Raw genomic sequence first — 281,284 nt, 5'->3', positions numbered from 1 at the left:
TAATTATAGCATGGAGTGGCCTGTGAAAGAGGACACATCACTCACGGCATGGCTGTCTGATGAATGTTGCACTGCTGGATCCTCACTTGGTAGAGCAGTGCCAGCCTCACCGTCACCACAGGACCGGTTCCATTCATCGCCAGCCAGCTGGATGGCTCTGGTTTTGAATTCTGTCAGGACTTTGATCTCCGGCATCCCTCCACCTGTCTGCGACCGTTCCCTCCTGTTGTGAGACAGTTTGTCCTGCATGGATAGAGACAGGGAGAGTGTATCAGGACGCCTGCCAGGCCAGATGACAAGTATGCCTGGCCTGTGTGGGTGGTGAGTGATCCCATGGACAGGATGAGGACAATGACGGTGAGTGTGAGAGAGTGAATGGTGATGTCCCTTGAGCTGGCAGTGAGTGGGGGCCCTGTGGATGTGTGATGAATTTGTGAGTGTGTAACTTAAGAGTGATGAAAAGAGTGACTTACCCTGGCGGAATGGAGGGGATCATTCATCCTTCTGTGGCACTGGGTGGCTGTCTTCCTTTGCAGGGCGTTTGCGCTAACCACCGCCTCCCAAGCCGGGTTGGTGACTTTGCTCCCCATCCTGCAGCTAGAGCGGGGGCAGAGCACATTCCTGCAGGCCTCCATGGCATGCAGCAGTCTCTCAAGGGACCTGTCATTGAAACGGGGCTGCAGTCTTTTTTGCTTTGCTGGCCATGTCTCCCAGGCAGCATAATGAGCAGGTGGTGATGAGCATTTTGTGGTGGCTGCCTTTTAAAGGTGGGCGGCTGGCATGATACAACAGCAGGGTATTGACAGGCGAGCGAATGAGAGCCCGCTTGCCATGGAAATGGCGTGTTTCGTGGGAGTGAATAAATAATGAGGCGGGCTTGGGACGATATGGCGTGAAAACCTGCCACTTATGGGTAATATGGCTAACGCACTTAGTGCAATTCTGGGAAAATTCCGCCCACACAGTTGTAATCGGGAAGTATAACAATCTATCTCTTCCTAAAGATTTCCCCCAGCAGATACACATACAGACAAACAAAGGACAACAGATACAGTCTCTCTGCAGTGATGGGCTTTGGAGGATGGGTGTTATAAAATAAAGGATAAAGTCCACAGGGTCTCGAAGCTGTTGACCTGGAGTTCTCTCATGTGTGGGCAGGCCTCTGGTCCTGGTGGATGCCTGGAAATTCTCACCAACTGGTTTCAATTTTGCAGGTCCAAATGCAAACTAGTTACACTCAGTGAGGGTTCTTTGGCTACAGGTTGATGGCCATATGCAATTTTTGGCAAGGGAGAGAAAGGGAGTCAGTCAAGGTAGCCTTCCTTTCTCAGCTTGTTCTCCAACAAGACCGCCTTCAAAACAAACAGGTTCACAACTTAAGTTTTTTTCCTCTCTCCCATGTGACTGCCTTTCTGTCTTCCAGCTTCATTAATTAAAGCCTTTGCAGTTCAACACAAGCAAACAACACCTTCTCAAGTACCATATAGGTCAGGTGATTTCTTGGAAGAGGCCTGCTCATTGACAGCTCCAAGGTGAATTTATGACCTTATTTTAAAAAACAATCCCAGGTTAGCATCCACATATCCAGATCATGCCAAATGCTTACATTTTGTAAGAGATATGATTCTAATGCTTTCTAGATCGGAGGGGGTATACAGTGGTGTCCCCAGGGTCAGTATTAGGATCACTGCTTCTTTTGGTATATATTAATTACATGAACTTGTTTATACAGGGCACAATTTCAAAGTCTGTAGATGATACAAATCTTGAAATGTAGTCAAGAGTGAGCTAGATAATATCAAATTTCAGGAGCACATGGGCAGACCAGTGAAATGGATAGGCACATGTTAGATGACATTTAATAAAGGGAAGTGTGAAATGATGTATTTTGGGGGGAGAAATGGGGGAGTGAATATAAACTGAATGAAACAATTTTAGAAGGGGGTGCAGGAACAGAGAGACCTGGGGGTAAAGGTACATAAAACTTTGAAGTTGGCAGAACAAGTTGAGAAGTTGTTAAAAAGCACATGGGATTCTTAGCTTTATAAATTGAGGAATAGAGTAGAAAAGCAAGGAAATTATGCAACATCTTTATAAAATGTTGGATAGGCCCCAGCTGGAGTATTGTGTCCAATTCTGGGTGCCACACTTTAAAGATGTCAAGGCCTTGGACAGGGTACAGAGATTTACTGGAATGGCGCCAGGAATGTGGAACTTCAGTTACTGTATGTGGAGAGGCTACGGAAACTGGGATTATTATAATCTGGAATGCAATACCTGAAAAGGGTGGTGGAAGCAGATTCAGTAAAAATCTTTCAAGAGGGAAGTGGATAAATACTTGAAAAAGAGAAATTTGTAGATTTATGAAAAAGATAACTGGGAAGTGTGACTAATTGAAGAGCAGGTACAGGCACTATGAGCCGAAAGGTCTCCTTCTGTACCTTATAATTCTATGATTTACCCTTTACAAATCCTTGTTGGCTTTCTCTGATCAGTTCATATTTATCCAATTGCTCATTCACTCAGTCTCTAATAAATTCTTGTAAATTCCCCATGATGTACGTCAGATTGATAGGTTTACCTCTCCAGGCTTTCTTAAACAATCTAGTGAAATTGACAATTTTCCAACTCAAAGGGATAATACCTGAATCAGGAAAGTTTGGAAGGTCATGATTAAATTAGCTTCTTTTCTTCACCTGGGATGAAGCACTTCGCATTTCAGGTTCTGAAGAAGAGCCATATTAAACTTGAAACATTGGCCTGTAACTTCCAAGCTTCTGGGCGTCGTAACTGAGGTAGTACTCCAAAGATGCGCTGGGGATCTCCACCACCACTACCCTACCCCCAGCCCCAGAAGTCCCCAGGTAATGATTGCCCGGGAATTGCCTGAGAGGTTCAAACTTCCATTGGGCAATTGCCCTGCAATCGGAACCATTTGAAATACAATTTAAATCACAAATTTTGGATGGTTCCGACTGATTTACAGTATTAGTTACCCAGGAAAAATTAGGAGAACTAAAACCACTTCTAATTCCTGGGTAACTATAGTACTAACTCATAGGAACATAGAAAATAGGGGCAGGAGTAGGCCATTCGGCCCTTCGAGCCTGCCCTGCCATTCATTATGATCATGGCTGATCATACTCAATAGCCTGCTCCCGCTTTCGCCCCAGATCCTTTGATCCCTTTTGCCCCAAGAGCTATATCCAACTCCTTCTTGAAAATATACAATGTTTTGGCCTCAACTACTTTCTGTGGTAGCGAATTCCACAGGCTCGCCACTCTCTGGGTGAAGAAATTTCTCCTCATCTCAGTCCTGAATGGTCTACCCCGTATCCTTAGACTGTGACCCCTGGTTCTGGACTCCCCCACCATCGGGAACATCCTTCCTGCATCTACCCTGTCTAGTTCTGTTAGAATTTTATAGGTTTCTATGAGATCCCCCCTCATTCTTCTCAACTCCAGCAAATATAATCCTAACCGACTCAATCTCTCCTCATATCTCAGTCCCGCCGTCCCAGGATTCAGTCTGGTAAACATTCGCTGCACTCCTTTTATGGCAAGTACATCCTTCCTCAGATAATGAGACCAAAACTTCACACAACATTCCAGGTGTGGTCTCACCAAGGCCCTGTACAATTGCAACAAGACATCCCTGTTCCTGTACACGAATCCTCTCGCTATGAAGGCCAACATACCATTTGCCTTCTTTACCGCCTGCTGCACCTGCATGCTTACCTTCAGTGACTGGTGTACGAGGATACACAGGTCTCGTTGCACATTCCCATCTCTCAATTTATAGCCATTAATCTGCCTTCCTGTTTTTGCTACCAAAGTGGATAACCTCACATTTATCCACATTATACTGCATCTTCCATGCATTTGTCCACTCGCTCAGCTTGTCCAAATCACACTGAAGTATCTCTGCATCCTCCTCACAGCTCACCCTCCCACCCAGCTTTGTGTCATTTGCAAATTTGGAGATATTACATTTAGTTCCCTCATCTAAATCATTAATATATATTGTGAATAGCTGGGGTCCCAGCACCGATCCCTGCGGTACCCCACTAGTCACTGCCTGCCATTCGGAAAAAGATCCGTTTATTCCTACTCTTTGTTTTCTGTCTGCCAACCAGTTTTCTATCCATCTCAATACATTACCCCCAATCCCATGCGCTTTGATTTTACAAGCTAATCTATGTGGGACTTTGTCGAAAGCCTTCTGAAAGTCCAAATAGACCACCTCCACTGGCTCCTCCTCATCAACTCTACTAGTTACATCCTTGAAAATTTCCAGTAGATTTGTCAAGCATGATTTCCCTTTCATAAGTCCATGCTGACTCTGTCCAATTCTGCCACTGTTTTCCAAATGCTCGGCTGTTAAATCTTTTACGATGGACTCTAGAATTTTCCCCATTACCGACATCAGGCTGACTGGTCTATAATTCCCTGGTTTCTCTCTACCTCTCTTTAAACAGTGGGGTTACATTAACTACCCTCCAATATGCAGGAACTATTCTAGAGTCTATAGAATCTCGGAAGAAAACCACCAATGCATCCACTATTTCTAGGGCCACTTCCTTAAGTACTCTGGGATGTAGATTATCAGGCCCTGGGGATTTATCGCCCTTCAATCCCATCAATTTCCCCAACACCATTTCCCTACTAATACTGATTTCTTTCAGTTCCTCCCTCTCACTAAACCCTGTGTTCGCCAACATTTCTGGTATGTTATTTGTGTCCTCCTTTGTGAAGACAGAACCAAAGTATGTATTTAGTTGGTCAGCCATGTCTTTGTTTCCCATTATAAACTCCCCTGTTTCTGACTGTAAGGAACCTACATTTGTCTTCACCAATCTTTTTCTCTTCACATTCCTATAGAAGCTTTTAAGTCAGTTTTTATGTTCCCCGCAAGCTTACTCTCGTACGCTATTTTCCCCTTCTTAATCAATCCCCTGGTTCTCCTTTGCTGAATTCTAAACTGCTCCCAATCCTCAGGTCTGTTGTTTTTTTCTGGTCAATTTGTATGCCTCTTCCTTGGGTCTAATACTATCTCTAATTTCCCTTGTAATCCATGGTTTGGCCACCTTTCCTGTTTTACTTCTGTGCCAGACGGGAATGTTTACCATTGCCTATCCGCCGTCATCCCTTTAAGTAACGTTCCCAATCCATCATAGCCAACTCGCGCCTCATACCATCGTAGTTTCTTTTATTAAGATTCAAGACCTTAGTCTCAGAATCAAAGTCACTCTCTATCTTGATGAAGAATTCTATCATATTATGGTCACTCATCCCCAAGGGGCCTCGCACAACTAGATTGCCAGTTATTCCTTTCTCATTACACAATACCCAGTCTAGGATGCCCTGTTCTCTAATTGGTTCCTCAACGTATTGGTCCAGAAAAACATCCCATATACATTCCAGGAATTCCTCCTCTACAGTATTTTTACTAATTTCATTTGCCCAATCTATATGCAGATTAAAGTCACTCATAATTACAGATGTTCCTTTATTGCATGCGTCTCTAAGTTCCTGTTTAATGCCATTCCCAACATCACCACTACAGTTTGGGGGTCTATATACAACAACCAATAACGTTTTTTGCCCCTTAGTGTTTCTTAGCTCCACCCATACAGATTCCACATAGTCGGAGCTAATATCTTTCCTCACTATTGCATTAATTTCCTCTTTAACCAGCAATGCAACTCCACCGCCTTTTCCTTTATGTCTATCCTTCCTAAATATTGAATACCCCTGGATGTTCAGTTCCCATCGCTGCTCATCCTGCAGCCATGTCTCCGTAATCCCGACTATATCATACCTATTTACATCTATTTGCATGGTTAATTCATCCACTTTATTGCATTAAGGCTTGTCTTTTTAACATTGCTTGTCCTGTTCCCACTATTTTTCACTGAGGCCCTGTTTGGTTCTTGCCCTTGATTTCTCTGCCTATCGCTTTTCTTATTCCCCTTTCTATCTTTTGTTCTTGTCCTTGATTCCCCTTCCTCTGACTCCTTGCATAGGTTCCCATCCCCCTGCCATTTTAGTTTAAACCCTCCCCAACCAGTCGACAAATACTCCCCCTAGGACATCAGTCCTGGTCCTGCCCAGGTGTAACCCGTCCGGTTTGTATTGGTCCCACCCCCCCCAGAACCAGTCCCAATGTCCCAGAAATCTAAAACCCTCCCCCTCACACCATCTCTTCAGCCACGTATTCATCCGATATATCCTGCTATTTCTACCCTGACTAGCACGTGGCACTAGGTAGTAATCCTGAGATCACTACCTTTGAGGTCCTACTTTTCAACTTACTTCCTAACTCTCTATATTCTGCTTTTAGAACCTCATCCCTTTTTTACCTATGTTGTTTGTACCAATGTGTACCATGACCACTGGCTGTTCACCCTCCTCCTTCAGAATGTCCTGTAGCTGCTCTGAGACATCCTTGACCCTAACACCAGGGAGACAACATACCATCTTGGAGTCTCGTTTGTGGCCAAAGAAATGCCTATCTTACAATTGGATCCCCTATAACTATTGCATTCCCACACTTTTTACTCCTCCCCTGTGCAGCAGAGCCAACTGTGGTGCAACGAATTTGGCTATTGCTGCTTTCCCCTGAGAGGCCATTCCCCTCAACAGTATCCAAAGTGGTATATCTGTTTTGCAGGGGAATAGCCATAGGAGATTCCTGCACTGCCTGCCTAGTCCTCTTGATTTGCCTGGAGGTCACCCATTCCCTTCCTGCCTGTGGACTCTTAGCCTACGGTGTGACAACCTCTCTATACATGCTATCCACGATATGCTCCACCTCACGGATGCTCCTGAGTGTCCCCAGCCGCCGCTCCAGCTCCGAAACCCGGGCTTCCAGAAGCTGCAGCTGGAGACATTTCCCACACACATGCTGGCCCCAGGCACTAGAAATGTTCCCGGATTCCCACATAGAGCAGAAGGGGCACACCACAGCTTTGAGCTCTCCTGCCATGACTTACCCCTTTAAATTAAATTAAACCTTTTATCAAATAATATCAATTACTCTAGGGTCCTTCTTCCCTGCTCCTTGTTGTTACAGAATATAGCCCTTACAAATGATAAAGCACAAAATAAGACCTTAAAAACTATAAGCAATAAAAGTAATAAATACTTACCTGGCTGTACTCACGGTACTCAAAGGATCACCTCGTTCCCTCCTTACCGAACTCCCTCACTCATCCCTGCTCTCCCAGCTCCTTTTCAACTCCTGACTCCTCTCACGCTCCTTTTCAGCTCCTGGCTCCTCTCGCGCTTCGTTTCAACTCCTGATTCCTCTCACGCTTCTCTTCAACTCCTGACTCCTCTCGTGCTCCTTTTCAACTCCCATAGCATTCTCCCCATCTCCCTAAAACCCCTGCGGGACCCTCTGACTCTTCCACTGGCCACTTCCCCCCACAGATCACACCCCACAACCACCCAACTCCCAGCCCCACACCGACCACCTAATCCCTCCAACTGACCACCTGACCCCCACCCCCCACTGACCACCTAACCCCACACCCCCGAACCTCCCCCCAAATGACCCCCTGACCGAACGCCACACTGACCACCCAATCCCCACTCCCACTGACCACCCAACCCAAACCCCGACCAACCAACACCCTCCCCAACCAACAACACCCCACCGACTGACACCCCCCCCACTGACCACCCAACCTCCACATAACCCCTGACCAACCGAGCCCCCCTCACCACCAAACACCCCCTCTGACCACCCGATCCTCAACTCTCACTAACCACATGATCCCCACACGTCCCACTGACCACCTAACGCACCCCACCCCAGCCCTCACCCCAATCCTACCCACTTACCTTACAAACCTATTTTCTCCCTGGCTTCTGAAAGTGGCTGGACCTTTACATTTACCCGCTTTATGGCAGTTTGTGCTGCAAAAAAGGGGGTGTGGCTTCCTTACCTTCGACTCTCCAGTCCTCAACTGAAAGCCTCAGGAGTGCACTGTCCTACACAGTTCCCACCTGGCTTGAGTCGGAAGGTTGCGTGAGAAAGGAGCGTTTGGATTTCCAGGTAAGCAGCTAGGAGCTGAGCGGCAATCCAACTCTGATTGCCACTGCACAGAAGTCCAGGCCCATTAATTCTGTTTCTCTGTCCACAGATGCTGCTAGTTCTGCTGCATTTTTCCAGCGCATTCTGGTTTTATTGCATTTTTCTGTGTTGAATTTCATCTACCACTTGCCTTCCCAATTCCCAAGTATAATCAAATCCTCCTGTAGCTTATCCTGTTCAGCTTTGGAATCTAGCATCTTCTTTAGCTTTGCATTATCTGCAAATTTAGCCATTATGCTAATGATGACCTAGCTCCAGATCATTCATGAAGATATCAAACAAATGAGGTTAATGTCCATAACGGTTCTGTCTGTGTTTCATTTCTATTTGAGGGTGAAATCTTCCATTAGCATTTCAGTTGCTTGCTTTAAAAAACAGGTGATGAAATCAACATTAAACATCATACTGTATTGTTTTGGCCAAACTTGTGGTATCAAAGAGAATAAAGAACAGAAATGAAGGAACCTTTGAAGTCGAGAGTTACTTGCAGCCATAGATTGGATTACCCAGACAGGTTCTTAACAAGCTAATGCCACAAAGGGATGGTTTGAGGAACTGGATGGGGCCTAGGTTCAGCTCAGAGGTCACATACTGCATGACTTCATGGTACTTGCTATTGCCAGGAGATGTTTTGTATACCCCCAAACAGACACTTTGTGGAATTAAGACAGACAAAGGTCTATGCCATTCTCATATTCTGAAAATGCACATGCTTGTGGCATCATATTTAAAATCTAACATTTGTCCAGTATATCAGCTTGTGCTGATGCACCAGCCTCGAGTCAATATTTTTCAATTAATTGGTGTTAGGATATTTTAAAACAAGGGAATGCTTAATAAATGGAAGGATATTGAGAGGGGTAAAGAAAGTGAGAGACCTTGGACTGCACGTCCACTGGTCCCTGAAGGTGGCAGGACAGGTAGGTGGTGAAGAAAACACATGGAATGCTTTCCTCTACTGGGCAAGGTATTGAATACAAAAGCAGGGATGTAATGATGGATCGAGATAAAACACTGGTTAGGCCACAGCTGGAATTTTGTGTACAGTTCCAGTCACCACATTACAGAAAGGACATAATTGCTCTGGAGAGAGTGCAGAGGAGATTTACAGGAATGTTGCCAGGGCTTGAAATTTAGAGCTATGGGGAAAGATTAGATAAACTAGGGTTGTTTTCCTTAGAACTGAGGAGGCTGAGAAGTGACCTAATTGAGGTGCACAAAATTATGAGCGATCAAGACGGGGTAGACAGGAAAGGCTTGTTTCCCCTAGCTGAGGGATCAATTACCAGGGGACATAGATTTAAGGTGATTGGTAGAAGGTTTAGAGGAGAAATGAGGAAAAAATTTTTCACCCAGAGGGTGGTGGGCATCTAGAATTCACTGCCTAAGTTGGTGGCTGAGGCTTAAAAGCTCAACTCATTTAAAAGGTACCTGGAGCTGCATTCTGAAGTACTGTAATCTGCAAGGCTATGGACCAGATGCTGGAAAGTGGGATTAAAAATGAGCAGCTAGTTTCCTTTTCTCTCTCTTTTTGGCTGGAGCAAACACAATAGGCTGAATGGCCTCTTTCTGCGCCATAACTTTTCTATGTGACTTTGCCTGCATTATAAGGCCAAGAACCCCTGGCTGTTTGCAGATAATTCCAGTATTCAGCTCCTATCATAGAATCCTAGAATGGTTACAGCACAGAAGGATGTCATTTGATCCTTCGTGCTGTGCCGGCCCTCTGCAAAAGCAACTCCTCTACTTTTCCCCTCCCCGATCCTTTCCCCATAGCCTTGAAATTTTTTCTGTTCAGGTAATTATCCAACTCCATATTGAAAACAATGATTGAGTCCACCTCCACTATACTCGCAGGCAGTGCATTCCAGGTCCTAACCAATTGCTGTGTAGAAAAGGTTTTCCAGATGTTACTTTTGCTCCTTTTGCCATTCACATTATATGTTTATAATGGTTTTCAATATAAGGGTTTTCAACCCTTCTGCCAATGGGGAGTTTCTCATAACTAGTCTGTCCAGACCCCTCTTGATTTTGAACACCTCTATCAAATCTGTTCTCAACCTTCTCTAAGAAGAACAGCCCCAGCATCTCCAATCTATCCATGTAATAGAAATCCCTCATCCCTAAACCATTTTTGTAAATCTTTTTTGCACTCTCTCTAATGCCTTCACATCCTTCCTAAAGTCCGCTGCCCAGAATTGGACACAATACTCCAATTAAGGTCCAACCACTGTTTTATGAATGTTCATCATCGTTGGCGTCGGGCATCATGGTGGGCTAGGGGGTGTCCATATGGCGAGAAGGCAGCACAGACTGACGAAAATACTTAAGCACATGCTGGGGTGGGCGGGGGGCAAGGCAACCCGGGGTGAAAAAATACACAAACACATGCCAGAGGAGTCTGGGGGAGGGAGGGTGGGGGAACCAGCTACGCACTAGGATAAGCTTGTCAAAAGTGAGCATTCTTCCGTAACTGAGACCACTTAGCTGCAGCTCCATTGACATGTTCGGAGTTGGGCCTCTGAAGCTTTTCTGCCCACTCAAGCAATGCAAAAGCACAAAAGTGCAACCAAATACTCTAGACTTTTCCCCCCTTGGGTGCAGACTGCAAATTAATGTGCATTTTTGGGGGCAGCAGAGCAATTGGCTGACTGGGCAAGTTGTACATCCCCTTGTGAAAGGTGGCTATGGCGCAGTCATTGGTGAAGGCGCTCTCAGCCCCTTGCAACGTCTTTATTCAGGTTTGGACCATTATAGTTCAAGCTAACAGCAGTTGGGTTTGGAGAATGGCTGCTCCTGAGCTGAGAGCACAACATGCAGTCCAGTGGCCAAAGCTGCCGCCAATTCGTCAAGTAGAGTGGAGCAGAGGTGGGTGGGGTTTCAGACAGCCAATAAGCGCACTACGCACTGGCCATCCAAGTGGTGGTCAGTACTCTCCTGCATGCATGAAGGGGCCTTCAGACTTAACCCAGACTTTCACCTATGCTAACCCACGTGTCTCTCTCTTTGCTCCTGCAAGAGGAGAACATTAGGATCATGGAGTATGGTGATTTAGCGGTATGCCTCATGACTTATAGAGACCAGAGAAGAACAAGAGTGCAGCGGAAGTGCCTGGTTTGGCAAAGGAAGGATTGCCTCCACCAAACTGAAGACCATAAGACCGAGGAGCAGAAGTAGACCATTCGGCCCATTGAGTCTAATCCGCCATTCAATGAGATCATGGCTGATCTGATAATCATCAATTCCACTTTCCTACTTTTTCCCCATAACCCTTGATTGCTATACTGATTAAAAATCTGTCTATCTCAGCCTTGAATGTACTTAACGGCCCAGCTTCTACAGCCCTCTGCGGGAAAGAATTCCACAAATTAACTACCCTCTGACAGAAGAAATTCCTCCTCACCTCTGTTTTAAATGGGCGACCCCTTACTCTGAGATTACGCCCTCTGATCCTAGGCTCTCCCACAAGGGGAAACAACCTCTCAGCATCTACCCCGTCCAGCCCCCTAAGAATCTTATATGTTTCAATAAGGTCAACTTTCATTCTTCTAAACCCCAATGAGTACAGGCCCAACCTGCTCAACCTGTCCTCATAAGAAAATCCCTCCATACCCAGGATCAACCTAGTGAACCTTGTCTGGACTGCCTCCAATGCCAGTATATCTTTCTTTAGACAAGGGGACCAAAACTGTTCACAGTATTCTAGGTGTGGTCTAACTAGTGTCTTGTATAGTTTTAACAAGACTTCCCTATTTTTATACTCCATTCCCTTTGAAATAAAGGCCAACATTCCATTTGCCTTCCCTATTACCTGCTGAACTTGTATGCTAACCTTTTGGGATTCATGCACGAGGAGCCCCAAATCCCTCTGCTCTGCAGCATTCTGCAGTCTTTCTCCATTTAAATAATATTAAGCTCTTCTATTCTTCCTTCCAAAGTGCATATCTCACATTTTCCTACATTACATTCCATCTGCCAAGTTTTTTCCCACTCACTTAACCTGCCTATATCCCTCTGTAGGCTCTTTGTGTCATCCTCACCGCTTGCCTTCCCACCCATTTTTGTGACATCCGCAAACTTGGCGATAATACATTCATTTCCCTCATCCAAGTCGTTAAAAATATTGTAAATAATTGTGGCCCCAGCACTGATTCCTGTGGCACTCCACTAATTACAGGTTGCCATCCTGAAAATGCCCCCCTTATCCCAACTCTCTGTCTTCTATTAGTTAGCCAATCCTCTAGCCATGCTAATATACTAACCCCCAACACCATGGGCTCATCTTATTAAGTAGCCTTATGTGCGGTACCTTATCAGACGCCTTTTGAAAATCCAAATATATTACATCTACTGATTCCCCTCTATCTATGTTTGTTACCTTCGCAAAGGATTCTAATAAATTTGTCAGCCATGATTTCCCCTTCATGAAGCCATGCTAACTCTGCTTGATTATATTATGTATTTCTAAATGCTCTGCTCTTACATCCTTCATAATAGACACTAACATTTTCCCAATGACAGATGTTAAGTTAACTGGCCTATAGTTACCTGTTTTTTGTCTCCCTCCCTTTTTGAATAAGGGTGTTACATTGGCAGTTTTGAAATCCTCTGGGAGTTTTCCAGAATCTAAGAGGAGAATTTTCTCCCCATCGGGCAGGTCGTTCGGGAGCAGGTGCGGAACTGATTGCTGCCCGCGATCGGCTCCACGCCGCCATTTTATGTGGGCGGGCCAATATAGGCCCGCCCAGCGTGAATCGCAGCTCCCGAGGATCACAGGAGTAGGCGGGCGGTGGCGGGACTGCAATGACCGCCGGGTCCAATGGCAACCCGGCGGCCTGTTTAAATAGCGCTCCTGCAGCCTTGCAAAGGCTGGGAAACATGGCAAGCAGGAGGGCTCCCCAGTGCGCTGCTGGTGAGCATGCCAGGCAGGAGGGTAGGTCAGCGGGGCACTGTGCCCCTCGCTTTTCCGGAAGACCCTCGTTCCTAGCAACGTGAGGAGGAGGCCCCACCACATGACCAAACGTGCCTGGGAGGAGGTAGCAGAAATAGTCAGCTCCCATGACATGGTGCAACGCACCTGGGTCCAGTGCCGCAAGAGTTTCCACGACCGATTGCGCTCAGGAAGGTTTAGTACCATGTTGGCATCAGTAACTTAATACAGCAGGTAGGCTTTCCCCCCACCCGCTCCCCACCCCCTATAGTCAGGCTGCTGACATGCTGGGAGGGGAGCTTCCAGGTGGCGGGGGTACCCATTCATCTGCTGCCCTTGGCGTTCCACATGCTTGTGCGTCCTTGCTTTCCAAGGTGAAACTGTGTAGTGACAAATGTGATGGAGGTAGCATGCGGGCAAGTGGGGTCAGCCCTGACTTCTTGGTGTGAGTGTGCAGCAGCTGCAGGGTCACAATTCACTGGAACCCTACATTGTCCCACTCAGGTTGGGGGGGGGCGACAGGGATGCGATGGCAATCCAGGTACAAGGTGGACTAATCAATGCTCCTCTCTCCTCTTCAAGAGCACCGCACACAATACTGCTGAGCGCATGTGGACTGGTGAAGGCCAGGGCCAGTTGGACATAATCACCAGATACGAGCAGGAGGTGATGGAGCTGGAGAGGCACTATGCGCCAGGTCTACCGGTGGTGGTGAGGCTAGGGTGCGTGGGGGAAGTAAGATTGCCGTGCACTGAGGTCACCATGTGTGTCCCAGCAGCCATTCCGCTGTTGAATGTTCAGTGATTTAAGTTTCCAACATGGGTTTCCCATTGATTATGGAAGGATGAGCACATGCTGATCTGGGGGCCGGGCATGCACATTGACATTTTCTCCACTTGAACTAATCAAATGTCCTTGTTCCTTCTTTCAGCATCACCAGAGCAGGGTCGGGAGGAGGAGGCAGAGGGGCAACCTCTAACACCTGAAGGCCCAGAACAATTAGAAACACCAGCATCACACCATCTCAGCCAGGCAGGCACCAGCGCAGCTACTAGCACCTCGGTGGGAATTAGATCGTCGGCTAGTGTCCCAGGGCATAGTGGTGAGGGCACCATACTCGCTTGGGGTGCGGGCGGAGACAGAGATTGCCCATGGCGCCGGCTCAGTCAGAGTACTGCAGGGGACCAGGCACATGCTCAGTTGGTGGCTGATGATGTGCCTCTGGAGTTGTCCCTGAGGCAGCAGACGCTGGAAGTCCAGCAGGGTCTGTGGAAGGATCTGGCAGAGATACATGAGGCTATGAGTGGAATGGTCTCCGTGCTGGAGGAGTCCACGTGGAGCATCACCGAGGCAATGAGCCTCATGGCCGAGCGCAGCGCTTCCTCCATGGAGAGAGTGGCGGCTCTCGTGGAGAGGCTCCTCCAGGAGAACAATAAGGGCCTCCTGGGGTTGCGCTCGGACCTGCAAGCCATCACAGTGGTATTGACCTCAGCTGGTCAGTGCCAGTGTGGGAGATGGTTTGGACACCAAGTATCCCAGCTAGGTGCCCATCCATCAAATGCGGGCAGGGAGGTCTGAAACGACCTCACGTTGGCGCACAAACTGCCTGTTGTCTCTGCGGGCTCCTCTCAAGGTCCACCGGATGAGGGTAGCAGCTCCCCTGCCCCTCTTCCAGTGACTGTGGGATCCAATGAGGCTGCAGCGACTGGGGAGATGCCAGCCGTGGAACTGGCCGCTCCCTCCCAGGCGGGGCCCTCAGCCAGAGGATGTCCGCCAAGGTCATTGAGGCCAACAGGACAGCATAGTGAGCAGGCTGTCTCAGATGCTAGTGTCAGCAAAGGTGGGGGGGCACCTAGACGTAGCAACCAGAAACGTAAACTTAAGGTACCTTAGGCACACCATGGGCTTCTCATTGGTGGATTTATGTTTCCCCGCTATTAGTTGATTATAAGTTGGTGTGATGCTGAACACCTTTGCACTAACTTTCTTTTGTGTTTTATTTTGTGAATTCATTAAATGCTTCATATGTGAACATAGCTCTGGGTGATTCCTTACTTCTGCAGGTGGACAGGAACCCAAGGTGTTATGAGTGACTTGTTTGTCATTGAGCTTTATTGACAAGGCACATAGTTAATGTCCCTAACCAGGCAGATGTTGCTGTCAGGTATCGAGTATGGAGCCTGCAGCCCTGGCACGTGTTGGAGGTCCATCTGTGGTGGGCTACCTGAAGGTTTGTTGGATTAAAGCCTCCCAGGTGTTCCTGCCTCCCTGGAGGATGCCCGGGTCAGGGTCTAGCCCCTCAACGTTCTCCTGTGCGTGCTCATCCTTGGATTCACTACTGGACTCATCATCTCTGATGCGCGCCCGCCCACCGAAATATTGTGATGGCATGCGGTGACATCGGGACGCACGCCCAACGTCATCTTGAGTCATTTTATGCATCGGGAAAATTCTGCCCTATGATTACTACCAGTGCATCCACTTTCTCTCAAGCTAATTCCTTTAATATCCTAGGATTTAACCCATCAGGTCCAGGGGACTTATCAGCCCTTAGCCCCATTAGTTTCCCTAGTACTTTTTCTCTAGTGATAATTATTGTATTTATTTCCTCCCCCTATTTTGCCCCTTGATTATTTAGCAATTTTGGAATGCTATTAGTGTCCTCTGCCATGACAACTGATGCAAAGTATTTATTCAACTCCTCTGCCATTTCCTGGTTCCCCATTTCCCCAGCCTCATTCTCTAAGGGGCCTATGTTCACTTTGGCCTCTTCCTTTTTATATATGATTAATGTACTGCCTTTTATTTATGCCCTCATTATCTCCTGATCAAGGGGCAGCACGGCCTGCTGCGCACACAGCTTAAGATCCACAGCGAGCCGTCACTCATAGGCGCCTCACTAGGCCCAGGGTCTATAGATGGCGCCTGTCATTCCTGCAGATGACCAAGAACAGTGCCGCCAAAAACTGCCATGTCTAGGGTACTGGTTGGTCACTTTTGCCACTAGCTGCAGGATTTGGCGCTACAGGGACATGGAGGGCATCCACTGCCAGTGGTCGAGAAAATGACCATGACACTCAATTTTTATGCCAGTGGCTCCTTCCAGGGCTCCACAGGTGACTTGTGCAGGATCTTGCAAGCCTTCACACTCCAGTGTAACGAGGAGGTCATGGATGCGATCTTCGTGAAGACACATAACTTTGTGCATTTTGCCTCAGATCAGGAAAGCCAGGAAACAACAGCGCTGGAATTTTGCAGATCTCTAGTTTATCACAGATGCAGGATGCCATCAACTGCACTCATGTGGCGTTCAGATCGCCGTGGCAACAAGCAGTCAACCACCAAGGCTTCCATTCGCTGAATGTTTAGCTGGTGTGCAATCACCACAAACGCATCCTACAGGTCGGCACACAATTCCCAAGGAATGTCCATGACGCTTACATCCTTAGCAGGTCTCAGATCACTGACATCTTCCAGGATCCAGAGAGGCTGCAGGTTTGGCTCCTCAAGGACAAGAGCCATCCACAGAGGACATGGCTGATGACGCTCATGCGGCAACCTCAGACTACAGCAGAGCAACGGTATAACAAGTCTCATGCTGCGGCCGAAACTTGTGTGGAGCAAACGATAGGTATTTTTGAAAGTGAGGTTCCGGTGCCTCGACAGGTCCGATGAAGTACTGCAATACAGTTCTCGGAGGGTGTCGGGCATCATCATCGCTTGCGGTGTGCTCCACAACCTGGCGCTGCAACGGGAGGAGGAGCTGGCTGAGGAGGAGATGGAGGAGCTGCACATATCCTCCAATGAGGGCATCAAAGAGGATGATGATGAGTTCAACAACTTCAGACCATGAACTCTCTCCTCTATCTCTACTCCTTTGTTAATCCATTTTTAAAAATTCTTGTTATTTTTAATTTTAACTTTTATTTTTATTCTTATTTATTTTCATTTTTTATTTGCGTATTCATTTTTTTTCTTAATCCTTTTTCCCCAATCCACCCCTCCAACACAGGGCCAGCTGTCACTTGTTTCAACAAGTGCTTTCAACAAGCGCTCACCCTTGTTCTGCTATTAACACATTCTGCCACTATCAGTACCTTCTTTAGTCTTTAGCCCTTACCACTACCATTAACACTCCCTTTGTCTTATGTTCATGACATCTTTGTCAATCTCTCCTGGAAGGTCTGGCCTATCCCAGACCTTCTATCTTGCTTCACCTGCTTCATCCCCTCTCAAACAGTATAAAATCCACCGCATTTCTACTTCTCTTTAGCTCTGAAGAAGTGTCATACAGACTCAAAACATTAACTCTGTTTCTCTCCCTACAGATGCTGCCAGGCCTGCTGAGTTTTTCCAGCATTTTCTGTTCTTATTTCAGATTTCTCGCATCCACAGTATTTTGCTTTCATCATATCATGGAGACGCAGCCGTGAAACTTTAAATGCACCTGATCCTTTGTCACCTTCAGTGCCTGATCCCTTCATGAGCACAGTGTCACCAGTCACAGATGCTGAAGAGATGGGTGGCCAGCCCCATCTCAAAAGTGCTTAAAGCACACAGAAAGAATGATGGAACTCTGTGACGGCTGCCCACGACATTCTGGCAACAAGCACCATCGAGGTGTAGGCATCGCCTGTATGTCCAGTGAGTGTGAAGCCGGACCATCACTGGTTACACAATGCACAGGGAAGAGGCCCTAAACTGAGACACGTGCCTTTATCTTGTGCAGGAACCAAGGTTTCACATCTTAGCGACACAAACACTGCTCATCATAACAAAGAGCCATAGACAGGGAGACATTCTTGAGAGCTTATTTACAATAACAAACATTAAGTACAAGTGATTAATACCCATGCCTAGGCTGTGCAACCACATCTTCAGAGGCTGGGGTCGAGTTCTGGTCATAAACCAGCTGATTGCCGCCATGCTGTGGTACCGGCTGGTCACTTTGACCCCTCCCCCAGACTTTGTCGCGAAAATCCAGAGAATGCTCGTAGACTTCTTCTGGGACAAAAGACTGCACTGGGTTGCTGCTGAGTTCTGAGTCTCCCGCTTAGGGAGGGTGGTCAGGCGCTGGTGTGCCTATGCGCCCAGGTGGCGACTTTCCGCCTTCAGACCCTGCAACCAATACCTTTACGTTGAGCCCCCTCCGAGATGGCGTGCCCTGGCGACGTATTTCTTCCACCAGGTGCATGACCTGAAGTATGACATGCATCTCTTATTCTTTGACCTGAGGGGCCTTCGTGGCTGCTTGCAGGCGTTGCCCGTTTTTTACCAGGACCTGATCAAAGTCTGGAACACGGTCGGCTTGCGACGCAGCTCTCCCCCGTCAGGAGTAGCGGCTATTGTCAGAGAGCCGCTGCTCAGGAAATTGCTCCTCCGTCCCTTTCAGTGGCTGGCAGAGAGGAGGGCTGTGGCTGCCGGGGTGACCAGGATCGGGGACATGCTGGGTGGCGGAGGAGTGGGCTGGATGCTTCCACAGGAGTTGGTGTGTCGCGTGTCCGTGGACGTCCGGCTCGTGTCCAATGCCATTCATGTCCTCAGGACGGTCGTGCTCGGCCCCGTTGTTATACTGGGCCTCGAGGTGGCACAGGTGCGCGGTGGTCTTCCGTCTGAGCGTACCCCTGTTCGGATGGAATTCCACATTGGTCCCAAGTCCCGAACCCTCCCTTGGGAGCTGGTGCCTGGCAACCCGAGCCGCCTCGCAGAAATGCCCTCCGTGTCCTTTAGCACGGTGCGGAGGGGCTTACTGTATGGGCTGCTGCTGTACACCCTTCACTTCTTTGCCCTCACCTGCCGCCCAGACACGCCCTGCAGCGTCTTGTTGCCATCTGGCGGCAGAGGTCCCGGTTGGGGGGCCTTCTAAGGAGGTGTCCACCCGCTTTCTACTGGGGACCTGGGGTGGAGGGTGTTGCATGCAGCAGTCCCGTGCAACCACAGGATGTGTCAGTTCACGGACTCCCAAGACACCTGCCCCTTTTGCGGTCTTGTGGAGTCCGTGCACCATGTTTACATAGGTTGTTGTAGGCTGCACTCCCTTTTCAGTTATTTAAAGAACCTTTTATTAATGTTTTGCTTGCACTTCAGTGTCACTCTCCTGATTTATGGGCACCCAGTGCGGAGGGTGGCCGAGAGGGAGGAGGACCTCCTCGTGAACCTGCTCCTGGGCCTGGCCAAGTTGGCCATTAACAGGTCCAGGCAGCGGGCGATCGAGTGGGTCGTCCGACCCGACTGTCTGCCCCTCTTCCGCGGCCACGTTTGTGGTGTCGGGTGTCCCTGGAGAAGGAGCATGAGGTGTCTGCTGTCACGGTCGAGCTTCCGTGCTCAATGGGCACAGCGGGGGTTAGGGTGCTTTATCGACCCTCTTAATCAAATTTTGATTTGATGTTTGTAAATTTCCTTTAAAATTTGTCTGGTTTTACAGTTCCCTAATTTAGGGGCTGTGTTTATTTTGTCCCTGATTTTGTTAATTTAGTTTATTTGGTGGACTCTGAAAGAGTTACATCTTCTTAACCTTCCTAACCCTGCCACTACATCTTGTTGCTTCCCCGACATCCACAGCGGAGGTGGAGGCAGCCTGCTGTCTGCTACGCCCTTGGCGGGCATCCTCTGGAGGGCTGAGACCTGGAGGGCCACGGCCTGCTTTCGGGGTCCTGATGTGTGGCCTCCTTGGCCTGTGGAGTTGGAGCAGCTGGGGTTACAGGAAGAGGGGATTCGGATAGGCCGGACACTCCCAGAGTCACCTATGTGGATGTCCTAAGGGTATACCTCTGCTGATCCCCCTCCCTTTGGGTGACCATGGGCTCCTGGCTGACTCCTTGAGGAGAAGGGGAAGCTGGAGTGAGATCGAGCTGCCCCGCACCCCTCTCACATACACACTGTTGCAGGCCAACATTGGCGTCAGCAATGGAGTTGAGCCCGCGCAGCAGTGCAGGAGTAATGTCCTGGACCAAGGTCTCCATGGCGGCCGCCAGCCAACCGGTATTGACTTCGGTGTTTTGGCATGCCGGTGCTATTACCTCAGACTGAAGGCGGACGGTCTCCTCCATCGTGCCTTGAAATGTGAGGTGTGTAGCAGACATCCCTTCCTGATGTTCCCGGGCTTGCCTTTGCAGCTTCAGCAACTGAGGTATAACTGGCTCCAGAGGTTCCTCATCTGACTCAGACTCGGCAGAGTTCTGGCCTCCAGCAGTCCTCCGAGTGCCGAAAACCTGGGAAGTCCCTGCTGCTGCCTCAGACAGTGCAATGTGCTCACCAAACTGTGACCCCGAGGCTACTCTGGAATTAGGTCCCACTGAGGTGTGCGTCTCTGCACTGGTGGTGGGTGTGAGTAAGCGCTGTGACGGATCTTCAATTAGGGTGTCATCAGATTCTTCTTCAGAGTTGTCTTCGGGGGCTTGAGTTGAGGACCAGGCTCATGGATCCCCTCAGCTATTTCCCAGGTGTGCCTGCGAAAGCTAGGAGAGATAATTAGTGCATGGCAGGGGCCTGCGGAACAGGGGAATTCACTCACAGCATGGTTTTCTGATGGATCTTGCACGGAGGGGATGAAGACATGATCTGCAGGGCAGATGAAGTATGTGTGGGAGAGCGAAGGGTGATGTCCCTTGAACTGGCAGTGAGTGAGATCCCTATGCATGTGTGATGGGTTTCTGAGTTGAGAGTGATGAGAAACGTGACTTACCCTGGTGGGACGGAGATCATTCATCCTCCTTCGGCATTGGGCGGTTGTCCTCTTTCGCAGACTGTTGGCGCTGACCAATTCTGCCACCACCTCTCAATCTGGGTTGGTGACCTTGCTTGCTGGTCTTCGCCCAGATTGAGGGTAGAGGACTTCACAGCGGGCCTCCACACATCCAGAAGGCGTCCAAGGGAGGCGTCATTAAATTTGGGAGCAGCATGTTACATCCCTTTGGCAGCCATGATTTTGCAGCAGTTTCTGATCCCTTAGAGAATGCCAGCCCTGCAGGGGTATCCTTTTTATTATTCATTCATGAGATGTTACCATCGCTGACAAGGCCAGCATTTATTGCCCATCGCTAGTTGCCTTTGAGAAGGTGGTGGTGAGCTGCCTTCTTGAACAACTGCAGTCCATGTGGTGTATATATACCCACAGTGCTGTTAGGGAGGGAGTTCCAGGATTTTGACCCAGCGACAATGAAGAAACGGTGATATATTTCCAAATCAGGATGGTGAGTGACTTGGAGGGGAAATTCCAGGTGGTGGTGTTCCCATCTGTCTGCTGCTCTTATACTTCTAGATGATAGAGGCCGTGGGTTTGGAAGATGCTGTCGAAGGAGCCTTGAATTCCTGCAGTGCATCTTGTAGGCGGCACATACAGGTGCTACCCTGTGTCGGTGGTGGAGGGAGTGAATGTTTGTGGATGTGGTGCCAATCAAGCGGACTGCTTTGTCCTGGACAGTGTCAAGCTTCTTGAGTGTTATGGGCACGGCACTCATCCAGGCAAGTGGGGAGTATTCCATCACACTCCTGACTTGTGCCTTGTAGATGGTGGAGAGGCTTTGGGGAGTCAGGAGATGAGTTACTTGTGCACAATTCCTAACCTATGACCTGCTCTTGTAGCCACAGTATTTATATGGCTCGTCCAGTTCAGTTTCTGGTCAATGGTAAACCCTAGGATGGTGATAGTGGGGGATTCAGTGATGGTAATGCCATTGAACATCAAAGGGGCGATGGTTGGATTCTCTCTTGTTGGAGATGGTCATTGCCTGACACTTGTGTGGTGTGAATGTTACTTGCCACTTGTCATCCCAAACCTGAATATTGTCCAGTTCTTGCTGCATTTTGGCATGGACTGCTTCAGTATCTTAGGAGTTGCGAATGGTGCTGAACATTGTGCAATCATCAGTGGACATCCCCACTTCTGACCTTATGATGGAAGGAAAGTCATTGATGAAGCAGCTGAAGATGGTTGGGCCAAGGACACTACCCTGAGGAACTCCTGCGGTGATGTCCTGGAGCTGAGGTGACTGACCTCCAACAACCACACCCATCTTCCTTGTACTAGGTATGACTCCAACCAGTGGAGAGTTTTCCCCCTGATTCCCATTGAATTTTGCTTGGGCTCCTTGATGCCACACTCAGTCAAATGCTGCCTTGATGCCAAGAGCAATCACTCTCATCTCACCTCGGGAGTTCAGCTCTTTTGCCCATGTTTGAACCAAGTAATGAGGTCAGGAGCTGAACGGCTCTGGTGGAACCCAAACTGGGCATCAGTGTGAAGGTTATTGCTAAGTAAGTGCCACTTGATAGCACTGTTGACGACCCTTTCCATTACTTTACTGATAATTGAGAGTAGACTAATGGGGTGGTGATTGGCTGGGTTGGATTTGTCCTGCTTTTTGTGTACAGGACATACCTGGGCAATTTTCCACATAGACGGGTAGAAGCCAGTGTTGTAGCTGTACTGGAATAGCTTGGCTAGGGGCACAGCAAGTTCTGGAGCACAAGTCTTCAGTACGATTGCCAGGATGTTGTCAGGGCCCATAGCCTTTGCAGTATCCAGTGCCTTCAGCTGTTTCTTGATATCACGTAGAGTGAATCGAATTGGCTGAAGACTAGCGTCTGTGATTCTGGGGATCTCTGGAGGAGGCCGAGATGGATCATCCACTTGGCACTTCTGGCTGAAGACTGTAGCCAATGCTTCAGCCTTATCTTTTACACTGGTGTGCTGGGCTCCTTCATCAATGAGGATGGGGATATTTGTGGAGCCTCCTCCTCCAGTGAGTTGTTTAATTGTCCACTTTCATTCACAACTGCATGTGTCAGAATTGCAGAATGATCCATTGGTTGTGGGATCGCTTAGCCCTGTCTGTCTCTTGCTGCTTATGCTGGCTGGCACACAATTAGTCCTGTGTTATAGCTTTACCAGGTTGACACTCATTTTTAGGTACACCTGATGCTGCTCCTGGCATGCCCTCCTGAACTCTTCATTGAACCAGGGTTGATCCCCTGGCTTGGTGGTAATGATAGAGTGGGGGATATGCCGGGCCATGAGGTTACAGATTGTGTTTGAGTACAGTTCTGCTGTTGATGGCCCACAGCACCTCTTGAATGCCCAATCTATCGTCAATGTGAAGGCAGGACTTCATCTGCACAACAACTGTGCGGTGGTAACTCCTACTGATACTGTCATGGACAGATGCATCTGTGGCAGGCAGGTTGGTGAGGATGAGCTCAAGTATGTTTTTCCCTCTTGTTGGTTCCCTCACCATCTGTCGCACACCCAGTCTAGCAGCTATGTCATTTAGGACCCGGCCTGCTCGGTCAGTAGTGGTGCTACTGAGCCACTCTTGGTGATGGATATTGAAGTCCCCAACCCAGAGCACATTCTGAGCCCTTGACACCCTCAGTGCTTCCTCCAAGTGGTGTTTAACATGGAGGAGTACTGATGCATCAGCTGAGGGAGGGTGGTATGTGGTAATCAGCAGGAGGTTTCCTTGCCCATGTTTGACCTGATGCCATGAGACTTCCTGGGGTCCGGAGTCGATGTTGAAGACTCCCAGGGCAACTTCCTCCTGACTGTATACCGGTGGGACAGGACATACGCAGGGATGGTTATGGTGGTGTCTAGGACATTATCTATAAGTTATGATTCTGTGAGGATGACTATGTCAGGCTGTTGCTTGACTAGTCTGTGAGACAGCTCTCCCAGTTTCGGCTCTGGACCATAGATTTTGGTATGAAGGACTTTGCAGGGTTGACAGGGATGAGATTGTTGTTGTCGTTTCCAGTGCCTAGGTCGATGCCGGGTGGTCCGTCCGGTTTCATTCCTTTTTTATGACTTTGTAGCGGTTTCATACAACTGAGTGGCTTGCTCGGCCATTTCAGAGGGCATTTAAGAGTCAACCACATTGCTGTGGGTCTGCAGTCACGTGTAGGCCAGGCAAGAACGACAGATTTCCTTCCCTAAAGGACATTAGTGAGCCATGTGGGTTTTTACAACAATCGAGAATGGTTTCATGGTCATCATTAGACTTATAACTCCAGATTTTTATTGAATTCAAATTCCACCATCTGCCGTGGCAGGATTCGAACCCAGGTCCCTAGAACATTACCCTGGGTCTCTGGGTTACTAGTCCAGCGACGATGCCACTACGCCATCACCTCCCCCTAATTCTTTAAATATGGCGCCCGGATTACTGACAGCCTGAGGTGACGGAGGAGCAGGTGATTCCGAGGCTGCCCCAGCAGCGATTAGGCATGTTTCCAGGGAATGCATTACTGATATGGTGGGACGCGCCAGGAATGGGACAATATAGCATGAAAACACACCATTGCTCCCTGCAGGTAAAACATCCTTTTTCCTGCCTGCTAACGCACTTTGTGCAAATCTGGACTCTGCCCTATGCCTTTATTTGTAAAGCCCAGGTTCTCAGATGCCTTATAACTACTTTCTCATCCTGTCCTGCCATTTTTAACAATTTATGCATATGTATCCCGGGTTCCTCCTGTACCTCTTTTAGAATTGCATCCTTTATTTTCTATTGCCTCCCCTGATTCTTCCTACCAAAATGAATCACATCACACCTCTCTGCATTAAATTTCATCTGTCACGTGTCCATCCATTCCACCAGATAGTTCTCTTGAAATTTATCATTATCCTCCTCACAGTTCATAATACTTCGAAGTTTTGAGCCATCTGAAAATTTTGAAATTGTGCCCCGCTTAGGTCATTAACATATATCAAGAAAAGCAGTGATCCTGAGGAACTCCACTGTATAACATCCTCTTTTTTATTCTTTCACAGGACGTGTGCATCACTGGCTAGGCCAGCATTTATTGCCCATCCCTAATTGCCCTTGAGAAGGTGGTGGCGCATTAGGGTTAAAGATAGGGTTAGGGTTGCAGTCCATGTGGTATAGGTACACCTCAGAGGGCATTTAAGAGTCAACCACATTGCTTTGGGTCTGGAGTCACATGTAGGCCAGACCAGGTGAGGACGGCAGATTTCCTTCCCTAAAGGGGATTAGTGAACCAGATGCGTTTTTATGACAATCAAGAATGGTTTCATGGTCATCATTGGACTTTTAATTCCAAATTTTTGTTGGATTCAAATTCCATCTGCTGTGGCGGGATTATGAACCCAGGTTCCCCAGAGCATTACCCTGGGTTTCTGGATTACTAGTCCAGCGACAATACCACCACGCCATCACCTCCCCCGCAATAATCCTGCCATCCCAGGAATCGGTCTGTTGAAGCTTCGCTGCACTCCCTCTATGGCAAGTATATCCTTTCTTAGGTAAGGAGACCAAAACTGCACACAATACTCCACAAAACACAAAATGCCTTTTGGAAGTCCATGTACTCCACATGTACTGCATTACCCTCATCAACCCTCTCTGTTACCTCATCAAAAAACTTAAGCAAATATAAGGAACACAATTTGCCTTTAACAAATTCGTGCTGGCTTTCTTTAATTGATCCACGTTTGTCCACGTGACTATTAATTTTGTCCTGAAATATTGTTTCTAAAAGCTGCCCACCGCTGAGTTTAAATTAACTGGCCTGTAGTTGCTGGGCTTATTTTTAAACTCTTTTTTGAACAAGGGTGACACATTTGCAATTCTCTAGTCCTCTAGGACCACTCCTGTATCTAAGGAGGATTGGAAGATTATTGTCAGTGCTTCCACAATTTCCACACTTACTTATCTCACTATCCTCAGGTGTAACTGATCTGGTCCTGGTGACTGATCAGCTTTAAGTAGACCCAATCTTCCTAATACCTCCTCTTTATCAATTTTTAATCCCATGCAGTGGCTCAACTATCTCCTCTTTCACTATGACATTAGCAACATATACTTCCTTGGTAAAGACGGATGCAAAGTTCTCAGTCATGCCCTCTGCCTCCTTGTGTAAATCCCCTTTTTGTTACTTAATCGACTCCACTGCTCCTTTTAATACCCTTTTACTAAATATATGGCCATAGAAGGCTTTTGGATTCCCCTTTATGTTAGCTTCCAGTCTCTTATCTTACTCTCTCTTTGCTTCTCATATTTCCTTTTTCACTTCCCCTCTGAGTTCTTTATATTCAGGTTGGTTCTCACTTGTATATCAACCTGACATGTTATATGCATTCCTTTCATGCTTAATCTTACTCTCTATGTCTTTCTTCATCCAGGGAGCATTAACCTTTTTCGTTCTACATTTCTTTCTTGTCCTTTTCTAAGTACTGAATGCCTTTTGAAACTTGCACATTTGTTAACTGCTAAAAATGATTTCTTCACATTCTTCGCCTCCCAGACATATTTTCCACCAGCGTGGAAATAGAGCGGACACCACCAGGCAGAAGAAGATGGACCAAGCCAAAGAAGACCTGGTGAACTTCATTTAAGGAGGACCTCCAACAGCGGTACACCGCCTGGACTGGAGTAGTAGAAATTGCAATGGACTGGGGCTGGTGGTGGAGTCTTGCTGCCCATTATCCTGCATAGGATCGGAGGAACTTATGGGAAGGTAACTCAACAACAATCGTCTCAGCTATCCGAGCCATTAGACAAAGACCTTGCTCCATCAGGACTGTGTGGGGGCTGGTGTGCAATGGCTTCCCCATGTTAAAAGAACCCACGCACAGGCATCTTCCACCTAATCAAAATGAATTTTGGGACCTGGAACATCATTGACAACCCCTGTAATGACAGACCAGAATGTCACACCACTATCATAGCCCGGGAACTCTGGTACTACAACATCGAAATCGCTGCCCTGAGTGAGATGCAGTGGGCAAGAATAGGCCAACTCAAGGCACAAGGTGGTGGATACACCTTCTTCTGGAAAGATAAATCAGAAGAACGCCGACTCTACGGGGTTGGCTTTGTTACAAAAAACTATCTAGTTAACCGTCTCAGGAAGCTCCCTTATGGGATAAACAAACGTCTCATGAACCTTGGGCTCACCCTAGCCCAGAAACAGTACGCCACAGTAGTGTGTACGCCCCAACCCTAGGTGGAACAGATGACACCAAAGGGAAATGCTACTCCTGCCTTGATCACTTGTTGTCCTGTGTCCCAAAGGGAGACAAATTGATTCCCCTTGGTGATTTCAATGCCAGAGTTGGGAGGGACACAAACCTCTGGAAAGGAGTGATTGGCAAGGAATGTGTAGGGAAAGCTAACACCAACAGAGTCCTTCTCACAAAATGCCTAGAACATGGTCAGATCATAACGAACACCCTATTTTGTCAGAGAGACAAATATAAGATCTCATGGCAACACCCTTGCTCCAGGCATTGGCACCTCACAGAATCACAGAATCTTAATGGCACAGAAGGAGGCCATTCAGCCCATTATGTCTGCATCGGCTCTCCAAATGAGCATTATGACCTAGTGCCATTGCCCTGCCTTTTCCCCATACCTTTGCACATTGTTTCTATTCAAATAATCATCTAATGTCCTCTTGAATGCCTCGATTGAACCTGCCTCCACCACACTTCCAGGCAGTGCATTCCAGACCCAAACCACTCGTTGTGTGAAAAAGTTTTTTCTCAGGTCACACTTTCTTCTTTTGCAAATCACCTTAAATCTGTGCCCTCTCGTTCTTGATCCTTTTATGAGTGGGAACAGCTTCTTCCTATCTACTGTGTCCAGCCCCCTCATGATTTTGAACATCTCTATCAAATCTCCTCTCAGCCTTCTTCTCTCCAAGGAGAACAGTCCCAACCTCTCCAATCTATTGTCATAGCTGAAATTTCTCATCCCTGGAACCATTCTTGTAAACCTCTTCTGCACTCTCCCCAGTGTGTTCACATCCTTGACTATGTCATCATCCGAGCAAGGGACCACAAGGATGTTTGCATTACCCATGCCATGACAGGAGCTGACGACTGCTGGACTGACCATCGCCTAATCCGGGCTACTATCTCCATCAACCTGGCCCAAAAAAGACAGAAAATCAATGTCAATGGACTCAAGGACTCTGCTAGGAAAGACCTATTCAGACAGCATCTCACAAGCAACCTGGCCATGCTCAATGAACAGGGACCACAGAATGTCCACAGTGCCTGGTCTGCCCTTAAGTCTACCATGATCAGCACCTGCAAGGATACTCTTGGCTTCTCCACCAGGAAAAATCAAGACTGGTTTGACGATAACAACCAGGAGATCCAGAGACTACTAAATAGCAAGTGCAAGGCGTTCCTGAAATGGAAACACCACCAAACTTCAAGGGAAAGAAAGCAGGTCTACAGATAAATGAAGGCTGACAAACTTTGAATCAAACTGTAGGCTTTATTCACACATATACTTAAGAAGATCACTCGCCTCTTCTCTTCACCCATAATCTTGTTCATTTGAAGAAAGAACGTGAGGCATTCAATGTAAAGCGACCAATCGTCCGTGGCTGGGTCGAAAGAATCAATTCTCTGAATTATGGCATTTTGAGAGGTAATATCTTCTTTAATCTAACGGAGCTCTCTACTTACAATCACTGGACGAGGTACAATGCCGATTTCTTTTCACTTAATTTCTTCTGTTAAACTTGTTTTATCCTCGTCGCCAGTTTGTTGTAAGTGGTGGCCGAGTTAGTACTATTGATAGAGTTGATTAGCTGACACTTCTTGAATGGAAACTTAAAGTTTATTTACAATGAACTCAGCAGCAACTACATGTGTACTTTCAACTCAAACTCTATCTCTACAGTACTAACTACTGAGGTAGCGTGCGCTACTCTCCTATTGGGTACTAAAGATCATGTGATCTTCCTTAACAAGCATTATTCTTAAATATATATTATACACTAAATAAAACCATAATTACTACAACTATGTACAGAACCAAAGAGCCATATAGTAACAATGCCGTGTGTGGGACGTCTCAGGGGAAAAAAAACACCCATTCACAAATCTTCTTTTGAAAAGAAACCTGCTATTGCTACAAGCCTGTCAATCAGACAGACCATTAAAGTAGCAATAGCAGAAGCTTCAAACACTTCATATCTCTTAATCTTGTACAAATAATCATTGAGACATTGACAAAAAAGATTACAGAAAGAATAACTTATTATAACCACTTAAAGATCAATCAAGCAAAGTCAACAGTTCTCTCCAGTTCTCAAAACAGAAACCCTGCTGAGATAATCCCTTTATGAGTCTGGCTCTGAGCCAAGCAGACACAATGAGGTCATCCAGTTCGACTGAAAGAATTCTTACAGTTGTCCTCAAAGAAATCTGAATTACTTCATCTAAGCAGGTGTGACTTCCTCCTGGAAGAAAATGTCCAGGTACCTTTCTCCCTCCCTAATACATTGTAGTGTCCCAAGCTCAGACTTCAGCTCATCAACTCTGAGCCAAGGTTCCTCGAGCTGCAGACACTTCCTACAGATGTAGTTGCTGTGGATCACACTGCTGTCCATGCGGCCCCACATGCTACAGCTGCAACACATCACTTGCCTTGTCATCTCTATTGTATTTTGTAAGGAAATAGAGATAGTTTAAGTAAGTTATATTGGCATTTGTGGGTGTTAGGAATGAGTTTTATCTTTAAAGTTTAATTTGTATTTCTGTATTTGTGTGTTAAGGTCAAGTTGAGTTTTAGTTTCACTTTAAAAGGTGAAATCTAGGATCTAGTTTCATTTTGAGTGGAGACAGCAGGTCTAAAACTGTTTGTATGCCTGCATTTCCAATGAGTTTTATGACTTTGAGAGAAGTTAAACAAACAAGAGTAGAAGAATTGGGCTGTTGCCTAGCAACAGGGGTCCAAAGAGGCAGGTCCCTCCCACAGAGAAGAGAAACAGCAGTTTTAAGTTTCAGTTTGAAGCCAGGACCCCAGAGAGACTGGACACTGGGAGAGGGGGGGCTGCAGATTTCCCTAAAGAACCAAAAGGTCCCAAGGCCAAGAAGTGACACAGAAAGAAGAGAAAGATTCAAGCAGACCTTCTAGTCAAAGAAAGGACAGGAACCTGGAAAAGGTCCTGTTAAGTGAAGTTAAGAGTGAGGGGCAGAGAGAAAGGCTCCAAGCTTCAGATTTAGAGACAAAAGCTGCAGAAAGCAGAATTATAGCAAGAACAGCTTACAAGAGGCAAGAAGGTCCAAAGAGACAATTGAAGGTCTGTAACTCTTACTATGGGCATGTGAAGCAGTGGTACTGTTGTTGGCTGAGTCGGTGAGAGACAGTGCATGGAAGACAGCTTGAATGCTTGTGGTGACCCGGGGAAGATGAACATCGGAAGGAGAGTTTGAAACTCTGGAGCTGAACCCTTGCGGAAGGCATCTGAGAGAAAGCGTCGATTTGGGAGAAGATTCCAAGGCGAGATTTGAAACCCTCATGTGAAAGATGGAGTGCAGTGTGACCCGTTGGCTTATGGTGTGACAAGCGTCTGGGGAAAGTTGAGGAGAGATCCATAGCATCTGATTGAGGTGGCATCTGTCACTTGGTTTCAGAGTGTGGTGTGTCTGACCACAGGGTGCCCACTGATTTACATGGACTGTGTATTTACTGTGAACATTAGAGTATAAGGTAGCTTTTGTAACTTGTGTTATCCTTACAAATCTGTATATATATGTAAATGTATAATTGTGGGTGAAGGAGTATTGTAATTTCTTGTTGAATAAATGTTTTATTCTTTTGTTAAAGGTTCATCAGCTGACTCCTGTGACTCTGTTCAGTAACTACTCTCCACTTATTTAAACAAACAAGTAAAAGTTAGGATCTATCAAGCTGGGTTCCACCCTGGGATCAGAGGTAATCTCAGCTGGGATCATAACAATTTCTATTGTAATTGTATTCTATTTCTTGTAGTCTTATGTTCTTGAGTATTGCTGCAAAAAGAGGCGTGTCTAAGCTTTGCGTCTTGCACTCTGTCAGGACACTCACAAGAATACCAATATAAGGGGAAAACAGCAATTTCCTTACATGTCTTAATGGGCTCCATCCTGCGCTCAAATTCACCAACGAAATGGAGCAGTCAAATTAACTTCCCTTCCTTGATGTACTAGTTGAGAAATCTGCTGAGGAATTCTCTACCACGGTCTACCGCAAGCCTACCTTCACTGGTCAATATACACTTTGGGATTCTTATGGTTCCATACGCTAAAAGATTGGTCTTATTGGCAACCTTGAAAATAGGGTCCGAGCCATTTGCTCACCATGCAAGCTTGATGCCGAAATAGGGCGCATCAAAGGCATCCTGTAGGATAATGGCTACCCTGATCAGATCATTTCGTGCTGTATATCACGCAAACTCATGAACAGGCTTAAGGCCGTCACTTTCAGCCCTGAAAAGTGCCTAGTCTACTTCAGATTACCCTGAAAGGGCAAGTTATCTCAAAAATTTGAGCAACAGGGGAACCTATCTGTTTCACGCTGCTACTATGCAGTAGCAACACGAGTGTTGTTTGCCACTAAAAGGATGCTGCCGTCAAGCCAAAGAGATGTTCTACATATCACACAAATGAATAATGTGGTATATGAATTTCGGTGCCAGTGTGATGCTAGGTATGTAGGCCATACATCCCAAAGACTAATGGGTCATATCAAACAGCATGTCCCAGCCACTGTTCACAACAGGCCATGCCCAACCAGCTCATGTTTGCGAAACTCAAAACACAGTGTCCAACATTAGATGTGGTTCCGGAATTGGAAAACATTTACTAAATAATCCTTAATGTGCTAAGAATCACGCTGAAAACCAATTTAACATTGTCAGTCAGGCTGCAGTATGGTGCATTTGTGTGTATTGGAAACTACATACATTAATACACAGGACTTTTTCTTTGCAGACAGAAAGAACATGTGCACACATTGCTAAAAGCAACATTTTGCGGATGCTGGAAATCTGAAACAAAAACAGAAAATGCTGGAAAAACTCAGCGGGTCTAAAAGCATCTGTGAAAAGAAAACAGAGTTAACATTTCGTGTCCGCATTCTTTTTCAGATCTGAAGAATCAGCTTAGCTCTGAAGAAGAGTCATACGGACTCAAAATGTTAATTCTGTTTTCTCTCCACCGATGCTGTTAGACCCACTGAGTTTTTCCAGCATTTTCTGTTTTTGTACACACATTGAGCCTGTTTCAGCTAAACAAAATATTAGTGACAGCCATTTGCTGACTCATTCCTCAGGGCAATACCTTGCCCAATCAGGGTCAAGCTGTCTGGTTTAAATTTCAAACAATGCTTGGTAGTTAACTGTCAGTCACCATCAGTGGTGCATTCTCCATGGCAATGCCACTTGCCAACCAATCGGCGCTCTCTTCAAATACAGTGTAAATTGTTGTTTTCTCCTTACATTGGTATTCTTGCAAGTCTCCTGACAAGTGCAAGATGAAAAACTTAGACATGTCTATTTTTTTTAGCAATACTCAAGTTCTGTATTACCCAGTGACTAGTCTTATGTTCATTCAATTGTGTGCTCTGAAAATGAGCGTCCTCGCACTGGTATTTAATAACTTTTATTAACACCACTGTTTCCTACTTTAAGTATTCCTCTGAATTATTTAATGCATTAAGTTCTATTATGTTTCTCATTATTGTTTTCAACAGAACCTCTTTATGCAGTAGCCCTCATACTGTGTGTGATTTACATGTCTGAACAGATAGATGGATAGGAGCTTACACTTCCATGACTACACATCAACATCCAGGCAGGAAGCTCTCTTCAGCCACAAAAATATTCAGCTACTTGGCTTGATAATTTTGCCAGATCCATATTGGGCAAACAAGCTGTGTGAAAAAGCAGGGAGAAATTAGGAATCCCCAATAAAACTTGGTCCTACTTTTAGCAGTTTTTGTGGTGCACAGATATATCCCTCGGTGATGAAGTTTGATAAATTAAAGAAACAGCCTGTCTCTTGTTCCTCAATTCAGTACAATGCAATCCATACAGACCAGGGATGGGTGAGGATGGGCTGTTCGGTGCCAAAGTCTTCCCTCTCCAGAATCAGGGTTCTGGCTGCGTGACGTCTCTGAATTATGACTCACTGTATGTTTATGTCAACAGTACAAGAGATGCTACAACTACACCTCACTTCTGAACATTGGAACGCTGATGTACAATATCACTAAATATTCTGACAGTGGTTCTTCCAAATGCGCTTTATGTTTTTCTTCCAATTTCTTCTCATTTGCTTTGAAGTCTCAGAATTGGTGGATTTTTGCAAGTGGGAAATAATGCAATTCAATACCGAAGGGTATTGGGTCAAGGAGCGGCTGCATTCTTTAGGGGGAAGGTGAACAACCAGAGGTCATGGTCCACATTGGGACCAATGACATAAGTAGGAAAAGGGATGAGGTCCTCAGCAGGTTTTAGGGAGTTAGGAAGGGAATTAAAAAGTAGGACCTTAAGAGCAGTAATCTCAGGATTAATCACAGTGCCATGTGCTAATGAGCATAAGAATAGGAAGATTAAGCAGTTCAACACATGGCTGGAGAAATGGAGTAGGAGGGAGGGCTTTAGGTTTGAGGCATTGGGGCCGGTTCTGGGGCAGGTGAGACCTGCAGAAGAAGGATAGGTTACACCTTAACAGGACTGGGACTAATATCCTCATGGGGAGGTTTGCTAGTGCTGTTGAGGAGGGTTTAAATTAGATTGGCAGGGGGATGGAACTTGAGGGGAAATTCAGAGTGGGGAATTCAGAGAGGAGAAAAACTGGCAGTGGGAAGTAGAGAAGTATTAACTGATAAGGAGGATATATCAGAGAGTAGTCTCAAGGTAAATAGAATACTTGGAGATTTGATAGAATTAGAGTAAGCAATAGTAAGTCAATAGATGGGTCACGGTAAGGGGGAAGTAAAAAGTCTAAATCAGGGTTTATGTGCATGTATGTGAATGTATGGAGTGCGGTTAACAAGATTGGTGAACTACAGGCACAGGTTAACAAATGGAATTATGATATTATTGCTATAATAGAGATATGGCTCGAAGAAGGGCAAGACTGGGCAAGACTTAAATATTCCTGGGTACAAAATGTTTAGGAGAGACAGGAAAGGGAGAAAAGGCAGGGGGTGGGGGGGTGGGGTGTGCAGGGAGTATTGATTAAATATGGCATCACAGTACTGGACAGAGAGCATGTTCCAGAGGGGTCAAGGACAAATTTCTCTGGAATGAAAAAGGTGCAATAACATTGGTTGGTGTGGCATGTAGACCACCAACTAATGGAAGGGATGTAGAAACAAATTTGCAAAGAAATTACAGACAGGTGCAAAAATGATAGAGTAATTATAATGGGGGGCTTCAATTATCCAAATATAGGCTGGGATAGGAATAGTGCAAAGGGGCAAGAAGGGCGAGAGTTCCTGGAATGTGTTCGAGATAATTTTCTGCAGCAGTACGTTTCTGGTCCAACAAGAGGGCATGCACTTTTGGACCTGGTTCTGGGGAATGAGTTGGCCTAAGTGGATCAAATATCAGTGGGAGAGCATTTGGGGGACAGTGGCCATTGTATAATAAAGCTTAGGTTGGCATGGAAAAGGACAAGGAACAATCCAGAAAGGATTAAAGAACTGGGAGAAAGCCAACTTCGATGGGATCAGAATGCATCTAAATCAAGTGAGTTGGAATCAAATTTTGGCAGAAAAGACGGTGGTTGAAAAATGGGCCATCTTCAAAGGTAAAGTATTGCAAGCAATGTTGAGGTATATTTCCTTGAAGAGGAAAGGTAGGACAAATAAATCCAGAGCGTCCTAGATGACAAGAGCGATATAGGTGAAGATGAAAAAGAAGTGCGCATATGACAGATGTCAGGTAGAAAATACAATGGAGAATCAGGCTGAATATAGGACCAGAGGGGAAGTGAAAAAGCTAATAAGAAAAGCAGGGGGAGAAAATGAAATGAGGCTGGCAACTAACATAAAAGGGAATCCCAAGTTCTTCTATAAGCATATAAATAATAAAAAGATGGTAAAAGAAAGACTAGGGCCAATTAGGGATAAAAAGAGGTCTTGCACATGGGGGCAGGAGAAATAGCAGAGGTATTAAATAAGTACTTTGCATCTGTTTTTACAAAGGGAGAAAGATGCTGCCCAGGCTGAGGTGAGAGAGGAGGTAACTGGTAGACTAGAAGAATTTACAAGTGAGAAGGAGGAGATGTTAGAAAGGCTATCATTACTTAAAATAGATAAGGTACCAGGGTCAGATGAGATGCATCCAAGGGTACTGAGGGAAGAGAGACTGGAAATTGCAGAGGCACTAATGATAACCTTCCAGTCTTCCTTAGACATGGGGTGGTGCCAGGGGACTGGAGAATTGTGAATGTTACATCCTTGTTCAAAAAGGGGTACAAGGATAAAGACAGCAACTACAGAACAGTTTGGCTTCAGTTTTAGGAAAACTTATAGAAACTATAGTTCGGGCCAAAATCAATAGTCATCAAGTGCAGGATAATTAAGAAAATCTGGCATGGATTCATTAAAGGAAAATTATGTTTAATTAACTTGCTGGAGTTTTTTGAGGAGTTAACAGAGAAGATTGATAAGGGCAATGCTGTTGATGTGGTGTATATGGATTTTCAAAAGGCATTTGATACAGTGCCACATAACAGACTTGTGAGCAAAATTATAGCTCATGGAATAAAAGGGAAAATAGGCACTTGGATAAGAAACTGGCTTGAGTGACAGGAAACAGAGAGTGGTGATAAATGGTTTTTCTCAGATTGGAGGAAGGTTTGTAGTGGAGTTCCCCAGGGTCCGTGTTGGGATCCTTGCTCTTTCTGATAAATATTAATGCCCTAGACTATGGTGTTCAGGGCATGATTTCAAAATTTGCAGACGATATGAAGATTGGAAATGTTGTCAACTGTGATGGAGATAGTCTTGAACTTCAAAAGGACATGCTGGTGGAGTGGGCAGACAAGTGGCAGATGAAGTTTAATGCAGAGAAGTGTGAGGTGATTCATTTTGGCAGGAAGAATATGGAGAGAAAGTAAAAAATAAAGGGAGTCTCCTCTAAAGGAGGTGTAAGAGCAGAGGGACCTCAGTGTATATGTACATAAATCATTGAAGATGGCAGAGCATGTTGAAAGAGCAGTTGATAAAACATATAGTACCTTAGGCTTTATTAATGGGGGTATTGAGTACAAGAGTAAGGAGGTCATGTTGAACTTGTATAAGACCCTAGTTAGGCCTCATCTGGAGTACTGCATCCAATGCTGGGTGCCAAACTTGAGGAAGGATGTGAAAGCATTGGAGAGAGTACAGAGGAGATCCACAAAAATGATTCCAGGGATAAACAGATAGATTGGAGAGGTTGGGACTGTTTTCCTTGGAGAAAAGAAGGCTGAGAGGAAACTTGATAGAGGCAATCAAAACCCTGAGGGGTATGGACAGGGTAAGTAGTGAGAAATTGTTCCCACTCTCAAGAGTACATCAAGAACTAGAGGGCACAGATTCAAAATAATGGGCAAAAGAAGTAGAAGTGATGTGATGAAAATGTTTTTCACCCAGAAGGTGGTTGGAGTCTGGAATGAACTTCCTGAGAGAGTGGTGGAGGCAGATTCAATCAAGGTATTCAAAAGGGAATTGAATTGCTATCCGAAAAGAAAGAATGTGCAAGGTTACGGGAATAAGGCAGGGGAGTCAGACTAGGTAGAATGCTCTTTCAGAGCCAGTGCATACTCGATCAGCCGAATAGCTTCTTTCTGGACTGTAAAGACTCTGTTATTCCGTAACAGTAAACTTTTTTTCATCATTCATTAATGAGATTTGGGCATCACTGGCTAGGCTAGTATTTATTGCCCTATCCTATCTGCCCTTGAGAAGGTGGTGGTGGGGTCCTTTCTTGAACCGGTGCAATCCATGTGGTGTAAGTACACCCACAATGCTGTTAGGAAGGGAGTTCCAGGATTTTGACCCACCGACAGTGAAGGGACGGCGATATATCTCCAAGTCAGGATGTTGAGTGGCTTGGAGGGGAACTTCCAGGTGGTGGTGTTCCTGTGTGCCTGCTCCCTTGTCCTTCTAGATGGTAGTACTCATAGGTTTGGAAGGTGCTTTCAAAGGGGCCTTGGTGAGTTCCTGCAGTGCATCTTGCATATGGTACACATTGCTGACACTGTGCGTCGGTGGTGGAGAGGGCAAATGTTTGTGGATGGGACACCAATCAAACAGGCTGCTTTGTCCTGAAAGGTGTCAAGCTTCTTGAGTGTTGTTGGAGCTCCACTCATCCAGGCAAGTGGAGAGTATTCCATCACACTCCTGACTTGTGACTTGTAGATGGTGGTCAAGATTTGGAGAGTCAGGGGGTGAGTTACTTGCCACAGGATTCTGAGTATCTGACCTGCTCTTGTGACCACAGTATTTATATGGCTAGTCCAGTTCAGTTTCTGGTCAATGGTAACCCCCAGGATGTTGATAGTGGGGGATGCAACAATGGTAATGCCATTGAATATCAAGGGCAATGGCTGGATTCTCTCTTATTGGAGATGGTCAGCATCTGAGGAGTCGCGAATGGTGCTGAACATTATGCAATCACCAGCGAACATCCCCACTTCTGACCTGTTGATGGGGTGAGGTTCATTGTTGAAGCAGCTGAAGATGGTTGGTCCTAGGACACTACCCTAAGGAACTCCTGCAGTGATGCCCTTGAACTGAGATGATTGACCTCCAGAAACCACAACCATCTTCCCTTGTGCTCAGTATGACTCCAACCAGCAGAGAGTTTTCCCCCTGATTCCCATGCACTCCAGTTTTGCTGGTGCTCCTTGATGCTACACTTGGTCAAATGCTGCCTTGAAGTCAAGGGCAGTCACTCTCACCTCTCCTCTGGAGTTCAGCTCTTTTGTCCATGCTTGAACCAAGGCTGTAACGAGGTCAGGGACTGAGTGACCCTGGCAGAACCCAAACTGAGTGTCAGTGAGCAGGTTATTGCTAAGCAAGTGCTGCTTGACAGCACTGTTGATGAACCCTTCTATTACTTAACTGATGATTGAGAGTAGACTAATGGGACGGTAATTGGCTGGGTTGGATTTGTTCTGTTTTTTGTGTACAGGACGCATCTGGGCAACTTTCCACATTGCTGGGTAGGTACCAGTGCTGTAACTCATTTGTTACAAAACAAATAAACTAAATGAACGAATCAAGGGACAAACTAAAAGGCAACACCTTAAAGGGAAAATGCAAAAGCAATGCCAAAATTTAAAGGAAACTTACAAACATTAAATCAAAATATGATGAAGCCAATGCTGTAGCTGTACAGGAACAGCTTGGTTAGGGGCACGGCAAGTTTTGGAGCACAAGCCTTCAGTACTATTGCCAGAATATTGTCAGGGTCCATAGTCTTTGCAGTATCCAGTGCCTTCAGCCATTTCTTGATTGTGGAGTGAATTGAATTGGCTGAAGACTGGCATCTGTGATGTTGGGGACCTCTGGAGGAGGTGGAGATGGACCATCGACTCGGCACTTCTGGCTGAAGATTGTTCCAAATGCTTTAGCCTTATCTTTTGCACTGATGTGCTCGGCTCCCTCATCACTGAGGATGGGGATATTTGTGCTGTCTCCTCCTTCTCCACCACCATTGTTTAATTGTCCACCACCATTCACGAATGGATGTTGCAGGGCTGCAGAGTTTAGATCTGATCCATTGGTTGTGGAATCGCTTAGCTCTGTCTATCTATCACTTGCTGCTTATGCTGTTTGGCATGCAAGTGGTCCTCTGCTTTAGCTTCACCAGGTTGACACCTCAATCTTAGGTATACCTCGTGCAGCTCCTGATATGCTCTCCTGCACTCTTCTTTGAAACAGAATTGATCCCCTGGCTTGGTGGTAATAGTAGAGTTGGGGGGGCGGTGGGGGGGGGTATGCCGGGCCATGAGGTTACAGTTTGTGGTTGAGTACAATTCTGCTGCCGTGAATAGCCTACAGCGCCTCATGGGTGCCCAGTTTTGAGTTGCTAGGTCTATTCGAAATTTATCCTATTTAGCATTGTGGTAGTGCTGCACAACATGATGGAGGGTATCCTCAATTTGAAGACAGGACTTTGTCTCCAAAAAGACTGTGTGGTGGTCACTCCTACCGTTACTGTCATGGACAGATGTATCTGTGGCAGGCAGATTGGTGAGGATGAGGTCAAGTATGAGTTTCCCTCTTGTTGGTTCCCTCACCACCTGCTGCAGACCCAGTCTAGCAGCTATGTCTTTAGCTTTATGGACTTTATGTTTATTCTGCATTTATGCACATATTTGTACCCTCCTTCCAAACTATGCAAGAATTAAATGTACCTTTTGTTTCTGGAGCTCTTCTCCCACCTAACTTTCCTTTTTTCTTGAAAGGTACACACATTAACAGGAAACTAGATATGTACACGAGGGAGAAAGGAATAAAAGGATATATAGATGCAGTAGCATAGGAAGAAACTTGTGTGTAGTATAAACACCAGTATAGATCAGCTGGGCCAAATGGCCTGTTTCTGTGCTGTAAGTTCTGTGTAAGATCACACCTTTCCTTTTCTCTAAGTGGTCAACTGTGAGCTTAGAGAGTGAGGGCCCAATTTTAACTCTATGTAGGTGAATAGTGAATGAGTTAAAATCTCACCCTCATTGAGTGTCAGCAGGCTATTTACTTCAAAAGGAGAAAATCATTGCACTGAAGTCCAATCCTGTCCTCACCCAATGTCCACGCAGAAGGGGTCACCAGAGAATGACAGGGACCTTGGCTCATTTTCCCCTCCTTAATGTCAGAGCTCTGAAGCTAATTGTGTCTCTCTTAACGTCCACACACAAATGAACTTTCTAGCTGTGGGTTATAAAACAATGAAGATGAGTGTGAACCCTGGCTCACTTACCCTTCCCTAACTCAGGAGTGCTGAAGCCAACTGTATCACTCCCTCTATTTTGTAGAGACCAGGGTTTTATCTTTTTGTGTATCTGAGCTAGGTCAAATGGTGTTTATTTATCGGGCCAGTGGAAAGCTTCTTAGTTGAAGTTTTAAGATGTGCTCATAGCAACACAGCTTTGCACTGGACAGAGAGGATCACTAATGTAACTAGCTTCCCCTTTCAAATACCTATCAGCTTCCTTGCCATGATTTTGGAATGAGGAGCTTTGTATCCCCTTCCCCAATCAAGACCACGCAGTCTATTTTTAAAACCCGCCATAGTTTTTCTTATAATGTCTCTACATTTTTATAATCTTTCATTTGAATAACATATTCAGCCACCAGCTGAGCTTTTGCTTCATACAATTTAAATTCTCACCAACAGCCAATACTTCAAAAGATATTTCTGAACATTTCAAAACTGGTTGGGGATATGATATATCATATCATATAGTGCATTTACAGTGTTTTGGCAAAAGGAATGATCATTTCATTGATGCAATGCAGAAAGATACTGCTTGGACCAAAGACAGATTCTGCCTCTTTCAAACACAGCAGAGTGTGCAGCAACTTAGTTTTACCGGATTTCCTCCATTTCCTGCTTGAGAGTTGATCTTTGGAAGAAGTAGGATAAAGGAGGCTGCCAGGCTGCAGTGGTAGAAGCTGTGTACATAACTGTAATCCCATTCCTATGAAAAAAAAAGTGAGCCTGCATCAATTACCCCAATACTTTTTTCTGAATGTTACACACAATTTATAAATTGATTATTCATTTTGCTCAATGTATTAACAACAGCTTGTATTTAAATAGCACACTTCACAGGATCATGATACAATACAGGAGGAGGTCTTTTAGTCCATTGTGTCTGTGCCAGTTCTTCGAAAGAGCAATCGAATTAGTCCCACTCCCCTGCTCTTTCCCCATTGCTGTGTAATTATTTTTCATTCAAGCATTAATCCAAGTTCTTTTGAAAGTTACTATTGAATCCGCTTCCATTACCCTTTCAGACAGTGTATCCTATATCACAACAATTCGCTGGGTAAAAAAATTCTTCTCATGTCACCTCTAGTTCTCTTGCCTGGCACCAAATCTGTGTCTTTTGGTTACTGCCAATGGAAACAATTTCTCCTTGTTCACTCAACGAAAGCTATTCAAAGCTGGATTTACTCTGCTTAGCACAGAGTAGATTTAAGAGAAGATTTAATAGAGGTATTCAAAATTAAGAATTGCTTTCGTAGAGTAAACAAGGAGAAACTGTTTCCAATGGCAGAAAAGTTAGTAACCAGAAGACACAGCTCCAGCTTCTCCGGTCTCTCCACGTAATTGAGGACTCTCAACACTGGTGCCTTTCTCGCAAACCTGCTCTGCACCCTCTCCAAGATCTTGACATCGTTCTTAAGGTGGGGTGAGGCCTAAGTAGTGTCTTCTAAGGGTTTCACATAACTTGCTTTTGAAATCCCCCTTTAAAATTGTACCGTTTAGTTTATATTGCTTCCCCTTATCTTTCCAAATAAAACGCATTGTTTCACCTTCTCAGCAGTAAATTTCATCTGCCATGTGCCTGCCCATTCCACCAGTCTTTCTCCTCCAGCCCTACAACCCTCCAAGATCTCTGTACTCCACTAATTCTAGCCTCTTCAGCATTCCTGCTTTTGAGTGCTCCATCCTTGGTGACCATGTCTTCAGCTGCCAAGGCCGTAAGCTCTGGAATTCCATCACTAAACCTCTCAGCATCTATCTTGCCCTTTAAGACACTCCTTAAAACCTACCTTTTTGAGCAAGTTCTAGTTATTTGGCCTAATAATTCTTACAAACTCTCTGTCTAATTTTGTTTGATAATGTTCCTAAAACACCTTGGATATCTTATTACATTCAAAGCACTATATCAATGCAAGTTGCTGCTGTTATGTTCTCCTGAAGACTGGTGCTATACTATTATATTTTTTCACATGGTCCAGATTTTCATCCCAGGTCGGATGTGCAGAGTCGGGAGATTTCCCGGCTCGGCAAACCTAATCTTTAAAAATGGCCGCCCACAGGTCAGATTTCCGGTTAGTGGTCAGGGGTGGGTGGGTGCGGGCTGAAATAGTAGTCAGGGTGGGTGACCCCAGAACAAGTGCTCCTACCTTTGTCCTCCAGCACTGTGTTTAAATTTAAAGAAAATAATAAAACATAAAACACCCCTCCAGCCCACACCCACTTGCCCCCCCACACACTCCCTTTGCCCCATCCATGCAAACCAATAACCCCCACCCACCTCCATGGCCCTTCATATCCCCTACCAACTTATTGTCAACTCATGCCATCCCATACCCTCCACCTTTTGCCCTTACGCACTCCACGTCAACTCATGTAGCATCCTTTGACACTTCCTGGACAGCTTTGACACTTTCTTGACACCTTGACACTTTCTGTACAGTTTGATGTTTCCTGGACAGCTTGACATTACCAATGAGTTTGTGCCTATAAAGTGCACAAACATGTTCAATTCTAAAAATCCCAAAGGGTGACTTACCTCTTGCAAAGGTGTCCTGGGACTCTAACAAAGGGGTAGCTTACCTCTCCATGGTGGTACCCATCTATCCAAAGAATCCACCAAGTTCAGATCTCCTCTCACCTGGTCTGCTCTGCGCACTCCAGGATTCATGCAGCTAGGGCTCAAAGATCGAAGTCAGTGGAGACAGCTGGTGATTTAAATATCCAGCTGCCTCCGCAAGCCATGCATGCATGAACCCTAGCCCGACTCCAGACCCCCTGATGCAAAGATGGGAAATACTGGGTTCGGGGGTGGTACTTGGCATTTTTGTCCATTTTCAGGATTTTCTCCTGTCTGGGAACTTTGAAATTATACCCTGTGTTACCAAATACAGGGGTAAAATTTTTAGTTCGGCTGAGCACAAAATGATGCACGATGATGTTGGGCGTGCGTCCTGACGTCATCGCGCACTCACACGATATTTCAGTTGGCGGGCGCACGCCAGAGTTGGCAGCATTCCCGCCGACAATCAAAAGATCTATTAAGGCAATTAAAAAGTTAATTAAAAGAAATTTTTCACTGCCCGTCCAGCCTTACAATTGGCAGGCAGGTGAAAAGGCCAAGTGGCCTTTGCACTTATTTGGAAACCTCATCCACAGGTGGAATGAGGTTTCCAAAAGCAAATAAAAATCAAATAAAAACTTTTTTTTCATTAATAACATGTCCCTGCTCATGTGACAGGACATGAAGGGACATATTTCATTACATTTCCATTTTTTAAATTATATTTTTTCATATATCTTCATCTCCCTGGGGCAGCTCTCTGCCGCAGGGAGATTATGTAGTGCTCGCCCCGCTCGCCTTCCTCCCTCCACCTGCATAGGCAGCGCTGAGCGTTGCCGCTTGTGTTTCATGCTGGGTGGGCCTTAATTGGCCCGCCAGCATGAAATTGCCTTCCGGGACTGCCACACCCGCTTAGTCCGCACACCAAGGGCAAAATTCTGCCCCAGGTCATAAACATATGACAAAAAGAGCAATGGCCTTCATCATGACCCTTAAAGGCTACTATATACTTCCCTTAAGTCTGAAAAATGACCATTCATATTTTCTGTTTCAATGTACTAATACTTCCCAAGGTGCTTCATAGGTGAGATTTTCAAACAAAATTTGACGAATCTACATCAGGATATATTAGGATAGATGAGCATAAGCTTAGTCAAAAAGATAAGTTTTAGGTAGCATCTTAAAGAAAAAGAGAAAGATGGAGAGGCAGAGAGATTTAGGTAGGTAATTCCAAAGTTTTGGGCCTAAACAACTGAAGGTACCTCAGCCAATGGTGGAACGATTAGAATTGGGAATGTGTAAGGGGGCGGAGTTGGAGGAGGCTGGTACTATCCTATTTATTTTTTTGCTACATTTGAGCAGGGTTGGAGGAGCGTAGAAATTCAGAGGCTTTGTAGGGTTGGAGGAAGTTAAAGAGATAGGGAGGGATGAGACCATGGAGGATTTGAATAATAAGGATGAGAATTTTAAAATTGTCGACTGAGAACCACAACACAAGTCAGAAAAGATATCTAACTATGACTGAATCTACTACCCTTTGCTGGAGCAGTAAAATGGGGTGATGCTATGAATACACACAACCAGTGAGGTGCCTTCCCTGTATTCTGGAAATTGTGGGCAAGGTCCTTTTGAGTTTCTGTCCATTAACTCAATGGATGGAAGTGCACCTGCCTTCTCCCGATTTGCTTCTGCAAGGCCCAACTCAAGGAGCATGATGTTGTAAAATCAGTTTTGTTCTGCAGCATATCCAGAATGTAAGTGATTGTAGAAAAGTTCATGCAAGGTCATAAAATCTGAAAAATAATTGGACAAAAAGAAACTTTGTTTTCTGGGAATAATTGGACTAATTATTCTTGGTATTATGCAAAGTTGTGATTTTGCACAAGTTCAGAATTTTCCAAGGATGGGAAAAATGGAAATCATAGGACAGACTTGTAGGAGATTGCTGCAGAGCAGAGGATAGAATTGGGCTTTGCCAATAGCTCAAAATGAGCTCATAGTGAATGGTCCGTCATTTGTACATGGTAACCCATTTTCATTGATCAGTGTTACTCCTACACCTCATTGGTTCCAAGGCTGGAATTTCATATTGTTACGGACAGGGGAGAGAGACAAACTGAACACCTATATTTTTCTCGCCGTTTGTCCATAAACAGAGGTGTTTTAATTTTTTAAATAGACAAATAAATTTGTTTCCCCAAATCCCCTGTTTACGAAGTCAATTTTAAAGTGACTCATAGCAAAACTTTCTTTAGGGTTAAATCAGAAGTATTGTTTATTCATACATTTAAACCCTGCGGATGGTCATCACAACTACATACGCACACACAAGCACACAAGAAGGAGATAGGAAAGAAAAGTGTTTTACAACTAGGTATAACTTAGAACAAAGAAAACCCAAAGATACGAATATTAATTCATGTGAATGTTAGGGTCCAGAATGTCAGCATCCAGCAAGGGTTCCTTCACATAGGAGTTAAAGTTCAGGCGGGTTCAGCTAGATGAAAACAGGGGTTGCTGAATTCCTTCAATGTTGGTGGTGATGCAGCAAGATGAAGTTGGTACACAGAGACTTGGTCCACTCTACAGGTGATGGTAGGAATCTTCCAGAGAATCAGGCTTCGAGGAGGTTTAGACTTGAGGCAGGCTTTGTTGTCAGCCTGGAGTCCTGTTTTAGTGTTGACAGGCTGGATTTTAATAGCTGCCCTGGGAGACATGGAATATGACATTAAAACTTTCCAAAGGGCAGAGGAGCTTAGGTCATGTGGTGTTGTCCATTGATGAGTCAGTTTCATGTTCAGTGTCTATGCCTCTGGTCAAAATCCATTCTTCACCTTAGGAGATTGATGGTGATTATTAGTGCCTCCACAAGTATAATGAGTTTTGATGGCTCTCTCTTTGTTATAAATCCAAGCTAGGGAGACAGACTGTCTGCTGCTCCCTTGTTTCATTGATTGTAATGGGTTCATGCAAAGATAAGTGTGAGATTCCACAAAGATGAATGTTCAGCTTTATTCTGTAATTATTGTTGGAAGTTTCCAGAACTGCAGCCAACTTGCAAATCATGTGACCTGTAACAGCCATGTTTTTTGGTCCAACAAAGTTCATTTTTAAATAAGCAGAAAGTAAGGTTTGATTTAAACAGTTATGATCACTTTCATGTCTTATGGGCATGACAATATGCTAAGCAGAGGTGATGGCCTAGTGGTAATGTCACCAGACTATTATTCCAGAGGCTCAGGCTAATGCTCTGGGAACACGGGTTCCAATCCTACCATGTCAGCTGGTGGAATTTAAATTCATTTAATTAAATCTGGAATTAAAAAGCTAGCCTTGTTAATAGTGACCATGAAATCACTGTTAATTGTTGTAAAAACCCATCTAGTTCACTAATGTCTTTTAAGGAAGGAAATCTGCCGTCCTCACCTGGTCTGGCCCACATCTGACTCCAGACCCACAATAATGTGGTTGATTTTAAATGCCCTCTGAAATGGCCAGTAAGCCACTCAAATGTATCAAACCACTATGAAGCCTACAAAAAGGAATGAAACTGGACAGGTTGACTGGCATTGACCTAGGCACCGGAAATGACAACTGCAAACCTAGCCCTGTAGACCCTGAAAATCCTCCGTAATAACATCTTGGGGCTTGTGCCAAAATTGGGAGAGCTGTCCCACAGACTAGACAAGCAACAGTTTGACATAGTCATACTCACAGAATCATACCTTATAGGCAATGTCCCAGACACATCATCACCATCCCTGGGTATGAGGTGTACCTACATCACATTGACTGCAGCAGTTCAAGAAGGCAGTTCACCACCATCCTCATAAGGGATATTTGGGATAGGCAAGAAATGCTGGCCTTGCCATTGAAACTTACCTCCTGAGAATGAACAATGAACTCAGAGGTAGTGGCACATTGGTATACAGTTTGGAGGGAGTTGCTCTGGGAGTTCTCAACATCGACTCCGGACTCCATGAAGTTTCCTGGCATCAGGTCAAATATGGGCAAGGAAACCTCCTGCTGATTACCGCCTTCCATCCCCCTCAGCTGATAAATCTGTGCTCCTCCATGTTGAATATCACCTGGAAGAAGCACTGAAGGTGGCTCGGGCACAGAGTGTACTCCAGGAGGAGAACCTCAATGTCTATCACCAGGAGTGGCTCGGTAACACTACTTTTCAACGAGCTGACCAAATAGTTTTCGAACAGATCTAGCAACTCAAAACTGGGCATCCATAAGGAACTGTGGGCCATCAGCAGCAGCAGAATTGTATACAACCACAATCTGTAACCTCATGGCCTGGCATCCCCCCAGCTCTACCAATTACCATCAGACCGGAGGACCATTTCTGGTTCAATGAAGAGTGGAGGGCATGCCAGGAGCAGCACCAGGCATGCCTAAAAATGAGGTGTCAACTTGGCAAAGCTACAATACAGGACTACTTGAAAGCCAAACAACGGAAGCAGCATGCAAGAGAGACAACATCTGTGGCATTCCCTTCATCAAACTTTCTGTTACTTCATCAAAATTCAAATCTTTTGATGAAGGTGGTGGTGTTCCCATGCACCTGCTGTCCTTATTCTTCTAGGTGGTAGAGGTTGCGAGTTGGAAGGTGCTTTTAAAGGAGCTTTGACAAGTTGCTACAGTCGATCTTGTAAATGGTGCACAATGCTGCCACCGTGCACTGACGATGGAGGCAGTGAATGTTTAAGGTGATGGACAGGATGCTGATCAAACAAGCTTCTTTGTCATGGATGGTGTTGAGCTTATTGAGTTGTTAGAGCTGCACTCATTCAGGCAAGTTAAGAGGTCTCTATCACAATCCTGACTTGTGCCTTGTAGAACATAAGAAATAGGAGCAAGAGTTGGCTAATTGGCTCCTTGAGCCTGCTCCACTATTCAGTAAGATCAAGGCTGTAGTATAAGGCTGTTTGGGCAGAGAAAAGGTTAATGTGGGACTGGTGAACAGTATTGACCACTGTATGATGTACAGAGTGATGTGGTAGTAGACTGTGTTTAGAAGAGTCTCAAAGAAACCAGCATGGAGACAGCACCCATACGTACAAACGAACCTACAAATTATGGGCAGGAGTAGGCCACTTGGCCCCTCGAGCCTGCTCCGCCATTTAATAAGATCATGGCTGATCTAAATGTAACCTCAACCCCACATTCCTGCCTGCCCCTGATAACCTTTCACCCCTGTTAATCAAGAATCTATCTAGCTCTGACTTAAAAATTTTCAAAGGCTCTGCTCCCACCACCTTTTGAGGAAGAGAGTTCCAAAGACTCATGATAAAAAAATTCCACTCATCTGTCTTAAATGAGCGACCTGTTGTTTTAAACAGTGACCGTTAGTTCTAGATTCCCCAACAGGAGGAAACATCCTCCCCACATCCACCCTGTCAAGACCCCTCAGGATCTTAAAGGTTTCAATTAAGTCGCCTCTTACTCTTCTAAATTCCAGTGGATACAAGCCTAACGTGTCCATCCTTTCCTCATAAGAGAACCCGCCCATTCCTGATATTAGTCCAGTAAACCTTCTCTGAACTGCTTTTGACACATTTACATCTTTTTTTAAATAAGGAAACCAGTACTATACACCATACTCCAGATGTGGTCTCACCAAAGCCATGTACAACTGAAGCATAACCTTTCTACTTTTGTAATCTATTCCCCTCCCAATAAATGATAACGTTCTATTAGCTTTCCTAATTACTTGCTGTACCTGCACACTAACCTTTTGTGATTCATACACTAGGACACCCAGATCCCTCTGAATCTCAGAGCTCTGCAATCTCTCACCATTTAGATAATAAGCTTTTTTTATTCTTCCTGCCAAAATAAATGATTTCACATTTGCCCACATTATACTCCATTTGTCAATTCTTTGCCCACTGACTTAACCTATCTATGTCACTTTGTAGCTTCCTTACATTCTCTTCATAATTTACTTTCCTACCTATCTTTGTGTCATCAGCAAATTTAGCAACTATTCCTTTGGTACTTACATCCAACTCATTTATATAAATTGTAAAAAGTCGAGGCCCCAGCACTGATCCCTGTGGCACACCACTCATCGCATCCTGCCAACCAGAAAAAGACCCATTTATGCCAACTCTCTGTTTCCTGTTAGCTAGCCAATCTTATATCCATGCCAATATGTTACCCCCTACACCATGAGCTTTTATTTTCTGCAATAACCTTTAATGTGGCACTTTATCAAATGCCTTCTGGAAATCTAAGTATAGTACATCCACCGGTTCCCCTTTATCCACAGCACATGTGACTCCTTCAAAGAACTTCAATAAATTGGTTAAATATGATTTTCCTTTTACAAAACCATGTTGACTCTGCCTGATTGCCTTGAATTTTTCTAAGTTCCCTGTTATAACATCTTTAATAATGTCTTCTAACATTTTCCCTATAACAGATGTTAGGCTAACTGGCCTGTACCTTGGAGATGTATATAATTATGGGTTACCAATAAACGGTTTATGTTCAACCATACAAGCCTCCAGACCTTTTAGTGAGGCACCAAACATTCTTATAACAATGGCTGATCTGATTGTGGCCTTAGCTCCACTTTCTTGCCTGTCCCCATAACCCTTGACTCCTTTATTGTTCAAAAATGTGTTTAAATCAGCCTTGAATATATTCAATGACCCAGCCTCCACTGCTCTCTGGGATAGAGAATTCTTAAGGTTAACAGCCCTCTGAGAGAAGAAATCCCTCCTCATCACTGCCTTAAATGGGTGATCCCTTATTTTGAAATTAGATGGCTTTGGGGAGACGAGTGGTGAATTCCTCATAGCAGAATTCCCAGCCTCTGACCTATGAAAATAACAAAGAAATCCAAGATCTGCTAGCAATAAAAAGGTCAGCTCATCAGCTCATCTGGCTCAGCCAGCCAGCCAAGAGAAAAAGACAGCCTACTGTTAAGCACGCAGCACCCTTCAACGTAAACTGAGGAACATCCAAAATGATTGGTGGATTGCACTTGCGGAAAAAACTCAACTGTACACTGATACAGGCAATGTAAGAAGCTTCTTTGAAGCACTAAAATCTGTCTATGGACCAGCATATCAAACCCAAAACCTTCTGAGGAGCGCCGATAGCAAGACACTACACACCGACAAGGAGTCAGTCCTGGATCGCTGGTCGGGGCACTTTGAAACACACTTCAGCACCAAGTGCACAGTGCATGATACTGCCATCAACCAGATAAAGAGCAACAAAGCCCCCGGAGTCGATGGAATTTCACCAGAATCCTTGAATCATGCTGGCCCTGCCCTATATACCAAGCTCCATGAGTTTTTCATGGCCTGCTGGGAACAAGGCAGGATTCCAAAGGATCTTTGTGATGTTTTCATCACTTTGTACACAAACAAAGGAGAAATGTCAGACTGCTCCAACTAATGTGGGATCACCCTCCTTTGCATTGCTGGGAAGATCCTGGCTAGAATACTTCTGAACAGGCTTCTACCCAACATTGTGGAAGAAAACCTCCCACAGAACCAGTGTGGTTTCAGAGCAAACAGAGCTACCACAGACATGGTATTTGTATTCAGACAAATACAACAAAAGTGTTGCGAGCAAAGTAAAGGCCTGTACATCATTTTCATAGGCCTCACCAAGGCATTTGACACTGTGAGCAGTGATGAACTTTTGAAAATCCTTGAAAAACTTGGATGTCCATGCAGGTTCCTGGCCATGGTGAAGCAGTTTCATGAAAATCAGTAGAGACAAGTCAAGCATAACAGCGACCTCTCGAGTCCCTTCCGAATCTCCAATGGCATGAAGCAGGGATGTGTGCTGGCCCCAACCTTATTCACCATCTTCTTCAGCATGATGCTGCAGCAGGCAATGGAAGGCTTTGAGGAGGGAGTTTACATACGCTTCCGGACTGTTGGAGGTCTTTGCAACCTCATGCGTCTTCAGGCTCACCCAAAGTCCCAAGGAAAACTCATCTGTGAACTTCTTTTCTCTTATTACTGCACTCTCCTGGCTGACAGTCAGTCAGACCTGCAACATATAACAACATGTTTTCCCGAGGCAGCACAATTCTTCGGACTAAAAATTAGTTTAAAGAAAACTGAAGTCCTGCATCAGCCTGCATCCAAGGAACTCAAAGTATACAAAGCCATAGTCCTCACCACTTTTCTGTGTGGCGCCAAGTCATGGCTCCTGAACCTCCATCATGTAGGCCTTCTAGAGAGCTTCCATTAGCGCTGCCTCCGCTGCATCTTCAAGATCCGCTGGCAGGACCGCATCACAAATATTAAAGTCCTGAAAACAGCCAACCTCACCAGCATCGAGATCATCCTCCTGCAAAGCCAACTGCATTGGGCAGGTCACATTGCCCGGATGGATGACAGTTCCCTACCCAAGATCGTGTTGTACGGAGAGCTGACCACTGGTAAGCGCAACAGAGAGGCCCCACCCAATGTGCAGGGGTATGGGGAAAAGGCAGGAAAATGGCACTAGGACATAACACTCATTTGGAGAGCCGGTGCAGGCACGGTGGGCTGAATAGCCTCCTTCTGTGCCGATAAAATTCTGTGATTCTGTAATGCAGAGAAGTGTGACGTGATTAATTTTGGTTGAATGAATGTGAAGAGATAATATAATATAAAGGGTACAGTTATAAAAGGGGACAAAGGAGCAGAAAGACCTGGTGGTATATGTGTTAAAATGATTGAAGGTGGCAGGACAGGTTGAGAGTGTGGGTAGTAAAGTGTATGGGATCCAGGGCTCTATAAATAGGGGCATTGAGTACAAAAGCAAAGAAGTTATGATAAGCCTATATAAAACACCTGTGGCCTCAACTCAAGTATTGGGTCCAGTTCTGGCACCACACTTTAGGGAAGGTGTGAAGGCTTTAGAGACGGTGCAGAAAAGATTCATGAGAATGGTTCCAGAGATGAGGAACTTCAGTTATGTAGATAGATTGGTGAAGCCGGAACTGTTGTTCTTGGAAAAGAGAAGGTTGAGAGGAGATTTCATAGAGGTATTCAAAATCATGAGGGGGCTGGACAGAGTAGATAGAGAGAAATTGTTCCCATTGGTGGAAGGATCAAGAACCAGAGGGCACAAATTTAAAGTAATTGGCAAAAGAAGAAATGGTGACATGAGGAAAACCTTTTTTTAAGCAGTGAGTGGCTAAGTTCTGGATTGCACTGCCTGTGAGTGTGGTGGAGGCAGATTCAATCATGGCATTCAAAATGGAATTGGATCATTATCTGAAAAGTAAAAATTTGCTGTGGCGAAAAAGCAGGAGAATGGCACTGAGTGAAATGCTTTTGCAGAGAGCCAGCACAAACACGACAACCTGAATGGCTCCCTTTTGGGCTGTGACCATTCTATGATTCTATATTTTGTGCTAGGTATGACCCCAACCACTGGGGAAATTCCACCACCCCCTCCCACCCCGATTCCCATAGACTTCAATTTTGCTAGGGCTCAAAGTCATTGACCTGAAACATTAATTCAAAATCAATTAGGTAGGAACTAGTTACAGTGGGGTTGGATGAGCAAAATGCTATTGAATGATAGAATTAAATAAAGGACAGTAAAAGGGAAAAGTTAGTAATACTGAATATCCTACCAGCTACCAAATATTCAAAGGAAGTTTCAGTTTTGTGGGAGTCAATGAGGCTGTTGAGTCCCAGGCCTTCATTCCTAACCCTGGAGAATTTCATTCTTCCTCCTATTAACTGCAGTGTACATTGAGAGATAGTCTGCATTGAGTAGAAACTTATTGAAATTGCATGGAACTTGTTTTCTAAATAGTACTTCAGGAACTCTCAAGGGATAGTGCAATATTGAATTTAATGCTAATGAATTTGGAGAGACCAATAAGCAAAACAGAAGTAAGTGAAAATAATACTGTCAATCTCAAAAGCATAGTTATTAGATGCATAAAGAATGCATCCCTGGAACAGATCAAGGCAGGGTAAAAGAGGAAGACCAGTTTGGCTTAGAAGCAAATCACAGCAAAAGCATTCCATTTTTTTAATGTTCAGGAAAGGAACAAGATTAGGAAATCTATAAAGATAAACTGAGGAATGCTAATAATTGTTTTGGACTGCTGGGGACACGCAAGGAAAACATAGTTAGAAACTTCAAGCAGAAGCATAAAACATTCTTCAACTCAGAAATAAACAAAGGTGCAAATAAGTTAGGTCACTAAACAAGGACACTCAGGAAATGGCTGAAGATGGAATAATTGCTGAAACTTTTAATGTTCAACAGTTTTCACAACAGGAATGGGAGAAGAAATGTTGGAATTGGGTTTAAAGATGAATGTAGACTGAAAATTGTAAAATCATAAGAGAGGACATATTAGGGAGGTGTTGAAGTTCAAGGTTGGCAAGGCTCCAGACTCTAACAGGGTTCTGAAGGAATTAACTCGAGAAGTACGGGTGGTCTTGTGGATATTTCTCAGAGTTCACTGGACTCAGATTAAATCCCAGATGACTGGAAAATGGCAAATGTGACTCCCATCCTCAAGAGAAGGGCAAGGGATGAAACATCAAATTATAAACCTGTAAGCTTCACTTCCATTGTGTGAAAGCATTTGAAATTATTATGAGGGATAATTTATGGGAGCATCTTGAGGGGCATGAGTTAATATGAGACAGCCAGCATGGTTTCAGAAGTAGAAGACTCCACGTAACTAAATTATTGAATTTTTTGAGGTTGCAGATAGAAGATAGAAATTGTCCTTTATAATTGGGTCCTCAGTAAGATCCAGGCCCAGGGCATAAATGGGACTATAGTAAAATAGTTGATTGGTAGAGAGCAAACAACAGTAGTGCATGGTTTGGTATCTGATTGACAGCTAGTTGCTGGTCAAGTGCCACAAGGTTCAGTATTGCAGCTGCTGCCATTTCTCATTTGTATTTTGAGAAAGGTAATGTGTCCAAAAACTCCAAATTTGCAGACAATACAAATTGGAAGCAGTGGCAAATGATGAATATCAATGAACACAAATTCAAAAGATCTTGACAAGCTTGAGTGGTGGGCAGAAAAATAGTTTACATAACTTTTTCTGGCTCTACAATAAAATGCTTAACTTTTCTGATGGCTAGCAGTCTTCTTACTGACCAGTGCTTCCATTAGCCCTGATTGCTCCCCGTTGTGTGCACACCAGGTTCACTCTGACGTGTTCCGAACTGCATGTTCCCTGTGTCTGCCAATCAAATATCCCAAACTGACCCAGTGAGGCCTTTTAATTGCCTCCACAATTAGTTTAACAGGAACTTAATTGGTGGCGTGGCAGATTCCAGACACCCACCCCACTGAAAATTGTCTCATGTACCAGAGATGGTGGGATTCAATGCCACCCTCCAGGAATGTGATTTTCAAATTGTGCTGGCACATGTTTCTACCCACAACAGCAATTGAAAATCTGGCCCTTAATGTCTGTGCAGGAGCCATTATTAATATAGTGGGCTCTGCACTTCTGACATGGAATGAGCACACGCACACCGACTGCTAAATTCAAGCCTCGGGCCTGTAAAATCAGAGCAGCATAATCCAACTTTCATAGAATTACATAGAATTCACAGAGCAACCAATTCAGCATAACTGCCCTGTGTTGGTGCTTATGCTGCAATGAGCTTCCTCCCACCTTCTTTCATCACATCCTATCATTGTATCCTTCTATTCCTTTCTCACTCGTTTGTTTATCTAGTTTTCCCTAAAATGCACCACGTAATTAGATACATTCGTGTTTCTAGGCCATCATTCTATAGCTTTGGCAACTTCCTCCCTTCTCTTCCTCAGGATCCTGAGATGAATCCCTTCAGCCCTGGCATTTTATCTTCCTTTAGCCTAATAACTGGTCTAACATTTTCCTTTTATCCATCATGATACAGTTCATCAAAAAAGTCAAAAAAACAATCAGGAAGGCAAAGACAAACTATGAAATTAAATTACCAAGGATCATAAAACAATATAGTAAAATATTTTACAGGCGCATCAATTAAAAAAGGAAGGCTGTGATGGTAATAGGGCTATTAAGGGATAGACAGGGTAATACCATAGGTAACCATAGAAAGAAGGCAGAAATAATAAATGATTATTTCACTTCATAGGAACATAGAACTTAAGAGCAGGAGTAGGCCATCCGTCCCTTTGAGCCTGCTCCGCCATTCAATAAAATCATGGCTGAATTGGTTGTGATCTCAACTCCACTTTCCAGTCTGCCCCCCATAATCCTTGACTCCCTTGTCTATCAAAAATCTGTCTAACTCTGCCTTGAATGAATTCAATGACTCAGCCGCCATTGCTTTCTGGGGAAGAGAATTCCACAAACTAATGACCCTCTGAGAGAAAAAAAATTCTCTTCATCTCCATCTTGAAAGAGAGACGACCCCTTACTCTTAAACTGTGTCCCCTACCTCTACGGCCCCCACAAGTGGAAAGATCCTCCTGGTATCCACCCTATCAAGTCTCCTCAGAATCTTTTTTGTTTCAATAAGATCACCTCTCACTCTTCTAAACTCCAATGAGCATAGGCCCAACCTGTTCAACCTTTCTTCATAAGATAGCCCCTCATTCCAGGAATGAGTCCAGTGAACCTTCTGTGAACCGTTTCTAAAGCAATTATATCTTTTTTTAAATAAGGAGGTCAAAACTGTACAAAGTATCCCAAATGTGGTCTCATCAAGACCCTGTACAGCTTCAGTAAAACTTCCCTATTTTTATATTCCATTCCCTTCGGTATTTACCAGGGAGTTAGAGCAAGTAACCATGACATTGAATGATGAAATGAGCAATGAGATAAGTGCACTTAAAATAAAAAAGGGATGTATTGAATAAACTAAACAAACTCAAAGAGGAGAAAGCCCCTGCTCTGGTTGGATTGCGTCCATGTATTTTAAAAGAATCCACGGAAGAGACAACAGAGATATTACTACACATATTTCATAATTTGTCAGGAAACATTGCAGTGCCAGAGGAATGTGGTTGACTCATAAAAAAAATGCCCTCTGAAAAAGGGCAATAAGCGATGGACAATAAATGCTGCCCTAGCCAGTGACGCCCACACCCCTTGAAAATTTTTTTTAAAAAGCTAAAGTAATTCCTGTATTTAAGAGGAGCAACAGAACATGTCCAGGGAATTATAGACCAGTCAGCTTAACATCAGTGATCTGAAAAACGAAATCCCTACAAAAGAAGAAAATCGAAGAACATCCAGAAATGAGAAGTATAATACTAAATAGTCAGCATGGATTTCAAAACAGAAAATCTTGCTTGACCAACCTTATTGAATTTTTTGAGGAGATAACAGAGAGGGTAGATAATGGTAATGTAGTAGATGTAATTTATCTGGATTTTCAAAAGGCCTTCGATAAGGTGCTCCATAATACACTAATGAATAAGGTCAGAGAATCTGAAGTCAAGGGACAAGTGGCAGAATGGAATGGTAGCCGACTTTAAGACAGAAAGTAGAGAGTGGGAGTAAAGGGTAGTTATTCAGAGTAGCAGAAGGTGGGAATGGTGTTTCATGATGATTAGTTCACAATTTACATTGACGATATGGACTTTGGAATCAAAAACACAATTTCTAAATTTGAGGAAGACACCAAATTGGACAATAGTCAATACTATATAAGGCTGCAACAAATTACAGGGAGACATTAATAAACTTGAAGAACGAGCAAATAATTAGCAAATGAAGTTCAAAACAGACACATGTGAGGTAGTGCATTTCAGCAGGAAGTATAGGGAGGCCACTTATAACCTGGAAGTTGCAAATCTAGGTGGGGAAGAGGAACAAAGGGAACTCAGAGCGCAAATACACCAATCACTAAATGTTGCATCACAGATTAACAAGGACAAAGTGCGGAATTTTCCATGCCCACTGGCATCGGGCATGTTCGGCGGCATGAGCGGACAATATGGCGAGGAGGCCAAAAATCAGTTTCATTACGTCATTAAACCAGTTTGCTATTGTCCGCTCAGTCCATTAATGGCGGGCTGCGCTTCAGATGTCGGGAACTTAATTGTAACACGTCTGCATATCATTACAAGGCCAGCCTGCCAGAATCATCCACACCCACTGGATCGTCTGCCCACACGCCGATGTGTTTCACAACAGCATATATAAGGAGTGAACTTGGCAGGCTGCACTTTAAGGGGAACTCGGAGATAAGTGCACAGTAATATTACACAGCGCTCGCAATGGTTACCTGTTGGACTTCAAGGTTGAGGTGACTGGGGCGGGTGGGGGGCAAGGGGTACCCTGCAGTTCAGGCAACTTGGGGGACAGTGGCTGCCCTGCAGTTGAAGTGGATTGGGTGGGGGGGGCAGGGGCTGCCCTGCGGTTGAGGTGCATTGGCAGGGGTGGGGGTAGGGGAAGGGCTGCCTTGCAGTTTAAGGTAGTGCACAAGCACATGCGGGGTAATGGGGAGGGAAGCGACCACACATTAGGGAAACCTTGTATAAAGTTACCATTCTTTTGCAGCTGAGACAGTTCAGACACAGCCACATTGACATGCATGGAATCTGGTCTCTAGCTTATCTGCCCACTCAAATAATGCAGAGGCATAAAAATGCCGCCAAGTGCTCCAGAGCTTTTCACTCCTCGGGCACAGGAAACTAATGAACGTTTCAGTGGACTGCAGAACAGTTGGGCGACTGGGCACATTGTACAATCTCCTTGCTAAAGTTGGCTATGGAGCAGTCACTGGTGGAGGTGCTCACAGCCGCTTGCAATGTCATCATCCCGGTTTGGACCAGTCTCTCCCATGGTTCAAACTAACTGTGCAGCCTTGCAGCGCAGGTTAGGAGAATGCCTGTGCCTGAGCTGACAGCACAACATGAGGTCCAATGGGCAAAGCTGCCATCAATTGGTCAGGTGGAGTTGGGCGGAGGCGGATGGGGTTTCAGGCAGCCATGCAGCGCACTAAACTCTGGCCATCCAAGTGGTGGCCAGCACTCTCTGGGAATCATTAAAGGGCCTTCAGACTTAACCAAGAGAGGTTCTTAGAACACCCAAGCCAACCCACACGTCGCTCTCTTTCATCAGAGAGCATGGAGCCTGGTGAACTAGCTGTGATTGTCATGGCGTACAGAGGGAGGAGCAGCACCCTCAGGAAGAAGGGGCGGTTGGGGCTCCCGCACACGCCATTGAAGAGGCACAGCAAGCCGTTGCTGGTTGGTGCCTAGCTAGACTCCGCCTTTCATTCCTGCAGATGACCAAGAAGCAGCGTCGCCGAAGACTGTGCATGTCTAGGGAACTGGTCGGTCACATCTGCCACCTGCTGCAGGATTTGGCGCCATGGGGACATGGAGGGTAACCACTCCAGTGGCCGTGAAAGTGACTGCGGCACTCAATTCTTATGGCAGTGGCTCCTTTCAGGCTCCACAGCTGACCTCTGTGGATATCACAAGCCTCCACCCACAGATGCATCCATGAGGTTACAGATGCCATCTTCGCAAGGGCACACAACTTTGTGCATTTTGCCGGGACCAGGAGAGCCAGGATGCAAGGGTAATTGGATTTGCCTAGATCTCAGGTTTCCCACAGGTGTAGGGTACCATCGACTGTACTCACGTGATGCTCAGATCTCTGTCGCAACAAGAGGTCAACCATGTCAACTGCATTTATCAAATGTGCAGCTGGTGCGTGACCACCACAAACACATCTTGCAGGTCTGCACATGGTTTCCAGAGAGTGTGCATGACTCCTACATTCTCAGTCGGTCACAGATCCCTGACATCTTCCAGGATCTTCAGAGGCTGCAGGGATGGCTCCTTGGGGACAAGGGCTATCCACAGAGGACGTAGCTGATGACACCCATGTCATGGCCTCAGACTGCAGCAGAGCAAAGGTATGACGAGGCTCATACTGCAATTCAGAACTTGGAGCAAACCATTGGGATGCCGAAAATAAGGTTCTGGCGCCTGGACTGGACTGATCTGGTGGAGCCCTGCAATATAGTCCAGAGGATGTCACGCATCATTGTCACCTGCTGTGCCCATTACAACCTGGCACTGCAATGGGGAGAGGTGTTGGCTGAAGAGGAGATGGAGGAGCTGAAGGTCTCCTCCAAAGAGGAGGACACCGACGGCAAAGAGGCCCTCGCAGTGACCAGACAAGGCAGGTGCGCTCAGGCCGTCCTCATAACTGCTAGATTTGTGGAGGATGATGACGACATGCAGTGAGGACACTCCATAGATCATCATATAGCCTCTATGAATGTCTGACTCCTGACTAGTCGAGGGCAGCTTGCTTGCACTCTGTGATCAGGGTCATATCATAGAGACGCAGCCATGAAACTTTAAATGCACCTAACCCTTTGTCAGCCTTCCGCACCTGGCCCTTTCAGGTGCACAGCGTCACTGGTCACAGATTTTGATGAGACGGGGGCCAGCCTCACCTTAGAGGTGCTGAGAGCAAACAGGGAGAATGAAGGAACTCTGTGCCACCTGCCCACGACATTCTGGCAACAATGACAAGCACCATCGAGGTGAAGGCACCACTAATGGGTCCAGGAAGTGTGAGGCCGGACCATCACTTTGGTCTGAAGGCTCCACAAAGCACAGGAAGAGGCCCTGGACAGAGATATTGGCCTTTATCTTGTGCAGAAAGGTTTCACATCTGAGTGACATGAACACTGCTCATCAGAACAAGGAGCCATAGGCAAGGAGACATTGTTGAGAGTCTATTTACAATAGTGAGCATTATAACAAATGATTAACACCTGTGCCCAGACTGTGCAACTACACCTGAGGTTTGAGGTGTCAGCTGTGGCTCAGTTCATAGCACCCTCGCCTTTGAATCAGAAGGTTATGGGCTCATGTCCCACTCCCGGAAACCAAGAACTGTGAATGTACTCGAATGAGTTACAATCTGTGACTGTTGATAACTCGAAAGAGTTACACCTTCTTAACCTTCCTAACCCTGTCGCTATGTCTTGGTGCTCCCTGGACATCCACAGAGAAGGTGGAGGCAGCCTGCTGCTGCTATGCCCTGTCTGTGATGACGTTGACGGGCATCTTCTGGAAGGTCAAGACCTGAAGGGGCCCTAGCCTGCTTTTGGGGTCCTGCTGTGTGGCAGTGACACCCTCCTCAATTTGTGGAACTGGAGCTGCTCGGGTCACAGGAAGAGGAGGTTCGGATGGGCTGGACACTCCCAGAGTCACCTGGGCCGAATGCCCCAGGAGGTGTGCACCTGCTGATCCTAAGGTTGGCCATCAACAGGTCCAGGCAGCGGGCGATCGATGGGGGAGTCCCGCCCGATTGTTTGTCCCTCTTCCGCGGCTACGTTCGCGGCCGGATGTCCCTGGAAAGGGAGCACGCGGTGTCTGCCGGCACCATCGAGGCCTTCCGGGCACCGCGGGGACTGGGGTGTTTTGTTGACCCCTTTAATCACATTTTGGTTTAATGTTTGTAAGTTTCCTTTAAACTTTGTCCTTGGTTTTACAGCTGACCTGAATTAGGGGCTGTGCTTAATTTCTCCCTTGTTATTGTTAATTTAGTTTATTGTTTTGACTCAAAAGAGTTACACCTGAGGTTTGAGGTGTCAGCTGTGGCTCAGTTCATAGCACCCTCGCCTTTGAATCAGAAGGTTGTGGGTTCATGTCCCACTCCCGGAAACCAAGAACTGTGAATGTACTCGAAAGAGTTACATGCGATCTGTTGATAACTCGAAAGAGTTACACCTGAGGTTTTCCTTGATTTTACAGCTGACCTGAATTAGGGGCTGTGCTTGATTTATCCCTTGTTATTGTTAATTTAGTTAATTGTTTTGACTCTATAAGAGTTACACCTGAGGTGTCAGCTGTGGCTCAGTTCATAGCACCCTCGCCTTTGAGTCAGAAGGTTGTGGGTTCATGTCCCACTCCTGGAAACCAAGAACTGTGAATGTACTCGAAAGAGTTACATGCGAACTGTTGATAACTCGAAAGAGTTACACCTGAAGTTTGAGGTGTCAGCTGTGGCTCAGTTCATAGCACCCTCGCCTTTGAATCAGAAGGTTGTGGGTTCACGTCCCACTCCCGGAAACCAAGAACTGTGAAAGTACTCGAAAGAGTTACAATCTGTGACTGTTGATAACTCGAAAGAGTTACACCTGAGGTTTTCCTTGATTTTACAGCTGACCTGAATTAGGGGCTGTGCTTGATTTATCCCTTGTTATTGTCAATTTAGTTAATTGTTTTGACTCTACAAGAGTTACACCTAAGGTTTCAGCTGTGGCTCAGTTCATAGCACCCTCGCCTTTGAATCAGAAGGTTGTGGGTTCATGTCCCACTCCCGGAAACCAAGAACTGTGAATGTACTCGAAAGAGTTACAATCTGTGACTGTTGATAACTCGAAAGAGTTACACCTTCCTAACCCTGTCGCTATGTCTTGGTGCTCCCTGGACATCCACAGAGAAGGTGGAGGCAGCCTGCTGCTGCTATGCCCTGTCTGTGATGACGTTGACGGGCATCTTCTGGAAGGTCAAAACCTGAAGGGCCCTAGCCTGCTTTTGGGGTCCTGCTGTGTGGCAGTGACACCCTCCTCAATTTGTGGAACTGGAGCTGCTCGGGTCACAGGAAGAGGAGGTTCGGATGGGCTGGACACTCCCAGAGTCACCTGGGCCGAATGCCCCAGGAGGTATGCACCTGCTGATCCTCCTCCCCATGGGTGCTCAAGGGTCCCCAGCTGACTCCTTGAGAAGCAGGGGTATCTGGAGTGAGATCGAGCTGCCCTGCACCCCTCTCGCATACATACTGTTGGAGGCCAGCTATGGCATCAGCGATGGGGTTGAGCCCACACAGCAGTGCAGGAGCGACGTCCCGGACCAAGGTCTCCATGGCAGCCACCATCCTACCAGTGTTGACCTCGGTGCACTGGCATGCCGGCACTATCACCTCAGCCTGAAGGCGGATGGACTCCTCCATTGTACCTTGCAATCTGAGGAATGCAGTGGACGTCCCTTCCTGATGTTCTCGAGCTTGCCCTTGCAGCTCCAGCAACTGTGACATGACCGAGTCCAGGGGCTCGTCATCTGACTCGGACTCAGCAGATTTATGGCCTCCAGCAGTCCTCCAAGTGCTGGGGACCTGGGAAGTCCCAGCCACCACCTGCTGTGGATCAGAAAGTGTGACATGTTCACCAGATTGTGATCCTGAGACTACTATAAAGCTAGTTCCCACCGAGGTGTGTGTCGCTGTGCTTGTGGAGGGTGTGGGTGAGCTCTGTGATGGGACTTCAAGGAGGGTGCCTCCAGATTCTTCTTCAGAGGTTTCTTCAGGATTTGATTGGAGGCCCTGCGTCGTGGGCTCTGTTGGCTGTTTCTCAGATGGCCTGCGAAAGCAAGAAGAGATAATTAGTGCATGGCAGTGGACTGTGAAACAGGACACATCTCTCACTCCATGGTTGTCTGATGAATGTTGCACTGCTGGATCCTCACTTGGTAGAGCACTGCTGACCTCACCGTCAGCACAGGATTGGTCCAGAACCTCGCCAGCCAGCTGGATGTCTCTGTTTTCAAAGTCCATGAGGACCTTGATTACGGGCATTCCTCCACCGGTCTGCAACCTCTCCCTCTTGTTGTGTGCCAGCTTGTCCTGCAAGAATAGAGGTGGAGAGAGTGTAAGCAGGATGCTTGCCAGGCCAGATAATACGTATTTCTGGCAAGTGTGGATGGTGAGTGGTCTCATGGATGGGATGAGGACAATGAAGGTGTCCCTTGAACTGGCTGTGAATGAGAGCCCTGTGGGTGTGTGATGGATTTGCGTGTGTGTGAGTTAAGAGTGATGAGAAGAGTGACTTACCTTGGCGGAACGAAGGAGATCATTTATTCTCTTGCGGCACTGGGTGGCTGTCCTCTTTTGCAGGGCGTTGGCGCTGACCACCAAGCCAGGTTGGTGATGTTGCTGCCCATCCTGTGGCCAGAACGGTGGGTTGAGGACATCATGGTGAGTCTCCACTGCATCCAAAAGGCGCTGGAGGAACCTGTCATTGAATCTGGGGGCTGCAGTCTTTTTGCCTTTTGGGGCCATGTCTTCTGTGCAGCTGTCCTGGGCTGGAAGTACTGAGAGGTGTGCGTGCGGCTGCACTTTAAATATGGCACCTGACATGATGAAGCGTCAAGGTGATGGTGTGGCAGACAAATGAAAGTCCATCCGCCATCGAAATGGCGTGCTTCCCCGGAATGCATAATTAATGTGGAGGCTTTGGAATGATACGGCATGAGAAGCCACCATTGCAGCCAGGGGGTAAAATGTTGTTTTTCCTGCCTGCTACCACACTTAGTGCAAACCTGGGATGATTCCGCCCATAGGCTTTATTTCTAGGGGGGTAGAATTGAGAAGTAGAAAAGTTATGCTAAACCTGTATCGAACCATAGAGCACTATGTGCAGTTCTGGTGGTCATATTATAAAGAGGATATAGAGGCACTGGAGGGGGTGCAGAGAAGACTTAGAAGGATAATGCCCAAAATGCATGGGAATACACATCAGGAAATGATTGACAGACTGTGTCTCTATTCTCTTGAAAAAGAAAATAGAGGAGTGAGATATTTAAAATTATGGAAGGTTTTTATGGAGTAACCACAGAGAGAATGTTTCCTCTTATGGGAATACCACAACTAGAGGCCATCAATATAAGACAGTCACCATGAAATCCAACAGGGTATTCAGAAAAAAACTCTTTACCCAAAGAGTGATGAGACTGTGGAACTCACTACCACAGGGAGTGGTTGAAGTGAATAGTATAGATGCATGGAACATAAACACAGGCATGGACTAGTTGTGTTGAATGGCCTTTTTCTGTGCCATGTATCTGATATAATCTCACTCTCAACCCCTTCAGAATTCACTCAGAAACATGGTGCTGAGCTTTTACATGTCAGGCCTCTTGCTGAACATTTTGGGAGATGTTAAGAGTTTGGGGATTGTGAAACAAGAAAGATGAAATGTCAAGGGTCTACTGATTCTGAGCTGTTTGGTTACAGTTTAGTGGCCCAATGCAGGGCTCCACCTTCACTGGCCTGGCACCAGTTCAGTTGCCCACCCAGCTAAGGAATGGCGCATGAGGCAAAGGGACATCTGAAAAGAGCTGAATTTTTTAACACATTTATTAATTTGATAGGAAGCTATGCTACTTGAGACTTTGTGATAATGATTCTCTCAAAAGCTGTCATTAATAAAATGCAAAGAGTTAACCTGTAATATGAGCAAAAGGTACATCTGAAATGTGTTAGAAGGAAGTGATAAGATGTTCTTCTGACTCTTAATTGTCACAATTGAAAATGAAATTGTTTCTACTGTACCTCAAAGAAGAATCGTAGCATCAAGGCAAGTGCCCCAAAGCAGAAGCCAGGGCCAATCTGTTGTGTATAGATGCTCTTATCGGGGTAAAGGCCTTTTTTATCTTTCATCTTTTTTAACTGTGAAATAAAAAGCAGCAGTTATTCAGCAAACTTCTTTATATTTAAATATATTATCTCTAAGAACAATAATTTTGTGTTAAACAATTAAAATATGTCTCCATTTCTCCCCTCAAAGGTATACTTTGTCTTGCTTAGTTGGGCTGTCCCTCAATTCAAGGATGATGTCTACTCAGGGAGTGAGTTTCTGCCATGGGCCTTCATTTCACTGAACAGGTCGGTTCCCAAATCACAGATCTTTGGGCACATGGGGTAGGACGTCCCAAGAGGTAGTGAAATCCGGAGTGCAGGATTTGTTTCCTTTTTTTTCTTTCTCTTCCCCAGGCTGCTTCATCATTAAGACGTTTGGACTCAAAGCATGATGCAGCTTGATGGACAAGTTGTTGCCATTTTGAACGATTGGCTCCTCCCAGTCAGTAATGTCAATTTTGCCATGCTTCAAGGAGAGCTTCAGGGTGTTGTAGAAGTATTTTCTTTGTCCTCCCCTGGAATGCTTTGTAGTTGATTGTAGTTGCTTTTGCAGAAGTTTTGCCCGAATGCTTGTGGATCTAGCTTCAAGAAAGACACTAGCATTCGTTCAACAATCCTTCTATTGAATCTGGAGGATGTGGCGGAGCCATTGTTGATGGAATTTCTCCAGTGCTCTCATATGTTGCTAGGGGGAGGTGATGGTGTAGCGGTAATATCATTGGACTTGTAACCCAGAGGCTCAGGGCAATGGTCTGGGCCCAACATGGCAGCTGGTGGAACCTTTATTGAATGTTACTTTGTAGACATTGGTTTAAACCTAGCTGTGATTGTGCTTTGATATAGTAATCAGTAGTGACATTATTAACTGTAGGTGTGTTTTCCCAAGACCTTGTTTCTCATTCTGGCCATTCACAGCTGGTGTTTGGGCTACATCTTTTTCCCTTTTCAAGCTAGACTACTAAAATAAAAGGTGTCTTTTATTTATCAGAAGTTCTTTTTCTTAATGCATTTGATGACACTTGAACTACAAGCCAGGACAATGAATAGCCTTACACATGGGGTGGTCAACTATGGTGTGGGATCAGGAGGTGATTGATGGACAATACAACCTGATTGATGGCAGATGGGAAACACCATCAAAAGAAGCATAAACAACTTGAATATAGCAAAGTCTATGAGAATTGATAAGTACTCATGCTTTCCAGACTCTTGTTTTGGGGATGTCAGAGTAAAGCTTTGAAAGGCTGGAATACAGCCAGAAATTTGACTTAAAGGGACACTGCTTACAGGATTCAGGGATGCAGTTGGAGTGGGATAATCAGCCACTGAAGGGTATGGAGGAAGGGTCATCGACGTGACTGGCCAAAGAGTCCACCGTTGTGTAAGGTTACTGCGATTTGGTAATGTATGTGCCAAGAGGGAATTTTACCATTTAGGGTCCTGCCATGGAACAGTCCAATTTGGGGTTATTGTTTCTGCTTTAAAAAAAATTGTCTTTCTTCTTTATATACAAGGGGCTTTCTCCTTTCAATAAAGTTATCTTTTCTTCTTCCTTTTTTATTATCAATTATAATTATTATATCATTATTATAATTATTGTCCAATATTCAATAAAATTGATGTTTTAATAAATTACCTGAAATTGTCACTCATTCCTGTTATGTCCAGTGTATGGTTCCAAACCAGGAGAGATTCAGGAAGGGGCTCTCATGCCCTTACAAATGAAGAGTTCCTGATGTTGTTCTCAACATTTTTCTTGGATTTCTCTGGCAACAAAGACCATGTTAGGGGTTGTTCAGGAATATTTAAAGCCACACTGTGACTCTGGGAAGATTTCCTCAGTCACAGAAAGTAAGCAATTCAGGATAATGCACATCAGGATTTTCCCTGCTCTGGACAAGAGGGAGATACCTCGATAGCTCCCACAGCATCATTTATCTCCTTTTGTCACATTTCTGAAGTCAGGTGGTGGTCATGGTGGTGGGGGCGGGGGGTGGGCCTCCCAAATCCGTAGGATGAGTGCATGGAGCCTTAATTTGAGCAAGAGCCCACCAGTTTTGAAGACCTCAGCTGGAATATCTTCAGGGCTGCAAGCTTTGTTGTTTTTCATCCGTTTGATGGCGGGTCACCCATGGATTCTACCACCGGATACTGAGGGATCTGCTGGAGAGTATCTGCTGCCACTTTGGATTCATGATTGGGGAGTTGTTGAAAATGTTCTTTCCAATGTTGATGATTACATTGTCATCCTTGAGAAGAGTAACACCATCCTGTGAACAAAGGGGATTTTGTCCACTTGACTTTGGTCTATAGATGGTCCTGGTGAATTCAAAAAAGCTTTACATGTCCTGATGATCAGCATATTGTTAGATCTCTCCGGATTTCTCTTCCCACCACATGTCATTTATCTTCTGGATTTGTCCTTAGGTGTCAGCCTTGAGCTGTTGGAATGTTGCCTTCTTGATTTGCAACCTTGGGTTGTTCTACCAGGCAGTGAAGGCTGCTCGTTTTTGTTCCAGGTCACATGTTTCAGCATTGTTTTCGTCAAACCAGTCTTGGTGATATGGCAACCTGAATTGTGCACAGTACTGCAAATGTGGTCTAACCAAGTTCAGTACAAACTTAATATAACTTGTCAACTTTTCAGTTTTATTGCTCCAGAAATAAAGCTTATTTTGGTTTGCTTTTTTTTAATGGCCTTATTAACTTGTGTTGCTAATTTTAGCGATTTGTGCACTTGTATTTTTACAGTGGTCATTTACAGTGAAAGTGTGAGAGAAACAACATGGTCATTTACAGTGGGAGAGTGAGAAACAGCAGGACAATTTACTTCGAGAGAGTGTGAGAGAAATAGTGGGGTCATTTACAGCGAGAGAGTGTGAGAGAAATAGCGGGGTCATTTACAACGAGAGAGTGTGAGAAAAACAGCGTGGTCATCTAGAGTGAGAGGAGCAGCATGGTCATTCTCAGGGCGCAAGTGCGAGGAGTGGGGCCTTTAACAATGAGAGAGTGAAAGAAGAGTGTGAGACCATAAAAGAGCGCGAGAGGGAAAAGAGTGTGGAGACCAGCTGATTGGTGAGTAGGATTGGTGCGTATTTCTAGTCTTTAAAGTAAAGTAAGGTAAGGTAAGGTCTTTAGTTTGTGTTTAATCTCTCACCTTTTTTTTTCTTAAAGATAGCTTGTTAAGTATAAGATCAATACTGGTGTGTATGAAAAATAATTATAATAACGTGTAAAGTGGGGGGATACTAGAGTAATTAATTAATAAATTGAATAAAATACGATAGCAATGGCAGGGTGGGTGATGTGTTGCTGCTGCAGCATTTGGGAACTGCTGGACACCAAGGTGATCCAGAGCAAACACATCTATACCAAGTGTTTGCAGCTCAAGGAACTTTGGATCTGAGTTAAGGAGCTGGAGTCCAAGCTGCAGGCATTGCGTCATATCAAGGAGGGGGAAAGTTACTTGGACAATTTGCTCCAGGAGGCGGTGACACCCCTCAGATTAGGTAATTCACATTTGGTCTATGATCAGGGACAGGAGGGTGTGACTGCAGGTGAAGCAGGTTTGGGGACCCAGGGGGCGGTGCTCAAGGAGCCTCGGCCCCTGCAAATGTCTAACAGTTACAAGATTCTTGCAAGTTGTGTAGATGAGAGTGGGGACTGCAGGGAGGATGAGCAAACTGACCACAGCACCATAGTACAGGAGGCCATTCAAGTGGGGGGAGGAAATGGAAACATAGTAGTGGTAGGGGCCAGTATAATTAGGGTGATAGATACTGTTCTCTGTAGCCATGAGCGTGAGTCCCAAAGGCTGTGTTGCCTGCCTGGTGCCAGGGTTAAGGACATCTCCTCAGGGCTGGAGAGAAACTTGGAGTGGGAGGGGAGGGATCCTGTTGTCGTCATCCATGTTGGTACCAACGACATTGATAGGACTAGAAAGGAGGTTCTGCTGAAAGAACTTGAACTGTTAGGAGCTAAATTAAAAAGCAGAACCTCCAAGGTAACAATCTCGGGCTTGCTACCTGAGCCACGGGCAAACTGGCATAGGGTAAATAAAGTCAAGGAGTTAAATGCGTGGCTCAGAGGTTGGTGTGGGAGGAATGGGTTTCAGTTCCACCAGTACTGGGGTAGAAGGGAGCTGTTCCGGTGGGACGGGCTTCACTTGAACCATGCTGGGACCAGTGACCTAGCGAACCGAATAACTAGGGCTGTAGAGAAGGCTTTAAACTAAATAGAAGGGTGGGCGGGGAGGGCTCTGGAAATGGGATGTGTAAGCTTACAAAGCAACAGGACATGGAAGCCTTGCAAGGCAGCTATTTAGATAATGATACCCAGAGTGTGACAGGAAGGGACAGAGTGTACAAACACTAAAATAAAGCAACAAATAGGGTCAGAAGGGGAAAAAAATGGTAAAAACGAGCAAAATTAAAGGCTCTTTACTTAAATGCACGTAGTATTCGGAACAAAATAAATGAATTAACGGCACATATAGAGGTTAATGGGTATGATCTTATAGCCACTACAGAGACGTGGTTACAAGGAGTTCAAAGCTGGGAACTAAATATTCAGGGGTATGTGACTTTTCGAAAGGACAGGCAGGAGGGAAAGGGTGGCGGGTAGCTTTGTTAGTACGAGGCGGAATAGGAAGCATAGCAAGAAAGGATCTTCGATCAGAAGATGTAGAATCCATATGGGTGGAGGTGAGAAATAACAAGGGGAAGAAGACACTCGCAGGATTAGTCCATAGGCCTCCTGACAGCAGCTATGCTATAGACAGAGAATAAATCAGGAGGTAATGAGGGCAGTACATTAATCATGGGTGACTTTAATCTTCATGTAGATTGGGAAAATCAAATTGGCAGAGGTAGACACAAGCAAGAATTCACAGAGTGTATTCAAGACAATTTCTTAGAACAATGTGTTGTGAATCCAACCAGAATCAGGCTATTTTGGATCTGGTAATGTGTAATGAGGCAGGTTTAATATATAATCTGGAGAGTAAAGGATCCCCTAGGAAACAGTGACCAGAATATGGTAGAATTTAGCATGCAGTTCGAGAGTGAGAAACTTGGGTCGGAAACAACTGTGCTAAACTTAAATAAGGGTAACTACAATGGAATGAGGGCAGATAAAAGCAAATTACTATGGATGCTGGAAATCTGAAACAAAAACAGGAAATTCTGGAGAAACTCAGCAGATCTGTGGAGAGAAAAAAACAGAGTTAATGTTTCAAGTCCGTATGACTCTTCTTCAGAGCTAAAGAGAAGTAAAAATGTGATAAAACTTATACTGTTTAAGGGGGGTGCAGCAGGTGAAGCTGGATAGAAGGCCAGCGATAGGTGGAGGCAAAGGAGAGGTTGGCGAAGATGTCATGAACAAAAGGACAAAGGGGTGTTAATGGTAGTGGTGCTGGTTAAAGAGGGTGCTGATGATGGCATTAAGGTCAGAAAGCAGAATGTGGTAATAGCAGGACAGGGGCAACCACTCTGGAAAGAACAACATGAACAAGTAACAGATGGTCCTAGTGGGGGCAGGGCAGGGGGAGGGGATGGTGGTGGGAAAAAAGATCAAAAATAGGATAAAAGGTGGTGTTAAAACAATGCATAAAAATGAAAATAAATAAAAATAGAAATAAGTGGATAAAAAAAAAGAATATTGAAAAAAGGGGTGAGGATGGAGGAGAGAGTTCATGGTCTGAAGTTGGGTGAACTCAATGTTAAGTCCAGAAGGCTGTAAAGTGCCTAATTGGAAGATGAGGTGCTGTTCCTCCAGTTTGCGTTGAGCTTCACTGGAACATTGCAGCAAGCCAAGGACAGACATGTGGGCATGAGAGAAGATGGTGTGTTGAAATGGCTAGCGACAGAAAGGTCTGGGTCATGCTTGTAAATAGACCGCAGGTGTTCCACAAATTGGTCACCCAGTCTGCGTTTGGTCTCTCCAATGTAGAGGAGACCGCATTGGGAGTAACGAGTGCAGTAGACCAAATTGAAGGGTTGCAAGAGTTGCTTCACCTGGAAGGAATGTCTGGGTCCTTGGACAGTGAGGAGGGAGGAGGTAAAGGGGCAGGTGTTGCACCTTCTGCAATTGCATGGGAAGGTGCCGGTGGGCGGGGGGGGGGGGGGGGGGGGGGGGGGGGGGGGGTGAGGTGTTGTGGGTGATGGAGGAGTGGACCAGGCTGTCCCAGAGGGAACGATCCCTACGGAATGCTGTCAGGGGATGAAGGGAAGATGTGTTTGGTGGTGGCATCATGCAGGAATTTGCGGAAATATGATCCTTTGAATGCGGAGGCTGGTGGGGTGAAAAGTGAGGACAAGGAGGACCCTATCATGATTCTGGGAGGGAAAGGAAGGTGTGAGGGCAGAGACGCGGGAGATGGGTCGGATGCGGTTGAGGGCCCTGTCAACCACCGTTGGTGGGAAACTTCAATTAAGGAAGAAGAAAGACATATCAGAAGCGCTATTTTGGAAAGTGGCATTATCAGAACAGATGCGATGGAGGAGAAGCAACTGAGAGAATGGGACAGAGTCCTTACAGGAAGCAGGGTGTGAGGAGCTGTAGTCGAGGTAGCTGTGGGAGTCGGTGGTGTAGTTAAGGTTGCTGTGGGAGTCCAATGAGGGCAGAGTTGGCTGGAGTGGACTGGGAAAGCAGTTTAGCAGAAAAGACAGTTGATGAACAATGGCAGACGTTTAAGAAAATAGTTCATGACTTTCAACAAAGATATATTCCAGTGAGGAAGAAGGATTCAAGGAAGGGAATAAACCAACCATGGTTAACCAAGGAATTTAAGGACAGTGTCAAATTGAAAGAAAAAACATACAATGTGGCAAAGATTAGAGGTAAACCAGAGGATCGGGAAAGTTTAAAAACCAACAAAAGATGACCAAGAAAATAATAAAGAGTGAGAAAATAAACTTTGAGCGTAAACTAGCAAGTAATATAAAAGTGGACAGTAAGAGCTTCTTTAAATATATAAAAAGGAAGAGAGAGGCTAAAGTGAACATAGGCCCTTTGGAGAATGAGACTGGGGAAATAATAATGGGTAACCAGGAAATGGTAGACGAGTTGAATAAATACTTTGCTTCAGTCTTCACAATAGAAGTTACTAATAGCAATCCAAAAATACTAAACAATCAAGAGGCAAAGGGGAGGGGGAGGAAATAAATCAAATAACTATCACTAGAGAAAAAGTACTAAAGAAACTAATGGGGCTAAAGGCCAATAAGTCTCCTGGACCTCATGAGTTGCATCCTAGGATATTAAAGGAAGTAGCTACAGAGATAGTGGGTGCACTGGTAGTAATCTTCCAAGAATCCTTAGATTCTGGAAAAGTCCCAGAGGACTGGAGAACGGCCAATGTAACACCCTTATTCAAAAAGGGAGGGAGACAAAAAACAGGTAACTATAGGTCAGTTACCCTAACATCTGCAATTGGGAAAATGTTGGAGTCTATTATAAAGGATGTGATAGCACAGCATTTAGAAATACATAATCTAATCAAGCAGAGTCAGCATGGCTTCATGTAGGGGAAATCATGCCTGACAAATTTATTAGGATTCTTTGAGGAGGTAAGAAGCAGGATAGATAAAGGGGAACCAGCAGACGTAATATATTTGGATTTCCAAAAGGCGTTCGATAAGGTATGGCACATGAGGCTACTTAATAAGATAAGAGCCCGTGGTTGTGGGGGTAGTATATTAGCATGGAGAGGATTGGCTAACTAATAGAAGATGGAGAGTTGGGATAAGTGGGGCATGTTCGGGATGGCAACCTGTAACTAGTGGAGTGCCACAGGGATCAGTACTGGGGCCTCAATTATTTACTATATATTAATGACTCAGATGAGGGAAGTGAATACTATCGCCAAGTTTGTTGATGACACAAAAATAGGTGGGAAGACAAGTGGTGAGGGTGACACAAGGAGTCTACAGAGGGATATAGACAGGTTAAGTGAGTGGGCAAAAACTTAGCAGATGGAATATAATGTGGGAAAATGTGAGGTTATGCACTTTAGCAGGAAGAATAGAGGAGCTTAATATTACTTAAATGGAGAAAGCCTGCAGAAGGCAGTAGCACAGAGGGATTTGGGAGTCATTGTGCATGAATCACAAAAAGCTAACATACACGTTCAACAGGTAATAGGGAAGGCAAATGGAATGTTGACCTTTATTTCAAAGGGGATGGGGTATAAAAATAGGGAAGTCTTGCTAAAACTGTACAAGGCACTAGTTAGACCACACCTAGAATACTGTGAACAGTTTTGGTCCCCTTGTCTAAAGAAAGATATACTGGCATTGGAGGCAGTCCAGACAAGGTTCACTAGGTTGATCCTGGGTATGGAGGGATTTTCTTATGAGGACAGGTTGAGCAGGTTGGGCCTGTACTCATTGGGGTTTAGAAGAATGAGAGGTGACCTTATTGAAACATATAAAATTCTTAGGGGGCTTGACACGGTAGATGCTGAGATGTTGTTTCCCCTTGTGGAAAGGTCTAGGACCAGAGGGCATAATCTCAGAGTAAGGCGGCGCCCATTTAAAACAGAGATGAGGAGGAATTTCTTCTCTCAGAGGGTAGTGAATCTATGGAATTCTTTGTCACAGCGGGCTGTTGAAGCTGGGTCATTAAGTATATTCAAGGCTGAATAAACTTAATCAGTAAGGGAATCAAGGGTTATGGGGAAAAGGCAGGAAAATGGAGTTGAGGATTATCAGATCAGCCATGATCTCATTGAATGGTGAAGAAGACTCGATGGGCCAAATGGCCTACTTCTGCTCCTATGTCTAATGGTCTTACAGTACTCCCAGACCCCTCTGCCCCTTTACCCCATTCAGACAGTTATTTTCAGAGTAATATATGATCGCCTTATTTTTCTAACCAAAATGTAGTACCTCGCATATATCCATGAAATGAAATTCATTTATCAGTTGCTTCCATTTACAAATAATCATTTGCAAATGCCACCAGTGTGGCAGCAATTACCCAATCAAAGATGAGCATGCAGTATTGTAAAGAGACACCGCTCTCCCCCAGAGTTGTGCCTCTCCTTAACCCTATCCTGTTAGAAGCTGCTGCCGCCAAGCATTAGAAAAGTCAACACACCACCAAGAGGAAGTTTTTTCTCTGCAAAGTTCCTTCATATAGTCTGTTCCTGATTTGTAGTAACTTGTCCAAGGAGTCTCTAAGCCAGGCTTGCCCAACCCATGGCCTGCAGGCTGGATGTGGCCTGCAAAGCCTTTCTTCAAAATGCTGGTAACATGGGTGAGTGAAGTTGACGATTTTGCAAGAAGGCTGCTCCTCCAATCACAGACTGTGTCTCTCTCACTAGTGAGCCTATCAGCAACAAATGTGGGGGAGAAAGAATCTCTGATTGATGAGCCGAATGGCCTTCTTCTGTTCCTACGACTTATAGTCTTATGATTGGTGGAGCAGCAAACACCAGCGGCAGTGAGCTTGCTGGGGGAAAAGAGGTTTTCAGGGGAGAGAGCGTGCGAGGGAGCATGGTTGAATGTTTGTATCTGAGATAGATTGTGTGTGTGTGCATGTGTGAGAGGGAGATTGTGTGTGTGAGGCGGAGACTCTGTGAGTGCATGTGTGTGAGAGGGTGAGAGTGAGTGAGAGTGCGTGAGTGCATGTGTGTGAGAAGGTGAGTGTGTGTGTGAGAGGGTGAGTGTGTGTGTGAGAGGGTGAGTGTGTGTATGTGAGAAGACGTGTGTGTATGTGTTTGTGTGAGAGGAAGAGTGTGTTTCTGTGTGTGTGTGTGTGTGTGTGTGTGTGTGCATGTGTGTCTGTGAGAGGGTGAGCGTGTGTCTGCATTACTCTTAATCTCAGGTTTCTCACCCACCCTCACCCCCACACACCAACATATACTCACACCCACTCACACAGTGGGTAAGGGTGAGTAAATGAGCATCCTGAGACTGGGCGTGAGCCGGACACACACACTCTGACCCTCTCACACTCTTATGGTCATTTTTATTAATTCCTATTTCTTATCTTAACAATTTATTGCTTTGACATTACTTTATTTCTACTCAGCAAGTTGTTTCTTTTTTCCAACCCTCAAAGATTTTTTGAAATTCAGTTTAAGGTTGTGCCAAACCTTGTCTTTCTGAAATTTGCTCATCGGCCACTTAAGTGATTAAAAAAGTGAAAATGTGGCCCCTAAAGCGAAAAGGTTGGACAAGCCTGCTCTAAGCACAGACAGCACTTAAAATAGAGAGAGGGAGGGTCATAGCAGCATTAGCAGAGATTCAAGCAACTTTAAATTCATTAAGTTGTAAGGAGAGTTGCAATCCCTTTCATTAAGTGGGCATAGAGTCATTATCCCATAGAAGTAGGCCATTCAGCCTATGGAGTCCATTTTAGCTCTTTGTAGAATCTAGTCAGTCCCATTCCCCCACTCTATCCCAGTAGCAATGCAATTTATTTCCCTCAATTGCCCATCCAACTTTCTTTTGAAATATGCATATATTTATCATATTTATAAGTAGCAAAATCTTCAGAAGCAACCAAATTTTCCACAGTGGGCAGCCTGAAAGCTAAATGATCAAAAGACTGGGTTAATAGATACTTATTTTTATGCTGCTTCTAGGCTGTTTATAAAGGGGGAGACGGTGGTGTATTGATTATGTCACTGGACTTGTAATCTAGAGGTCCAGGCTAATGTTCTGTTGGAATTTGAATTCAATTAATAAATCTGGAATATAAAACTAGTCATCAGTGATACTGACCATGACAACTATTACTGATTGTCATAAAAACCCATCTGGTTCACTGATGTCCTTCAGGGGAGGGAATCTGCCATCCCTACCCAGTCTGGCCTACATTCAACTCCAGACCCACAGCAATGTGATTGACTCTTAACTGCCCTCTGAAGTGGACAGGCAAGCCGGGCAATTCGGGATGGGCAACAAATGCCGGTCTTGCCAGGGACGTCTATATCCCATGAATGAATAAAGGGATAAAACAGGTGAAATACAAAAATAGGAGAGAAACCAGGACAGATGAATAGCCAGAAAGACCTGTAAATAATGAATAGTAATAGTGACATAACAGTAGGGCATGTGTAAATGCTTTAGTACTCTACGTACAAATTTGACGGTTATTATGAAGACAGCAGTTCCAATTGGTCCGGAGAAAACGCCATAGCCCCATCGATCTTGATAGATCCGCACACTCAGAGTCAGCACTCCAAATATAACCAAAGTAGATCTTTTTGGTTCCTCAAATTCTGCTAATGCTAAATAACAAATAAGAAAAACATGCATTTATAAAGTTACTTATTATTTCATACAAATTAGGAAAATTTCTAGGAAAGTGCTGTAGCTATTTTAATCAGAGGAATATCCTTGAAGCAGCAATCAGATCAACAACTCACACGTTAGACAATCCACTTGCTTTTCTTAGTAACTCACTCCCAGCCTTCTATTCTTTGAGAAATAACCGTTGAACTTTTTAAGATTATAACTCCATATATGCTGGTACTAGCGATGAAGAATCCAAATCAGAAATTTAATATGCACAAAAGTATTTCTCAAAAAAGTGACACGCCATCGAAGCTTTACGTCTTGTACCCATCAGGGCAGATTCGCAACATATGAACATATAAATTAGGAGCAGGAGTAGGCCACTCGGCCCCTCGAGCCTGCTCCACCATTCAATAAGATTATGGCTGATCTGATTGTAATCTCAACTCCACATTCCCACCTACCCCCAATAACCTTTCACCCCCTTGCTTGTCAAGAATCTATCTTGCTATGCCTTAGAAATAATCAAAGGCTCTGCTTCCACCACCTTTTCAGGAAGAGTGTTCCAAAATCTCACGACCCTCGAGAGAAAAAATTTCACCTCACCTCTGTCTTAAATGGGCGACCCCTTGCAAGAATACTAATTGTAAAGGGAACAACAATTTATACTACACAGACTCTCTTCAGGAAACATTCACGTCATCTACACTCAGACTCTCTTCAGGGAACATTCACCTCATTTATTCTGTTTTGGAACAGAGAGAGATTAATTTAAACAACCCTGATTTCTCTGCTCACTCCGTCTGTAAACAGAAAGGTGTTTTTGAATTATGATTTCCCCTTTTCTAAGTAGTGGTGTATTTTCCCCAACCCTTCAGTTTTGGAGTTATCCAATCCTCTATTGATAACCCCACAGCAAACTCGAGATAAGGTAAAATAAGGGGGAAGGGGTTTCGCAGAGTTGCCCCTTTTTGCATTCAGACAATAAAAGAGGGATAAGGAAAGAAAGGGGTTTAGGGCAAAGACCACAATAAAAGATAAGAATTTTTTCATGTGAGTCCAGAAGTGGTATCTTTTAATGGCTTTGGCTGGCAGAATTCCTGGCCTTGGTCCTAGGTTGCAGGTTGAGTCCATTGCAGATGTGACGAATTCTTGTATCCTGGGTATTAGTTCACTCTGTAGGCAAAATACAGGTTTCTTTCTGGAGATCAGGCTCTGAGAGAGATGAAGGTCAAAGGCAGGCTGCTCGCCTGTAGTCCAGTTTTCCCTTCTGAGATTAAACCGCAACTAAAGATAAAATTCAAAAGCTGTCTAATTAAAGGATTTCAAACAGCCCCAGTCTTGGTCATGTGACAGGGTGGTTTCGGGTTGAGCTATTAAGCTAGCGAGGCACCCTTGTTAAAATCAATTGTGTTTTGAGCAGGTAACTGAAGAACCATTAGCACAACGTTGAATATGACGAGTCCCAAACAACTCGGCCTATGTCCAGAGCTGGCTGGTACAGACGTATCGCCTACGAATCCTTTGTGTTGGCTTGGCTGGAGTGTTTATACGTTGCAATGTGTTAGCCTTTGTTCATGTTTGATCTGCTCAGAAGCTTCCAGAACTACCATCATGTGGTCAGCTGAGGCCATTTTATCAGTCCAGCATTTATCCATTTTGAAAAACAGAAAAAATGATTTTATAAAGTAGCCAGGTGTCTGACATAGAGGTATATAGAGATATTTTCCTTCCTGGCTTCTGGCCGGGACAACACTCAGGTACTCTTCTATATCCCGGGTGTCCGGGACCAGATTCTTAGGGTTGGGAGGGAAGGTGAGGCTCCGGGGGAGTGGTGGGTGGGTGGATGCTGTGCAGGTGTTGGGGATAGGTGGGGCTGTTGGAGAGGCCAGAGGGGAGGAAGCATCCGTAGGAGCGAGACCTTTTAGGGAGGTACCCAATGTTGAAAGGGGGCCACTGATGGGGATGCTCCCACCCCTACTTCCTGCTTGACCCAGGGTCACTTTTCGGGATCCCCCATGAACTCCTCTGGCCAGCCTAAAATTGAGGCTGGGCGGGAAACGGCCCTTAAGTGGTCATTAGTTTGTCACCTAAGGGCCGCAACTGGGGCAAGGTGAGCAGGCCAGCCTAGGCCTTGCTCGTTCCACTGTAGGATTGTGGAGTGGTGGGGGCGGTTGGTAGCCCGGTGTGTAGGTAATCCGAGAAATTTTACAGGCTTCCCCCACTGCAAACTCACCAGCAGGGTCATGTAAAATTCTGTTCTCCGACTCTATTCAGGGAACATTTAACATTAACCACATCTACACTCAGACTCTCTTCAGGGAACATTCACCTCATCTACACACAGACTGTCTTCAGAAACATTTACCACATCGACACCTGACTCTCTTCAGGGAACATTCCTTACATCTGTGCACAGATATATATTTCTCACAATGCTGTGTTAGGATTTACTTATTTCAGTGCTTGTTCAATATTGAGCTACAGGGAATAACACAAACTAGTCTTGGTACTGGCTACCCAATGGAAACAGTTCTATGATTCATTCTGTTGTTCTGCTGGGGCCCTGTTGCAATTAATAGGACATGGGGGCCATTTTCATCATTTGAGCTCCTATAGGAAAAAAGCTGTTCAGGTTAAACGGTTTTTTACCTATTAAAGTGACCCACATGGACAGAGCAGTGCCATAAACACTGAAATACTGCAGAATATCATGGCGCATGATACATAAAACCGTCAGGCCAGGTCCTTCACAAGCATGAAAAAACTGGAAGAGAAGGAAACAAAGTTTTAGCACATTACACATGTTAAATAAATGGGAAGCAGCTAAAACTTCTCAGGGGAGAATCAATCATTTTCACAAAATGAAATGAGGTTTTTGGAAGAACCAGTGCATGTATAGTGAGTGTTTGCTTGGTCTCACCATCACTCTTTGATTTGGTGCCGGGTAGCAGGAGTGGGATAACCCACTGATGCCACACGGCTTATTTTGACAGCTGGCCTTCAGGACTTCACTGTACGATAGCTCAATTGGTAAATATAGATTGTCAAAAATATCCTCTCACCGCTATGAAAAACATTGTGAAGAAGTAAACCATAGCTTCCATGTGGAATCTCCGCTTGGCTGCGACGGTGATGGTAGGGAGGAATATCAGGCTGCTGAGGGTTGGAAGGAGAAGTTTGGCAATCGCAGCTCCCATCTAAACATCACGAAAGAAAACAGTTAAAAACAAGTATACATCAGGAAATGGACTCAGACTCTTGAGCTGAAAGAGGTTGAAACGTACTGTATCCTGTTGGTTGTTGAATGTTGTAAAACAGCTGCTGAGAGGACTTTAAAGTTTAAAAGTCCAACACCCAGCCCTTTCCAACACGTCACTGGAGTCCAACAGCTGCGGCTTTTCCATGCCTATTGGGAAAAGGGCCCGAGAATGAGTGGCTCATCTATACTAAACATCAAAACATTTGCTGTTGTATCTAATCCTGCTGAGCAACTGCTACATCCCTGTGATAATTTGGCTTCTAATGTCACAGACTTTAATCATAGAGTGATGCAGCACAGGAGGCCATTTGGCCCATCGTATATGTGATAGTTCTTTGGTAGGGTAATCCAATTAATCCAGCTCCCCCTGCTCTTTTCCCAATACCTTGCTGTTTTTTCCCCATTCATGCACTTATCCAGTTTCCTTTTCAAAGTTATCATTGAATCTGCTTCCACTGCCCTTTCAGATCACAAAAATTCATGTAAAAAATTTCTCCTCATTTCCTTTTGGCTCTTTCGCCAATAAATCCACAGTAATTGCTTGACTTTTCATGTTAAAGATCTTTGCGCTCCTTTCAGTTGATGAACCTTTTGGACTAGAACAGTGAGAATGTGAACTCGCTACAACAAGAAGTAGTTGAGATGAATAGTTCAGATGCATTTAACATAGGGTAGGTAAATACACAAGGGAGAAAGGAATTAAAGGTTATGCTGATGAGGTGGGAGGAGGCTAGAGTGGAGTATGAGCACAAGCATGGACCAGTTGGGCTGAATGGCTTTGTGTGTTATAATACCTTGTAATATTCACACTCTGCATCTCTACTGCCCCTCTCCCAGTGTTTGGCATCCTTAGTGCCCCTCTCCCAGTGGCTGGTACTCATACGGCCCCAACTGCTCCTCTGCCAGCAGTTGGCTCCCCTATTGCTCCTCTCACAGTGACTGAAACTCTTAGCACCCTTGCTACCCCTCTCATGGTGGTTGAAACTCCTACTTCTCCTCTCCCAGTGACTGGCATCCTTAGTGCCCCTCTTGCCTCAACCTCCCTTTCCCTTGAACATGTTTCAAATATCACCAGTCATCCACTTGCTACATCACGGCAGGAAACCCCTGCTGGAAGACGCTGTCACAGTACTCACCCAAAATAGCCAACAAGCATGAAACTGGGATTAGGCTCGAAGGGGCATATGGCCTACTCGTGCTGATTTATGATAACTCTGTGCTACCCTAACTAGGCTGCTAGAAACAGAAGAAACCCAAGATCTGATCTCAAAGCCTGGTATCATGTTACATTAGAGAAAGAGACAAGTATTTTATGTAGAAAAAATAGAATGAAATGTACAAATCTCTGACGTTCCAGTCAGTGTTGTACACTCAGAGTAGTATTAAGATCATATAAATCTTTTTGTTCTTTGTGAAATTTTTCCAACCAGGGTAAAAGGATATTTGGAATAAACCACCACTAACTTGTGACAAGGTTATTTGTGGTTTTATTTATGTAAAGATATACTAGCTCTAAAGCAACTTCCTGTAAAAAGATAGCTTCTTGCATAAGCTGTGATCACATTTTCTATCTAGCTGTAGTAAATACTGCAATAAATTTCTAACAAGCACCTGCCTCTGACAGCAGCTGGTCACAGTTTTTGGAGTTCAAATCCAATTATTATTCTCAAAAATAAGAACCAAAGTAACTCCAAAAACACTAAATCCAATTTCAAACCACCATTATATCAACCCCTCCAATACAAACCCTTTCATACCAATCTCTCCAATGTCACCCCCTCTAGTACCAACTCTTCCGACATTAACCGTTTCATAACAACCCCTACAATCTTAACCCATTCACACCAACCCTTCCAAAACCAACCCTTTCAATACTATTCTTGCGTAGTTACAAGACAGGAATATATGCATGCTAAGCAGCAGAGGTAGCATGCAGGGACAAAGTCAAATGATCCCACAACCAACAGGTCAGGTCAAAGCTCTGCAGTCCTACAACATCCAGTCATGAATGTGGTTGCAATTAAACTAATGGAAGGAGGCAGCTCCACGCACACCCCCACATTCAGAGATTGCAGAGCCCAATACTTGAAAGATAAAGGGCAAGGCTGAAGTGTTCGCAATTATTTTCAACCAGAAATGCTAAGTGGGTGATTCATTTTGACCTCCTTTTGAGGTTCCAACCATCATAGATGCTTTACAGGGCATGAGGCAGAGGGCCGGAGGCCAAGGTTCAGAGACAGAGAACCAGAGATTGAGAGTTAAAGACAGAGGGGTAGAGGCCAGAGGTCAGAGACAGAGAGCCAGCAATGAGGGTTGAAGGCCGAGGGCTGAAGGCAGAGGGTCAAAGACAGAGGGTTAGAGGCTGAGGGCTGGAGGTCAAGGGTCAGAAACAGAAGGTCCAAGATAGAGAGTTGGAAAGAGGGTCCGAAGACAGAGGAGTGCAAATAGAGGGTCAAAGACGGAGGAGTGGAATTAAAGTTGTTAGAGAGATGGCCGGAGACAGAAGAGTGGGATTGGGATAAGATGGTCGAAGACAGGGTCAACGGCGGAGACCGGAGATTGGCCGCTAACGGCTGAATTGGACCCAGGCGATTCCCAGCTGCATCAGCGGCAACATTTCCAAAATTCCCAAATAGGTCGCCAATGATAGCTAGGTCAAATTCCAGGAGCTCTCTGCCTAACAACTGGTGGCACCGGTGGGGCTCCGCTGGACACTGAACCCCAGGAGCGGGAAGTTGGCACCGACAGCAGGCGACCGTTATTTTAGGCGGTTAATTTTAAGCCGCAGTCACGTGGCGGCCACAGCGGGCGTCGAAGTGCGCAGGCGCAGGGGGTGTTCGGTGTCGCGGATGCATGCGCATGAGCCTTTGGCGCAGCGGCGCAGCCGCAGAGAAGGCGGAGCTGGAATGGCGCAAGCTCAGTGCGGCTGGAGGCGGGGCGGGAGCCGCAGGCGGTGGGAAGGCGGCGGCGGTGTCACGTATAAAAAGCTTGTTAAATAAATGCTGAAAGTCATTCGAAGAGCAGTGAGCGAGAGAGAATTGGGGCCTCTTGCACCAGGCTTCGCCTGAACGTTGCTGCTGAACCGTGAGGAAAGCGGGTGCTTCGTAGTCTGGGGCAATCGGATCGGGCACTGGCAGCGCGGGAGGGGCAGTCGGGCACTGGCAGCGCGGGAGGGGTAGTCGGGCACTGGCAGCGCGGGAGGGACAGTCGGGCACTGGCAGCGCCTGGTTTGCATTGGTTATTTCACGCTTGTTTTGAGTGGTCATCGTTGATTCGGACATCAGCCCAGAAGCCGAGTGAAGGTAAATGTTGAATTGACTGACCGCTGCTCTCTGACCTGTCTGTAAATTATGAACCGGCTGTGTTATCTCCAGCAGTGACTCCTTTCCTAATTTGTTTTGACAGCCCGTGTTAAGCTTAGACTTCACAAAATCGGCCAAGTTCATTTGGAGATATCTGAAGAATGTCAGGATTTCTATAAACGTATTAATGCATTTGTGCAGGCAAGATACACACTTCTGTCTTTTGTGTTAGGGCATTTAAAAAAAAAGATTGTGCGTTTAGGATTAGCAGCAAAATAGCCCAGAAACATGATTCCCAATCACGAAATTACACTTCATGCTTTTTATGTATTCTGGACCCCTCCAAGTATTAATGTTTTTATTAAGAAAAGGCATTTATCCATTAGTTACAGAACTCAACACCCCTTTGGCCCCGTTTGTAAAATAAATATATATTCCTTGTGTATTTTTGGATGGTAGTATTTGATTTAACTCGTGAAATGCTTTCATCCTTGGATTTTATTCCTAGAATGTCTGAATTTAATCAATACCAAATGGTCCTGTAGCGTTTAGTCATCTGCCAATAAGGTTCAGTTGAGTGCCAGCAAGGTGAAAATCTACATGGCATAGTAATGTTTTTTAAAGATTTATGGATTAATGCATTAGTGCAGAGAGAGTGTAGTAAAATCTGTTGGGTTAACAAATCAGAATGAAGTGGTATAGCAAATTATATTGCATTAAGGAAAGCATCAAACTGAAGGAAAAAGCATACAACCCCACAAAGATGAATGGCAGGACAGATGATTGGACAGAATATAAAGAACGGCAGAGAATGACTAAAAGGTTAATCAGGAGAAAGAAATTAGAGTATGGGAGGAAGCTAGCTAGAAATGTAAAATTGGATAGCAAGAGTTTCTACAGGTTTTTAAAAAAGAGTAAGTAAAGTGAATGTTGGTCCTCTAGAAATTGACAGTGGGGAGTTAATAGATAATAAGGAAATGGTGGAAGAAATGAACGAATATTTTGCTTCTGTGTTCACTATAGAGGATACAAAATACATTCCAGTAATAGCTGCAAATCGGGAGGTGAACGGGAGAAAGGAATTTGGTGAAATTGAAATCATTAGGGAAATGGTACTGAGCAAATTAATGGAGTTGCAGGCTGGCAAGTCTCTGGGTCCCGACGGACTACACCCTAGGGCCTTAAAAGAGGTGGCTAATGAGGTAGTCAACGTGCTCGTGTTAATTTTCCAAAATTCGCTAGATTCTGGAAAGGTTCCATCAGACTGAAGAGTAGCAATTATAACCCCTGTATTCAAGAAGGGAGGGAGCTTGACGTCTGTCATGGGGAAGTTATTAGAATCTATCATTGAGGAGGTTATAGATGGATGCTTGGAAGAGTTTAAGGCAATAGGGAAGAGTTAACATGGTTTTGTGAAAGAAAAATCATGTTTAACCAATTTATTGGAGTTATTTGAAGGAGTAACATGCGCAGTGGATAAAGTATGTAGACAGACTGTACTTGGATTTCCCGAAGGCATTTGATAAGGTGCCACACCAAAGATTAGTACAGAAAATAAAAGCGCATGGTGTAGTGGGTAATATATTAGCATGGATGAGGGGACTGTTGTGTATGCTATAATGAGAAAGTAAAACTAATCTGCTGCAAGCAATATCCAATCAGTTTATTTCTGTTGCCAGAAATAGATTGGGACTTCACAAAAGAATTCATCAATAAAAGGAATAGTTCTGTTGTTAGTTGATTTAAGAAGCTTTCTTGACCAATCTTTGGTCAGTGCCATTTGCAGTCCATTTTAGTCTTTCAAAGAATGTGGGAATCACTGGCAAAACTAGCATTTATTGTCTATCCCTAATTGCCCTTGAGCAGGTGGTAATGAGCTGTCTTCTTGAACATAAGTGGCTTAGTGAGCCATTTCAGAGGACAGTGAGGCGTCAACCGCATTGTTGTGGGACTGGAATCACATGTGGTCAGCTGAGGAAAGGATGGCAGACTTCCTTCCCCCAAACAGCATGAGTGAACTGAATGGTTTTTACAATAGTTACATGGTCACCATTACTTAAAATAGTTTCTTGTTCCAGATTTATTTAATTAGCCAAATTTAAATTTCCCTGTTGCTGTGGTATGATTTGAACTCATGTCTACCATATCATAAGACCAGGCCACTGGATAGCTTATTCTGTAACATAAACACCATGCTCCTGTTCCTGGTACTTACAAGCATGTCCACAACTATCACAGTGGCCAGGATTTAATGTTGATGATGATTTCTTGCTCACTGGTTCCCCAACTGGTGGGAACCCTCTGATGCTTCTGTGGGGGAAGCCCCTCCAAATTAAGTGCCACCCCATGAGACTCTCCAGTGGTCGCTGGTGCTGGCTATGCTGTGAGGACTTCCCCTGACACCGACAATGTTGCCCACTCCGAGGCAACAGGCAAACCCAATTGGGTTTGCTAGGTGACCTTCAGGAGCGACTGGAGAGCTGTACAACTCCCATTTAATCCATGAGCCCACCTGAATTTAGTAGTTGCTCAGATACGTCACTCCCTGTCTCAGACTTAATTGTGGGAGGTTTTCCTGCCACTGGCAGACTGACGTGTGGCCTTCTGCATGATTTAGTAAGCCCAGCCAACGTGTTTTTTATCGTGACAGGGTGGATTAAATTCTGCTCAATATTAATTTTTGTAATAAACCACTTTAACAACATAAAATAGCCTTTTGTGATTGCTACAGCAGGTTGGCGTGTCAACGCAATGCACCTTGAAGCAGTGGAATGTAACCTCTTGTCCCTTAGATTCCCACCCAGCCAGTTTCCATTTGTCAGTGAAGGGTTGGGTGTAGGCTAAGTGCTTATGTGATCTCTTTCCTACAGTGTAAGTGAACCCAAAGTGTTGTCATACAGCCCTTGAGGTGCTCTTTACCGATTTTAATTCTGATCAATAATCTATATTCAAGTTTACTTGGTTGTGTAATACCTGCCATATTCCTTAAATTTGTTAGCAAATCATTAAACTTGAAGTAATTTCCTTATGTCTACTTCCTTCCAGTATGACTTTAGTTAAATGGAATTCCAAAGGTACTTTGGGTTGCGATGCAGCTGTCTTCCTGCACTGTCTGATTGCTGTTGCATTATTTATTGAAAATGTTGCTGTTCTAACATCATATGTGAGTATGAAGTCCATGTTTTCCCAGTTTTATACTATTACACTGTATACTTTAATGGTTTAAATCATTCTTTTTCTTTTAGTTCTTCAGGTAGTTGTTTTGACAAAAACACATACTATGACTGACTGGCATCATAACTTTCACCTGTGAGAAAATAATTAATACAACTGTTTGCTAATTATTGCTGTTGCCAGCATTTCTGTTTGCCACAATTAATCTTTATCTCAGCTGATCTGTCATACCTAGAATCTGCTGGTCACTTTCTAAATAAAATGATCGCTTTCCCATAGGAACTGCAATAAAACAATAATTTTTCCTGTCTAGTGCTTTATATTAAATTTCCCCCAAGTCTGTGGGGAGTACTTCCCTCAGACAGCATTGCTAGGATTTGGAATGCACTTGTGAAGTATTATGGGGGAGAACTTGCCAACTTACTTTATTACAGTTTAAGTAAGATGGGGATGGAAAAAAATATATTTTCAGTGGATGATGCCTAGGTTATGTAGCACCATTAGTGTGACTCTTACATTGTAGGTTATGATGCTAAGTGGTGCAATGTAAATGTGCCAGTTACTTAGCTCACATCTTTTTTGGGCAGATTGTTAAATCATACCTGCCAAAGTAGTCCCGCTTTCTGCTTGTGTAGTCACCATTTCAGCTTTTTGCTAATTCTGGTTTTGAATGTTATGGCTTAAATAATATCTCAGCTGTGGGACTGAATGTTTGTTTCCTGAAACCAAATATTTGTTTAGGGTTTGCCTACAGTTACAAAGAGACAACTATTTAGATGTCTGCTGGAGTTAGAATATGTTTGCAACCACCCTGGGGAAATTGCCTAAGGCTAGCTGTACCCTGTAGACTACTGGCAAACATCAATTTTTGCAAAGCAACTCAGGCACAATACCATGGGCTATTTTTATTTACGTTTTTATAAAATTTAGCATGAAGCAGGAATTAATTCTATAGTTAAATATAACAAAGGGAAAGGAAAGTCTGGGAAATGTTTTCTGTTCAAACTACTTGGCCTTCTCTGCTTGGGGAAAGAAATAGACCCATGACAATGCAGCTTACTAATTGTACAATAAGGTACACTGTGGTCTTGTGAAGATGCATTTGGTTTCCTTGCCATAGCTGCTCCAATAAAGTTAATGATGGAGGTAGGCGAATAGAACAATTCATTTGAATAGCTTGGAGGAGGAAGTGATTACGGCAGTACAGAAGGAGAGGAACCAGCCTGCAGGCTGATCCTAAGCATGAAAATATATCTCTGCCTGAATGGAGTTATTCCTGGATGTAAACAATCCTGTTTCTGTTGACCACAAAATTAATTTTATTTTTCAACAACTAAACTATATTTTGAAGATGCCTCAATGACCGTATAACTGAGCAGCTGCATTCAGTGCCCTGGTTCAGGTTGAAAATGAATGGAACAAAATAGAAGCTATTGTTAGAAATCATAAACTTACAGCACAGATGGAGACCATTTGGCCTGTTGTACCTCTGCCAGCTCCTTGAAAGAGCTGTCCAATTTAATCCAAAACCCTATCTTTTTTCCCATATGTGCTGGAGTGCAGTTAGTGTGGGTAGTCCCACCGAAGTGGACCATGGAAGAGTGGCGGTGACAGGGAATAGGGTGGATAATTGTTTTGAACATTGAGGAAAGGATAAGCAAGACAAAGAATAACGTGCAATCGTTTTTGGTGGCATTAACTAAGGCAGTCTCATTACTGGGTGTGAGACAAAAGCCAGATCGAAGAGAATAATGTGAGAAATAAGCATAAAGCAAGGTGGCAATAATGTGTTTGCAATCTTAGAGGGGAAAAGAATGTTGGCTTTGAGGTGGTGTGTGAAGAGGGACCAGGACTGAGGATGGGGATTTTTGAAGAGGAAGTGATAATAGCAGTTTTGAAGATGAGGGAAGGTTCCAGTGCAAAAGGAGGGAGAAGTTCCTGCCATGATTGTTTAAGTACCAGTGGGACAGACTGAGGATTTTTAATGCTAGAGTTTGTTGTTTGAATTCAATGTAAGTTTCTGAATAGGAAATGGGGTTTAGAAGCAGGTTTCTTGTGCAAAAATGAATGATCATTTATGATCACCTTGGTTTTTTTTTAATTGTTCCCTCCTGTCGTCCAACTGTACTTGACATTTGCCCTGGCTAGCAGGAGACCTATTTATTGACTACCAAATGGTCAAAATGTGTTGTCTGGGGTCTCCCTTTGGAGAAATGCCTGGACTCCAATCTGATGACGACTCGCAAACCTTCATATTATCTTTTTATGGCATTGTATAATAGAGAGCTGATGCAATATATCACAAAAATAAAAACTAAAATACTGCGGCGCAGGAAGTCCGAAATAAAAACAGGAAATGCTGGAAAAACTCAGCAGGTCTGGCAGCATTTGTGGAGAGAGCAACCAAGTTAATGTTTTGAGTCTGTATGACTCTTCAGAACTCTGAAGAAGAGTCTAACAAACTTGCAATGTATCACAATACTGCCTGTGAGGGAATGCAAGGCATTCAGCCGTTGATGTAAAGCTTCAAACACTGGCTGATAGGGCGCTCATCAATATAAACATGAGATACTTAACACTAAGAAAACTCATTGGACTGGATTTTAACTTTACTGGCAGCCTGCCTCCACCACACTTCCAGGCAGTGCAATCCAGACCCAAACAACTTGTGAAAACTTTTTCACGTGTCACATTTGCTTCCTTTGCAAATCACATTAAATCTGTGCCGTCTTGTTCTTGATCCTTTTACAAGTGGGAACAGCTTCTCCCTATCCACCCTCTCCAGCCCCCTTGTGATTTTGAACATCTCTATCAAATCTCCTCTTAGCCTTCTCTCTAAGGAGAACAGTCCCAACCTCTCCAATCTATCTTCATAACTGAAGTTTCTCATCCCTGGAATCATTCTTGTAAACCTCTTCTGCACTCTCTCCAATGTGTTCACATCATTCCTACAATGTGGCGCCCAGAACTGTACGCAATATTCCAGCAGAGGCCTAACAAGTGTCTTGTAAATTCAGCATAACCTCCTTGCTCTTGTACTCTCTGCCCCTGTTAATAAAGCCCAGGATACTATATGCTTTGTTAACTGCTCTCTCCACCTGTCCTGCCACCTTCAATAATCTATGCACATATAAACCCAGGTCTTTCTGCTCCTGCACCACCTTCAAAATTTCTCCCCTCTTTATATTGCCTTTTCATGTTCTTCCTACCAAAATGCATCACCTTGCACTTCTCTGCATTGAACTTCATCTGCCACCTATCTGCCCACTTTACCAACTTGTCTATGTCCTTTTGAAGTTCGACACTGTCCTCCTCACAGTTCACAACATTCCCAAGCTTTGCATCATCTGCAAACTTTGAAATTGTCCCCTGCACACCACGATCTAGATCATTAATATATATCAAGAAAAGCAAGGGTCCCAATACAGACCCCAATGGGAACTCCACTACTAACCTTCCTCCAGCCCGAAAAATATCCATTGACCATTACTCTGCTTCCTATTTTGCAGCCAATTTTGTATCCACGTTGCTACTGTCCCTTTTATTCCATGAGCAATAACTTTTCTTACAAGTCTTTGTGGCACTGTATCAAATGCCTTTTGAAAGTCCACATGCACCACATCAACAGTATTACCCTCATTAACCTTTTCTGTTAACTCTTCAGAAAACTCCAGCAAGTTAGTTAAACATGATTTTCCCTTTAGAAATCCAGGCTGGCTCTTCCTTATTAACCCATATTTTTCCATGTGACTACTAATTCTATCCCGAATAATTGTTTCTAGAATCTTGCCCACCACTGAAGTTAAACTGACTGGCCTGTAATTGCTGGGCTTTTCCTTTCAACCTTTTTTGAACAAGGGCGTAATGTTTGCAATTCTCCAGTCTCCTGGCACCTCCCCTGAGTTTGGGGAAGACTGAAAAATTATGGCCAGTGCCCCTGCAGTTTCCGCTCACTTCCTTCAATATCCTTGGATTTAAAAAAAAATTTGTTTATGGGATGTGAGTGTCACTGGCTAGGCCAGCATTTATTAGCCATCCTTGATTGCCCTTGTTCAGAGGGCATTTTTAAGAGTCAACCACATTTGCTGTGGGTCTGAAGTCGCATGTAGGCCAGACCAGGTGAGGACAGCAGATTTTCTTCCCTATAGGACATTGGTGAACCAGATGGGTTTTCACGACAATCGGCTATGGTTTCTTAGTGCTCCATTAGACTTTTAATTCCAGACATTTATTGAATTCAAATTCCACCATCTGCCATGGTGGGATTTGAACCCGGGTCCCCAGAGCATTACCCTGGGTCTCTGGATTACCAGATATGCTATCACCTCCCCAAATCCATCGCATCTGGTCCCGATGCCTTGTCAACTTGAAATGCCGACAGTCTATTCAACACTTCCTCCTTATCAATTTTGAACCCTTCTAGTGACAGAGTTTCCTCATCTGTCACCATGGACCAGGTAGCATCTACCTGCTTGGTAAAGACAGATGCAAAGCATTCAATTAATACCTCAGCTGTGGCCCCTTTGTCCATGTAAGAGTGATGTGATATTGCAAGCCTTTGCAAGGATGTCTTTGTCCATGGAAAAAGTAGCCACCTGCATGGAGCACCAAATAAGTGCCTCAGGCCCTTAGCCATTGCTTGTAGACTCTGAATTCCACCTTCACTAGAATTTGTGAAACCTTAGCATTGGCTGTTCATTGCTCCAGAGATGTGCCGTGAAGTGCTTTCTGGCTCATTGCTAGCAGGAAAGTGCAGGTGGGCTGTGAGAGGGATGATGGTGAAAGGGGATGTGGAAGTGGGAATTTGGCTCAAAGCACTTCCACTTTTCACCTGTTGCACACTCCCCCTCAGCCAGTACCCTGCATGCTGCCTCATGTCCTGATGGCTGAACCTGCCCCTGCACTGGTGCAGATGGAGCAGTCTTTGGCCTGGCCCTCACAGATTCCAAAATCTAGAGGCTCCCGGTCAAGCAACATCTTGATTTTAAAATCTTTAATCTTGTTTTCAAATCTCTTGCAGCTCCACAGACCTCTTGACAGCTGCACTCCTAATTCTGGCCTCTGGTCCGTTCCCCGTTTAATAATGTATTGGTGGCTGTGCCTTTTTATGCCTAGGCCCCAAGCTTTGGAATTCCCTCTGTACATCTCTCTACCTTGCTTTCCTCCTTTAAGACACTCCTTTAAAACCACCGCTGACCAAGCTTTAGGTCATCTAACCTATTATCAGTTAAGTAGCTCGGTATCACACTTATGTTTTATAATACTCCTTTTGAAGTATCTTGGGATGTTTCATAATGTTAAAGGCACTATATAAATGTAGAAATGCTAGAAAGAGGAAGAATAAAGAATTGTATTTGTACACGGTATACAATGTTAGAATGTTAAATTTCTGTTTAACTTTTGAGCCACATCGGGCTGAATTTTACATTTCTTGATGGGGCAGTGGAGGCGGAATGGAAACTGGTCCACTCTTGCTCCTGCCATCTCTGCTCATTCAATCAATGGCCAATTAGTGGCTGTCCAATAGGAAGGAGGCTGATTACAGGTGAAAAAAGGGGCAGTTCTGTGCCCAATCAGCACTGTAGTCTGGAACATTGAGGTAGAGGAGTGCTGTGAACAGAAACTTGGTCATGGCTAGAATTGTAATGGTCCACTGCTCTGAGTCAATCTTTATTTTGTATTGAAGGCTCAATAAAATGTCAATTTAAAAAAACATACAGATGCTGCCAGCTTCCCCAGCAGAATCTGCTGATACATTAAACCATGGTCCCTGTGGCAGGTCGTTTCTACAACCCTTAAGTCGTCTTGTGTAAAAGACCCTCAAACTTTTTCTACTCTGTACATGAACACTGCAGTGGGCAATGAAAAAATGCAGATGACTGGGTTGTTAACGGGCTTAATAGCTTGTTAATTAATGATTTTAAAATTGGTGCTGATTTCAGCACCTGCTCGCCTTCTGTAATTTAGGAGACTAGAGTGATGACATTACCAGCACATCACACTGAATTTTTTCAGTGTTGCGGGGTGGGGTGACCAGCCTTCCTGATTTGGGAACATAAATTCAGCCCATAAATAATTCCACCACTTTCCAGTGTTGTCTATTTTTGGTTGCTCCTGGCAAGTGGCCTTTTCACTTGTGATGAATGGTAACATGAGAATTGTCTGTGAAGAATTGGGGTTTGCGTGCTGTGAAAGGGATGTTTAGTTGCTTGCAAAATTGTTTTGTCTTGGAGTAGCAGGAAATGGCTTTTGTTTGCTGTTGTCAGGTAGGTGGACTAGTGGAATCTGAGTGAACCTTGCAATAATGAGATGGTGCCTTGGCCTTGTTCCTCCTGAAGGTCAAAACCTCGCTGCTGTGCAATGTTGTACACCATAAACGGCACCTATGATCCCCACTTGGAAGATTAGATCACCAGTCATTCAAATCACAGTGTGAAAGTAGCCTCATGGCGCAAGTACTGTAAACAAAATCTTTCTCACAATCGGGCAAGAAATCAGCTCAAAACTTTTAGTACACATGGGCACCTTTCCCTGTAATATCTTTACCCTCCTCAATTACAGTGAGGACCACTGTGCTTCTGCAAGTTCCAGGGATCCTGGAAAACCTGTGTACCCACAATTAAATTCCAAAAACCATGTTAATATTGTTCTAATTGAGCGTTTTACACATTGAAATTGACAACTGCCTCTCTCGAAGATGTTGGGAGTAGGCACCTTGCTGCAATTTCCATGCTTTTGACCTCAACACACTCCCAAACCCATGAGCTCATATAAGTCAAAATTCAGCCTATTATTTCAAAATAAATATTTCTCTTTTCTTTCCCCTAGAAAGTGGCCCAGACCTCCAATAGTTTAGAAGAAGGACTAGATAATACTGCCCATTGGTGGGGTGAATGGGCCAAATGGACGGGATGCACCCGGACTTGTGGAGGAGGCATCAAAACGCAGGAAAGACACTGTCTGAAACAAAGGTAGAAATAAATATAAATGTGTAGACAGTGTTAATTTTGTTATAAAACTGACACAAAATTTGCACATCTGCTCAAAAGTTTTGGAAAAAAAACTAAATGCTGGAAATCTGAAATAAAATGCTTTAAATATGTAACCAATCACTCAATATCTGTGAAGAGAAAAGGCAGCTTAAAATGTTGGGTATAGCCAAGTGTCAGAAGTAATATGACAATTGGATTTTTTTGTTATTTATTTTCCACACTAGTTCTCCCACACCATTCATCTCTGCCACTTGCAGGGCATTGGCCAATTCCCATGCCTTTTGCAGTGCCAACCTTCAGCTGACCCCTAAATGGTACAGAAGTGCAGCTCAAGGTGACTTACCCACTGATTTACTCCTTTACTTTGCCTCATCCTGGAAGTATAACTCATATCAAGAGGTCACTTTAAAGGGCTTGGTAATTATTACTCCGATATAGTGCATCAGAGTGCCAGAATGGATCATTTTAATCACTTTCAAAAACCAACAAAGCCATGTGTGACCTGAACTTCTGCAGATCTAGTGTATATAGAACATTTTTTCTCTCGGTGCCTTTGACAGTAAAGTTCATCCATTCTGATTCCAGAGTTGTTATTGTCTTCAGGAGGAAATTACAGGCCAGTTAGCCTAACTTTTGTCATAGGGGAAAAAGCTGGAATCTATTATCAAGGAGGTTATAGCAGGGCACTTAGAAAATCCTAATGCAATCCGGCAGAGTCAACATGGCTTTCTGAAAGGGGAATCGTGTTTGACTAATTTATTGGAGTTCTTTGAGGAAGCAGCAAGCAAGGTAGATAAAGGGGAACCTGTAGACGTGGTGTACCTGGATTTCCAGAAGGCATTTAATAAGATGCCACATCAAAGATTACTACACAAAAGTAAAGGGTGTAGGGGGCAACATATTAACATTGATAGAGGATTGAGTAGCTAACAGGAAGGAGAGTAGGGATAAATTTGTCATTTTCGGGTTGGCAAGATGTAACTAGTGGAGTTCCACAGTGGTCAGTGCTGGTGCCTCAACTATTTACAATCTGTATCAAGGACTTGGATGAAGGGACTGAATGTATGGTTGCTGAATTTGCTGATGTCGCAGATAGGTAGGAAAGTAAGTTGTGAAGAAGACATGAGCCTGCAAAGGGATGTAGACTGGTTAAGTGAGTGGGCAAAAATGTGGCTGCTGGAGTACAATGTGGGAAAATGTCAACTTGTCCATTTTTGCAGGAGGAATAGAAAAGCAATATACTATTTAAATAGAGAGTGATTGGAGAACTTTGCGTTTGAGGGTCTGGGTGTCCTGGTACATGCTTTTTATGATTCAAATACAGCTCATGATTAGGAAGGCAAATGGAATGTTGGTGTTTATTGCAAGGGAAATGGAATATAGAAGTGTGGAAGTTTTGCATATATCTTGTATAGGGTTTTGGTGAGACCACACTTGGAATACTGTGTACAGTTTTGGTCTCCTTATTTAAGAAAGGATATAATTGCATTGGAAGTAGTGCAGCGAAGGTTCACTTGATTGATTCCGGAGATGAAGAGATTGTCTTATGAGGTAAGGTTGGGCCTGTATCCACTAGAGTTTAGAAGAATGAGCGGAGATCTTATTGAAACATGTAAGATCCTGAAGAGACTTGACAGGGTGATTGCTGAAAGGATGTTTCCCATTGTAGGAGAGACTAGAACTAGGGGGCACAGCTTCAAAATAAAGAGTCTCCCACTTAGTACTGAGATGAGGAGAATTTTTTTGAGGGTCATTAGTCTGGACTTCTCTTCCCCAGAGAGCAGTGTAGGCAGGGTCATTTGAATATTTCTAAGACTAAGTTAGATTGACTCCCTTGTCAGTCAAGAATATAAGGGTTCAGGGGTAGACAGGAAAGTAGAGGCCAAATCAGATCAGCCATGGTCTTCTCAAATGACAGAGCAGGCTTGAGGGGCTGAATGGCCTACTCCTGCTCCTATTTTGTATGTATGTTCTCAAGCATCCATTTGATTTGGGTAATTTGTGTATATTTTCTGCTACTTTTCCTCTAACCAGTCTGCCTCCCACATTTGTTAACTACTGTTTTTTTTTTACCCCCTTTCTCCAGTCAGATCCTTGGGTTGGGATTTTCTGGGCTTGACGTGGCGGGACCCACTACAGGAGATTTGGCAGCCCAATCAAAAGTCCATTGACTTTCAGCAGGGGTGGACGATCCCAGCAGTGGGTGGGGCTGGAAAATCTCACCCTTAGAACCATGGGCCAGAATATTGCGAGTACGTCGGGTGTGCATCCCAACATCATCATGCATCATTTAGATCTTTTGTTCAGCGAGCGCACGCTGGAGGCGGCTGCGCGCCCGCCAAACCGTCAAAGACCTGTTGAGGCCATTAGGAAAGTAATTTAGATAATTAACAGCACTGCCCATCCAACCTTAAGGTTGGCGGGCAGGCAAAGAGCCCAAGTGGCCTTCACGTTTTTCAGGAAACCTCATCCACCGGCGGTCCACCTGAAGGTTTAATAAAATCAATAAATAAATAAATTTTGCTAAATTGACAAACGTGTCCCAGCTCATGTGACACTGTCACATGAGGGGATATGTGTAAATAATTTTTCTCTTTCTTTATTAAAAAATTTCGATATGGACTTAATCTCCCTGAGGCAGCTCCGTGCCTCGGAGATTTCTGTACTCTTTTGTGCACATGCGCAAAAGAGCGCAGGCTCTGACTCTCCCTCCACCCGCACAGGTAGAGCTGAGCACTATGGGCCTTGCGTCACACTGGGTGGGCCTTAATTGGCCCGCTCATGTAAAATGGCATTGCGCAGGTGATCACGGGCAGCGATCGGCTCCGTGCCCTCCCAGCCTGCCCAACACAGGTAAGTTTCTGGCCATAGAATGATGCAGCACAGAAGGAGGTCATTCAGCCAGTCATATTTGTATGCTGGCTCATTGAAAGAGCAATCAAATTAGTTCCATTCCCCTTCCTTTTCCTCATAACTCTGTAACTTTCTCCTTTTTTTGCTTGTCTCTCTCCCACCCAATTACTACAACTTTCTCCTTTGTACCCAGCTGTAACTTCTATCTCTGTTCCATTACCTGATGCTCCCTCTCTGATTATCCAGAGTAGCTAGCTGCCTCTCTACTTCTAATATTCACCCCAAAACCTTTTCTTTAACCACATCTAAAGAAGGATCAGAACAAATATGTTCCCACAAAGAAAAACGCTAGAACTTAAATCTAGATGCCACCTACACCCACTGTGCACCCAAAATCAAAGATACTGTAGTGTAGGATAAGGCAAAAAAAAAGAGCTTACACCAGATGCCAAGAAGCTCAAACAAAAACAGAACATGCTGGAAAAACTCAGCAGGTCTAACAGAGAAAGCCAGAGTCAATGTTTCAACTCCATATGACTCCTTCAGAGCTGAAGAAGAGCATGCTGCAGAGAGCTGAGAGAAGTATAGAAAGTACAGCAGTGAAATTAGAAAGGAAATTAAGTAAAGATAGGGGCATTAAAAATATTGGCAAAGAAAACCCAAGAATGTGTTTACAAAACAAAGTGCATGAGGTTAACTAAGGAAAGGGTAGGGCTCATCAGAAACCAAAAAAGATAACTTGTGTGGGGAGGTGGAAGACATGGGCATGTTCTTATTGAGCCAGAATTCTGCCGTGGAGGCAGGATGCTTGAGTCTGGAGATCTCCTGACTTAGCAAGCCCACCCACGCATGCACAATTTCCCAGGGGACCAAAGAGTAACCGGGTTGGGCCTGCTGCCTCCAGAGGTAGCTTGGAGGCGGCCATGGGGCTGGGCAGGTGCCGAGGCGGGCTGTTTGGAAGGTGCGTCTTGGTTCTTTGAGACTTCCACCCAATTTTATAAAAGGCTGTTAGGCCCTCTAGCCCTCCCCACACCATGCGAGCTCATACTCCTTTTGCCACCTCCATAGCCACTCACCCAGTACCCTCCATAGGCAGACCTCAAGAGCCATGTGGGATGAAAAAATAATAATTAAACTTTAAAACTCTAGCTGTGACCCCTCATAGACACTTGGTACAGGAGGAAAAAAACTCAGTTCATGAAACCCATTCAAAGATTTTAATTCTCCAAGTGGTCAACCTGTAATAAAAACAAACTTCTATTAAGTAGAAGACCACATCAAAGACATCTAATCCTTTAGTGACCTCTTAAAGCTGTCAGTCAAAATGTGAACTCAGCTCCCCATTGAGGTTTTGAAGTTCATTCAAACTTTCATAATGCACTCAGCTGTAATAACAGCCCTTGGGAAATGTCAACAATGAAGTATATTTAAAATGAAGGACCAGATGTAATTATTTTTTTCTCAGGTACACCAAATTTCAATCAAAAAAAGTAGTGCAGCAGCATTTTTTCACTGTAATGACTTGATGCATCGGACAGGTTTCAACAAGAAGCAGAAACTTTATTACAGAGAGCTATTCAGATACTACACACTGACAGCTGCAGCATGCTTTTTCATTCTTTTAAAGGGTTGGGGATTTTTTTTTTAAAAATCAGACCATGCCACTTGATTGGAGGACATGGTCTGTTTACACCTCTTCCATCGGTTTGTGACTCCCACACTATGGGTTAAGGTGCTTGGAACGGGGAAAATGAGATCTGTTTGAACACTGATTTCCCATTTGTGATTTATGCCCTTCCCCTGCTGACAGAAATGGGATTTGCCTGAAGTGGGGGTAGGACTTCTGTATCCAGGTCCTGCCTGCCGTTTTTAAAGGCCTCCGGAGTCATCCCAACTCAAAATCCAGCCCCTTGTCCCTGTTTTCAAAAAACAGAGGAGCGAAGCAGACATTGTGGTAAGGGAGTAGGAGTATAAAATAGTGGATGGCATAGACATAGGGAGGAAACGTTAAGGCGAATAGATAAATCACCACACCGAGATGAAATGTACCCTGGGTTGCTAAGGGAAGAATGGCAGAGGCTCTGACCATCATTTTCTAATACTCTCTGGATACAGGTGCGGTTCTGGAAGACTTGCTAACATTGTACGGTTGTTTAAAACGGGAGGAAACGATTGCCTGAATAATTACACACCAGTCAGCCTAACCTCAGTGGGCAAATTTTTAGAAAAAATTCAGACTGAATAAATCATTGTTTATAAAGGCACAGATTAATCAAGGACCTTCAGTGTGGATTTATTAAGGGAAGGTTGTGTTTTATTAATTTGTTTGAATATTTTTAAGGATGTAATAAGAAGGGTCAATGACAATGGCATGCTTGGTATAGTCTACATGGATTTTAACGAGGCTTTAGACAAGACACAATATGGCAGACTGATCAGTAAATTAAAAGTTCATGGGATCCGAGGGAAAGGGATAAGTTGGATCCAAAATTGACTCAGTGGCACAATACAAAGTTTTATGGTTGATGGGCGTTTTTGTGATTGGAAGGCCATTTCCAGTGGGTTTCAGTGCGGCTCAGTACTGGGTCCTTTGTTGTTTGTGGCATATATCAATGATTTAGACTAAAATATTGGCAAGGTGTGCAGATGGTAGAAAAATGATCATGTGGCTGATCACAAGAAAGAAAGCTATAGACTGCAGGACGATATCATTGGACTGGTCAGGTGGGCAGAGATGTGGCAAATGAAATTCAGTTTGGAGGAATTAAATAGTGCATATGGGGAGGAGAAACGAAGCAAGAATAAATAATAGGATTTAGAAAAGTGTAAAGGAACTTTGGAGTGCATGTCCCCAGATCCCTGAAGGTAGCAGGACAGGTAGATAAGGTGGTTAAAAAGGCATAGGGGGCACTTTCCTTTATTGGTTGAGGCCTAGAGTGGAAGAATGGGAGGTTCTGCTAGAAGTGTATAAAAAAACACTAGTTAGCCCGCAGCTAGAGTACTGTGTAAAGTTCTAGTTTGTGCACTACAGGAGGGATATGATCATGCTAGAAACTGTACGGAAGAGATTTTCATGGATGTTGCCAGAAATGGAGAATTTTAACTATGAGGAAAGATTGGATAAGCTGGGATTGTTTTCTTTGGAACAAGGGAGACTGAGGGGAGATTTAATTGAGCTGTATAAAATTATAAGGAACTGAGATAGGTTCTCCCTATCGACTCTATTCCTGTTAGCAGAGATCAATAACCGGGGACATAATTATAAAGTATTGGTAGAAGGATTGGAAAGGAGTCTTTTTTCATCCAGAAGGTGGTGGGGATCTGGAACTCTGCCTGAAAAGGTGGCAGAAAGAGAAACTCTTCACATTTTTTAAAATACTTTTATATGCACTTGATGTGCTGTTACCTACTGGAAGGTGGGATTAGACTGGATAGCTCTTTTCTGTCCAGCATGAACACAATGGCCAGAAACTTCTCCCCGTTGGCGGCGGCGGGCGCGAACCCGATCGGGGACGCGCCGCCATTTTATGTGGGCGTGCCAATTAAGGCCTGCCCAGTGTGACGCTTGCCCGGAAGCACTCCCTGTGCGGGCAGGGGGGATTCCCTGAGGCTCCCTGCGCTCTTTCGTGCATGCACGCGAAAGAACACAGATCTCCCCAAGGCACGGAAGTGCCTCAGGGAGATTTATTTCAGTGCTAAAGTTTTAAATAAAGGTTTTGAACACATTAAAACAGGTCCCTTCATGTGATATTATCACATGAGCTGGGACATGTCAAAGAATAAATGTATAAATTTTTTAGATTTTAAAACACTTCATGAAACCTCGTTCTGCCCGTGGATGAGGTTTCATGAAAAATGTGAAGGCCGCCTGGGCTCTTCGCCTGCCCGCCAACCTTAAGGTTGGACGGGCAGCTCATTAAATAGAATTAATTAGATTTTAAATGGCCTTAATAGGTCTTTGACAGTTCGGCGGGCACGCAGCTGACTCGGCTGCATGCCTGCCGAACTGAAAATCTAAATGACACACGGCGACGTTGGGACGCCCACCTGCTGCCACCCCGCGTCATTTTACACGTCGGTGAGTGGGCCCCGCTCACCGACGGGGAAAATTCTTCCCAATAGGCCGAGTGTCCTCCTATATCATAAATGTTTCTATCTTTCCATTCCCCAACTTTAACATTCTTCCCTTTAATTAACTGATTGGTATTAATTGTTTTTCTTCTGCTCTGTAAAGTACTTTTAAGATATCTTGCAGTACATGAACAGAGCTATAGAAAAATGTGTTATTACAAATGGCCGGAGGATGAAGCTTGAGTGCCACTTCAACCACTGAGAGTAAGCAGCACTTGGGAAATCTTGATTTTACACACTAGTTTCTTTTGCTTGACCTCGTTGACTGACTTTTACAGGTCCCATAAGACCCTGAAAGAGTGTAGGTAGAGTATTGTCATACTATTGGATGTTTAGTATCACAAGGTCATAGCACCCGTATCAGTCACAGTGTTGTGCAGAGTATTTTGATGGTTGTTTGAGTATAGAGGTTAAGCATTTGAGAGTCAACAAAGTTTTGCATAGGTGAGTGAACCATATAATAGCTAGCCATTGGTATAAATGCACACTAGCGATGCTGGTCAGAACAAGAATAATTATGATAAATTAGTGAATTATACATTGAATAGAAATTAATGATATTGGAAATAATGGTGGAAACTTAAATCGCATGCCACTTCCTTCAGGCTCAGGAGATGCCAGGAGCCTGTGTGGTCATTGGACAGAGTAGCAATGGAACAGGACTGTTGCCCTATCTTTGACTTTGTCCCAGCGCTGACTAATTTCCCGGAGTTAGGGGGGTCCTTAGCGCTGCGGGGCAGAGTCCAAGCACAATTCTCATCATCACTAGGTCTCCCACCATTTTGAGGCCAGAAAATCTTGCTACAGCACCAGAAGAGGCAGGTAGTGCAGGAGTCCCCTGGGTCCATCTCCCTCTCTGACAGATTTCTGTTTTGGATACTGCTGGGGGTGGATGGTTTCTCAGGGGAATGCAGCAAGAGCCAAGTCCATGGCACCACAAGTGGCTCAGCTGCACAGGGGTGGGGGGGCCAGAAATTAAGGGAGAGGATGCCTCTGCCAGGCCCCCCTCATCTGTCAGAAGGATTGGGAATCTTCACCCTGTCTACCCTGAGCATATAACCCCATCCACTGGGAGAAGCAGTAACTGGTGGGTAGGAGGGAACTGGGCTAGGTGCCCAGTCTTGCCACGTGAATGTCAACAATGTGGTTAAGCAGGGAAAGGGTTACCTGGAGCTGGTTCCATTGGGATTTGGTGGGAAATGGCACTAAGCCTCACTACCCCATTTTCTTCTGCAGTTTGATTCAATGCCAAAGGAAATCAGTCCATGGTCTTAAATCTTTCATTAGACTCAAAGCTGACAGCATTTGATAAATGAGTGCTGACAGCTTCTTTTTACTCTGTGTAAATGATTTTGTAATGCATGTAAATTATACAAAATGTTATTCTCATGCTGTAAATTTAATGAAAGTTTTGAGTGTTCATTATGGGGTAAACAATAAATGCACAAATTTATCTTAGACAATAAAGTACTTGTATATAATATGTTTGCGTGTTTTATTTAGCAGAAGGCTAGCATTGATGGGAACTGGTAACCAGACTTGTACAGGCACTTCTAAAAGATATCAGCTGTGCAATATACAGGTCAGTGGAACCACTTACTGTTGCTATAATTTTGGCTTGTATATTGACCATACCATAATATCCAAGGAAAGACTTAATGGATGGAAATGCACTACATAGAAAACAGCCATGTGGCACATGGCTAGGCATTTGCTACAAGGAACGGATTATGTTCTGGAATATGCCATAGAGGAACAGACAGGTGTAGAATGCATATTCGGCAGCATTGAATCAGCCGCCATACATTCGATGTCTGACATTCAGTTCCATTGTCTTCAAAAGAATTACATAGGATATATGGCACAGAAACAGGCCATTTGGCCCAACCAGCAGGGCATATCACAGGTGACTGACTAGTGTGATTTCCCCCAGTTAGCACAATGGCTAGACTAGTTTAGATCCCAATGTCTGATATCGCACACTATCTGGGGAACAACACTGCATTTTCTTTTAATAGCCTTGTGGGTTTGTGTTGCTGCTTTTGGGGATTTGTGTGTTTGTGCTGCTGGGTCCCTTTGCTGCCTTACCCCGTTTAGATTTTTATTTTCTAGGTTGTGTGCAGCCTCCTTATTTTACTTGTTGGGTGTGATACCTCACATTTATCTGTGTTGAAATCCATTTGCCAGTTAAGAGAGTAAAGACAGAAGAATACTCATTTAGTACCTCAGCGATGTTCTCTGCCTCCACAAAGATTTCTTCTTTTTGGTTCCTAATTGGTCCCACCCTTCCCTTTTACTGTTACGTTTATAAAAGACTTTTGGGGTCCCTTTTATGTTAGCCACTAATCTATTTTCATACTCTCTCTTTGATCCTCTTAATCCCTTCCTTAGATCACCTCTGTACTTTCTATATGCAGCTTGATACAATTGAGTGGCCTACTAGGCCATTTCAGAGGGAAGTTAAGAGAGAACCACTTTGCTGTGGGTTTGGAGCCTCTTGGAGATGAGACTGGGTGAGGATAGCAGAGTTACTTCCGTAAAGGGGATTAGTGAACCAGATGTGTTTTTGCAACAATCCAGTATAGTTTCATGGTCGCCATTACTGACAATAGGAGCTGAATTTTTCCTTCTGATGCTAAGTGCCAGGCAGCCAAAAATGGAGGTGCGGAACAGTAAATGTAAACTTCCCTGCTGATTCCCACAAATCTGAATTTTGACCGGCACAGGAAACATTACAGGCTGTGATCTAATGTACACCTCAAAATGACGTTGGGTTCGGCCTTTTAAATAAAAACAAAAAGCTAAAAGCTACTGCGGATGCTGGAAATCCAAAACACCTCATCTTCCGACTAGGCACTTTACAGCCCTCCGGGCTGAATATTGAATTCAACAACTTTAGATCTTAAACTCCCCCTCCCCCCATCCCCACCCCGTTTCTTCCCCCCCCCCGCTTTTTTTTTCAATAATTTATATAGATTCTTCTTTCCCCACCTATTTCCATTATTTTTAAATCTAAAACTAAAACCTTTAGTCTTTCCACCCCACCCCCACTAGAGCTGTACTTTGAATATCCTGTCTTCCATTCTTAATTAGCACTTTTCTCAGACAAATACCACCACCTTCAACACCTCTTTGACCCTTTTGTCTGTGACATCTTTTGATTATCTGCTCATCTCCACAATCACCACACCACACCCTCAATGTGTCTCTCCATCCCCCCCCCCCCCCCACCCCACCCACCTTAAACCAATTTATATTTCTCCCTTCTTCTAACTATGCTCCAGTTCTGCCGAAGGGCCATGAAGGCTCGAAATGTTAACTGATTTCTTCTCCGCCGATGCTGCCAGACCTGCTGAGTTTTTCCAGGTAATTCTGTTTTTGTTTCGGCCTTTTAAATGCCTGTCTTGATTTTGAATTTCCCTGAGTTTGAGATCTTCAGTGAGGTAGATGGGTTCATGAAGCTTAAATGAAACCCATCAGGTCAGTCCAGCATTGTGTAAGTGTTCAGATGCATTAGAGTACTTTCTTCAGTGAGTAAAGTGCTCTTTTGCATTCGACAGTGTTGAGAATCGGCTATGAATGTGTCATCTGGACCCCGTGCCTTGATTTGTACATTAATTTACAGTCCAGGCATCAGCTGAGACTTTGAAAAACTGACCAGATGGCTGGCTATCTATTCGGTCAACTTCAAGAGCTCTATTGTATTCAGCTCTGGAGGTGTTGCTTATACAACGGTGCAGTGGAGTCTCATTAGGAATGCTTAGCTGAATTCCACACCACTACGGGATTCAGCTCAGCAGGGACTGTTGATGGGGTCTGTGGGCTTTATTTGATTTACAGTTTTATGACCATTTAATAGGATTTTGTTTCTTTGAAGTGGGTTTAGAACGGCTGTTTGAATTTTATGAGCTGGTCACCACATTATAGGAAGGATGTGATTGCACTGGACAAGGTGCAAAGGAGATTTACCAGGATGCTGCCTTGGCTGGAGGGTCTGAGCTATGATGAAAGATTGGATAGGCTGGGGTTGTTTTCCTTGGAGCAGTGAAGGTTGAGAGGGGTCACGATAGAGGTGTATAAGATTGAGGGGCATAGATAGGAAGGCACTTTTTTCATTAGTAGAGGGGTCAATTACCAGGGGGCATAGATTTAAGGTAAGAGGTAGAAGGCTAAGAGGGGAGTTGAGGAGAAATATTTTCACCCAGAGGGTGGTGGGAGTCTGGAACTCACTGCCTGAAAGGATGGTTGAGTCAGAAACTCTCGTAACATTTAAGTATTTAGATGTTCGCTTGCGTTGCCATAGCCTCCAGGGCTATGGGCTAAGTGCTGGAAAATGGGATTAGTGTAGTCAGATCTTTGTTGACTGTTGTGGACACGATGGGCCGAATGGCCTCCTGTGCTGTGAGCGTCTGAGCTCCTAAGAGGAGTAATTCTTGTTTTCAAGTGGAGTTTGAATGGATGATTGTTTATTTTGATTGTTTAATGAGCGTTTCTAAGACTTCCCAGTGTTGTTATAGGGCTCATTCCTTGGTGGATACTGGGTGAGTGGGCATGGAGGGTCAAGGGGGATATGAAGGGGCATTGAGAGATACGAAGGGGTATAGATGGGGCATGGGTTGAGGGCTAAGTGGCCTAATAGTCATGAATAGAACTGGGCCAATGTCCCTCGTGAATGGAGGAGGGCCTTCTAACCTGGTCTTGACATCTGTCTGCCTCCATTTCCACCTCTGGCCTGATACAAGAGGCAGCGGTGGACCGACTCAAGCTTGCCCCTGACTCCCTGGGAACGTGTGTATGTGGGTTTAAATAAGGCAGTGGGAATGCGATGGTGGGAAATGGCCTGACTCGAAGAGAAAATCTGGCCCTAACTTTTTATTCCAGATTTATTTCATTAATTGAATTTGAATTCCTCAGCTACCATGTGGGATTTGAACTTGTGTCTCTAGATCGCTGATCCAGGCCTCCGTCCTGTAACATATCGTTGTGCTCCTGTTCCTGACACATTTCTCCAAGCACTTGTCAACCTGTATCCTACTATCCCTATATGCACTAATGCTGACGCTGGGACATAACCCAGACATTAATACCTTTTGAAGTGCTGTTCTTTTAATTTCTTCCTGAGCTCCTGAAACTCTGACTGCAGGAGCTCAACCATTTCCTTTCCTGTCATGGAATCCCACATGGACCACGACTCCTAATGTTACCCTCCACCCCACGCCTGAACATGTTCTGTATCATTTAAGTAATATTCTTTACAGCATTCCTCGAGTACCAGGGAGGCAACACAGCGTATGGGGCTCCTGTTAGCAGTTGTGGAAATGCCTGCCTACCCTTTGGCTAATAAATCTCCTATCACCTCTATATTATAATACTTTTGTTGTCCCTCTCTCCTTTGCATTTGTTTGTCTCACAGTTCTGTGGATGTGCTCTATACTGCACTTTGCTGAAGTGTCATTACCCTCAAAGCTATTCAGGACTGAAAGTGAGTTTGAGAGTGCTACCCTCCAGGAGGATTCCTGTGCCGCTAGCCTCTTCCTACCTTGCTGGATGACCACTCACTTACTATTCTCCTGAACTTTCTGTGGCTGCGGGATGATCACCTCCTGGATTGAGTACTCCAGGAAATTCTCAGTTTCCTATATGACCTGCAGTGAGTCCAGTGTTCCTCAAGCTGAAACTCTGAGCTTGAGTTTGAACAACTGGAGGAACTTCCTACAAATGTGGTTATGAAAGACAAGTGATGCATCCTGGAGTTTCTGCATGGCAAAAAGTTTAACTAGACAAGCCACTTCAGCACTATAAGTATATAATTCTATATAAGAATAGAAGAGGATCGGTATTCAGATTGCTCTGTTGCCTACTCTGTGCCAGCATAAGGGATATCTTATGGCTGCTGGCAAGCAACTTGAAAAGGGAGGAGGAAAATGCAACTGTTATGGTCTATGGTGAAACAAATAACATGGATAGGAACAGGGAAGAGGTCCTGCTGAGAGTACCAGGAGTTAGGCTCTAAATTTAAAAAGCAGGACCTTGAGGGTAATAATCTTTGGATTATTGCTTGAGCCACTTGCAAATTGACACAGGCATAGACAGATCACAAGAATCAACATTAGCTAAAGGGGCTCCTTTTTGGGACACTGGCACCAATTCTGGGACAGGAGGGAGCTTTTCTGATGAGGTGTGTTCCACTTGAACCGGGATGGGACCTGTGTCTTAGGGGACAAGGTAAATAGTTTAAAAATGATGATTAAATGTGAAGTGAGAGGAAGTCCTATTTAAAAATGAGTTAAAATGTCTGTACAGCAATACACAGTGTCCATAATAAAACAGGGGAGCTGGAGGCAATCATGTGTTAGAAGAAACCAGGTGTAGTTGAGATTACTGAGACATGGTTATAGATAAATCAGGACTGAAGAGTAAACATTGCAGAATATAACATATTTAGATAAAATAGGGAAAAAGGGGAGGTGGAGTGGCTGTACCTATTGGAGGTAACATAATGGCTGTAGAAAAAAAGGGAATTTCAACCAACCTGATGTTAATTGGATAGAAGAGTAAAGGGGATAAGGGAATGGAGTTCTTACAATGTGTACAGGATCCTTTCTAACCCAGTGTGTAAAAAGCCCAACAAGGGAAAATGCCTTATTGGATGTAGTAATGGGGAATGAACCAGAGAAGATAAGAGAAGTAAAAGTAGGGCAACAGCTAGGAATAGGGACCATAAAAACTGTTGAGAATGTGGAACTTGCTACCACAGGGAGTGATTGAAGCAAATAGTCCAGATGCATTTAAGGGGAAGCTAGACAATTTCATGAGGAAGAAGGGAATAGAGGATTACGATGGTAGGTTTAGATTAGTAGAGATGGGAAGAGACTTGAGTGGAGCATGAACCAGTAGGCTGAATGGCCTGTTTCCGTGCTGCATATGCTCTGTAACAATAATTGGAAGGGTGTTTTGTGGGAAACATGGCTCACACTATGTAATATGAACATAAAATGTTTGGGAGCATGCCACACAAACAAAGCATAGCTGTTATATAACATTGGGAAGAATTTTCCTGTCGGCGAGTGGGAGTGGTGCCCACTTGCCGACTCGTAAAATGACGCGCGGTGATGTCGGACGGGCGTCCCAACATCACTGCGCATCCTTTAGATTGTCAGTTTGTGGGCACGCAGCCACATCGGCTGCACGCCCGCCGAACTGCCAAAGGCCTGTTAAGGCCATTAACAAAGTAATTAAAGCTGTTAAGAGTGCTGCCCGTCCAACCCTAAGGTTGGAGGGCAGGCGAAGAGCCCAGACGGCCTTCACATTTTTCATGAAACTTCGCGGGCTGGATGAAGTTTCATGAAGGGTTTACTAATTACGTAAAATTTTTTGCAAAAATTAATGGACATGTCCCAGCTCCCTGTGCTCAGCGATTCCGGGTGTGCCTTAATTGGCCCGCCCACGTAAAATGGCGGTGCACACCCAACTGGGGGCACCGACCGGGTTCGCGCTCACTCCTGCCCGTCCCCACACAACCCCACCCCCCCAGCCGACAGGGGGATATCTCTGCCCATGAACATAAAATGTTTGGGAGTGTGCCACACAAACAGCATAGCTATTAATGTGCTACATGGGCAACGTACAAGACTGGGAACGAGAAATATGAACAGATAGTGATGTAAACAGTTGTTTGTGTAGTGCCATTTGCCATTTCAAGTGCCACTACGCAGACTTTTATGTCAACTTACTAGAGAAAGACAGCAGCATGGGGATTTCCACATTGATATTGAAGAAACCTGCAAAGGAAGCAGTGGTATGTGTCACATTTTTGCCCCAATATCTAGGAATACAGCACACTAGCAGATGATGGTCGAGAGTGCACATGTATGGCAAAAAGTAGGCCAAGGGAGTAGTGCAAAGCGGATGGCTTTCAGAGATCCAGCTCTGATTTGATAGGCCAAATCGCTCCTCCATTATGTAAAACTCCATGATTCTAAGGGATGAATTTTTCCACTGGCTTCGTAACCCATATGTTGGGTGAAAAGCAATCCTGAGCCCTCACTTGCCATCAGTGGGACTGACTCAGCAATTTTATTAGCAGGTGGCCTCCTAATGGGCCAAATGAGCTTCTGATGCTACCAGCCAAATCAGAGGGCTGCCAGCTCTGAAGCCTCAACAGTGTCTCCAGGAGGCAGCATGAGACCTCTGGGCACCTTTAGGTAAGTACATTTTTTTTAAAAGATGTAAATTCCAGGGGGCAAAGAGTCAGAGGGGAATCCCCTTCAGGGATTGTTGGGGTCACTGCCTTCCCTGCCCATGGTTCCCTCTTTTTGAGTTCCAACGATCGTGGAGCCTTTGGCTGCCATTAAGTTGGAGGCCCGTCCAAACGGCAAGGGGTGCCTCACCATTGGCAAATTGCTGGCAGCTCCACAAAGTGGTCCTTAATAGGGCTGTTAAGTGTGCAAATCAGCCACTCGTCTCCATGGAGTGGGCAGCTGGCCTGCCTTACAACCTGCTGCTGGGAAAATTCCCCGACAGTGGGGCTATGCCAGAGAGCCGTCCTGAGACAGCTGCCCGCTATTTTATCATTCGTCCCTCGTTCTGTTCCCACCACCAAGGGTGTCAGTAAAATTCAGCCCTAGCATTTTATTGAGAAAAATAAGATTTAATTAAGTTGAATATTTTCTAGCATAACTGAATAGCAAATGGAGAATTCACTCCCGGTCTTGTTGACTATAAGATTGTTCCACTCAGAACAAATTTGGAATTGTATACAGTCCTTTCAAATGCTGTTCACAGCTTCTATGTCTCTGTCCCACTTCATTGAATACTTTGCTCTCTGCTTTCCTCATGTCTTTTTCCCTCTGACCACTGTTCCTTTCTCTCTACACATTCTCCCTAGAAATGCCGTTGTTACCTTCTCACAATACTTTTCCAAACTCTCCTTTGGATGGTGCCATGGAATTCTTTTACAATTCACCTGAAAGAGGAGATAAAACCTTGGTTTAACATCTTATTCAAATGATGACACCTTCCACAATGCAGCACTGCCTCAGTGTGACATTTAGGTGTCAGAATAGATTCTGTGCTCAACTCATAAGAGCGAGCAGCTAAAAGGAATAGAATAGGCATTCTGGTTCAAACAGATTCTGCCAGCCCCTGATTCATACAATGCTGTAAACTTTAATAGCATTATCCAGATTGTTGCTTCAACTTGCATTGTACTATTTAGGCTAATTACACCCAACATGTACAGCAACGTCCATTCTCTAAAAACTGAGTCCATGTGCCACTTGTTAAAGATAGGAAGAGCTTTCATTTAGCAGCATGCTTAAGATGTCCCAAAATACTTCACAGCCAGTGAATTACCTTTGAAGCATAATCACTTAAGTGGCAGCCAACTCTCAGATGTAACAAATTACAATTCAGCATACCTTTATCCGCTGCAGGAGTGCCCAGCTAATGGGAGGAGCTTCCGTGATGAGCAGTGTTCATCTTTTAACTCCCGTGTTTATAATGGAAGGACTTACAAGTGGAAACCATTATACCCAGGTGAGGAAAGATGAACTTGTTGCACTGAAACTGTTTGACCATGTTCATTACTGTTTAAATAATGTTTAAGAAAGAGTGAACAAGCATTCTGGGTTCAGGCACGAGTCAGCTGCAATGAAATGACTTACAATTCACCAAACCTTTCAGTTTCTTAGTACTATATTTTCTTTTTAATTTTCGAAACTTTAAAACCAAAAATTTAATAGTCGTTTGGTAGTACTGAACTTAAGTATTGCTTGGAAAAAAAAGAGACCAAAAGCTTTTTGTCTTGCATTCAACAGGACACTTTGCAAGAATACTAATCCAAGGGGAAAACAGCACTTTATTCTGTATGTGAACAGAGTGTTGATTGGTTGGCAAGTGGACTCTGGTAGATGCGTTGCAATGGAGAACGTACCTGTGATGGTGACTGACAGTTAACTGCCAAGCATTGTTTGTTTGAACTTTAAACCAGGTAGCTTGACCCTGACTGGTCAAGGCATTGCCCTGAGGAATGAGTCAGCGAATGGCTGTCACTTATTTTGTTTAGCTGAAACAGGCGCAATGTGTGTACATGTTCTTTCTGTCTGCAAAGAACAGGGCCCTGTATATTAATATGTAGTTTCCAATGTATACAAATGCACCACACTGCGAGCCCGATTCGCAGTCTTAAATTGGTTGTCGGTGTAATTCTTAGCACATTTAGGATTATTTAGCAAATGTTGTCCAATCACAGAATCACATCTAATGTTGGACACTGTTTTGCGTTTTGCAAGCACGAGCTGGTTGGGTACAGTCTGTACCTTGCCTGTTGCGAACAACGGCTAGGACGCACTGTTTGATACAATCCACCAGCCTTTGGGATGTACGGCCTACATGCCTAGCGTCACACTGGCACTGAAATTCATATACCACATTACTCATTTGTGTGATAGGCAGAACGTCTTTTTGGCTTGACAGCAGCATCCTTTACGCCCTATCTTATGACTGGTTCTGTACAACATGAATTGGCAAAATGGTTGGGCGAATTGTTACAACCAGCTTTGACCAAGATTTCCACATACATGGTGAAGAACTCCTTCACATTTGTGAAAGCCATGCAAGACTTGCATATGGATAGCAATGCTGTGTCCATGTGCTCGTTTGACATTGCTAGCCTATTCACCAATACTCCACTTAAGGAAGCCATAGATATTTGCGCTGTAGCACTATATCATGGCAATCTAGACCTGCCACCATTACGTGAATCCATATTAATTGAACTTATGAACTCGGCAACTTATGCAGTTGAGTTCAGTTTTAATGACACCATGGATGCCCAAATAGATGGTGTTGCCATGCAATCCCCTCAAGGCCCAGCTCTCGCAAACATCTTCGTTGGGTTCCATGAGAAATGTCTTCAATGGAATGACACCAAACCACTTACCCCTCGCATACTTCCGATATGTGGATGATAAGTTAGTTATATTTAAATCCTCAGCTGTACGTAATAATTTCCTTACATGTTTTAATGGGCTCCATCCTGCAATCAAATTCATGTTTGAAATGGAGCAGTCAAATGAACTCCTCTTCCTTGACATACTAGTTGAGAAACCTGCCTGGGGGTTCTCTACCATGATCTACTGCAAGCCTACCATCACTGAGCAATATACACGTTGGGATTCTTCCACAAGCTGTAAGATTGGTTTTATCAGCACCTTGTACATAAGGCCCTGAGCCATTTGCTCACCATGCAAGCTTGATGCTGAAATAGGGCATATCAAATACATCTTGCAGGATAATGGCTACCCTGATCAGACTATTTCACTCTGTATACTACACAAATTCATGAAAGGGCCTAAGGCTGTCACTTTTGGCCCTGAAAAGTGCCCAGTCTACCTCAGATTATTCTGGAAGGGCAAGGTTGCTCAAACTTTATACAGGTGAAGCCAGCTGTTCTTACGGCAAAGCTACGAAGGTGTGAGTTAGCTAAGATAAATTGGGGAACTTCATAAAAAGACACGATGGTGGATAGACAATGGCTAATATTTAAGGAATGAATGTATGCATTGCAACAGTTATACATTCCTTTCTGGTGCAAAAACACAACAGGAAAAGCGGCCAAACCATGGCTAGCAAAAGAAATTAAGGAGCTATTAGATCCAAAGAGTGATATAAAGTTGCTAGAAAAAGTAGCAAGCCTGAGGGTTGGGAGTAGTTTAGAATTCAGCAAAGGGGGATTAAGAGGGGGAAAATAGAGTATGAGAGTGAACTTGCAAGGAATGTAAAAGCAGATTGTAAAAGTTTCTATAAGTATAGAAAAAGATTAGGACTTTTGATTGTGAAGACAAATGTAGGTCCCTAACAGTCTGAAATGGGGGAATTTATAATAAAGAACAAGGAAATTGCAGAGCAATTAAACAACTACTTTAGTTCTGCCTTCACAGAGGAAGACACAAATAACTTCCCAGTAATGCTAGGGAAACAAGGGTCTAGTGAGAGGAATTGAACAGAAATTGTTATTACTAAAACATTAGTGCTGGAGAAATTAATGGGAGTGAAAGCCGATAAATCCCCATGGCCCAATAATCGACATCCCAGGGTACTACAGAAGGTGGCCATGGAAATAGTAGATGTGTTGGTTGTCATCGTTCAAAATTCTGTAGATTCTTGAACAGTCTTGGCCGATTGGAGGGTGGCAAATGTAACCCCACTATTTAGAAAAGGAGGGAGGGAGAAAACAGCAAATTACAGACTGGTTAACCTAACATCAGTAGTATGGAAAATGCTAGAGTGTATTATAAAGGATGTGATAACAGGACACTTAGAAAATATCAACAGGATAAGACAAAGTCAACATGGATTTATGAAAGGGAAATCCAGTTTGACAAACCTACTGGAGTTTTTTGAGGACTTAACTAGCAGAATAGATAAGGGAGAACCAGTGGATGGGGCGTATTTGGATTTTCAGGAAGGTATTGATAAAGTCCCACATAAAAGGTAAGCATGTAGCATTAAAGCACATGGCATTGGGGGTAATATATTGGCATGAATTGAGAATTGTTTAGCAGACAGGGAACAGAGTAGGAATAAATGGGTCTTTTGTGGAGTGGCAGGCAGTGATTAGTGGGGTATTGCAGGGATCAGTGCTTGGGCCCCAGCTATTCACAATATATATCAATGATTTGGATGAGGGAACCAAATATAATATTTCCAAGTTTGCTGATGACATGTAACTTGGTGGGAATGTGAGCAATGAGAAGGATGTTAGGAGGCTTCAAGGTGATTTTAGACAGATTGAGTGAGTGAGCAAATACATGGCAAATGGAGTATAACATGGAAAAGTATGAAGTTATCCACTTCAATAGGAGAAACAGAATGGCAAAGTATCATTTAAATGGTGATAGATTGGGAAATGTTGAAGTGCAAAGGGACCTGGGTGCCCTTGTACAACCAGTTGCTGAAAGCAAGCATGCAGGTGCAGCAAGCAGTTGAGGCAAGTGGTATGTTGGTCTTCATTGTGAGAGGACTTGACTTGAGTACAGGAGCAAGGATGTCTTACTGCAGATGTACAGGGCCATGGTGAGACTACACCTGTAATATTGAGTGCAGTTTTGGTCTTGCCTAAAAGAGAATATACTTGCCATCGAGCAAGTGCAGTGAAGGTTCACCAGGCTAATTCCTGGGATGGCAGGATTGTCATCTGAGGAGAGATTGGGCCAACTAGTCCTGTATTCACTGGAACAAGAATGAGAGGAGATCTCATTGAAACATATAAATTTCTGACAGGGCTGGACAGACTGGATGCAGGGATGATATTTCCTCTGACTGGGGTGTCTAGAACAAGTGGTCACAGTCTCAGGGTATGGGGTAGACTATTTAGAACTGAGATGACCATAAGACATAGGAGCAGAAGTAGGCCATTTGGTCCATTGAGTCTGCTCCGTCATTCAATGAGATCATAGCTGATCTGACAATCCTGAACTCCACATTCTTTCCTTTTCCCCATAACCCTTGATTCCCTTCCTGATTAAAAATCTGTTTATCTCCCCTTGAACATACTTAATGACCCGGCTTCTACAGCCCTCTGTAGTAAAGAATTCCACAGATTAACTACCCTCAGAGAGGAAATTCCTCCTCATCTCTGTTTTAAATGGGCGCCCTTTACTCTGAGATTATGCCCTCTGGTCCTAGACTCTCCCACAAGGGAAACAACCTCTCAGCACCTACCCTGTCAAGCCCCATAAGAATCTTACATGTTTCTATAAGGCCGCCTCTCATTCTTCTAAACTCCAATGAGTACAGGCCCAACCTACTCGATTTCTCCTCATAAGAAAATCCCTCCATACCTGGAATCAACCTAGTGAACTTCCTTTGGACTGCCGCCAATGCCTGTGTATCTTTCGTTAGATAAGGGGACCAAAACTGTTCACAGTATTCTAGGCGTGGTCTAACTAGTGCCTTGTATAGTTTTAGCAAGACTTCCCTATTTTTATACTCCATTCCCTTTGAAATAAAGGCCAACATTCCATTTGCCTTCCTTATTACCTGTTGAACTTGTAGGTTAGCTTTTTGGGATTCATGCACGAGGACTCCCAAATCCTTCTGCAGTCTTTCTCTATTTAAATAATATTCATCTCCTCTATTCTTCCTGCCAAAGTGCATAACCTTACATTTTCCCACATTATATTCCATCTGCCATATTTTCGCTCACTCATTTAACCAGTCTATATCCCTCTGTAGACTCCTTGTGTGATCCTCACCTTCCCACCTATTTTTGTATCATCCGCAAATTTGGCAATAGTACATTCGCTTTCCTCATCTAAATCATTAATATATATTGTAAATAATTGTGGCTCCAGCACTGATCCCTGTGGCACTCCACTAGTTACAGGTTGCCATCCTAAAAATGCCCCCCTTATCCCAACTCTGTCTTCTATTAGTTAGCCAATCCTCTATCCATGCTAATATACTACCCCAACCTCTTGGGCTCTTATCTTATTAAGTAGCCTTATGTGCGGTGCCTTATCGAATGCCTTTTGGAAATCCAAATATATTACATCTACTGGTTCCCCTTTATCTATCCTGCTTCTTACCACCTCAAAGAATTCTAATAAATTTGTCAGGCATGATTTCCCCTACATGAAGCCATGCCGACTCTGCTTGATTAGATTATGTAATTCTCAATGCTCTGCTATTACATCCTTTATAATAGACTGTAACATTTTCCCAATGACAGATGTTAAGTTAACTGGCCTATTGTTTCCTGTTTTTTGTCTCCCTTTTTGAATAAGGGTGTTACATTGGCTGTTCCCCAATCCCCTGGGACTTTTCCAGAATCTAAGGATTCTTGGAAGATTACTACCAGTGCATCCACTATCTCTGGAGCTCCTTCCTTTAATCTCCTAGGATACAACCCATCAGGTCCAGGAGACTTATCGGCCTTTAGCCCCATTAGTTTCCCCAGTACTTTTGCTCGATGGATGGTTATTGTATTTATTTCCTCCCCCTCTTTTGCCTCTTGATTATTTAGTATTGGAATGTTATTAGTGTCCTCTACTGTGAAACAAAGTATTTATTTAACTCCTCTGCCATTTCCTGGTCCCCCATTATTTCCCCAGCTTCATTCTGTAAGGGCCCTATGTTCATTTTGGTGTCTCTCTTCCTTCTTCATATATTTAAAGAGGCTCTTACTGTCTGGGAGAAACCTCTTCACTCAGGGTGGTGAACCTATGGAATTCCCTACCACAAGGCTGTGGAGATCAAGTCACTGAATATATGTAAGAATAAAATAGAGTTCTAGACTCTAAATGCGTCAAGGGGTAGGGGGAGATCACAGGAGTATGGTGTTGAGATAGAGGATCAGCCATGATCATATTGAATGGCGGAGCAGGCTCGAAGGGCTGAATGACCTACTCCTGTTCTATGTTTAGTAAGCAGTAGCAAAACGAGTGGCATTTGCCACCAGTGGGAGGTTGCTGTCAATCCAAAAGGAAGTTCTGCCTATCGCACAAATGAGTAATGTGGTATATGACTTTCGGTACCAGTATGATGCTAGGTATGTAGGCCGTACGTTCCAAAGACTGGCAGATTGTATCAAACGGCATGTCCCAGCTGCTGTTTGCAATGGACAAGGTACAGACTGTACCCAAACAGTCCACTGCTTGCAAAATTCAAAACCCAATGTCCAACATTAGATGTGATTCCGGGATTAGACAACATTTGCTAAATAATCGTCAGTGTGCTAAGAATTACGTTGACTATCATCTGATGAACTATCGTTGCAGTCCCTCTATGGCAATATCATCCAAAACTGCACACAATACTCCAGGTGTGGTCTAACCAAGCTTCTATACAATTGAAGCAAGACTTCACTACTCCTGTACTCAAATCCTCTTGCGATAAAGGCTAACATTCCATTAACCTTCTAATTGCTGCTGCACTTGCATGTTAGCTTTCAGTGACTTATGGACAAGAGCACCCAGGTCCCTTTGCACATCTACACTTTCTAATCTCCTTACCATTTAGAAATACTCCGCATATCTGTTCCTTCTACCAAAGTGGATAACCTCACATTTTTCCGCACTATGTTCCATCTGCCATGTTCTTGCCCACTCTTAGAATATTTGAGATTGTCTGCCAAACCTGCAGTGTGGCATATTTGTGTGTGCTGGAAGCTACATATATTAATACGTAGGCCCTGTTCTTTGCAGACAGAAAGAACATATATACACATTGCGCCTGTTTCAGCTAAACAAAGTAGGTGACAGCAATTCGCTGACTCATTCCTCAGGGCAATGCCCTGACCAATCAAGGTCAAGCTTTTGATGAAGTCCCCCACAGGAGATTGGTTAGCAAAATAAAAGCACATGGGATAGGAGGCAATATACAGGCATGGATTAATGATTAGCTAACAGGCAGAAAACAGTAGGCATAAGCAGGTCATTCTTGTGTTGGCAGGCTGTGACTAGCGGGGTACTGCAAGGATCAGTACTTGGGCCCCAGCTGTTCACAATATATATCAATGATTTGGATGTGGGGATCAAATGTAATATTTCCAACTTCGTGGATGATACACAGCTAGGCAGGAATGTGTGTTGTGAGGAAGATGTAAAGCGGCTACAGGAGGATTTGGACAGATTTAGTGAGTGGGTGAGAACATGGAAGATGGAATATAATGGGGAAAAATGTGAGGTTATCCACTTTGGTAGGAGGAACAGATGTGCAAAGTATTTCTTAAATAGTAAGAGATTAGAAAGTGTAGATGTACAAAGGGACCTGGGTGCCCTTGTCTATAAGCCACATGCAAGTGCAGCAAGCAATTAGAAGGCTAATGGAATGTTAGCCCTTATTGCAAGAGGATTTAAGTACAGGAGGAGTGAAGTCTTGCTTCAGTTGTATAGAAGCTTCATTAGACAGCACCTGGAGTACTGTGTGCAATTTTGGTCCCCTTACCTCAGAAAGGATGATATTGCCATAGAGGGACTGCAACAATGGTTCACCAGACTTGTTCTGGGTATAACGAGACTGTCTTATGAAGGGAGATTGGGGAAACTAGGCCTGTATTCTCTTGAGTTCTGAAGAATGAGAGGTGATCTCATTGAAACCTACAAAATACTTAAAGGAATAGATAGGGCAGATGCAGCTAAGATGTTTCCACTGGCTGGGGAGTCCAGAACCAGGGGACACAATTTCAAAATAAGGGGGAAGCCACTTAGGACCGAGATGAGAAGAACTTTCTTTACTCAGAGGGTTGTGAATCTCTGGACTTCTCTACCCCAGAAAACTCTGGAAGCTCAGTCATTGAGTATGTTTAAGGTAGAGATTGATAGATTCCAGATTAACAATTACGTAAAGGATTATAGGGATAGTGTGGGTAAAAGGAATTGACGTGTTCGATCAGCCATGATTGTAATGAATGGTGGTACAGGCTCAACAGACTGAAAAGTCTTCCCCTGTTCCCATCTTCCTATGAAACTGCCTAGTTTAAATTTCAAACAATGCTTGGCAGTTAACTGTCAGTCACCACCACTGGTACATTCACAATGGCACTACCTCTACCAATCAGAGTTCACTTGCCAACCAATCAGCACTCTGTTCACATACAGTATAAATTATTGCTTTCTGCTTTATATTGCTATTCTTGGTGTCCTGATGGGTGCAAGATGAAAAGCTTCGAAATGTCTTTTTTTCAGCAGTGACCAAAAATTTGATCATGTAAAATCAGCTTTTTCTCTGTATCTTTTGGTTGATGAACAATTCTTTGTATGCATGGTGGGGGGGTCAGTTAGCAAGTCTGTTATGTTCCCTGTCATGCCCAGTAAAGACCAGTCATATTCATAACTTTCAAAACATAAATTGGACTTTGTGTGGAATCTTCTGGAACTGACTTTTCTTTTTAACTTTTATCCATGGGCAAAGAACAGATGGCAGGAAAAGAAAATTGCATGAGGTATAAAATAGATTCCAGTTTAAGTGGACAATGGTGGGCTGCAAAAGATGGCCACCTGACTCTGTTTGTGGATTCAGAAACTGCCACACTACCTCTAAAGAACAGAAAGGCACATTCCAGACTAGAGATGTCACTACCCATCTCCGGAAACCATCTAGAAAGGCATTTCCTGACTTGAGTGGGTCGTCCTGAAACCAAGATGGTGGTTGTCTCAAACCGCAAGGGTGAATGTCTGCAAATAATAATCCCAGTTACGGCTAAGCAACTTAAGCCCAACACCATATTTGGAAAAGGGAACTGCGAGAAATCACATGGTGAAGCAGCCATGTTGTTCTTCCTAGTTAGTTCTTTAAGTGCTGCCTGCAAAAGTCAAAACTCACTGCAGCAGCAGAAAGGACAGGAACATTAAAGCCTTGAGAGCTGGAGACTGTAACATCATAAGGCCTCCAAGCCTGTGCCTATGGTAGAGGCAGATTCATTGAGGCATTTGAGGGAACTGGATTGTTATCTGAAAAGGAAGCATGCACAGGATTACGGGGTGAAGGCCAGTAAGTGGCACTGGGTAAATTGCTCCTACAGAGCAGACATGTTAGGGCGAATGGCTGCCCTCTGTGCTGTAACACTTCTGTGATAGTCTACGACATCAAAAGCACATCCAGCAAGTCTGTGCATGTTTCCTAGGTAGCAGTTATGATGCACACATTCTGAGGCACTCCCAGTATTCAATTTTATTCATTCATGGGATGTGGGCATCACTGGCTAGGCCAGCATTTATTGCCCTTCCCTAATTGCCTTTGAGAAGGTGGTGGTGAGCTGCCTTCTTGAACCGCTGCAGTCCATGTGTTGTAGGTACACCCACAGTACTGTTAGGGCAGGAGTTCCAGGATTTTGACCCAGCGACAGTGAAGGAACAGCAATATATTTCCAAATAAGGATGCTGAGTGGCTTGGAGAAGAACTTTGAGGTGGTGGTGTTCCCATCTATCTGCTGCCTTTGTCCTTTTTAGGTGGTAGCAGTTGTGTGTTTGGAAGGTGCTGTCTAAGGAGCCTTCGTGAGTTACTGCAGTGCAATTAAACTAACTCCAGAAACAAGACCAATTTTGTTGCACCTGTGAGAGTTCGAATGCATCTAAGTCATTTCATGTATTTACAGGCCACCTTATGAGACGCCACCCTTGCATGCGCAGCTGCGGTGAAGGCAGGCTGCAAAATTCACCTGCTCTGATGTGTATGAGTCTTTGCCACTGTCATAACGCATGAGGAATGCCCCCACCTGTACAGCTGGAGAGTGCGCAGAGAAGATGTGATTGTGCAGGCTGCGAGTTCTTGTCCTCCTCTGACTCCTTGGGAACTTGCTGTCTTTGTCTGAACTTCTGCCGCTCAGTGGCTACCCCTGTGGGAAAGACATGAGAAGGCGGTTGTGGCAGATTAAGTCAGTTAACGGATGGTCACTCTGCTAAAAACAATTAAATGACGGCATAGGCATTGACAGATTGTTGCACGGGACCATTGTTGTATGTCCCCTGAACCTGGTGATGTTGAGATGTTTTCACTTTGCCTACAGTGGAACCCCGTTTCTTCATCTCCAGTGTCCCTGTGGCTTGACACTCCAGCCAGGTCAAGGGCCAACTTCTCAAAGTGCATCAGCAATGCTCTCTGTGGCTACCCATTCTGTGGGTATGCCCTCTGGCTCTCGTTGGAGTTCAGCTCCCATTTAGTCTGCAAGTTGAAGAAAGGTGCTGTTTGGACAATGCCTCTCTGTCCCTCACAACTTGCAGCTTTTAAATTGTATATGCTATAATCGTATAAGCAGCCCATGTCCAAATGCAGTAAGACCTGGACAATATCCAGGCTTGGATTGCCACCAACACCATGGAGGTTACCATTGATCAGAAACTGAACTGGACTAGCCATATAAATACTGTGGCTACAAGAGCAGCTCAGAGGCTAGGAATTCGATGACGAGCAACTCTCCTCTTGACTCCCCAAAGCCTGCCACCATCAACAAGGCACAAGTAGGGAGTGTGATGGAATAGTCTCAACTTGCCTGGATGAGCACTCTAAGCTTGACACCATCCAAAACAAAGCAGCCCACTTAATTTGGCACCCCATCCACAAACATTCACTCCGTCCAACACCGACACACAATGGCAGCATTGCGTACCATCTACAAGATGCACTGCAGGAACTTTCCAAGGCTTCTTAGACAGCATCTTCCAAACCCATGACCACAACCATCTAGAAGGACAAGGGCAGTAGGCATATGGGAACACCACTACCACAAGCTCCCCTCCAACTCACTCACCATCCTGACTTGGAAATATATCACCATTACTTCACTGTCGCTGGGTCAAAATCCTGGAACTCCCTAACAGGACTGTGGGCATACCTACACCACATGGACTGCAGCAGTTCAAGAAGGTAGCTCACTACCACCTTCTCAAGGGCAATTAGGGATGGGCAATAAATGGTGGCCTAGCCAGCAACGCCCACATCCCATAAATTAATTAAGAAAAATTCTGCTGCACTCCAGTCTTTTGTCCGGTTCTGACCTATGCTGATGAGTCATCAAGGCTGCTGAGCACAAATTTCTCTGGTCAGCAGAATGCTATATGCCTTCAGGATGCTCCTCCCTTTTGCACATTGGTGAGCAGGAGACATGCCATATGGATCTAACTTTGGGCTTGCCTTTTCAGACCTGGGGAGGTCATGAAACGTTTCCAGCACTGCACCCAGTTCCTCTTCACCACTCCTGTGCTGCTGAATTCATAGCCAATTCCAGCCATGCCCTCTTTGTGTTGCAAGCTTTCCATTGCCACTGCCAGTTAGGGGGGAGCACCTAGACATAGCACCCGCAAACAAAAATTTAAAGTATATTAAGCACAACACGGGTTTATCACTGGTGGTATTTTTTTTCTCTCACTTTTACGCTAATTATTATTAGGTGTGATGGAGAGCACCTTTCCCTTTAATTTGTTTTATGTATGCCAGTCACCGCACCATTAAATGTGTTTGTATTCAACAAGTCCCTGGGTGCTTAATTAGTTCTGCAGGTGCAGGGTAACCCATGATGTTACGAGTGACTTGTTTGTCATTGAGCTTTATTAAAATGGCACATAGTGCATGTTGTTCACCAAGCAAATGTTCCTGTCAGGTATTGAGTATGGAGCCTGCAGCCCTGGCATGTGGTGGTAGTTTTTCTTTGGTAAGCTAGCTGTAGTGTTGGATCAAAGCCTCCCGGGTGTCCCTGGCTCCCTGGAGGTTGCCCAGATCAGTATCTATCACCTCAGCGTTCTCCTGACCGTGCTCGTCCTCGGACTCTCTCCTGGACTCATCACCTACTGCCAGAGCAGCTCTGTCAACATACCCTTCCTCCACTGCATCACCCCCCCCACCCCAACCCCTTTCCAGCGCCAGATTGTAGAGAGTACAGCATGTAAGCACTATCAGTGACACACGATCTGGGGGGTATTGCAGTGCGTCCCCTGATTGTTCCAGGCATCGAAAGTACATCTTGAGAAGACCAATGGCTCTCTCTACCACCGCCCTTGTGGAGGCATGGCTCCTATTGTACCGCTGCTCGGCCTCTGTTCTTGGATGGTGGAGAGGCGACATTAACCACCTTTTTGAGGGGATAGCCCTTGTCACCCAGCAGCCATCCATCTAGCCGGGCTGGAGCACTAAAGTGCCTTGGCACCTGGGAGCGTCAGAGTATGTAAGCATCATGGGAGCTGCCTGGGTACCTTACACAGACTTGCAGAATCTGCATCCTATGGTCACACACTATCTGCACGTTCATGGAGTGGAATCCATTCCTGTTGATGAAGGCACCCAGCTCACCCGCTGGTGCCTTGATGGCCACATGTGCATTCAATTGCACCCTCGATGCAGGGAAACCCAGCAATCACTGCAAAGCCTCTGGCTCGCCCTGGCTGGCCTCGCCCATGTAGTAGTGAATGAAAGTCAATGCACACCTGAACAGAGGTTCTGTCACCAGCTTGACACAACTGTGGACAGCTGACTGGGAGACTCCACAAAGATCACCCGCCGATCCCTGGAAAGATCCGGAGGCATAGAAGCTGTGGGCCACTGTGACCTTCAGCGCCACTGGCACAGGGTGTCCACCCACACAGTTTGTGGAGATCTTAGTGCCGATCATCTGACAGATGGAGGTCACGGTTTCCCTTGAGAAGTGGAGCCTCCTTCAGCATTGCCTCTCAGACATATTGAGGTAGCTGCATTGCTGCCTGTAAACCCTGGCAACAAGATAGTGACGTCTTCTGGGACCCCTTCCGCCTTGGACTTCCTGTTGGCCCTACACCCCTTGTGCCTGTGCCTGTCCTCCCACAGGTCGCTCCCCTGGAGGCTGAATAGGGACACCTTGCCTCCTTCCCCCTTCTGGCACTCTTTTCCTCCTCAGAGGAGGTGCCTCCAGCAGAGAGCACAATCCCCATTCCCAGGGTATGGGAAGGCTGTCTGATACCTGGAAGGCCCCAAGTGGTATTACTCCTCCCGAGTCCTGAACTGAAGTGTGTTTTTTCTGTCAAAGCAGCTCTGACGTGAAATGAAGTTGTCCTCTTCACATAAGCAAGTAGCAGCAACTCATAAGCTAAAGTACAAACAACTCGCATTAGTGAGCCCACTCATCCCTCTTACCCTACCCGTGGATGAGGTTTTTGAAAATGTGGCCTACCCACCTGCCCATTGTGCCCATGCAACACCCTGAAAATCGCATGGGCTGCGTAAAATCACAGAAAGGATTGGTGCCTCACAGGCCTTAACTGACCCGTTAATTAATGGCAGGCGTGCCTCTGTCCTCATAGCGCGCCCACACAGTGAAATATCGCGACAGTGCGCGTTGACGTCGGGACACACGCCTAACATCATCGCGTGTCATTTTGCGTTCCGGCGCGTCAGGCGCACGCTAAATGTGAAATTCTGCCCCTGGAGTATTGTGTGCAGTTGTGGTTTCCCTACCTAAGAAAGGATATACTTGCCATAGAGGGAGTACAGCGAAGGTTCACTAGGCTGATACCAGGGATGGCGGGACTGTCGTACGAGGAGAGATTGGTTCAACTGGGCCTGTATTCACTAGAGTTTAGAAGAATGAGAGGGGATCTAATTGAGACCTATAAAATTCTAACAGGGCTAGACAGACTGGGAGCAGAGAGGATGGTTCCCCTGGTTGGGGAATCTAGGACCATGGGCCACGGTCTCAGGATATGAGGTAGGCCATTTAGGACTGAGATGAGGAACTCAGAGCGTGGTCAACCTGTGAAATTCTCTATCACAGAAGGCTGTGGAGGCCTGGGTCATTGAGTATATTCAAGAAAGAAATTGATAAATTTTTGGATATTAGGGGCATCAAGGGATATGGGGAAAAAGTGGGAATATGGCGTTGAGATCGAGGATCAACCATGATCATGTTGAATGGCGGAGCAGGCTCGAAGGGCCAAATGACCTACTTCTGCTTCTTGTTTCTATGACTGACGTAAAGTACATAGGTTATGTACTGACAGCTAAAGGACTTTTCCCTGATCCTGATAGCTCGCACCCTATAGCAGAGATGCAATGACCAACTGATGTGAAGGCAGTTCAACAGTTTGTTGAATTTGTGAGCTGCCTAGCCAAGTTCTTGTCCAATTTGTCATCAGAGCATGAATCTCCACGCAAACTCCCTGCAAAGGATCTTCACTGGTATTGGGGCACCGATAAGTAGCAGCTTCTACTTGAATCAAACAACTTGTGATGACAGCACCAGTGCTGAGGTACTACGATGTCAACAGCAAAGTCACCTTGCAGTTCGACAGAAACAGTTGGAACAACCCTCATGCAGCAAAGGCAGTCAGTTGTGTTTGTATCCAGAGTGTTGATACAAACTGAACGATGCTATGCACAGATTGAGAAAGAGTGCCTGGCTCTAGCCTTTGTTTCTGAGCCTTTCAACCAGTAGCTGGGAGAGAGAAAATGATGGTAGAGTGTGACCTCAAGCCATTTCAAGGAAACTTTCTCAGACTACTTCTACCTGCTCTGAAGCATTTGCTTCAAAGGATGTTACTTTGTTTACAGACATATAATTTGGAAGTTAAGCACAAACAAGTGAAGCAGATTTACATCGCTGACATGCTGTCGAGATGTGTGCTTCTTTTTGAAGGAGGTTGTTGATTCTAGCACAGATTGTGAAATCTTCTAAATTCAACAAGAAACAATAACTTGACTTGCTGTGGAAGTAATCAACCCAGCAGAGACATTGGCCAGGATTTTCTGGTCTGAAATTCCCGCCCGAAGTCAACAGACTTTTGGTACATCAAATTTTCCATCCTGCCCATGATGATTCCCGCCACAGGCGAGAACGGAAAATCCCAGTCATTGAATCTGACGGACAAGCGTCTTGCTTAGATTAAGCTGTTGCAAATGCCTAGTTCATGGCTCGTGTTAATACTTTAGAGGTAATGTTTCATCCTGGGAAGGTTATTGCTGTGAAGTTAAGATAACTAAAATGCTGGGCTTTAGAGATTGCCAGAACACCAAAAGAAACTGGCAGTTCAGAAGGTTGCCTTTGTTTAATAGAGTCTGAGTCCAAATAGAAGAGATGGAGCCATAAAACAGCAGGTGGGCCTACTTAGCTGGAGAAATTGAAAAGGAGGGATAATTGGCTTAGGGGTCAGTTTGGGGATATACCAGAGCAGGCTACATTATCATTTGAGATAGGTGCGGTTTAAGAAGGTTCTCTGGTTTCAACTGAGTGCTCTTCAGCAGGGAAGAGGCTCTATACAGGAAAGGTGCTGCTGTTAGCAGGTTCCAGGCAGTTGGGGCTCAGAGAAGCCCTCCTTCTTCCTGGGAGCCATTTATAGCCTGGTGTAGCTGGGAGACTGAAATTTAGAGAAACCCAGGGACAATGCCAGTTTAGTGAAGCTGGCGGTCTGTGAAAGAGTTGAAATTATGTTGGTAATTGGAGGCAGGAGTGTAGCTTTGTGAATCCTGTAGAACGCAGTCTCGGGAGAAGAGACTGAACCATCTAGAGGTGAGCAGTTGTTAAGGCAGTCCAAATCGGAGCCGCTTTTGAGGGAATTTGGAGGCTAGATCTTGGAAAGTGAATAGTTGAAATCTTTGTGAGGGAAAGAGTTTAAATGAGAATTTGTGACTCAGTGGTCACTGATGTCCAGGTGAGTTGCTGAGAAATCCGTGGGATCTGTCTTGGTCGCATCTGCCAATGGGCAGTGTGGTGTGTTCGACCACAGTTTAACATTCAAAATTAACGAGGTAAATATGAATTAGCAGGTAGAGTATAAGATAAATATTGTAAATTGTTTTACTTTCCTGACTTTGATTTAAACAACCAAAATAAACTTTATAGTGTAATCTTGTGGCTTTATTCTCCTGGTGGGGAACTGGGATTTCAAACTTTGTCTACTTTAAACAAAAAGTTACTAATCCCTAACTGGATCGTAACAAAGCAAACTACACAGTGAGATTCAACTCTCCAAGTGCTATAAGAAGTAGTGAAGAAAGGATGGCTTGAAACCATCAAGGACACATTTGCTGTGGTAAGAGAGTATTGGGCATATAGAGATGAAGTGATTTCCCAAGATGGCATCTTGTACAAAGGACTCAGGTCATTACCCCTAAAGAGATGAGAAAAGAGATGTTGAAGCGTGTCCATGCAAGCCGTTATGGAATTGAGTCTAGTCTGAGGGAAACAAAAGAAGAACTCTACTGGCCAAATGTGAGCAATGAGGTTCAGAACCATATCAGCCAGTGCAATGCTTGTAATGAACATCAGGCTAAGTAAACTGAGAGCAGTTCATGACATCCCAGACAGACCATGGATGAAACAAAAACAGAAAATGCTGGAAAAACTCAGCAGGTCTAACAGCATCTGTGGAGAGAAAGACAGTTAATGTTTCGAGTCAGTATGACTCTTCTTCAGAGCTGTTTCAGATTTCCAGCATCCGCAGTATTTTGCTTTTAGACCATGGGTGAAGTTTGGAGTAGAATACTTCACTCTCACTGGAACTCATTATCTCATCACAAGTTGACCACTATTCAGACTACCAAGAGTTCGACCAGCTGACATCAATGACCACCAGTGAGATCGTAGAATGCTTTAAAGTGCACTTCAGTTGCCATGGCATTCCTGACATTGTGATGAACAACAATGGCCCTTAATCCACAAATGAAGAATTCAGGTACTTCATGAATGACTGGGAAATTCAGCACTACACATCATCTCCACGCTATCTCCCTAATCAAATGGAAAGGCTGAAGCAGCGGTGAAAATTGCCAATGGAGTCATCAAAAAAACCAACTAAATCCAGCACAATGTGCACAAGGCTGTCTTGTGGAGTGGAGAAGCACACCTACTGAATGCATAGAAAGTAGTCCAGTCCAGCAACGAATGTCACACCACACCCAAGCTACTCTTCCAGCATCTAATAAACTACTGAAACCAAAAGGAGTAACAGGAGTGAATGATAAGATCAAAGTGAAACAACAGCCAAATTTCACTTTGATAAAGCTGCCAAATTGTTGCCAGAGCTGAGAGTTGGAGAACTGGTCAGAGTGCAAACTTTCAATGCACTCAACAAAAGTCAGCCCACGTGGCAACTTGGGACCTGCGTAGAGAAGTTGTTACCTCAATTGTACACTGTGAAAGTTAACGACCAAATCGCAACTGTAGACATCTACTTGGAACTGAAGGAGCTGCTGCTTCACAGCAGACAGCTGATGAGGCAAATTTGATTTTGCCAGCTGAGCAAGGAGCTGAAAAGCCATCAGTCCCAGAGATCAATCATACCTCAACAAATGCACCAGATGAGCAGCAGCAATTACCACAGCAGCAATACTCGCCATGGCAACAACATTCCCCAGAGAAACAACATCACTTGAGGAACCAGCAGGCACCAGATGAACCGAAAACAACAACTTGCACAAGGACCCCAAAGACCTGAACACTTTAAAGATTGTGTGCAATGCATGTGTAGGGACAGACAAAATTGGAACAGACCAGAAGGAACAGTTTTTTGTTCATGTATGACAACTTTCTTTATGAACTATGTATGCGGAATAACTTGCCAAGTATAGTGCACACATTTTTTTCTTTATGAAAAGGAGGAATGTTTGGTGTGTTTGAAGACAATCCTTTGCTATACATTATTCTTTTTGCATCTCTTTTTAAGTATATGTTAGTGGGAAAATTTATTACTTGCCAGCAATGTAAAATACCAGTAACCCCACTAAGGGAATAAGTCCTGCTTCCTGATTCCTGCTTTTAAATTGAAAATCTGGCCCTAGATCTATGCTTTGGACCCTCACCTATGTCTGGATAGTGCTGAGGGAGTTAATCATCTGAATAATGCTGAGTGGGTTAACAATCTGAACAGTGCTGAGCAAATTGGGATAACACATTTTGGACAATTCAAGTGGATATAAATATCCCAGGGCTCTAATGGAAAAAGAGCAGAAGATTCTACTGGTGTCTTTGATAACATTCTTCCTTCAACCAACATCACCAAACATATAATAGCTATTGATACACTTCATTGCTGTTTGTGGATCTTGTCTAGAAAGTAGTGATTGCACTTTAAAGTGATTCATTATAAATGCAGTACTTTAGGATTTTCTGAGAGGTGAATAAGTCACTATATAAATATAAGTCCTTGTTCATTTTTTGCAGATGATTATGTGCACATTTCAAGCAAGCCTTGTGATCTTCAATGCACCACAATAGATGGACAGAGACAGCTGATGGTCCCAGCGCGGGATGGAACATCTTGTAAATACAGGGAATACAGAGGAGTCTGTGTAGCTGGCGGTTGTGAGGTTGTGAAAATAACCCACATTGATGCGTTTTAGAATTCTTGAACCTTGTTGACTCTTGTTTCATATTCTCCCTATATCCTTTTGCAGCCCATCGGATGTGACGGGGTGCTCTTTTCCACCCAGACCCTTGACAAATGTGGTATCTGCCAGGGCAATGGAAGCAGCTGCATACGAGTTACTGGCAACTACAGGAAAGGAGCATCCTACCTAGGTAAGAATACAATGAAGATTATAAGAATGAGGAGCAGGAGTAGGCCATTTGGCCCTTCGAGCCTGCTCTGCCATTCAACAAGATCAAGGTTGAACACCTATCTCAACTTCACCTTCCGGCACTATCCCCAAATCCCTTAATTCCTACAGTACCCAAAGATCTGTCAATCTCTATCTTGAATATATTGAATGGCTGAACATTCACAGCTCTCTGGGGTGAACATAAGAAATAGGAATGGGAGTAGACCATTCGGCCCCTCAAGCCTGCTCAACCGTTCAATAAGATCATGGTTGATCATCTTGTGTTTCATTTTCCACATTCCCATCTAAGCCCGATAACCTTTGATTCCCTTGTCTAACGAGAATCTGTCTACCTCAAATCACCCCTCACTTCTAAACTCCAGTAGAAACAAGCCCAGTCTGTCCAACATTTCCTCATAAGACAAACCCACTCATTCCAGGTATCAATCTAGTAAACCTCCTCTGAACTGCCTCCAATGCATTTACATCCATCCTTAAATAAGGAGACCAAAACTGCACACAGTATTCCTGGTGCGGTCTCACCAATGCCCTATACAACTGAAACATAACATCCTTACTTTTATGTTCAATCCTTCTCGTAATAAAGGATAGCATTCCTTTAGCCTTCTTAATTACTTGCTGTACCTGCATACTAACTTTTTGTGACTCCTATACTAGAACATCTAGATCCCTCTGCGCCTCAGAATTATGCAGCAGTTCTCCATTTAAGTAACACTGTCTGCTTTTTGCCCTTCTGCCAAAGTGAACTACTTCACATTTTCCCACATTAAACTCCTTTTGCCAGATCTTTGTCCACTCACTCAACCTATCTATATCCAGCTGCAACCTCCTCATGTCCTCTTCACAACATACTTTTCTACCTAGCTTTGTGTCATCTGCAAATTTAGCTACCATGTCTTCACTCCCCACGTCCAAGCCATTGATGTAAATCGTAAAATGTTGAGGCCCCGATACAGACCCCAGTGGGACTCCACCTGTCACACCTGCTAATCAGAAAAATAACTAGTTATGCATAATCTCTGCTTTCTGCCAGCCAGCCAATCTTCTATCCACACTAATATGTTACCCACTACACCATGTGCTTTCATTTTCCGTAATAATCTTTGATGTGGCACCTTATCAAATGCCTTCTGGAAATCCAGGTACAGTACATCTACAGGCTCCCCTTTATCCACTGCGCATGTTACTCCTTCAGATAACTCCAATAAATTGGTTAAATATGATTTTCTTTCACAAAAGCATGCTGACTTTTCCAAATTGCCTTGAGCTCTTCTAAGTGTCCAGCTATAACCTCCTTAATGATCGATTCTAATAACTTCCCCACGACAGATGTCAAGCTAACTGACCTATAGTTTCCTGTTTTCAGCCTCCCTCCCTTGTTGAATAGAGGGGTTATGTTTGCTACTTTCTAATCTGGTACAATCTTTCCTGAATCTAGCACATTTTGGAAAATTAACACCATCGACTACCTCATTAGCCATCTCTTTTAAGACCTTAGGATGTAGTCCATTGGGACCCGGAGACTTGCCAGCCTGCAGCTCCATCAATTTGCTCAGTACTGTTTCCCTAGTGATTTCAGTTTCACCAAGTTCCTTTCTCCTGATCACCACCTGATTCGCAGCTATTACTGGAATGTTTTTTGTATCCTATATAGTGAACACAGATGCAAAATATTTGTTTGTGAAAAATTCCAAAGATTCACAACCCTTTGAGTGAAGAAGTTTCTCTTCATCTCAGTCCTAAATGGCTGACCTCTTGTTCTGAGACTGACCGCGTGTTTTAGTCTCCTCAGCCAGGAGAAACATCATCTCGGCCCCTTAAACTCCAGGGAATAGACCTCATCAACTCAGTTTCTCCTCATAGGATAATCCCCTCATCCAGGAGCCAGTCTAGTGAATCTTTGTTGCACTCGCTCGGGTGAATATCGTTCCTCAGGTAAAGAGACCAAAACTACACACATTACTCTTGGAGTGGCAACATCAGCCCTGTATAATTGAATTAAGAGCTATTTACTCTTATACTCCAATCCTTTGTAACAAAAGCTAATATACCTTTATATTAGCTTCCTCTGATTCACATATGATGTTGCCCAGGTTCCTCTGAATGCAAACGTTTCTCAGTCTCTCACCATTCAAACAAAAATTCTGCTTTATCATTTTTCCAACATGGATAACTTCACACTTTGCCATCTGTATTTCACCTGAGCCAGCACGGATTTGTTGCGGGCAAATCGTTCTTGACTAACGTGCTTGAGTTTTTTTGATGAGATGACAGAGAGAGCTGATGAGGGCAATGGGGTTGATGTGGTGTACAAGGACTTCAAAAAGGAATTTGATAAAATGCCCCATAACAGGCTTGCCAGTAAAGATATAGCATATGGAGTGAAGGGGATAGTAGCATCACAATACAAAATTTGCTGAGTGACAGGTAACAAAGTACTTGTGAACTGTTGTTTTCCAGACTGAAGGAAGATATATATTGGAGTTCCCCAGGGGCTGGTGTAAGGACCCCTGATTTTCTTGATATAAATGACTTAGATTTGGATGTACAGGTCACAATTAGAAAATTTGCAGGTGACACAAAACTTGAAAATATTGTGAACTGTGAGGAGGATAGTGTTAGACTGCAAGAGAACATAAACAGGTTTGATGGCAGATGAAATTTATTGCAGAAAAGTGTGAAGTGATTCATTTTGGTAGGAAAGTATGGGTGCATAAATCATTGAAAGTGTCAGGGCAGGATGAGAAAATGGTTAATAAAGCATATGAATCCTGGGTTTTATAAATACAATAAATATAAGTACAATAACAAGGAAGTTATGATAAACATGTATAAAACATATGTTTGGCCTCATCTGGAGTATTGATTTCAGTTCTGGTCACCACGTTTTGGAAGGATGTGAAGGCAATATAGTGGGTGCAGAAAAGATTCACGTGAATGGTTCTAGGGATGTGAAACTTCAATTGTGTGGATAGGTTGGAGAAGCTGGGGCTGTTTTCCTTAGACAAGAGAAGGTGAGAGGAGATTTGAAAGAAGTGTTCAAAATGATGAGGGGTATGGACAGAGCAGATAGGGAGAAGCTATTCCCTTTGGTGGAACAATTGAGAACCAGTGGATACTAATTTAAGGTGGCTGGCAAAAGAAGCAACAACAACATGAAAAATGTTTTTATGCAGCAAGTGGTAAGGATCTGGAATACACTGTCTGAGAGTGTGGAAGAGCCAGATTCAGTTTTTTAAATTTATTCATGGGATGTGGGCATCGCTGGCTAAGCCAGCATTTATTGCCCATCCCTAATTGCCCTTGAGAAGATGGTGATGAGCCACCTCCTTGAATCGCTGCAGTCCATGTGGTGCAGGTACACCCACAGTGCAGTTAGGGAGGGACTTCCAGGATTTTGACCCAGTGACAGTGAAGGAATATCGATTATATTTCCAAGTCAGGATGGTGAGTGACTTGGAGGGGAACTTCCAGGTGGTGGTGTCCCTATGTGTTTGCTGCCCTTGTCCTTCTAGGTGGCTGAGGTCACAAGGTTTGGAAGGTGCTGTCTAAGGAACCTTGGTGAGTTGCTGCAGTGCATCTTATAGATCGTACACACTGCTGCCACTGTGCGTTGGTGGTGGAGGGAGTGAATGTTTAAGGTGGTGGACGGGGTGCCAATCAAAGGAGATGCTTTGTCCTGAATGGCGTCAAGCTTCTTGAGTGTTGTTGGAGCTGCACTCATCCAGGCTAGTGGAGACTATTCCATCATACTCCTGTCTTATGCCTTGTAGATGGTGGATAGGCTTTGGGGAGTCAGGAGGGGAGTTACTCAGAATCACACAGTGCAGAAGAGGCCCTTCGGCCCATTGAGTCTGCACCGACACGTGAGAAACACCTGACTTATCTGCCTAACCCCATTTACCAGTGCTTGGCCCATAGCCTTGAATGTTATGACATGCCAAGTGCTCATCCAGGTACTTTTTAAAGGATGTGCGTCAACCCACCTCCACCACCCTGCCAGGCAGTGCATTCCAGACCGTCACCACCCTCTGGGTAAAAAAGTTTTTCCTCACATTCCCCCTAAACCCCCTGCCCCTCACCTTGAACTTGTGACTGACCCTTCAACTAAGGGGAACAGCTTCTCCCTATCCATGCCCCTCATAATCTTGTACACTGCAATCAGGTCACCCCTCAGTCTTCTCTGCTCCAACAAAAACAACCTAAGTCTATCCAACCTCTCTTCATAACTTAAATGTTTCATCCCAGGCAACATCCTGGTGAATCTCCTCTGCACCCCCTTCAGTGCAATCACATCTGTCCTATAAATTGACGACCAGAACTGCACACAGTACTCCAGCTGTGGCCTCACCAAGGTTCTATACAACTCCAACATGACCTCCCTACTTTTGTAATCTATGCCTCAATTGATAAAGGCAAGTGTCCCGTATGCCTCTTTCACCACCCCACTAACATGCCCCTCCGCCTTCAGAGATCTGCAGAATTCCCAGCCTCTGATCTACTCTTGCAGCTACAGTATTTATATGGCTAGTCCAGTTTCTGGCCAGTGGTAACCACCAGGATGTTGATAGTGGGGAACTCCGTGATGGCAACACCATTGAATGTGAAAGGGCGATGGTTAGATTCTCTCTTGTTGGAGATGGCAATTGTGTGGCACGTGAGGCCTTCCAAAGAGAATTGGATAATTATCTAAAGAGCGGATTTGCAGAGCTATTGGGAAAAAGGTGAGGAAATGGGATGAGGCGAGTTGCTCTCGCAGTGAGCTGGCACATACACAATGGGTCTTCTGTGCTGTAACTGTTCTATGATGCTTTATCTGCTAAGTTCTTGCTCACTCACCAACCTGCCTTTATCCCCTTGCAGCCTCTTGCCGTTCTCCTCACCACTTACTTTCCCACGTAACTGTATTGGCAAGTTTGGAAATGTGTTACCCTCAGTCCCAAAGTTCCCTTTAAGTCTGTTCTGGAGCGTGCAGGCGATTTGTTTAAATGTACGGTCCCTTTAAATTTTGTAGGACTGCGCATGTGCAGTAATTTATAGGGGACCACTTGTGCACAGCCTGCGTGGAAACTTTCAGGTTGCTATTCATTGCAGAGCTTAGAGAACATTGCCCAGTTCCTTCATCTAAGACATTAATATAAATTGTTATTTGATTACTTGGCGAGCAGAATCTGTTATTACCTTGGAGTTCTTCAAATACCTGGAAGCAACCTTTAGCAAAACTGCCTGCTGTCAGACATGTGGGGAAGTCTATGCTGGAGTTCATGCTGTACACATGACAGAGCCACCACCCTGATTGCTTTAGTGCAACTGGTTAAAGACTTTCTTTTGATTTTTGTTCCTCCATTTTTCTCCTTTATCCCGAAATCATGCTAAGGTACAGTGCTACGAATAAGTGACCTTTCCTCGTGTGGATCTCAATAGTGTGTTAGCACTACTATTCTACCACAAAAGGCATAACATCTGAGCCTGATCTTGTTCTCACCTGTGTGTTTTTCAGAAGAAGCTCATCCACATTTTGGTACAGAGAATGCATCAGGTGTGCTGCAGGCCTCTGGCCTGGGAAGGGGCTGATGCTCATGTCTTTGCATTCCGAGCCTCTTGAAAACCCTTGTTCTGTACTTTTTTCCCATTTTTAGGTTTGAGGTCCGTTTTACCAAGCAATTCTCTTCACCCTGGAGTTTATGCTATGCTGTAGGTTACTCACAGATTGACATGGACTTTGATATGAAAATTTATTAAACTGTTTCCTAGGTTATTCCCTAATAACCCACATCCCAGTTGGTGCAACAGATATCCAAATAATTGAAAGAAAAAAATCAGAAGATGTTTTAGGTAGGTAATAGAGCACCTAAAGTTATCTATATTAATTTCCTTTATTACATGTTTGTGTTGTCTGCTAGTACTGGTTAATGTAATAGTATATTTGCTTGACCCAATGTGTTACGAATAGTGAATTGTAAATGTGTATTAATGTAACCTTTGTATGTTCATCTCTGCTAGGACCAACCATTCTGATTTGAATGTTTTAATGCATTCATATTGAATATAAAATGATATTTTTATGCAATATTATCATGATTCGACCTTGAAAATGCAGCATATCTTCTGTAAAGAATGGAGTTGTTGCAGGCAACTGTAAAATATTTATATTTCCACAATTAAGGATGGCTGATAAAAAGTGATTTATAAAGGAAGAGACATAGCTAGTATTTTATGGTTCCTTGTAAAGTATTCTTTGCTCTACATGATAAGATTTTTTTTCACAGATGCTTGTAATGTTAGCAATAAATATCCAATATTCAAGAGGCTATTGTTAAGTGTGTGGAAACAGTGATATACTGACACACATTAACTGCCTCCCGAAGTCACAAGAAATCATTGACAGTGGAATTTTACAACACCTAAGGGAGCAATTTAGCTCATTGCTTGTTTGTGCTGATATTTTTGCTAGAATAACCTGCATCTTCCACTGCTTCAAAGACTTATCCAGTTTGTAATTTCTGCCGCCACTACTCAGATTTAAAGATGCTGAGGTGGAATTGCCATGGGCATTCTCACAATCTCTGGCTTTAGCTGTAGCAGAAGCCCTGTTTTTCCAAGTTTTTTGCTAAATTTGCAGTGGAAGAATGCCGACTCAAACGTCTACCCCAATTTATCAAACCTTTAGAAATGCTGGATTGTAACCAGCATTGATTTACTTGTTTCATTGTCCCCCATTGGATAGAATCTCCTAAAGAGCCATCAGTTTGTTGTTTCTCTCCCCTCATAATAGAATGCAAGGTGAGCATTAACACTGAAAGCCTCCTTTCCTATGTCATCATTGGTAGCAGTTTGTTCTCACAAACTTGCTTGCTGGCCCTTTTAAAGACAGGTTTAATTCACCCATGTGCAGTCTTCTTGGGCTTCAGGAGCAACCCTTGCAGTGTGATTTCTAGCTTTGATATTGTTTTTATTGTGATGAAATCTGAAAGTGGCAGTGACATTCTGTAAGAAAAATGAGTTTTATCTGTGCTTTTATTTACCTTCCAGCTGTTGCTGATGAGTCTGGAAACTTTTTTGTGAATGGCAATTTAAAAGTAGACGGTCCAAGAAACTTCCACCTTGCAGGCACCGTTTTTAAATATAGGAGGCCAATGGATTTATATGAAACGGGTATTGAATACATTGTTGCTCAAGGACCGACAGACCTGGGAGTTAATATTCTGGTATAACTGCAATTATTTCAAATGTAAACTCATTTTCATCAAGTAAATGTACAGAAACAAATTATTTAATGAACTTCTACAGCAATAATAGTGCTATGACTTGTAAAATTTTAATATTTTCCTCTTTCTTCTTCTTCTCCTGAAAGAGCAAACTATGCTGTTTTTGATTGGTACCTAATCAGCACAATCAAAATGGTAGATGCATCAATGATTCTTCCCTGGTTTTATGTACACAAATCCATTAGTATATACATACAAACGTACAAATTAGGAGCAGGAGTAGGTAATTTGGCTGCTTGAGCCTGTTCCATCATTCAGTAAGATCATGTTGGTCTATGGTGGGGTTTCCCTTCCTACTTTCTGAACACACCCCCACTGATACCGCCTGCCACACAGCGATTTCACGCTCCAATGAGCGTTAATTGGCTGGAGGTGGGACTTCCGCCCCTCACTTGGGAGGAAGTCCCGCCTTAGAGAGCTGCTCGTCAGCCTGATTTGGCCGCCAGTGGCTCTCTTGTCTCTGCAACTCCAGAAGCTGCAGTGGCCAAGGCTGGAACTGCAACCCCAGAGCCCAAGTCCTGGGATTCCAGCAACAGGTAAGTTTTGGGGATCTCAGGTCGGAGAGGATAGGGGGATTGGGGTAATGGTGGAGAGGGTGGTGGCGGAGGGAGGTCCAGCGGTAACCGGACTGTAAGAGGTTGAAAGGGGGCTGCTGTTGGAGGTGCTACTGTCCCGCCCAACACCCCCTGTTCCTGCCTGAACCTGATCTATTTTCAGGCTTCCCACATACCCTGAAATTCCTGTTGCCAGCCTGAAAATTGAGGCTGGGTGGGAAATGGCCCTTAAATGGTCAAAGAAGAACTTTGCACCAGCAGGGAGCGTAAAATCCTGCCCCACTTTCCTACCCGCTATGCCTTTTGACTCCCTTGTCAATCAAGAATCTATCTAACTTAGCCTTAAAAATATTCAATGACCCTGCCTACAGCTCTCTCTGGAACAGAGCGCCACAGATACACGACCACCTGAGAGAAAATGTTTCTCCTCATCTCTGTCTTATATGTGTCCCCTAGTTCTAGTCTCTCCCACATGAAATATCCTTTCAGCATTCACCCTGTCAAGACCCCTCAGGATTTTATATGTTTCAATAAGATTGCCTCTCATTCTTCTAAACTTCAGTGGATACAAGCCTAACCTCACCAACCTCTCCTTATAGGATAACTCCTTATAGGAATCAGTCGAGTGAGCCTTCTCTGAACTGCTAATGTCCTTTCTAAAAATGAGACCAAAACTATGCATAGTACTCCTGGTGATCTCATCAGTACCCTAAACAACTTGAGCAAAACATCCCTACTTTTGTATTCCATTCTCCTTGTAATAAATGACAACTTTCCACTTGCTTTCCTAATCACTTGCTGTACCTGCATACTAACATTTTGTGATTCATGTACCAGGACACCCTAATCCCTCTGTACCTCAAAGTTATGTAATCTCTCCCTATTTCAATATGCTGCTTTTTAAAACATTTTCCTGCCAATGTGGGCAAATTCATATTTTCCCACACTATACTCCATTTGCCAAATTTCTGCCCACTCACTTAACCTATCTATATACCTTTGCAGACTCCTGATGTCCTCCTCACAACTTATTTTCAATCTATCTTTGTGTCATCTGCAAATTTAGCAACCCTGCAGTTGGGTCCTGCTATCCAAGTCATCAATATTGATTGTAAATAGTTGAGGCCCCAGCACTGATTCCTGTAGAACTCCACTTGTTACATCTTGCCAACTTGAAAATGACCCATTCGTGCCTACTCTCTGTTAGCTAACCAATCCCCTGTGCATGCTAATATATTACGCCCTATACAATGAGCTTTTATTTTTCACAATAATCTTTGATGTGGCACTTTGCCAAACGCCTTCTGGAAATCCAAGTACACCACGTCTATAGGTTCCCCTTTATCCACATTGCTTGTTACTTCCTCAAAGAACTGTAATAAATTAATCAAACACTATTTCCCTTTCAGAAAACCATGTTGACCCTGCCTGATTGCACTGAGATTTTCTAAGTGCCATAGCCTCCTTAATAATAGACTCCAGCATTTTCCCAATGACAGAAGTTAAGCTAACTGGCCTGTACGTTCCTGCTTTCTGTCTCCCATCTATCTTGAATAGAAGAGTTACATTTTGTTGCTTTCCAATCTGAGACCTTTCCAGAATCTAGGGAATTTTGGAAAATTAAAACCAATGCATCTACTATCTGAGCAGCCACTTTTTTTAAGACCCAAGGATGAAGCCCATCAGGACCTGGGAATTTGTCAGCTCTTAGGTGTAATAATTTTCTCAGTACTCTTTCCCTGGTGATTTATAATTGTTTTAAGTTTTTCCCTCCCTTTCACTTCTTGATGCACTTATTTATGAAATGTTACTTGTATCCTCTACAGTGAAGACAGACGCGTAATATCTGTTCAATTCCTCTGCCATTTCCTTATTTCCCATTATTAGTTTTTCAGACTTTGTCTGTAGAGGACCAATGTTCACTTTACTTTTTTTCCTTTTTAAATACTTGTAGAAACTCTTACTGTGTGTTTTTATATTTCTAGCAAGCTTTCTCTCGTACTCTAATTTCTCCATTATTGTTCTAGCCAGTTTGCTGTTTTAATATTCTGTCTAATCTTCTAATCTGTCACCCATCTTTGCAGAATTGTATGTATGTTCTTTCAATTTGATACCATGTTATGGCACAGCCGATGGTGAACACTGAGTTGTTCAAATCCCAAAGGGAAACTTGAAACAACTGCCACAACTTGTTTTGCAATTTGTATGTTTCGAGATGTGGTCTTTGAATTCAGTAATAATAAGACTACCGAGCCTTATAGGTTTTTACAGAGCTAGATTAAACATTCATTAATAAGAGAAATAGTTTTAAGCACATACATGTATCTACAAATTACTACTATAATAACTTCTAAATCCCCTAATTAATCTGACTCCCAGTTACACTTTCATTAAGGCAACAGTAAAACACACAGATTTTAAAAGAACTAGCAACAGTGACACACAATACCCTGAACCAGTCGCATTCAAAGTGAGTTTCCTGAACTTCAGTTATTTACAGACAGCAGCTTGAGGCATAGATGCTAAAGGCTTCTCACACTTGTTAGATCCTAAAATGCCTACCCTTACATACAGCCTTCGCTCCTTTATACATATTTTCCCCTTTGAATGCAAATTCCCATTGTTTCACTATGTCTTTGGACTTAATTCTTTCTGAGCATCTATAAGACACTCGTTAGACCTCAGCTGGAATATTGTGCACAGTTCTGGGCGCCAATTATAGGAAGGATGTGAACATATTGGAGAGAGTGCAGAAGAGGTTTACAAGAATGGTTCCAGGGATGAGAAACTTCTACAATGAGGATAGATTGGAGAGGTTGGTGTTGTTCTCCTTGAGGGAAGAAGGCTAAGAGGATATTTGATAGAGATGTTCAAAATCATGAGGGGGCTGGACAGAGTCAACAGGGAGAAGCTGTTCCCGCTTGTAAAAGGATCAGAAATGAGAAGGCACAGATTTAAAGTGATTTGCAAAAGAAGCAAATGTGAAAAATGTTTTCACACAATGAGTGGTTTGGGTCTGGAATGCACTGCCTGGAAGTGTGGTGGAGGCAGGTTCAATCGAGGCATTCAAGAGGGCATTAGATGATTATTAGGATAGAAACCAATGTGCAAGGGTATGGGGAGAAGGCATGACACGGTCATAATGCTCATTTAAGAGCAGGTGCAGACACAATGGGCCGAATGGGCTCCTTCTGTGCCGTTAACATTCTGTGATGATAAAAATTTTGCATAGTACTAATTTTACCAGTAATATTTGGAGAAAATAAACACACTGTTTCTAAACTTTACCTGGCTAGGTGACAAGTCTCACTCCTTTGAAAACAATCTAGTCTGGTTTATTTAAAAATGCAAATGCCCTTTTACACCTTACATTCTAAACTTCCCCTGTGCTTACATAAAAGCCTTCGGACCAGCTGCCTTTAATCCAATTAAGTCTCATACATAGAGACAGATGCCACTATTTTACAATAAATTCCAATAACATTATTAGAATTATTATATCTTCCTAATGTTCCCCCATTTTAAAAAATGAATTGTCTCAATTTAAAAAGACAGCTTCATTTTTATTAGCCCATTTTATACTATCTCCTATACTTATCTATATACTTCCACTATTACATTACCAGATGCATGCATTAACATAACATTATATACACAAATGCTTTGTATCAATTGACATCATTTCAGTTTAGTGTCCAGGTTTTAAATGTCCAATTTTCCCTTTAAGCTTCAAACTCTTCACAATGCCTCTGCAATCGGATTTTATCGCCCTGCTACATGGATAATCTATAGATTAAATGGGTGCAGTAATAAGCTCCATCTGAATAGCCTTGCACTTCTGTTGCAAAATTTGTCCAGAAACTTTAAAGGATTGTGGTCTGTATAAAAAAATTTGTTTCTGATGAATTGTTTGCAACATGAATCTCAAAGTGCTGCAACGCCAACACCAGACCCAAAGTCTCCTTTTCAACCATTGCATATCTTCTCTATTGTACATTCAACTTCCATGAAAAATACCCTTATCGGCTTTTCAATATCACTTTCACCTTCTTGTAACAGTACGGCCCCAATGCCTATCTCACTTGCGTCAACGGCCAACTTAAATTGCTTGGCGTAATTGGGTACGGCCAAAACTGGTGTCGTAGTTTAATACAGTTTTCAAATTGTCAGATGCCTTCTGACACTCCTATGTCCATTGAAACTTCTTGTCCTTTTTTAATAGTTCAGTCAGTGGAGCAGACACGCTGCTAAAATTTGGTACAAATTTCTGATAAAACCCACTCATGCCCAGAAATCTGAAAACTTCTCGTTTTGTTGTTGGCACGGGGAAACCCATGATAGCCTTGATTTTCACATCTCTCGAAGCCACCTTACCATGTCTAATAGAATGGCCTAGATATATAACATGTGCTTTTGCATATTCACTTTTAGCCAAGCTCATCACCAAATTAGCTTCTTGTAATCAAGTAAATAATTCTTCCAGATGTTGTAAATGTTCCTCCCTTGTCTGACTAAAAACTACCAAGCCGTCAATTTAAACAGCACAATTGCTCAGAGCTGCAACTACTTTATTTGTAAGTCTTTGAAATATTGCAGGTGCATTTTTCATACCAAACAGAATGGCATTAAACTGATATAGTCCATCTGCCGTCACAAGAGCCAATATCCATTTTGCTGTCTCCGATAACGGCATTGCCAATATCCTTTTAGCAAGTCAATCTTTGTGATAAATTTTGATTGTCCTACTTTTTCAATACAATCTTCCAACTGTGGTATAGGATATGAATCTACTTTTGTCACCACATTCACCTTTCGATAATCCATACACAAGTTTTTGCGTTCTTTCTGGTTTTGGTAGCAGCACAATAGGCAAACTCCAGTTACTGCAACTAGACTCAATTATATCATTTTGAAGCATGAATTCGATTTCTTTCTGTACGTGTGATAACTTTGCTGGATTTAATCTATAAGGATGTTGCCTTAGTGAAGATGAAACTTCTACAGGCACATCATGCATAGCTAAATTTGTCCTTCCCAGCTTATTTCCACAAATATCTTTGTGTGACCACAATAGCTTTTCCAAATCACTTTGACACTTGTCTGAAAGGTAACTCAATATTACATTTAAATTTTTAAGTACCCCCTCATTATCCAATTTGATTAGAGGAGAATCAATTTCAGAATCTTGCATTTCTACTTCTTTTTCATTATCTACCAGCACGAATGCCTCCTTTTTGTCCTCTTCCTGTCAAAGTACTTTTTAAGCATAATTACATGACACACCTCTGCTTTTTTCTATCTGAAGTATTTATTAAATAGTTCATTTCACTCTCAGCTTCTTTTCAATCCTGTAAGGCCCACTAAATCTTGCTTTTAATAAGTTACCCAGTACTGATAACAGAGCTAGTTTCTACCCAGCAACAAAACTACGAGCTGTAGCTTCTCTGCTTTCATTTTCATCACTTGCTGTGATATCCTTAAATGTTCCCTAGCTAACTCACATGCTCTGTCCAATCTCTCTCTGAAGTATAATACATAATCCGGGAGAATAGTTTATGAATTTTTACCCACCAATTTCTCATGAATCAATTTCTGTAGTCCCCCTGCCTCATGACCATAAACTAATTCAAAAGGACTAAAACAATGCATTAGGAGCGTCCCTAATAGCAAACAACAAGAATAGAATCCCTCATCCCAATCCTGTAAATAATTCTGACTAGACGCCCTCATCATAGTTTTTAGAATTTGATGCCATCATTCTAAAGCCCCTTGTGACTCAGTATGATTATCTGTTGACTTAAGTTGTTTTATCCCCAAACTATTCATTACTTCCTTAAACAGCTGTGAAATAAAATTTGAACCCTGATCTGATTGTGTTTCTTTAGGTAAACCATATCTTGTAAAAAAAATTTAGTTAAGTCTTCCATAGTTCTCTTTGTGGTAATATTTCTCAAGTTATGGCTTCAGCAAACCTGGTGGACATATCCATTATTGTCAGTAAGTACTGATTTCCACTTTGTCTGGGGAGGGGCCCTACACAATTGATCATGACCCTAGTAAAAGGTCCTTCAAGTCCTGGAATTGGAATTAAAGGTGCTGGCTTAATCACTGCTTGTGGTTTCCCTGTCACCTGACGTGTGATCTATTCTACAGAATTTGACAACATCCCTATGCAATCCAGGCCAAAAGAAATGTTTTGTATCTTCGCCTGTGTCTTTATAATTCCTAAATGTCCCCCCACTGGAATTTCAAGAGATGTCCTCAGAATCTAATTTCTGTATCCAAATGGTAATACAATCTGATGCACCTCCCTCCAGCTTTCATATGCTGAGGCATGATGAGGCCTCCATTTTCTCATTAAAACATTACCCTTAAGGTAATAACATTCTGGAGTACATTTTACCTCTGTTTCTGAGTAAATTGTCTGATATAAATGTTATATTTGTAAGCTTTGAGTTAAACACTTCAGCTGAATTGTCCTCTAGTCTTTCTTCCTGAACAATCTTATTAAACACCGTGTCAGCTAATTGGAGAGGGCGAGAGGAGGACCCTGGGACAGGCAGTGAGCAGCACCTAGAGGAGAGTGCAAGAGGAAGACCCTGGGACAGGCAGTCAGCAGTACCTAGAGGAGAGTGCGAGAGGAGGACCCTGGGATAGGCAGTCAGCAATACCTAGAGGAGTATGTTTGAGGAGGACCTGTTTCTACTTGTCAGAGCCGAAGTGTAACGTCAAAGGAAAACAGGTAGGTAATTGGTGGGTATCTCTTCCGTGTCTCTTGATTGGCCAAATGGTTTAAATCAGGAGACTTTATTACAACTGGAGAGTATGGTTAAGAAACTCACCTTTTAAATATTTAACATCCAAATCAATCAACTAAATTGAATAGAGACAGCTGGGCCAGCGATGTGTTGCAGCTGTAGTATGTGGGAGTTGGTGGACGCTGGTGCCATCCACGGTGACCACATCTGCAGCAGGCGTTGGCTGCTTGAGGAACTTTGGCTCAGAGTTGATGAGCTGGAGCCTGAGCTGCAGACACTGTGACATGTCAGGGAGGAACAGAGTTACTTAGACACTGTTTCAGGAGACAGTCACACCTCTTAGATTAATTACTTCAAATTTGGACCATGGTCAGGGACAGGAGGATGTGACAGCAAAAGAGGCAGGCATGGGGATCCAAAATGTAGCTTTGGAGGAGCCTCAGCCAATGCCCTTGTCCAATAGGTACGAGGTACTTGGGTTCCAGTGTGGACGAGGGCACAGACTGCAGGGAGGAAGAACGAACTGACCACAACACTATGGTACAGAGCACCATTCAAGTTGGGGGGAGAGCATGGTTAGGGGAATAGATACTATTCTCTGCAGCAAAGACAGAGCGTCCAGAAGGCTGTGTTGCCTACCTGGTGCCAAGGTTAAGGACATCTCTTCCAGGCTGGAGAGGAACTTGGAGTGGGAGGGGAAGGACCCAGTTGTCATGGTCCATGTAGGTATCAACGACATAGGTAGGACTAGGAAAGAGGTTCTGCTGAGGGACTATGAGCAGCTCGGGGCTAAATTAAAAAGCAGAACCACAAAGATAATAAACTCCGGATTACTACCCGAGCCACATGCAAATCTGCGTAGGGTAAACAAGATTAGAGAGGTAAATGCATGGCTTAAAGATTGGTGTGGGAGAAATGGATTCCAATTCATAGGGCACTGGCACCAGTACTGGAGAAGGAGAGAGCTGTTCCGTTGGGATGGGCTTCATTTGAACTATGTTGGGACCAGTGTCCTGGTGAACTGTATAACTAGGGCTGTAGATAGAACTTTAAACTAATTAGCGGGTGGAGGGGGAGGGTTCAATTGAAGGGAAGTTTGAAATATCAAACAGAAATGAGAGAGCAGAGGTGCAGGGTAGTAAAGAGGCGAACAATAATCAAAGTGTGATGGGAAGGGACAGAAAATATAAGCTGAAGAGTGCAGCAGAAATCAACCAGAATGAGCAATAATGGTAAAAAGTCGAAGCTTAAGACTTTATCTGAATGCACACGGCATTTGTAACAATATAGATGAGTTCACAGCACAAATAGAAATAAATGAATATTACTTGGTGGGTATTACAGAGATGTAGTTGCAGGGTGACCAAGACTGGGAACTCAATATTCAAGGGTATTTGATGTTCCAAAAAAATAAGCAAAAAGCAAAAGGAGGTGGGGTAGCTTTGTTAATAAAGGAATGTATCAGTGCGGTGGTGAGTAGTGATATAGGTGCAATAGATTGTGATGTGGAATCAGTTTGGGTGGAAATAAGGAATAGCATGGGGAAGAAGCCACGGGTGGGAGTTGTCTATAGGCCCCTGAAGAGTTGCCTCACTGCAGGACAAAGTATAAATCGGGAAATAATGGAGGCGTGTAAGAAGGGCGCTACAATTGTCATGGGTGATTTTAATCTGCATATTGATGGGACAAATCAGATTGGCAGGGGTAACATGGAAAACGAATTTGTAGAGTGCATCAGGGATTGTTTCTTAGAGCAATACTTTGCAGAACCTACCCAGGAACAGGCTATTTTAGATCTAGTAATGTGTAATGAGGTGGGATTAATAAGAGTTATCGTAGCTAAGGATCTATTAGAGGGTAGTGATCACAACATGGTAGAATTTCAAATTCCGCTTGGGGGTGAGCAGCTTGGGCCTCAAATAAGGGCAATTGCAGAGGTATGAAGAAAGTTGTCTAAAGCAGGCTGGGAAAATAGACTAAGGGGAAGGTCAGTGGATGAGCAGTGACAGACATTTGAGCAGATATTTCATAATGCTCAGCAAAAATTTATCCTGGTCAAAGAGAAGGATGAACCACCCTTGGTTAACAAAGGTGGTCAAGGAGAGTACCCAATCAAAAACTAAGGCATACAAAGTGGCAAAAACTAGTGGTAGGCCAGAGGATTGGGATTTTTGTTAGGAACCAGCAGCGGATGACTAAAAAGCTAATAAAGAGGGAGAAAATTAATTATGAATTGGCAAGAAATATAAAAACAAACAGCAAGAGTTTCTACAGGTATCTAAAAGGAAAGAGAGTGGCTAAAGTGAGCGTGGGACCTTTGGAGGATGCAACAGGAGAATTGATAACAGGGAAATGGCAGATAATTTAAACCAATATTTTGCATCGGTCTTCATGGCGGAGGACACTAGAAACATTCTGAATATATAAGATAAGCAAGGAGCTAATGGGAGGAAAAATCTTGTAACAGTCTTGATCACGAGGGAGAAAGTATTTAACAAACTAATGGGACTAAAGACAGACAAGTTGCCAGGACCTGATGGCCTGCATCCAAGGGTTTTAAAGGAAGTGACTGTAGAGATAGTGGAGGCATTGGCCAAAATATTCCAGAACTCACTGGATTCCGGGAGGGTCTCAGTGGATTGGAAAACTGCAAATGTGACGCTGTTGTTCAAGAAGGGAGAGAGACAAAAAGCAGGAATCTAGGCCAGTCAGCCTAACATCTGTCGTTGGGAAAATGCTAGAATCCATTATTAAGAAATAGCAAGACATTTAGAAAAGCTTAATGCAATCAAATAGAGTCAACATGATTTTGTGAAAGGGAAACCGTATTTGACAAATTTGCTAGAGCTCTTTGAGGATATAACAAGCAGAGTTGATAACGGGGAACCGGTAGGTGTCATGTATTTGGATTTCCGTAAGGCATTTGATAAGGTGCCACATAAAAGGTTATTGCACAAGAATAAGAGCTCACGGTATTGGGAGAGTCGGGATTAATGGATCTTTTTCAGGTTGGAAAGACATAACTAGTGGAGTGCCACAAGGATCAGTCCTAGGACCTCAATTATTTAATTATTTACTATCTATATTAATAACTTGGAGGAGGGGGCAGAGTGTAATGTATCCAAATTTGCTGACAATACAAAAATAGGTGGGAAGGCATGTTGTGATGAGGATGTACGGTATCTGCAAGGGGATATAGATAGGTTGAGTGAATGGGCAAAAACCTGGCAGATGGAGTTTAAGGTGGGAACGTGTGAAGTCATGCACTTTGGTAGGAGGAATCAAAAGGCAGACTATTATTTAAATGGAGAGAGACTCCAAAAAAAGTGCAGCACAGAGGGATCTGGGTGTTCTTGTGCATGAAACACAAAAAGTTATCATGCAGGTGCAGCAAGTAATTAAGAAGGTAAATGGAATTTTGGCTTGTATTGCTAGGGGGTTGGAGTTTAAAAATAGGGACGTCTTATTACAACTACAGGGTGTTGCTGAGGACGCACCTGGAGTACTGTGTACAGTTTTGGTCCCCGTATTTAAGAAAGGATATACTGGCATTAGAGGCAGGTCAAAAGAGATTTGCTGGGCTGATTCCTGGAATGAAGGGGTTGACTTATCAAGAACGGCTAAACAGGTTAGGCCTTTATTCATTAGAGTTTAGAAGAATGAAAGGTGATTTTATTGAAATGTACAAGATTCTTAGAGGGCTTGCCAGGGTAGATGTTTCCATTAGTGGGGGAATCTTGAACTAGGGGACATAGTTACATAATAAGGGGACACTCATTTAAAACTGAAATGCAAAGGAATTTCTTCTCTCAGAGGGTAGTGAATGTCTGGAATTCTCTACCCCAGAGAGTTGTGGAGGCTAGATCGTAAAGTATTTAAAGAGGAGGCAGATAGAGTTTTGAAATATCTGGAAGTTGAGGGCTCTGAGAAGCTGGCATGAAAGAGGAGTTGAGGCCTGGGGCAGAGCAGCCATGATCTTATTGAATGGCAGGGCAGGCTTGAGGCACTGTATGGCCTACTCCTGCTCTTCTTTCTTATGTAATTGGATTTCCACACCTTCTTTCTGCCTTTGAGCTCCCTTTTCTATTTTTCAACCTATGAGCCTGTGATCTCGTTATCACAATCTAGAAACCATTCAGGATGCTCTCTCTGCAACACATCTGTTGAAAACACTTATACAGGCTGCTAAACTACGCACATTTGTGATCCAACTATATCATTACCCAGAATAAATTGAACTCCTGCAATAGGCAATTTTTCCACTACTCCAATAAGCACCTCACCTGTTTTCCGCTTACTCTTTAAATTTACCTTCCACAATGAAATAGGTGTAGTATCTCCATGAATCCCACTTATTATCACCTGTTCCTGCAGTACTCCCTCTGAACAAATGTCACTATCCCATAACATTAAGGATTGACTAGCCCCTGTGTCTCTTAAAATTCTAGCATCTTTACCTACTCCACCCTGTACAAATGGAAAGACTTTCCTTTCACACACAATCTCTAAACATTCCTGCAACCTGCTCCTCTGAATTCTCTTGGGTAAATTGTGAACACATTCCCGCTTCTTTACCAATCACTGATTCCCCCTATTTTACTTGTACACATACCACTGTTTTTTCCTGTGCCTGAATCTCAGAACCCACAGTGCTTTTACTTCCAGAACTTTTCTACACCCTTATAATTCCAACAGATTTTCTCTGCAATTTCCAGCGCACACATTTCGTATGTCCAACTTTATTACAATGAAAACACCTCAATTTTCAAATGTCAGCACCTTCCTTTTTATTCTAAGAAAAAAACTTCCTGTGAATTTCTACCTACTCCTCTTCCCTGATTTCTCACCTTCCTTTCACCTTCTCACTCTTTCTATCCTTTGCTGATTTAAAAGGGTTACAAAAGAAAGGTTTAGCTCTGAACTAACTCAATCAGCTGTCTCTGCTGCCTGTCTTACCATTTCAATCCTCTGTTCCTCCACTTGAGTTCTCATTACCGAAGGAATTGAATTTTCAAGTTTTTCCAAAAGAATTACCTCTCTAAGAGCAGCATATGTTGTTTCTATCTTTAGTGCCTGTATCCACTAGTCAAGCTTACATCAAGTTTGAAAGAGTAAAACAAAGTAAGTTTGCCTAGGCTGTTCTCTCACATTCCTAAATTTCTGCCTGTATGTTTCATATGCACTCAAAATAGCCTTTTTTACGGCATCATAGTTCACCGACATGTCTTCTCACAGTGAAGCATAAAGCTCATGCGCTCTATCCACCAACTTGGATTATAACAACAATCTCCAGTTTTCCTGTGACCGTGTCATCTGTTCAGCTATCTTCTCAAATGAAATAAAGAATGCTTCCATATCTCTTTCCTCAAACTTTGGAAGATCTTATACAGATTTAAGCATCTCCCCACTGGGTTTTAGGTTAAAGGTTTTTTCCTAATCAGAACTTTCCTCAGCATCTGATGTCTCCTTTTTAAATCCAGCTTTTTAAGCCAATATTCTGTCTCTTTCATTAATTTCCAATTCCATTGCTAACTTTTCCCTTTAGAGACCAAGTTTCCGCATTTCCATTTCTTTTTGAAATAATCTCTATTTTTCCCATTCTTTTTCTGCTGCCTCTAGTTCCAATTTTTTCTGTTCCCTTTTCGTTTGCTTCCAATTCAATTTTTCTCAGTTCCTTTGCTTGTTCAAATTCAGGCCTCTTCATTTCTAACTGAAGTCTCACTACTTCTAGCTGTGACTCACTAGTGTCCGGTATCACTTCCAACTTTAAATGCTGTGCTATATGTTCTATTATATCTGCTTTCTTCACCCCTGCAGGTAATCCCAATTGTAATCTACCTGCCAATTCCATTAACTTAACTTTAGTTATCTTTTGTAAACCAGCCAAAGTTATAAACTTCAATTCCCAGACTAGTCTAAGGAACTGCCAAAGCCATATTGCAGTCTCACCACTTCAAAAAAACCTTTCACCAACTCCTGAATTCAAAGTGCTTCTCGTACTCGTAACCTTAAGATTCACCAACTCCAAACCAATCAAGGAATTTCAAATAAATCCCAATAAATCGCTCGTAGTACTAATTTTTCCTATGGCGGGCGGGCGTGGCACCAGTCGCCACCCGCAATTGGCTCCACGCCGCCATTTTACGCGGGCGGGCCAGTTAGGGTCTACACAGCATAAATCGTGGCTCCCGGGATCAGCGGGAAGGGGCAGTCTGCGGCAGGAGGCCAATGACCGCCGGGTCCAATGGCGACTCGGCAGCCGATTCAAAAATGGAGCAGGCAGCTGTCCTAAGGTTTCCATTGATGTCGGTTAGGAGCATGTTGGATAACGCCCTCGGAGAACAGGCCAGGCAGGAGGGCAGGTCAGCAAGGCAGTCAGCCCCGAGGTTCTCGGATGAGTGCCTCGCTGTCCTCCTAGAGGAGGTGGCAGCAAGCCATGAGATCCTGGTGCCAAGGGACAGGAGAAGGAGGCCCCCCCTCTCCCCCACATCACAAAACGTGCCTGAGAGGAGGTGGCAGAACAGGTCAACTCCCACGATGTGGTGAGACGCACCTGGGTGCAATGCCGCAAGCGGTTTAATGACCTCTTGTGATCAGAAAAGGTGAGTACCATGTTGGTATGGGTCACTTAGCACAGCAGTTAGGTTGCCCCTCCCCACCCGCAAATTCAGAATTTTGTTTTTGTATTCATTCATTCACGGGATGTGGCCTTTACTGGGTGGGCCAGCATTTATTACCCAACCCTAGTTGTCCATGAGAAGGTCGTGGTGAGCTGCCTTCTGGATCCGCTGCATGTGGTGCAGGAACATCCACAGCGCTGTTTGGGAGCGAGTTCCAGGATTTTGACCTAGCAACAGTTGAGGAGCAGCGAAACATTTCCAAGTCCAGATGCTGAGTGACTTGGAGAGGAACTTCTAGGTGGTGGTGTTCCCATCTATCTGCTGCCCTTGTCCTTCTCGGAGGTAGTGTTTGTGGGTTTGGAAGGTCTTAAGAGTGTGAGTGGCAAATGTGATGAAGGCAGCATCTGGTCAAGGGGGTCAGCCCTGGCAGTTTGGAGTGAGTGTATGGCGGCTCCAGGGTCACGAATCAGATGAACAAGGGTTTTCCTCAGGCAGGGGTGGCAAGGCTGCAATGGCTATGCAGGTAGAGGATGGAATAACCAATGCTCCTCTCTCCTTTCAGGAGAAGACAGCACCCAATAATGCAGAGAGGCTGCGGACTGGCAGAGGGCAGCCCCACCTTCTCATCATCACCAGGTACGAGCAGGAGGCACTGGAGCTGGAGAGGCGCCATGCACCCAGGTCAACCGGCAGCGGTGAGGTTGGGGTGCCACTGGGAGGTAAGAGTGCCTTGCACTGAGGTCACAATGTCTATCAGTGTAAACATTCCAGTGTTGACTGTATATTGATCTTAGCATCCAACATGGGATGCCCATTGATAATGGAAGGAGGAGCGCATCCTGATCTGGGTGCCAGGCATGTACATTAACTTCAGCTAATAAAATGTCCTTGTTCCTTTCAGCCTCACCAGAGCACGCCCAGACTCAGGAGGCAGAGGGACCGCCGCTAACCCCTGAGGGCACAGAAGACAATAACGCACCAGCATCACACCCTCTCAGCCAGGCAGGCACCAGTGCGGATACCAGCACCTTGGTGGGAATAAGATCGTCAGCAAGTATCTTGGTGCACAGCGGTGAGGACACTTCACACTCGCTTGAGATGCGGGTGGAGGCAGAGAGTGCCCAGGGTGCCGGCAGTCAGAGGACTGCTGGGAATCAGGAACATGCTCATTCGGTAGCTTGATGATGTGCCTCTGGAGTCGTCCCTGAGGCAGCAGATGCTGGAAGTCCAGCAGGGTGTGTGGGAGGATCCGGCGGAGATACATGAGGGAATGCGTGCCATGGTCTCCGTGATTGGAAGAGTCCATGCGGAGCATGAGCAATGCACTGACTCATGGCCGAGCGCAATGCCTCCTCCATGGAGAGAGTAGCTCGCGGAGTGGCTTCTCCAGGAGAACGATCAGGGCTTCCTGGGGATGCGCTCGGACCTGCAAGCCCTCACAGCGGCAATGACCTCATGTGGTCAGTGTTGGAGAAGGATGGGGCACCCACTATCCCAGCTAGGTGCCCATCCATCAATGGTGAGCAGGGAGGTCCAAAGTGACCTGACGTTGGCGCATGAGCTGCTTGTCGACTCTGTGGGCTCCGCTCAGGGAGCTCCAAATGAGGGCAGCAGCTCCTCCACCCCTCTGCCAGGGTCTGTGGCACTTGATGAGGCTGCAGCGACTGGGGAGATGCCAGCCGTGCCATTGGCTGCTCCCTCCCAGTCGGGGCAAGCACAGGCTCCATGGGCCAGAGGACGCCTGCTAAGGTCATCAAGGCCAGCAGAGTGAGCAGGCTGTCTCCAATGCCGGTGCCAGCGAGGGGGGAGCACCTAGACATAGCACCTGTAAGCGTAAATCACCTTAGGCACAACACGGGCTGATCACTAGTGGGACACACACCCCACGTCATTTTACGCGTCAGCATGTCGAGCCCGCCCTGGCACACCAACCGGAAACTTCTGCCCACTGTTTCTAAACTTCACCTGGCTAGGTGACATATTTCACTCCTCCTTTGCAAACAATCTAGCCTGGTTTATTTAAAAATGCAAATGTACTTTTACACCTTACATTCTAAACTTCCCCCATGTTTACCATATTTACATCAAAGCCTTCAGGCCAGCTGCCTTTAATCCAATTAAGTCTCACACAGACACATATAGGCCCAGGTACCACTATTTTACAATAAATTCCAATAACATTATTAGAATTATTCTATCTTCCTAACAACTATCTTTAAGTTCCTTAGTTATCCATGGATGGTACGTCCTTCCTCTAGCGTCTTTCTTTCTCACTAGAATGTATCTTTGCTGAGTGTTGTGAAATATCTCCTTAAATGTCTGCCACTGCATCTCTAATGACTTATCCCTTTAACCTAATTTCCTAGTTCACTTCAGCCAGCTCTGCCTTCATACCCTCATAATTGTCCTTATACCCACTCTTCTCTCCAGTCATGTTGTGATCACTGCTACCTAGGGGTGCCTTTACTATGAGGTCATTAATTAACCCCATCTCATTTCACATTGCCAGATCTAGAATAGCCTGTCGTCTGGCTTTAGCATGTGCTGCTCTGAGAAATTGTCCCGCAAACACTATGATCTCATCTTCCAGGCTACCTTTGCTAATCTGATTCGCCTAATCTATATATAGATTAAAATTAACCACGTTTATCTTTCTCACAAGCCCCCATTGTTTCTTCCTGTATATTCTGCCCTATAGTGTGGTTACAATTAGGCCTGTAAACTACTCCGAGTGACTTCCTACCTTTACTATTTCTTATCTCTACCCAAACTCCCAAACTGATTCTACATTTTGATCTTTAGAACTAAGGTCATCACTCTTTATTGTACTGTTATTATCCTAATATCAGAGCAGCTACTCCACTTTTTCCTAGCTTTCTGTCCTTCTGAAATGTCACATACCTTTGAATGTTCAGGTCCCAGCCTTTGTCATCTTGCAGCCATGTCCCTGTAGTGGCTATCAGATCATACATATTTAACTCTATTTGAGCTGTCAATTCAGCTGTTTTGTTCCAAATGCTACGTACATTCAGATATAGAGCCTTTAGCTCTTTTTTCACCATTTTCGCAATTTCTGTCCTTATCTTTGGCACACCCTTAAGTTTGTGTGCCCTGACCCTTCCTGCCACACTCAGATTATCACTTCTCTTATTGCTAACTTGCCCTCTTGCCTTGTTGTCTTGCTTTGATTGATCACATCTTCCAACACTTGATTCTTTGCCCCCACTATTTAGTTTAAAGCCCTCTTTACTGCCCTAATTAAATGACTCGCCAGAACACTGGTCTTGCTACAATCAAATAGGGCTTTGGTGAGAATATACCTGGAGTACCAAGCAAAGTTTGGTTTTCATATCTAAGGAAGGATATATTTGAATTGGAGGCAAAGGAAAAGTTCATTAGATTGGTTCCTGGGTTGACATGGTTCAGGTGAAGACCGTCTCAACGGTATAGCTCCCATTTTCCAGTACCAGTGCCCCAAGCATTGAAACTCATTTCTCCCAAACCAACTTTGAGTTGCTCAATCTGTTACTGTAATTGGCCAGCCAGCGTGAAATCGCGGTCAGCGTCCAATCGCGGGCGACTTTGCGACTGCTTCAGGGCCCGCCCGCCTGCCGGACAAGGGCAAAATTCTGCTCATGGTGCCCAAAGGACGATTCTTCAGAAGTCACTGCTGCGTTGAATTTCTGCACATTCAGCTCCTTCCAGGGATCCACTGCATTCAGGAGGTCACCAATGTAGTGTTCAAAAGGACCAGAGAGTTTGACTGACCCTGATAGCCAGGCAGAGATGCCCATTGTTTTTGGGGCTATTGTAGGATTTCAACAGGTGCAGAGTGTAATTGATTGCATCCATGTGGTAATTGAAGCTCCCTTGGACCAGCCTGCTGCCTTTTATAAATAGGTAGGTCTTCTACTTGTTCAACGTCTAAGTGGTATGTGCAGCCTGGAAGTCTGTCCCCAGCTCCAGGCACCTTGTCCCCTTCCCGCCTTGCCACTGCTGCATAGAGCTCATGGCCAAAGCGATGGCATGTTGATTGGCATGCATATCTGGCAGCCACCCTGTCTGTCACTGAATCGCCAGTACGTTACATGTGGCCAAGACCAGAGTCTGTCATCAGCTTGGGACCTAGCATGGGCCAAGCCTCCCAACTGTCAGGACCCTCAGCTGTCACAGCCTCCGTCAGCTGCTCCTATGCATCTGTGAGGTGTGCTCATAAGCTTGTGACCCTGAATCTAGTCGCAACCCTCAGCCGACCAAATGAGTACATTTGTACTAGTGGAGGATATGAGGGAATGATGTGACACTGGATCCTCTGAGGAATTGTCTCACTCTTCCTCAGAAGCAGACTGCAGGGTCCCTATCAAGGCAGCAGCCCATCCTTCCAGAGTGTGGAAACCTGCATGGGAGAACTCGAACAATTAGTGAAGGCCTTCTCATTCCCTCCTCCCATCCATACCTAGCATATGCTACCTTTTTGCCCAGCAGTTGGCACCCAGCTCGAGACCTCTTAATTGCTCTGCATTCCAGTTTTATCATCCCCTATTGTCAAGCTGCCTTGCTCTGGGGCCAGGTTGAGGGTCTCATCTGTGGATGTCAGGGAACAGATGTTCGGCACACTTTCACTGGTCTTTGCTCTCTTTCTCGTGTTGTGTCCTGGAGCCTCATTCTCCCTACATGAGGTCTGGCCGCATTTTATAAATGGTACCAGCACTTGCCCTCACATCACCTGTTAATTGACCGGCCACCGCGTAATTGCATTCAGCCGGCCGCATCCGCTGGCAATGCCAACCACTTCCAAATCCACCACAGGGACCCAGGCTGCCAAAATTAAATTGTGCCTATTGTTTCTGTCAGTGATCTGCTGATACTTGAAAACCTACTATGTTGGCCTTCAGCTGCTTGGCTGAGGTCAGTGGCCCCAAAGGCTTCCTCTCCCAATTGTTAGAAATGTGACTAAATTATGTATGAAACTTGGAGGAAAATAGGTGGAAAGCGATTAGGCTGAGTCTGCATCCCAATTTTGTTGCCTGCAAACTCTCTGTGCACTTTTTAATGCCATGTAATCCATAGTGCTGCAAATGGTAAAGCATTTAATATGGGGCAGAATTTTTCAGCTGGCAGGGTTTCTTGCACTGCTACCCAAAAGAGTCGGTGAGAAACATCCACACCAGTCATGGCAGTCCTGCAGCCATTTAATTTAATTGGCTGGAGATGGGATTTGGGCCCTCCACCCGGAGGGGAGTCCAACCTAAGAAAGTTGTCAGCCAATCAGATTGGCTAGCAGCACCATAGTCTCAGCAGCGGACAGGCCTGGGACTACACGTAGTCCCCAGATTCTAAGCCCTGGAGTCCAGGACCAGGTGAGTACAGGGCCTGTCATGGTGGGGAGGGGTTGGGAGAGGGGAATGGGCATCTTGATGCAGATGCTGGAGGAGGGGAGCACATGCAGAGGCAGGGTTGGCTGGGGGGGTGGTGCCCACTGTGGAAAGAGGCCCATGAGGAAGGTGCCTTCCCCCCTGCTTCCTGCCTGACTGAGGCCTGAGCAGGGTGACCTGTGGGCTTCGCCATCTGCCCCTGAACTCCTCCCATGAGCCTCAAAACTGAGGCCAGTCAGGAAGCAGCCCTTAAGTGGCCAATAATCATTTGCCAGTTGCTTCCATGACTCCACATATACTAGTCTTGATCATGAGTCTACCTTATTAGAGGCCTGTTGGAAATCCAAATATATTACAGCTATTGCATTACCATTGTCTACTCTTCCTGTTATTTCAAAGGATTCAATAAGGTTGGTTAAGGGTGATCTTCCTTTGGAAATCCGTGCTGACTATTCTTTATGTGGAAGCAGATGGATGCCAGCGTGATACACGGCAAACACATCTTCAGTAAGTGTCTGTAGCTTGAGGAAACTCGACTCAGTTATTGAGCTGGAGGCCGAGCTGTGGACACAACAATGCATCAGGGAGGGGGATAATTATTTGAACACTTTTTGTTCCAGGTGGCAGTCACACCCCTTAGGCTAGGGTTGTCTGACTTGGTCCAAGGGACAGGAGGGTATGACTGCAAGTGAGGCAGGTATGGGGATTCAGTAGGTAGCAATGGAGGAGCCTAAGCCTTTGCAATTGTCCAGCAGGTTTAACGTTCTTGCAGCTTGCATGGATGAGAGCTGGGGACTGCAGGGAGGATGAGCAATCTGACCACGACACAGAAAGCCATTCAGGCAGGGGGGAATAAATAGGGATGCAGTAGTAGTAGGGGCAGGTATAGTTATGGGGATAGACACAGTTCTTGGTAGCTGTGAGCGAAAGTCTAGCAGCTGCATTGCCTTCGTGGTGCTAGAGTTCGGGACATCTGCTTGGGGCTGCAAGGGAACTTGAGAAGGGCAGGATCCAGTTTCCATGATTCATATAGGTACCAAGGACATAGATAGGACTAAGAAAGGTTCTGCTTAGGGAGTATGAGCTGCTAGATGCTAAAAAGTTTTCACCTGGCTTGTTATCTGAGCCACGAGCCAATTGGCGTAGGCTAGATAAGATTAGGGAGTTAAATGCGTGACTCAAAAATTGTTGTGGGAGAAATGCACTGGCACTTATAATGGGGAAAGTGGGAGCTGTACTGTTGGGACCATCTTCACCTGAATGGTACTGGGACAAGAGTTCTGGCAGCTCATATAACTAGTGTGGTAGAGAGGGCTTTAAACTAAATAGGGGAAGAGGGATCATGTGTAGTAAATTTAAAGGAAAGGACAAGGCCATAGAGCAAGGTAACAATAAGAGTAATAATCAAGAGTGTGGCAGGAAGAGGCTGAGCAGACAAATTAAGAAGTGTGCCAGCAAATAAGGCCAGAGTTTACAAAAATAGTGAAAAGGCAGAACTAAAGGTCCTGTATCTGAATACCCATAGCATTTGTAACAAAATGGATGAATTGTCAGCTTAAATAGAAATAAATAAGTACAACCTGATAGCCATCACAGTGATGTGGCTGCAAGGTGACCAAGGCTGGGACCTGAATATTCAAGGGTACTTTACATTTCAGAAGGACATGAAGCTAGGGAAAGGTGGGCAGCTCTTAATTAAGGATGACATTAGTACAATGGTGAGGGATAGCTTAATTCAAGATGTAGAATCAGTTTGGGTAGAGATAAGAAATTACAAAGATAAAAAGTCACTTATGGGAGTAGCTTAGGGGCCTCCTAACAGTAACTACGCTGTAGGACGAGGTATACAGGAAGAAATAACAGGAGCCAGCAAGAAAGTTACAACGTTTATCATGGGTGATTTTAATCTACACACAGATTGGACCAACCAGATCAGCACAGGTAGCCTGGAAGATGAGTTCAGTGTGTTTGGGACAGTTTTTTGAAGCTGTGCATTCTAGGGCCAACCAGGGAGCAGGCTATACTCAACCTGTTAGTGTGCAACGAGGCAGTATTAATTCATGACTTCAATAGCGAGGGAGCCTCTGAGAAGCAGTGACCATAACATGATTAAATTTTACATTCAGCTTGAGGGTGAGGAGTATGGGTCCAAGACTAGGATCTTAAATAAAGGCAATTTCAAGGGTATGAGGACAGAATTGGCAAAAGTGAACAGGAAAAAAATAAGTTAAGTGGTAGAACAGAAGAGAAATAGTGGCAGACATTTAAGGAAATATTCCATAACTGTCTGCAAAGGTATATTCCATTGAGAAAAAAAGACGCTAGGAGAAGAATACACCATCAGTGGCTAACTGAGGAAGTTAAAGATATCAAATTGGAAAAAAAATACGTACAATACTGCGAAGATTAGTGATATGTCAGGAAATTGGACAGATTTTAGAACTCTTAAGAATGACAAAAAAAATTGAGGAAGGAGAAAAACAGATAGTAAGAGTTTTTAACGAGTATTTTAAAAAGAAAAAGAGTAACTAAAGTGAGTATTGGTTACTTAGAGGGTGAGACTGGATAATAATGGGAAATAAGGAAATGGTGGAAGTGTTGAACAGGTATTTTGTGTCTGTCTTGACTGTAGACACAAAAACATCCCAAGAGTACTTGAAAATCAAGAGGTAAAAGGGAGGGAGGAATTTAAAACAATCACAATTACTAGGGAAAATGTACTGGTAAAACTAGTAGAACTAAAGGCTGACAAGTGCCCTGGACCTGATGGCTTTCATCCTAGGGTCTTATAAGTAGTGGCTGCAGAGCTAGTAGATGCATTGGTAGCAATCTTCCAAAATTCCCTAGATTCTGGTATGGCCCCAGTAGGTTCAAACATCTCTATTCAAGAAAGGAGGGAGGCAGAAAACAGGACTCTTAAGGCCAGTTAGCCTCACGTCTGTCGTAGGGAAAATGCTAGAATCCATTATTAAGGATGTAATAGCAGGACATTTAGAAATCATAATGTGATCAGGCAAGAGTCAGCAGGGTTATGTGACAGGGAACTTGTGTTTGACTAATTTATTAGAATACTTTTAAGGAAGTGACAAGCAACTTGGATAAGGGGGACCTGTGGAAGTGGTGTACTTGAATCTCCAAAAGGCATTTGGTAAGATGCCACATCAAAGGTTACTTCACAAAATAAGAGCTCATGGTGTAAGAAGTAACATTAGCGTGGGTAGAGGATTGGTTAGCTAACAGGAAGAAAAGAGTAGGGATCAATGTATCATTTTCAGGTTGGCAAGCTGTTACTAGTGGAGTGCCACAGGGGTCACTGCTGGGGCCTCAACTATTTGCAATCTACATCAGTGACTTGGATGAAGGTATGGTAGCTAAACTTACTGATGACACAAAGATAGGTAGGGAAGTAAGTTGTCAAGAAGACAGAGTCTACAGAGGGATTTAGATGAGGTTAAGTAAATGGACAAAAATTTGGCAGATGGAGTATAATGTGGGAAAATATGAATTTGTCCACTGACTGGAAAAATATAAAAGCAGTGTGTTATTTGAGCACAGAGAGACTGCAGCACAGAGGGATCTGGGTGTCCTGGGAGATGAATCACACAACGTTGGTATGCAAGTGATTAGGAAGGCAAATGGAATGTTGTTGCTTATTGCTAGAGGAATTGAGTATAAAACTAGGGAATTTTTGCTACCGTTGTATAGAGCATTAGTGAGACCGCATCTGGAGTACAGTGTGCAGTTTTGGTCTCCTTACTTAAGAAAGGATATAGTTGCATTGGAAGCAGTTCAAAGAAGGCTCACTTGACTGATTCCTGGGATGAAGGGATTGTCTTATGAGGAAAGGTTGAGCAGTTCGGCTTATACCCGTTGGAGTTTAGAAGAATATGAGGTAGTCTTGTCAAAACGTAAGCCTGAGGGGACTTAACAGGGTGGATGCTGAGAGGATCTTTCCCCTGTGGGGAAGCCTAGAACCAGGGAGCGTGGTTTAATAATTGGGGGTCTCCCATTTAAGACTGAGGTAGGGAGAATTTTTTTTTCTTCTGGGGACTGTTAAGTCTGGAATTATCTTCCCCAGAAAGCAGTGGAAGCTGGGTCATTGATTATGTTCAAGGCTGAGTTGGATAGATTTTTGACCATCAAGAAAGTCTAAGGTTATGGGGGAACAGGCAGGAAAGTGGACTTGAGGCCACAATCAGATCAGCCATCATCTCATTTAATGGTGGAGGAGGCGCAAGGGCCAAATGGCTTAGTCCTGCTCCTAATTCTTGTGTGTTGTATTTAGTTTCTTCATGTTTTTCTGTTCGATCATTGAGTAAAGATTCCATTATCTTTCCTACCACCAACATTAAGCTAATTGGTCTACAGTTCCCTGGACTGGTTCGGTATCCCTTTTTAAAAATAGAAATCACATTAGCTGTTCACCAGTCCTCTATCCCTTTCCTAATGAGTTATATATGTGTAAATAGTGCCTCTTCTATATCCTCCCTAACTACTACTGCTCTGCTCAGATGCAATCCATCTGGAGCTCTCTAAGTTTGATTAGTTTATCAATTATTTTCCTCATTCCATCTCTTATTCCAGCGTTATGGCCACATTGTTAGTCTCCCTGATATGTAAATTCCTGAGAGTTTACTTTGTGCATCTGTTTGTGTTCCTATCCCTATCCTGATCTGTCTTTTGTTTGTGCATCTGTAGAATATATTACAATTTTTAAAATAATTTAATTTATAGCTCTGTTTTGCTTTCCTAATAGTTTTTTGACTTCTTAATCTTTTTGTACTCCTTCTGTCAACTACTCCTTTGCTGTCTGTGCATTTAGTATATGTATTTTTTTAGTTTGAACTTGACTAAAATTCTTTATTTGCCTATGGTGCTTCATTATTGCCTTATTTATCCTTGTTTTTTTTTAAGAGGAATATACTTCTGAACTCTAGTAATCACCATTTTAAACATTTCCCACTGCTGTTCTATTTCTTTGTCCTTTAGATTTTTAAAAAATTTAACTTCCCCAAGTTCCGTCCTCATCCTCCAAGATTAGCTTTTTTACCAATGTATAACTTTGGTTAAGTGAGATTTAAGTTGATGGCAAATAACGTTAGAGGCTTGCGACCAGCCACCTTCTACTTCTGCTGGTCACAAATCCAGGGTAGGTCCACAAAAACCTTTGCTTGTGGCCTAAATGCCCCATTACAGTGGCAGGCTGATTTAAAGGGACTGTTATTAGTAAATTTGTTGCCAACCTCTTCCTGTATTAATCTGGGAACTCTGTTGTAGGCCAGAAGTGATCAGGAGGCCCTGGCCATCAGTGCTACCCTCCCATTTCTTCTGTAGTACATGTGCCTTTTGGAATATCCTTATACATAACATATTTGGAATAAGAGGGAGCAGAGTGAGGAAGAGGTCATTTTGGATACGTGATGGCTGAGGTGTCAAAAAAGGAGGGCACCTTCTCAGCCTTAGACAGACCATGGTTAGTAATCCCACAGAAATTTTATAGATCTAACTAAAGAATGGCACTTGTATTCTAACTTCTCCAGGGAGGTGATCTGAGAGCTACATGGCCTGCTGCAGAAAAACTTGCAGCTATACTCCATGTGAGCCACATCACTACCAATGGAAATTAAGGTAGCCATTGCTTTAAATTTCTTTGCCACAAGTTCTTTTCAGCAGAATCTGTCAGATTGCTGAGAATCCTGCATGCAGCAGGTGATGAATACATTATTCACAAGAATGAACCAACACAAGGTTTCCCCTTAGAACCCGAGAGCAACAATTTTGAGGGCTGGGAATTTCAGACTTGATGGATATCTCAAAGTCAGAGGAGCAGCCAGTGGCAAACTGGTGACATTGGGCTTTTCCTAAAATAAGTGCAAGTGTCCTTTTTGACTTGGCTACGAAAGCTGCATATCCATGTAATATGTGAACATCCATATGACACTAGCATTTGGCCAACAATGCTGACGTGCTAAGCCTCTCCAGAACAAAGCATTCTTCAGATTAATGTAAAAATCTGTAGCTTTTAATATATTTATAAACTATCTTGACTGTTCAGATGCTATGACTGCAGTTATAGTGAAACATATTGCAAGCTAACCTGGTGCTCCAGTGGTAACGGCATTGTAAAATGATTCTGTTGCATTCTTAGTTGCTAATTCAAAGTGGCAAGAACCCTCACATTACCTATGAATACACAATGCCACGGATTCTTCAATTCAAACACCTTCAACCTTCCTTTGGTTCGTATTACTACGTGCCTGGATCAGATTCTCAAGGCATGGAAAGTGATGATGAGCTCACTGATAGGAGTTATGACTTGGATAGCGAAGAAAGTGTGGCCATTTTTCATACTAATGCAAGTTACAGCAAGAAAATGTCAAAGAAAATTTCCGGAAAAGGAAACCAGTTGTTCGGAACAGTGAAAAATCTGGCTGGTTTTGATGTGAGCAACTCCATCTATGATGAAGCAGCTCCTGAGTTTGAATCAGAAGATGAGAATATGCATCAAAACAAAGGTATAGTTTGCTGATACATTGGAGAAATGATTCATAACAGTAAAATAAAATACATTCTAATTCTTTTCAATTCTCTTACTCTTTCCCCTCAGGTTTTTTTTATATCTCTGTTTAATTTCTCCTAAATTACACAAATTTCCAAAGCTAATCAGCTTTTAGGCAGCCAGGTCTCTGCACATCTGCATCTACACTTGTGTGATATAGTACTGGAAAATCATTGATGTAATAGCCCATGGACTTGCATTCACCTCTCTCTGGCACTGCATTGTTGCAGTAGCCCATGCACTTTTTTCTTATTTGCTCATAGGATCTGGACATCTTTGGCAAGGCCAACATTTATTGCTCACCCCTAATTGCCATTGTGAAGGTGTGGTGAGCTGCGTTCTTAAACTGACGTGGTCCATGTGATGAAGGTACTCCCACAGTGTTAAGAGGGAGGGACCCAGCAACATCCAATTGAATTTGCCCCTTTTGTGAACATGACATAACCTGGGTAATTTTCCACTTTGTCCATCCATCCGTCCCTGACACTTCATTGGTAGACCAGTCCATTAAGCTAAATTTTTTGTCACTGATGTAATGGTGGTGCATGCATTGACACCTGAAAATATCTTTTGTTCATCACTTTTGGGGGAAAAAATATGCAAGTTTTTTGGCTTGGGACATCGATACAGGTTGAGTTTTCTTTGCTTACCACTGAGTGTCATCTGGCTTACTGCATTGGAATACAACTGTGCTGCCTCAAAGGGACATTATTTCTACTCTGGGAATAACCTTTAGCTCCCAGACAGGGAAGAAGAAAAATGTATTGAACTTTACCTCAAACAGCCTTAGTGCACTATCAGCGATCAGTCGCATTGCAGCATAGCAAAGACTTGGTGCAGGTCATTAGCTTACCACAGTGGCTGGGGATGGTGTTGGAGCAAACCAAATGAGAAAAATGGAACAAATTTCATATCAGAAATAAATCCCCAAATGGTTGTTATTATTTGGGAATACCAAAGTCACCATCTTCAACACTGCCACAAACTCTACACTTGTGCTAATATTTCCATTACTTTCCTCAGCCACTGTCTCGGGTTGAACCAGGCGGTTTGATATTTGATTTCTAGTCACTGTGGCTAAGCCTATTCAACAATAGATTGAAGATTCTAGTGTCAGCAACTTTACTTTATTGAGAAATATGAAGTTTAGACTTGCCCAATTTTGACACATTGGTTAAACATGCAAATACCATGTGTTCACATGTCTTAGATGAATCAGTCCACAGGAATTGAAATACAACCTTAAATGTCCTGAGGTTGATCTCTTGTGTCCTAAGTTCAAACTGTACATACACCAATATAGTTTATTTTCACCACAGCCTTTGTGGGGCTGTAGGCACTGTCTTGCTTCTTCTCTTGCTTTCTTCGATCCTCCCTCAGTCATGTCTCAATGTTAACCACCCATTCGATTTTTCTCCTTTCTCTTCCGTTTTTAACCTCAATTTCTCATTCAATTGTTGCCAGGACGAGTTTGTCGGGTCTTCATTCCCAAAGTCCGTACTTGGTTATCTTTCTCTCTCTAACTGTACTTAGCAGCCCTTTTGCTTCCTGAACTTCTGTTTTGATCCAACCCGTTCATTTGTCGTTCTGTCTATCTAGTGTATTCTGACTTTTATACCCTACAGGGATCCATCTTGTCATTCCTCTTGTTTCTGGTGCAAAACTAGAAATAGCAGAATCTCTCATTTATGATTCCCAAGGACTCATTCCATGGTACTTAGCTGTGGTCGTTACTTTTCTTCAGTAACTCTCCCATTATTTGCAGCCTAGCATGTCTACTGTTAATTATGATATTTCTTATAATTTCAATAGGTACAATAGCCGCGTGTTATAATCCATTTTGTCCTATTATTCACTCTGGCTCAAGCTTGTGTTATGGTTAATAACAGACAAAGCCCTGTTGTTCTTCCTTATCTGGTTATGGTTTCAATTAGTCAATTCCATGGAATCTCTTAGTGCTGACTTGGGGATTTGTCTGCAATGAAATGCCTGTCTCAGTTTCTAACTCAGGCTGTCTTCTCTTTCCCATAATGCATATTATATCAGCCATTTTCTATCAATACATATTAGCTATTTTAATACTATTACCTCTAAAACATGCTATTCAATCCTGAGCTGAGCTCTCTATCACAAAGACTACACATTTCTCCCTCCATAACATTGCCTGCCCCCACTGCAACCTGAGTCCATCAGATGCTGAAATCCTTATCCAAGCCTTTCCCACATCTAGACTTGACCATTTCATTTCTCTCCTGACCAGCCTTCTTTCCTCCACCATCCTTAAATTTCAGCTCCTCCAGAAATCTCCTACGCATTTTATATTCTCTAAGTCCTCTTCACCTCTGGGCTTGTTGACCTTATACTGACTCCAACAATTTCAACTTAGAATTCTACTTCATGTTTATAACTCTTCATGGCATATCCTCTTCCTATATCTGCAATCTCCTCCAGCTCAGCACCCCTGTCGTCCTCCAAAGCCCACAACTCTGGCTATTTTTGCATCTCCTGCTCCCTTCACCGTTGTTTGTGCCTCAGCCCCCTAGGCTCCATGCTCTTATTATTTCCATCTCTAAATCTCTCCACCTTCCTCTCCTCCAACGCGCAGCTAAAGCCAACTCTTTGACTAAACTTTTGGTTCTTTGGCTTGGCATCCATTATTTGGTTGCAATTCTGTGAAATGCTTTGGTGTGTTTTTCTACATGAAAGGTGCTACAAATATACATATATTCAAGTTGTTGTTCTTAAAATTGGTTAATTTGTTTAATCTTTTGTTGTTTCTTCTTGAATTTTTTTTAGCCAATCTATCTGCCTTGTCATTCTACTTTGCTACAGACATCAAAAATAATACCCAACTTAATAGTGTTGAAGACAATGATTATGCAGCGATAGACATAGCCTCAGAGATGACCTCACAGGAATATATATTAACGTCCAAGAATCATTTGGCAGACACATTTACAAATGGGCATTCTTCTCATATAGAGGGACACATTGAGCTCAGTACAAATGTGACAGAAAGCACAAGAGGAGGTCCACTCTATTCTGCAGAATCCAGTACAGCCAGCTTCCTGGTATATTATGAAGAAAATGAAAAGATGAGGAGCTACAGAATTAACGACACATTCCTGGAAGTGACCTTGGGTAAAACCTTTAATATATCCGCAGAGATTCCATTCTCCAACGAAACACTTCTACACATTATTCATCAAGCAAACCGAACACAGAAATTACGGTAAGCCATCCTATCAAATAATTGGTCAGAGTTATGTTATTTCTGCCTCCTGAAATCTGTTGCAGCTCACTGTGCTCCAGATAGATATTTTTTATCTTGGAATAAGACAAATCCATAACTGTTAAAAGCTGTACATCTTCCTACATAGTGTTCTGTGAATTTTTTTCTGTTGAAGGCCACATATAACCATAGGCTGTTATTGTTCACTTGACCTTCATATAATTGAATAGAAACCTGTCCAGATGTCACTGCTCTTGTGTTAAGCAAGATAATGTGAAGAGCTGTCTGACAGCTTTAAATTTGTAGATAGCTGTCCTGGACTCGTACACATTACAGATATGCTGTTAGACATCATAATTAAAAGTTTGTTTAAAAAATACTTTATTTGATAAATTGTGTAACAACATTGCATTTGAATCTCATGAGATCCAATCTTTTAGAGAGACAGCAAAGTAAGGAACAGGAAGTGGACAAGGATAGTGACTTTAGAGATAGATAAATGTATTCCAGCAATATAAAACGTGCACAGGTAAACACGAGCAGACCCAATACAAAGACCCTGAAAAGCCACAATCTTGTTCGGCTGATGTAACCCTGGCAGAGTAGATTTTGTCGGTTAGCCCTAGATAGCTCTGACACAGTCTGATTTCCATAAAGTTTGTGCCCTTGCCAGTAATAGTGCAGCACAGGTACCTATTAAGTGGGATGGTGAGAAATCCTATAAAGGGGAAGCTGGCATAGCCAAGGATTGGGGATTTTTTTAAAAAGAGGCTTGTCTCTTTTCTAGAAAAGCAGGCATACTTGAAGTGGCTGATTATTCTGTGACGAGCTTCCCTAAGCAGAATGATATATCTCAGGCCTCCCTTGCATCAGGATGTGCTCCTCACAAGTGATGTATGTTGCCTCAGGTCTCCAGAGTTGGTGGATGCAACAAGTGTTCACCCCTTTGCCAATGCAAACTTTGATGCTGCTCACCCGAGATTGGAGACCCAGTGTAACCAGATCCCGTCCCAATATTTGCACCTCTCCCGTGATTGTGCCCTGAATCTACCTGAAATGTTTCAGATTTTCAGTGCCATGACACGATGGGCTCAGTGGCCTCCTCCAGTGCTGTAAACATCAGAGCCTATGATTATGCAGGTTTAACTTACACTAAAATGTAGACTTAACACAAATAGGTGCAATGCTGATAGAAATGTACCAAAGTAGATTATCAGACTAACTCCAGTCTTATTTCGTTAATGTAAAATAATCAGCACATTATACTCAGAGAATGGTGTTGCAAGCAGAACTATCTTGGTGTTGCAAGCAGAACTATCTTGCATAGAATCTGCTTGCAGTTTCCTCTTGGGTAAATAGATGTGGCTGAACTCTGCAAAGGATTCCATGTAAATTGGATGCGAACAGAAGTTTTAAATAGCATGGGGAAATCAGGTTGGTGTACTTTTATTTGTTCATTCATGGGATGTGGGCATTGCTCATCCCTAATTTCCCTTGAGAAGGTGGTGGTGAGCTGCCTTCTTGAACCACTGCAGTCCATGTGGTGTAGGTACACCCACAGTGCTGTTAGGGAGGGAGTTCCAGGATTTTGACCCAGCGACAATGAAGGAACGGCGATATATTTCCAAGTCAGGATGGTGAGTGGCTTGGAGGGGAACTTCCAGGTGGTGGTGTTCCCATGTATCTGCTGCTGTTGACCTTCTAGATGGTAGTGGTCGTGGGATTGGAAGGTGCTGTCTCTGGAGCCTTGGTGAGTTCCTGCAGTGCATCTTGTAGATGATACATACACACTGCTGCCACTGTGCATCAGTGGTGGAGGGAGTGAATGGCACCCCATCTACAAACAATCAAGTGGGCTACTTTGTCCTGGATGCTGTCAAGCTTCTTAGAGCTGCACTCATCAAGGCAAGTGGGGAGTATTCTATCACACTCCTGACTTGTGCATTGTAGATGGTGGACAGGCTTTAGGGAGTCAGGAAGTGAGTTACTCGCCACAGGCTCCTAGCCTCTGGCCTGCTCTTGTAGCCGCAGTATTTATATGGCTAACCCAGTTCAGTTCCGGTCAATGGTAATCCCCTGGATGTTGATAGTGGGGGATTCAGCGATGGTAATGCCACTGAATGTCATGGGGCGATGGTTGGATTCTCTCTTGTTGGTGATGGTCAATGCCTGACCCTTGTGTGGCGTGAATGTTACTTGTCAGCCCAAACCTGGATATTGTCCAGGTCTTGCTGCATTTGGACATGGGACTGCTTCAGTATCTGAGGAGTCATAAATGGTGCTGAACATTGCGCAATCATCAGCGAACATCCCCACTTCTGACCTTCTGATGGAAGGAAGGTCAGGAGTCTTTCAGGTCTCTGCACCTAGACTTACCAACAGAGCTAGTGCTGGTGATAAAGGAGCGAGTGGTACTAGTAGCCGTTAGGTCAGGAGATTACTTAATATTGCATCAAACTTCTTGCCATAGTTTTTAAACCCGAGTGGCAGCAATGCCCGTAGCAATTTGCATAAGAAGCTCTATGCATAGATAGTGAGCCTTTCCTCAGGGCACATGAGTTTATATGCTGCAACCCATCAGTGATGTTCCTGGAATCAGTGCTTTTTCATTATTTGCCGTTCATGTCAGAGCTTCTGCTGTCTAGAGATTGTACAGGCTGTAACAGCGAGGCAAATGCAGCAAAGAAACAGCTTTGATATTATGTGCATAGTCAAAATATTTACAGTAATATCAAACTGAAGCAGAAATCTGTCTAGTCAGATTAATTATTAGGCGCAATGTTATATTTTAGCCAAAATATAGTAATTTGGGAGTTTTAACATCAAAACCGTCAGAAAATTTTTCAACTGTTTAAAAAAATTAAAACCATTAGCTGTTGGGCTAGTATCTGAAAATTGCTATTGGAATATCAGTCATAACACATGATGAAAAAAACAGTAAATCTGTCTGATATTTAAGTGATCTTTTGTTTCTCTAAAGCTGGGTATTTTTATTACATTCTCTCTGTTTCTAGCCAGCTGAAGCTCTGCTTGTAACGAGTCTTGGAATTCTTCTTGAACAGCAGGACAGGTAGGTTTGTAACACACATGTTTGTGCAGTGCTTTGTTCCTATTTACTTTGCTCAGGTGTAATTTCTTTCTCCATTTATTTCTTTCAGAAATAGACTAAAGCTGTTAAGAAAGGGCTTGGGAGTGAGTGCTGCTGATATGTACAGATGGAAGCTGTCATCTCACGAACCCTGCAGTTCTACCTGCACAACAGGTACTCTATTTATGTATTCATATCATGGAACTGCAACTTACAAATGTGATTAAAGGTCACAGTGGTATACCTAGATAAGCGTGTCTTTAAGCGAGCAAGCCCATTGGTTTCCAGGACTGGTTTACAAGAAACCCCTGCTGGCATAGAGACAAGACTGAAGGGTAGTCGTTTACATGTTAGTTTTTTTTTAATTCATTCACGGGATCTGGGCTTCGCTGGCTGGGCCAGCATTTATTGCCCATCCCTGATTTCCCTTGAGAAGGTGGTAGTGAGCTGCCTTCTTGAACCGCTGCAATCCATGTGGTGTAGGGAGGGAGCTCCAGGATTTTGACACAGCCCCAACCAACCCCACTACCTCCTAGCTAAGCGCCTTCCAAAACTTCAAGCACAGTGGTTGACTATTGGGGTACAAAATAGACTACTCCAGAAAAGGAAACATGTCTGTCACACCCCTTAACCCCATCATGTTGTAACATTTTGCTACTTGGTTTCTGTCTTAGCTTAGTGGATAGCTGTCTCAACTCAGTCAGAACGTTGTGGGCTCAAACCCCATTCCAGAGACTTGTGTACTAAATTGGGACTTTTCTCTGGGGTTTTTCCTGATGGGCCAGAAGCAACTTCCAATAGATACCTAAATGGGATTTCTGCCTAAATTATGGGAGTTAATTGGAAGAGTTCCTAAGGCAATTTCCAGCTGTGAATCCTTTGGAACATTGAGGTTTTGAAAAGTGTTGTTAATTGCAAGCGTTTTTTCTTTGAAACCTAAAAAGTCTTGGATTATGCAGACATTTAAGTGAAACATAACCTATCAAATTGCACCCCTTCCTGCTACCTGAGTAGTTGGAACAGCCTGCTAACTCTCCACTCAGTTCAGAATGGAAAGACATTTCCATCTCAGAGTGATAATATCTGTGTGGTAAGATCAGTCAATCCTTTGTATAAATGATCATTGTAATATTGGATTCTCTGAAGAACATCATATTTGTAATGAGAAGGCATGTCATTTCTGAGTAATTTACATTTATATGTAAAGGATCTACAAATTTTTTCAGTCAGGCTTTTCATGCAGTTAGGTATCCAGCGTAATTGATCGCACACTGTCTTTAGCTCATAAAACTATATCACCTCATGATAAGTGTAGAATGTAACTTCTCATTAATGTATTTATAGCAGGGTCAGATCATTGGTACTTGTAAAGGGTTTCATGGTTTCTACCTGACTGATGCTGGTGCCCAACAAATGTGTTTCTTGTAATTATGCACAATAAAATGGTAGAACAAATGGAGAAACGTTACTTCATTGAGTACCAAAAGAAAGTGAGTTAATTAGCTCCTCCTTGATGTTTAAGTGCACCCTTCACTTCCCAATAACTGTTGGAGTTCAAGATCAAGAGAACGTTTGTCAAGATCAATAAAATATCCATCCTACTTTGCTGGGATGATCATGTGCATGCATAAAAATGTTGAAAACACATATGGATTAGAAGGTAGAAAATGTAATCTACCTATTCAAGAAAGGAGGGAAATATGAATAGGCTAGTTTGCCTGACAGTAGTTGGGGAATTGGTAGAATCTATTACTTGGGAGTTGGTAACAGGGCACTTGGAAAATCATAATATGACCAGGAAATCATAATATGACCAGGCAGAGTCAAAATGAACCTTGAAAGGGAAATATATTAGAGATTTTCAAGGATCTAAATAGCTGGCTAGATAAGAAGGGAACCAGTGGATGTAATACATTTGGATTTTCAAAAAGCATTTGACAAGATAAAATACAAGAGGCTAGTACCAAAAATTAGGGCTCGTGGGATCGATCACAATATGTTAGCATGGAATGAGGATTGGTTAATGGACAGACTACAAACAGTAGGAATAAACAGGTCATATTAGAGTTGACAGCCTGTACTTAATGGAAACCACAGGGTCAGTGATTGAGCCTCAGCTATTTACAATTTATCTCAATGGATTATATGAAGGGACAAAATGTAATGTATCAAAGTTAGCAGACAGTACAAGACTAGGTGGGAAAGTAAGCTGTGAGGATGATACAAAGAGGCTGCAAAGGGATATAAACTGGTATATTGAGTGGGTAAGAACATGGCAGATCAATTATAATATGGGGAAGTGTGAATTTACCAACTTTGGAAGGAAAAATAGAAACAATATAAAAATAAGAAAAATCCCATCTGCATCCAACTCTGCTGCATTCTCCAGATTCAATGGGATGACCTTGAACACACATTGGTGTCCTTCTTGAAGCCAGGGCCATGAGCAAAACTCCTGTGAAATCAACTTTAGTGGACTGGTCACTGTGTCCACATGGCTGAAAATCATCTCTATCAAGTTGTGTTTCCTTAACCCTCAAATGGTCAATATTCCAGGGAAGGGCAAAGAAAGTGCTTCAAAGACACTCTGACGTTCTCCCTGAAGCATGTCAGCATTGACCTTTATAACTGGAATGAGCTTGCTTCAACCCCTCAAAATATGATGCAGCTTGATGGCCAAGTTGTTGCTGTTCTGAGTCCCAACTCCTTGGTGAGACAGGACGCTGGCAGAGAAGAAAAGCAAAGGAAGCAAACCCTGCAAACCGGATCCCACCACCTTTTGGGATGTCCTGTCCTAATTGTCCAAAGATCTGCAGATTGAAAATTGGCCAGCAATGTCACATGAATTCCCACAGCAGAAACTCCCCGAGTAGACATCATCCTCAAATTGAGGGACAATTAGCAAGGATGAAACGGTGGAGCAGCCTTGAATGGCCTACTTCTACACTTATTTCTTACGTTCTTCTGAATAAAATTGAGTGCTGGCTAAATTGTCTTCAGGGAGATGTGATCACAAGAAATAGCTCACTGTTTGGAGCTGGCTGACCAGTTAGTCAGAATTACTGTGGCAAAATTTTAACCTGCAAGGTGGGGGAGTAGCAGGTGCCAACCCGTGTTGGGGATTTAGACACCAAAAGCTGCCAGCATATTGGAAACCTAAATGATCCCGTTCACTTCAGCATTTAATTGGTGTGTGTTTGGCAGTGTGCGAGAAACCCCAATGGGAATGGCGGGTCAGTTTTTTCTTTTGTGGGATGTGGGTGTTGCTGGCAAGACCAGTATTTGTTGCCCATCCCTAATTGCCCTTGAACTGAGTGGCTTGCTTGGCTATTTCAGAGGGCAGTTAAGAGTCAACCACATTGCTGTGGGTCTGGAGTCACATATAGGCCAGACCAGGTAAGGATGGCAGATTTCCTTCCCCAAAGGACATTAGTGAACCAGATGGGAGTTTTTCGACAATCGATGATAGTGTCCCTGATAAAAGACAATTTGTCAAAGCTTTTCATCTTGCACCCATCAGGACAAGCGCAAGAATACCAATGTCAGGGGAAGCAACAATTTTATAGTGTATGAGAAGAAAGTGCTGATTGATTGGCAAGTGGACTCTGATTGGTAGAGACGTTGCCATGGAGAATGCACTGGTTAACAATGACTGACGGTTAACTGTCAAGCATTGTTTGAAATTTAAACCAGGCAGTTTGACCCTGATTGGTCGAGGCATTGCCCTGAGGAATGAAACAGCAAATGGCTATCACTTATTTTGTTTAGCTTAAACAGGCACAATGTGTGTATATGTTCTTTCTGTCTTTAAAGAACAGGGCCCTATGTATTAATATATGTAGCTTCGACTGACAATCTTAAATTGGTTGTCAGCATAATTTTTGGCACACTGAAGATTATTTAGCAAATGTTGTCCAATCGCAGAACCGCATCTAATATTGGACACTATGTATGATTTGAGTAGCGACACGAGTGGTATTCGCCATTAAAGGGATACTGCCATCAAGCCAAGAAGACATTCTGCCTATCGCACAAATGAATAATGTGGTATATGAATTTCAATACCAGTGTGATGCTGGGTATGTAGGCCGCACGTCCCAGAGACTGACTGTCATATCAAACAGCATGTCCTTTCCGCTGTTCACAACGGGCAAGGTATAGACCGTACCCGACCAGTCCGTGCTTGCAAAACTCTAAACCCAGTGTCCAACATTAGATGTAATTCCACGATTGGACAACATTTGCTAAATAATCCTCAGTGTGCTAAAAATTATGCTGACGACCAATTTAAGATTGTCAGTCGGGCCCGCAGTGTGGTGCTTTTGTGTGTACTGGAAGCCACACATATTATGCCAGGGTCAACAAGGTGAGAGCACAGCAGGAATTGATGGCTCTGAGATTGATAGACTGGAAAGCCTTTAAGTACTGAAACAGGACAGCTACTTCCCTGTCTAGGTGAAAGGCTTTTGCTCAAAGTACTTGTTCCGTCAGTGTGCCTTCTCAGGTTTGGAGGTGATGTCCAATGCTCCGGAAATCAATTCTGCTGTTTTGAACCTTTCCTACCTTGAACTGTACTTCCCTGCAGCATGAGAGCAGCTTATGCAAATTTACATTGGACATCTGATGAGGAACAGAAGAAGCAACACTGACAGTACCAGGAGCAGCAGCAGCTGCCTTCTCCTCAGCCACTTGTTGATCTACAGGGTAGAGGGGATGAACAGAGTTCCAGTTCAGAGATGATACTCCCAACCAGGGTATACAGGTAGAGAATCAACTTTCTCGACATGACTGAGCAACAATGCCTCAGGAATCAGACTTGCATAGGTGATTGCTGCCTCCTGGAACAAATTGGCCAGGCAGGAATGAATTTCTAGTAGTTGTCATGGTCGCCCCAGCCCTGAATTTTTTCATCTCCAGTTCTTTCCACGGGTGCACTGGTGACATCTGCAATATTTAACAATATGTTGCACCAGGTGACTGATGCGATGTTTGCCTGGGGCCCCAATCATGGTCATTTTGTTCCTGATGAGGCCAGTCAGAACCAGAGTGCTCATATATGTGCTGCAGTGGCCAAGTTCCTACAGGGACAGGGAATCGTAGACTGCGCATATATGACAATCAAGGCAATCTTGTATCAACCAGCAATATTCGTCAATTGAAAGGCTTTCCACTCCATGTATGTTAAGCTTGTATGTGATCGCTGGAAGGTTTTCATGCATGCCTGTGCTAGATATCCTGGAAGTTGCCATCAGCTTTCATAATGTGCCAGTCATATCCCCTACAAATCTTAGCAGCCATCCACTGACTCTGGAGGTACTAGGAGATGAGCTACTTGCTAAGGCTGTGGCTGATGACATCTATGAAGGAGTCCTACCACTGATACAGAATAGATATGAACTTGAAGCAGGAGTAGGCCATTCAACCCTTCAAGCCTGCTGCGCCATTCAATAAGATCATGGCTGATCTGATTGTAACCTGCCCAATAATCTTTCATCCCCTTGTTAATCAAGAATCTATCTAGCTCTGCTTTAAAAATTTTCAAAGAACTTGCTTCCACTGCCTTTTGAGGAAGAGAGTTCCAAAGACATGACCCTCTGAGAGAAAAAATTCCTCCTCATCTCTGTCTTAAATGAGCGACCTCTTATTTTTAAACCATAGCCCTTAGTTCTAGATTCTCCCACAAGAGGAAACATCCTCTCCATATCTATCCTGTCAAGACCCCTCAGGATTCTAAAGAGTTCGAACGAGTCACCTCCTTACTCTTCTAAACTCCTAAATAAAGATAGAACTGGAGCCAGATGAATGCAAGAGTGATCATAGAACAAGCCACGGGGACAGAGTTTCAGGATAAGGGGGACGACCATTTAGGGCTGAGGTGAGGAGAAATTTCTTCACTCAAAGGGCTGTGAATTTTTGGAATTCTCTACCCCAGAGGGTTGTGGATGTTCTGCCTTTGAATATGTTTACGGCTAAGAAAAATTTTTGGTGTCTCAGGGAACCAAGAAATATGGGGAGCAAGCGAGAAAGTGGAATTGAAGCCGAAGATCAGCCATGACTCTATTGAATGGGGGAGCAGGCCCAACGGGACATAAGGTCTACTCTTGTGACTATTTCTTATGTAAGCCATTAACTTGCTGAAGATGCGATTCAGGCGTCTGGATAGATCTGCAGCGGGTCCCCTTTAGTATGCACTAACAAGGATGTCTGGAGTGGTAGTGGTGTGTTGTGCCTTGCTCAGTTGTGTTGCAGAGATGACTGGAATTGCAAGAGGAGAAAGGTCATGACCGCTCTGCATTCTTGGAGGAGAATGATGAGGACTAGGATGAGGATAGTCAATTGAACAAGTGTAGATTAACTAGGGGGACAGTAGCAAAGTGGTAATATTACTGGATAGTAATCCCAGAGGCTTGGACTAATGCTCCAGAAACTAATTCAAATCCCACCATGGCAGCTGGGGGAGTTTACATTCAATTCATTAATAAATCTAGAATGAAAAGCAAGTTTCATTAATAATGATTATGAAACTACCAGAGTCATAAAAACCCATTTGGTTACTAATACCCTTTGAGGGGAGGAAATCTGCCTTCCCTTCTTGGTCGGGCCTACATGTGACTCCATCCCATTGCATTGTGAATGACACTTAACTGCCCTCTGAAATGACCTAGTAAGCCGCTCTGAAGAAGAGTCATACGGACTCAAAACATTAACTCTGTCTTTCACTCCACAGATGCTGTCAGACCTGAGTTTTTCCAGCATTTTTTGTTTTTGTTTCAGATTTCCAGCATCCGCAGTATTTTGCCTTTATTATAGTAAGCCACTCAGCTGTATCAAACTGCTACAGAAAAGTCAATAGAATAAAAATAGATGGATCTCTCAGCATCAACTTAGGCACTGGCAACAACAAAAGCACACCCTGCAAAGTCCTTCTCACTAATATCTGGAAACTTGTGCCAAAATTGGGAGAGCCGTCCCACAGATTAATCAAGCAACTGCCTAATATAATCATACTCATCGAATCATACCTTACAGTCAATGCCCCAGGCTCCACAATCACCTTCCCAGAGGTGGCAGCAAAGTTGTATAGAGTCGGGAGGGAGAAATAAATAGTTTATACTTCTCATTTGCAATTGTGTGTTAGCCAGTACTTGTTTTAAAATGAATTACAGGAAGATATAAATGGGATGGTCAAATGGGCAGATAAGTGGCAAATGGAATTTAACCCTGAAAAGTGTGAGGTGATACACTTTGGAAGGAGTAATTTGTCAAGGAAGTATTCAATGAACTGCATGACACTAGGAAGTTCTGAGGAACAAAGGGACCTTGGCGTGTGTGTCCAGAGATCTCTGAAGGCAGAGGGGCATGTTAGTGGGGTGGTGAAAAAGGCATATGGGACACTTGCCTTTTTCAATCAAGGCATAGATGACAAAAGTAGGGAGATCATGTTGGAGTTGTATAGAACATTGGTGAGGCCACAGCTGGAGTACTGTGTTAAGTTCTGGTCGCCACATTATAGGAAGAATGTGATTGCACTGGAGGGGGGTGCAGAGGAGATTCACCAGGATGTTGCCTGGGATGAAACATTTTAAGTTATGAAGAGAGGTTGGATAGACATTTCGTTGGAGCAGAGAAGACTGAGGGGTGACCTGATCGAGGTGTACAAGATTATGAGGGGCATGGACAGAGTGGATAGGGAGCAGCTGTTCCCCTTAGTAAGGGTCAGTCACAAGGGGACACAAATTCAAGATGAGGGGCAGGAAGTTTAGGGGTGATGTGAGGAAAAACCTTTTTACCCAGAGGATGGTGATGGTCTGGAATGCGCTACCTGGGAGGGTGGTGGAGGCGGGTTGCCTCACATCCTTTAAAAAGTACCTGGATGAGAACTTGACACGTCATAACATTCAAGGCTATGGGCCAAGTGCTGGTAAATGGGATTAGGTAGGTAGGTCAGGTGTTTCTCGCATGTCGGTGAAGACTTGATGGGCCGAAGGGCCTCTTCTGCACTGTGTGATTCTGTAATCATTGAGTTTTTGGAAAAAACCTGGTCAGAGTCACTTTTCTTCTGGGTACTAGAGGTATAGGTACACAATTGGCCATTTTGGTGAGAAAATTAAACATTTAAATTAACGATATGGCCTACAGAGTAGTGGGACTTGATAATTCACGTACGCCTCCCATCCTGGTCGTAACAAATGGTAGTGGACAATTAAACAACTAAGCAGAGGAGGTGGCTCTATAATTATGCCCATCCCACTGATGGAGGAGTTCTGTATATCAATGCAAAAGATGAGGCTGAAGCATTTGCAATCATCTTCAGTCAGAACTGTTGGCTAGATGATTCATCTTGGCTCCTGAGGTCCCCAGCATCACAGACTCCAGACTTCAGAAAATATGATTCACTTAAATTTTTGGATATCAAGAAACAGCTGAAAGCACTGGATACAGCAAAGGCTATGCGCCCTGACGACATCCTGGCAGTAGTACTGAAGACTTGTACTCCAAAACTAGCTGCAACCCTAACCCAAGCTGTTCACGTACAGCTACAACACTGGCATGTACCCAGCAAAATGAAATTGCCCAGCTCTGCCCTGCACACACCAAAGCAAGGCAAATCCAAACCGTCCAATTACCGTCCCATCAGTCTCCTCTCAATGATCAGTGAAGTGATGGAAGGTGTCGTCAACAGTGTTATCAAGTGGTTGTTACTCAGCAATAACCTACTCACCGTTGCTCAGTTTGGGTTCCGTCTGGGCCTCAGACCTTATTACAGCTATGGTCCAAACAGACAAAAGAGCTGCATTCCAGAGGTGAGGTGAGAGTAACTGCTCTTGACATCAAGGGAACATTTGACTGAGTGTGGCACCAAGGAGCCCTAGCAAAATTGAAGTTAATGGGATTCATGGAAAACTCTCCACTGATTGGAGCCATAACTAGCACAAAGGAAGATGGTTGTAGTTTTTGGAGGCCAATCATCGGAGTCCCAGGACATCACTGCAGGAGCTCCTCAGGGTAGTATCCAAGGCCCAATCATTTTCAGCTGCTTCATCAATGACCTTCCCTCCATCTTAAGGTCAGAAGTGGGAATGTTCGTTAAGTGTTCAGTAACATTCAAAACTCAGATAGTGAAGCATTCTGGACAAGATTCAGGCTTTGGCTGATCAGTGGCAAGCAACATCTATGCCACGCAAGTGCCAGACAAATAGGTGACTATCTCTAATAAGAAAGAATCTAACCATCTACCCATGATCTTCAATGGTATTACCATTGCTGCATTCCCCAACATCAACATCCTGAGGGTCACCATTGGCCAGAAACTGAACTGGACCAGCCATATGAATACTGTGGCTACAAGAGCAGGTCAGAGGCTGGGAATTCATCTCCTGACTCCCCAAAGCCTGTCCTCCATCTACAAGGCACAAGTCAGAAGTGTTCTGGAATACTTACCACTTGCGTGGATGAGTGTAGCCATAATGACACACACACAGCTTGACATCATCCAAGCTAAAGCAACCAGCTTCATCCCATCCACCACTTTAAATATTAATTCCCCACATCACTGTCACACAGTGGCAACAGTGTGTGCCATCTACAGATGCTCTGCAGCAACTTACCAGGACTGCTTCAACAGCACCTTCCAAACACGTGATCTCTACCACCTAGAAGGACGAGGGCAGCATATGCATGGGAACACCACCACCAGTAAGATCCCCTCCAAGCCACTCACCATCCTGACTTGGAAATATTGCCATCCTTTCATTGTCACTGGATCAAATCCTGGAGCTTCCGCCCTCACAGCAATGTGGAAGTACCTGCACCAAATGGGCTACATGGAAATAGATATTATGTTTGACAAATTTATTTGAGCTCTTTGAGGAAGTAACAAGCAAGGTGGATAAAGGGGAACCTGTGGATGTGATGTGTTTTGATTTTCAAAAGGTGTTGGACAAGGTACCAGATCACATGGTGTAGGGGGTAACATATTAACATAGATAGTGGATTGGTTAGCTAGCAAGGAGCAGAGAGTAGGGATAAATGGATCACTTCTGTTTTGACAGGCTGTTACTAGTAGAGTGCCACAGGAATCTCTGCTGGGCCTCAACTATTTACAACCTATATCAATAACTTAGATGAAAGGGCTGAAGTATGGTAGCTAAATTTCCTGATAACACAAAGATAGGTAGGAAAGTAAGTTGCCTAGAGGACATAAAGAGGGAAAAAGGGATTTAGATAGATTGAGTGTGTGGGCTAACATTTGGCAATTGGAATAAAATGTGAACTTGTCCACTTTGGCAGGAAGAATAGAAAAGCAGTATATTAATTAAATGGAGAGAGACTGCAGAACTTCACATTACGGAAGCATCTGGGAGTCCTGGTACATGAATCGCCAAAGTTGGTGTGCTGGTACAGCAAGTATTTAGGAAGGCAAATGGAATGCTGGTGTTTGTTGCAAGGGAAATCAAGTATAAAAGTAGGGAAGTGTTGCTACAGCTGAACAGGGCCTTGGTGAGACTGCATCTGATGTACTGTGTACAGTTTTGGTCTCCTTAAAGGATATAATTGTATTAGGAGCAGCCCAGCCAGCGAAGCCCACATCCCTTGAGTGAATTTAAAAAAAACAATTCATGCTTCATTTAGCTCTAGGCTCAACTCTTCCAATGTGTTTCTCACTGTTTGTGAGCTGCATCCTACACAGACTCCAATTCACCTGAAATATTGTCATCCTCATGCTGTCAACTTTACCCATCTTCCTATTCTCGAAAGCCATGTGTACAAATGTTTATATTCATTTATGGGATGTGGGTGTCGCTGGCAAGGCCAGCATTTATTGCCCATCCCTAATTGCCCTTGAGAAAGTGGTGGTGAGTAGCCTTCTTGAACCGCTGCATTCCCTGTGGTGTTAGGGAGGGAGTTCCATGATTTTGACCCAGCAACAGTGAAGAAACAGCGATATATTTCCCAATCAGGATGGTGAGTGGCTTGGAAGGGAACTTCCAGGTGATGGTGTTTCCATGTATCTGCTGCCCTTGTCCTTCTAGATGGTAGCGGTTGTGGGTTTTGAAGGTGCTGCCTCTGGAGCCTTGGTTAGTTTCTGCAATGCACCCTGTAGATGGTACACTTTGCTGCCACTGTGCATCAGCGGTGGAGGGAGTGAACGTTTGTTGAAGGGGTGACAAACAAGTGGGCTGCTTTGTCCTGGACGGTGTCAAGCTTACTGAGTGTTGTTGGAGCTGCACTCATCCAGGCAAGTGGGGAGTATTCCATCACACTCCTGACTTGTGCTTTGTAGATGGTGGGCTGGCTTTGGGGAGTCAGGACCTGAGTTACTCGTCGCATGATTCCTAGCCTCTGACCTGCTCTTGTAGCCACAGTATTTATGTGGCTAGTTCAGTTCAGTTTCTGGTCAATGGTAACTCCCAGGATGTTGTTAGTGGGGGAATCAGCAATGGTAATGCCATTGAATGTCATGGGGCAATGGTTAGATTCTCTCCTTGTTGGAGATGGCCATTGCCTGGCACTTGTGTGACATGCATATTACTTTTCACTTATCAGCCAAGCCTGGATATTGTCCAGATCTTGCTGCATTTGGACATGGAGTGCTTCAGTATCTGAGGAGCCGCGAATGGTGCTGAACATTGTGCAATTATCAGCTAACATCCCCACTCTGACCTTATGATGGAAGGAAGGTCATTGAAACAGCTGAAGATCGTTGGGCCTAGGACACTAGCTTGAGGAACTCCTGCAGTGATGTCCTTGAACTGAGATGGTTGACCTCCAACAACCACAACCATCTTCCTTTGTGCTTGGTATGTCTCCAAACAGTGGAGTTATCCCCCTGATTCCCATTGACTCACATCTTGCTGGGGCTTCTCGATGCCATACTCAGTCAAATGTGGCCTTGATATCAAGGGCAGCCACTCTCACCTTGCCTCTGGAGTTTAGCTCTTCTGTCCAAATTTGAACCAAGTCTGTGAGGCCAGGAGCTGAGTGACCCTGGCGGAACCCAAATTAAGCGTTAGTGAGCAAGTTATTGCTAAGCAAGTGCCGCTTGTTAGCACTGTTGATGACCCCTTCCATTGCTTTACTGATGATGGAGAGTAGAGTGATGAAGCGGTTATTGGCTGGGTTGGATTTGACCTGGTTTTTGTGTACAGGACATACCTGGGCAATTTTTCCACATTGCCGGGTAGATGCCAGTGTTGTAGCTGTATTGGAACAGCTTGGCTAGGGGCGCAGCAAGATCTGGAGCACAAGTACTATTGACGGAATATTGTCAGGGCCCATAGCCTTTGCAATATCCAGTGCCTTCAGCCGTTTCTTAATATCATGTGGAGGTCAATTCCCTCCCAACTGTATACCACTGTGCCGCCACCTCTGCTGGTGCTGGTGATGGTGATGGTGGTGTGTGTGGGACATGATCTGCAAGGTATGATTCCATGAGTATGACTACATCGAACTGTTGCTTGACCAGTCTCCCAGCTTTGGCACAAGCCCCCAGATGTTAGTAAGGAGGACTTTGCAGGGTCGACAGGGCTGGAACGCTGTCCTTTCCAGTGCCTAGGTCGATGCCAGGTGGTTCATTCCTTTTTATTGGCTTTTTAGCGGGTTGATACAACTGAGTGGCTTTCCCTAAAGGACATTAGTGAGCCAGATGGGTTTCTACAGCAATGGTATTTTAATTCCACATTTTTATTGAATTCAAATTCCACTGTCTGCCATGGTGGGATTCGAACCCAGGTCCCCAGAGCATTACCCTGCGTCACTTGATTACCAGTCCAGTGACAATACCACTACGCCTCCCCCGATGACGGACAGGGTCTTAGTTTCCATGCTGCCTAAGTACCAAACCACCCTGGTCAAAGTCACCAGCATCATCCTTCATGAAGCCTTCTTAGCTCAGTTGGCAACCTTCTTTCTTTCTTCTGAGTCAGTAAGCTATGCATTTAAGTCCCATTACAAACTTGATGAATATATTCTCAGCTGACACCTCAACTTGAGTAAAGGATGGCCTCTCCAACAATGCAATACCTTCTCAGTGCTGCACTGAAATGTCAGTCTAGATCTATGCCTAAGTCTTTTCAGCAATGACTTTGATTGTCCCCCCCACTAATAGTAAGCGTATTCTAATTTCTTATGTGAGAGGACCTTTGGACATTTTACTGTATTAAAGGCACTAACATTTATGATGTTGTTGGGAAAGCAAATTTGCTAGTGCAGCAGAGAGCATTTGGGATCTCCAGTCAGTAGCCACATAGAGAAACAGGGCACTGACAAAGGCTGTTGGAATCCATTGATGGTTAGCTTTGAAAGGTGGGTTTTGTTTATGTCTCCACTGAGAAGTAATAAAACACTATTTTGAATCAAAAATATCTTGTAATCAGATTGTAAAATACTGGAATTATTTCACAGCCAGATAACCAGAGCTGATATTATGATCATCTACCTAAATTATATTTTCTACCCTTATCCATGGGATAGAATTAAAAGAGAAATGCTGCCACATGTAACATTTAAACAATTGTTTCACTGCATGCAGGAGTATCCACTTCTTATGCATTGTGTGTTCGTTATGATGGCATTGAAGTTGACGATTCATATTGTGATTCTGTGACTCGGCCAGAGCCAGTGCGTGAGTTTTGTATAGGAAGAGAATGTCAACCAAGGTAAGTAATCGATTTTCTTTTTGTATTTTCCTTTCCCAACCGGTGTTTATTAAAACAGCACTAGTGCATTAAATATTGATTTGTAACCAAATTAGTCACATATGGTGTTAAGGGAATGTGACAGATGGGTAGATAGATAACAAGGGAACAGAAAGGAAAGAGTAAATGAATTTTTTTTTTGCATTGATAGAATTTGTGTAGTTGCTGTACATCAGGGATCTGTTCTAGAATTTCTTTGGCTTTACTTTCCATTTCTGTAACTGATTTGGATATAAACATTAGGGGAATAATATTGAAGTTTGCTAACAGAAAATTAAATGAAATGCCATATGGAAAGTTACTGGAAAATGGGGCTGCCCCCCCCACCCACCCAATATCCTGCTCCCTGCTAAAAGGTCAGCGGTGCACCTGCCCACGGTCCTGACAGCTGCCCTGCATCAATGTAATGTTGGGAGCAGCATTAATTGCTTTAAGGCAACGCTTCCACCCCTATCTTGGGACGAAGTCCTGTCTTGGGGAGCTGCCAGCCAGTCGGATGACTAGCAGCTCTGTAGTCCCAGCAGCACCAGGCAGGTGAGTGGCCAATGCTGGGACCACAACCTGTCCTGACAAAGAGGAATCCAGACTAAGAGGTAAGTCCAGAGTAGAGACAGGAGCAAGCTGGCAGGTCAGTGGGCCTGATTTGAGAGGCTGTGAGGGAGATTAAAAAGGGAAGTAACTAAGTAACTGTCTCCTGCTCCAGCCTGTGCTCTCTACAAACGTAACTGTCTCTTGTAAAATAAAACTAAGTTCAGTGTTGGAAAGAAAAAAGAAAGAAATAAAATAAAAAGGGAAGTATGACCTGCAGGGGGCTGTGAGTAGGTGCCTCTGATTGATCCAGGGCCCGACTGCCCACCATCCCTACCCACTCTCGCACTCCTCTCTCCACCTCCCCCCCCCCCTCTCTCTCTCTGTCTCCCTCCCCCTTTTCCCCCCATCTCTCCTCTTACTTCCCCCCCGCTTCCCTACTCCCCTCCCCCTTCCGCCCCCCCAACTCTTCTCTGTCCCCCACCACTCCCCTTCCTCAACTCCTCCCCTTTCCCCTTCTCCCCCTCCGTGGAAAGCTGCCGGGCCTCCCTCCCACCGCAGATAAAATAACAACAGGCGTAGGATGAGGCCCTTAACTGACCATTTAATTGTCCACTTAAGGACCTCAGTAGGCCCAAGGGTGGGCATGCCATCTGGCACCTCCCTTGCCTCCTGTTTTTATTCATTCGTGGGATGTGGGTGTAACTGGCTAAGCCAGCACTTATTGCCCTTGTTCAGAGAGTACTTTTAAGAGTCAACCACATTGCTGTGGGTCTGGAGTCACATGTAGGCCAGACCAGGTGACAATGTCAGATTTCCTTCCCTAAAGGGCAGTGAACCAGGTGGGTTTTTACAACAATCGACAGTGGTCATCATCAGACTTTTAATTCCAGATATTTATTGCATTCAAATTCCACCATCTGCCATGGCAGGATTCAAACCCGGGGCCCCAGAGCATTACCCTGCGTCTCTGGATTACCAGTCCAGTGACAACACCACTACACCATCGCCTCCTGTAAGATTCCAAACAGGTTGGGAGTGGGCAGGCAGGTTGCAGGAATGTCACCTGCTGGATTTTATTAGCACCCCAGCTTTCAATCCTGCCAGCAGGGGACCATAAACTTCAACCTGTGGAATGCTTTAGTGCAAGTGGTTATTGAAGCAGAGACTATAATATCATTTAAAGGGAATTGAATAAGGATTTCAAAATGAAGCCTATAAAAACACAGAAATGAGATTAGAATAGCGGTTCCCAAACATTGGGTCACAACCCCCAATGGGATTGCAGAACCGGCAGTTGAGGTCGCAAGCTTCCCCTCCTTCAAGGCAGCAATGGCAAGTGTAGAGGAGAGACTCTGAGACAGCCCTGGACCCACTGGACTGATGCCACCAAACAGCAAAAGGGTGGATGGTGAGCCCAGAACACCCGTCATAGAGTAATACAGCATAAAAACAGGCCCTTCGGCCCATCATGTCCATGTCAGCCATCAAGCACTCATCTATTCTAATCCCAGCACTTGGCCCGTAGCCCTGTATGCTATGGCATTTCAAGTGCTCATCTAAATACTTCTTAAGTATTCCTCACAACATTTAAATGTTGTGAGAATGTCCTTTAACCTTAGGAAGTACCAATCGGGCCTGGGATGCCTGTGCGCTGACTTGGCACAGGAGGAGACGGACAAGTGTAACTAAGTGACTGATGAAGTGCAGTAAAAAATGGGAGGTCATATGGCTGAGCCAGGAAGGTTTCAAACTTCACTGTGTTTCTGCTCCTGTTTACCAGTTGTGCAGGCTCCCTACCTCTAACTGCCAACTCTGCTTCACAGGTACTGGCAACTGGATCAAAGGTGGGTGGTGGCAGTGGAAGAGGGGCTGATTACTGTGTGTGGGGGGAAGAGGGGAAAGGAGAGGTCCTGATTACTGTGGGAAATGGGGCTGATGTTTGAGTGTGAAGGGAAAGGAGAGAGGGATTTCACTGAGTCTTCTGTCACCAGGCAATATGGAGAGCTTGGCTGAAACCTACAAAGTACTTTAAAAACACAGATTCTCATATTTATACGATGTATTACATGTTGATCTATATTACATGAACTTTAACATTCAGTATATAATTATTACTGTATTGCTTTATTGCTGTTTTATTTCTGCTGGCTTCTGGCATCACATTAATTTCAAATGTTAAAATGGGGTCACGGAAAATCAGTTGGCTAGCGCTGGATTAAAAGTTGAAGAGCTAGCACTGGGGTAAGTGCAATGGGATGTATAACTCCTTTGACGTAACTCATGAATGTATTTCAAGGACTGGTTTTATATAAGATTTTCTTCTTCAGTTCTGAACGTAGTGAATTTTTGATCTACATTAAACTGCTAAATGGAGATACGGGGCAGAAATTGTCTGGGTCTGTTTTTCAGCCCAGACTCAGTGCTGTGCAAGCAGCTGCGCTTGAACCAAAAGGCCCAAGGATCAATAGAAATTGGACCTCACAGTTAATGTGCACCTGATAGGATAAAACTATTTAGGCCAGCTTGCCTTGCCAAGGAAAGAAGGATACAAACAAGAACAGAAGATGTGTATGCCTGTACATGCCAAATTTTGACAAATAGCCTGTGCGTGATTGGTGAAAACAGCATTAAATTTGCAGTTTTGAAAGAAAATAGCAGATTATAAGGGCAGGAAAAGGCTATTAGGCCCAAGTTTAGGAACATTTTGATCCATCTGCCAACCCCAGAATTCAAAAACAAAACACAATTCACAACATATATCCCCAATTAATTTTCTCTCAATGCCTATCCAACTTTCTTTAGAACTACTGATGTCAATGGCCTTGATTGCCTTCCTGGGCAATGCATTCCAAATATTCACCATTTGCTTATAGACTGGTTCATGTTGTTTTCTTAGTTTCATCCCATGTTCCCCCTTTGTGCTCTTAAGACCATGGCAAAGTTACTCAGGGTTCAACTTGTTAATACCCTTAAAGATCTTAAATACTGCATCTACTCTTTCTTTCGGCTGGCTCCTTTTTAATCTGGAATAGGGGAGACAGAGAATGTTCAAGTAACATGCACTGATTTATCCTTTAAATAAATAAATTTTTGCAGGTGGGAAACGAGTAGCTGGAGTGAATGCTCACGCACCTGTGGAGAAGGACACCAATTCCGGATAGTCCGCTGCTGGAAGATTATCTCTGCAGGGTTCGACAGCTCAGTGTACAATGAAATGTGTGAATCAGCTGATCTCTCCAGACCATCAGAACGTAAAACATGCAAAAACCCAGCTTGCGGCCCACAATGGGAGATGTCGGAATGGTCAGAGGTAGGATTATTCCATGTCTATACAGTTAACTAATATTGTTTCTAATGTTTATTCAGTTGTTGAATTCCATGTATCATGTCTACATTAAAAAGTCTAATCGGGGGATTACAAAGGATTCCTGTTTCGAAGAAAATTTTATCCTGAGCTATTTGTTTTTTAGAATCAAATGGGGGAAAAATGGATCAGGCCTGAAAACGGGTACAGGGATTGGGACCTATTTCTTCCAGTGCAGGCAGCTTGCTCCTTATCATGATTGTAACTTCAAGCCAGTACTAAGCGTGATGTTGAGTGGCTGTACGCCTGAACAGGGGGCACAAAATCATGAGACACTAGCACGAGTCCAAGCTAGCCTGCATTATTTAAAGCCAGCCTGCACCTCTTAAAATGGGGTGCATCTTGGCTAGAACAGGTGTTGGAACTGGTATGACCTTGGAAAGATATGGAAATGGAACATGACAGAGAGCATGCCCCAATGTTCTCTAATGCATGACTCTTGTGAGGCCATTGAATTTGATGGAATACTCTCTACTTGCCTGGATGAGTGCAGCTCCAACAACACTCAAGAAGTTCGACACCATCCAGGACAAAGCAGCCTGCTTGATTGGCACCCCATCCACAAACATTCACTCCCTCTACCACTGACGAACAGTGGCAACATGTGTACCATCTGCAAGATGCAGTGCAGGAACTCGCCAAGCTTCTTTAGACAGCACCTTCCAAACCCACGACCACTACCATCTGGAAGGACAAGACCACCACCACCTGCAAGTTCCTCTCCAAGCCACTCACCATCCTGACTTGGAAATATATTGCCGTTCCTTCACTGCTGATTGGTCAAAATCTTGGAACTCTTCCCTAACAGCACTGTGGGTGTACCTACACCACATGGACTGCAGCAGTTCAAGAAGGCAGCTCACCACCACCTTCTCAAGGGCAATTAGCGATGGGCTATAAATGCTGGCCTAGCCAGTGATGCCCATATCCCATGAATGAATAGAAAAAAAATTACAGCACTGCATCCAGGTCATCAGAGCTAGACTGCTAGCATTAGCCTGCAACACTTGGAAACCTTTGTGCAGGAGGTCAACAGTAGGAGAGAATTCCTCTATCAATGGAGGCCAGGAAGACCGCCAGGCAAGCTCTCAGAAGGCAATTGGAGCCGAGAGCCTTGTAGGTTTACGCCAGCAGTGTAAGCCCCGAGTGGATGTAGTAATGAAAGAAATTTAATGACCTTTTAGGGTTCATGAATGCATTTTCAAATGCCACACTGCACCATCTACATCACGAGGGTTACATACTGCTCAATGCACCACACCCCCATCTCTCAACTACTAACAGTTTCTATCAATCAAGACTTGTATCTAAATTCATAGTTCATCTCACCTTCACATACTTAGCACTGCTGAAGCCTAGCACCCACCTCACACCCTTGCACACATGGCCAGCTATGTTCAATTGTTAGGAAATAGAGTTTAATTTGTATTTCTGTATTTTGTGGGTTAAGAGGATGAAACCTGAGATGCCTCTGTTTGAAATGAGTTTTATGAACCTTTAAGTGGAGAGCTGCGTTATCAAGGAGGGGTAGTAATGTAGGGAAGTTAAAACGAGGTAGAAAAAAACTGTGCTGTGGGATCCAGAGAGGGAGGCAGCTACTCACACACACACTGTGAGTTCAGTTGGATGGAAGAGGTCCTGTTAAGTGAAGTTAAGAGTGAGGAGTAGAGAAAGGCTCCAAGCTTAAAGGCAAAAGCTGCAGGATGCAGATTGAAAGCAATATAAGTTTGTGAGAAGACAGAAGATCCAAGGAGACAGCTGAAAGTTTGTAAGTGAAGCAGTGGTGTTCTGTTGGCACAGCTGAGCATTTGAGAGAGCATGCATAGGCGGAAGCTTGAATGCAAGTGACGATCCAGGGGAGAGGGATATTCGAAGGAGAGTTCGAAACCTTGGAGGTGGACCTTTGCGAAAGGCGTCTGAGAGAAAGCATTGTTTGGGAGAAGATCCCGAAGCGGGTTCTTTGAGAATGGAGATTGGAAATCCTCGTGTGAAAGACAGAGTTCACTGAGACTGGTTGGCTCACAGTGTGACAAGCACCTGAGGGGAGTTGAGGAGAAATCCATAGCGCCTGTTGGGGGCAGAATCTTCTGGTCGGCGTGCAGGGCAAATGATGCGCAGTGACTGCGTGCGGAAGAGTGCAGGCCCTGACTCTCCCTCTCCCTCTCTCTCTCCCTCTCTCCCTCCCTCTCTCCCTCTCCTCCATCCGTCTCTCTATCTCTCTCTCTCTCTCTCTTCCGGGTGCACGTCAGGCTAGGCAGGCCTTAATTGGCCCACCCACGTAAAATGGCGGCACACAGTCAATCGCGGGCAGCGATTGGCTGCGTGCCCAATGGGGAGAAAATACACCCCTTGGTTTCAAAGTGGGGCGTGCCTAACCGCAGGTCGCCTATTGGTTTTGTCACGAAAACAAGACATTGTAATATTTTTCTTCTGGTAATGATCCTGGCATATTTTATGTGATGAAAGCTGGACTGTAATTTGATTAGGAGCTAGAGTAACGGCAAGAGTCTAAAGTCAACAGTAAGAAGTAGTATTGATATATTAATAATCCAAGAGGAACTTCAATCAGAGTTTTACATAAAGCAATAACAGGAATAGTTTGAATTGAATTGTTTTAATTCAAAGGGGGATACATGCAGATTGTAAGGAAGTGAGGTAAAGATAAGGTAAGATAAAAGCAAAAAACTGCGGATGCTGGAAATCTAAAATAAAAATACCTGGAATAACTCAGCAGGTCTGGCAGCATCTGCGGAGAGGAACACAGTTAACGTTTCGAGTCCATATGACTCTTCAACAGAACTAAGGAAAAATAGAAAAGAGGTGAAATATAAGCTGGTTTAAGGGGAGGTGGGACATGTAGAGCTGGATAGGCGGAGATAGCCAAAAGATGTCATAGACAAAAGGTCAAAGAGGTGTTGAAGGTGGTGATATTATCTAAGGAATGTGCTAATTAAGGGTAAAGAGCAGGACAAGGAGGGTACATATAGCCCTAGTGGGGGTGGGGTGAAGGGAAGGTGTCGAAGTAGGCTAAAAGGTAGAGATAAAACAATGGATGGAAATACATTTAAAAATAATGGAAATAGGCAGGAAAAGAAAAACCTATATAAATTATTGGGAAAAAAAGGGGGATTGGAAAGGGAGTGGGGATGGAGGAGAGAGTTCATGATCTAAAATTGTTGAACTCAATATTCAGTCCAGAAGGCTGTAAAGTGCCTAGTCGGAAGATGAGGTGCTGTTCCTCCAGTTTGCATTGAGCTTTACTGGAACAATGCAGCAGGCCAAGGATGGACATGTGGGCATGAGAGCAGTGTAGAGTGTTGAAATGGCAAGCGACAGGGAGGTCTAGGTCATGCTTGCGGACAGACCGAAGGTGTTCTGCAAAGTGGTCACCCAGTTTGCGTTTGGTCTCTCCAATGTAGAAGAAACCGCATTGGGAGCAACGAATGCAGTAGACTAAATTGAGGGAAGTGCAAGTGAAATGCTGCTTCACTTGAAAGGAGTGTTTGGGCCCTTGGACGGTGAGGAGAGGGGAAGTAAAGGGGCAGGTGTTGCACCTTCTGCGGTTGCATGGGAAGGTGCCGTGGGAGAGGGTTGAGGTGTAGGGGGTGATGGATGAGTGGACCAGGGTGTCACGGAGGGAACGATCCCTGCGGAATGCCGCCAGGGGGGATGAAGGGAAGATGTGTTTGGTGGTGGCATCGCTGGAGTTGGCGGAAATGGCGGAGGATGATCCTTTGAATGTGGAGGCTGGTGGGGTGATAAGTGAGGACAAGGGGGACCCTATCATGGTCCTGGGAGGGAGAGGAAGGTGTGAGGGTGGATGCGCGGGAGATGGGCCGGACACGGTTCAGGGCCCTGTCAACTACCGTGGGTGGAAAACCTCGGTTAAGGAAGAAGGAAGACATGTCAGAGGAACTGTTTTTGAAAGAGGCATCATCAGAACAGATGCAACGGAGGCGAAGGAACTGAGAGAATGGGATGGAATCCTTACAGGAAGCGGGGTGTGAGGAGTTGTAGTCGAGGCAGCTGTGGGAGTCGGTAGGCTTGTAATGAATATTGGTGGACAGTCTATCACCAGAAATTGAGACAGAGAGGTCAAGGAAGGGAAGGGAAGTGTCAGAGATGGACCATGTGAAAATGATGGAGGGGTGGAAATTGGAAGCAAAATTAATAAATTTTTCCAGGTCCAGACGAGAGCATGAAGCAGCACTGAAGCAATCATCGATGTACCGGAGAAAGAGTTGTGGGAGGGGGCCGGAGTAGGACTGGAACAAGGAATGTTCCACGTACCCCATAAAGAGACAGGCATAACTGGGGCCCATGCGGGTACCCATAGCCACACCTTTTGTTTGGAGAAAGTGAGAGGAGTTTAAGGAGAAATTGTTCAGTGTGAGAACAAGTTCAGCCAGACAGAGGAGAGTAGTGGTGGATGGGGATTGTTCGGGCCTCTGTTCGAGGAAGAAGCGGAGAGCCCTCAGACCATCCTGGTGGGGGATGGAGGTGTAGAGGCATTGAACATCCATGGTGAAGAGGATGCGGTTGGGGCCAGGGAACTGAAAATTGTTGATATGATGTAGAGTATCAGAGGAATCATGAATATAGGTGGGAAGGGACTGGACAAGGGGAGAGAGAATGGAGTCAAGATAGCAAGAAATGAGTTCTGTGGGGCAGGACAGGCTGACACGATCGGTCTGCCGGGACAGTCCTGTTTGTGGATTTTGGGTAGGAGGTAGAAGCGGGCCATCCAAGGTTGGGAGACTATGAGGTTGGAAGCTGTGGAAGGAAGATCTCCAGAGGAGATGAGGTCAGTAACAGTCCTGGAAACAATGGCTTGATTTTCAGTGGTGGGGTCATGGTCCAGGGGGAGGTAGGAGCAAGTGTCTGCGAGTTGACGCTCAGCCTCTGCGAGGTAGAGGTCAGTGCGCCAGTTAACAACAGCACCACCCTTGTCAGCAGGTTTGGTGACAATATCAGGGTTGGACCTGAGAGAATGGAGTGCAGCAAGTTCAGAGAGAGACGGGTTAGAGTGGGTGAGAGGAGCAGAGAAATTGAGACGACTAATGTCACGCCGACAGTTCTCAATGAAAAGATCAAGAGAAGGTAAGAATCCAGAGGGAGGGGTCCAAGTGGAGGGAGAATATTGGAGGCGGGTAAAAGGATCCGTTGAACGGGGAGAGGACTCCTGCCCAAAGAAGTGAGCACAGAGACGAAGGTGGCGGAAGAAGAGTTCAGCATCATGTCGAGCCCGAAATTCATTGAGATGAGGGCGCAAGGGTATGAAACTAAGTCCTTTGCTGAGCACTGAACGTTCAGCATCGGAGAGGGGAAGGTCAGGGGGTATGGTGAATACATGGCCGGGGCTGGGATTGGAAGATAAGGTAAATTTGTTTTTACAAGTCTAAGAGCTAAAGTAAAGAATGGTTTAATCAATTCTGGGTAGAAAGCATTTCTGAAGAGACTGGTTGAAACAATAGAGAGATCAAAGGGAAGGAACGCATATAGGAAATATTGAAAACAGAAACAGAAATACCTGGAAAAACTCAGCAGGTCTGGCAGCATCGGCGGAGAAGAGCACAGTTGACGTTTCGAAATGTCAACTGTGCTCTTCTCCGCCGATGCTGCCAGACTTGCTGAGTTTTTCCAGGTATTTCTGTTTCTGTTTTTGTTTTGGATTTCCAGCATCCACAGTTCTTTGCTTTTATCTTTAGGAAATATTGAAGCCTATGTGAGGGGGTAGCCACTTTGATCTACCAGATGACAGCAGAGTAGCTGGTCAGAATTCCCAGAAGACAGTGTGAACAAGGGCCAGACTAAAAGAACCAGTTGCTGTCAGCCTCAGAGGACACCCCAAGGAAAAAGCACTGTGGTAAAATTACTGGACTTCCATCCATTTTTAAATCTAAAAGGATGGTTCCTGAACAGAAAAGGGAAAGTTCAGCTCTGAGGGTAGTTAAGATTTGTGGAACTGTTTTAAAGTACTGTTTACTGTGTGAAGCCATTCTTGTGTTTAAATGTAATTGTTTTTTTCCCTTTATTCTTGTAATAAATGTTTACTTTACTATAAAATCATCACAAGTAGTCAGGGAAATTGTTTCCTGATTTCAGAATGTTCCTCAAACTATGCAAATTGCAAAAACTGTTTTGGCAGCTGTTCAAATTCCCCTCTGGGATTTGAGCAGCTCGGCATTTACCATAACAGTTTACATGGACTGCATACTTACTGTGAACATCAGATAGGATAGTTTTTGTAACTGATATTGTCCTTGCAAATCTGTATATATCTATAATGGTATAGTTGTAGGTGAAGGAGTATTCTAATATGTTTCACCTTTTCTTGTTTAATAAATGTTTTATTCTTTTGTTAAAAGTTCATCAGCTGACTCCGACTCTGTTCAGTAGCCACTCTCCACGCATCTAAACAAAAAAATTAAAATTAGGATCTATCAAGTCGCGTTCCACTCTGGGATCTGACTTGTCCAGTAGTAACATCAGCTGGGAGCATAACACAATCGTGACCGCCATACCGCCCAAACATATTGTACCACACTCACTGACACACTTCTCTCTCTCCTGCAGGACAGGGTGGTGCACATATGAAGGCAGTAGCTTGCCCTCAACCTAAAAAAAGAGGCCTACCATCATTGGAGCAGCCATGACTGAAGCTTTGATCAGTGGCTGGGTTGAAAGGATCAAAGATGAAGATATGTTTCTACCTAGTCTTTCTTCTCATATCTTAATTCCCCTCATCACACAATATCTTCTGATTCCCAAGTTACAGTGCATCTCTTCCTTTCCACCCTCCCCTCAGCACAAGCCTACCCTTATGTCTTTCTCCTTTTCAGATTCCTGAGAACAGTCACCTCTCCTGGACAGGATGTGATACAAGAGCATGAAGAAAAAGAGACTGATGATGATGAAGCACAATCGCTTGATCTCGCACTCTCAGCCACCAGCTGAGATAATGGCCCTGTGCATACTTTAGAGCATAACATAGAAGCAGGATCTGTGTAGGGTGAGTCACCAAGCATGAGTGGCCTGCAACCAGGGCAGGGGCAAAGGGCTGCAATAGTGCCAGCTGCCCAGAGAGTTGTGGGGGGCATGGCCACACATGGGTTCTGCTGCAGAGAAGAGGTTGTTGGAGTTGAGCATGCACACACAAATGCTTGCTGCATTGACTGGCCTGCCAGAAAACCTGCTGTCACCTTCAAGGAGTATGGAGGAGCCCAGCGCCAACTTGGCACAACTCTTTGCACAGAACTTAGAGTCCATCCTTCCCAGTGTGGAACTGGTGACCAACCTCATGAGAACACTTGTGGACACAACTATGATGCAGAGTCCGATGGCTAATGTATCAGCTTCCATTGCAGCAGAAGCCTCTCTACATTAAAGTGCTATAGTGAAAGCTCAGTCTGTAGGAATGCAGGTTCACTTTGTTGCCATGCAAGTTCAAGCAGGCTCAGACTGCTACCATCATGACTGCAGAACCAGTGTTTAAAAGGGTTTCCAATGTTTCACAGCCCTCCAGCACTCCAACTGATTACAAGGGTTGCTGAGGCTGTGCCGGGGGAGTGGCTGAGTGGACCAAGAACCTGCTGCCCTCTTTCAGGAAGACAGCATTCGTTCTCCCACCACTGCCATTCCACCAGTGCCTTGCTGTTGCCTGTCAAACAACCAGTCCCAACTATTGCCTTCTGTGCCAAGGTGCTCCAGTCTGAAGCAGGGCATATTAGGATCAGAGCTGGTCACAGTCATTCTGCAAGACCATCTGCAATCACCCCCACTGAATGTCAGCAACCTTCTGCTGCCCATGCTGCAGCCATTAAGGTAAGACTGGGTAGGAGGACTAGGCCAGGTAAAGGCAGATGGAGGGCAGACACTAATGGAATGCACAAGGGTGATTAATGGACATTTTTATGGCTATTGGATGGTTTGGTCACTGAGCACTTCGCCTCCTCCTCCTCTGTGTACTTCCAGCATCCATAATAAAGTCCTCAGTAATATGGTATCTGGCACGGCCTGCAACTGAAACCTGTGTGCTTGGCACAGGCACTGTTTTGACCCAAAACTGCATTTTAAAAAAAGGCACTGTGAAACTTAATATTGCAGCCATGGATTCACAGCACAGAAGCAGGCCATTTGTCCTGTTGTGTTTGTGCTGCTCTGTGACAGAGCAATTCAATTTAGTCCCATACCCTAGCTTTTTGACTCTTAAGTACATGTCTATTTGTCTTTTCAAAGTTCCTCCAGGATCTAATTCCACCACCCTTTTGGTTGTGCATCGAGATCTTAATCCTTTGGGAAGAAACATAAGAAATAGGAGCAGGAGTAGGCCATTCGACCTCTCAAGCAAGCCCTACCATTCAATAAAATCATGGCTGATCCAGGCCTCAACTCCTCTTTCGTGCCAGCTCCTCATAGCCCTCAGCTCCCCGATTATTTCTAAAATCTACCTACCTCCTCTTTAAATCCTTTCAGTGATCAAGCCTCCACAACTCTCTGGGCTAGAGAATTCCAGATATTCACTACCCTCCTAGAGAAGAAATTCCTCCGCATCTCAGTTTTAAATGAATGCTTCCTTATTATGTAATTATGCCCCCTAGTTCGAGATTCCCCCACTAATGGAAACATCTTCTCAACATCTACCTCTTCATGCCCCTTCAGAATCTTGTACATTTCAATAAGATCACCTTTCATTCTTCTAAACTGTAATGAATAAAGGCCTAACCTGTTTAGCTGTTCTTAATAAGTCAGCCCCTTCAGCCCAGTGAATCTCTTTTGAACTGCCTCCAAAGCAAGTATATCCTTTCTTGAATACGGGAACCAAAACTGTACACAGCACTCCAGGTGCGTCCTCACCAACGCCCTGTACAGAACAAGATTTCCTTATTTTTAAACTCCAACCCCTAGCAATACAGACCAAAATACCATTTGCCACCTTAATTACTTGCTGCACCTGCATGATATCTTTTTGTGTTTCATGCACAAGAACACCCAGATCCATCTGTGCTGTACTTTTTTGAAGTCTCTCTCCATTTAAATAGTAGTCTGCATTTTGATTCTTCCTACTAAAGTACATGACCTCACGTTTTCCTGCATTAAACTCCATCTGCCAAGTTTTTGCCCACTCACTCAACCTATCTATGTACCCATGCTGATTCCTTATGTCCTCATTACAACATGCCTTCCCACTTATTTTTGTATCGTTAGCAAATTTGGATACATTATGCTCTTCCCCCTCCTCCAATTCATTAAATAATTGAGGCCCTAGGACTGATCCTTGCGGCACTCCACTAGTTGCATCTTTCCAACCTGAAAAAGATCCATTAATCCTGACTCTCTGTCTTCTGTGTGTTAATCAATCCTCAATCCATGCTAATACATTACCCCCAATGCTGTGAGCTCCTATCTTGTGCAATAACCTTTTATGTGGCACCTTATTGACTGCCTTCTGGAAATCTAAATACACTACACCTACCGGTTCCCCTTTATCAACTCTGCTTTTTGTATCCTCAAAGAACACTAGCAAATTTGTCAAATACAATTTCTCTTTCACAAAACCCATGTTGACTCTGATTACGTTAAGCTTTTTTCAATGTCCTGCTATTTCTTCCTTAATAATGGACCCTAGCATTTTCCCAATGACAGATCTTAGGCTGACAGGCCTATAGTTTCCTGCTTTTTGTCTCTCGCCCTTCTTGAACAGTGGCGTCACATTAGCGGTTTTCCAATCCGCTGGAACACTCCTGGAATCCAGTGAGTTCTGAAATATTTTGACCAATGCCACCACTATCTCTGCAGCCACTTCCTTTAAACCCTTGGATGCAGACCATCAGATCCTGGCGACTTGTCTGCCTTTCGCCCCATTAGTTTGTCAAATACTTTGTCTCTCGTGATCGAGACTGTTACAAGATCTTTCCTCCCATTAGCTCCTTGCTTATCTGATATCTTTGGGATGTTTGTAGTGTCTTCCACCATGAAGACCGATGCAAAATATTGGTTTAAATTATCTGCCATTTCCCTGTTCCCCATTATTAGTTCTCCAGTTGCATCCTTCAAAGGTCCCACGCTCACTTTAGCCACTTTCTTATATACCCGTAGAAGCCCTTGCTGTTTGTTTTTATATTTCTTGCCAATTTACTTTCCTAATCAATTTTCTCCATCTTTATTAGCTTTTTAGTCTGGTTCCTAAAAAAAATTCCCAATCCTCTGGCCTACCACTAGTTTTTGCCGCTTTGTATGCCTTTTGATTGGATACTCTCCTTGACCACCTTTGTTAACCACGGGTGGTTCGTCCTTCTCATGGAGTCCTTTCTTTTGACTGGGATAAATTTTTGCTGAGTGTAATGAAATATCTGCTTAAATGTCTACCATTGCTCATTCACTGACCTTCCCCTTTTTCTATTTCCCCAGCCTGCTTTAGACAACTCTTTCTTCATACCTCTGTATTCGCCCTTATTTAAATTGAGGACACTGGTTTGAGACCCAAATTGCTTGCCCTCAAATTTCTCCACATTTACCCTCTAGCTTGTTTGTCAATTATTTTTAAGTATATGTGCTCTGGTTTACAGCCCACTTGCCAGAGGAAATAGTTTCTGTTATTCATTCATGGGATGTGGGCTTCGCTGGCTGAACCAGCATTTATTGCCCATCCCTATGTTAACGTGGCAGATGATATGTGCCATTAGATCAAATCCACGACAGAAACTTGATCACGTGGCTACAACGATTTTGCAACTTATATTTGATTTTGCGATATGTGCCCTGAATTCAGTAGTAATAAGTCCACCAAGACTCTTGGGTCTTTGTTTTACAAAACTAAATTAAACATTTATTAACAAAAGAAAAGATGTCAAACAAAAGAAAAGATTTCAAACATGTATGTATGTGTGTGTGTATTTATATGTATGTATATGTGTGTGTGTATTTATATGTATGTATATGTGTGTGTGTATTTATATGTATGTATATGTGTGTGTGTATTTATATGTATGTATATGTGTGTGTGTGTATTTATAAGTATGTATGTGTGTGTGTGTATTTATATGTGTGTGTGTATTTATAAGTATGTGTGTGTGTATTTGTATGTGTGTGTGTGTGTATTTATATGTATGTATGTGTGTGTGTATTTATATGTATGTATGTATGTGTGTGTGTATTTATATGTATGTGTGTGTGTGTATTTATATGTATGTATGTGTGTGTGTGTGTATTTATATGTATGTATGTGTGTGTATTTATATGTATGTATGTGTGTGTATTTATATGTATGTGTGTGTGTGTATTTATATGTATGTGTGTGTATTTGTATGTGTGTGTGTATTTATATGTGTGTGTGTATTTATATGTGTGTGTGTATTTATATGTATGTGTGTGTATTTATATGTATGTATGTGTGTGTATTTATATGTATGTATGTGTGTGTATTTATATGTATGTGTGTGTGTGTGTATTTATATGTATGTGTGTGTATTTGTATGTGTGTGTGTGTGTATTTATATGTGTGTGTGTGTTAGGGCTACAGTGAAAAGATGGGGAAATGGAACTAGCTGAGTAGCTCTTACAGAGAGCTAGTGCAGAGACAATGGGCTGAATGACTTGCTTCTGTGCTGTAACTATCCTGATTGTATGTGATACAGAACTAGTTTGGATGGTCTAAAGGTATTCAGTGGGAGGGCTGTCAAACAAATGCTCGCGTCTTTGAAGCCAGTCTACAAGCATTTAGGCAAAACTCCTTCAAAATCTAGTTCGATGGACTGGTGACAGTTTTTAGCCAGCCAGACAACCTCCTCCACCAGATCCTGTTCTCTCAATTCTCAAATGGCCAACGTCCTAGGGAAGGACAAAGAAAATGCTTCAAAGACACTCAGCAGTTCTCCTTGAAGCGCGGTGACAACAACCTCACTAACTGTGGAGCTTTCTACCGTTCGTTCAGAATGGTGACAACCTGCCCAACAATCTGCAGCACACTTTGAGTGTCAACGCTTTAATGATGAGGCTGAATGGCAACAGAGAAGGAAAGAAAAGGATGCAAATCCTACAATCCAGATCCCACTACCTTATGAGAGATTCTGCCTCATGTTCCCAAAGACCTGCAGATCAAAAATCACTTGCTCAGTCACATGAAGACCCATGGCAAAAACTCGCAACTCTTGAGTGGACATCATTATCAAATTGAGGGACAGCCAGCGACAATATCCCTAAGACACAGGTGTTCTCTGCTTGCCAAAGAAGTCAACCATAGACAACTAAAGAGATAAGACACCACATAAAATGAAAAGAAAAGGCTGGCAAAACAGAGGAAGAGCTACAAAAAGGGATCATGAAAAGAAACTTGCAAGGGATATCAAAATCTACACAAAGTTTTCCAGTTATATTGGAGAAAAGAGCATTGTGGGTCTCTTGAAAGCTGATAATGGTGATATTGTCAATGAAAATAAGGAAATGGCTGAAATGTTGAATAATGACTTTGCGTCAGGTTAATATTTACAGTAGAGGAAGAGGTCAGAATGCTGACCATTACAAGGCAACTAATACTGAATCGGACTCACCAAAATTAACATAAGCAAAACAACACAAGAAATTAGTGGCACTAAAATATGACAAATCCCCCCAGAACAGATGGTTTCCTCAACAGAATGAAGTCCTTTTAAGATGTACAAACAAAATCTGTGCAGAGTAATTGGTAAAAGGAGTTAACAACATTCTCATTGTTCCCTTATTCAGGTGTTACTTGCCCAGCTGGGAATTTGGACAGGAAACCTACCCTCAGCCAAAGCTGTTGTTGGCTTATATGCTGGCAGATGCCAAGGGATGAGTCCCCTCCCTACGGCAAAACGGCTGTTTTTTGTTTTCTTACTGCCCTCCCCTGACAGAAAAGTTGATTTGAGAGTCCACTGCGTTGGAATTGCTGGCTCAATTTCTCACCTTTTGTAACACACACTACCAGTGGAAAAGGTGCAACAAAGGATTAAAGTTCTGTTGTGCAGTTCATACACCAATATATTTTCTTTCCCAGTGTACAGCAAAATGTGCAGAACGAGTTACTGTGACCAGGGAAGTGAGATGCTCAAAGGAAGAGTGGTTGTGTGATGAGAAAACAAAGCCGCCATCTCAGAAAGATTGTGTTGGACCCCCTTGTGATCGACAGTGGACTGTTTCAGACTGGGGCCCGGTAAGTCTAACTGTAGAATAGGTTGAACAACTGTTCTTATTTTTTATACAGCATCCTTGAATCTTCATTTTCACATTTGTCCTCCTTAATTTGTTCTTTTTCCTTGTTTATATAAAGCCAGAATTTTATATTCGGCGTGCCGGGGTGGGCCCCACACGCCAGAACATAATATGACATGCAATGACATCGGGCGTGTGTCCCGACGTCACTGCACACCATCGTAATATTTCGGTAGGCAGGCGCGCTATGAGGACGGAGGCCCGCCCGCCATTAATTAACGGGCCAGTTAAGGCCCTTGAGGCACCAATTGAATTTGATTTTGAGCAGGCTGTGCAATTTTCAGGGCGTCGCACCGGCACAACAGGCAGGCGGGTAAGCCACATTTTCAAAAACTTCATCCACAGTTGGGATAATGGGAGTGGGCTCGCTAATGCGAATTGTTAGTATTTTAGATTATAATTTACAGCCGCTTGCTTGTGTGAACAGGACAACTTCATTTCACTTCAGAGCTGCTTTGACAGAAATAACAGGCTTCAGTTCAGGACTCTGGAGGAGTCATACCACTTGGGGCCTCCCAGATATCAGACAGCCTCCCCTTACCCTGGGAATGGGGATTGTGGCCTCAGCTGGAGGCACCTCCTCTGAGGAGGAAGGGAGGGCCAGAAGGGGGAGGATGCCAGCTGCCCCTATTCAGTCTCCAGGGGAGCGACCTGTGGGAGGACAGGCGCAGGCACAGGGCCAACAGGAAGTCCAAGGTGGAAGGAGTCGCAGAAGATGCCACTATCCTGCTGCCAGGGTTTACAGGTGGCGATGCAGCTACCTCAATATGTCTGAGGTGCAATGCCGAAGGAGGCTCTGCCTCTCAAGGGAAAACGTGACCTCCATCTGTCAGATGATTGGCCCTGAGATCAGCTCCAACAGTGTGGGTGCACACCCCGTGCCAGTGGCGCTGAAGGCCACAGCTGCCCTCAACTTCTATGCCTCAGGCTCTTTCCAGGGGTCAGTGGGTGATCTTTGTGGAGTCTCCTACACAGCTGTCCACAATTATGTCAAGCTGGTGACAGACGCTCTGTTCAGGTGTACATTGACTTTCATTCACTACCGCATGGAAGAGGCCAGCCAGGCAGAGCGAGCCAGAGGCTTTGCAGTGATTGCTGGGCTCCCCCACGTCCAGGGTGCAATCGACATCACACATGTGGCCAGCAGGTGAGTCGGGTGATTTCATCAACAGGAAAGGATTCCACTCCATGAACGTGCAGATAGTGTGTGATCACAGGATGCGGATTCTGCAAGGCTGTGCAAGGTACCCAGGCAGCTCCCATGACGTTTACATCCTGAGACACTCACAGGTGCTGAGGCTCATCCGTGCTCCAGCCCAGCTGGATGGTTGGCTGCTGAGCGACCAGGGCTATCCCCTCAAAAGGTGGCTCATGACGCCTCTCCACCATCCAAGAACAGAGGCCAAGCAACGGTACCATAGGGGCCATGCCTCCACAAGGGCAGTGGTAGAGAGAACCATGGGTCTTCTCATGATGCGCTTCTGATGCCTGGACCGTTCAGGGGGCGCACGGCGATTGATAGTGCACCGCGATTTCACGCTGTTGGACCAATTAAGGCCCGCCCAGCGTGATACACGAGCGACAGCGTTAAGCGCTGCCTGTGCAGGCGGGGGTAGGAGGGCGAGCAGGCCTAGCGCAAACTTCGCGCATTCGTGCAAAAGAGCACTGAATAAACTCCCTTAGGCATGGAGCTGTCTCAGGGAGATAAAGAATATATTGAAAAAATTATTAAACAACAGAAAAATGTAATAAAACATGTCCCCTCATGTGACTCTGCCACATGAGCAAGGATATGTTTTCAATTAAAAATTCAAGTTTTTATTTCATTTGTATTTGCTTTTGGAAGCCTCAACCTGCCCGTGGATGACGTTTCCAAAAAAATGTAAAGGCCACTTGGCCTTTTCGCCTGCCTGTCAACCATTAGGTTGCATGGGCAATGCAAAATTAAGTACAATTGATAACTTAAAGGTCTTCTTAGGCCTTTTAATTGTCAGCGGGCGCGCTGCCGGCTCCGGCGCGTGCCCGCCAACCGAACTATCGCGTGACTTCGTGTTGACGTCGGCCAATGTCTAGGCACATCATTTCACACTCAGTCGGGTCGGGCGCATGCCCGCCTGCCGAGCTAAAAATTCTGTCCATAAAAAAAGTTGCTATCGAAACCCATATGGATCCTAACTGGGCCTGCCTTTTTGTGGGATATTTGGAGTATTCTTTGTAAGTATTTATTTGGTGGGGCTAGCAATAGAAGGAGTACTCTGGTCGGCTCTATAAATACCTAGATGCCTCTCAAAAGGGGCTCACTGCTTCCAAGATTGGACCTTCTCCAAGAATGGATCCAGTGGTGATCCATTTTTTTCCAGGCCCAGAGCTTGACCATGCCATATCATTGCAGTAACCTAGAACTGGTGGCCTGCCTTGGGGCATTTATTTTCCACCTGCTAGTCTTACATTGAGATCAAGGTCTCCTGTTGGCACTAACAGGCGCCGAGAGTTGCACTTCACTAGCCACCTGGAAATTATTGGGAAGAAAATCTTACACTATGATACCTTACATATTAAATTTAAAATCATTTCAATGATTCATTCTATGATTCTTTAATGGCCCACCCTAGTTCTTGAATCTTGTTTATTCTAAAACCCCTCCCAGGGCCTTTAGTTCTCTTAACTCTGACCTTTTATGTTTCCCCTCCCTTTTTCCCACCATTGGTGATCGAGTCTTGGCCATCTTTTCAGGAGTGCCCTCCCTAAACCACTTCTTCATGCTTAAAGCCTTCTCAAAACCTAACCTATTCAACTGGGCTTTAGGTCATCCCTCTTATGTCTCTCCTTCCATGGCTTGGAGTCTATTACCCAACCTACTGTTGCTATCAAATGACTTGGGATGTGTTTAGATATCGTTTAAATGCACATTCTTGTTTGGGGAATATATGAACAGTATCTGTTAGCATTTAATTATTGAGTTTTAAGATATTCATTTATATTTGGGCTTCCTTGTTCAATAACTGCCATGGCATTTTGTGTTAACTTTGTTAACTCCGAAATAACTCGTAGATATAGTTGGAAGGATTTGAAGCATCATCCATTAAAACCTTCTGTAATCTGCTATATATTTTTTATTCATTCATGGGATGTGGGCATAGCTAGGTAGGCCATTTATTGCCCATCCCTAATTGCCCTTGTTCAGAGGGCATTTAAGAGTCAGCCACGTTGCATTGGTTCTGGAGTCACATGTAGGCCAGGTAAGGACAGCAGATTTCCTCCCCTAAAGGGCATTAGTGAACCAGATGGGCTTTTACAACAATCAACAATGGTTTCATGGTCATCATTAGACTTTCAATTCCAGATTTTTATTGAATTCAAATTCCACCATCTGCCATGGCAGGATTCAAACCCAGGTCCCCAGATCGTTACCCTGGGTCTCTGGATTACTAGTCCAACAACAATACCACTACCCCGTCGCCTCCCCTGTTAATATTGATATTGCATTGATAATTTCTCTCCTTTGCATTTAGTGCTCAGGACCATGTGGGCAGGGAAGAATGATAAGACATGTGTACTGCAAGAACTCAGAAGGCAGGGTAATGCCTGAATCGCAGTGCAACCCTCAATTAAAACCCCATGCGATACACCCCTGTGGAGCCAAAGATTGCTCACCCCATTGGCTGGCCCAGGATTGGGAACGAGTGAGTAAAGAAATGAACTTTTCATTGCATTTTTTAAGAAATAAACCATCAATGTATTTTGTATATATAAACAGCATTACACTTCAAATGTATATAAACCTTGATTGTGTTCTATGGTGCATTCACACCACCAAGTTTAGCCTTGTTAAGAAGCAGTTTTGGTTTTGTACCAATGTTAAACTTGTGGAATAAAAATATGGTGACTAAAACCAGAACTGCCAGAAGTGGAATGATACTGCTGCCCCAAGAGTCTTATTCCCCTTGGCTCCAGCATCAGATAGGGCCCTGATTCCACATTTTGGCAGTTTTTACATTAAAGTCCATGCAGGGAATAATAGTTTAAAAAGTAACATTAAAGACTCTTTATCTGAATGCATGAAACATTTGCAATGAGATAGATGAACTAGTGCCATAAATAGAGATAAATGATTTAGATTTAATTGCCATTATGAGATATGGTTACATGGGTCAGAATTTTTAGATCGGCAGGTGGGCATGCGCCTGACCTGACCAAGTGTGAAATGACACGCGATGACGTCGGCCGAGCATGCCGATGTCAACGCACAGTCACGCTATAGTTCTGTCGGCGGACGCACTCCAGAGCCGGCAGCACGCCCACTGGCTATTAAAAGGCCTATTAAGGCCATTAAGTTAACAATTGACTTTAATTTTTCACTGCCTGTTCAACCTAACAGTTGGCGGGCAGGCAAAAAAGGCCAAGTGCCTTTGCATTTTTTTGGAAACTTCATCCACAGGCGGGATGAGGTTTCCAAAAGCAAATACAAATAAAATTAAAACTTCATTTTTTTTATTAAACATGTCCCTGCTCATCTGACAGAGTCACATGAGGGGACATGTTTCATTACATTTTTTTACTCTTTATTATTTTTTTTTAAAGTTCTTCATCTCCCTGAGGCACGGAGCTGCCTCAGGGAGATTATTCTGCACTTCCTCGCAAGGTTCGCGCTAGGCCTGCTCACTCTCCCCCGCTCCCACCCCCCCCCCCCCCACCACCACCGTGCCCGTACAGGCAGCGCTCGACGCTGCCGCTCGTGTATCATGCTGGGCGGGCCTTAATTGGCCCGCCTGCATAAAAGAGCTGCCAATGGCGGGCGGCTTCCTAACCGCCCCCGCCGATCCCGCTCGCCAAGGGCAAAATTCTGCCCATGGTGACTAAGGTTGAGAAATAAATATTCCAGGGTACACAATATTTCGGAAAAACACAATGGCAAAGGAGGAGGAGTAGGATAATATAAGGAGATTAGTAAGGAAGGATCTTGTCTCAGAAGATCATGAAGTAGAATCAGTATAGGTAAAGATTAGGAATAGCAAAAGTCAGAAAACACTAATGGGGGTAGTTTATAGGCCCATTACAGTAGTTATACTTTTGGACAGATCACTAAACAAGAAATTATGAGTGTGTAACAAAGGCAATGTAATAATTGTGGAGGCTTTAATCTTCAGATAGACTGGACCAAGCAAATTGGCAGAGGTGGTTGAATTTTTAGAATGTTTTGGTGATACTTTCCTGGAGCAAGTCATTATGGAACCAATTAGGGACAAAGATATTTTTAATCTCATATTGAATAATGAGGTTTAATTAGTAATGTCAAAGTAAAAGATCCACTGGAAAGCAGTGATCTTAATACAGTTGAATTGCTGTTGAGTTTAAAAGTGACATACTCCAATCACAGACAAGAATCTTAAACAAAACTAATTACATAAAGTGGAATTTTACACTGCCATGGTTTTACGGTCCCACAGAAGTCAATGGACTTTTGAATGGCTTGTCGCAATTTACGGCCCCGCCCTGTATGAAGGGAGAACTGTCTACAGTTGAATAGATAAATAGACAAATAAATAAGCAGGGGGAAACATTTAAAGAAACAATTCAACATGTTCAACAAAAATACATTCCATTGAAAAACAAAAACTCAGCAAGAGAGATCCATCCGCAGCTTACTCAGGAAGTTAAGGATAATATTAGATTAAAAGAAAAGGCTTATAATGTTGCAAAGAATAGTAGCAAGCCTAAGTATTAGGAGGGTATTAGAAACTAGCAAAGGGCCACCAAAAATTTGGTAAGAAGGGAAAAATAAAATATGAGAACAAACTAGCCAGGAATATTGTTCTAATCCCAGCTGATGTTACTATTGGACAAGCCTGATCCCAGAGTAGAACCCAGCTTGATAGATCCTAACTTTTATTTTTTGTTTAGATACATGGAGTTTGGCTACTGAACAGAGTCACAGGAGTCAGCTGATGAATTTTTAACAAAAGAATAAAATATTTACTGAACAAGAAAAAATGAACTATTTTATAATAGCCTTCACCCACAACTAATGCCTTTACAGATATATACAGATTTGTAAGGATAACACAAGTTACAAAAACTATCTTATACCCTAATGCTCACAGTAACTACGCAGTCCATGTAAACCAATAGGTGACACAACCCACTCTGAAACCAAGTGACAGATACCACACCAAACTGATGCTATGGATCTCTCCTCAACTCCCCCCAGACGCTAGTCACACCGTGAGCCAACCAGTCTTGCTTAACTCCATCTTTCATACGGGGATTTCCAATCTCCACTCTCAAAGAACCCACTTTAGAATCTTCTCCCAAACCAATGCTTTCACTCAGACACCTTCCACAAAGGTCCACCTCCAGGGATTTGAACTCTCATTCCGATGTTCCTCTTCCCTGGATCGTCATGTGCATTCAAACTTCCTTCCACGCACCCTCTTTCTGACTCAGCCGTGCCAATAGAACACCACTGCTTCCCATGCTCACAGTAAAGAGTTACAGATCTTCAGCTGTCTCTGGACCTTCTGGCTTCTCCTTACTTTCGCTTCCACAGAACAGAACCTTTTCTGGACTCCTGTTCTCCCTGGACCAGGAGGCCTTGCTGGGACCCCCTCTCTGTCTCACTCCTTGGCCTTGGGACCTTTCGGTTCTTTTGGGAAGTCTACTGTCTCTGCAGTTCCCTCTCCCAGTATCCAGTCTCTGTGGAATCCTGGCTTTAACTTCAGTTTAGGACTTGCTATCTGTCCTTCTGTTGCCCAGTCTCTCTCTGGCAGCTCCTTCCAACTGAACTCAAACTGCTTTTGGTTTTTAGTTTTTTTCTGTCTGTATGGGTGGGGCCTCCCTTTCTGGACCCCTGTTACTAGACAACAGCACAGTTTTTTTTCCTACTCTTGCTTTAACTCTCCTTCAAAATTCATAAAAATCTAATTGGAAATGCAGGTGTACAAACAGAGCTCTTAAAGTGAAACTAAAACTCAACTTCATTTCTTAACAGACAAATACAGAAATACAAATCAAACTTAAACATTAAAGATGTACTTATTCTTAACACACCCAAATACACATATAACTTACTTAAATGATCTCTATTTCCTAACAATATAAAAACAGATTGTAACAGCTTTTATAAGTATATAAGAAAGGAAGAGAGTAGCTAAAGTAAATGTTAGTCTCTTAGAAGCAGAAACAGGAGAAATTATTATTGGAAATTAGGAAATAGCAGAGACATAGGGCAGATTTTTTTTTTATCTGTCTTTACAGCAGAAGACATAAGTTGCATACCAGAAATAAAGGGTAACCTAAGTGCTAAAAAGAGAAAGGAAATTAAGGTAATTAATATCAGCAGGAAAAAATTACTGGAGAAATTTAAGGAACTAAAATCTGACATCATCAGGACCTGATGGCCTGCTTCCTAGAATTCTGAAAGAGAGGTGCAGAAATAGTGGATGCCCTGGTTATGATTTTCCAAAATTCCCTAGATTCTGGAACAGTCCCAGCAGATTGGAAGTCAGCAAATGTAACAGCACCATTCAAGAAAGGAAGGAGAGAGAAAAGAGGGAACCACAGGCCCGTTAGCCTGGCATCAGTCATCAGGAACCTAGTAAAGATGTCTTAACAATGCACTTAGAAAATCATAGCTTGGTTAGAACAAGTCAATACGGCTTTACAAAAGGGAAATCCTGTTTGACAAATTTATGAGAGTTTTCTGAAGATGTAACGAGTAGGTTAAATAAAGTGGAACCATAGGTGCAGTATACCTGGGTTTCCAAAAGTTATGGTGCCACACAAAAGGTTAATAGGCAAGATAAGGGTTCATGGACTTGGGGGGCAATATCTTAGCATGGACAAATGATTGATTAAAGGACAGGAAGCAAAGAGTAGGGATAAGCAAGGTATTTTCAGGTTGCCAGGCCATGATTAGTGGAGTGCTGCAAGGATCAGTGCTAGTGCCTCAGCTGTTTACAATCTTTACTCTGTCTTTTCATTTAAGTCATTAATAATGGGCAGGATTTTCCGGTCGGCGAGTGGGGGTGGGGCCCACTCGCCAACACGGAAAATGACACGGGGTGATATCGGTTGGAACTCCTGCCATCACCCCGTGTCATTTCCATTTTCAGGTGGGCGGGGGCGCAGCTGAGTCGGCTGCGCACCTGTCAGCGGTCTATTAAGGCCATTAGAAAACCAATTCAACTCATTAATGGACCTGCCCGTCCAACCTAAGGTTGGCGGGCAGGCTGGGAGCCCAGGTGGGCTTGTGAAAAAACATGAAACCTCATCCACTGGCGGGATGAGGTTTCATGAGGGTATTTAAATTTTAATGAAAGGTTTAAATAAAAGTTATGGACATGTTCCAACTCATGTGACAGTGTCACATCAGGGGACATGGCAGGGAAAACTAGTAAACTCCTTTATTAAAAGTTAAAAATCTGAGCCGATCTCCGTAAGGCAGCACTTAGCCTCAGGGAGATCTATGCGCTCTTTCGCGTGCACTCCTGGCTGAGGGAACTCCCCCGCCCGCCCACACAGGGAGTGCATAGCACTTCCTGGCGGACCCATCCGCTCACTCCCAGTCCTGCTCTTCATCCCCCGCCCCCCCCCCCAGCAGACAGGGGGAAAATTTTGCCCAATGTGTCCTACAAAACTATTTGGAAATGTAAGCTGATTTAGACAAGTTAAGTGAGTGGGCAACAAGATGGTAGATGGAGTATAATGTGAGGAAATATGAGGTTATTCACTTCAGTAAAGACGTGAAATTTGTAAATGTTGATGTTCAGAGAGACTTGGGTGTGCTCATTCAAAGAGCAAAGTTAGCATGCAAATACAGAAAGCAGTTAGGAAGGCAAATGGAATATTGGCATTTATTGCAAGAGAATTGGAGTACAGGTATAAAGGAAGTTTTGCGACAACTGTACAGGGCTTTGATGAGACTACACCTGGAATACTGTATGCAATTTTGGTCTCCATATTTAAGGAAGGATATACTTGCATTTGAGGCAGTACAGTGAATGTTCACTAGATTGATCCCCGGGGTGAAAGGGTTGTCCTATGATAGGCTGAGTAAATTGGGCCTATACACTTTTGAGGTTAGAAGAATAAAAGGTGATTTCATGGAAACAGACAAGATTCTGAAGGGGCTTGATAGGGTAGACACAGATTGTTTGCACTGGCTGGGGAATCAGTGGGGGCACAGTCTCAGGATAAGCGGACACTGATTTAAGATTGAGGTAAGCGGACAATGATTTAAGACTGAGATGAGGAGGAAGTTCTTCGCTCAAAGGGTTGTGAATCCTTAGAATTCTCTACCCTAGAGGATTTGAATGCTCCTTCGTTGACTATATTTAAAGTTAGGGTAGATGGAGTTTTGGTGTCTCAGGGAATTAAGGGATATTGGGAGCAAGTGGGAAGTGGAGTTGAAGCCCAAGATCAACCATGGTCGTATGAATGGTGGAGCAGGCTCGATGGGCTGTATAGTCTACTCCTGTTACAGTCTCCTGTGTCCTACTGAGTGGCAGCATATGTATGAAGCTGAAAAGTTCCACAGCAAGACTATAACTATATTGCTGAAATGAGAGACATATTGCTGAAGCTTTTTGCCTTGCACTCATCAGAACAAACGCAAGTATGCCAAATTTCAAACGATCACAATTTATACTACAAGAGAGAAGGGTGCTGATTGGTTGGCAAGCTGATTCTGGCTGAGGCATTACCATGGGGAAAGCAACAGAGTACCAGGGTGATTCAAAAAGGTGTAAGACTTGAACATATTCCTTTTGTTTGCAGAGGATGGGTCCCTGCATATGAATGTATGTCATGTCTAGCAGATGTAAATGAGCTACATTACAAGTTTGACTGATTATCTTAAATTGGTTGTTTAGTGTAGCTATTCGAGCACTTCGGATTGTCCAGCAAGTGTTGCCCAATTGCAGAATCACATCTAACAGTAGATGTTTTGTTTTGAGTTTTACAAGCACAGGCTGGTTGAATATGGTCTGTACCCTGCCTATTGCAAAGATCCGAAGGAACATGCTGTTTGATTCAATCAGCCAATCGCTGGGGCATACGGCCTTGACACAGAAATAGAGCGCATCAAAGCTATTTTGCAGGACATTGGCTATCCTGAAGAGATCATTGTTTGTTGTGTATCGTGCAAACTCACAAATGGGCCAAAGGCCTCCACTTTCGGACCTGAAAAGTGCCTCTATACCTCAGATTACCCTGAAAAAGCATTGTATCTCAAAAATTTGAACAACAAGTTAAGCAAGCCATTTCACGCTGCTACTATGCAGCAGGGGTGTGGGTAATACGTCCTACCTATAGGATGCTACTGTCAGTCCGAAAAGATGTTCAGCCTGCCATAAAACTGAGCAACATGGTGTATGAATTTCAGTGACAGTGTGATGCCAGGTACGTAGGTTGTACATCCCAGCGACTGGCTACTCAAATCTAACAGTATGTTCCCTTGTTCATAAAACAGGTAGCCATTATACAGAATGTACTCAACCAACCCTTGCTTGCAAAACCCAAAACAAAATGTCTACTGTTAGATGTGTTTCTGTGATTGGGCAGTACTTGCTGAACAATTTTGAGTGCACTAATAGCTACATTAGCAACCAACTTAAGATAATCAGCCGAGCTCATAACGTAGCTCATTTACGCTTGGTACATTCATACGCAGGGACTCTGAAAACTAAAGGAATGTATTCAAGCCTTGCGCCTTTTTTGAATTACCCGCATGCTTGGGGAGTCTATAGTTCCCCGTTGTTTTCTCCATGGCAACACCTCTGCCAATCAGAGTTGGTTTGCCATCAAATCCGCACTCTTTTCTCCTGTAGTATAAATTGTTGTGATTGTTTGAAATTTGGCATTCTCGTGTATGTCCTGATGAGTGGAAGACGAAAAGCCTCGGCAACATGTCTCTTTTCAGAAATATTCAAGTTCTGTACTACCAAGCGACTATAACTGTAGTATGAATGCATCCTTAAATGTATAAATCATTTTCACAATTTAAATATATATAAGCTACAGTCTTATTAAATATTAAATAATTTTTTGGGGTAGATTACATGCACTAGGGACAGAATTTCTTGAGTAGGATGGGGGTCCTATCCACCAGTTGGAGAACTGTTGGGAACTCCGTGTCACTTCTCTTTGGGGAGCTCGATTCAATTATGAGGTAATCAGGCACTTACCTCAACAGTAGCAGGACTCCCACTGAATTAAGCTCCAAATTGGGATTAAATCCGTTTAGTACTTGAGAGCTGTTGGCCAAACAGCAAGCAAGCAGCTCTGTATACCAACAGCACCACCGGAAGTGGTGGTCACTGCTAGTACTACACTGGGATCTACACAGGATCGGCGACAAAATGGGTGAGTGGAGTGGGATGGCGGTAGCAGGGAGAGGGGCGTCGGTCAGGATGGGGAGGGGGCTTGACAGCAAGAGCAGGGAAATGGTTTCCTGCGGGCACCGCCCCCGCCCGCTTCTCGATGCCGGGTCCCTCGATCGTCGAACTCAATAGTTTTGCTGGACAGCCTCCTCAGATAGTGAGTCCCCTGGCTGCTGTTGGTCGAATACTAGCAGCAATGGGATGAGGCCACTCAAGGGAAGGCCACCAACAAGCCTACATGCCCTGGACTTAATCAGAGGGAGGCGACAGGATCTTCAGGCCACATCCTCCCACCCAATCGAACAGCCCCTATCGCCACACTTACCTCAGAGTAGGGGGAGGGCATTAAATTCCAACCTGGGAATACATTTTGGGAATTTGGGTGTTATAAACTTTAAGGCCAGAAACTTCCCCCAGTCGGTGGGGTGCTGTGCAGGAGCGGGCGCGAACCCGATCGGTGCCCCTGATCGGGTCCACGCCACCATTTTACATGGGTGGGCCAGGCGCGTCCGGAAGTGCTGAGCGCTCCCTGTGCAGGCGGGGGGGGATTCCCTGAGTGGTTCCCGGAGCTCTGTTGCGTATACGCGCGAAAGAGCGCACAGATCTCCCTGAGGCAAGGAAGAGCCTCAGGGAGATTTGTTTCAGTATTAAACTTTTAAATAAAGGATTTTTAAACTTTTAAAACATGTCCCCTCATGTGACACTATCACAGGAGCTGGGACATGTCGAAGAACAAATGTATACATTTTTATTAAATTTTAAAACAGTTCATGAAACCTCACCCCTGACCATGGATGAGGTTTCATGAAAAATGCGATGGCCACCTGGGCCCTTTGCCTGCCCACCAACATTAAGGTTGGACGGGCAGCTCATTGAACTGAGTTAATTAGGTTTTAAATGGCCTTAATAGGCCTTTGACAGTTCGGCAGGTGTGCAGCCGAGTCGGCTGTGCGCCTGCTGAACTGAAAATCTAAATGACATTGGGACACCCGCCCGACATCACCACACATCATTTTATGCGTCGGCGAGCAGGCCCCACCCCCCCGCTTGCCAACAGGAAAACGCTGCCCTAAGTGAATCTGTAGTCCTGATGCAGTGAGATGCTGGTGGATGGCCACTTAATGTATTTTAAATTTTTTAATGCACTAGTTTATCTGTGGCTGTAAACTTCACTTTGAAAGGATTAATGCCTCTGCTAAAATAGCAGAGGGAGAAATTTCAGATATGTTAAACATTTTTACTTTAGTACCCATGTATAATTTCAGGGACCATAAATCTTCAAGTGATACAACAGGGGTAAAGTTTCTTGCCTCCATGAGTCTTTGGAGAAATTCCCACTTGGAGTGTAAAATCTGTGATGTGTATAAAAGCATTTCTTGATTTTCGAACACTCAAATGCTTACTATAACTTTTCAAGGCAGCTGGCCAGATATGAACTCTGTAAAATCAATAGGATGTCCTGCCTTTGCCAGCTTTGGAAGCAATTGTAACGTGAATTCTATGCACAGGCTGTTTCTTTGCATTATGTGGGGCTGATATTTTTTGTTATACAACCTAGATGTGTTGAACTCACCTGGATTGTATCAGGATATAAAGTCTGCAACTGAGAAATTGATGGTCAATTTTACCAATATTGGAGATCTCCTGAGCAGAATGGAGAATTGAGAAATTGTGTGTATTTGCTCTAACATTGGGAAAACAACAAGATTCCAATCACGGCATTAATTTGAAGGTACCTTTTGTGGTCTGCTCCCAATAGTGCAATACAACATGCGGCAGAGGGGTGAAAAGGAGAGTTGTTCTGTGTGTGGGAATAGTGAATGGGAAAGTTAAAATTCCCAATCCCGAGGAATGTGATGCAGCTCAGAAGTTGATTGAAGAAACGACGTGCTTTGAACGACCATGTTTCAAATGGTTTACTACTTCATGGTCTGAGGTAATAATACCAACCTCGTCCGCATTGTTCCTACTGCATTCTTCCCTGATTTCTATATTTATAAATTTCCCCACTATATCACTACAGTCAGGAGGTCTGCAGGCATTCCCACCAGTAATACATCTTTTAGCATTCCTTAATTCTCCCCATACTATTCCCAATGCCCATTTGCACTAACCAGGATGAGAAATTTCCACCATTTGGCAGAATTCTGACTTTTGGATAATGGAATTCTACCCTTCTAATCTTTTTCCGACCTCTGCCTCCCTTCAGCCACTGCTATCTCTAATATGTTCAAAGACGGGAGGAGGGAGCCTCAGCCTGCAAAATCTTCACCAGTAACAAGGCCGGGAGCAGGACCTGGGGCATTCAGCCTTGCGACAGCCTAGTCCCAGCTATGTCATTCATCCCGCCAAAAGGGTACACTCTGCTGCTGGCTGCTTAGTGGCGCCATGGAGTTCAGCAGACCCAGGGGTGAAGAGAAGCAGCGGAGCCCAAGTCTCCATTGGGTTTGGCAGTGGGGGGCGGTGGGGTTGGGAAAAGGATCTGCTACGTGAGTGGAGGGGAGGGGTTTTGGTGAGTGGGGCTGCTGAGTGAGTGGGGAGAGTGGGTAAAGAGAGGCTCCTGAGTGAGTGAGTTAGCAGCGAAAGGGTTTGGGAAAAGGGGCATGCTGAGTGAGTGAGTGGGGAAGGGGTTTGGGGAAAGTGGCATAAGAGTGGGGTGGGGGCAGATGGGCTGATTATAATGTGTGTTTTGGGGAAAGGGGTTTCACTGAGTCTTCTGTCACCAGGGAATATGGAGAGCTTGGTTGAAACCTTCATGAGTATACGAAATAATAACATATTTACAAATTACTTTAAAAACACATTTTCATATTTACGTGATGTATTATATATGTTTGATACGAGTGGCAATGCCAGCATTTGTTGCCTATCCCTAGTTGCCCTTGAGAAGATGATGATGAGTTGAAAAGCACTGCCATGGTCCTTTGCTTCGCTTTGCACGCGCATAATCCAGCAAGTTCATGTTCTCTTGTTAGTATAGACTTCATCCTGTATTACATGCACTAACTGCATTGAATGCTGAAATGTGAGGGTCACTTTGGTGATTTGATATAAATGCATTACTCCCACAGTCTTGATGGTAAAAGAACGTAAACAAATGCAAAAACTAATGTTTCTACTCACTTGAAATCTAATAATTCCACCCATTTGAAGTGGCCTAAAAGTATTTGTATTTCACTACAGATCATCAAAAGTTCTAAAATTGCATAATTCCTTGTCACAAAAGAATTTCAGACCCTTTTTGCCTTCAGCCACTTTCATCCCTGGTCCCTTAATAGTCTTTTCTATCCACTGTGGTGTTTGTATCTTTTATTAACATTGCTACTCGACTTTTCCCAATTCCCCTGTCTTTAATTAACTGCTAATTAAATGTACATAAGTATCTTAATACGTAAGGTTTTTGGAGGTTTTGTTTTCATTCTTCCACTGAATTTCATAAAATATCTTTTTGTCACTTTTATCCAGTGCACTAAAACCTGTGGAGTTGGAATAAGAATGCGAGATGTGAAATGTTATCAGGGAAAAGAAATTGTGCGAGGATGTGACCCTCTCTTGAAACCTATCACAAAGCAAAGCTGTGATCTGCAGGCCTGTCCTACCCAGCCACCGGGTAATAGTGACTGTGTTAATTTCCATTGTGTTGTGTGTTTGATGAACGACATTACCTGATGTCTTTCCATGTTAGTTGCGTAAATTTACTTGCCTCATATGCTTAGGGCAGAATTTTGTCACTGGTGCACCTTTCCCGAGGGTGGGACTGGAAGTGTGCGCCACTTCTACTCTCTTGGTTTTTCCTGTTTCCCACGCAATTAAGTTCCGGTGGCGTGCGCAGGAAACACGTGCAATTCTACAGTGGGGAGTGCTTTATAGTGGTGAAACCCGTCCTGACAATGCTGCAGCTACAGGCAGTCTATAAAATGCCTCCTGTTCAAACAGAGGCTCGGCTTCACGGTCAAAACTTTCCTGCCCAGTTCCATTGCTATTCACATAAGACTTATTGAGAGCACAAAGGTGGCATGGGTGATTTTTTTTCAAATTTAAAATTTCACTTGTAAATAATTCACATTACGTTAGTTTCTTTCACGTATGCATCATCGTTATTTGTTGAGACTAGCTTAGTAAGAGATCAAAATGTACTGGCATGCCTCATGGTTGTCACGCATTGATGGTTACATGGGAGTCAGGGACATTTTCTTTATTGTAGAAGGAACGATGCTATGTTTTTCTGTTCACTCTATTGAATGTTCAGGTTAGTGTCCAGTGTTGTATTTGCCACTCTGTGGGATGTGACTGGACTTGCAGGCTCAGCTGGCCTTTTCTTCAATGCATTGTAAAGGACATTGTCTGAGATCACACCCAGTGGGGATAATTGAAATATTGTAGATGAACTAAGAGCCCTGTCAGGAATCTGCCAGCCAACATCCTGAGATGGACCCACATTTGAACAGTGCTGACACTGCCCTTTCGGCCCTTCATTTTCTTATTTGAATGACTGTTCCCATCACACCCAGGACCTAGCCCCTTCCCACTTCACTCCTCCATGCCCCCAACCTCAGTCCACACACCGCACCTCACTCTTGTCAGCCCCAAGCCTCCATTCAAGCTGCCATTCTCCTGCTCCCCTACATTGTGCCGTAGAGTTAAACAAGGAAAACCACTGACCTTAGGCACAACTGCACAAAGTTGATTGGTGCACATAACCTTTAAACGAACCTGGAAGGGGCGTGATGAGATTTACATGCACCAATGATAATATCTTGAAGGTAGGACCTTTTTTTTTAAAGTTATGCACTAATGAGTATTCATGGAATGCAAATGTATTACAATTACGAACCCACAGGATAGCGTAAGCACCAACATGCCACAAACATGCCATTATCTTAATATTTGCATCTTAACCTACCGTCGGGAAATCAAAATTTCGCATCCTGCCTAATTCAGTCGCCCCAGAAGCGACCTTTCCTGCTCTTGTGGGCTCCATAATATTACCACCCCCGCCCCCTTAGAGTTGGAGTTGTATCCCACACTTTTTCTTCCTTGGACTTTCTTAGAATCAGGAGTGGTGCCAGAGGACTGGAGAATTGCAAGAGAATTGATCAAAAAAGGGTGTAAAGATAAGCCCAGCAACTAAAGGTCAGTCAGTTTAGCTTCAGTGGTGGGAAAGCTTCTAGAAACAAAATTTCAGGACAAAATTAATAGTCACTTCAGCAAATGTGGGTTAATTAAGGGAAGCCAGCATGGGTTTGTTGAGGACAATTAACTAATTTACTGGAGTTTTTTTGAAGAGTGTAAGGAGCATATCTTTTTATTGGGCTATGGTAAAATTACAGTGGCTGCAGTTAAAAGACATGTCCACTGGAACAGGATGAGAGATGTATACAATGTTGCAGTCCTGGAACAGTGTGCCATGAAAGTCAGGATGGTGCCAGAGTTCTGGACCAAGGGAGCTGCCTAACAACAGCATTTTAATTACCTCATGACCAGGTTTTGTGTGAGTGCAGCAGAATAGCTCCTAACCTGAAAGGAGCAAGACCTTTTACCTGTGTGTTGAAGATTCCAGTAATTCCACAATTATAGCAACCTGGTTTTTTTTTCTCCACATCTCTATAACCTGCTCTCTCTCTGAAAACCCCTGTCAAGAAGAAAAGGGGGAAACCACTGCTAGAGACATTGAAAGGCAAGTGGTCAACCAGTGAGCTACAGACTGAAAGTGCTGGAAGACCACCTCGTGACATCAACAAGAAATGAAAGGAATTTGGAAGACATTGATCAAAATCAACCCATTGAATTCTGTGCCCCGGAATTGGTGCTATTCAACTGTTTTATCCCACCCTTAGGCCAGGATTTTCCGGTCGGGGAGCAGGAAAACAACAAGTGTGGCTAACTCAATTGTTCTTCAGAGAGCCAGTACAGAATTAACCTTTTTCTCCTCTTCTGTTCTGAGTCTATGGCCTGAATTTTTCCCTCATTGGGCGGGCTCAGCGGGAGCGGTCAGGGAGCCAACCACCACCCTCAATCGGCTCCGCACTGTGATTTCACATGGGCGGAGCAATTAAGGCCCGCCCTGCGTGAATCGTGAGCAGTAAGCGCTACCTGTGTGGGCGGGGAGAGGAGGGAGAACAGGCCTGGTGCTTAGTTCACGCATGCATGCGAAAGAGCACTTCAATCATCCTGAGGCACAGAGCTGCCTCAGAGAGATTGAAGCACTTTTTAAAAAAATAAATAAAGACATGAAAAAATTAATGAAACATGTCCCCTCGTGACTGTGTCACATGAGATGGGTCATGTTTTTATTTAATTTGTATCAGCTTTAGGAAACATCCCGCTCGTGGATGAAGCTTCCTGAAAAATGTAAAGGCTGCCCGCCAACTGTATGGTTGGACGGGCAGCGTAAATTTCAAATCAATGAGCTAGTTAATGGCTTTAATAGGTCTTTCAATTATCAGCAGGTGCACAGCCGACTCCGCAACGTGCCTGCCAAACGAAGTATCACAAGTGCACGATGATGTCAGGGACGCACACCCGAAGTCACCACGTATCATATTACGTTCGTGCGTGTCGGGCACACGCCCACACGCCGAACGCAAAACCTTGGCCTATGTAAATACAAGACTTCTTTAGATATATTCCCCTCACGTCAATCTATGCACCATCACCCTACATCCACCTGTAATTCCTGCCCCCACCATGTACAGCCAGGAACCATCATCCCTAAATCCAGTCAGGAATTATCACCTTTAAATCCAGCTAGGCATTGTCTGCTGTGTCCAGCCAGGGTGCTGTCACCCAACAGCCTCATTGCATCCTCTGTTTTCCAGTTTTGGTGCTGTCAGGGGAAGTGCTTGGTATGGGGCCAAGCACTTCCCTTATCAACAGGAGGGTCAGTGAAGTATCACTGTGTCACATATATTAGTCGAAGTAGAGCTGGTCATCATGGAAGCACTTACTTACGCGCACACACTCTAATTGGTGAGGTTGCTTCATTCCTGCAATCTTCATCAGTCTGCAAAATGTCACTGTATGATGAAGCAGTACATACATTTAATTTATTTGTTCCGGGATATAGGCAATACTGGCAAGGCCAAATTTATTGCCCATTCCTAATTTCCCTGAGAAGCTGAGTTATGGAGAGACTTCTCCAAGAAGCATTGCAGTCCTTGTGGTGAAGGTGCTCCCATAATGATATTACATAGAAAATCCCAGGATATTGACCCAGTAACAATGAAGGTTCGACAATGTATGTCCCAGTCAGGTTGGTGTATTACTTGGCGGGGAACTTGACGATAATGGCGTTCCTTTTGTTGTTCTTTTCCTCCTCTGTGTTAGAAATCACAGGAGAGGGAGATGCTGTCAGAGTAACCTTGATGAATTGCTGCCTTATACACACCATTGAGAAGAATTGCGTGGAACATTTTCAATGATCTTTTGTGTACTATTGCTCTTCCCCTGTTTCTTTTCCATTGAATTAGATTGAGTCTCAGTGTCTGTTACCTGTGCCAGTTTGTGCATCCTAGACTTAGAATCTAGCTCTCAATTTGACTCTTCAGAGTGGTGACCAGAAGATCATGTTAGCGTGTGCATTTTTAAGTTGTGTATATTTACTGCTCATAAGGAGAGTTGACAGCTCCTTGAGATACTGACAATCGTTATTATTGTTCCACAGATGACAGTTGTCAAGATCAACTTGGGACTAACTGTATACTGGCAATAAAAGTCAATCTGTGCTCCCACTGGTATTACAGCAAAGCTTGCTGCAGGTCATGTAGAACTGCTAATTCATAGTACAGACTGACAGAATCACTGTACCTCCCAACATGTGAACAAAAGAATGATGTGTGTCTGATGGAATTAGTTTTACTGCAAGATTTGAGTGGCTCCTTCCCTCAGAAGCCTGTGTCTTATTGCTATCCCATCGAGCTGGATGAAGAAAAACTATGCTGTGAAGCTGTCAGGTTCCCTGGACACTCAGAAGCTGTTAGCCCAGTGCATGCTGTCATATATAGCGTTCTGCCCATCAATATATGGCAGAACCATTGTACCCTATTCCAAATATTCAGTTATAAATTGTTAATACCATGCCATCACTACTAATGCTACTGAACATTGAGACATGGTTGTGTGAACCATGATTATTAACCCTGCAAACTATCATGCAAGGCCATTTATCACAATAATAATTCCCTATTCATTTGCTGTAATTCTGTATAACATGCTGAATGTTACATTAGGTAATAGTTCAATTTTGATGTGCTCATACATTATATCTTTTTAATACACTAATTACGAATACCTTTTCACTTGTAATGGGCATCCAGGGAGCATGGCTCCCAACAAAATGATCATGAAATCAACTCCAGCACTTTTTTGCTCAGTCCATTTGCCTCAGCCCCAATCAGTCCGGTCCCTCTGAATCAATCATTCCCTTGCTACCTGTCACATTAGCCTCCCTGTCCCATTTGGGCCTGAATTTTCATCGCGGGAGGCATTTAAAATGGTGGGCAGGACAGACTCTGAGATTCCTGCCCTCCTATTCTAGCAGCTTTCACTGGCACGGGAAAAGGGTCCAGGTAGCCATTCTGCATGTAGAGCCCCACTCTTTGTCAGCCCCATTGTGGGGGTGGCAGTTCAAACCCCCCACCCTAGCACTTTTGGTGGAGTTAGGCCCTTTATGTCAATGTGGATCACAGCCACTCAGAGGAGTTGTGAACCACGGGGGATCCCTACTCCCAAGCCATCAACCAAAAAGGAACAGCCATTCAACATTCCCATTAAAATACATTGACCCTTTATCTCATAAAGCTATCAATCAATTCATTGCATCAATGTCAGACACTTTTCTCCACTTCACACCTCTTAACCTTGTGTAAATAAACAAGGCAGAGTAAAAACTCTTCAAAGAAACAGTTATTACAAGGTGGTAGAGATGACATGTGTATGAACAAATTCACCAAGGCTCCTTAGCGCCTTCCAAACTCATGACCACTACCATCTAGAAGGACACAGGCAGCAGATAGATGGGAACACCACCATCTGGAAGCTCCGCTCCTGGCCACTCACCATCCTGACTTGAAAATATATCACCATTCCTTCACTGTTGTTGGGTCAAAATCCTGGAACTCCCTTCCTAACAGCACTGTGGGTGTACTTGCACCACACAGACTGCAGCAGTTTAAGAAGGCAGCTCACCATCACCTCCTCAAGGGCAACTAGGAATAGGTAATAAATGCTCAGCCAGTGAAGCTCACATCCTGTGAATGAATAAAATTTTTGAAAAGCAGGCTGAACAAATGGCCTCATTTTGAATGCCTGGCTGAATTCCAAGAAGGCATATGGGATACTTGCCTTTATTAATTGAGGCATTGAATACAAGAGCAGAGAGGTTATGATGGAACTGTATAAAACATTAGGACACATCTGGAGTACTGTGTAGTTCTGGTCGCCACACTACAGGATGTCATTGCACTAGAGAGGGTGAAGAGGAGATTCATCAGGATGTTGCCTGGGCTGGAGCATTTCAACTATGAAGAGAGATTGGATAGGCTGGGGTTGTTTTCCTTGGAGCACAGAAGGCTGAGGGAGGACATGATTGTGGTGAACAAAATTGAGGGGCATAGATAGGGTAGAGAGGAAGAATCTTTTCCCTTTAGTGGAGCGGTCAATAACCAGGAAGCATAAATTTAAGTTAAGGGGCAGAAGGTTTAGAGGGGACTTGAGAGGGGAAATTTTGTTTCACCCAGAGGATGGGGGGTATCTGGAACTCACTGCTTGAAAGGATGGTAGAGGCAGGAACCCTCACAACATTTAAGAAGTATTTAGATGAACATTTGAAACACCATAGCATACAAGGCTACGGCCATGTGCTGGAAAATAGGATTAGAGCGGATAGGGGCTTCATGACTGGTGCAGACACAATGGGCCAAAGGGCCTTTTTCCGCGCTGTAAACTCTAGGACACTATGACACATTATAATGACTAATCCACTTAGATCTTAGCGAGCAATGTTTATACAGCTGCAGAGGTGAGGAAAAACTGATTGGCATCTCTACTACCTTGTAATTACCTGCTGTTGCTTTGAAAGAGTTTGCCACTGCCTGTGTATTTATGTGCACAAAATTAAGAGGTCTGAAATAGATAAAAAGCTTCTGACACTGATACTATGAATGGCTGTGATTAATTGACACTTATAAGAGGTTGTAACCTGAGCTGTTTTTTCCAAAGCATCTTTTCAAAGCCTCTGCTTATTGTATCAGTTTCAGAAGCATTTAAAAGACTTGCCAATGGCTTGTTGGCTCTATATATAGTGGATACTGGGAGAATGTGTTTGGAGGTTGCAGGAGGCAAAGGGGAAATGAGGCATGGGAGATATGAGGAGCATAAATGTTAGAGGGCCTGACTTCATCATTACAACTGGGCCAGTACCCCAATAAATGGAGGTGGGAATTTCTGCCTGAAAGCCTTGCCATCCGCCCGCCTCCATTGCCACCCATCTCCATCATGCCCCCGCCTCCCTGGAACAAAAATATAGCAGGCCTCCTGAATGGAGACTGGTTTGAGATGTTGGGAACTTTCCTGACTCCCAGTGTGTGCCTCCCTCACAAAAATCTGGCCCTTAGTCTCTGGGCTACTTGTTAGTCCAATGTTTAGTGCTCTGTCACATCTTGGGTTCATCAAGTCCATCTGTTGCCTCATCAGTGAGTTTCCACCTCAGTGCAGCTCAATACAGTGGCTGTGCATTGTATTTTGTAGCATCACTTCACATTTCAGCAACTCATGAAAAGTGCCAATACTGCTCAAGATATTCTCAACTCTGATATTCCAGAACTTCCCATCAGAAGAAATGGCAGGGAGCACATTGGGTGAAAAATTGGTTCGTCCAACATTAGTAATCACATTTGTTTCCTCTTACTTTCCATGGTTTAAATGTTCAAAAGACAATAACCAACTTTGTATAGGTTAACTGGAACAGATTCGGGACCTGGTTTAACTGTCAGTAACTTTCATCATACTGGTTAAATAGGGCACTTTTTGGAGATAGTTTAGTGATTGGAGATTGTGCCAATAAAAATCTGCATCCAGTAAAAATTAACAACAAATAGCTAAAATTTGAGAACTCCTATCATGCTTCAGTAGTCTGGATTGATCCAAGTTTTAATTTCTGGAGTAAATTGTGCTCAGATTAAGAAGGCAAATTGGACTCACACCAGTCCTACTTCCCCCATCTGAAAATACCCACATTCCCACGCCTTACTCTATCTGAAAATACCCCCACACCCTAATAACAAGTTACTCCCTATCTGAAAATACCCAGATCCCCACACCCCTAATAAGAGTTACTCCATATCTGAAAATAAGCAGCTGTCCCTATACTCCTGATAACTTAATCACTGTCAACCTAAAAATATCCAGGACCCTCCCAGTAATAATCCCTGCCTACCTGCCATTGTTAATTGTTATTGCAACATCTGTATGTGCAGCCATGAATGTACCAGCTTGCCAATTATGCTACTAATGCCCATTGTAGATAAATGTTCTGTGATGCCCCTTCCCACTATGCGGTTGTGGATAAACTTATAAAATACCCAAAAGATCCTGGTGTGTCGCTTGAAAGTTTTCGGCTATGTCAAGTAATCCCAGTGATTGTAGTTTTCTCTGAGTAATAACATTCTGAAACTTTTTTTTAAATAGAAAATAATGTTCTCAGTTCAGTTATAAATCCTGTACAGTTATGTCAGAAAATTCTGGCTTAATGCTGCAAACATGTAATATTTTATAACATTTAAGTTTTAATTTTATAATTCTATTATTGTTAATGGTGGATTAGTTTCCTTTTCCCCAGCTGCATTTTATGGGTTCAAATTATGCTCAGTAAAATTCTTACATTTAATCCAGTCCATAGTATTCATCATGGCCTCATGGAGTTGGGGAAACAAGGAAAAAGAACATTGGAACAACCTATGTACAGTTTGTATATATTTTAAAACCAATACTTTATGAAAAAAATAATAAACAAGTTTGTTCTCCAGGCAGAATTTTTCAGTTCATTTTAAACAAAATGCACCTCATTTCAAATATAGTGATTATGGGCAGAATTTTGCCCTTGTCAGACGGGAAGATGCCCGCCCTGCGTGAAACGGGGGCTGCAGCACTCAGCTTTGCCTGTGTGGGGGGCAGGGAGCTTTGTGCAGGTGGGCGCTGGAAAAGCTACCTGAGAGCTGCCTCAAGGAGATGAAAAGTTCTGAAAAACAAAAATAAAGAATTTTTAAATGTTAAAAACATGTCCCCTCGTGTGACTCTGTCACATGAGCAGGGACATGTTATGAATGAGATGTAAAATTTTTAAATTTATTTTACTTGCTGTCGGAAACCTCAGCACGCCCGTGGATGAGGTTTCTTAAAATGTGCATAGGCCACAGCGTTTTTGCCTGCCTGCCAACCGTAAGGTTGGACAGGCAGCAAAATATTTAAGTTAATTAATACTTTAATGGCCTTAAATAGCCTCCTAATTGTCAGCAGGCGCGCTGCCGATTCCCGTGTGCACCCGCCAACCAAACTACCATACGACTACGCATTGACATAGGGACACTCGCCCGATGTCATCGCGCGTCATTTCACACTTGAGCGGGTCAGGTGCACGCCCACCCACCGAGGTATAAATTCCGCCCTATGGGTATCAGTAATGTTTGTCACTTGTTTGATGAGATCCGGAAACAGAAGCAGAATCACAAAAAAGTTGTCTGCCCTGGACATGGGCCTCAGATAAGAGTTGCAATGGCAGAGTTCCTGAATCTCTGCATAAGATAGAATTAGGCTATTAATTGGCAGGTGGACCCCATTGGATAGAGCCATTTGCACACATATTGGCTGCAAGTCAATTCAAAGTCATCACACATTTACATTGACAACAGACAACTCTACCTCTCCACACCACCATTGACTCCTGGATTGATCCTGTCAAAAACTCCTACAGCTCAACATCAGTCAAGCTAAAGGCTCCCTTTTCAGCTTATGCCAGTATTTACATGACCTTGACTCCTTACCCCATTAGCTTTTTTGACTCCTTGCTCATACTGAATGTGGTGACATGCAGCCACAGCCTGAGCATGAGGCAGGCTTCCAGTCCAATACCATAGAAACAGAATGATTACAGCAGAGGAGGACATTTAGCTCATTGTATCTGTGTGAGCTCTCTGTTAGTCTCCTATTAGTTCCATAACCCCATCTTTCCTCAGTAGCTCTGCAATTTGTTTTGCTTCAGGTAATTATCCAATTCCGTTTTGAGATCCACAATTGTATGTGCCTTCACAACACTCCCAGGCAGTACTATCCTAACCACTCGCATAAAAAAGCTTTGCCTCATATCACCCATTGCCTATTTTGCTAATCACTTTAAGAACATAAGAACTAGAAGCAGGTGTAGGCAATTTAGCCCCTTGAGTCTGCCCTGCCATTCAATACGATCATGGCTGATCTCATTTCGGCCTCAAGCCCAATTTCCCGCACTGTCCCCGTAACCTTTCAACCCGTTGCTAATTAAAAATCTGTCTATCTTCTTAAATTTATTCAGCATCCACTGCATTCTGAGGCAGTGAATTCCACAGATTCACGACCCTTTGAGAAAAGTAATTCCTCCTCATCTCTTATTTAACTCTACCACCCGTTAGCCTAAAACTATGGCTTCTCGGTTTGGAATGCCCCACAAGGGGAAACATCCACTCCACGTCTACTTTGTCTATCCTCTTTAGCATCTTATATACCTCCTCTCATCCTTCTAAACTATAGCGAGTATAGACCTAAACTGCTCAATCTCTCCTCATAAGACAAGCCCCGCACTTCTGGAATCAATCTAGCGAACCTCCTCTGAACCGTCTCCAATGCAACTACATCCTTCCTCAAGTAAGGGGACCAAAACTGTGCACAGTACTCCAGGTGTGGTCTCACCAATGCCTTGTCCAGCTGCAACAACACTTCCCTATTTTTATACTCTATTCCTTTAGCAATAAATGCCAAAATTCCATTTGCCCTCCTTATTACCTGCTGTACCTGCATACTAGCTTTCAGCGATTCATGCACAAGGACACCCAGATCCCTCTGCACTGAAACATTCTGAAGTTTCTCTCCATTTAAATAATAAGTTGCCTTTTTATTCTTCTGACCAAAATGGATAACCTCACACTTATCCACGTTAAACTCCATCTGCCAACTTTTGGCCCATTCACCTAACCTGTCCATATCCATTTGTAAATTTCTTATTTCTTCATTGCAACTCACTTTCCCACCTATTTTGGTGTCATCTGCAAATTTAGTTATAGTACCTTCTATCCCTGAATCCAAGTCATTAATATAGATTGTAAATAGTTGGGGCCCAAAGAACGAACCCTGTGGCACCCCACTAGTTACAGCTTGCCATCCAGAAAAAGACCCATTTATCCCGACTCTCTGCTTTCTGTTGGTTAGCCAATCCTCTATCCAAGATAATATATTACCCCTAATTCCGTGTGATCTTTTCTTATGTATTAATCTTTTGCACAGCACCTTATCAAAGGCCTTCTGGAAGTCCAGATATACTACATCTACAGGATCCCCATTATCCACTTTGCTTGTCACATCTTCAAAGAACTCTAGCAAATTAGTCAAACACGATTTACTCTTCATAAAACCATGCTGACTCTGATGGATTGCATTTTGACTTTCCAAATGCCCCATTACTAATTCCTTAATAATGGATTCCAACAATTTCCCAACGACAGACGTTAAACTAACTGGTCTATAGTTCCCTATTTTCTGCCTCCCCCACTTTTTGAATAAGGGCGTTATATTAGCATTTTTCCAATCCACTAGAACCTTTCCAGAATCCAGGGAATTTTGGAATATTATAGCCAATGCATCCACTATCTCTGCTGCCACTTCCTTTAGGACCCTGGGATGTGGGCCATCAGGTCCTGGGGACTTGTCACCCTTTAATCCCAATAGTTTGCTCAGTACTTTTTCTCTAAATCAGAGTCCTCTAGTTCTCGATCCTTCTGCCAACGGAAACGGTTTCTCCCTAGCTATTCTGTCAGACCGCTCATCATTTTGAGCGCCTCTATCAAATCTATGGCACAGCCAATGGTAAATGCTGAGCTGCTCAAATCCCACAACTTGTTTTGCAATTTGTATAAATTTCGAGATGCGTGCCTTGAATTCAGAAGTAATAAGACCACTGAGTCTTAAAGGTTACTTACAAAACTAAATTAAACCTTTATTAATAGAAGAAATTATTTTAAGTACATGCATTGATCCACAAATTACTATTATGATAACTTCTAAATCCCCTAGATAATCTAACTCGCAGTTGCACTTTCGTTAAGGCAACAGTAAGACACAGAGATTTTTAAAAACCTAGACAAAGAAACATGATACCCTGAACAATCCAATTCAAAGTGAGTTTTCTTAACTGCCGTTCTTTGTAGACAGCAGCTTGAGGCGTAGATGCTGGAGGCTTTTTTACATTTGTTTTAGATCTTAGAATGCCTTCCCTTTTACACAGCCTCCGTTATCCATATTTTCCCCTTTGAATGCAAATTCCCATTGTTCCACTATGTCTTTGGACTTTATCTTTCTAATAATAAAAATCTCTCATAGTACCAAATTTACCAGTAATCTTTGGGAAAAATAAACACTCTGGCCAGAATTTTACCTTCGGCGTGCAGGCACGTTCCCAACACAACATAATGTAATATGACACGCTGATAATTGAAAGGCCTATTAATGCCATTAACGACCTAATTAAGTTGAAATTTACACTGCCCGTCCAACCTAACAGTTGGCGGGCAGGCAAAAAGGCCAAATGGCCTTTACATTTTTTAGGAAACCTCACCCATGAGCGGGATGAGATTTCCTAAAGCTAGTACTAATTAAATAAAACCTTTATTTTGACATTAAAAACATGTCCCATCTCATGTGACACAGTCATAAGAGGGGACATGTTTTATTCAATTTTTATTGTATTAATTTTTTTTAAAAGTGCTTCAATCTCCCTGAGGCAGCTCCATGCCTCAGGGAGATTGAAGCATTCTTTTGTGTGCATGGCCCGGCTCCCCCTCCTCCCCCGGTTCGCACAGACAGCACTCAGCACTGCTGCTCGCGATTCACGCAGGGCAGGCCTTAATTGGCCTGCCCATGTGAGATCTCAGTGAGGAGCCGATTGCGGGCGGTGGTCAGCTCCCCGACTGCCCCCACCCGTTCCTGCCAAGCTCGCCTGACGAGGGCAAAATTCTGGCCACTGTTTCTTAACTTCCCCTGACTAGGTGAAACATTTCACCCCTCCTTTGAAATCAAGCTAGTTTGGTTTATTTAAAAATGTAAATGTTCCCTTTACACATATGTTTACCTACTTAACATTTCAAACCTAGCTTATCTTCTGTTACATCAAAACTTTCAGACCAGCTGCCTTTAATTCAATTAAGTCTCTCACACACACACACAGACATAGACCCTTAGACACAGAACCCATTATTACACTATAATAAATTCTAATAGCATTATGAAAATCATTATGTCTTCCTGACAATCTTCTCTTAATTTTCTCCACACCAAAGAGAACTGCCCCAGCTTTTCCAAACTACCCACATACCTGAAGTTCCTCATCCCTCGAACCATTCTCGTAAATTTTTCTGCACCCCCTCTAATGCCTTCACATCTTTCCTAAATTGGGGTGATTAGGACTAAACACAATGTTCCAGTTCCAACAGAAATACAAATTTATAATAACTTTCTTGTTTTTGCACTCTGTGCCCCTATTTATAAAGTCCAGGATCCTGTATACTTTATTAATAACATTCTCAACTTGTCCTGCTACCTTCAATGATTTGTGCAATCTACCCCCGGATCTATGGGACAGGCTCTGAGGTCAGCAGACAATAGAAATCAGGAGAAAGATTGTTCATAGTGTGCCCAACTCTCAGAACGAGGACAGATGAAAGGCAAGACCCACAGGCCCCTCTGCTTTTGCACCCCCTTTAAAACTGCACCCATTACCTTATATTACCTCTCCTCATTCTTCCTACAAAAATGAATCAATTCACACTTCTCTGCACTAAATTTCTGCCACTTGTCCAACTATTCCGCCAGCCCATCTATGCCCTTTTGAAGTTTAGCGCTGGCTTCCTCAATTCACAATACATCCAAGTTTTGTGTCATTTGCAAATTTTGAAATTGTGCTTGCACATCCAAGTCTAGGTCATTGATTTATGTCAAGAAAGGAAGTGGTCCAAGCTTAGGCCCTGGGAAACCCACCTTCCTCCAATCCAACAAACAGCTTTTTTAAAATTCATTCACACTGGCTAGGCCAGCATTTACTGCCCATCCCAAATTACCCTTGTTCAGAGGGTATGTAAGAGTCAAACACATTGCTCTGGGTCTGGAGTCACATGTAGGCTGGATCAAGTAAGGATGGTAGATTTCCTTCCAGTGAACCAGATGGGCTTTCACAGCAATGGTTTCATGGTGATCACCAAATTCCAGATTTTTTTTTTATTGTATTCAAATTTCACTATCTGCCAGAGAATTACATTGCAACTCTGGAATACTTACCTAATGACAATACCACTATGCCACCACTTCCCCTTGAATTCACCACTCCCATTTTGAGTAGTAAGTTGTATCAAATAATTGACCCCATCATTTTTTCACACTTGAATAATTCCATCATCTCATCCACCCCTCCCATGCCATCCCTATCTCGAGACATTCCATCCTTCCCATGCCTTCCCCTCCATCCCCATGTTTCTATCAAAGGGTATGGGGAGAAAGCGGGAGCAGGCTATTGAGTTGGATGATCAGCCATGATCATAATGAATGGCAGAGCAGGCTCGAAGGGCCGAATGGCCTATTCCTGCTTCTCGTTTCTTTGTTTCTAATCCACCCTCATCCCACTCTTGCCACCCCTATCTTTCCCATCTATTCCCATTCCTCATGCAACAATTTCTCCAAGCAGGGTAACTTTGTTGTTGGGCTCCTCTTATCTTTCACAGTTGTTCTCCACCAACTCCCTATTCCGCTGCAGCCACAAGCTACTGCGAGTCGCACATGTCACACACTCATGCGCCAGACACTACCCACCAAATAAAACCATTAACACACCTCTTAACTAACCAACCAAAACAGTCCAGACAGACAAAAATAGTATTTTTATTGCAGATTTAACTCCGTATTTTGGCTTCAACTGCCTGTGGCGGCTTTCCCAAGCTGTGAGAAACTCGCCAGGGTCAACAAGACGAGATCAGCAGGAATTGCTAGTTCTGTGGAACCGACATTCTGGAAAGCCTCTATAAGATTGAAACAGCATGGGTGCTTCCTTTTCTACGTGAAAGACTTGATCAAAGGACATGTTCTGAGAGTGCTTTTACTGTTTTACAAGTGATTTCCAAGATTTTGGAAGTCATTTCTGCTATCTTGGGACTGTACTCACCTTGCACTTCCTTGCTGTCAGCCTTCGCTACAATGGGAGCAGCTTATGTAGCTCTACCTTAGGCCTCTGATAAGGAACAGGAGGAGCAATACCAGCTGGGGTAACACGGACAGCAGCAGGAACAGTAGGAACAGCACCAAAAGCAGCAGCTGCCTTCCCCTCAGCCACATGCCATGCCACAGGACAGATGGAATGGACACTGAACTCCAGCCCAAACAAATTATACCCCCTGCATAGGGTGGACAGATAGAGGATGAGCTTTCTAAATATGGCTGAGCAGCAGTATCTCAGCAAGCTCAGACTTTCATGGCAAGTTGTTGCTGACTACTGCAGTTCCCTGGAGTGAGACCACCTTCCTGGTGGACAAGGTGTGCCTTGTCACCACAGCCCTGAGTTTCTTCACCTCTGGCTCTTTCCAAAGATCTGCTGATGACAACTGCAGGTTTTCACAATCTCATGCCTCCAAGTGCATCTCTCAGCTGGCCAATGCCATATTTGCCAGATGTGCCAATGATGCACATTTACTACCAATGAGACCAGTCAGAACCCAAGGGCTCTCACATTTGCTGCAGCAGCTGGATTCCCACAGGGACAGGGAGTTATAGACTACATACATGTGGCAATCAAGGCAGCCTCACACCAAACAGCAGTATTTGTCAGTCAAGAGGGATTCCACTTCATTAATATTCAATTGATATATGACTACTGGAATGTTTTCATGCCAGATATCCTGGGAGCTGCCATGATGCCTTCATCCTGCGCCAGGCATATCTCCCATAGGCTGTCACACCAGCCTCACTGGCTGTTGTTTAACATCACTGAGAAGTGCAGCCACTGATGCAGCCAGAGCCAGATGAGCACAAGAGCAGTCAGTGAGCAAGCCATCAGATTGCTGAAGATGTGGTTGAGTTGCCTGTACAGACACCCTTCAGTGTGTACTACCAAGAGTGTCCAAGAGTGTTGTCAAAGGGACCAGGGTCACAGTTGGAGGAAGTTGAGGAGCCTGATGCAGCCAGAGAAACCTGTAACAGATTCATCCAGGCATGGTTCAGATAACCTGACAGTGTGAAGCCTTATGGCACAATAGTGCTGAACCCAGTGTCTGCCACCCCCTGCCCCCAAATCCCAACAGAAATCATCTTCACTTTCTCATTGACACCCTTTGCTCATCTTCCACTTGTGTCATACCAAGGCTAATGCCTGATTGGAAGGCGGGAGACAACAATGGAGATGATTGGACAATGTAGATTTGAAACAGAGCACATAATTAATTTACATTTTCAGTTACACTAAGACACTGACATTGTTATGAATACCTAAGTGAATCTACTTGTGCAACTAAAAATTCACCTTCTTAACTCTTTCCTATTACTTCTATGTGATGTTACCGCTGCTGCTTCAGTAGAGCTAGAGTCAAGACAGCTCCTTCCCTTGCTCTGACTGCTCAGATGCTCATGGCCAAAGTCCTCTGGGTTTTGAAGGCCATGTGGGCCCTGACAAAGACTACCCCACCTCCTCCTGCGCAGAGGCAAACTCAACCATCGGGACAGGAGTCAGCATGTGGGGCTCTGACTAAGGTGAGGGAAAGGAATGACAGGAATGCCTGAGTAGATTCCCCACTTCCTTGTGCCCTTTTTCCATCTTCCTTCTCAGGGCTCACCCACACCCACACTAGCCAAGAGCACCTCCATACTTTAGTAAGGTTGTGCTGTACGGCCAAGGTGAGGCTTTCTTCCATTCTATTTTAAAATAGCAGACTCTGTGTGTCGGCCATTAGTGAGATCCAAGCTGCTAAGTCTAATGCTCCACTCTTTCTGTAGGTGCAGACATCAGTGCAAAAGCCTGAGACATCATGCCATTCAAGATAGAGACAGGCTCCTCCAAACCGCAGTGTCTCTGGAAATGCTAACAGAACCGCACATATTTTCTGTTGCTACTCCAGAATTATCCACTTCATAAGTGACCCCAGAGGCTCAGCATCTGCATCCAGCTGAGCAGAGTTTGATGCATCCTATACCCTGCTACGTGGACTCTCCACTGCTGTCCCTGTCTCCAACTCTTGCACACACTTTTTTGAAGAAGAGTCATATTTGACTCAAAACATTTGCCCGGATTTTGGTCCGCAAGTCTGGAACGCAGAGTCAGGACAATTCCTGGCTCTATGAACCTTGACTACTAAAAATGGTTGCCCAGACGTCGAATGTTCTGTCTGGGGAGTGGGTTGCATTACAAGTCAGGGCGGGCGACGCTGCAAGAACTGAGGAGGCTGCTGGGTGCAGAGGTAGGCTGGGTGGAAGACTCGGCTCAGGGCTCCAGCACTTTGTCCAAAATATAAAAGAAGGATAAAACATGAAACATCCCTCCACCCCACACCCCCCACACAAACTCCTCATGCCCCATCCATACCAACTCGTGCCAACCACCCAGCCCAAGGTCCCTCATAACCTCCATGACATCTCATGCCCCCACTCACCATGGCCCCTCACCCTTGATGCCACCTTATGACCTGTACCCACCCCCATGGCCCCTCAGACCCTCAATGCCAACCTCTGCCCCATTGCCCACCCCCATGGGCTTTAATAGCCTCCTTGCCAACTTAGTATCAACCCATGACCTCCAACCACCACCATTTGCCCTTGCACCTATGATGCCAACTCACCCAGCATCCATCATGGGTAGATCTCAGGATGCATGCAGAGATGAGATAAAACAAAGTTCTATAAAATAAAGTTTTAAATGTCTATTACAGACTTCACTATATTGAGAAAACACTCTCATTCATTCAAAAACCCTTTTACTACATTGACATTCCTTCAACTGAATAAAGCCTTATAGCAACAAACATTTCATTCAAGTGCACAATTCCTTATAACAACAAGTTTTGGAATTAATAGTCCCACTTCAAAGAGTCTATAACCACTTGTAGCTGTCAATCAAATTGAAATGGCAGGCATCCTGCTCTGATAATGGATGGTTGTGAAATCAGTTATGCAGTAGTAATCTAGAAATGGAAGCCTTATGTGAACAGACAATGTGAAATAGCAAACAATGTTTTTTTAAACACTCCAGGCATTTCTTTTTCAAACACTTAAAGGGCAGGACTTTTAAATGCCTTAACAGCTTGGCAGCTCTCTTTGACAGGTTCTCCTGACAGTTCCTCTTGACACTTTTGACAGTGCTTCTTGACACTTTTGACAGTTGATTTTGACGGGTCTGTTGACAGTTCCTATGAGCTTGACAATTAATGAGTTTATGCACTTTTTACGCATGTTCATGTCTGCTTTTCACAATTCCGAAGGGCACCTGATCTACTCCAAAGGTGTCCTCGCATCAGATCCAAAGGGCTGCCCTGGCTATCTCAACAAATCTATAAAGTTTAGACCTGCTCTTACCAGGTGTTTCTGTGCTGGTGGAAGGAGCACATGACCCTGTGATGGTGTTTCCTCAGAGTGTACAACTCTGAAGACTCCTCGCCTTTCTCCCACTCCAGCTTCTGTGTCACAGTTAAGGAGCTGTGCGAGATGAAAGGAATAAATTAGAACTGGCATGTAGAAAGGGTTCAAAGTTATCATTGTGCAGATGTTTACATCACAGTTAATGGGTTGTCAGGACTCAATGGGGATAGTGCGCTGTAATACCAAGCCCCACTGTTCCCCGAGACACAACAAATGTGAAAAGTTTGACCAAACCACCAGGTTGCCCCAATTCTACCGAACTGTTAAATTTAGGTTAACAGAATACGAGCACCAGGTTTGTAAACTTAATAAGTAAATAACTGTTAATTAACAAACTGTCATTAACCAGTGGCAAAAGAAAGAAATATGAACTGCTAATTTCTAACTCTACAACTTAACCTTTAACCCCTTCTTAAATTCCTACACACACACACACACACAAGACACATAAGTCACACAAAACATGGGGCTGAATTTTCTGCCTGTCGGGCGGGCGGGCCCAACCCAATCTCCGGCGGGCGGGGAGCCGATCCCCATTTTAAGCTATTTTAAGTTGGCGGGCCAATTAAGGCCCGCCCAGCGTGACGTCCACCGGGAAGCGCTATGCGCTTCCTGTGTGGGCGGGGGGTATTCCCCAAAAGCGAGAGTGCACATCTCCCTGAGGCTAAGTGCTGCCTCAGGGAGATCGCTGAAAAATTTTCAAACTTCAAAAATAGAAAAAAAAATCATTAACATGTCCCCCTCATGTGACAATGTCACACGAGATGGGACATGTTAATAAATCTCACAAAAACTTCAATAAACTTTTTTAAAACTGACATGAAACCTCATCCCGCCGGTGGATGAGGTCTCATGTTTTTTCAGAAGCCCGCCGGGGCTCCTGGCCTGCCCGTCAATCTTAAGGTTGGACAGGCAAGTCCTTTAATTGTTTTAATTATCCTGTCAATGGCCTCAATTGGCCATTGACAGGCTGGCGGGTGGACAGCCGATCGCACTGTGCCCCCGCCTTCCTGAAGATTTAAATGGGGCAGGATGACATTGGGGGTTCTCCCCGTCGTCATCCCTCGTCATTTTCGCATCGGCGAGTGGGCTCCACCCCTTTCTTGCCGACGGAAAAATTCAGCCCATGGAGTTTAAGAGTGAGATAAAACAGTTCAATAGCACCAATCTGAAGTACAGGATTCGATGGGTTGATGTTGATCGATGTCTTCCAAATTCCTTTCAGTTCTTGCTGATGACACGAGGTGGTCTTCCAGCACTTTCAGTTCATTGGTTAAGGACTTGCTTTTCAATGTCTCTAACAGTGGTTCTCCCCTTTTCCTTTTTACAGAGTGTTCCTCAGAGAAAGAGCAGGTTATAGGGATATGAGCAACAGAGATTTTAGATGTTTTCTCTTCGCAGGCCAGGAGCTTTCTGCTTTGTGGAATTACTGGAATCTTCCACACAGGAGCAAGAGGTTTTAGGCCTTGTTTCTTTCAGGCTAGGAGCTATTGAGCTGCACTGCCCTCACACAAAACCTCGTCAGGAGCCAATTAAAATGCTGTTGTCAGGCAGCTCCTTTGGTCCAGAACTCCTTTCCAGCACCATCCTGTCTTTCATGGCACACTCTGTTTCAGGACTGCAACATTTTATATACCCCTCATCCTGTTCTAGTTTACATGTCCTTTGACTGCAGCCATTGTAATTCTATTCCACAATCCAACAGAAAATAAAAAGATATGTTCTTTATAATCACAGAATTATAGAACTGTTTAACTTAGTGCCAATCTCCTGCCTTTTCCCCATAACCCTGCACATTGTTTCTATTTAGATCTATTTTACAACAGACCAACATAAAATAAAAAGATATGTCCCTTACATGCCTCCACCCTTAAAAGAGATGAAATGCCATTTCAAAAATGCGTTTCATCACAAGGTATGTGACACATGGACAACACATGAGACTTACTTTCATCCATCCTTCCTCCCCCTTATACAATCTTCAGCATTTCTTACCCCTTTATTTTAGTATTTTACACTCGGGGCAATGCATCCGCGATGACATTATCTTTACCAGCAATGTGAACAATCTTTACATTGAATGGTTGAAACAATAGACTCCATCTAAACAGTCTTGCATTTTGAGTTTTAAACTTTTCAATGAACGCCAGCGGATTATGGTCAGTGTAAATTAGTGTTTCTTTGTTATCGTGTTAGACATAAACTTCAAAGTGTTGAAGAGACAACAACGATGCTGGAGTTTCTTTTTCCACTGTAGAGCACTTCCTCTGATATTGATTTAGTTTCTTGGAAAAGTACCCCACTGGCTTCTCCTTCCCTAATTGATCATCTTGTAATAGGATTGCACCTATCCCCAAGTCACTAGCATTAATTGCCATTTTAAAAGGTTTGGTAAAGTCAGGGGTGGCCAACATTGGTTCATTTATTAAGATTGCCTTCAGCTTTTCAAAGGCTGCTTGGCATTCTGCTGACCATACCACTTTTGCCTGTTTTCTTAACAAATTGGTTAGAGGTACAGCTATTGCTCTGAAGTTAAGCACAAACTTCCGATAAAACCCACACTTTCCCCAAAATCTCAGGATTTCTCATTTAGTTTTAGGAATAGGAAATTATATTAGAGCATTCACTTTTGCTGTTCTTGGTGACACTTGCCCTTGTCCAATATGTGACCTAGGTAAGTTACCCTTGCTTTTGCAAATTCGCTTTTGGCCAGATTTATGACTCAGCCAGCCAACTGCAATTGCTTAAACAGGTCCTTTAATTGCTTTACATGTTCTTCCCATGTGTTACTATATATTATGACATCATCTAAATAAGCCACACAGTTAGGTACTTCAGCTATGACTTGATTGATAAGTCTCTGAAATGTAGCTGGGGCGTTTTTAAACCCAAACGGCATAACTGGACATTGATGTAACCCACTTGATATAACAAAGGAGGATATTTCTTTAGCCCTTGAGATTAATGGCACTTGCCAGTACCCCTTCGATAGATCAATTTTAGAAAGAAATGAGGCACCTCAACCCTATCAATGCAACCTTCCAACCAAGGAATTGGGTACGAACCTGTCCTCGTTACTACATCCATTTTTCTGTAGTCTATACAAAATCTAGACTCCAGCCACTTTGGCAGGCTCAATCAAATGAGTGTCCAGCATGTATTGGTTCTCTGTTTCTAACCGGGCTAGTTTTTCTGGGCTCAACTGATAATGATGTTGTTTTATTGGCACTGAGTCTCCTACATCCAGATCATGTTTATCTAACGTAGTACATCCAGGTTTATCCCTACAAATTCCCTTATACTCCTAAGTAACCTTATTAGATCTTTCCTTGGTCCTTCCTCTAAATATGAGAACACAATGTCTACCTGTCCCAGTATTGACGTATTGACTAGTCGAATTGTAGGAGGTTCATTTTGGGCACTGTCTGCTTCTCCTTCTACCTTGCCCTTACTGTCCCTGTCATCCTCCACTACTCCTACCATCTGGCACACTTGCTCTGTCTTAGCATCTTCTCTGTGATGGTGTTGCTTCAACCTGTTTATTCTTCTCCCTACACTTAAGAGTATCTATCAGATAAGTCACTTTAGTAACTCTCCTAACTATCTTGTAAGGGCCACTGAATTTCACTTTCAGGGGTTCACCCTGCAAAGGTAATAATACCAATACTTCATCTCCAGCTTGGAACATTCTAGTAGTAGCATGTTTGTCTGGCCATTCTTTCATTTTGGCTTGGGAAATTTTTAAGTGCTCTTGTGCTACTTTACATGCTCCTGTGAGTCTTTCTAGAAACATGGATACATAATCCAACATGGAGGATTTGTCTTTCTGCTTTAGGATCTTTTCCTTAATCACTTTTGACAGGCCTCTTATTTCATGTCCATAGATCAATTCGAATGGACTAAATCCAGTAGGTTCATTCAGAGAATCTCTGGTAGCAGATAGTAAGAAATCAAATCCTTTTCTAATCTAATCTAATCCTATAAAATTCTAACAGGACTAGACAGGGTAGATGCAGGAAGGATGTTCCCGATGGTGGGGGAGTCCAGAACCAGGGGTCACAGTCTGAGGATACAGGGTAGACCATTTAGGACTGAGATGAGGAGAAATTTCTTCACCCAGACAGTGGTGAGCTTGTGGAATTCGCTACCACAGAAAGTAGTTGAGGCCAAAACATTGCATGTTTTCAAGAAGGAGATAGATATAGCCCTTGGGGCGAAAGGGATCAAAGGATATGGGGAGAAAGCGGGAGCAGGCTATTGAGTTGGATGATCTGCCATGATCATAATGAATGGTGGAGCAGGCTCGAAGGGCCGAATGGCCTACTCCTGCTCCTATTTTCTATGTTTGTCCCAATCCTTTGGATATTTATGGCAATAGGTCTTAATCATGGTTTTGTGAGCCTAAAGCTCTCTGTGTCCATGGGTGATAGGCGGTATACTTTAATTGTCTGATACCCAAATTGTTGATAATGTCCTGGAAAATTTTAGACATGAAGCTAGAACCTTGGACAGATTGTATTTCAATTGGTAGGCCATAACGAGTGAAAAACTGCAGTAACTTTTCCACTATCACTTTAGCTGTAATTGTCCTTAAAGGAGTAGCTTCTGGAAATTGGGTTGTCATATCCATGATTCTAAGGTCATACTGATATCCTGCTTTCATTTGGGTAATGGCACTAAACAATCTACTAATATCCGACTGAATGGTACTTCAAAAACAGGCATGGGTATTAAAGGTGCTGGTTTGATTATATGTTGAGGTTTACCTACTACCTGACATGTATGACATGTTTTTAAAAATTGCACTACGCCCTTATGAAGTCTTGGCCAGGTAAAATGCCTGTTTATTGATGCTTGGGTTTTCCATATTCCTACATGTCCTGCCATAGGGATTTCATGTGCTACTCGCAATATCTCCTTAAGATATTTGGGTGGTACCACTACCTGATGAACAACCATCCCTTCCTCATCTGCAGGTCTGTGAGGATGGCTCCACTTCTTCATCAAAACTCAATTTTTAATGTAATAGCACTCTGTGCCTGCTTCTGCCTCAGCTTCAGTGTGAGCTGACTGTGCTAACTTGTTTAACTCTGGATCTGCTTTCTGAGCCTCAATTTATAAAGACCTACCAAATTCTTCCTTTGAATCATCCTCATCCTTAAAGAATGTTTTGGCTACTCTAACATCTGCTCGCGTTATTACTTTGACCTCTGGGGGTGGACTTTGTTTAGCCATTGCTGTGGTCACCACACATGATGAAAAAATACCAGGAACTTGTTCTTGTAACTGCTCCATCTTGTTAACCTCCCTCAGACATTCCGTAATAATGGGCGAAGCGAAGCTATAACCTTCACTCCTGCCAAATCATTCCTCAGAAGTAAATCAACTCCATCCACGGGTAATTTCTTAACCACTCCAACAACCACCGATCCAGACAACAAATCACACTCCAATTGCACTTTGTACAATGGAACTGGGATCTACTCTCCACTAACCCCGTTTACCAATACTTTAGCGTTCATTGAACTCTCTGGAGGGAAAACTAGATCCTTCTCCAGCAGAAGAGTTTGAGTAGCACCTGTGTCCCTTAATATAGTTATGGGTTTAGCTGCATCATTTGATGAAAAGGGGATTATCTTTCATTTAGACAAAAACCCCTTTATATCTCTCATCTACCTTATTCACTTCAGCTGCACTCACAGCAGTGTTTATCTCCAGACCCTTGTTTGTAGTTAAAGCTACAATTTGATCCGTGGCATTTTCTTTTTGAGTTCCCTTTTCAGACTCACTCTTACGAACTCCAATAAGTCCCATGGGCTTCCCTCGCAACTTCCAGGATTCTGAATGAACGTGTCCCAATTTATTACAATGGAAACATTTAAAGCCTTTGAGTTTCACCTCCATCCTCAGTACCTTCTTCCTGATCTGGGGAGGAGATCTCAAGGTATTCCCAACTATCTATTCTTTACCCTGGCTACTTGCCTTCCTTTCGCTCTCCCACTTTCTATCCTTTTCAAATTTATGGGGGTGATGAAAAAAGGTTTAGTTTTATGAATCAACTCATAATTATCAGCCATTACTGCTGCCTGTCCAGCAGTTGCAACGCTTTTGTCTTCAACATGGGTTCTCATTACAGAAGATGGGGAGTTTTTAAATTCTGCCAAGAGAACGGTCTCTCTGAGAATTTCATAGGTAGCTGCACAGCAGCAGCAGCGTGTACCATCTACAAGATGCACTGCAGGAATTCACCAAGGCTCCTTAGACAGCACCTTCCAAACCCATGACCATTACCACCTAGAAGGACAACGGCAGCAGATAGATGGGAACACCACCACCTGGAGGTCCCCCTCCAAGTCACTCATCATCCTGACTTGGAAATATATCGCTGTTCCTTCACTGCCGCTGGGTCAAAATCCTGGAACTCCCTTCCTATCAGCACTGTGGGTGTACCTACAACACATGGACTGCAGCGGTTCAAGAAGGCAGCTCACCACCACCTTCGCAAGGGCGATTAGGGATGGGCAATAAATGCTGGCCCAGCCAGCAAAGCCCACACCTGTGAATGAAAAAAAAACTCCTAATGCACATATCCACCTGTCAAAACTACTTTGCTTAATCCTTTCAAATTCAACGTAAGTTTCCTTAAATTTCAAAACTTTTCTCTGTATGCTTCGGGAACCAACTCCTATGCATTCAAAATGGCCTTTTCACCACATCATAATCCCTAGAAACCTCCTCTGACAGTGAAGCATAAATTTCCTGCGCTCTACCTGTCAATTCGCTCTGCATGGGCAATGTCCAGTTTTCCTCTGGCCAGTTCATCTATTTAGCTATCTTCTCAAATGAAATAAAGCATGTTTCAAATCCCTTTCCTCAAACTTTGGAAGAGGTTGTACAAATTTAAATATCTCCCACTGGGTTCTGATCTGGAAATAAGCACTGCCTCACCTACTGGTGTCTCTTTTTTAACTACCAGCATTCTAGGCTGGAATTCTTTTTCTCTTTCCTCCTCTTCTAACTCCTTTTCTTGTTTTTTTTTTCTCTCTCCTGCCTTTCTGCCTGTTCCCTTTGAAATGCCCTTTCTCTATCCTTTTCTGCTACCTCCAGTTCTTTTTTTTTTATCTGCAACTGAAATTGAGCCCATTCCAATGAGCCACCCCTTGGAGGAATCAGTCTCTCGGGTATTCCTTCCAGCTTTAAATGCTTTGCCATCTCTTCGACTATCTCTGCCTTCCTAGTTTTGGCAGGCTATCCTACTCTTAATTTACTTGCTAATTCGATTAACCTGGCTTTTGGGATCCCTTGTAAAATCGTCAGGGACATGTCTTCCACTTCCAGGAAAGCTTTAGCTGTTTCCAGTGCCATCTTATTTTTGACAGTACAAACCTGGTGTTTCCTTTTGGCTTTTATTACTTACTAAATCTACACCCGAATCATTGTTGTCTTTTGTTCCAAAATATCCCAGATGAGCCCCCAAACTTTGTCACGACTCACTGGGGATAGTGCGCTGTAATATCAAGCCCGCGACAAATGTGAAAAAAATTGATCAAGCCACAAGATTGCCACAATTCTACCTAACTGTTTAATTTAGTTGGCAGAATACGAGCACCAGGTTTGTAAACTTAATAAGTAAATAACTTTTTATTGGTAAAAGAAAGAAATATGAACTAACTTCTAACACTATAACTTAAACTCTACCCTCTTCCTAAATCCCTACACACACACACACACACACGACACACAAACCATGGATTTTAAGGGTGAGATCAAACAGTTCAATAGCAGTATTCTGAAGTACAAGTTTCGATGGGTTGATTTGGATTGATGTTGTCCAAATTCCTTTCAGTTCTTGTTGATGACACGAGGTGGTCTTCCAGCACTTTCAGTATTTAGTTCACTGGTTGAGAACTTGCTTTTCAATGTCTCTAACAGTGGTTCTCCCCTTTTCCTTTTTACAGAGTGTTCCTCAGAGAGAGAGCAGATTATAGAGATATGAGCAACAGACATTTTAGATGTTTTCTCTTCACAGGCAAAGAGCTTTCTGCTTTGTGGAATTACTGGAATCTTCCACACAGGAGCAAGAGGTTTTAGGTCTTGTTCCTTTCAGGCTAGGAGCTATTGAGCTGCACTGCCCTCACACAAAACTTGTTCACCTGGTCCGGAGCCAATTAAAATGCTGTTGTCAGGCAGCTCTCTTGGTCCATCTGGCACCATCCTGTCTTTCATGGCACACTCTGTTCCAAGACTGCAACATTATATATATCTCTCATCCTGTTCCAGTGGACATGTCCTTTAAACTGCAGCCATTGTAATTTTAATCCACAGTCCAACAGAAAATAAAAAGATATGTTCTTTACCACATTCCAAATGAAATAAAAAGGTATGTTCTTACAGGGTACAGCAGTTCAACACGAGTGATTTTTATGTCGAGTGTCTAATTCTTCGTTGGATATCTGGAAGACAGCCCCCCCACTCTGCCATCTGTTCATCTCCCGTGGCCATGTGGTATGCCACCCTGCTGATCTCCATTGCTGCTCCCTTCCCTGCTGTCAGGGTGGAGATGACTGGAGGGCCATTCCCTGGTTCTCTAACCCTTCTGGAGTTCTGCACTTTCTCTTGCCAGGGGAGAAAACATAGAGTTTTGAGTATGGGAAATGGATTATGTGGAGAAATCATAAGAAATAGGAGCAGTAGTAGGCCATTCAGCCCATTGAGCCTGCTCTGCAATTCAATAATATCCTGGTTGATCTGATTGTGGCCTTAACTCCATCTACCTGCCCCTTATAACCCTTGACTCCCTTATAGAGCAAATATCTGTCTAACCCAGCCTTGATTAAATTCAATGAGCCAGCCTCCACTGCTCTCTGGGGAAAAGAATTCCAAAGACTAACGACCCTCTAAGAGGAGAAATTCCTCCTCATCTCTGTGTTAAATGGGAGACGTCTTATTTGAAACTGTGTCCCCTAGTTCTGGATTCCCTCACAAGGGGAAATATCCTTTCAGCATCCACCCTGTCAAATCCCCCCAAATTTTTAAGATCACCTCTCATTCTTCTGAACTCCAATGTGTATAGGCCCAATCTGCTCAACCTCTCCTCAACTCCCTTCATCCCAGAAATCAGCCTAGTGAGCTTTCTCTGAATTGCTTCCAGTGCAACTATATCCCTCTTTAAGTAAAGAAACCAAAGCCGTACACTATTCTAGCTGCAGCCTCACCAATAAACTGTTCAGATGCAGCAAGACTTCCCTACCTTTATACTCCATTCCCATTGTAATAAAGGCCAACATTCCATTTGCCTTCCAAAATCCATGCTGTCTCTGCATGCTAGCTTTTTGCGATTCATGTACAAGGATTTCCAGATTCCTCTGCACTGCAGCATTGTGCAGTCTCTCTGCATCTAAATTACACTCTGCTTTCTATTCTCCCTACCAAGTGGACAATCTCACATTTTCTCATGTAATATTCCAACTGCCGGGTATTTTTTGCCCATTCACTTAAACCATCTATATCCCTTTGCAGACTTTTTAGATCCTCCTCACAACTTGCTTTCCTATCTGTGTATCATCAGCAAATTTGGCTACAATACAACCGGTCCCTTAATTGAGTCACTAATATAGATTATAAATAGTTGAGTCTCCAGTACTAATCCCTGTGGCACCCCATTAGTTAGTTTCCCAATCTGAAAATTATCCATTTATCTCAACTCTCAGTTTTCTGGTAGTCAGCCCTCTATCCATGCTAATATATCACCTCCAACACCATGAGCTCTTGTGCAGTAACCTTTTATTGGATGCCTTTTTGAAATCCAAATACACCACATCTACTGGTTCTCCTTTATCCATCCAACATGTTACATTCTCAGAGAACTCTAATAAATTTGTCAAATACCATTTCCCTTTCACAAAACTATGTTGACTCTCCCTGGTTGTATTATGATTTTCTAAATGTTCTGCTGCTGCCTCCTTAATAATGGGTTGTAGCATTTTCCCAATGACAGAAGTTAATCAGATGAGGATGGAATGACAACATTTGTGGAGGTTGAATGTGAGAGATGATTGTGAGATGACAATGTGGGTGCATGTGAGTATTTGCTGCTCAGATGGAGATGTATGGTGCCTCAAGAGAAATAAATGAGTTGAGTTATAAGGTGTGTTGGATTGAAGTGTGCTGTGCTGGAGAGTACTGGGGAATTCAGAGTGTGGGGGTTGTCATTTGAACCTGGGATGCCACTCACCAATTCTGCCCTGATCAGGTCATTGAACCTCTTGCGGCACTGAATCCAGTTCTGAGGGACCACAGCCCAGGGAACATTAATCTGCGGATCCTCTTAGCCTTCAGCGGGGCTTCCAGGGAAGAGTCAAAGAATCAGATGGAGGAGGGGAAGCCTTCCCATGTTGCACTCCTGTTTTTCTGATTGATGAAACCTCAATAATCAATCTGCCATGGAGTCATTCTGATCCATGCCAGGGTATCTTTATATAGAAATACCTCCTTTGACAAGTGTGGGTCATCACCATGTCCGTAGCCTGTGATTATTTGGGAGAGCTGGAAGCTGGATGCCATGGTTGAGTTAAAGAGCCATGGCAAAGTTTGCTCCGCTCAGTTCCCAACTCTCTGCTGGCCTCCCCTCTGCAAGTGGTTAAGAACCATTGAAATTTTGCTCTGTTCTTCAGATGAAGTCAGCCTGGGGAAGCATGTAGATTCGAATGGGAAGTACCCAAGGATGGGAAGAAACTCCAGAGGTAATAAGGCCAGGAAATCTCTGGATACAACTAGATAGGTAAGAGTGGAGTGGAGTGGAGGAGAGGAGTTGGAGGAGGATGGTGTGGCCAACCATACTAAGGGCTGCAAAGAGGCAGAGAATGATGAGGAGGGATACTTTACCACAGTCACATAGGATACGATTTGTGATTTTAGTAAAGGCCATTTAAATACTGTGGCCAGGGCAGAAACCTGATTGAATGGGTTCAACAACAAGTTATGCAAAAGACAGATAAGAATTTGGGAGGTGACAACATGTTTGAGGATTTTAGAGAGGAAAGGGATGTTGGAGATGGGGCCTTGTTTGCAAAAATCAAATAAGTCAAAGTGGTTTTTTTTTAGGGCTGGGGTGATATGAAGGCAGACCTGAAAGGAAGAGGGATATTATCTGTGAGGAGAGAGAGCAATGAACAATATCAGCGAAGATGGGGATCAGGAGGGAAGTTGGGTAGAGAGTAGTTTTGTTGGAAAAGGGTTGACAGAGCAGGAGCTGAATGTCATGGACAGGATGAGCTCAGAGAGGGCATGAGGGGAGATATGAGAGAAACTGGATAAAGGTATGAGTTCAGTTCAAGAACAGTGAGTGAATTTTAAGGGAAAGTATGATGGTGAGGCGGAGGACTGAAGTGGCATGGCAAAGACAACTGATAGGATGGTCTCAATCCTAGTGACAGAGAAGTCTATGAGCTGCTTGTACTTGTTTAGAAGAATTCTGAATGGGCAATTTCAGATTTAGGGCTAAATAAGTAAAAATAAATTTATATTTGAACAATTTAGTGAACAATTTCTATTTCTGGCTATCCTGCCTGCCATTTCTGCCTCTTTCCCAGTTTCCTCCAGGAATTCTCTAAACGTCATTAAAATCCCAAAATAAGAAAACAAAAATATTCATGTGAATCCAAGTCTGATGAAGATGATAGAGTGCTGAACTGTGATTTGTTTTCATTCACAAGGTTCTCTGGTTTATTCATATGACTTGAACAATAATAACCAATCTAAGAAAAGTCTCTAAAAACCAGATCCTAAACAATGTAGAGTTAATCAGCGCTCTTGAGTACATCATTAACCACCCATTAACTTCTGTCACACCATCAGATCATAGATAGAAAAGAAACATTAACATGAACCACTGTCATCCTTATTAAAAATTCACTTCACAATTTATCAGGCCACTTGATAAGAACATAAAAACAGGAGAGGAGTAAACCAAAGAGATGAAATCAGATAGACCTTATCCATTCAAAGATTAAATTAACACATAATGCATTAATAAAACTTTTGTATAAATTATACTTTGTTCTTTATATTCAGGCCATTGGTTTTACAGTGATTGAACCGATTCTGTTTCTATCATTTGGGACTGCAAGAATTTTACTGGTGTTTCAGGAATCGCATTCAATGATTCCATTCATTTCCCATGAAAGATATAAACTAGTGGCCTTGTTTATACAACTGCTGTTGTATAAACCCTTGAGTAACAAACATCTTCATACATCAGTGCTGATACTTCGACTTCTGCTGAAAGCATCTCTTGTCAGCTTGGCCCTGCTCATGGGCAGGTCCTTGGGAATTGTTAGCATTTCCAACTCCTCTTCACTCACAGTGTTATAGCTCACACTCTCACCTCCATTCCCAATCTCTGCAATCTGATGGCTATGGAAGTGTGGCTTGCAGTGGGAACAGAGAGCTCCAGGATGAGAGTGATCCTGGGGGTAGGCTATAGAACTGAAGTTAAGACCATTTCCAGCGCTGTAATTGTAGTAAGCAGCCGGCAGACGTGAGTGCACTGCAAAATCTGGTTCCTCCTCATCACCATCCCATTCCTCCCTCTTGCAGCAATAATACTGTAAAGAAAAAGTAAGACTTGCAATTACAACACCTAAAGATCCCAGAACAACTCATCACCAATCAAGTACTGTAATAATGCAGCAGTCAATTTCTGCACATCAAGCTCCCACAGACAGAAACATAGCACACAGCACACAGCTCTACAGAAGCTAATGCATCAGGTGCTGGACAGTGCTTTGAATTCTGATATTCTGTGTAGTTACAAACTTATGGCAGACAGATAGAAAAAGGCTATCTGGCCCAGTGAGCCTGCTCCATTCAGTCACATCAAGTTGCCACCTACTAGTTACTTCTGCCCAATGCTATGTATTTTTCCATAGGCAGAAGAGGAAAAAATATCAGAGGCAAGCATACCAGGGCTGCACTCAAGATGTATAATTTACAAACAGCATTAACAAAATTATGCAAAGAAATGGAATTAGGACCCCAGCCCTACCTCACCAAGGTCTCTCTCGATGCTTCCACTGTCTCTGGTTTGTCAGACTGCTTGTCCAACATTCGTTATTGGATGGGCAGAAATTTCCTGCACCTAAATATTGGGGGTCCAGAAGCTACTCTCTCCAGTCCCTGCCACAAACTCCTTTCCCTGGTACCAACAGTGTCCTCCTCCCCAGCCACTGTCTGCCCCATTTCTGCCCCACCTCAGTGCATCTACTGATGAAACACTCATCCATGCTTTTGTTAGCTCCAGGCTTAGATATATCAATGCTCTCCTGGGCAGCCACCTATATACACAGCATCCCCCAGAAACTTGAACTAAACCAAAACTCTGCTGACCATTTCCTAATCCACCACAAACCCTGTTCCCTAGCCATTGACTCCATCCCTCTCATGACAACTGTCTGAAGCTGAACCTGACTGTTCACAACCTTGGTATCATATTTGGCTATTGTGGTGACCTTTGACCCGGAACCAGTAAAGTAAGGAACATTTGTCTGTGAAATCTAATTGTTTTTAAGAATGTTTGGAAAGGATTTTTACAAGTTTGCATCAATTGTAAAAGGATAAATTGTAATTTTCTTGCTTAATAAGAAATACTAGTCCATGTAACCTGGCAGCCCTTGACCTGAAAGCAGTAACAACAGGAAGGAAGCGCAGACCAAAAGCTATGTGACAAGGCATGTGTAAAGGAAAGCTGCAGACACAAAGAAGAGCTACAAGCAGAGGAGTTGGAGGTTGAAGGTGATCAGTGCTCAGATGCACACAAAGAGCAAATCTCTCAGGAGGAGGTCAGTTTTTCTGTTTAGCAGAAAAGACAAGTACTGTGTGAATTGGCTAAAAGGACATAAAACCCGGAAAGCTGTGTGAATAGCTCAGAGGTGCTACAGAGCTGGATGTTTTCCCAGAAGTAGCCAAACTGTGAACCGCGGTGTTATTGGTTGGTCGGTTAAAAAGGAATGTTGGAAAGCTACACCATCAGGACTGTTGTGACCCAAGGGAGACAGTAGAAGTGTGCCTCGCTGATGATAATTGTATCCATGAAACTTTAAGGTGAAAGCTGTTAGGCAGAACTCCTGACCTACCTTCAATACTGTGAATAAAAAACAACATATTGTAGAACTGTGTAGCTATGTTGTGCCACATTTGCGTGGGGAATGATGCGGGTAAGATGTATCTTTGTTGTATCAATTTTTTAAAATAAAATTTACAGTTTGATTTGAAATATCACCTGGCTGTTAATTCACGTGTAATTTGTATTTGTTCTGATTCGTGTTAAAGTAAAAACTGCAAAAAATGGAATTTTGTTGGTGCTTTTGTCATTTGGAGATCATTCAGTAAATTTGGTTATTTTGGTTTCCAGTTTCTATACAGGGATCGTAAAACTGTGATGAACATTCTAAATCTGCTCCAAAACCAAGACCGCCTACTTGCAGCACTGTAACATTGCCCTAACTATACTCTGCCTCAGTCCACATGCTGCTGAAACTCACATCCATACCTTTGTTACCTCCAGATTTGACTATTCCAATACGAATATATGAACGTCTACAGACTCCCTTTTATCCACAGCACATGTGACTCCTTTGAAGAGCTCAAATAAATTGGTTAAACATGATTTCCCTTTCACAAAACCATACTGACTCTTCCCAATTACCTTGAGTTTATTAAATGCCTAGCTGTAGCCTCCTTAATGATCGATACTAACATCTTCCCCACGACAGACGTCAAGCTAACTGGCCTACAGTTTCCTGTTTTCTGCCTCCCTCCCTTCTTGAATAAAGGGGTTATATTTGCTACTTTTCAATCTGATGGAACCTTTCCAGGATCTAGGGAATTTTGCAAAATTAACATTAAGGCATTGACTACCTCATTAGCCACCTCTTTTAAGACCCTAGGATGAAGTCCATCAGGACCCGGAGAGTTGCCAGCTGCAGCTCCATCAGTTTGCTCAGTACCACTTCCCCAGTGATTTCAATTTCACCAGGTTTCCTTCTCCATTCTACCTCCTGGTTCACAGCTATTGCTGCAACGTTTTTTGTGGGGAGGTGATGGCGTAGTCGTATTGTCACTGGACTAGTGATCCAGAGACCCAGTGGAATGCTCTGGGCACTCAGGCTCAAATCCCACCACGGCAGATGGTGGAATTTGAATTCAATAAAAACCTGGAATTAAAAGTCTAATGATGACCATGAAACCATTGTCGACTGTTGTAAAAACCCATCTGGTTCACTAATGTCCTATAGGGAAAGAAATCTGTCATCCTTACCTGGTCTGGCCTACACATGACTCCAGACCCACAGCAATGTGGATGACTCTTAAATGCCCTCTGAAATGGCCGAGCAAGCCACTTAGTTATATCAAACCACTACAAAGTCACAAAATAGGAATGAAACCGGACAGACCACCCGGCATCGACCTAGGCACCGGAAATGACAACAGCAAACTCAGCCCTGTCGACACTGCAAAGTCCTTCCTACTAACATTTGGGGGCTGGTGCCAAAATTGGGAGAGCTGTCTCACAGACTAGTCAAGCAACAGCCTGACGTAGTCATCCTCACGGAATCATACCTTACAGATATTGTCCCGGGCTCCACCATCACCATCCTTGGGCATGTCCTGTCCCACCGGCAGGACAGACCCAGCAGAGGTGGCGGCACAGTGGTATACAGTCGGGTGGGAGTTGCCCTGGGAGTCTCAACAACGGCTCTGGACCTTATGAAGTCTCATGGTATCAGTTCAAACCTGAGCAAGGAAACCTCCTGCTGATTACCATGTACTGCCCTCCCTCAGCTGATGAATCAGTGCTCTTCCATGTTGAACATCATTTGGAGAAGGACTGAGGGTGGCAAGGGCGCAGAATGTACTCTGGGTGGGGACTTCAATGTCCATCACCAAGAGTGGCTCAGTTGCACCACTACTGACCGAGCTGGCCGAGTCCTAAATGACATAACTGCTAGACTGGGTCTGCGGCAGGTGGTGAGGGAACCAACAAGAGGGAAAAACATACTTGACCTCATCCTCATCAACCTGCCTGCCGCAAATGCATCTGTCCATGACAGTATCGGTAGGAGTGACCACTACACAGTCACAGTGGAGACAAAGTCCCGCCTTCATTTTGAGGATACCCTCCATCGTGTTGTGTGGCACTACCACCGTGCTAAATTGGATAGATTTCGGACAGACTGGGCATCCATGAGGCACTGTGGGCCATCAGCAGCAGCAGAATTGTACTCAAACACAATCTGTAACATCATGGCCCGGTATATCCCCCACTCTATCATTACCACCAAGCCAGGGGATCAACCCTGGTTCAATGAAGAGTGCAGGAGGGCATGCCAGGAGCAGCACCAGGCATACCTAAAAATGAGGTCTCAACCAGGTGAAGCTATAACACAGGACTACTTGTGTGCCAAACAGCATAAGGAGCAAGTGATAGAGCTAAGCAATCCCACAACTTATGGATCAGATCTAAGCTCTGCAGTCCTGCCACATCCAGTTGTGAATGGTGGTGGACAATTAAACAACTCACTGGTGGAGGAGGCTCCACAAATATCCCCATCCTCAATGATGGGGGCGCCCAGCACATCAGTGCAAAAGATAAAGCCGAAGCATTCGCAACAATCTTCAGCCAGAAGTGCCAAGTGGATGATCCATCTTGGCCTCCTCTGGAGTCCCCAGCATCACAGATGCCAGTCTTCAGCCAATTCGATTCAGTCCACATGATATCAAGAAACAGCTGAAAAACCTGGATGCTGCAAAGGCTATGGGCCCTGACAATATTCCGGCAATAATACTGAAGACTTGTGCTCCAGAACTTGCTGCGCCCCTAGCCAAGCTGTTCCAGTACAGCTACAACACTGGCATCTACCCGGCTATGTGAAGAATTGCCCAGGTATGTCCTGTACACAAAAAGCAGGACAAATCCAACCAGGTCAATTATCGCCCCATCAGTCTACTTTCCATCATTAGTAAAGTAATAGAAGGGGCCATCAACAGTGCTATCAAGCGGTACTTGCTTAGCAATAACCTGCTCACTGATGCCCAGTTTGGGTTCTGCCAGGGCCGTTCAGCTCCTGACCTCATTACAGCCTTAGTTCAAACATGGACAAAAAAGAGCTGAACTCCTGAGGTGAGGTGAGAGTCACTGCCCTTGACGTCAAGGCAGCATTTGACCGAGTGTGGCATCAAGGAGCCCTAGCAAAACTGGAGTCAATGGGAATCATGGGGAAAACTCTCCGCTGGCTGCAGTCATACCTAGCACAAAGGAAGATGGTTCTGGTTGTTGGAGGTCAGTCATCTCAGCTCCCAGGACATCACTGCAGGAGTTCCTCAGGACAGTGTCCTGGGCCCAACCATCTTCAGCTGCTTCATCAATGATCTTCCTTCCATCATAAGTTCAGAAGTGGGGATGTTCGCTGATGATTGCACAATGTTCAGCACCATTCATGACTCCTCAGATGCTGAAGCAGTCCATGTCCAAATGCAGCAATGCCTGGACAATATCCAGGCTTGGGTTGACAAGTGGCAAGTAACATTTGCGCCACACAAGTGTCAGGCAATGACCATCTCCAACAAGACAGAATCCATCCATCGCCCCTTGATGTTCAATGGCATTACCATCACTGAATCCCCCACTATCAAAATCCTGGGGGTTACCATTGACCAGAAACAGAACTGGACTAGCCATATAAATACTGTGGCTACCAGAGCAGGTCAGAGGCTAGGTATTGTGTGGCAAATAACTCACCTCCTGACTTCCCAAAGCCTGTCCACCATCTACAAGGCACAAGTCAGGAATGCGATGGAATACTCCCCACTTGCCTGGATGAGTGCAGCTCCCACAACGCTGAAGAAGGACAAAGCAGCCCGCTTGATTGGCGCCACATCCACAAACATTCACTCCCTCCACCACCGATGCACAGTAGCAACAGTGTGTACCATCTACAAGATGCACTGCAGAAAATCACCAAGGCTCCTGAGACAGCACCTTCCAAACCCACGACCACTACCATCTAGAAGGACAAGGGCAGCAGATAGATGGGAACACCACCGCCTGGAGGTTCCCCTCCAAGTAACTCACCATCCTGACTTGGAAATATATCGCTGTTCCTTCACTGTCGCTGGGTCAAAGTCCTGGAACTCCCTCCCTAACAGCACTGTGGGTGTACCTACACCACATGCACTGCAGTGGTTCAAGAAGGCAGCTCACCACCACCTTCTCAAGGGCAACTAGGCATGGGCAATAAATGCTGGCCCAGCCAGCGAGGTCCACATTCTGTGAATGAATGAAAAAAAGAGAATTCCAAAGTCGCACAACCCTGAGAGAAAAAGTTTCTCCTCATCTTTGTCCGAAAAGGGCAACCCCTAATTTTAAAACAGTGGCCCCTAGTTCTGGACACAAGAGGAAACATCCTTTCGATGTCCACCTTGTCAAGGCCATTCAGGATCTTGTATACTTCAATCAAATCACCCCTCGCTCTTCTAAACTCCAGTGGAAACAAGCCCAGTCTGTCCAACCTTTCCTCATAAGACAACTCACTCATTCCAGGTATCAATCTAGTAAACCTCCTCTGAACCACCTCCAATGCATTTACATCCTTCCTTAAATAAGGAGACCAAAACTGCACACAGTATTCGAGGTGCGGTCTCACCAATGCCCTGTATAACTGAAGCATAACATCCTTACTTTTATGTTCAACCCCTCTTATAATAAAGGATAGATTTCCATTCGCCTTCTTAATTACTCGCAATACCTGCATACTAACTTTTTGTGACTCGTACTAGAACACCTAGATCCTTCTGCACCTCGGAATTCTGCAGCTGTTCTCTGTTTAAGTAATACTCTGCTTTTTTATTCTTCCAGCTAAAGTGAACTACTTCACATTTTCCCACATTAAACTCCATCTGCTAGATTTTTGCCAACTCACTCAACCCATCTATATTCTGCGACCTCCTCATGTCCTCTTCACAACATACTTTCCTACCTATCTTTGTGTTATCTGCAAATTTAGCTCCCATGTCTTCACTCCCCTCATCTAAGTCATTGATGTAAATTGTAAAAAGGTGAGGCCCCTGTACAGACCCTTACGTGACTCCACTCGTCACATCCTGCCAATCCGAAAATGACCCATTTATGCATACTCTGCTTTCTACCAACCAGCCAATCTTCTATCCGTGCTAATATGTCAACCCGTACATCATGTGCTTTTATTTTCCGCAATAACCTTTGATGTGGCAGCTTATCAATTGTCTTCTGGAAGTCTACAGGTTCCCCTTTATCCATAGCGCATGTTACTCCTTCAAAGAACTCCAATAAATTGGTTAAACAAGATTTCCCTTTCACTAAACCATGCTGACTGTTTAGTATTACCTTGAGTTTTTCTAAGTGCCCAGCTATAACCTCGTTAAAGATTGATTCTAACACCTTCCCTACAATAGACATCAAGCTAACTGGCCTACAGTTTCCTGTTTTCAGCTTCCCTCCCTTCTTGAATAGAGGGGTTATATTTGCTACTTTCCAGTCTGATGGAAACTTACCTTCCCTAAACTTCTCTTCCTCTCTCCCCTCCTTTGGTATCCTCCTTCAAACCTACCTCTTTCCCAAGCTTTTGATCACCCCACCCCCCACCTCAATAACTTCTCGTCACCTCAGCTTGCCTCTCACAGATTGGCTCATCAATGTTCCCAGAGAAACTTTCTTCTCCCAAAGGGGGCTGCCATGGAGTTAAAATCAAGCCCTAAATATTTCTAAGATACACTTACCTTAAACTTTATACGTTTTGTATATTTCAACACAACAAGAAAACATGTGGTTTTACCCCCAGCTACCATTCCATGGCTGTTTTTTGGGGAACGGGAATGGACTATAAAACATTGGGTTTATTTGTTTAAGATGGCTTTACTTTAGGCCTGCAGGTTATCCTAACACTGACCTGCAGGCGGCAATAACACAACACGATGATTATACAGAGCAGAATAACTGTAGCCAATATTCCACCTGTGATGACCACAGTCCCGGCTGTCATTCGACCAGCTCTCCATTAACAACCTGTAAAAGAGAGGACAGGAAATTCAAGGAGAGAGTGAGGCAGTGACAGCTTTCGACAAAAGGAGAATATTAAACTTTGAAATTAAGAGAGGAAAGCTCCAAATATTAATGTTCTGTCAGGAATAATCCCAGCATTCCTAGCAATGGGCAATCTGATATTCCCAACAATGGTCAATCCAGCCATCCCCAGAAATGGTCAATCCATCCACTCCCAGCAATGGTCAATCCGGTATTCTCGACAATGGTCAATCCGGTATTCTCGACAATGGTCAATCCGGTATTCTCAAAATGGTCAATCCGACCATTCCAGCAATGGTAAATCCATCCATTCCCAACAATGCTCAATTCGCCATTCCTAACTGGCCAATCTGTCTATTCCCAAAAATGATCAATCTGGCCATTGCCAACAATGGTCAATCCGGCCATTCTCAGCAACGGTCAATCTGGCCATTCACAAAAATATTCAATCCAGCCGTTGCCAAAAATGGTCAAACTGGCCATTCCCAAAAATTATCTTGCATTCCCAACAATAGTCATTCTGGTATTCCCAAAAATGGTCAATCTGGTATTCCCAATAATGGTCATTCTGATATTCCCAACAATGGTCAATCCAGCCATTCCCAAAAATGGTCAATTCGGCATTCCCAACAATGGTCAAGATGGGCATTCTCAGCAATTATTGTCCAGCATTCCCAATGGTCAATCCAGCCAATCCCAAAAATAGTCTATCCAGTATTCCCACCAATGATTAATCCGGCAGATCCCTAAAATGGTCAATCAGGTATTCCCACCAATGGTCAGTCTGGCCCTTCCCAAAAATGGTCGATCCGCCATTCCCAAAAAAGTTCAATCCAGCCATTCCCTGAAATGGTTAATTCAGTCATTCCCAGCCAGGAGGCCGCTCTGCCCACTGATAGAAGGAATGATATCTGGAGTGTGCTGTACCTGGAGTGGTAGATCCCTGGGAGTGTTCATGAACTATTCCAATTTTATAAAATACATTCCAGTTTTTGTTTACTTTTTCTCAATATGACAGTTTGTAGTTTCCCCAAATCACCACATTCTTCACTGTCGGCTTTTTCTGTGGCGGTTGGTGATCAGAAAATAAAGGTGCTGGGATGGCAATCTTAGCTCGGGACACGGTGCAGTCAGGTACTGGAAAAGAGGCTTCTAATTGCAAATAAATCAGTTTGTCTCTCTCCTTGGTTATAATATCATAGAATCTTATAGCACAGAAGGAAGATATTTTTGGTTCATCGTTCCTGTGCTGGGATTAATTGTGGGGCTCTAGACTTCAATCACATTTACCCATTCCTTTCACAGTTTTCTTCATCTTTTTCCTTTATAAACATTTAACCAATTCCCCTTTAATGATGTGATTGTCCCTGACAGGAACTGCCCATGTTCTAATAATGCTCCATGTCAAATGACTTCCGCTTTTTCCAGTTGAGATTTCCCTGTCTCTGCCCTGTTCACAGTGTCTGCCTTTCTGCAGCTTCTCAGTTGGTGCTGCTCACAATTTCTGCCTGGGTTTTTGTTTGTGTAACAGTGAATTTCAAGCCAAATGAAAGTGAGTTCTAATCATCAGTCTCCTCAACCCAAAAACAGCCCTTTGATTTTACACAAAGAAATTCTTCCTCAGAAACAGACGATAAACATCATAAACATAACGAGGCCAGACTGCAGACAGAAACACAGAACAAATTACCTGCCACTTGCTGGGTAATAACCAGGGCAAGTTTCTTCACACAGGCTCACATCACCAAATGTTCACAAATATTCCTGTGTCTCAATAAGAGGCTGGAAAATATAAACAGCACATCTGGAACCACAGGCACTGCCGCCACCTGCTGATGTTACTGACACATTGCACCGTATTGTCATAGCAATTTCACCCAATCACCATTCTCTGCCTGTTACTATGACAATGGAAGGTTGCTCTGCATCCAGTTACCTTGACTACGATGATGCAACAATTTTCTCACAAATAAAAGGCTCCAAATACATACGATCCCAAACAATATGATTCATTGCACTTGTGATGCCACCCACGGTCAAATTGCCTGCTGACACTTTAAGACTGATATCAACCCAACCTGGGGTAATCCAGGTGAGCAGACAGTTCAAATGGCCACAGTGATTTACGCACGTGGATTCTGCTGCTTTGTTTACTCTTAAGCTGTGAGGTACACCCGCAGGATGGGTACAGTCCCTCTAAATATGTTAATGAAACTGATGACATCATCAAGTGGGATTGTCATTTCATCTTTTTCAAATCCCTCCCATTCCCCACCCCCACAGGGACCCCTCCCTCCCATTCCCCACCCCCACAGGGACCCCTCCCTCCCATTCCCCACCCCCACAGGGACCCCTCCCTCCCATTCCCCACCCCCACAGGGACACCTCCCTCTCATTCCCCACCCCCACAGGGACCCCTCCCTCCCATTCCCTACCCCCAGAGGGACCCCTCCCTCCCATTCCCCACCCCCACAAAGACCACTCCCTCCCATTCCCCACCCCCACAGGGACCCCTGCCTCCCATTCCCTATCCCCACAGGGACCCCTCCCTCCCATTCCCCACCCCCACAGGGACACCTCCCTCTCATTCCCCGCCCCCACGGGGACCCCTCCCTCCCATTCCCCACCCCCACAGGGACACTTCCCTCCCATTCCCCACCCCCACAACGACCCCTCCCACCCATTACCCACCCCCACAGGGACCCTTCCCTCCCATTCCCCACCCCCACAACGACCCCTCCCTCCAATTACCCACCCCTACAGGGACCCCTCCATCCCATTCGCCACCCCCCACAGGGACCCCCCCTCTCATTACCCACCCCAACAGAGACCCTCCCTCCCATTCACCACCCCCACAGAGACCCTCCCTCCCATTACCCAGCCCCACAGGGACCCTACTCTCCCATTCCTCAGCCCCTCAGGAACCCCTCCCTCCCATTCCTCAGCCCCTCAGGAACCCCTCCCGCCCATTCCCCACCCCCACAGGGACTCCTCCCTCCCATTCCCCACCTCCACAGGGACCCCTCCCTCCCATTCCCCACCCCCACAGGGACCTCTCCTTCCCATTCCCCACCCCCACAGGATCCCCTCCCTCCCATTCCCCACCCCCACAGGAAACCATTCTCCCCCATTACCCATCCGCACAGGCCAATTATAACCTGTATAAGAGAAACAAACAGAAAACAAGACAATTTAAACTGTTTCTGTAGCTACTGTCCATCAGACCATCAATGTAGAAATGTGTAACGAACAGATTGTGTTAACACAATTGTTCACACTCCACCCCCCGCCGCCAGAGATGCAGATTGCGCAACAACCATCTCCATGACAACCAAATTAAAACAGGTCACAGCTCACTCTCAATTATCAATACATCTGAAATAGACAGGTATCAAAACGAGGGCCAAATCTACTGGTTTAACGCACTGCAATTACTCAAAAACATTTCTTAACTCTTAACCCACCAAACTAAATTCCCCCAAAGCAGTAACAGACCAGTGTCCATCGTGATGCATCCTTTTTATACAGACCTGTCCCCACCAGTGCTGTACCCCAGTGTTACACAATGGCAGACCCGTCCCCACCAGTACTGTACCCCAGTGTTATACAGTGACAGACCCGTCCCCACCAGTACTGTACCCCAGTGTTATACAGTGACAGACCCGTCCCCACCAGTACTGCACCCCAGTGTTATACAGTGACAGACCCGTCCCCACCAGTACTGTACCCCAGTGTTATACAGTGACAGACCCGTCCCCACCAGTACTGTACCCCAGTGTTATACAGTGACAGACCCGTCCCCACCAGTACTGTACCCCAGTGTTATACAGTGACAGACCTGTCCCCACCAGTACTGTACCCCAGTGTTATACAGTGACAGACCCGTCCCCACCAGTACTGTACCCCAGTGTTATACAGTGACAGACCCATCCCCACCAGTACTGTACCCCAGTGTTATACAGTGACAGACCTGTCCCCACCAGTACTGTACCCCAGTGTTATACAGTGACAGACGTGTCCCCACTAGTACTGTACCCCAGTGTTACACAATGACAGACCTGTCCCCGCCAGTTCTGTAGCCCAGTGTTACACAATGACAGACCTGTCCCCACCAGTACTGTATCCCAGTGCTAAACTGTGACAGACCGACCCCACCAGCACTATACCCCAGTATTTGGCAGTGACAGACCTGTCCCCACCAGTACTGTACCCCAGTGTTGCACAGTGACAATCCTGTCCCCACCAGTGCTGTAGCCCAGTGTTATACATTGACAGACCTGCCCCCACCAGTACTAAACCCCAATGTTTTAGAGTGACAGAACTGTCCCGATCAGCACTGTACCCCAGTGTAATACAGTGACAGACCAGTCCACACCAGCCTGTGCCCAGTGCCCTACAGTGACAGACTTGCCCCCACCAGTACTTTACCCCAGTGTTATACAGTGACCAATCTGTCCCCACCAGCACTGTACCCCAGTGATATACAGTGACGGACCTGCATCCTCCAATGCTGTACCCCAGTGTTATGTACCGGCAGACCTGTCCCCACCAGTGTTTTATCCCAGTGTTATAAAGTGACCGAACTGTCCTCATCAGCACTATACCCCAGTGTCATACAGTGACCAACCAGTCCCCACCAGCACTGTCCCCAGTATTAAACATTGACAAATCGACCCCCACCAGTCCTGTACCCCAGTGTTATACTGTGACAGACTTGTCCCATCTGTACTGTACCCCAGTGATATACAATGACAGACCTGTCCCCACCAGCACTATACCCCAGCGCCATACAGTGACCAATCTGTCCTCACCAGGACTAAACCCCAGTGTTATTCAGTAACAGACTGTCCCCACCAGCACGGTACCCCAGTGTTTGGCAGTGACAGAACTGTCCCCACCGGCACTGTACCCCAGTGTTATACATTGACAGACCTGTCCCAATCATCACTGTACCCCAGTGTTATACAGTGACAGACCTGCCCCAATCAGCACTGTACCCCAGTGTAATACAGTGACAGGCCTCTCCCCACCAGTGTTGTAGCCTAGTGTTATGCAGTGACAGACCTGTCCCCAACAGCACTAAACCCCAGTGTTATACAGTCACAGACCTGTCCCCACCAGTACTGTACCCCACTATTATACAGTGACAGTCCTGTCCCCACCAGTGCTGTACCCCAGTGTTATACAGTGACAGTCCTGTCCCCACCAGTGCTGTACCCCAGTGTTATACAGTCACAGACCTGTCCCCACCAGTACTGTACCCCACTACTATACAGTGACAGTCCTGTCCCCACCAGTGCTGTATCCCAGTGTTATACAGTGACAGTCCTGTCCCCACCAGTGCTGTACCCCAGTGTTATACAGTGACAGACCCGTCCCCACCAGTGCTGTACCCCAGTGTTATAAAGTCACAGACCTGTCCCCACCAGCACTGTTCCCCAGTGTTATACAGTGACAGACCGGTCCCCATCTGTGCTGTACTCCAGTGTTATACAGTGACAGTCCTGTCCCCACCAGCACTCTACCCAGTGTTATATAATGACAGGCCTGTCTCCACCTGTACTGTACCCCACTGTTATACGGTGACAGACCTGACCCCACCAATGCTGCACCCCAGTGTTATACAGTGATAGACCTGTCCCCATCAGTGCTGTACCCTAGTGTTGTGCAGTGACAGATCTACCCTAACCATTGCCCCAGTTTTCTGATATTTTATTATGTGACCTCCTATATCCTACCCTGCATAAACGTAAGGTCATCCAAAACTCTGCTGTCCATTTCCCTACAACCCTCCGGGATCTCTGCATTCCTCCAATTCTGGTTTCTTCCCTGATTTTAATCGCTCCACCACTGGTGGCCCTGCCTTCAGCTGCCAGGAACCTATGGACTGGAATTCCGCCCTTCGTGTTCTGCACCTCTCTAACTTGATTTCCTCCTTTAAGATATTCCTTGAAACCTCCTTCTTTGCCCAAGCTTTTGGATTCCTATCCTTAATTTCTCCTTCCGCGCTTTCGTGCCAAAAACAGAAAATGCTGGAAAAGCTCAGCAGGTGTGGCCGCTTTTGCGGAGAGAGAAATAGAGTTAACGTTTCGAGTCCTTATCACTCTCCAGAGCTCTGAAGAAGAGTCACACGGACTCGAAACGTTAACTCTGTTTCTCTCTCCACAGATGCTGTCAGACCTGCTGAGTTTTTCCAGCATTTTCCGTTATTATTTCAGGCCTCCAACATCTGCAGTATTTTGCTTTTATCTTTTTGTCTTTTAATGCCTGGGTATTCTATTATTACATTGATTGCATTGTGGGATGGTAGCGTAATGATAATGTTACTGGACTAGTAATCCAGAGATTTTACTTAATGCCCTAAAGATGTGAGTTGCCACCACAGCAGCTGGGAGTATCTAAGATTAATTCATAAATCTGGAATAAAATGCTAGCCTCATTAATACTGGGGTTGTAATAAAAACCCATCTGGTTCACCAATGAACTTTGAGAGGAAATCTGTAAATATCTCCTCTGGCCTTCATGTGACTCCAGACCCACAGGAATGTGGTTAACCCCTAACTGCCTAATGGTCAAGTGAGCCACTCAGTAAAATCAAATAAGAATAAAGGAGTGATCCATATCGTTGTTGTTGAATGATGTCTTCCTATTCCTATCTCTCCTGCCCCTAAGCAAAAGACCTTTTTTAAAATACATTTAGGGATGTGGGTGTCACTGGCTACATCAGCATTTATTGTTCATCCCACTTAGATCTGTACAAGATTGATCCTTGATGTTTTTAGTAGCAGAGTACATCAGTCTCCATTGAGAGAGAAACCGTTTAATCTTCATTGAAGATTTGTTCTAATAAATTCTGTCTGAAATTTTCAGTTTCTTTAAGAGCTGTGTGACATCACCTGGAGCTGAGCTACTGTGATGTGAGTGTGCAGATTTGCATGGATTCCTGGTCTTAATTGTGTAGGCAGAACGATGAAAATGAAGAAGAGAATTGGAAAATTGATACTGAAGAAAACAGAGCTATTGAAGGCTTGTCCTGAAAATTAAATCAGAGATTGTAGGAAGGCCTTTAGTAATCTGTTGGATGCTGCAAAGACAGGGGCAAAGCCAGATAGAGCTGCAAGACGAAGTTGCTCATCTTCAATGTGATCTTAAATCCTGTGCTGCAGTACAGCGCGGTGTGGAATCAGGCCAGCTCTGTGACACAGGACAGTTAGTGTAACAGTGACACTCCCGTCAGAGAGCAAACCTTCTGGGGGCTTGTCACTAAAATTGCACAATGATCATAACAATTCTGACAATTTTTAACGTGTGAAACTACAAATCATGTTTATTTACCTTTTCTTCTCAATGTTTCATGTTATTTAAAAAGTTCCTTTTCACTGTGTCTCTGAATAAGTCCTTTTCCTAAGAAAGCAGTGAAGAGAAATCGCTTTGACAGTAAAATTATATTAAGGAGGGCCAGCCATGTTGTGACGTGGTTCCAACCTCCAGCAACAATCAGATAATCTCACTGCAGCTTTGTTTCACAGGTTCTTAAGAAGGCAGCAACATTGCTGGTTGGGTACAGCAGCAGAGTGGTTACCTTATTGAACTAAAAACAAAAAGCTAAAAGCTACTGCGGATGCTGGAAATCCAAAACAAAAACAGAATTACCTGGAAAAACTCAGCAGGTCTGGCAGCATCGGTGGAGAAGAAAAGATTTGACGTTTCGAGTCCAACATGACCCTTCAACAGAACTGAAGTATAGTTAGGAGAAAGGTGAAATATAAGCTGGTTTAAGGTGGGGGGCGGGGGGAGTGAGAAGTTGAGGGTGGGGTGGTTGTGGGGACAAGCAAGCAGTGATAGGAGCAGATATTCAAAAGATGTCACAGACAAAAGGATCAAAGAGGTGTTGAAGGTGGTGATATTATCTAAGAAAAGTGCTAATTAAGAATGGATGGCAGGACACTCAAGGTACAGCTCTAGTGGGGGTGGGGTGGAAAGATTGACAAGGTATTAGTTGTAGATTTAAAAATAATGGAAATAGGTGGGAAAAGAAGAATCTATATAAATTAGTGGAAAAAAAAGGGAGGGGGAAGAAACGGGGTGGGGATGGGGGGAGGGGGAGTTTAAGATCTAAAGTTGTTGAATTCAATATTCAGCCCGGAAGGCTGTAAAGTGCCTAGTCGGAAGATGAGGTGCTGTTCCTCCAGTTTGCGTTGGGCTTCACTGGAACAATGCAGCAAGCCAAGGACAGACATGTGGGCAAGAGAGCAGGGTGGAGTATTAAAATGGCAAGCGACAGGGAGGTTTGGGTCTTTCTTGCGGAAAGACCGCAGGTGTTCTGCAAAGTGGTCGCCCAGTTTATGTTTGGTCTCTCCAATGTAGAGGAGACCGCATTGGAAGCAACGAATGCAGTAGACTAAGTTAGGGGAAATGCAAGTGAAATGCTGCTTCACTTGAAATGAGTGTTTGGGCCCTTGGACGGTGAGGAGAGAGGAAGTGAAGGGGCAGGTGTTGCATCTTCTGCGTGAGCATGGGGAGGTGCCATAGGTGGGGGTTGAGGAGTAGGGGGTGATGGAGGAGTGGACCAGGGTGTCCCGGAGGGAACGATCCCTACGGAATGCCGCCAGGGGGGGTGAAGGGAAGATGTGTTTGGTGGTGGCATCATGCTGGAGTTGGTGGAAATGGCGGAGGATGATCCTTTGAATGCGGAGGCTGGTGAGGTGATAAGTGAGGACAAGGGGGAACCTATCATGTTTCTGGGAGGGAGGAGAAGGCGTAAGGGCGGATGCGCGGGATATGGGCCGGACACGGTTGAGGGCCCTGTCAACGACCATGGGTGGAAAACCTCGGTGAAGGAAGAAGGAGGACATGTCAGAGGAGCTGTTTTTGAAGGTAGCATCATCAGAACAGATGCGACGGAGGTGAAGGAACTGAGAGAATGGAATGGAGTCCTTACAGGAAGCGGGGTGTGAGGAGCCGTAGTCGAGATAGCTGTGGGAGTCGGTAGGCTTGTAATGGATATTGGTGGACAGTCTATCATCAGAAATTGAGACAGAGAGGTCAAGGAAGGGAAAAGAAGTGTCAGAGATGGACCATGTGAAAATGATGGAGGGGTGGAGATTGGAAGCAAAATTAATAAATTTTTCCAGGTCCCGACGAGAGCATGAAGCAGCACCGAAGTAATCATCGATGTACCGGAGAAAGAATTGTGGGAGGTGGCCGGAGTATGACTGGAACAAGGAATGTTCCACATACCTCAAACTTGTTCTCACACTGAACAATTTCTCCTTTAACTCCTCTCACTTCCTCCAAATAAAAGGTGCGGCTATGGGTACCCGCATGGGCTCCAGCTATGCCTGTCTCTTTATGGGGTATGTGGAACATTCCTTGTTCCAGTCCTACTCCGGCCACCTCCCACAATTCTTTCTACGGTACATCGATGATTACTTCGGTGCTGCTTCATGCTCTCGTCGGGACCTGGAAAAATTTATTAATTTTGCTTCCAATCTCCACCCCTCCATCATTTTCACATGGTCCATCTCTGACACTTCTCTTCCCTTCCTTGACCTCTCTGTCTCAATTTCTGATGATAGACTGTCCACCAATATCCATTACAAGCCTACCGACTCCCACAGCTACCTCGACTACGGCTCCTCACACCCGGCTTCCTGTAAGGACTCCATCCCATTCTCTCAGTTCCTTCGCCTCCGTCGCATCTGTTCTGATGACGCTACCTTCAAAAACAGCTCCTCTGACATGTCCTCCTTCTTCCTTCACCGAGGTTTTCCACCCACGGTCGTTGACAGGGCCCTCAACCGTGTCCGGCCCATATCCCGTGCATCCGCCCTTACGCCTTCTCCTCCCTCCCAGAAACATGATAGGGTCCCCCTTGTCCTCACTTATCACCCCACCAGCCTCCGCATTCAAAGGATCATCCTCCGCCATTTCCACCAACTCCAGCATGATGCCACCACCAAACACATCTTCCCTTCACGCCCCCGGCGGCATTCCGTAGGGATCGTTCCCTCCGGGACACCCTGGTCCACTCCTCCATCACCCCCTACTCCTCAACCCCCACCTATGGCACCTCCCCATGCTCACGCAGAAGATGCAACACCTGCCCCTTCACTTCCTCTCTCCTCACCGTCCAAGGGCCCAAACACTCCTTTCAAGTGAAGCAGCATTTCACTTGCATTTCCCCTAACTTAGTCTACTGCATTCGTTGCTCCCAATGCGGTCTCCTCTACATTGGAGAGACCAAACATAAACTGGGCAACCACTTTGCAGAACACCTGCGGTCTTTCCGCAAGAAAGACCCAAACCTCCCTGTCGCTTGCCATTTTAACACTCCACCCTGTTCTCTTGCCCACATGTCTGTCCTTGGCTTGCTGCATTGTTCCAGTGAAGCCCAACGCAAACTGGAGGAACAGCACCTCATCTTCCGACTAGGCACTTTACAGCCTTCCGGGCTGAATATTGAATTCAACAACTTTAGATCTTAAACTCCCCCTCCCCCCATCCCCACCCCGTTTCTTCCCCCTCCCTTTTTTTTCCACTAATTTATATAGATTCTTCTTTTCCCACTTATTTCCATTATTTTTAAATCTACAACTAATACCTTGTCAATCTTTCCACCCCACCCCCACTAGAGCTGTACCTTGAGTGTCCTGCCATCCATTCTTAATTAGCACTTTTCTTAGATAATATCACCACCTTCAACACCTCTTTGATCCTTTTGTCTGTGACATCTTTTGAATATCTGCTCCTATCACTGCTTGCTTGTCCCCACAACCACCCCACCCTCAACTTCTCTCTCCCCCCGCCCCCCACCTTAAACCAGCTTATATTTCACCCCTCTCCTAACTATACTTCAGTTCTGTTGAAGGGTCATGTTGGACTCGAAACGTCAACTCTTTTCTTCTCCACCGATGCTGCCAGACCTGCTGAGTTTTTCCAGGTAATTCTGTTTTTGTTTTACCTTATTGAACTAGTAATCCAAAGGTGGGGGGAGTGGCAGCATTGATTAAAGATGGTATTACAGTTCTGGAGAGAGAGGATGTTCCAGAGGGGTCACAGACAGAATCTCTCTGGATGAGAAAGGTGCAACAGCATTGGCCGGTGTAGTATATAGACCGCCAACAAGTAGAGGGGGTGTAGAGAAACAAATTTGCAAAGAAATTATAAAGAGCTGCAAGAATTATAGAGTAATTGTGATGGGGGACTTCAATTATCCAAATGTAGGGTGGATTAGGAATAGTGCAAAGGGACAAGAGGGGCAAGAGTTCCCTGGAATGTGTTTAAGATAATTTTCTGCAGCAGTATGTTTCCGGTCCAACAAGAGGGCAGGCGCTGTTGGACCTGGTTCTGGGGAATGAATTGGCCCAAGTGGATCAAATATCAGTGGGAGAGCATTTGGGGGACAGTGACCCATTGTATCATAAAGTTTAGGTTGGCTTGGAAAAGGACAAGGAACAATCCAAAACAGGGATAATTAATTGGGGGAAAGCCAACTTCGATGAGATCAAAATGCATCTGAGTCGAGTGAGTTGGAATCAAATGTTGGCGGAAAAGACAGTGGCTGAACAATGGGCCACCTTCAAAGAGAAGTTATTGCAGGCAATGTCAAGGTGTATTCCCTTGAAGGGGTAAGGTAGGGCAAATAAACCTAGAACACTCTGGCTGATGAGAGAAATAGAGGTGAAGATGAAAAGGAAGAAGTGCATGTATGACAGATATCAGGTAGAAAATACAATGGAGAATCAGGCTGAATATAGGAGTACCAGAGGGGGAATGAAAAAACTAATCAGAAAAGCAAGGAGGGAGCACGAAAAGAGGCTGGCAGTGAACATAAAAGGGAATCCCAAGATCTTCTATAAGCATATAAATAATAAAAGGAGGATAAAAGAAAGGGTCGGGACGAATAGGGATAAAAGAGGAGACTTGCTCGTGGAGGCAGGAGAAATAACAGAGGGATTAAACAAGTACTTTGCATCTGTCTTTACAAAGGAAGAAGGTGTTACACGGGCCGAGGTGAGAGAGGAGGTAACTGGTATACTCGAGGAATTTACAATTGAGGAGCTGGAGATGTTAGAAAGGCTATCTTTACTTAAAATAGATAAGGCACCAGACCAGATGAGATGCAACCGAGGATACTGAGGGAGGTGAGAGTGGAAATTTTAGAGGCACTAGTGATAATCTTCCAGTCTTCCATAGACACAGGGTGGTGCCGGAGGACTGGAGAATTGCGAGTATTACACTTTGTTCAAAAAGGGTGTTTTTTTTCATTCATTCACGGGATGTGGGCTTTGCTGGCTAAGCCAGCATTTATTGCCCATCCCTCATTGCTCCTGAGAAGGTGGTGGTGAGCTGCCTTCTTGAACCGCTGCAGTCCATGTACTGTAGGTACACCCACAGTGCTGTTAGGGAGGGAGTTCCAGGATTTTGACTCAGCAACAGTGAAGGAACGGAGATATTTTTCCAAGTCAGGATGGTGAGTGACTTGGAGGGGAACTTCCAGGTGGTGGTGTTCCCATGTTCCCTTGTCCTTTTAGATGGTAGTGGTCGTGGGTTTGGAAGGTGCTGTCTAAGGAGCCTTGGTGAGTTCCTGCAGTGCATCTTGTAGGTGGTACACACTGCTGCTACTGTATTTCGGTAGTGGAGGGATGAATGTTTGTGGATGGGGTGCCAATCAAGCGGGGCTGCTTTGTCCTCGATGGTGTCAAGCTTCTTGAGTGTTGTGGGAGCTGCACTCATCCAGGCAAGAGGGGAGTATTCCATCACACTCCTGACTTGTGCCTTGTAGATGGTGAACAGGCTTTGGGGAGTCAGGAAGCGAGTTACACATCGCACCATTCTTAGCCTCTGACCTGCTCTTGTAGCCACAGTATTTATATGGCTGGTCCAGTTCTGTTTATAGTCAATGGTAACCCCTAGGATGTTGGTATTGGGTGATTCAGTGATGGTAATGCCATTGAATGTCAAGGGGCAATGGTTAGATTCTCTCTTGTTGGAGATGGTCATTGCCTGACACTTGTGTGATGCAAATGTTACTTGCCACTTGTCAGCCCAAACCTGGATATTGTCCAGGTCTTGCTGCATTTGGACAAGGAATGCTTCAGGATCTGAGGAATCACGAATGGTGCTGAACATTGTGCAATCATCAGCGAACATCCCCACTTCTGATCTTATGATGGAAGGAAGGTCATTGATGAAGGAGCTGAAGATGGTTGGGCCAAGGACACTACCCTGAGGAATTCCTGCAGTGATGTCCTAGAGCTGAGATGACTGACCTCCAACAACCAGAACCATCTTCCTTTGTGCTAGGTATGACTTCAACCAGTGGAGAGTTTCCCCCCTGATTTCCATTGACTCCAGTTTTTCTAGGGCTCCATGATGCCACACTCGGTCAAATGTGGCCTTGACGCCAAGAGCAGTCACTCTCACCTCACCTCGGGAGTTCAGCTCTATAGTCCATGTTTGAACCAAGGCTGTAATGAAGTCAGGAGCTGAGTGACCCTGGCAGACCCCAAGCTGGGCATCAGTGAGCAGGCTATTGCCAAGCAAGTGCCACTTGGTAGCGCTGTTGATGGCCCTTTTCATCACTTTACTGATGATGGAGAGTCGACTGATTGGGTAATAATTGGCCCAGTTGGATTTGTCTTACTTTTTGTGTACAAGACATACCTGGGCAATTTTCCACATATCCAGGTAGATGCCAGTGTTGTAGCCGTACTGGAACAGCTTGGCTAGGGGCGCAGCAAGTTCGGGCGCGCGCCCATCCGACGAGTGCAATATTCTGCCTGGAGAGTGGTGATAAATGGTTGTTTTTCAGGTTGGAGGAAGGTTTGTAGTGGAGTTCCCCAGGGGTCAGTGTTGGGACCCTTGCTCTTCTTGATATACATTAATGACCTAGAAAGTGGAGTTCAGGGCATGATTTCAAAATTTGCGGATGATACGAAGGTTGGAAATGTTGTCAACTGTGATGGAGATAGCCTTGAACTTCAAAAGGACATAGACGTGTTGGTGGATTGGGTAGACAAGTGGCAGATGAAGTTCAATGCAGAGAACTGTGAGGTAATTCATTTTGGCAGGAAGAATATGGTGAGACAGTATAAAAAAAGGGAGAGCCTCTAAAAGAGGTGCAGGAACAGAGGGACCTTAATATATATGTACATAAATCATTGAAGATGGCAGGGCATGTTGAGAGAGCAGTTTCTAAAGCATACAGTATCTTAGGCTTTATAAATATGGGCATTGAGTACAAGAGTGAGGAGGTCATGTTGAACTTGTATAAGACACTAGTTAGGCCTCATCTGGAGTACTGCATCCAGTTCTAGGCGCCATACTTGAGGAAGGATGTGAAAGCATTGGAGAGAGCACAGAGCAGATTCACATGAATGATTCCAGGGATAAAGAACTGTAGCTACGAGGATAGTTTGGATAGATTGGGACTGTTTTCCTTGGCGAAAAGAAGGCTGAGATGAGATTTGATAGAGGTATTCAAGATCCTGAGGGGCATGGACAGGGTAAATAGTGAGAAACTGTTCCCACTCAAGAGAACATCAAGAACTAGAGGGCACAGATTCAAAATATTTGGCTAAAGGAGTAAATGTGATGTGAGGAACAATTTTTTCACCCAGAAGGTGGTTGGAGTTTGGAATGAACTTCCTGAGAGGGTGTTGGAGGCAGGTTCAATTGAAGTATTCAAAAGGGAATTGGATTGATACCTGAAAAAGAGAGAATGTGCAAGATTACGGGGATAAGGCAGGGGGTGGGACTGGGTAGAATGTTCTTTTAGAGAGTTAGTGCAGACAGGATGGACTGAATGGCCTCCTTCTGCACTGTGAAGATTCTGTGATTCTGTGAAGAACAGACAGAATATTCTGAGGCCCCAAAGCATTATTGAGTCTGGGATGAGTGGGTTCAGGTCTGAGTCTGAGATGGATTTACTGCATTACTGGTTCTGCCATGGAGTGTCCACACTGCATTCACACCAACAGCCTCAGAAACTGCCACTCCACTAACTGCATTCAAGTCACCTCTTTAAAAATTCTATTAAGCTTGTCAAATATAAGCTGCCTTTAATAAATCTGCTCCCAGTCTTGATTAAACTATTCAGTTGATGTATCTCAAATGATGGATTCTAAGAGTTTGTCCGCAACAGACTTTAAATTAGTTGGATTACAGTTACCCAGATCATTTCTCTCTCTTAGATACAGACACACATCACACATTAAACACACACATCACACATTAAACACACACATCAAATTAAACACACACATCACACATTAAACATACACATCAAATTAAACACACACATCACACATTAAACACACACATCAAATTAAACACACACATCAAATTAAACACACACATCACACATTAAACATATGCATCAAATCAAACACACACGTCACACATTAAACACACACATCAAATTAAACACACAAATCACACATTAAACACACACATCAAATTAAACACACACATCACACATTAAACATACACATCAAATTAAACACGCACATCAAATTAAACACGCACATCACACATTAAACACAGCATGCATTAAACACACATATCACACATTAAACATACACATCAAATTAAACACACACATCACACATTAAACATACACATCAAATTAAACACACACATCACATATTAAACACACACATCAAATTAAACACACACATCACACATTAAACATACACATCAAATTAAACACACAAATCACACATTAAACATACACATCAAATTAAACACACAAATCACACATTAAACACACACATCAAATTAAACACACACATCACACATTAAACATACACATCAAATTAAACATGCACATCAAATTAAACACACACATCACACATTAAACATATGCATCAAATCAAACACACACATCACACATTAAACACACACATCAAATTAAATGCACACATCACACATTAAACATATGCATCAAATCAAACACACACATCACACATTAAACACACACATCAAATTAAACACACAAATCACACATTAAACACACACATCAAATTAAACACACACATCACACATTAAACATACACATCAAATTAAACACGCACATCAAATTAAACACACACATCACACATTAAACATATGCATCAAATCAAACACACACATCACACATTAAACACACACATCAAATTAAACACACACATCACACATTAAACATACACATCAAATTAAACACGCACATCAAATTAAACACGCACATCACACATTAAACACAGTATGCATTAAACTCACATATCACACATTAAACATACACATCAAATTAAACGCACACATCACACATAAACACACATCACACATTAAACTCACACATCAAATTAAACACACACATCACACATTAAACATACACATCAAATTAAACACACACATCACACATTAAATACACCATGCATTAAACACACACATCGCATGTTAAATACGCATCACCCATTAACCACACACATCACACTTTAAACACACAGATCACATATTAAACACAAGCATCACTCATTAACTGCACACATCATACTTTAAACACAGACCTCACTTATTAACCACGCACATCACACATTAAACATGCACATCACACATGTAACACACACATCACACATTAAACACGCACATCACACATTAAACACACACATCACACATTAAACACACACATCACACATTAAACACACACATCACGTATTAAACACACACCTCACACATTAAACACACGCATCACACATTAAACACACACATCACGGATTAAACACACACATCACACATTAAACACACACATCACACATTAAACACACACATCACGGATTAAACACACACATCACACATTAAACACACACATCAGTCATTAACCACACACAACAGACTTTAATCACAGACCTTACTCATTAACCATGCACAACACACATTAAACATGCACATCACACATTAAACATTCACATCACAGATTAAACACACACATCACACTTTAAACACATGCATCACTCATTAACCACACACATCACACATTAAACACACACATCGAGTCCGGGAAGAGTGTCCTGCAGTCAACATCACGGTGAAGCAGTCTGGGAAGAGCGTCCTGCAGTCAACATCGCGGTGAAGCAGTCTGGGAAGAGTGTCCTGCAGTTAGTATTGTGGTGAAGCAGTCTGGGAAGAGTGTCCTGCAGTCAGTTCCTGTTGAAAATGACAAGAGTGGCATCACAAGACAGCACGAGAGAGCGGCGGAAAGATCAGAACCAGCGCGAGTGGGCAAAGCTTCAAAAAGTGACATCAGCACAAAGTTGAGAGCTGATTGGTGAGTAGTGGGTAAGTGTTTTTCTCCAGTTTTTTTCTCCAGTTTTTCTCCAGTTTAAAATAGATTAAGCTAAGGAAAGGTAAGGGTTCTAGTTTTTATTTAAAGTACATAAAAATTTTAATTTTTTTTACTGTATTTAACTTAAAGTGAGGGGGTTTTTTTCAACTAGAGGCATGGCAGGGCAGCTCAATCCCATGTTATGTACCACCTGCAACATGTGGGAAGTCCCAGATGCTCCTTGCGCTCTGACTGACCACGTGTGCAGGAAGTGCCACCAGCTGCGGCTACTTGAGCCCTGAGTTTCAGAGCTTGAGCGGCAGCTGGAGGCACTGAGGTGCATCTGTGAGGCTGAGAGTTTCATGGATAGCATGTTTTTAGATGTGGTCACGCCACAGCTTATGGAAGTGCAGACAGAGAGGGAATGAGTGACCACCAGTCAGAAGAAAGGTAGTCAGGAAATCTCCAGGGTGCATCTCGCTCAAGAACTGTTTTTCTGTGTTGGAAAACGGTGAGAGTGACGGTTCCTCTGGGGAGTGTAGCCACGCTCATGGCACTGTGAGTGGCTCAGCTGCACATGGGGGGAGGAAAAAGAGGGGGAGAACAATAGTGCTAGGAGACTCGATAGTAAGTGGAACAGACAGGTGTTTCTGTGGCCATAGATGTGACTCCAGGATGGTATGTTGCCTCCCTGGTGCCAGGGTCAAGGATGTCACTGAACAGCTGCAGGGCATTCTAAAGGAGGAGGGAAAACAGACAAAGATCGTGGTACATAGTGGTACCAAAGACATAGGTAGAAAGAGGGATGAGGTCCTGCAAGCAGAATTTAGGGAGCTAGGAAACTGATTAAAAAACAGAAACTCAAAGGTAGTAATCCCTGGATTACTTCCGGTGCCACACGCTAGTGAGTATAGAAATAGGAGGTTAGTCCAGATGAATGCGTGGCTGAAGAGATAGTGCAGGAGGGAGGGCTTTAGATTTCTGGGACATTGGGACCATTTCTGGGGATGGTGGGACCTGCACAAGGTGGACGGGTTGCACCAGAACCGAAATAGGACCAACATCCTTCCAGGGAGGTTTGCTAGTGCTGCTGGGGAGGGTATAAACTAACTTGGCAGGGGGATGGGATCCTGAGAGGGGGTTCAGCAGGGGGAGATGCACAGCCAAAATTAGAAGAGAGAGCAAGTGAGTCTGGAAAGCATAGAAATTATAGGCTAGTTAAGGCACAAGGGAGTGTGGCAAGGTTGGATGGTATTTATTTTAATGCAAGGAGCCTGATGAATAAGATGAGTTGAGGGCACAAATTAACACATGGAAGTATGATGTCATTGCTTTCACAGAGGCATGGTTGAGAGACCGGCAGGATTGGCAGCTCAATATTCCAGGGTATAGGTCTTTAGGCGAGACAGGGAAGGAGGTAAAAGAGGAGGGGGTATCGCAATATTGATCAAGGAATCAATTACAGCAGTAAGAAGGGATGACATCTTAGAAGGCTCCTCAAATGAAGCTATATGGGTAAAACTGAAAAACAAAAAAGGAGCGATCACATTGCTGGGACTGTACTATAGGCCCCCAAGCAGTCAGAGAGAAATAGAAGAGCAGATATGTAGGCAAATTTCAGAGAAGTGTAAAAATAATAGGGTAGTAATAGTGGGGGATTTCAACTTCACCAACATTAACTGGGTTAGTCATAGTGTGATAGGTTTAGAGGGAGTGGAATTCTTAAAATGCATCCAGAAGAGCTTTTTAAGCCAGTACGTTAAAGGTCCCACAAGAGAGGGGGCGATCCTGGACTTAATTTTAAGGAATGAAGACGGGCAAATGGTACAGTTATCACTGGGGGAGCATTTTGCAGATAGTGATCATAACTCCGTTAGATTCAAGGTTGTTATGCAAAAGGACAAGGATGGGCCAGAAATCAGAGTTCTAAATTGGGAGAAGGCCAATTTTAATAAGATCAGATATGATTTGGCCAGAGTGGGCTGGGGGCAGCTACTTTTAGATAAATCTGCGCCAGAGTAGTGGGACTCATTGAAGAAGGAAATAGCACAGGGCCAACATATTCCAGTAAAGATAAAGGGTGGGCCCAACAAATCCAGGGAACCCTGGATGTCGAGGGATATACAGGATTGGATAAAGAGAAAAAGGGAGGCTTATGGCAGACACTGAGGGCTCAAAACAGCGGAAGCCATAGTGGAGTATAGAATGTGTAGGGAGGAACTTAAAAAGGAAATTAGGAGAGCAAAAAGGGGGCATGAAGAAACATTGGCGGGTAAAATAAAGGAAAATCCAAAGTTATTTTACAGGTACATTAAGAGTAAGAGGATAGTTAGAGAAAGAGTAGGGCCCAGTAAGGGCCATAGTGGTAATTTGTGTGTGGAGCCAGAAGACGTAGGTAGGGTTCTAAATGAATACATTGTGTCGGTGTTCACAAGTGAGAGGGATGACATGGGTATGGAAATCAGGCAGAAGGAATGTGATATAATTAAAGAAATTAGCATAGAAAGGGAGGAGGTTCTAAGTGGTCTGGCAGGCTTAAAAGTAGATAAATCTCCAGGCCCGGATGAAACGTATCCCAGGCTGTTGAGTGAGGCAAGGGAGGAGGTAGCAGGGGCACTGCCAATAATTTTCAATACCTCTCTGGCCACAGGACAGGTGCCAGAGGACTGGAGGACAGCCAATGTGGTACCGTTATTCAAGAAGGGAGGAAGGGATAAACCAGGGAACTACAGGCCAGTCAGTCTAACCTCAATGGTGGGGAAAATATTGGAAGCAATTCTGAGGGACAGAATTATCCTACACTTGGAGAGGCAGGGATTAATCAAGGACAGTCAGCATGGTTTTGTTAAGGGGAGGTCATGTCTGACCAATTTGATTGAATTTTTCAAAGAGGTGACCAGGTGTGTAGATGAGGGCAATGCATTTGACGTAGTCTACTTGGACTTCAGCGAGGCTTTTGATAAGGTCCCGCATGGGAGACTGATAATAAAGGTAAGAGCCCATGGCACCCAAGGCAATTTGGCAAATTGGATCCAGAATTTGTTGAGTGGCAGGAAGCAGAGGGTGATGGTCGAGGGGTGTTTTTGTGACTAGATGCCTGTGTCCAGTGGGATTCCACAGGGATCGGTGTTGGGTCCCTTGCTGTTTGTGGTATATATAAACAATTTCAGCTTGAATGTAGGAGGGTTGATCAGTAAGTTCACGGATGACACGAAAATTGGTGGGGTGGTAAATAGGGAGGAGGATAGCCTTAGATTACAGGAGGATATAGACAGGCTGGTCAGATGGGCTGACCAGTGACAAATGGAATTGAATCCGGATAAGTGTGAAGTGATGCACTTGGGCAGGACAAACAAGCACGGGAATACACGATAGATGGTAGGACCCTGGGAAGTACCTAGGATCAGAGGGACCTTAGTTTATATGTCCACCGGCCCCTTAAGATAGCGGGACAGATAAGGTGGTTAAGAAGGCCACTTGGGATACTTGCCTTTATTAGCCGAGATATAGAATATAAGAGCAGAGGGGTTATGCTGGAACTGTATAAAACACTGGTTAGGCCACAGCTAGAGTATTGTGTGCAGTTCTGGAATCCGCATTATAGGAAGGATGTGATTGCACTAGAGACAGTGCAGAGGAGATTTACCAGGATGTTGCCTGGGCTGGAGAGTTTTAGTTATGAGGAGAGATTGAATAGACTGGGGTTATTTTCACTGGAGCAGAGGAGATTGAGGAGGACATGTTTGAGGTGTACAAAATTATGAGGGGCATAGATAGGGTAGACAGGAAGGAACTTTTCCCCTCGGTGGAGGGATCAAAACCAGGGGGCATAGAGTTAAGATAAGGGACAGGAGGTTTAGAGGGGATGTGAGGAAGAATTCTTTCACCCAGAGGGTGGAAGGAATCTGGAACTCACTGCCTGAAAGGGTGGTAGAGGCAGAAACCCTCATAACACTTAAGAAGTATTTGGATTTGCACTTGCGATGCCATGGCATACAACGCTATGGGCCTAGTGCTGGAAAATGGGATTAGAATAGTTAGGTGCTTGTTTGACCGGCACAGACTTGATGGGCTGAAGGGCCTTTTTCTGTGCTGTAGAACTCTATGACTCTATGACTCTATCACATAATAAACACACACATCACATAATAAACACACACATCACATAATAAACACACACATCACACATTAAACACACACATTACACGTTAAACACACACATCACACTTAAATACATATAGGAATATAGAAACTTATACACATGAAAATCCTGGGCCCAATATGTTGATAGACTCACCACCACTGTTGTTTTGATCGGTCTTTGATTTTCTGTCATGCAGTTTAATTGAGGATCAGGGTATGGTTGCTAGGTGATGAGAATGAGGCGGGTGTTTGTCATGTGCTGAGAATATGATGGCTTGGCAATGCAAACTCTTCAGTGAACAGTCTCATCTCTGGCTGGCCCCTGTCTTACTATCTAACAATGGCTGTAAAATTGGGCTTTATACATGCCCTAAATTTTGGTGTTATGGATACAGAAAGCGATTCTGCTAAGGACATTATCATGAATACATACACACATATGAACATAAGAAATAGGAACAGGAGTAGGCCATACGGCCCCTCGAGCCTGCACTGCCATTCAATAAGATTGTGGCTGATCTTCTTGTGTTTCAATTTCCACATTCCTATCTAACCCTGATAACCTTTGATTCCCTTTCCTAACAAGAATCTATCTAACTCTGCCTTAAAAATATTCAATGACCCACCTCCACTGCCTTCTGAGGCAGAGTTCCAAAGTCGCACAATCCTCAGAGAAAAAATTTCTCCTCATCTCTGTCCTAAAAGGGCAGCCCCTAATTTTAAAACAGTGCCCCCTAGTTCTAACTCACCCACATGAGGAAACATCCTTTCCACGTCCACCTTGGCCGGGATTTTCCATGCTCGCCGGGGTCAGGCGTGTTTGGTGTTGTGGGCGGACAATATGGCGCAATCAGTTTCACAATGGCATGAAACCAGTTTGCGATCCTCCGCTCAGCCTGCCGATGACAGGCTGCATTTCCCACCATTGGATGTCAGGAACCTAATTGTAATACATCAGCATATCACTATAAGGCCAGCCCACCGGAATCATCCCCCCGCCCACTTCTTGCTGGATCGTCCATCCATGTTGGCGGGAAAACACACCGACGTGTTTCACAACTGCACATAAGTGGCGTGCGCCTGGCGAGCTGCACTTCACTCAGGACTTCGAGGTTTGTTTGTCTACCTTGCTTCGGTCAGCATTCGCAGCCATCAGCGCCAGGCTTCATAGGCAGTGCCACATCACTTTTGGGGTGGGGGAGCTATCAGGCAGGTCTCTACCTACCAGACCAGCCATATGTGGGTGGGGTTTCAATGGCTGCAGGGCCAGGGCTTGTTTGGGGAGGGGGGAGAAGTGGCCTCAGGCAAGGGAAGAGGCTGCAGAACGAGAGCTGTACTGGGGAAGGAGGGTAACCCAGGGTGTGTGGGGGGGGGGACACATGTTGATCTGTGCAAGTGGCCTCAAGATGGTGAGGGCTGAGGAGGCAGCCTCCAGAGGAGATGAGACCAGATGGAGATGTGAGGGTATGTGTGTGAGAGAGTGAGTGGTGATGTCCCTTGAGCTGGCAGTGAGTGAGACGCCAGTCAATGTGTGATGGGCTTGAGTGTGTGAGTTTAGAGTGATGAGATGGTTGCCTTACCCTGGCAGCACGGAGGAGATCATTCATCCTCTATCTGCATTGGATGCCAACCTCCTCTGTGCAGCATTGGCACTGATCACCACTGCCATCGCCTTCCAAGCCGGAGTAGAGATGTTGCTGCCCCTCCTGCGGGCAGAGCTGGGGTAGAGGACATCACAGCGGCCTCCATGGTGTCCAAAAGGCACTCGAGGGCTGCGTCCCTAAACCTGGGGGCTGCAGTCTTCTTGCCTTTCGGGGCCATGTCTTCTTTGCTGCAGTCCTGGGCTGGAAGTTCTGAGCGCGGCTGCACTTTAAATGTGGTACCTGTCGTGAAGAAGCGGCGTGTTGATGGCGGGTGGGTGAATGAGAGCCCGCCCACCCGCCATGGAAACAGCGTGTTTCCCGGGAATGCATAAGTAATGCGCGGGTTTGGGATGATACAGCGTGAAAACCTGTCATCCCAGCTGGTGGGTAAAATGACCGCCCGCTACCGCACTTAGTACAAATCTGGGATGGTTCTGCTCCTTAATACCGTTCAGGATCTTGTACACTTTAATCAAATCACACCTCACTCTTCTAAACTCCAGTGGAAACAAGCCCAGTCTGTCCAATCTCTCCTCATAAGAGAACCCACTCATTCCAGGTACCAATCTAGTAAACCTCCTCCAATTCAGTTTACATTTATTATTCACTGTGTGTTAGAAGTATTCGGAGCAGGGCAGATAGTGATGTTAGTCAATAGATAATGCAGATCTGACACCAGTGCTGCCATTTGAGCCTTGCTGCATTAAGTAACAAACAGCCTCTCTTAAACACACAGATGAACATAGGGTCCCTCTGCAGCTCCTGATTACTTTCTGCTGGCTCAGTTTAGGTTTCTAGAAGTGCATTGTGATTTACCGAGTTGTTTGAAGTTAGTGAGATCGACAGGGAGCAAAACTGCACATGGAGAACGGTTTGCTCTGATTTTGAAGGTTCTGGGAAGGCCACTAGTCATGGGTGTTGTTTTTACAATCCTCCTCAGCCCGCAGAATGTTAGTGAGTTAAAGCAGAGGACAGAAAAGGAGAAGCTGTTCCTCTATGAGGAGGAGGAGGGAAAGGAGTGCCCTCAGCAGGAAGCCTCAGGAAGCAGGAAGTCAGGAAGACCAGGTCTCCTGAGAGCATTTCTCTTACCTCCACCTAAACCAGGAGCAGTATGTGTGTTCCCTGTACTTTAGAAAGAAGGCTGATAGTAAGAAAGGAAGCCATAGACTGCAGGACGATATCATTGGACTGGTCAGGTGGGCAGAAATGTGGCAAATGGAATTCAGTTTGGAGGAATTAAATAGCATGTGGGGAGGAGAAACAAAGCAAGAATAAATAATAGGATTCAGAAAAGTGTAAAGGAACTTTGGAGTGCATGTCCCCAGATCCCTGAAGGTAGCAGGACAGGTAGATAAGGTGGTTAAAAAGGCATAGGGGGCACTTTCCTTTATTGGTTGAGGCCTAGAGTGGAAGAATGGGAGGTTCTGCTAGAAGTGTATAAAAAACACTAGTTAGCCCGCAGCTAGAGTACCGTGTAAAGTTCTAGTTTGTGCACTACAGGAGGGATATGATCATGCTAAAAACTGTACGGAAGAGATTTTCATGGATGTTGCCAGAAATGGAGAATTTTAACTATGAGGAAAGATTGGATAAGCTGGGATTGTTTTCTTTGGAACAAGGGAGACTGAGGGGAGATTTAATTGAGCTGTATAAAATTATAAGGAACTGAGATAGGTTCTCCCTATCGACTCTATTCCTGTTAGCAGAGATCAATAACCAGGGGGCATAATTATAAAGTATTGGTAGAAGGATTGGAAAGGAGTCTTTTTTCATCCAGAAGGTGGTGGGGATCTGGAACTCTGCTTGAAAAGGTGGCAGAAGAGAAACTCGTCACATTTTTAAAAATACTTTCGTATGCACTTGATGTGCCGTTACCTACTGGAAGGTGGGATTAGACTGGATAGCTCTTTTCTGTCCAGCATGAACACAATGGGCCGAGTGGCCTCCTTTTGTGCCGTAAATCTTTATGTTTCTAATAGACCTGCAACCTCAGAGCAGGGCAAGATAATACTACTGGTGACTGTGACCCCGAATTCCTCCATGTCTGGATCCTTCCAGATTGAGGCAGGTGACATCTGCAACATGTCCCAGCGCATCACCCGCTGCTGCACTGGGGAGGTGACAGGTACTCTTTGTGTCTGGGAAAGGGGGCCGCTGGGGGGGGGGGGGGGGGGGGGGGGGGTGTGGAGGGGGGGTGCTGGGATTGTAGAGAAGCAGGCTGAGGGTGCATGGGGCTTATCTGGGACAGCTCATCACGGTGCAGGATGCCATTGACTACACCTATTACCTAACTTTGTGTTATATACTCACAACAGCAAAGGCTTTCAATCATTGGGAGTGCAGAGTGTTCAACTATACCCAGCACTTCAGGCAGGTGATTGTGTGCTATCCTGGCAGCAGTCAGAATGCTTTCATTCTGCTGTTCCCTCAGTATCTGAGCCACCACCATCTAACCAGAAGGTGTTACGAGCAACAAAGGGTATCTGCTAACTGCCCAGCTGCATAGCCCAACCACATGTGGCCAGTATGCGTACAATACAAAGCCACATCATTGAACAGATCAATAAGGTGCTGAAGCAATAGTTTGACTGCTTGGATATTTCTGGAGGAGCCCTGCAGCACTTGCTGCAGTGTGTGTCAAGATTTGTGGTATTTATCATCCACAATCTAGTGAGCATGAGGGTACACCCTCATCACCAGAGATATGACAAGCAGTTTAGGAGCAAGAGGAGGAGGCAACCAACATATCCCCTTTCTGGCCATACTGTCATGTTCGGCTGATCTGATTCCAGTTCCACCCAAGGCTGCAGCATGTGGGAGCACCTGATTGCCAGTGTGATCCAGTAAGTGTTTGCAGCTTGAGGAGCTTTAGCTCAGAGTTATTGAACTGGAAACCGAGCTGTAGACACTGCGACACATCAGGGAGGGGGAATAGTTGTACCAGGAGGCAGTCACATCACTTAGGTTAGGGTCTTCTGATTTGGTCAGTGGTCAGGGACAGGAGGGTGCGACTGCGAGTGAGGCAGGTAAGGGGACCCAGAGGGCAGGAGTGCAGGAGCCTCAACCTTTATAATTGTCCAACAGGTTTGAGAGTCTCTCAGCTTGTTTGGATGAGAGTGGGGGCTGCAGGGTGGATGAGCTGACTGACCATGTCACCATGGCACAGGAAGCCATCCAAGTGGGGGAACAAAAAGGAATGTAGTAGTAGTAGGGCACAGTATAGTGAGGGGGATTGACACTGTTCTCTGCATCGGAGAGAGAGAGTCCAGATAGCTATGTTGCCTGCCTGGTGCCAGGGTTCAGGACATCTGCTCAGGGTTAGAGAGGAACTTGCAGTGGAAGGGGGAGGGTCCAGTGGTTGTGGTCCATGTAGGTACCAACAACACAGGTAGAACTAGGAAAGAGGTTCTGCATAGAGATTATGAGGAGCTAGTCACTAAATTAAAAAGCAGAACCTCAAAGGTGATAATCTCTGGATTATTACCTGAGCCACTTGCAAATTGACATAGGGCAAATCAGATCAAAGAGATGAATGCGTGCATCAAAGACTGGTGTGGGAGAAGTGGGTCCCGATTTGTGGGGCACTGGCATCAGTACTGGGGAAAGTGGGGGTTGTACCATTGGGACGGTTTACACCTGAACCGTGCTGGGGTCAATGCTTTTGTGTACCGCATAACTAGGGAAGTAGAGAGGGCTTTATACTAAATGGTGGGGGAAAGGGGTCAAAGGTAGGCAGATGTGGTGTATCAATGAGTAGAGACAAGGGAAGAGAGGAAGGTATGAATATGGGAAATGATAAACAGACCATGACAGGAAGGGACAGAGAGTACAAGTCTAAGAGTAAATCAGCAGATAAGGCTAGAAGTTATAAAAATAATAAAAGGACAAAACCCAAGGCTCTGTATCTGAATGCATGTAGCATTCGAAGGAAAACAAATGAACTGACAGTGCAAATAGAGATAAATAAGTACGATCTAATAGCCATTACAGAGATGTGGCTACGGAATGGGATAGATTGGGACCTGAACATTGAAGGGTATGTGACTTTTAAGAAGGATGGGAAGTTAGAAAAATGTGGAAGGGTGGCTCTGTTAATTAAAGACAACATTAGCAAAAAAGAGAGGGATGGCCAAAGTTCAGGAAACTAGGATATAGAAGTGGTGTGGGTGGAGATATGGAATGATAAAGGCAAGAAGTCACTTGTGGGAGTGGTGAACAGGCCCCTTAACAGGAATCACATTGTAGGACGGGGTATCAAAGAAGAAATAACTGGAGCTTGTCAGAAAGGTACTGCAATTATGATGGGAGATTTTAATCTACATATAGACTGGAATAATCAGATGGGCAAAGGGAGTGTAGATGATGAATTCATAGAATGTTTTCGGGATAATTTCTTAGATCAGCAGGTTTTGGAGTCAACCAGGGAGCAAGCTGTACTAGACCCGGTATTGTGCAACGAGATAGGATTAATTAATGACCTCATCATGGAGGTGTCTTTACGTAGCAGTGATCATAACATGATTGAATTTTACATTCAGTTTGAGGGAGAGAAGAGTGGGCCTAAGACTAGTATTTTAAACTTAAATAAGGTCAACTATGAGGGCATGAAAACAGAGCTAGCAAAAGTGAACCGCCAATCTAGATTAAGGAGTAGGTCAAAAGAGATGGAGTGTCAGACATTTAAGGGGATATTTAAGGGGATATTTCAGAATACACAGAATAGATACATTCCAATAAGAAAGAAAAATTCCAAGGGGAGGACCCACCATCCATGGATAACTAAAAAAATTAAAGATAGTATCAAACTTAAAGATGTGGATGTGCCAGCAGATATTGCCCATGCCTAGTTCACCCTGAGAGGGTTGAGGGTTGAGCTATGATGGGTTCTGCACCCACAGCATGTGTGACACTTACACCCAGAGTATAGAATGTGGGTGAAACTCAAGGATCTGCACCTAGGCAGGGTGCTGGAACTGGGAAGCATGTCAGGGTGCTAACATGCTGGGAGGGGAGCTTCCAGGTGGCGGGGCACCAATCCACCTGCTGGTCTTTGCGCTCCATGTGCTTGTGCCTTCCTGCTTAGCAAAGTTACACTGTGTGGTGCCACATGTGAAGGAGACAGCATTTGGGCAATGGGGAGCCGGTCAGCCCTAGCTTGTTTGTGTGAATGTGCAGCAGCTGCAGGGTAACAAAGAACTGGAGCCCTGCAATGTCCCACTTTGGTTGGGTTGGCAGGGATGCAATGGGAATCCAGGTACAGGTTGGACTAATCATTGCTCTTCTCTCCTTTTCAGGAGAAGACCGCACAATTCTGCAGAGCGGATGCGGACTGGCGGAGGCCATGCCTAGTTGGCAATCCTGACACCTTTTGAGTAGCAGGCCATGGATCTGGAGAGGCGCCATGCGCCCATGTCCACAGGTGGCGGTGAGGCTGGGGTGCCATGGGGAGGTGTGTTTGGCGAGCATTCAGGTCACCTTGTGTATCCCAGCGGCTATGGCAGTGCTGAATGCTCAGTGATTGAAGTTTGCAACATGGATTGACCATTGATTATGGAAGGATGAGCACATAATGATCCGGGGGAGCGGCATGCAAATTTACATTGTCTGCACTGTAACTAATCAAAGGTCCTTGTTCTTCCTTTCAGCATCACCGGAGCAGGGCCGGGAGGAGGAGGCAGAGGGGCAACCACTCACCCCTGAGGGCCCAGAGGAAATCCACTCACCAGCGTCACACCATCTCTGCCACGCAGGCACCAGCGGAGATGCTAGCACCTCGGTGGGAATTAGATATTCAGCTGGTGTCCCAGGGCATGGCGGTGAGGGCACTTCACACTCGCTTGAGGTGCGGGTGGAGACAGAGAGTGCCCAGGGCGCCAGCAGTCGGAGGACTGCAGGGGACGAGGCACATGCTTGGTCGGTGGCTGATCATGTGCCTCTGGAGTCGTCCGTGAGGCAGCAAACACTGGAAGTGCAGCAGGGTATGCGGGAGCATCTGGCGGAGATACAAGGTTCACTGGATTAAAGCCTCCCGGGTGTCCCTGCTTCCCTGGAGTAGTCCCGGGTCAGCGTCTACCCCCTCAGCATTTCCCTGTGCGTGCTCATCCTCGGACTCACTGCTGGACTCATCGTGTGCAGCCGCAGCCACTGCATCTACATCTTCTTCATCCACAGCGTCGCCCCTTTCCAGCGCAAGATTGTGGAGAGAGCAGCAAGCAACCACTATCAGCGACACACAATCTGGGGGTACTGGAGTGTGCCCCCTGAACGGTCCAGGCATTGGAAGCGCATCTTGAGAAGACAGATGGTTCTCTCCATGTGGAGGCATGGTTCCTATTGTACCGATGCTCACCTTCTGTTCTTGGATGGCACAGAGGCGTCATGAGCCACCTTCTGAGGGGATAGCCCCTGTCACCCAGCAGCCAACCATCCAGCCGAGCTGGAGCACTGAAGAACCTTGGCACCTGGGAGTGTCTTAAGATGTAAGTGTCGTGGGAGCTGCCTGGGTACCTTGCACAGACTTGCAGAATCTGCATCCTGTGGTCACACACTATCTGCACGTTCATGGGGTGGAAGCCATTCCTGTTGACGAAGGCACTGGGCTCACCCGCTGGTGCCTTGATGGCCACATGTGTACAGTCTATTGTACCCTGGACACGGGGGAAGCCAGCAATCGCCACGAAGCCTCTGGCTCGCTGTGTCTGGCTGGCCTCGTCCCAGTGGTAGTCGATGAAAGCCAATGCACGCCTCAATAGAGCATCTGTAATCTGCTTGACACAAGTGTGGGCAGCTGATTGGGAGACTCCGCAGAGATCACCCACTGAGCCCTGGAAGGACCCAGAGGCATAGAAGTTGAAGGCAGCTTTGGCCTTCAGAGCCACTGGCATGAGGTGTCCACCCTCACAGCTCGCAGAGATCTCAGGGCCTATCATCTGACAAATGGAGGTGATTGTCTCCCTTGAGAGACGGAGCCTCCTTCGGCACTGCACCTCAGGCATACTGAGGTAGCTGCTTCACCGCCTGTATACCCTGGCACAGGATAGTGGCGTCTTCTGCGGCCCCTTCCGCCTTGGACTATCTCTTGGCCCTGCACCCCTTGTGTCTGCGCCTCGCCTCCCAAAGGTGGCTCCCCTGGAGGCTGAATGTGGACTCCTGGCCTCCTCCCCTTTCTGGCCCTCCCTTCTTCCTCAGAGGAGGTGCCTCCAGTGGAGAGCACAACTCCCATTCCCAGGCTAAGGGAAGGCTTCCTGAAAGCTGCAGGCCCCAAAAATGATCTTTACTGTAGAGTCCTGACCTGAAGGCTTTTACTCCTGTCCAAGCAGCTGGTATGAGTTTTGAAGTATTTCAGCTCACACAGGCAAATATCAGTAACTTTCACACTTAAATACCTGACAGATACCATTCATGACCCCATTTACCCCTCTTATCCCGCCCGTGGATGAGGTTTATACAAATGTCTCCTACCTGCCTGCCCGTTGCGCCCATGCGACATCCTGAAGATCGCACAGGCCCCGAAAAGTTGCAGACAATTGCTGCCTCGAGGGCCTTCAATACATGAATAATTAATGGCGGGTGCAGATCGGAGAACATCGCGCACCCGCCCATCTAAACTTCGCGATGGCGCGTGGTGATGTCGGGACGCTCGCACAACGTCACCGCACATCATTTTACACATCGGCGTGCTGGGCCTGCCCCCACACACCAATGGGAAAACCCTGGCCAAGGGGTCACTCATTTAAGACAGAGATGAGGAGACATTTTTTCTCTCAGAGGGCTGTGAAACTTTGGAACTCTCTTCCTCAGAATGTGATTGAGACAGAACCTTTGAATATTTTTGAGGCAGAGG

At 44.3% G+C, this 281,284-nt stretch overlaps 3 protein-coding genes across 3 annotated transcripts; 1 reads left to right on the top strand and 2 right to left on the bottom strand.

The window, feature by feature from the left end:
* Positions 1–40,133: 40,133 nt before the first annotated feature.
* On the bottom strand, positions 40,134–78,298 carry mymk (myomaker, myoblast fusion factor). Its single transcript, XM_078549648.1, has 6 exons — positions 78,231–78,298; positions 78,009–78,143; positions 77,596–77,710; positions 74,788–74,936; positions 63,611–63,727; positions 40,134–40,476 (listed from the first exon to the last, which is right to left on the bottom strand). The coding sequence occupies exons 2-6, from the start codon at positions 78,141–78,143 to the stop codon at positions 40,333–40,335; spliced, it is 660 nt and encodes a 219-aa protein (XP_078405774.1). The 5' UTR covers positions 78,231–78,298; the 3' UTR covers positions 40,134–40,332.
* A 2,839-nt stretch (positions 78,299–81,137) lies between these two features.
* Positions 81,138–216,611, top strand: ttc16 (tetratricopeptide repeat domain 16). The gene is made up of 19 exons (XM_078550257.1): positions 81,138–81,507; positions 84,553–84,670; positions 91,510–91,652; positions 100,161–100,239; positions 108,092–108,194; positions 126,280–126,425; positions 126,513–126,636; positions 132,432–132,512; positions 133,710–133,885; positions 159,401–159,767; positions 162,608–163,043; positions 166,202–166,305; positions 179,663–179,789; positions 183,456–183,669; positions 196,739–196,894; positions 200,466–200,636; positions 210,091–210,267; positions 211,797–211,941; positions 215,995–216,611. The coding sequence occupies exons 2-19, from the start codon at positions 84,554–84,556 to the stop codon at positions 216,111–216,113; spliced, it is 2,985 nt and encodes a 994-aa protein (XP_078406383.1). The 5' UTR covers positions 81,138–81,507; position 84,553; the 3' UTR covers positions 216,114–216,611.
* Positions 216,612–241,965: 25,354 nt separating this feature from the next.
* Positions 241,966–272,612, bottom strand: LOC144685587 (protein FAM163B-like). The gene is made up of 3 exons (XM_078550255.1): positions 272,548–272,612; positions 250,217–250,332; positions 241,966–242,839 (listed from the first exon to the last, which is right to left on the bottom strand). The coding sequence occupies exons 2-3, from the start codon at positions 250,307–250,309 to the stop codon at positions 242,483–242,485; spliced, it is 450 nt and encodes a 149-aa protein (XP_078406381.1). The 5' UTR covers positions 250,310–250,332; positions 272,548–272,612; the 3' UTR covers positions 241,966–242,482.
* Positions 272,613–281,284: the final 8,672 nt, after the last annotated feature.

Source organism: Cetorhinus maximus, chromosome 10 (assembly GCF_964194155.1).
Source record: "Cetorhinus maximus chromosome 10, sCetMax3.hap1.1, whole genome shotgun sequence".
NCBI classification, from domain to species: Eukaryota; Metazoa; Chordata; class Chondrichthyes; order Lamniformes; family Cetorhinidae; genus Cetorhinus; species Cetorhinus maximus.
This window is presented reverse-complemented; position numbering and strand designations above follow the sequence as displayed.

Excerpts from the sequence above, each read along its gene's own strand:
- LOC144685587 (XM_078550255.1), bottom strand. The coding sequence starts at position 250,309 with ATGACAGCCGGGACTGTGGTCATCACAGGTGGAATATTGGCTACAGTT. Across the intron at positions 242,840-250,216 it reads TGTGTTATTGCCGCCTGCAG|TATTATTGCTGCAAGAGGGA; the intron begins GTCAGTGTTAGG and ends TTTTCTTTACAG.
- mymk (XM_078549648.1), bottom strand. The coding sequence starts at position 78,143 with ATGGGAGCTGCGATTGCCAAACTTCTCCTTCCAACCCTCAGCAGCCTG. Across the intron at positions 74,937-77,595 it reads CATGTGGGTCACTTTAATAG|CATTAGCAGAATTTGAGGAA; the intron begins GTAAAAAACCGT and ends TTTGTTATTTAG. Across the intron at positions 40,477-63,610 it reads TGCTACGATTCTTCTTTGAG|GAATGGGATTACAGTTATGT; the intron begins GTACAGTAGAAA and ends TTTTTTTCATAG.
- ttc16 (XM_078550257.1), top strand. The coding sequence starts at position 84,554 with ATGACTTTAGTTAAATGGAATTCCAAAGGTACTTTGGGTTGCGATGCA. Across the intron at positions 183,670-196,738 it reads AGATGTCGGAATGGTCAGAG|TGTACAGCAAAATGTGCAGA; the intron begins GTAGGATTATTC and ends TTTCTTTCCCAG. Across the intron at positions 210,268-211,796 it reads TTACTACTTCATGGTCTGAG|TGCACTAAAACCTGTGGAGT; the intron begins GTAATAATACCA and ends ACTTTTATCCAG.